This window comes from Pristis pectinata, chromosome 17, assembly GCF_009764475.1.
Source record: "Pristis pectinata isolate sPriPec2 chromosome 17, sPriPec2.1.pri, whole genome shotgun sequence".
NCBI lineage: Eukaryota > Metazoa > Chordata > Chondrichthyes > Rhinopristiformes > Pristidae > Pristis > Pristis pectinata.
The window spans coordinates 37,641,515-37,929,872 of record NC_067421.1 but is presented as its reverse complement, the minus strand read 5'-3'; the positions used below and the strand labels follow the sequence as shown (position 1 = coordinate 37,929,872).

At 45.0% G+C, this 288,358-nt stretch overlaps 3 protein-coding genes across 3 annotated transcripts; 2 read left to right on the top strand and 1 right to left on the bottom strand.

Moving 5' to 3' along the window:
* Nucleotides 1-153,435: 153,435 nt before the first annotated feature.
* LOC127579631 (hypermethylated in cancer 2 protein-like) lies at nt 153,436-235,691 on the bottom strand. The gene is given in 5 exon segments (XM_052032521.1): nt 153,436-154,682; nt 154,684-155,005; nt 155,007-155,344; nt 155,346-155,880; nt 235,590-235,691. Coding segments are annotated over 4 exon segments (1,674 nt in total). The 5' UTR covers nt 155,850-155,880; nt 235,590-235,691; the 3' UTR covers nt 153,436-154,172.
* A 3,396-nt stretch (nt 235,692-239,087) lies between these two features.
* LOC127579206 (uncharacterized) lies at nt 239,088-239,417 on the top strand. The gene has a single exon (XM_052031813.1). It carries the CDS (start codon nt 239,088-239,090, stop codon nt 239,415-239,417), a length of 330 nt encoding a protein of 109 aa, XP_051887773.1.
* A 113-nt stretch (nt 239,418-239,530) lies between these two features.
* LOC127579204 (sphingosine 1-phosphate receptor 4-like) lies at nt 239,531-267,243 on the top strand. The gene is made up of 2 exons (XM_052031812.1): nt 239,531-239,635; nt 266,452-267,243. Exons 1-2 carry the CDS (start codon nt 239,531-239,533, stop codon nt 267,241-267,243), a joined length of 897 nt encoding a protein of 298 aa, XP_051887772.1.
* Nucleotides 267,244-288,358: the final 21,115 nt, after the last annotated feature.

Below are 288,358 nucleotides of genomic sequence, written 5' to 3'. Positions count from 1 at the left end.
GGCCCTTCAGCCCACCAAGTCTGTGCCGACCATAAACCACCTATTTTCATACTAGTCCAACACTTGTTCTTTTTATTCTCCTCACATCCTCATCAATTCCTGCCAGATTCTACCAATCACCCACACACTAGGGGCAACTTACAGCAGGCAATATACCTACCAACCCACACGTCTTTAGGATGCGAGAGGAAACCGGAGCAGCCAGGGGAAACCCATGCAGTCCCTCCACACAGACAGCACCCGAGGTCGGGATAGAACCCAGGCCACTGTAGCTGTGAGGCATCGACTCTACAAGCCACAGTGGGTCGGTTGCCTGTGGAGAGAGAGTTCAACCTTCCATCGGAAAGGTTAAGTGAGAAAAGATATTACAAGTTGCTAAGTATGTGAAGGGGAGGAGAAAACAAAATGGAAGGTCTGTCATTAAGGTGGCAGACCAGACATATTGAACTGGTATTGGTATTGGAATTAGTTTATTATTGCCACTTGTACCGAGGTACAGTGAAAAACTTGTCTTGCATACCCATCATACAGATCAATTCATTACACAGTGCATTGAGGTAGTACAGGGTAAAAACAATAACAGAATACAGATTAAAGTAACACAGCTGCAGAGGAGGTGCTGTGCAGGTAGACAACAAGGTGCAAGGTCAAACAAGGTAGGATGTGAGGTCAATAGTCCATCTTATTGTATAAGGGAACCATTCAATAGTCTTATCACACTGGGATAGGAGATGTCCTTGACCCTGCAGTGAGAGGTATAGACAGGGTCCACGGAGGGGAGGCTGGTGTCCGTGATGTGCTGGGTTGTGTCCACAACTCTCTGCAGTTTCTTGCGGTCCCGGGCAGAGCAGTTGCCGTACCAAGCCGTGGTGCATCCAGATAGGATGCTTTCTATGGTACATCGATAAAAGTTGATGAGTGTCAAAGGGGACATGCCAAATTTCTTTAGCCTCCTGAGGAAGTAGAGGCGCTGGTGAGCTTTCTTGGCCGTGGCAGCTACGTGATTTGACCAGGACAGGCTGTTGGTGATGTTCACTCCTAGGAACTTGGAAGCTCTCAACCCTCTTGACTTCAGCGCCATTGATCCATCATTAAGGACCATCACCATCTGGGACATATCCTCTTCATGTTACTACCATCAGGGAGGAGGTACAGGAGCCTGAAGACCCACACTCAATGTCTCAGGAATTATTTATTTATTTGTGCTAACTTACAGTAACTTTTATCTCTTGCACTGTACTGCCATCGCAAAACAACAAATGTCATGACATATGTCAGTGATAATAAACCTGGTTCAGGTTCTGAGAATCCAAGATAAAATGCTTAACAAAATTTAAGTTGCATTCTTTAGAAATGTGGGATCTATCCAGGATTTGCATCAGTTCCTTGATGAGGCTACCAATGCAATCCTTCTTAGCTACTTACTGAGCAGTTTTTAAATCCAGGCTGTGTAACTGCACAGGGAAATTACCTCTATCATTCAGGAAGTGCTGCTGAATATGGAGTGCGTGTGGATTCCCCAAGGAACCAGCAGAACACAGATATCATGCAGTGATAGAACGGGTTCAGCAGCCCAGCCTAGCACTATGGGAAAGGGAGTATCACAGCTAATACAGATCTCAAGAATACTCCAGGGAGTGAGTGTTAGATATGGGTGTGAGTGGTGTTATGTGAACGCATGCGGGTGTGAAAGCCTCGGGAGTGCCTAGTTTAAACTCTGATCTTAATATAAATCTGATCGCTTGGGGTGAGCATAAAAGGTCCAACAGTGTGACTGAGGAAGGGCACTACAGCTACCTCCAGTTGGCTGGCTAGGGTCTATCATTCAACCAATATCTCAGATTTTTTTATTTTCTAAGTGTGTCTCACTTGCAAGGACAGTGTTTATTGCCCTTGAGAAGGTGGCAATGTAAACTTCCCTTTGTGGGAGCTTGCCGTGTGCATAGTGACTGCTGTGGTTCTTACATTAAACAGTATCATTGGCTGTAAGCTAGTTTGTCATCCTGAGGTGATACTAAGCTGAATTTTAACAAAAGAGCATTCACTCCTTGCAACCACCCTGTGCCTTAATGTTTGTGTGTTACAGCTATATATCCTTAAATAGAAGATCCTTTTTTATTTCCAAAATCGGCATTCGAGAGGGAATAATTTACAGGGGAGACACAAGAGACTGCAGATGCTGGAATCTGGAGCAACACACAATCCGCTGGAGGAAATCAGCGGGTCGAGCAGCATCTGTGGGAGAGGAAAAGAATTGTTGACGTTTCAGGTTGAAACCCTGCATCAGGTCTGTGGGGGAAGGAATTTACAGGACTATGAGGGAACTGCGAGGAATAGGACTGCTCTACAAAACTGGCATTGACTTGATGGGCCAAATGGCCTCCATCTGTACGGTAACAAGAGAAAAAAAATTTAAAACTCTGTCCTGAGTTCTTGGAATTGACAGAGCCAACAGAATACACTGAATTTGTATGAAAAGGTTAAAACCCCAATTGAAGGCGTGAACATTTCCTTTAAGGATCCTTGTCTTTGTTTCCAAGGTAACCGGTGTATTAATACCAGTGACGAAGAGAGGAGTCTATTATCTCTGCACGCTTGTGAATGGAGATTCCCTAACCCCACCCCCACCTGATCTGTGCACTGAATCACTCTCCCTTCTCATGAATAATACGGCACTGCTATGATTAATTTTCCGCATTTGTAATCACAAAAGGGATGAGAGTTGACAAGTTCAGCAGCACATACATAGCTGCTGCAGTATCAATATTTGTAAAGCCTATCGCACAACAGAACTAACATTTACAGACATTTTTAGGAAGGAAACAGTCATTTGTAAAGAGGAAGTGGAATTTCGACATTTTATTGACCAGGTTGTTTGTTTTCCAAGGGAAAGAATGGTATCTTGGCTAAGATGAAGAACCAAGGGGATGCTTCTGTTTGAGTGACATTACTAAGCTTTGAATTCATTAGGTGCCATTATTTTATCTTTGTATCGAGGGAATGAAGCACGCGGCCCATATCTAAAACAAGAATGCAGCTCGATCTTCTGGAAGTGTGACTGCATGATACCACTTGGAACGAAGAGGGCACTGGCTGTGCATTTAATCAGAATGAAGTGCATTTTTAAACACAGTGGGAAGGCTTAGGAGACTCTGTGGAAAGTATTTTATCCCCCCCAGGGTTGAGTACAACTGCGCAATTTCCCCGGGATGTGTTCATCAGCATCTCGCAGAAGGCAGTTGTGCTGGTGTTGTAAATTTAATCAGGACCTAGGGACAGCATCCAAGCACTTGAATAATTGAGAGATAAAAGACATGCATTGTTATAGCGCCTCTCAAGGTTTCCGGATGGCATTCAATAAGGTGCCGCATAAAGACATCAAAAAGGATGCATGGAGTTGGGGGCAATGCATTAGCATGGATAGAGGGTTGGTTAACCAACAGAAGGCAGAGAGTTGGGATAAATGGGTGTTTCCCTGGTTGGCAATCAGTGGTGAGTGGGGTGCCACAGGGGTTGGTGCTGGGCCCACAACTGTTCACGATATACATTAACGATTTGGAAGGGGGACAGAGTGCAGCGTATCTAAGTTTGCTGATGACACTAAATTGAGTGGAAAAGCTGAGGATGCGGAGAGTCTGCAGAGAGATATAGGCAGGTTAAGGGAGTGGGCAAGGGTCTGGCAGATGGAGTACGATGTTGGTAAATGTGAGGTCATTCACTTTGGAAGGAAAAATAGAAGATCAGATTATTATTTAAATGGTGAAAGATTGCAGCATGCTGTCGTGCAGAGGGACTTGGAATGCTTGTCCCTGAATCTCAAAAGGTTGCTTTGCAAGTGTAACAGGTTATCAAGAAGGCAAATGGAACGTTGGCCTTCATTGCTGGAGGGATTGAATTTAAGAGCAGGGAGGTTATGCTGCAACTGTATAGGGTACTGGCGAGGCTGCACCTGGAGAACTGCGTGCAGTTCTGGTCTCCTTACTTGAAGAAGGATATACTGGCTTTGGAGGCGGTGCGGAGGAGGTTCACCAGGTTGATTCTAGAGATGAGGGGGTTAGCTTATGAGGAATGGAAATATACTTGCTGGAATTGAGAAGAATGGGAGGGGATATTATAGAATCATTTAAAATTATGAAATGGACAGATAAGATAGAGGCAGGAAAGTTGTTTCTACTGGTAGGTGAGACTAGAACGAGGGGACATAGCCTCAAGATTCCGAGGAGTAGGTTTTGGACAGAGATGAAGAGGATTTGTTTTTCCCGGAGAGTAGTGAATCTGTGGAATTCTCTGCCCAGGGAAGCAGTAGAGGCTACCTCACTAAATATATTTAGTTAAGTAGATTTTTGCATAGTAGGGGAATTAAGGGTTATGGGGAAAAGGCAGGAAGGTGGATCTGAGTCCACGGCCAGATCAGCCATGATCTTATTGAATGGTGGAGCAGGCTCGATGGGCCAGACGGCCAACTCCTGCTCCTATTTCTTATGTTCTTATGTTACAGGATGGACAAGAATGTTTTTTCTTACATTTTTTTTGTGCTTCTTTACCCACAGAGAGGTGGGAATGTGGAACTTGCCACCACAGGAAGTGGTTGAGGCCAATATTTTAAAGAGAGCTTGGACAAGAATGTGAGGGAGATGGGAATAGAGAGTTATGTTGGTAGATTTAGCTGAGGGCAGACATAAGGAAGCCATAAATGCTGGAATGGTTTGGGTCGGCAAATGGCCTGTCTTTGTATTGTATGTCTGATGTAATCCAATGTCACAAGGCAGCCAATTTTTGCAAAGCCTGCTCCCACAAACAGCAGCCGATGTTTCCGTGATGTTGGTTGAAGGATAAGTGTTGGCTCAGACCCTGGGGTGAACATTACTGCTCTTCTGTTGGGATTTTCGCCAAAGGGAACAGGTTGCCCAATGGTTTAATATCTCACCGGAAGATAGCAGGAATCAATCATAAGCGGCATAGAGAAGGTGAACGCACACAGTCTTTTATCCAGGAAAAGGGGATCAAAAACTAGAGGGCATAGGTATAAGAGAAACAAAGGACTGCAGATGCCGGAATCTAGATGAAAAACACCATGATGCTGGAGGAACTCGGCAGGCCAGGCAGCATCCGTGGAGAAAAGCAGGCGGTCAACGTTTTGGGTCAGGACTGAAGATAGGAAAAGGGGAAGCCCAATATATAGGAGGGAAAAACAGAGCAGTGATGGGTGGATAAAAGCGGGGAAGTGGGGTGGGCACAGGGTGGTGATAGGTAGATGCAGGTAAGAAGTGGTGATGGGCAGGTGTGGGGGGGAGGAGGGGAGAGCAGATCCACTGGGGGATGGGTCAAAGGGAAGGAGAGAGAGGAAAAAAAAGGCTAGGAAAGGGAAGAAGAGAAGAAACATGGTGGGGGGGGGGGTTTGTGGGGAAGGGGGGTGAGGATTACCTAAAGTGGGAGAATTCAATGTTCATGCCGTTAGGCTGCAAGGTTCCAAGACGGAAAGTGAGGTGCTGTTCCTCCAGTTTGCGCTTGGAATTCTCCTGACAGTGGAGGAGGCTGAGGACGGACATATCATAGGCATAAGGTTGGAAAGGAAAGATTTGAAAGGGACCTGAGGGGCAACTTCTTCTCGCAGAGGGTGGTGGGTATGTGGAACGAGCTGCCAGAGGAAATGTTTGAGTCAAGTACGATAACGACAATTAACAGACATTTGGACAGGTAGACGGACGGGAAAGGTTCAGAGGGATACGGCCAAATGCCAACAAATGGGACCAGCTTAAATGAGCAGCTTGGTCAGCATGGACCAGTTGGGCCGAAGGGCCTGTTTCCATGCTGTAGTAGGGCTCCAGACAGTGCAGCATTCCCTGCGAGTATCAAACTGTATCCTCTGTCTCTCTGGAATGGAGCCAAGGACCACTTTAAATGGGAGCAGATGTCCACTGAGAACAGATGAACGGCCCATTCAGTGCCGGTTTTGGTGGCTGTGTCCTGATTTAGATCATCACATCACACACACATTGCTGCGTTAGACTAAGCTGCCTTTGCTGGCTGCAGCTGTGCTGTTTTGGTGATCTCCCTAATACAGTTTACACGTTCCTACTCCACGTGTTCCCAGATCAAAGAGGCGGATGTACTTCAAATGTATTTTGTTGTCCTTGGGGATGTCCTCAAGTGAGGCAAGGTGCTATAAAAAGGAAAGTCTTTTCTTTTTTAAGAAGAGAATGGTGGTCAATTCTGGATAATTGCACATGCAACACACACACAGACACACACACACACACACACACACACACACACAGACACACACACACACACACACACAACATCACCACAGATGCTGTGCACCTGACTTCGTGAGATATGGCAAATTAAGTACAGCAGTTAGCCAACTAGGTCACATTACAAAGGCACTTAATATTAATGGAAAGTTTGTGTTGTTTTCTCACTGTGGAAATTAAGGACAACTTGCATTTTTGTAAGTGTATATTTGTTCATTCATATTGGTGTCTGTATTTGCAAGTGTTCCAAAAAATGTATGTTTTGGCATACATTTGTATTTATGTTAATATTTCTATCTCGTGGGTTTGCATTTATGCTTTTATTCATACATGTGAGCACATTGGGGTGTGTGTGTGTGTGTGTGTGTGTGTGTGTGTGTGTGTGTGTGTATGTGTGTACTGGCACGTATGTGTACAGTGTGTGAGCGTAAGGAGGTGCCAGTGGTGTGTGTATGCCCTTGTGCTTGCATACATGAGTACATAAGCACATTAGAACTTAAGAAACAGGACCCCAGCCAGGCCATGTGGCCCTTTGAGCTTGGTCCTCTATGGAATGTGTGCATCCATTGTTTGTGTGTGTGACTGTGTTTGCATGATTGCATATATGTATGCATGTGTGTATGTGAGTCACGTATGAGCTTCTGTATATGTAGCTTGGTCCATTCCACGTGTGTATGCATGCACATGTACACACGTGTGTGTCTGTATATGTGTGTTTGTATGAGAGTGCATGCTTACACGTGAGGGTGTGTGTGCGTGTATGTGTGACTGCATGGGCATGTGTATGAGTGTGTATGCATATGTACCTATATGTGTGCATATGCATTCATATATGTGTGTACATGTGTGTGAGTGTGTACATCTGTGTGCAAATACTTGTGTGTGTGTGTGTGTGTGTGTGTGTGTGTGTGTGTGTGTGTGTGTGTGTGTGTGTGCCCGTGTCTCTGTGTTGGGTATGAACACGTAGCTTTGTCAGTCAAAACATATATTTGTTTGTGGGCACAAGTGAGTGTGCATCTGTGTGTTTGGGCACATATGTGTCTATGAGTGTGCTCATGGACATATGTCAAATACTAGCTTTATGGTGAGTGGAGGAAAATTTAAAGGAGATGTGTGAGGTAGGTATTTTATATGGAGAGCAGTAGGTGCCTGGAGCAGGCTGTCTGTGGAAGCAGATATGATAGTCATGGTTAAGAGGCACTCAGACAGGCATATGAACAGGCAGGGAATGCAGGGAAGTGGATCATTTGCAGGCAGGGAGGTTTAGTTTAGACTGGCATCATTGTCAACACAGACAGCGTGGGCCAAAGGGCCTGTTCCTGTGCTGTGCTGTTCTGTTTGTTCTCTGTCTGTGTGTGTCCATGTTTGTATTTGTGTGTCACTGCGTGTGCTTATGTTTGAGTGTGTGCATCATTACATGAGTGTGTAAAAACATGGGAAATAGGAGTGAGACAAGGCCTTGAGCCTAAGTGCATGCCTGTGTTTGTGTATACGTCTGATGCAGCACTCTGTGTTTGTGTGTTTGTGTGTGTGTGTGTGTGTGTGTGTGTGTGTGTGTGTGTGTGTGTGTGAGAGAGAGAGTGTATATGCATGTGTGCGTGTGTATGTGTGTGGTGACATTGTGGGTGTTGAGTGTGTGCATACGTGGCGAATGTGTGTGTGTGTGGTGAGTGTGGGTGGTGAGTTTGTGTGTGGCAAGTGTGCATGTGATGAGTGTGTGTGCATGTGCGTGTGAGCATGTCCATGTTTGTGTGTCTGTGTGGAGAGTGTGTGTATTGAGTGTGTTGTGTGTGTCTGTGTGATGATTGGTGAGTGCATGGTGTGTGGTGAGTGTGTGTGGTGTGGTGTGTGTGCAGGATGTGTGTGTGGTGTGTCTATGGGAGTGTGTGTACTGAGTGTGTGTTGAGTGTGTGTGTATGTGTGGTGAGTGTATGTCTGTAATGTGAGTGTGTGTGTGTGTTTATGTGGTGAGCTTGTGTGTGTGTGGGGCAAGTGTGTGAGTGTGGTGAGAGTGTGTGTGTGAGTGTGTGTGGTGTGTGTGTGTGTGTGTGTGTGAGAGAGTGTGTGTGTGTGAATGTGTCAGCCCTGATCTGGTGGTTCACCAGGGAAGCTGGATGCCTGGAGACTTCCCTTGGCAGCGTTCACACATCGTCTCATAATCAAAGCCATTCAGTGCCTCAGCGAAGTGTGGAGTTGTTTACATGACTGGGGTCAGAGAACAGGCAACAACATGGCTCTCTGTGTGTCACGTGACTCCCCCCTTCCCCCCACCCCTGCCCTCGGGGATTCTCCTGGAGAGCAGCACTACATTAACACTGTTCCTTTTATGATGCTGTGCTTTGATCCCAGCTCCCGCTGTAATCTGAACACACCAGTGGATTGCTATGGCAACCGGCCAGTTACTGGTGCACGATGAAGGGGAAGAGTCCACATGGTTTCAGTCTGCTGGGGAAACGTTTACAGCAGTGATCAGCGGAGGCCAAGTCTAACACTCTCTCCCATTGCTGGTGGATAAAGGACCCACGGGCCGGCCACGTGCTACAGTTCCCAAACTCACCGCCCTCCGCGCTGTGTTTCAACGGGATCACAATAAAACACAGCCGCGCTCTGCTGTGCTGGTCAGCCTCCAGGGACTGTGTGTGCCCCGAATACTTCACTCCCGTCCCCCTGCCTGGTTGGTTATGGATGGAGTCTTGAGCTCATCAGGAAATTAAAAATAACCAGAGAGTTGGGGGGGGGGGTGGGGTAGATCGGGCTAGTGACTGATGGGAGGGTTGGCCGTGGTCCAGAGCAAAACACTTCTGTCTTGGCCTTTTCTCAAAGGCTGCCCCCAGACAGAAACCATTAGCAAGGTCAGGGAGAGTTTAGGACAGAACACATACAGTTAACTCTTTAGTGGCAGCCTGCTCTACAGAGAGTCTTGGAACTGGAATTGGTAATTGGTTTATTATTGTCACATGTACCAGAATACAGTGAAAAACTTCTTTTGTATGCCATCCAGACAGATCATTTCAAAACGTAAGTACATCAAGGTAGTGCAAAGGGAAAATCAATAACAGGATGAGGAATATAGCATCACAGTTACAGAGAAAGTGCAGTGCAGGTAGACAATAAGGTGCAAGGGCCATGACGAGGGGTCAAGAGTTCATCTTTAACGTACAAGAGGTCCGTTCAAGACTGTTATAACAGCGGGATAACAGTCTTAACAAGTTCCACACTGCAAACTGACGTTATATAAACACAGAAGTTGTATTTGGCATTTGCTTGCGAACATTAATCCCCCCTTGTCCTGAGATTCCTCGGTGAGATGTGGGAGCAGGCAGGGATATTTACACAAGCAAGCACTTGCTCTCACCGCACGAACTTCAGCACCTCTGCATCTCTGGCAGTGTGGTCGCTTGTGATGTAGGGAGACACATTAGCCAATTTAAATAACAAGATCCCCAAAGAGCAGATACTGAGGGATAGATAAGATATCTTTGTTAGTCACATTTACATCAAAACACACAGTGAAATACACCTTTTACGTAGAGTGTTCTGGGGCAGCCCGCAAGTGTCACCACGCTTCCGGCGTCAACATAGCATGCCCACAACTTCCTAACCCGTATGTCTTTGGAATGTGGGAGGAAATCAGAGCACCCGGAGGAAACCCAAGCAGTCACAGGGAGAACGTACAAACTCCTTACAGACAGCAGCCGGAATCGAACCTGGGTCACTGGTGCGGTAATAGTGTTACGCTAACCGCTACACTACCATGGTGAGTGTACGGGAGGAGTTACAGAGTCACAGAGCAATACGGCACGGATACAGGACCTTTGGCCCAACCAGTCCATGCTGACCATGGTGCCAAATTATATTAATCCCAAAAAATATTTTTTGAATGCTTTGAATCCCTAGAGCAAGTGCTTCCTTGCGTGGATATCCCTACCTGCTCCCGCATCTCACCGAGGAATCTCAGGACAAGGGGGGATTAATGTTGGCAGCATAGACCATCAATGGAGCTCCACGAGACAGGGGTTGGGACAAGCAGTATCTTGCCTCATGGCAGACTGCCAGCTGAAGTCTAGGGAAAACTTTCCTGCCTGTCTGAGCCCTGTTACAGGCCCCCTGATTTGGGACACCATTTACACAGTACTTAAGTGTCAGCCTAGATATTATGTCAGATTTTGAGGGATGGACTTGAACACATTTAGTGGAGGAGCTTGGGGGAAGAGGGCTGAGGCAAGGTTGGGGAATGAGCATCAGTTCTGTCAGTTGTGCATAGTCGTCTCGGACCTAGGCTCTGTCCATAAGAGCTCAATGCAAATTGAATCTGGGTTGTTAAAGCAGCTCCCTTAGGGTACAGAATAAAATTAGCACTGAATTGTCAATAGCACAGAAAGAGGCCACAAGATGGGCATGGGAGGTGGAATGTAATTGGTAATTGGTTCTGTTATGGTCGCATGTACCAACATACAGTTAAAAGCATTTGTTCGCATGCCATCCAGACAGATCATGTCCATTGAGGTGGTACAAGTGAAAAGCAATAACAGAATGCAGAATAAAGTGTTACAGTTACAGAGAAAGTGCAGTGCAGACAGACAATAAGATGCAAGGCCATGATGAGGTAGATTGTGAGGTCAAGAGTCCACCTTATCGTACTAGGGGCCTGTTCGATAGTCTTATAACAGTGGGATAGAAGCTGTCCTTGAGCCTGGTGGTACGTGCTTTCAGGCTTTTGTATCTTCTGCTCGATAGGAGGGGGAAGAAGAGAGAATGACCAGGGAGGGAAGGGGCTTTGATTATTTTGGCTGCTTTCCTGAGGCAGTGGGAGGTGTAGACAGAGCCCATGGAGGGGAGGCTGGTTTGCGTGAATGACTGGGCTGTGTTCATAACTCCCTGCAATTCCTTGTGGTCCTGGGCAGAGCAGTTACCGTACCAAGCTGTGATACATCCGGATAGGATGCTTTCTATGGTGCATCTTTCTCCTAAGATTCCAGGTGAAGTTGAGTGGAGGAGAACTTTACGAGGCTATTTCCGAGTGGTCCCAACATTCCCACCCCCCCACATCCCTCTCACTCCACCAAAGGATCTGCAAAGTTACAAGGGCTTGGTCAAGATGCCTCATGGTTGGCTTTGTCATAGCTGGACCAAGGTGTGGGCATGTGATGGTGTCCCTCCTGCTTTAAACTGGAACACCACTGCTGCAGTGTGCACTGTCTACAGGAGGTAGTATCTCAATCTCACAAGGCTCCGTCAACAGCATCTCCCACACCCTCAACCTCTGACCACCCCCCCCCCCCCAAAAGAAAGAGAAGGGCAGTGGACACAAGGCAACACCAACAAGCTTCCCTCCAGGTCACACAACATACTGCCTTGGAAATTGTTCTATTATTGTAAAATTGTAAAATTGAGTAGGGACTATATTGTCAGGCGTAAGTATACTATTTTAGAAGTGCTGTACCTCATCATTCACTGGTCAAGCCTTTTCTCAAATTTGTCTGCCTGCAGAAGATTATCTCTCTATCATGTTTGCTGACGATGGGATGCAAATTGTGACATTAACCAGTGAGTCTACAACAGATCTAATCGTAGAGCTGACTGGTGTCACGCAAGGCTACATCATCAGCCCAACACTTTTCCCCACTCCACGTCCAACAGGCTTCCTACTAGACCGGAGCTAATGGGAAACTGCTCAGCTTGCGGCACCTCCAGTCCACATCGAGGTCACCCTAACTCCAGTCAACGAGTTGCAAGGCACAGACAGCGCTTGTATGTGTGCGCGCTCAAAGGCCACGCTCCAACTCGTTCATGGAACCATGCGAGAGGCATTACACTCAACATCCACAAGACCAATGTCCTTGACCATCCTGTCATTGAGTCGTAGAACCATAGAGTTGTACAGCACGGAAACAGGTTCTTCAGTCCAACTGGTCCACGCTGACCAAGATTCCCATCTAAGCTAGCTCCTTTTGCCTGCGTTTGGCCCTTATCCCTCTAAACCTTTCCTATCCATGTACCTGTCCCACTACGTAACGCTGCCCTGCAACAAAAAGTGTCCAGAATTAAACTGTGTGTCGCTTCCCACATCTGAGGAGCTACCTCTCAACACATTCTCCAGTGAGCCAGCATGACTTTTGGCCATCTGAGGTAAACAGTGTTTGACTCTAAGAACATAATCCTTGCACAAAGCTCACAGTCTCCCATGGCAACAGTGATCCCTGCCGTCCTGTGCACTTCTGAGTCATGGACTACCTGCTCAAAGCACTAGAGATATCCCATCAATGATGTCTCCACAGTATCCTCCAAGTTCCTGGCACGAGAAACCAGTGTGCTCTCCCTCGCCAACACTTCTGAAAAACACTCAGTCGTAGAGTTATACAGCACGGAAACAGGCCTTTCAGCCCAACTGGTCCATGCCAACCAAGATGCCCCATCCAAGCCAGTCCCTTTTGCCCATAACCTTCTAAATCTTTCCGATCCATGTACCTGTCCAATTGTGTTTTAGAAGTTGTTACTATACCTGCCTCAGCCACTTCCTCTGGCAGCTCATTCCACAAAGATAACACCCTTTGCGTAAAAAAGTTTCCCCCCAAGTTCCAATTAAATCTTTCCCCTCTCACCTTAAATCTTTCCCCTCTCATCTTAAGAAAGACTGTGTGCATTCATCCTATCTATGCCACTCACGGTTTTATACACCTCTATAAGATCACCCCTCAGTCTCCTACACTCTGAGGAATAAAGCCCCATTGGGAGGGCTATATTGTTCACATGCCCAACATCAGACCCCTGAAGCAGCTATTCTATTCCGAGCTCCGTGCAGGGAAGAGATTGTCAGGAGGACAGGGGAAAAGATTCCGGGATGTTCTCAATTCCTCCCATCGACTTGTGGGAGTCCCTGGACTGTGACTGCTGAAGATGCAGAAGGAACATTTGGGAATGCATTTTGAACCTCGAATGCATTCATCAGGAGCACACAGAAGACCCTCAAAAGGAGCACACCAGCTCCTAAGCTACCCATCCCGCCTCTGCCCAGCCTGTGAAAGAGCCCACAGTGCCCACACTGGGCTTGTTAGCCACCTCGGAACCCACAGAACTAGTCATCCTCATGCCTGAGGAAGTGCCAAAGAGGAAAGAGATTTTTGATATACTGAGTGCACATTATATCACTCAAAAACACATGGCATGGAGTCTATGTGTATAAACACATTGGAAGCATCAGATTTGAGTCTGGAGACATCTTTAAACATTGAGACATAGCAGAAGTTTGTTGTTCCTTCATTGTTACAGGATCTAAAATTGAAACTCCCTCACTCTAGGAGTTCCTTCACCATATGGACTGCTGTGGTTCAGGAAGCTGGTGCACCACAACCTTCTCAAGGCAGCATGGATTGGTCAATAAATTCAAGCAATGCCCACATCCACGAAATAAACCGAGAAAAAAATGTTAGTATTTTCTTAAAAAAAGGCAATGTAGTTATAGCTGAGTAGAGTCCATACAAATCCCATTTCGTAGCTCTCAGCTGGGAGCCTTCTGTGCTGTGGCGTTTCAAGAGCTTGTCCAGATAAGTTGTGAGAGTCTCTGGCTCCACCACCCCCTCAGGCAAATTCCAACCACTCTGCAGAATTCCAACCACCCTTCCAAATTGAACAGAAGGGATTGGTTTGTCACCACCCACCCCCATATTCTCCAATGCACCTGAACCCGTGGTCACCACTGAGGACGTAAGATCAGTCTTCCGGAGAGTGAACCCACAGAATGCAGCTGGTCAGGATGGTGTCCCTAGCTGTGTACTCAGATCCTGTGCAGATCAGCTGGCGGGGGTATTTGAAGACACTCTTAACCTCTCCCTGCTTCAATCTGAGGTTCCCACCTGTTTTAAGAAGACCACTATCATCCTGGTACCTAAGAAAAACAAGGAAACGTGCCTCAATGACTACCGACCAGTGGCTCTGACATCCACCATCATGAAGTGTTTCGAGAGGCTGGTCACGGCACGCATCAACTCCATCAACCTCAACCCACTGCAATTTGCCTACCGCTGAAACAGGTCTACAGTGGACGCCATTTCCCTGGTCCTACACTCATCTCTGGAACATCTGGACAGTAAAGGCACTTACGTTAGACTATTGTTTATTGACTACAGCTCCACCTTCAATACTGTAGTTTCAAGCAAACTCATCACCAAACTCCGAGACCTGGGACTCAACACCTCCCTCTGTAACTGGATCCTTGACTTTCTGACCAACAGACCATAATCGGTGAGGACAGGCAGCAACTCCTCAATTATTCTCAACACTGGTGCCTCGCAAGGCTGAGTCCTCAGCCCCCTACTCTACTCCCTATACACTCATGACTGCATGGCTAGATTCTGCTCCAACTCCATCTACAAGTTTGCAGATGATACCACGGTAGTGGGCCTTATCTCAAATAACAATGAGTCCGAGTTCAGGTCAGAGATAGAGAGCTTAGTGACATGGTGTCATGACAACAACCTTTCCCTCAATGTCAGCAAAACAAAAGAGCCAGCCATTGACTTCAGGAAGGGGAGGTGGTATACATGCACCTGTTTACATCAATGGTGCTGAGGTCAAGAGGGCTGAGACCTTCCAAGTTCCTAGGAGTGAACATCACCAATAACTTGTCCTGGTATAACCACATAGACGCCATGACCAAGAAAGCTCACCAGCGCCTCTACTTCATGTCCCCTTTGACACTCACAAATTTTTATCTATGCACTACAGAAAGTATCCTATCTGGACGCATCACCGCTTGGTACAGCAACTGCTCTGCCCAGGACTGCAGGAAACTGCAGAGAGTTGTGGACACAGCTCAGCACATCATGGAAACCAGCCTCCCCTCCATGGACTCTGCCTACACTTCTCGCTGCCTTGGTAGAACAGCCAGCATAATCAAAGATCCCACCCAACCCGGTCATTCTCTCTTCTCCCCCCTCCCATCAGGCAGAATATACAAAAGCCTGAAAGCACGTACCACCAGGCTCAAGGACAGCTTCTATCCTGCTGTTATAAGACTATTGAACCATCTCCCAGTACGATGAGATGGACTCTTGACCTCACAAACCCCCTTGTTATGGCCTTGCACCATATTGTCTACCTGCACTGCACTTTCTCTGTAGCTGTGACACTTCACTCTGCATTCTGTATTTACCTTGTGCTACCTCAGTGCACTGCATAATGAATTGAACTGTATGAACCTCCGTACATGTGACAATAATAAACCAATTTCAAATTCCAAAAATTCCTCCTCAAGTCTCCTCTAAATATCCTACCCCTCGCAGTGAAGCTTTGTCCTCTCGTCATAGACACCTCTCCCTAGTGGAAAAGGTTTTCACTCTCTACTCTATTGATGCCCCTCATAATTTAGTTTACCCCTGTCAGGTTCCCTGTCTGCCTTTTCTACTCCAAGTAAAACAAAGTCAACCTATCCAGCCCAGGCAATATCCTCTGGCGAATGATATCTGATCCCCTCTAGTGCAATCATGTCCTTCCTGAGCATGGTAACCAGAACTGCACACAGTACTCCAGCTATGGCCTAATAGTTTAGATAATTCTACCATAATCTTTCTGTCCTTATAGAGTCATAGAGTAATACAGCATGGCAACAGGCCCTTCGGCCCAACTCATCCATGCTGACAATGGTGCCCACCCAGCTAGACCCATTTGCCTGCATTTGGCCCATATTCCTCTAAAGCCCTCCTATCTATGTACTTATCCAAATGTCTTTTAAATGTTGTTATTGTACCTGCCTCAACCACTTTCACTGGCAGCTCATTCCAAATATGCACTAAGAGTGTGAAGAAGTTCCCCTCAGGTCCCTTTTAAATCTTTCACCTCTCATCTTAAACCTTTACCCTTTAGTTTTTAGCTCCCCCTCCCTGGGAAAAAGACATAGTGTGTTCACGCTATATATACCCCTCATAATGTTATACACCTCTATAAAGTCATCCTTCAATCTCCTAAATTCCAAGGAATAAAGTCCTAGCCTGCCCACCTCTCCCTATAGCTCAGTCCCTTGAGTCCTGGCAACATCCCCGTAAATCTCTCCTGCACTCTTTCCAGTTTAATGACGTCTTTCCTATCACAGGGCGACCGAAACTGTCCACAATACTCCAAGTGCAGTCTCACCAACATCTTTGTACAACTGCAACATAACGTCCCACCTCCTATACTGATGAAGGCCAGTGTGCCAAACCCCTTCTTCATCATCCTGTCTACCTGTGACACTGCTTCCAGTTTATATTTTATGCCTCAGCTAATGCCTTTGTAATGATCTTATCTATCTTGGATACATCTACCAAGGTCCCGCTGTTCCTCAGGACTCCTGATGTTCTCAGTCCCCCAGCTGAAAGCTGGTTCTGCCTGGTCTTGTTCTGTGACTGAGTGTGTAGATTACCAGATTTGGTGCAATGATCCCAAAGGGATCTTAAAACAATATAATAGTTGCATTTGGCCATAGCCAAGGCCAACCCTCAGTGTTTCCAGATACTCCTTGTTCCTCTTGACACATGGTGCAGGCTCCTGCCATTTGTGGTTCAGTCTCATCTCTGAACCAATAGATTCTGGTTTCAATCCTGCTCTGGTGTAACACTGCAGGAGCTGTCTTTTGGGTGTAAAATATCCTAGGACATCATAAATGCTTCAGCTTTTCAGTTTCAGCTTGGAACAAGCATCCTGGACCCTGGATGCAGCTATGAACCTACCCATATTCATGACAATCCCTCCCTTCACTCCTGCTGGTGTTCCCAAACCCGATCCTGGCTCCGGAAGTCACCTGGACCAGATTGTGGGTGCTGGGTCCGACCCACACTCTAGAACTCACCTCCGCCCATTCAGCCAGCCCACAGTCTGGGCTCTGGCACCATGGGGTCCACAATGCAGACCCTGGCTCCAGTCACATACCCCTGGTTGTACATGGCTGATCGCATGAGATTGTAGGTCAGCAGATAGTAGGTCAGCTGACAATGAGGGCTTAGTGTACACCACAAAAGTAGCTTGTGGCACATATTATATTGAAGGAGATATTGGGCATGATATAAGTACAGGTCTTGGCTGCTTGGAATTGTCACAGTCATAGATTCATAGAGTCATACAGCACGGAAACAGATCCTTTGGCCCATCAAGTCTGCGTTGACCATCAGCCATCCATTTACACTAATCCTATTTTATTCTCCCCATATTCCCATCAACTCCCTCCAGACATGGTAGTGTAGCGGTTAGCATAACGCTATTACAGCGCCAGCGACCTGGGTTCAATTCTGGCCACTATCTGTAAGGAGTTTGTATGTTCTCCCCGTGTCTGCGTGGGTTTCCTCCGGGTGCTCCGGTTTCCTCCCACATTCCAAAGATGTACGGGTTAGGAAGTTGTGGGAATGCCATGTTGGCACCGGAAGCGTGGCGACACTTGTGGGCTGCCCCCAGAACACTCTACGCAAAAGCTGCATTTCACTGTGTTTCGATGTACATGTGATAATAAAGATATCTCATCTTAAAAAAAGATTCCATCAGTCACCTACACACTATGGGTAAATTTACAGCGGCCAATTAACCTCCCAACCTGCACATCTTTGGATGTGGGAAGAAAAGGGAGCACCCGGGGAAACCCACTCAGTCACAGGGAGAACATGCAAACTCCACACAGACAGTACTGGAGGTCGGGATTGAACCTGCTACACTGTTGTGCCAAATGTATGGTGCTCCTCCAGCAATCCTGGTGGGTGGGACTGGACAGCAGGTGAGAGGGTAAGAGCAGACTTCACCAAGCAAATCTTGAAGGTTCTTTCTCTCTGAAGGTGCAGGACAACATGCATTGAAAATACTCCTCAATGGTAACCCATTTAATTAAACAGACAAATCTTTGACCTTGCTTTGATTGACGCTCATAATGCTTTAAGGCTAATGAAGCTGAGGTGGGAATCAAGGTAATCACGTACCAGATAATAGATATGTGTACTGGGTTACCATGCTGTAATTAAATCGAACAGTTATAAAGCTCAAGTGGTTTATAAACATCAGCAGAATCTTGAATTATAATTACTAACCCTCATCAGCAAGCAGTTGCTATTTTAAAATAACAGATAGTCTCAAGATTTGTTCCCCACCTCACTGGCAGTGAGTTCCCAACTCTTCTCCCGGGCTCCTGCTTACTCCATGTCACCCTGTAAAATGAAGATGTCAGGGTGAGAGGCTTTGCAGATACTAACTTGGATCCGTGAGGAGATTCCTCCATTTAAGATATATATGTGGCTTTTGGAGTGTCCACTACTGCCTAGTACCTAGCTATGGTTGACATAGTTGTGTAGCTAGTAAAGCTGCAACCTCGCAGCCTGCAGTGACCCAGGTTCAATCCTGACCTCCGGTGGTGTCTGTGTGGAGTTTGCACGTTCTCCCTGGGACCACTCCGAATGCACCAGTCTCCTCCCACATTCCAAAAGCCATGGGCCGGTAAGTTAAATAGCCTTTTTAAATTACCCCTAGGGGGATGGTAGGATAAGCCAGGGGGTGGGGGGGGGGGGGGAGGTGGGAGAGGTAGTTACTGGGCACGTGAGAGAGAATAGGCTGCTGGGAAGTAAGTGGGCGGGAATGTGATTGATATATGGCAAAGACTCGATGGGCCGAATGTCCCCTTCTCAGCAAATAAGGTGTGGGGATGACAGGGGAGCCAGCTTCAGTGAAAGGTTAGAACATATGGAGCCAGTTACAGAAGCAGCAGTCGGCTACGTGCATTCTAGCTGTTGGTGAAGCACCATTTACACAGAGGGTGGTGGGTGCAGAGGTTGTGGGGGCAGATACATTAGGGACATTTAAGAGACTCTTAGATAGACACATGAATGATAGAGAAATGGAGGGCTATGTGGGAGGGAAGGGTTGGATAGATATTAGAGCAGGATAAGATGTTGACACAACATTGTGGGCCAAAGGGCCTGTACAATGTTGTAATGTTCTATGTTCTACGTGTTTGATTGTTACTTAGCTTGGGAGTAGTTTGGGACAACCACTTTGTCACTGGGAACTGTTGGGAGAAAACAGAAGTTTGATATATTATAAAGTTAACACCCACAAATTACATTAACTCCTTCAGATTGCCCGATAAATCTTCTCTTCACCAAGCAATTTTAATATATCCAGGTGTCCTGATCAGACAGATGAGCTATATTTTCTGGGGCTATTCTGTTTGCGTGTATCAGATATAGTTCACCCTTAAACCATGGATGAAATTTGAGGACGACTGTACATAGAAGCAGTAGTGAATATGCAATTAAGACATATTATTATGAATTCTAGGATTGGTTTTGAGAGGCACTGAGAGAGGAGACGTTGAGAGGCTGTTCGTTCTGCTTGGATAGTCCAGAACCAGGGGTATTGTCTCAGGGTAAGGAGGTAACTACTTAAGATGAGTTTAGGAAATTATCTAATTTGGGGAGTATAAATCCTTGGAGGTTTTTAACCCTTATGGCTGTGGATTCAAGATGCTGCTTGACTCACTGAGTTCCTCCAGCAGTTTGTTTTTTGCTCCAGATTCCAACATCTGCAATCTCTTGTGTCTCCAACTTGGATGGTTTGAAGTGGCACTCTCTGTATTTTGAGTCTATGACCCCTGATTCTGGGCTTCCCAGCGATCAGCGACATCCTCTGGTCTAGATTTTATAGGTTTCTGAGAGATCCCCTCTCGTTCTTCTAAGCTCCAGTGAATACAGCTTAACCGATCCAATCTCTCCTCATACCATCCTGCCATCCCAGCTATCAGTCCAGTAAACCTTTGCTGTGCTCGCTCAACAGCAAGAACGTCATTCCTCAGATAAGGAGGTCAAAACAACTCTCAACGTTCCAGATGGATCATCTCACCAAGGCCCTGCACAGCTGCACAAGAACGTTGTTGTTCCTGTACTCAAATCCTCTTGCAAGAAGAATCAACATATTAATTGACTACCCAAATGCTTGCTGCACCTTAATGCTTTTTCAATAACTGATGTACAAGAAAACCCAAGTCTGAATATGCCTTCCCTTTTCCCAATCTATCACCATTTAGAAAATAATATGTCTTTCTGTTTTCTGGAACCAACCAGGACAACCTCATGTCTATCCACATTAAACTGCATCTGCCATACATTTGCCTATTCACTCAACTTGTCCATGTGATATTGGAACTTCCTTGCATCGTCCTCTCAGGTCAAATTTCACCCCCCCACCCCATCACCCACCACTCCCCCCACACGCCCCCCCCCACCTCCCCCCCACCCCCACGCATTCCCACCACCTCTCCCTCCCTCAGCTTTGTGTCCTTTGCAGACTGGCAAGTAATAAGTTCAAATCCCTCATCCAAACCATTGATTAACATTGTGAAAAGCTGGGGCTCATTAGTAACTGCTTGCCTCCAAGAAAAAGACTCTTTCACTCTGCTTCCTGTCTGTCAACTAATTTTCAACCCATGCCAGCAAATTATTCCCAATCCCATGTGCTTTAAATTTGCACACTGATCTCTAATGTGGAACCTTGTTCTGAAAGTCCAGCTACACCACATCCTCCATTTACATTCTCAACAAACTCCAGTGGATACATTAAATATAAGTTCCCTTTCTTAAACCCATGCTTTATCCAATCCCAGTAATAGTTTCCAAGTGTTTGGTTATTACATTTTTATGATAGGTTCTAGCATTTTTCCCATTGCTGATGTTAGCCTTGTTGGTCTATAATTCCTTGTTTTTTTCCTGCTTTTCCTTAAATGTATTGGTGTTGGTTTATTATTGTCACTTGCACCGAGGTACAGTGAAAAATTTGTCTTGCATACCATTCATACAGATCAATTCACTACACAGTGCAGATGTATTGAGTTAGTACAGAGTGCATTGAGGTAGTACAGGTAAAAACAATAACAGAATACAGAGTAAAGTGTCACAGCTACAGGGAAGTGCATTGCAGGTAGACAATAACATGCAAGGTCATAACAAGGTAGATTGTGAGGTCAAGAGTCCATCTCATTGTATAAGGGGACCGTTCAATAGTCTTATCACAGTGGGATAGAAGCTGTCCTTGAGCCTGGTGGTACGTGCCCTCAGGCTCCTGTATCTTCTGCCTGATGGGAGAGGAGAGAAGAGAGAATGACCCGGGTGGGTGGGGTCTTTGATTATGCCGGCTGCTTCACCAAGGCAGCGAGAGGTATAGACAGAGTCCATGGAGGGGAGGCTGGTTTCCATGATGCGCTGGGCTGTGTCCACGACTCTCTGCAGTTTCTTGCAGTCCAAGGCAGATCAGTTGCCATACCAAGCTGTGATGCATCCGGATAGGATGCTTTCTATGGTGCATCGATAAAAGTTGGTGAGTGTCAAAGGGAACATGCCAAATTTCTTTAGCCTCCTGAGGAAATAGAAATGTGACATTTGCCATTTTCCAATCTGTAGGAATGGCTCCAGAGTCAGTTTTTGGGATTTGGGCCAGCTTTGAGGTGCTCCGTGTCTTGCTCTTGCTTTTATTTGTTCCGTCCTTTTGCACCATCCAGGTGCTCCATTCTCCATGAAGGTGTGATGTGACGGTGTTCTCAAGGTTTCAAAGGCACTTGGTAGGCCAGATGTAAAAGAGGCACTTCCCCTGATAAATCCAATATCGGTTTCAGGAGAAGTGTTATTACATAGAGATACAAACAGAAAATGATGGAAATACTCAGCAGGTTAGGCAGCATCTGCAAAGTGAGAAGCAGAATGAATTCGCTCCACAGATGCTGCCTGACTTGCTGAGTGTTTTCAGCAGTTTCTGCTTTAAATCCAGATTTCTAGCATCTGCAGTTTTTTTGCATACCATTACCCAGAGAATGGTTTGAACTTGGAACTTACAACCATAGCAAGTAGATGAGTCAAATAGAATTGATGTATTTAGGGGGAAGCCCAGTTATTTGTGTGCATTATTCCCATTAACCCCTGGCTGGCCTCCCTCACTCTGCCTTTGGTGAACCTGAGGTCATGCAAAGCTTCGGAGTCCATGGTCTATCATCCTTCTCTGTGTTACTCCCAATTAAGTGAAACATTTAGAAATTTCGGCCTTGTTTTCAAATCACCCAAGGTCTCAAGGCCTCCAGGCCTCCATCCCTAGAACCACCTGAGCTCTTTTAATTCTGTCTTCTGTTACCCCGAATTTAATCGGCCATCACTGATGGCCATGCCTTCACCTGCCTGAGCCTCAGCTCTGGAAGTCCTTTGCTGAACCTCTCTGCCTTTCTGAATGAAAAACACGATGGCGCTGGAGGAACTCAGCAGGCCAGGCAGCATCTGTGGAGAAAAGTAGGCGGTCAATGTTTATCTCTGCCTTTCTACCCTTCTTCGACCAAGATTTGTCCACCTGTCTTAATACCTCCTCGTGTCTCTCAGTTTCAGATTTTGTTTGGTGGCACTCCCAAGAAGCATGGGACATTTTCTATCTTAAAGTTGCTATGTAAATAAAAATCATTGTTGTTCTGTGGGATTAATGGCTAAAAGGCCATGCTGATGGTGTGGGCTGGAAACTCAAGAGGAGTATAAACTTCAGCAGAGGAGAGTGAGTTTGCTTCGTACTGCAAATTTCTTGTGATTCCAAGCAATATTTCACTTATCCTGAATAAAAGGGAAAATGGGCCGGTTGCCATATTGATTCAAATCAAACCAAGAAGTAATCTCTTATTACTCTTTAAGTCTTTTCATAAAACATATTGCCCCTAAATTTGTCTTGGCCGTGGATCTGTTCCAGTGGTTTCACATGACGTTGATGAACACTTTGGTAATTAGATTGAGTTTAAACGTGGCATGTCACTGAATGAATGTCTATAAATGTTGAAAGGTCTCCAAGGCTAGAAGCCATGTCGCTGCAGGAGATTGAAGGACCAGCAATTATAGTGTCAGGGGTTGGAGGTCTGCAACACGGTCTTGGAGGTTGTTAGTCCTAGGAGAAAAGGATTATCCTTTTCTATAGATCATTTCATTTTGTGGTATGGAAATATATATCTTTGGACATAGAGGGTTATGATTTTCCAGAGAATATTTTGAGTTTTCTTTTAAGGATCTAAGAGGTAAGATAAGATTTCTTTATTAGTCACATGTACATCAAAATACACAGTGAAATGCATCTTTTGCGTAGATTGTTCTGGGGGCAGCCCGCAAGTGTCGCCACGCTTCTGGCACCAACACAGCATGCCCACAACTTCCTAACCCGTACGTCTTTGAACTGCGGGAGGAAGCCAGAGCACCCGAAGGAAACCCACGCAGACATGGGGAGAACGTACAAACTCCTTACAGACAGAGGCCGGAATTGAAACCGGGTCACTGGCGCTGTTAAGCATTACGCTAACCGCTACACTAGAGAGCCAGTATCTTTTTCCCAAGGTCGAAATGTCTAATATCAGAGGGCATGCATTTAAGGTGAGGGGGGTAAGTTCAAAGGAGATGTGCGGGGCAAGTTTTTTTTACACAGAGAGCGGTGGGTCCCTGGAATGCGCTGCCAGGGGTGGTGGTGGAGGCAGATACGATAGAAGTGTTTAAGAGGCTCTTAAATAGGCACATGAATGTGCAGAGAATGGAGGGATGTGGACATTGTGTAGGCAGAAGGGATTAGTTTAGTTAGGCGTTTAATTACTAGTTTAATTAGTTTGGCACAACATTGTGGGCTGAAGGGCCTGTTCCTGTGCTGTACTGTTCTATGTTCCATGAAAACCTACACATTGGGTCCCTGCCTCATCTGCTCCTGCCCCTACAGTGGGGGTCTACTCTCCACTGAGGTTTATAGAGTCAAGGTCCTGAGGTCAATCTCTGGTCTGTCCTGGGAGAAGTCACCTAGTTGGGTCATTATTGGCACTGCTGGTTTGGGAATGGGAGGTGCTGGATGGAAGGAATTGTGCTCCAGATCATCACTCCAGGGTTACCAGCTCAGACACAGTGGCGGCACTAACACCACTGACCACAACACTGCAGGTCCAGGGAGACCTGAGCTCAGGATCTAGGCTTCAGTGCAACACTGAGGGAGTGGCACACTGCCAAATTTAAAGATCTTACAACAAATATTCAAAGGAGATCCCCTCATGATCCAGCTAATATTTTTGCACTCACCAATGTTATTGCATTGCTGCATGGGGGATCTTGGCGTACACAATTTGCCTACTCTGCTCACTACAGCAGTATTTCTACTTGTTTGCCATTCCCCTTGAACATCTTTGAGACAATCAGAGCTTCAGAGGCACTGCATAAGTATAACCCATTTTTTATTTCAGTGACCCACTCCACCCCACACTGTTAGATACCAAACATGGGCAGAATTATATTTGATTGTGATGCCTTCCATTGTTCAATAGCCCATATAATCTTAGCAATGAAGAATACTCATGTGGGTAAGCTATAACTGAGGTTATGGCAAGAGTTACTGCTCTCAGGACAAAGGCTCAATCAACACTGTTCTGTTGATGTGTCCAAGTTGATTTTGAAACTGTAATGAATATTGTTTCAGAATTGTACCTCGCCATGTATAAGCATGAAACTTAAACTCCCTGGAAGTAGGTACATGATGCTACAAATGATAAAGACATTTAGAAAGGCAAGGAGTGAAAATGGTTGTTGTTACGTTTCACTTTCTGGAAAATAAAATTGCTTGTCAGTAAATATTAAGCAACTGAATTTCTAGGCCAGTTAAGTTCACATAGCTGTCGAGAGATTTGGGAACTGAAGCTTTGAAAATCCAGAATCATAGATATCTTGCAGCACAGAAAGGCTGCTTTATTGTGTTAGTCCCACTGCCCGGATCTGCCCAGAGCTTTGAATATTTTCCCATCTCAAATATTTATCCAACTCGCTTTTGAAAGTTCATCATTGAACATACTGCCACCTTCCTTCCAGGCAGCAGACTCCACAGCGGAGCAACATTGTAAATGTAGATTGTGCACGTTTCCTCTTTTTAGTGCTTTACAATCCAGTTCAGGATGTCTAAAGGATGGTTTCTGCAGGTGGTAATTGGTAATTGGTTTATTAATGTCGCATGTACCAAGATACAGTGCATGCCATCTGTACAGATCATCCCATACATAAGTACATTGAGGTAGTACGAAAGGAAAACAATATCAGGATGCAGAATATAGTGTTACAGTTACATCATGGGCACAACCCTCCCCACCATTGAGGACATCTTCAAGAAAGTGGCATCCATCACTACGGGCCGGGACATGCCCTCTTCTTGTTACTACCTTTGGAGAGGAGGTACAGGAGCCTGAAGACCCACACTCAATGCTTCTTCCCCTCCACTATCAGATTTCTGAATGGTCCATGAATCCATGAACACCACCTCTTTATTCCTTTTTTTTTGCACTATTTATTTATTTTTGTAATTTATAGTAATTTTATGCCTTTGCACTGTACTGCTGCCGCAAAACAACAAATTAGTTAAATCAGTTAGTCAGTGATAATAACTCTGATTCTGATTCTGATTCTGATTCTGAAAGTGCAGTGCAGATAGTCCAATAAAGTGCAAGGGCCATGACACGGTAGATTGTGAGATCAAAAGATCATCTTTATCTTATAAGAGCTCTGTTCAAGACTCTTAAAACAGTGGGATAGAAGGTGTCCTCGAGCCTGATGGTACACATTCTCAAGTCATGGAGGACTTGCAGCTATTAGATGCTATTTCAGAGGCAGTTAAGAGTGAAATACATGGCAGTGCCTGAAATCACTCACAAGCTAGACTAGGTATGGATGGCAAATTTCCTTCCCTAAAGCACTTCAGAATCAGAATCAGCTTTATTATCACTGAATTATTTGCTGTGAAATTTGTTGTTTTGCGGCAGCAGTACAGTGCAGAGACATAAAATTACTATAAATAAATAGTGGGGAGTAGGTATAGAGGAGATGTCAGGGGTAAGTTTTTTACTCAGAGAGTGGTGAGTGCGAGGAATGGGCTGCCGGCAGCGGTGGTGGAGGCGGATACGATAGGGTCTTTTAAGAGAGTTTTGGATAGGTACATGGAGCTGAGAAAAATAGAGGGCTATGGTAAGCCTAATAATTTCTAGGGTAGGGACATGTTTGGCACAGCTTTGTGGGCCGAAGGGCCTGAATTGTGCTGTAGGTTTTCTATGTTCTATGTTTCTATGAAGTGCAAAAAGAAAGCAAAAACAAGGAAGTGTTCATGACAACTGTTCAGAAATCTGATGGCAGAGGAGAAGAAGCTGTTCCTGAATTGTTGAGGGTGGGTCTTCAGGCTCCTGTACCTCCTCCCCAATGGTAGTAATGAGAAGAGGGCATGTCCCGGGTGGTGAGAGTCCTTAGTGATTGCTGCCGCCTTCTTGAGGCACCGCCTCTTGAAGATGTCCTCGATGGTGGGGAGGGTTGTGCCCATGATGGAGCTGGCTGAGTCTACAACCCACTGCAGCCTCTTGCGATCCTGTGCATTGGAGCCTCTATACCAGGCAGTGATGCAGTAAACCAGGTGGGTTTTTAAACAACAGTTCAGCAGCTTCATTGATACCATTGCTGATACTAGATTTCCTTTCCGTTTGCTGAATTCCCCTCCAACTCACACACCATCCAGACTTAGGAAACATATCACTGTTCCTTCTTCGCCCACTGGGTCTAAATCCTGGAACTCCCTCCCAACAGCACTGTAGACGTACCTTCACCAGCAGAGGCTCACACCCCCACCTTCACAAGGGCAATGAGGGATGGGCAAAAAATGCCCAGATTGTGAGAAATAAATAAATAAAAAGTAACTGCCCCAGCTGACACACTGAGATTCAAGCTTATGATTCTGGATCAATTAACCCAATCACTAGGCTGTGACTTGATCACATTGCTGTTGGTGGGTGTACACTACTTCAGCTGTGGTGCCTGAGATACAGTCATTTCTTGGCTTCAAATGCACTTTCCAAAGACTGCAAAACCTCTTGGAATGTCGTGAAAGTTAGGAGAGGAGGTGCATGCACATGTTGTTTCTCTTTAAGCAGGTATTAAGCTTATTTCCTGTATATTTTCCTTCATTTTTGGCCGGAAATGCGTGCACTCTCCAGGTTCAGCACATTGGAACCAAAGTAGGTCAGTTAGCATCTGTAGGACAGGACCTGTGCAGTTGAACTCATAAGCCTGGCTTCCTAAAGTTAAACATAAGGCATTTGAAAAGCCCTTGTGGTATCAATAGCAGTAAAATGCATGAACAGACATCTGTCTTGAAGGGAAGGAATGGGAGCAGATGCTAATGAGAAGCAGGCCTGGAGTGAAGTTTAACTGTCTCATAGCCGCACTGTTTGATTCTCCCTCTTCCTGCTCTAGGCACTGACTCCCACTGTGCAGAGGTTCCAGCGACCACAGGCTGCTGGCTACTTCCGAATATTCCGAAGGAACCAGCCGCTGGGAGAGAGGTCAGTCTCTGGGAATTACGAGGACCTGTTATCTGTCTGGGACTGATAGAGTGACAGACCTGCTGCGACTGGTACCGATCTCCGTTGCTGGAGTCCAGCCCAGATCCCAGGTTTTCCAAGGTTCCCAGCAACACACAGCTCTCACCAAACCTGACATAGGATTGGAGACCCAGCTAACTCCAGTTGGCCTGTGACACGGTGGAAGTTAATGGTGGAACTTCACACTGACACAGTGATCAAGACAAGAATATCAGCCTATTCAGTTTCTTAGGCATCTGAGAAGATTTGGCTTGACCACGAGGATTGGCTTGAACTTCTACAGATGCGCTATAGAAAGTGTCCTGGCAGGTTGCATTTCAGCCTGGTGTGGCAACTGCTTTACTCTGGACTGATGGAACCTGCAGAGAGTGGTAGACACTGCCCAGTCTGTCACAGGCTCTGCACCTCCTCCCACCCAGTCCAGCTTCACGGTGCATTGCTCAGGAAGGTTTCTAGTATCGTCAAGGACACCTGCCACCCTGGCCATTCCCTTTTCTCTCTTCTGCCTTCTGGGAGAAGATACAGGAGCTTGAAAGCCCAAATGTCAAGACTCAAGAACAGCTTCTTCCCCACTGCTGTCAGACTCCTGAACCAATCCCCTCTCTCACATCCCCTTCCCGGTGGAGCTGCCATGTTCTCGGACCCTTAACTCTACCTCTCTTGTTTATTCGGTTATTGTTGCTTTAGCATTTCTTTTTGCACCACTACAACCTCTGCACCATTCTACTCTTTTGTACTTGTCACTGTACTTATTGTTGTATTTGTTATTACCGTGTATTCTGTTTATTCTGTGAGCTCCGATCTACCTTGTTGTGACCTTGCACCTCATTGCACTGCACTTTCTCTGTAGTTGTGACACTTTACTCTGTACTGTTATTGTTTTTACCTGTACTACCTCAATGCACTCTGTACTAACTCAATGTAACTGCACTGTGTAATGAATTGAGCTGTACAATTAGTATGCAAGACAAGTTTTTCACTGTACCTCGGTACAAGTGACAATAATAAACCAATACCAATAATAATAATTTCATACAAGCAAGGAATTTCATTGCTCCCTGGTGTTTATGTCAATAAACTAATCTGAATCTGATATATTTGGGAAAAAATGCCTACTCAGTCTGACCCGAGTACATGTAGAAGTCAGGAACCGCAGGTGGTCATCCCAGGCAGCCTGCAAGATCCAGCTAATGGAGTCAGAGTAGGCTATTGCACCATCTGGGGCATCGCTGACAAAGTTTCACCCAAGATCCAGGCACAAAATGTTTCCACGAGGCACCACTGGATGGAAATCTGGACACAGCCCCTCCAGGTGATAATTTATTCTGTCCGTTCCAGGATGATCAAGGACAATTTTATCACTGCTCAGTGCTGGCCTGAGATTATTTGTTAAGAGCATAAGAAATAGGGAAGGATGAACCTTTCAATTGCTTGTGCCTGCTCCATCATTCAGTAAAACTCTGGCCTATCTGTTACCTGAATGCAATTTTCCTGCACTAACTCTCTCCTGTGCGCACTGAGTGACTGAGCCTCCGCAGACTTCTGGAGTAGGATAAAGGATTCCAAGGATTCACTTCCCTCTTCCTACCTCTGTCCCGAGTGGCCAAGCCAGTAGTTTTAGACATTGAGCTCTGGTTCGAGGCACCCCAGCCAGTGACTCATCAGCACCACAACCATCCTGTTAAGCCCCTTCAGAATTTTGTGCTTTCCAAAGAGGTCATAGAACATAGAACATAGAACACTACAGCACAGTACAGGCCCTTCGGCCCACAATGTTGTGCTGACCTTTTATCCTGCTCTAAGATCTATCTAACCCTTCCCTCCCACATAGCCCCCCATTTCTCTATCATTTATGTGTCTAAGAGTCTCTTAAACGTCCCTAATGTATTTTGCCCCACAACCTCTGCTGACAGTGCGTTCCACGCACCCACCACTCTCTGTGTAAAAAACTTACCCTTGACATCCCCCTTATACCTTCCTCCAATCACCTTAAAATTATGCCCCCTCGTGTTAGCCATTGTCGCCCTGGGAAAAAGTCTCTGACTGCCCACTCGATCTATGCCTCTTATCATCTTGTACACCTCTATCAAGTCACCTCTCATCCCCCTTCTCTGCAAAGAGAAGTCAACACTCATTCTTCCAAACTCTCGGGAGCATTCATCCAATCCGCTTAACTTCTCATTGCAACAAAAGCCCCATCCCTGGAATCAATCAATTGAAGCCCTATCAAAGTTGAATTGGGCTGATGGGCTATACAACTCCATGACTCTATAACACCCTGACTCTAAAACTATATTCTTCCTTAACACAATATTCTAGAGGTAGACTCACCAGACCTCTGCCTAATTGGAGCAACACATTGCCATCATTTAGATGCCAGATAACTCAATTAAAAATAGGACTTGCATTTTTATTTGGCACATTTTACCATCCCATTTTATAACCAGTGATGGCCTCTGAAGTGTAGTCAGCGTTACACGAAACACAATGCCCCTCTTGCACACAGAAAGATCTCCCAAAAGAAAAGTTCTGGCCAGGTAACCTGCTTCAGATTGAGAGTTAAATGTTAACCAGGACTCCAGATGTAACTGTTCTGCTCTTTGTCCAATGGTGCAGTCATTCACTGAAACGACAGCCTGGGTTTTGTGCGTGAAGTCTCCAGAGTGGGATTTGAACCCTCAATTAATCTAAACCACAAAAGTAAGAGTGCTCTCCTCTGCCAGCACAATAACTTGGTAATGCGAAAGAAGATCATCTGTTTAGTAGGAGATTCAGTAACGATTATCGAATAAATATATAGGCAACCTGCACACTAAGGAGGGGTTGCGTTCCTAGAAAACAGTCCCTATCGCGATATTCCGTAACACAAAGCCTCCGTTATCTGCCCTTGTGTCAAGACACACAAGTTGAAAAAAAAATTTTTTTGGTTTATTTATTTACTATTTTTCCATAAAAAATCAGTATAATTTTTGGATAGTGACTTGTGAATTCTGTAAGGACGAATTTCCATTATCCAAAGAGCTGTAATGCGGGGGTAGTCTGTAATGATCAGACAGAGTTAAAAAGCACCGGGTTCTGAAGCCAGCACAGTGAACTATGACACAAATTACTGACGGTATGAATGAAGCATCTGCCAGCACAGATTGCTCATGCATCTCTCAGGCTAATGAAGTCAGCGTCCTTTTGATGTTTGCCTCTTCTGGGACTTATTCTGATCTGGCTCATTCTCGATTTTTAAGCTTCTTGATCGAGACACTTGCCTTGTTGATAAAGTTGCTGCAGATGATTAGAGTTGTTCACCTGCAAGTGATAAACAGCAAGGGTAGGCTTCACATAGCCCCTCGAACCTGCCCCATCATTCAATAATACGCTGAGGGCGTAGATGCTGAGAGGATGTTTCCAGCCCTTGGAGCTGTCTAAAGCTTGGGTGAATGTTCTCTATCTAAAGGGATCCTGAAAGACTAGATAGAAGTTTATAAAATTATGAGAAGGTAGACAGAATATATCTTTTTCCCAGGGTTGAAATGTCTAATACTTGAGGGCATGTATTCAAGGCGAGAGGGGAAAAGTTCAGAGGAGATGTATGGGGCAAGTTTTTTACACAGAGAGTGATGGGTGCCTGGAATGGGCTGCCAGGGGTGATGGCAGAGGCAGATACGATAGAGGACTTCAAGAGGCTCTTAGATAGGCACATGAATGTGCAGAGAGAATGGAGGAAAATGGACCTTGTGCAGGCAGAAAGGATTAGGTGTTATTAATTTAATTAGTTCAGCAAAACATCATGGGCCGAAGGGCCTGTTCCTGTGTTGTACTGGTCTATGTTCTATGCTCAATATTTTATCTCCATTTCAGTCTGAGATGAGGAGACATTTCTCAGAGTGACACTTGGCCTCACATTCCTGTTTTATCCAACACTGAGGGGCAAAAATAGAGTAGATAGTGAGAAACCTTTCACCTTAGTAGAGACGTCCATGGCCAGAGAGCATAGGCTTAAGGTAATTGAACATAGAACACAGAACAGTACAGCACAGAACAGGCCCTTCAGCCCACAATGTTGTGCCGACATAACTATTCCCTCCTACCCACAGAATGCCCATATCCCTCTATTTTCCTCTCATTCATGTGCCCATCCAAGCCCTTCTTAAAAGCCCCCAATGAATTTGCCTCCACCACCCTATCAGGCAACACATTCCAGGTATCCACCACTCTCTGAGTAAAATACGTACCCCTCACATCTGTTCTGAACCTACCCCCTCTCACCTTAAATGCATGCCCTCTGGTATTGGATCACTCAATAATGGGAAAAAGATATTGCTTGTCCACCCTCTCTATGCCCCTCGTAATTTTATACACTTCCAACAGATCACCCCTCAGCCTCTGCCGCTCCAGAGAAAAGAGCCCAAGTTTGTCCAGCCTCTCCTGATAGCACATGCCCTCTAATCCAGGCAGCGTCCTAGTAAACCTCCTCTGCGCCCTCTCTGAAGCCTCGACATCCTTCCTATAGTGAGGTGACCAGAATTGCACGCAATTCTCTAAATGCAGCCTAACCAGAGTTCTATAGAGATGCATTGTAACTTCTTGACTCCTGTACTCAATACCTTGATTAATGAAAGCAAGCATTCCATAAGACCTCTTAACCACCCTGTCTACCTGTGTAGCCACTTTCAATGAGTCATGGACTTGCACCCCAAGGTCTCTCTGCTCTTCAACACTGTTAAGGGTCTTGCCCTTGAGAGTGTACTGCCTCTTGACATTAGTAATTGATGGAAGACATTGGTGGAAGGTTTAAAGGGGATTTGAGGAAGAAGTTTCTTCACCCACATAGTTGAAGTCTGGAACACAGAGACTGGTAGAGGCAGGTACTCTCATAACATTGAGATGAGCACAAGAAATACTACAGCTTGAAGGCTATTGGCTACATGCTGGAAAATGGGATTAATCTGGATGTATCACAGCTTGGTATGGCAACTGCTCTGCCCAGGACCGCAAGAAACTGCAGAGAGTTGTGGACACAGCCCAGCACATCACGGAAACCACCCTCCCCTCCTTGGACTCTGTCTTTACCTCTCGCTGTCTTGGTGAAGCAGCCAGCATAATCAAAGACCCCACCCACCCGGGTCATTCTCTCTTCTCTCCTCTTCCATCGGGTAGAAGATACAAGAGCCTGAAGGCACGTACCACCAGACTTAAGGACAGCTTCTACCCCACTGTGATAAGACTATTGAATGGTTCCCTTATACAATGAGATGGACTATGACCTCACGATCTACCTTGTTGTGACCTTGTACCTTATTGCACTGCACTTTCTCTGAGCGGTGACACTTTACTCTGTACTGTTATTGTTTTTACCTGTACTACCTCAATGCACTCTGTACTAACCCAATGTAACTGCACTGTGTAATGAATTGACCTATACGAGTGGTATGCAAGACAAGTTTTTCACCGTACCTCAGTGCAAGTGACAATAATGAACCAATACCAATAATATAAGTGTGTACTTGGTGGTCAGCATGAACACAATGGGCCAAAGGGCCTGGTCCTGTGATTTATGACTCGTTAGCTTAATGATTCCACCTTAGTCTCATCCTCGAATATAATCAATGCCTCACCTCTACAGCCCCATTGGGTGGAGAATTCCAAAGATTCATAACCCTCTGAGGGAAGAGATGTCTCCTCACCTCATTACATGGAGATCCCTTTAGCTTGAGTCCATTCTCCGGAGTTTTAGATTCATGACCACTGCACCTTAGTTTTCTACCTGCACTGCACTCTCTCGGTACACAATATTCTGCATTCTGTTTTTCCTTTTACACTTTCTTGATGTACGTATGATCTGTCTGGACGGCACGCAAACAAAAGCTTTTCCCTGTGTCTCAGTACATGTGACAATAATAAACCAATTTCAATTCTCCCATGAGGGGAAATATCTGCTCGACAGTCATCCTGTCAGACCTTCCCACAATTCCTTCCAATAAGATCAACTGCCTTCTCTAATCTCCAGAGTGTATTGGCCTCGGTTTCTCCTCTTGAGACAATCTAAGAGCTAATATAGTGAAACTTCTCCGAACTGCTTCCAAGAAAGTAAGTTGACCAGGTTTGAATGCACCACTCCATGTGTGTTTGCACCACAGTTCTGTACGATTGTAGCAATACTACTTTTATACTCCATTCTCTTGCAATAAAGGCCAATGGTACATTTGCCTTCCTGATTACCAGCGGTACCTGCACGCTAAGTTACTGACCCGAACGTTCCACTGAAAGCCAGTGCAGCCCTGACTCCAGGTGCGTGCACTGTGTGGTGGAACGTCTGCATAGTTCTCAGCTCTCAGGCTGGGAAATTCACCCACTGATTCTGCGGCAAGTTAGACCTGAGAAAGTACAGCAGCCCCATTGAAATCAATGGGGACAAATACTGATTGGCCATGGTACCTGACTTGGATCTGTAAGTTTTAATATATTTAATTCTTTAAAATGTAGATGAGTGTTTTTCTTAGTTTTTCTTACATTTTTTTTTAAAAGCTACTTTTAACTTTTTTTAAAATAGCTCCTCAGCTGATTGAGAAAGAAACTCTGGTTAGGTCACCAAGGTTAACCTGCCTGTTCTTCCCCAAATTAGCAGCAAGTGATCTTTGCCAATATGTGCCACGAGGCGCTTCTACCCCGCTGTTATAAGACTCTTGAACTGACCTCTTGTACGATAAGATGGACTCTTGACCTCACAATCTACCTCATTATGGCCTTGTACCTTATTGTCTACCTGCATTGCACTTTCTCTGTAACTGTAACACTATAATCTGCATTCTGTTACTGCCCTTCCCTTGTACTAACTCAAAGTACTTATACTTTGAAATGATCTGTATGGATGGCTTGCAAAACAAAGTTTTTCCCTGTATCTCAGTCCATGAGACAATAATAAACCAATATCAATATCTTCCTGAGAGAGAGCTTGATTTAACCTGGAAAAGTGTGAAGTGATACACTTTGGGAGATTGAATTAGAAGGCAGAGTACAAGGTTAATGGCAGGACTCTTAGTGTGGAGGAACAGAGGGATCTTGGGGTCCACGTCTATAGATCCCTCAAGGTTACCGCGCATGTCAATAGGGTTGTTAAGAAGGCGTATGGTGTGTTTGCCTTCATTAGTCAGGGTATCGAGTTCAAGAGCTGCGAGGTAATGTTGCAGCTCTATAGAACTCTGGTTAGACCACACTTGGAGTATTGTGTTCAGTTCTGGTCGCCTCATTATAGGAAGGATGTGGAAGCTTTAGAGAGGGTGCAAAGGAGATTTACCAGGATGCTGCCTGGATTGGAGACTAGGTCTTACGAGGATAGGTTGAACGAGCTAGGGCTTTTCTCTTTGGAGAGAAGGAGGATGAGAGGAGACTTGATAGAGGTGTACAAGATGATAAGAGGCATAGATCGAATGGACAGTCAGAGACTTTTTCCCAGGGTGACAATGGCTAAGACGAGGGGACATAATTTTAAGGTGATTGGAGGAAGATATAAGGAGAATGTCAGGGGTAAGTTTTTAACACAGAGAGTGGTGGGTGTGTGGAACGCACTGCCAGCAGAGGAAGTTGATGCTTCTGACAGTGTAACACTAGAAATTTTAGCCTAGATCTTTTGCTCAAATGTCTGGAGTGGGTCACGAACCTATAACCTTCTGACCGGAAGGAAGGGGTGATCTCACTGGAGCCATGGATGTCAACGTTGTCCTCTCTTACCCAACTGTGGGACATTACCAGGTGATTGTGGTAATTCAGATTTGGGACATTTGCCTTTCTGATTTAAAGTGACGTGGGTCCAGGACTTGAGACCTGATTCAGTCTGACAACTCAGTAATGAGTGTGTGCTGAACCGCAGAAGTTGCTAGCTGTCTAAAGAGATGCTGTGCTGTGAGTTCAGAAAGTAATGATCATCCCACTGAAAGTCACAGTGCATTTATTGACAATAATGTGTCAGTCAATGGAGGAGGGATGGTGATGACACACAGCAAACAGTCCCTTGTACACCCAACATAGGTCACTTATGCTGACAGCTGTTTGTAGATGGGATTCCTCTTCTGCACTGTTTATTTTTGTAACTTATAGTAATTTTCATGTCTTGCACTGTACTGCTGCTGCAAAACAACAAATTTCAATACATGTCCAGTGTGGAGGAGCAGAGGGATCTGGGGGTTCATATTCACAGTTCACTGAAAGTTGCCTCTCGGGTAGATAGAGCAGTTAAGAGGGCCTATGGGATGTTGGCTTTCATAGGTCGTGGGATTGAGTTTAAGAGCCGCGAAGTGATGATGCAGCTTTACAAAACTCTGGTTAGACCACACTTAGAGTACTGTGTTCCGTTTTGGTTGCCGCATTATAGGAAGGATGTGGGGGCGTTGGAGAGGGTGCAGAGGAGATTTACCAGGATGCCGCCTGGATTAGAGCGTATGGAATATGAGCACAGGCTTAAGGTGCTAGGGCTTTATTCACTGGAAAGGAGGAGGATGAGAGGAGACATGATAGAGGTATATAAAATATTGAGAGGAATAGATAGAGTAGACAGTCAGCGCCTCCTTCCCAGGGCACCAATGTTCAAGATGAGGGGGCATGGCTTTAAGGTTATGGGTGGGAGGTCCAGGGGAGATGTCAGGGGGAGGTTTTTCACCCAGAGAGCGGTTGGTGCATGGAATGCACTGCCTGGGGTGGTGGTGGATGCAGATACATTGGACAGGTTCAAGAGTTTGTTGGATAGGCACATGGAGGAATGTGAGATGGGGGATATGCGGGAAGAAAGGGTTAGATAGTGTGAGGGTGGTTTGATGGACGGCACAACATGGTGGGCTGAAGGGTCTGTTTTGTGCTGTGTGGTTCTATGGTTCTATGGTTATATGTCAGTGATAATAAACCTGATTCTCTGATTCTGAAAAAGAAACAACAGCAACTTCTCCCAGCTAAAGCAGGACAATTTCTCCAGAGGAATACAGGGAGTGGATGGCGGTAGCATAGAAATTTCAGGAATTAACTCAACCCCTATCACAGCAGTGCGACTACTGATGGGGAAATTATCAGTCAGTTAACTTTGCTTCTTTGCACAGATCCTGAGTATTTCCAACATTTTCTGTTTGGCTTCTTTTGCACCTTTTGCATTTCAACTTACACAGTCACCTCCACTCTTTCCACGGACAGAGGTCTCGCTACATGTAGAAGGGCTAAAGGGGTGATGATAAGTTTTGCTTTGTCTGTGACCTGGAATTGGTAGTTGATTTATAATTTTCCCATGTACCGAGATACAGTGAAAAACTTTCGATTTGCAAGCCATCCAGACAGATCAATCCAAACACAAGTACTTCGAGGTAGTACAAAAGGAAAAGCAATAACAGAATGCAGAATATAGTGTTAGTTACAGAGAAAGTGCAGTGCAGGTAGACAAATAAGGTGTAAGGGCCACGATGAGGTAGATTGAGAGATCAAGAGTTCACCTTTATTGAATGAGAGGTCCGTTCAAGAGTCTTATAACAGCGGGATAGAAGCTGTCCTTGAGCCTGCTGGTGTGTGTTCTCAAGCTTTTGTATCTTCTGCCCGATGGAAAGGGGCGGAGAAGAGAGAATGACTGGAGGTGGGAGGGGAGGCCGATTCAATGACAACTTTCGAAAGGGAGTTGGATGGATGCATGAAGGGAAACAGTTTGCAAGGCAATGGGGTAGCAGCAGAGAAGTGGGTCTACTTGCACAGTTCTTCAAAGAGTTGGCACTGGCATAAGGGCGCTGAAAGGGTTCCTTCTCTGTTGCAAGAGTCAATGATTCATTCAGGAGCATTGTTGTGGTAGCCTGCCCAATATTTACCCCTCCACCAATATCACTGAAGTAGGTTATTCAGACAGTTATCACATCGGTATGTGCACAAATTGGCTGTCATTTTAACAGAGATTGAACTACAAAAAGGTACTTGTACAGAGAAATGTGGGGGAAGGGAAAGGTGATTGACGGGATTTCTTTGAGAGTCAGGATAGACTAGATTGGCTGAATGGCCTCAATCTGCGCACCAAGAATTGTGAGAATTTGGTTGTAATTCGCTGGCATTGTAGGAATCCAAGGTGTTAGCTTCTGTTCCAGCTGACCGCAGCTAACCGCAGCAAACACTGCACTGATCTGCTTTGGATTTGGAACCACTGGATGAGGGGCAGCCAGTCACCATGGGCACCCTCTGTGTAGGAAGAGCAGCAACTTTCAACACATTTCTTGGATGGTTCCACAGAGACACTAGAAATTCTGCAGATGCTGGAATCTGGAGCAATACACAAAAAGTGCTGGAGGAACTCAGCAGGTCAGGCAGCATCCATGGATGGAAATAAACAGTCGACGTTTCAGGTAAAGACCCTTCATCAGGACTGGAAAGGAAGAGGGCAGAAGCCAGAATAAGAAGGTAGGGGGAGGGGCAGGAGCACACGCAGGCAGGGGAGAGGTGAGTTTAGGTGATGGGCGAGTTCAGGTGATAGGTGAGTCCAGGTGAAGGGTGAGTTCAGGTAAGACGGGGAAGGTAACTGGGTGGGGGTTCTATCGTCCGTCGCAACAGCCAGGACCTCCTGGTGCCGTCCACTTCAATTCCAAATCCCACTCCCACACTGACATGTCTATCCACGGCCTCCTCTACTGCCACGTTGAGGCCAGGTGCAGGTTGGAGGAACAACACCTCATATTCCGCCTTGGGAGTCTCCAACCTGACGGCCTTAGCATTGATTTCTCTAACTTCCGTTAACCCCGCCCCTTCTTTATCTCCCCCCACCCCCCAACCCCCTTATTCCTGTGGCTCCCTTCCCCTGCCTTGATGACCTGCCCATCTCCTCTCCTCCCCTCCCCCATCCTTTATTCCATGGTCCACTGCCCTCTCCTCCCGGATTCCTCCTTCTTCAGCCCTTGGCCTCTTCTACCTGTCACCTCTCAGGCTCTTACATCTCTCCCCTCCCCCACCCACCTACCTTCCCCCTCTCACCTGGGCTCACCTATCCCTTGAAATCACCTCTTCCCTACCTGCGTGTGCTCCTCCCCCTCCCCCCACCTTCTTATTCTGGCTTCTGCCCTCTTCCTTTCCAGTCCTGATGAAGGGTCTCGGCCCAAAACGTCGACTGTTTATTTCCCTCCACGGATGCTGCCTGACCCGCTGAGTTCCTCCAGCACTTTGTGTGTATTTCTCCAGGATGTTTCCTTTGGTGTATCACTGTTCCTATTGTCTACCAGCACTACACTTCCTCTGTACCTGTAATCAGACTCTTGAAGGGATCTCTTGTACGATACAGACAAACTCTTCATCTCTCAATCTACCTCGTTGTGGCCCTTGCACTTTATTTGTCTACCTGCACTGCACTTTCTCTGTAACTGTAATACTATATTCTGCATTCTGTATTTTTTTCCTTTTGTACTACTTTAATGTACTTATGTATGGAATGGCATGCAAACAAAGCTTTCACTGTACCGGTACAAGTGACCATAATAAACCAATTACTGACTATTTATGGTTTGCTTTGTGTGTGTGATCTAGCTTTTGGGGGCACTGTTCGGATTCTTCAAGCAGCTACGAGATTTCTTCGGCATCAGCGGTCCGTGGGATTTGGATCTTAATCCACCTTCTACTCCAAGATTACTTATAGACTTTAAATGGAAGCAAATTCAGGGGCTCTTCTCTCCTTGTAATATCTTAATCTCTGTGGTGTTTTTCTCAGCCTCTTACTCATTATTCTTGTGTATTCAAGGGTAAGGTCCCGAAAACTCTTGTAACAGAACATCCCCAACCACTTTACAACTCTTGAGGTACAGTTGCTATTGTACACAATAGGCACCACAAGCAGCAACGTGATAACAAGCAGCTATGACTCTACGACAAGCAGATTACATTAGTTAATGATGTTGACTGAGGGATGAATAGCTACAACACTGGGTGAAATCTCCTCTTCTTTGAGGGAATGCCATTATAAAGGTATCAACCAACCTCAGTTCAACATCACAACTTGATAGTGACTTGATAGAGGTGTACAAGATGATAAGAGGCATAGATTGAGTGGATAGTCAGCGACTTTTTCCCAGGGAAAAAATGGCTCACGCAAGGGGGCATAATTTTAAGGTGATTGGAGGAAGGTATAAGGGGGATGTCAGAGGCAAGTTTTTTACACAGAGAGTGGTGGGTGCGTGGAACGCACTGCCGGCAGAGGTTGTGGAGGCAGATACATTAGGAACATTTAAGAGTCTCTTAGATAGACACATGAGTGATAGAGAAATGGGGGGCTATGTGGGAGGGAAGGGTTGGATAGATCTTAGAGCAGGATAAAATGTTGGCACAACATCATGGGCTGAAGGGTCTGCACTGTGCTGTGTTCTATCACAACCAAAGGACAAAACAGCCCCTCTGTTAGTGCAGTATTGTGAGTATCTGTGAGTATCTGAATTTTTACATTTAGCTGTCTGTAGTTGGGCTTGAACACAGAGTCTACTTACACTACTGAGTAGAGTTACCATAGAAGTCACAGCCAACACCGAGTTATGGTCCCATTACTGGGGCTTCAGTGACCAGTACCTGAACTAGCGACCAGCCAGCACCACCATCCCTGACTGCTGATTTTCCAGTCGTGTTACTGATCAGTTGCCTCACAGAATGAAACAACTTTGTGGTTCCAAAGAGCCCACAGCAAACTTAGAGAATCTCAAAGTGCTTCACAATCACTGAGATACCTCTGAGCAAATTGCCTCACAGCAGCAGGGCCCGGGTTTGATTCTGTCCTCTGGCACTTTCTGTGTGGAGTTTCCATGTTCACCCTCTGACTGTGTGGCTTTCTCCTAGGTGCTCTGATTTCCTCCCACAACCCACCGACATACCAGTAGGTTAATTGGCTGCTGCAATTTGTGGTGTCAACTCTAACCCTAATGTGGGTGTCAAAGGTTTGTTTCTATTATAGAACATAGAACACTACAGCACTTCGGCCCACAATGTTGTGCTGACATTTTATCCTGCTCTAAGATCTATCTAACACTTCCCTCCCACATAGCCCCCTATTTCTCTATCATTCATGTGTCAAATATATAATTTTAAAAGCAAAAACCACCTCGTTAAGTCCGGTAGGGCCAAAGGTAATGGACTGCAAAGCTAATAACAGAATCTGGTGTCTGGTCTGGACATAACCAGCTAGTAACGTGGAAGATAACTTTTTCAGTTAACCTCCCCACCCATGGGAAAAAAAACAAAACAAGAAAAACATAGACGCATTTCGAATCTGTTCGGCTTATATCTTAGAAATTTTGACAGCCCCGCTTTCAAAAAAAAAACAGACAGTCTGGTTTGAAATCTAGACAGGTGGCCAGCTTTTTAACTGTCTTATAACACTGCCTCGGGCACTTTTAACAAAGCTGTAACTCCCAATTCATTCGGCAGGGCCTTCCTTCATGCACAACGAGCCAAAACCTGATCTTCCTGCTGGCAAAGCCTGCACAGAAGCTGCCAACTTTTAGCTGAGTTAAGCACTTTCATTTAAACGTCCGCACACCAAGTCATTGTGAAACATTAAAATGTTCTTGAGGCCTTGCTGCACCTGTGTGTTTTTTGTGATCAATCATATGCCTTGGAAGGATAAGATGGCTATGTCAGTCTCTCTGCAATACCACTGTCAGTTAGAGGGGGAAGTTATATTTACATAATGGTCTTCATAGTCTTCACAACCTCACAATGTCCTCATGGAATTGGGATTGGGATTGGTTTATTATTGGTACAGTGAAAAACTTGTCTTGCATACAGTTCATACTGATCAATTCATTACACAGTGTATTGAGGTAGTACAAGGGAAAACATTGCAGAATAAAGTGTTACAGTTACAGAGAAAATTCAGTGCAGGCAGACAATAAGGTACAAGGCCATAACGAGGTAGATTGTGAGGTCAAGATTCCATTTTATCGTACTAGGGAAATGTTCAACAGTCTTATAACAGCGGGATAGAAGCTGTCCTTGAGCCTGGTGGTAGGTGCTTTCAGGCTTTTGAATCTTCTGCCCGATGGGAGAGGGGAGAAAAAAGTATGTCCGGGGTGGGTGGGGTCTTTGATTATGTTGGCTGCTTCACCAAGGCAGTGAGAAGTATAGACAGAGTCCATGGAGGGGAGGCTGGTTTCCGTGACATGCTGGGCTGTGTCCACAACTCTCTGTAGTCTCTTGTGGTTCTGGGCAGAGCAGTTGTCGTACCAAGCCGTGATGCATCCGGATAGGATGCTCTCTATGGTGCATCGACAAAAGTTGGTGAGGGTCAAAGGGGACACGCCAAATTTCTTTAGATGCTGAGGAAATAAAGGCGCTGGTGAGTTTTCTTGGCTGTGTTGTCTACGTGGTTGGACCAGGACAGGCTATTTGTGATGTTCACTCCTAGGAATTTGAAGCTCTTAACCCTCTCGACCTCAGCACCTCAGTGCATGTGTACCACCCCACTTCCTGAAGTCAATGACCAGCTCTTTTGTTTTGCTGACATTGAGGGAAAGGTTGTTGCCATGACACCATGTTACTAAGCTCTCTATTTCCTTCCTGTACTCATTGCTATTTGAGATACGGCCCACCACGGTGGTATAATGTGCAAACTTTTAGGTTTACAGCAGAATCTGGCCACACAGTCATGAGTGTATAGGGAGTAGATTAGAAGGCTGAGGGTGCAGCCTTGTGGGGCACCAGTGTTGAGAACAATCGTGCCAGAGAAGTTGCTTCCTATTCTGACTGATTGCGGTCTGTTGGTCAGGAAGTCAAGGATCCAGTTGCAAAGCAAGGTATTGAGTCCCAGGTCTCAGAGTCTGGTGATGAGTTTGCTAGTAACTTGCTAGTTTGCTAGTAATTGAGTAATGAAGAACTTTTAGACCTCTGCAATGTAGGTAACACTGCAACCAATTCACTGACATCTGATAATGGCAGGATCATCAGTTTTTAGGTTGTTGGTTGAGAGCCAGGGAGAATTCTGCAGATCTTCCCCGCAATATTACCACGGAACCTTTTCCTGAAAGCTTTGGTGATACCTCAGGCTAACATCTCAGCCAAAAGACTTTTCCTCTGACAGTGCAGTACTCCCTCAGTGATATACTAGGAGTATAGGCCCAGATTGTGTGGTCAGGGTTGGAGTGGGACTTAAACTCATGATCTACTACCCCCTCCCCTATTTACTTTCCTACAAGATTTGGGAAAAATCTATGGTGTGGGGCGGTGGCTTTTTGATAAGCATGAGATAAGTAAAGGAGCATTAAAACCTTTTGAGAACATGGCATGCCTCTTATGCAACTGACATTTTGTTCAGTTCACTATGGGCAGTTGTACTTCACTCTGTTAAGACTCCTGAGCTCTGAAATATGTATATAAGATAAGATAAGATTTCTTTATTAATCACATGTACATCGAAACACACAGTGAAATACATCCTTCTGCGCAGAGTGCTCTGGGGGCAGCCTGCAAGTGTCGACACGCTTCTGGCCCCAACATAGCATGACCACAACTTCCTAACCCGTACGTCTTTGGAATGTGGGAGGAAACCGGAGCACCCAGAAGAAACCCACGTAGACACGGGGAGAATGTACAAACTCTCCACAGACAGCGGCAGAAATTTGAACCCAGGTCGCTGGCGCTGTGAGGCAGCGGCTCCCTATAACTATGAAATGAAATACAAAATGCTGGAAACACTCAGCAGGTCAAGCAGCATCTGTGAAGAGAGAAACAGAGTTGGTGTTTCAGGTCGAAGACTCTGTCAGAACTGAGAAGGAGAAAAAACAAATTAGTTTTAAGTTGCAGAAAGGCAGAGATGGGAGAGGACAATGGGAATATCTCTGATGGGATGAGGCTGGGGTTGTCATAGTGATATGCATTTTCAAAGCCCCCTGGTTGATAGATTGATGAAGATAGTTAGAGGGGAAACATAAAACAGGACTTACAAAGGTTGTGAAATGCAGGTCAGAGCTGTAGGCAATACCCAGCTAATCAGAGAGTGAATGCAAAGAGGTGAACTGAGTTAGTAGTACAGGTGGACAAACTACAGCAGAACTAGCTAGCTCTGATACAATCAGGGAACAGGAATTACCTGATATTGTTGAATTTGATACTGAGTCACAAAAACCCCAATGCGTCAGGACGGAAGCTGAGATGCTGTTCCTCGACCTTACCCTGGGCCTTGTTGGAACAGAGCAGAAGGTCACAGATGTTTAGGTTGCTTAAAGTTAGATGGAATCTTTAAATTTGATTTCTTCAGCCAAATTTGTGCAGCTCAATATTGAATGTTGCTTTATAATGCTTTCCTACAAAATCTGAGGATTGCATTGAGGTTGCTATTTAATTGCAATGGGTCATTATCTGAAGCAAATAGCCAAGAGATGGTACTGTGAAAAGTGTATTTGTTGAAGAGGTAACAGTGCCAACAAGGCGGTAAAGAGAGGACCCAGAAGATCTAAATGAGAGCAGTATTCGTGTGTCCTGCAGCAGAATGTAGAACAGTACAACACAAGGCAGGCCCTTTGGCCCACAGTTAAGTTAATTATGTACAATTAAGCTAATCCATTCTGTCTGCACTTGGTCCATATCCCTCACTCTCTGCACATTCATGCGCCTACCTAAGAGCCTCTTAAACGCCCCTATCGTATCTGCCTCCGCCACCACCCCTGGCAGCATATTCCAGGCACCCACCGCTCTCTGTGTAAAAAAAACTTGCCCCGCACATCTCCCTTGAACCTTCCCCCTCTCACCTTAAATGCTTGCCCTCTAGTATTAGACATTTCAACCCGAGGAATAAGATACTGGCTGTCGACTCTATGCCTCTCACAATTTTATAAACTTCTATTTGGTCTCCCCTCAGTCTCTGCTGCTCCAGAGAAAACAATCCTCTCCTTAGAGCACATGCCCTCTAATTCAGGCAGCATCCTGGTAAACCTCTCCTGCACCCTCTCCAAAGCTTCCGCATCCTTCCTATAATGGGGCGACCAGAACCGAATGCAATACTCCAGATGCGGCCTCACCAGAGTTTTATAAAAGTACTACTTAACTTCCTGAGTCTTGAACTCAGTGCCTCGACTAATAAAGGCGAGCATGTCATATGCCTCCTCTATCACTCTATCAATTTGTGCAGCCACTTTTAGGTAGTGATGGACTTGGACCCCAAGATCCTTCTGTACATCAAGGGTTCTGCCATTAACTGCGTGCTTTCCCTTTATATTTGATCCCCCAAAGTGCAACATCTTACACTCGCCTGGATTAAACTCCATCTGTCATTTCCCTGCCCATATCTGTACCTGAATAGTAATTGGCTCACCTTCTCACTATCCTGCTGCTGTCTGAAAAGCATAATGGGATGCTCTCTCCTTGGATGAGCACATCTCCAGCATCCTTTAAGAAGCTCCATGCCGCCTTGATTGGCACCCCGTCCATCAATGAAGAAATATTCCTTCTTGCACTACATGTGTGCAGTGACTGCAATGCGTGCCATCTACAGACTGTGAGTGAAAGACAGCTAGAGGCACAACTCAGGTCTTGGTATTGGACTGAAGGCAGACAGCCAGGGATGATTTTAACTTATTGAACAAAAGGGTTGACCGTGTAGTCCCTGCTGTGACTCCTGGGACCACGTCCAGTTCATAGGCACCAGTCCATTTACAATTTCCAAAGTCAAAATCGAGTTTATTGTCATCTGCACAAGTCCATGTGTGCACAGGTGCAATGAAAAACTTACTTGCAGCAGCATCACAGGCACAGAGCATCAGATAAGCAGCATGAACAAGAAAAACATAAAGTAACAACATAAATTATACAAAATTACACAAGAAAGAACACAATTGGAACAAAAAATAAAGTCCATTCTAGTGCAAAGTGGTCATAGTGTTGCTATACTGAGGTAGGGATTAGGATTGTGCAGGTTGGTTCAAGAATTGAATGGTTGCAGGGAAGTAGCTGTTCCTGAACCTGGTGGTGTGGGACTTCAGGCTTCTGTACCTCCTGCCCGATGATAGCTGAGAGAAGATGGCATGGCCCGGACGGTGGGGATCTTTGATGATGGATGATGCCTTCTGTAGATACTACCGATGGTGGGGAGAGATGTGCCCGTGATGTATTGGGCTGAGTCCACTACTCTCTGCAGCTTCTTATCTTAAGACCATGACATAGGATCAGAATCAGGTCATTCGGCCCATCGAGTCTGCTCCGCCACCCGATCATGGCTGATTAACTTTTCCCTGTCAACCTCATTCTCCTGCCTTCTCCCCGTAACTTTTGATGCCCTTACTAATCACGAACCTATCAAAGTCCACTTTAAATATACTCAATGACTTGGCCTCCACAGCCGTCTGTGGCAATGTATTCCACAGATTCACCACCCTCTGGCTAAAGAAATTCCTCCTCATCTCTGTTTTAAAGGGACGTCCTTCTATTCTGAGGCTGTGGCCTCTGGTCCTGGACTCTCCCACTACTGGAAACATCCTCTCCACGTCCACTCTATCCAGGCCTCTCAATTTTTGGTAGGTTTCAATGAGATCCCCCATCGCCCTTCTAAAATCCAGTTTTTTTACCAACAGAGCCACCCTACCCCCTCTGCCCACCTGCCTGTGTTTTTCGACAGGATGGTGTACCCTTGAATGTTTTGCTCCCAGCTGTGATCTTCTTCCAGCCACGACTGTGATGCCCACAACGTCATACCTGCCAATTTCTAACTGCACTATAAGCTCATCTACCTTATTTTGTATACTGCATGCATTCAAATATAACACCTTCAGCCCTGTATTCCCCACCCTTCTCCTCAAATTTGTCTCCATGTTGCCTGAAGTTAAGTTCTTATCCCTTTCTAAACTTTCTGTCTTATTCTTTATTCTGGAGACTTCAGTAACCTCTCCTGCACTCTCCTTCCCTTTTACTTTGTCCATGCTTTTCCAATCTGTTGAACCCAACCCCTCCCCCAAACTAATTAGTTTAAAGCCCTATCTACAGCCCTAGTTGTGCAATTCGCCAGGACCCTTGCCCCAGCATTGGTTCAGGTGGAGCCCGTCCCATCGGAAACAGCTCCCTCCTTCCCCCAATACTGGTGCCAATATCCCACGAATTCAAACCCACTTGTCCCACACCAATCTTTGAGTCACGCATCTAACTCTCTGATCTTATTGACCCTGTACTAATTTTCACGTGGCAATCCAGAGATTATTACCTCTTTAATTTAGTCCCAAGCTGCTCAAATTCCCTCAGCAGAACCTTTTTCCTTGTTCTACCTACGTTGTTGGTACCCACATGGACCATGACAACTGGATCTTTCCACTCCCATTCAAAATTCCTCTGCAGGTCACATGAGATGTCCCAAACCCGGGCACCAGGCAGGCAACACGACCTTCGGGACTCTCGATCCTTGCAACAGAGAGTTGTGTCTGTTCCTCTGACTATACTACCCCCAATCACAACTACAGTTCTCTTCTCTGCCCCTTCTTGAATGGCTCCCTGAACCACGGTGCCACGGTTCGGTTGCCCATCCTTCCTACAGCCCCCACTCTCATCCGCACAAGAAGCAAGAATCTCAGACCCGTTGGACAAGCTCAAGTTCATATTCTTGTGCATTCGAATAGCCGTACCAGACCACGATGCAACCAGTCAGGATACTTCCAACACTACATCTGTAGAAGTTTGTTAGAGTGTTCGGCGACATACCAAACCTCCTTAACCTTCTAAGGAAGTAAAGACGCTGGTGTGCCTTCTTTGTGATTGCATCTATGTGCTGGCCCAGGACAGGTCAGGTCAGGTCCACACAGAATCTCACAAGGAAACCAGTGCATAAGATAAAGCATCTGACAGAATCTACTACCATCGTGTGTCCGGTAATGTTGTCTCTGTGTCAGAAGGCAATGGGTCCATGTGCCACACCTAAGCCCAGAGTGTAGATGCAAGAGAGACTGCAGATGCTGGAAATCTGGAGCAACACACAAAATATTGGAGGAACTCAGTGGGTCAGGCAGCATCTGTGGAGAGAAATGGACAGTCGAGGTTTCGGGTCGAGACCCTTTATCAGGCCTGGGACCTTTCAATGGACAGTCCTGATGAAGAGTCTCAACCTGAAATGTCGACTGTCCACTTCCCTCCATAGATGCTGCCTGCCCTGCTGAGTTCCTCCAGCATTTTGTGCGTTGAGCCCAGAGTGTGAAGTTCTACGCTGATAGCCCATCGAGGGAGGGCTGCACTCTCAGACGCACTACCTTTCTGAGGAGGAGTTCAGTTGCTGATAGAAGAGTACCCATTTTATTATTTCAGACAGGGCAAGGGAGATCTCACTGCTTTTTAAATCTCTCAGTGAATGTCACCAAAATAGTCACTAATGCCTTGCTGTTGGTGGGAACATCTTGTTCAAATTCACTGCTGCATACACTTAGTTATCATGTTAAATACACATGGTTTGCACCACCCTGCGAAGCACAAAATAAACTCAAGCGCTTTTCCTGTTACCTCTCTGCAAAGGCTGACCCTGGTCAAACCATACACTGAACAAACTGTGAAAAGCAATATTGCATGTTGAATTGTTTCTCTGAGCTATGTCTACCTCAGCGCTTGCTTCCCTCCTCACAAACGTGTGGAGAATGGGCCAGAGGAATGAATGTGGGTCAAACGAGGCATATGGTTTCCATGGAAGCACTAATGAATATCATTGGCTCAGCAAGCTGATACATATCTCATTAAATTTCAATGACTTTTACACGTGGAAGTTCATGTCTTATACATAGACAGGTCTTAAAAGTCAGTGTGCGCCCACAGTGCCAGAGGGAAGTAGGTTTGATGGGTCGGCGTGGGATTACTTTTGCACAGACACAGGCTGCTACATTAGTGCAGATACTTTTAAAGGTGGGGCAATTATCAGGAATAGCACAGAAGGCTGAGGCCAGACTGTAAAACTGCTGCTCTCGAGAGACTGGGGGAAGGGAGAATCCCAGGGGAACTTGTAATGTGACTGCGTTTCATTTTCCACATGTAAATTGGAGTCAGAGTCAGAAAGAGGCTCTTCGGCCCACTGAGTCTGTGCCGTCCGTCAGCACCCCTTCTATGTTAGTCACATTTTTTATTCTCCCCACATTCCCATCCACTCCCCACAGATTCTACTGCTCACCTACACACGAGGGGCAATTTATATTGGCCAATTAACCTACTGACCTGCACGTCCTTTGGGATGTGAGAGGAAACTGGAGCATCCAGAGGAAAGCCACGCGGTCACAGGGAGAACGTGCAAAGTCCTCACAAACAACACCGGAGGTCGGGATTGAATCCGGGTCTCTGGCGCTGTGAAGCAGTGGCTCTACCCGCTGTGCTACTGTGCCAGCCTCATTTTAAAGAACTCGCTCCTGGCATCCCAACTACATATCCGGGAAGGTTCTGAATTTGAACTGTGGAGTCCATGGTAATTTTTGTAAGTTACCAGGAAACACCCCCCACCTCCACTCCCCCCCACACACCAATGTCAATGCCTGGGCCCAATCCGTACCATTCTCAGGCAGGAAGGTGGAGGGGTCTCGTCAGCAATAGGAGAGTTGCTATAGATTCTAGCTGACATCTAGGACGGTAGCCTTGGCAAAGAAGAGATGAGGCCTGTCCTCAACCGGCGTAGTCCCAGTATACACTGTTAAAATGGGAGCAGGAGGAAGCCTTCCAGCCTCTTGAGTCCGTCCAGAACTCCAATGAGTCTTGGCTGGTTTGCATGAACCTGCCTGGATTTTGTAATATTCGATGTCCTTAGGTAGCACAAATGTACCAAACTCAGTTCTGATTTTTTTCAATTCATCCTCTGCCTCGGCAATATTTCGAGAGGGCAGATACCAGTGCACTTTGTGTGAAAGAATGCTTCCTAACACCACCTGTGAATGGCCAGTTCTAACCAGAGAGCATTGGCCCGATCAGAGGAAATAACTTTTCTCTTTCAGAATCAGAATCAGGTTTATTATGAAATTTGTTGTTTTGCGGCAGCAGTACAGTGCAAGACATAAAGACATAAAAATTACTATAAATTACAAAAATAAATAAATAGTGCAAAAGAGGAATAATGAGGTAGTGTTCATGGGTTCATGGACCGTTCAGAAATCTGATGGTGGAGGGGAAGAAGCTGTTCCTGAATCGTTGAATGTAGGTCTTAAGGCTCCTGTACCTTCTCCCAGGTGGCAATAATGTGAAGAGGGCATGTCCCAGGTGGTGAGGGTCCTTAATGATGGATGCCACTTTTTTGAGGCACCGCCTCTTGAAGATGTCTTCAATGGTGGGGAGGGTTGTGCCCATGATGGAGCTGGCTGAGTCTACAACCCTCTGCAGCCTCTTTCGATCCTGCACATTGGAGCCTCCATACCAGGAGGTGATGCAACCAGTCAGAATGTTCTCCACTGTACATCTATAGAAATTTGCAAGAAACTTTGATGACATACCAAATCTCCTCAAACTCCTAATGAAGTAGAGCCACTGGTGTACCTTCTTCGTGATTGCATCAATGTGTTGGGCCCAAGATAAATCCTCTGAGATGTTGACACCCAGGAACTTGAAGCTGCTCACCCTTTCCACCACTGACCCCTCAATGAGGACTGGTGTGTGTTCTCCTGACTTCCCCTTCTTGAAGTCCACAATCAGTTCCTTGGTCTTGCTGACGTTGAGTGTGAGGTTGTTGTTGCGACACCACTCAACCAACCAATCTATCTCACTCCTGTACGGCTCCTCGTCGCCATCTGAGATTCTGCCAACAACAGTGGTGTCATCGGTGAATTTATAGATGGCGTTTGAGCTGTGCTTTGCCACACAGTCATGAGCATAGAGAGAGTAGAGCAGTGGGCTAAGCACGCATCCTTGAGGTGAGCCTGTGTTGATTGTCAGCGAGGAGGAGATGTTACTACCAACCCAGTTACTCTCTTAATCATTTTCAAAAGCTCAGTTTGAGCATCCTTTACCTTCTCTGTATGAGGGACCTTAAGCCAAATCCACACAAACTGTCTTCACAAAATAACACTTTCTGCAGTGTTGTTATGTTAGTGTCATGCTATGTTTCAACATTTCTTCTTTAAGAACACTGCACATCTTCACTTTCAAACTGTGTACAAAACAATTATTATGGTGAAAGGTTGTAAGTAACTCTGCCAAGTTTAAGTAAGATCACCTTCAACTCTATGCCCAGTATCTCTTAGATAAAGACAGCAGCCATTGTTTGCAACGTGGCAGTAGTGTATGTACAAGTAATCAGAGATTCAAGGGCCATGTCTTCATTGTTTTAGGGCCCTTATCTATCTATCTATCTATCTATCTATCTATCTATCTATCTATCTATCTATCTATCTATCTATCTATCTATCTATCTATCTATCTATCTATCTATCTATCTATCTATCTATCTCTGTCTACCTATCTCTGTCTATATCTATCTCTGTCTATCTATCTCTCTATCATCAATCTATCTATCTGTCTGTCTGTCTGTCTGTCTGTCTATCTATTCATCCATAGATGTGATTGTCACTGGCAATGTCAGCATTTATTAACCATCCCTAATTGAGAAGACAATTGTAAGTCAACCACATTGCTGCGGTTCTGGAATCAGATAAAGGTCAAACTGGGTAAGGATGGGAGCTTTCCTTCCCAGAACGAAGAAAATGAAAGTCACTAATGAACCAGATGGGTTTTATAATACCACTGGCCATTTCCCAGATTTATATTCTGGATTTATTTAATTGGTTGGACTCAATTCCCCAGTGCCAGAGAGGTCACTCAAACCCACATCCCTGGATTAAAGGGCAAGAACTCTGGCTGCTAGTCCAGTGATTTAACCTCTGTTAATCAGCTTAACCACCTCTGCTCCCAGAGTTAAGACTCAAAAGCGATGAAAACGAATATCAATGACATATGTTGGACTCGAATCCAACAGAGGAAATAGGATTGGAGATCAGTTCGAGAGACAGAGAGACAGACAGCTGAAGATCTCCTGCCGAGGCCACAGGTTCCTCACCTGCCACCCTTAGGTAGAGGAAGCCATAGACAGAGTGCTCAATCTAGCTTCCCCTCTCTACAATGTCCCACGTGGAGAGTCAGGGAACAAGAGAAGATCATTCAACTCCTTGATGAAATGGTAGCTCTGTCCTTCAGCACCACATCACCTCTTGTACAACCCACAATGGCCAGATTAATATCTAACTGATGGACGAGTGTTCCTAGTGTATAAGAGAGAGCATTAAGAAACTTAGGTTACAATGAAAAGTTTAAAACCATGGTCCAACCAACATGGCTGAACCTAAAGTAACAGACACCAGTAGTGATCTTGATACATGAGCCCGGAAACAACTCAAGAAACAACCTGGGCACCAAACAAAAACAGAAAACACTCGGAAGGTCAGGCAGCATCCATGGATAGAGGAACAGTCGATGTTTCAGATCTGTGATCCTTTGGCACAAAACAGTTGTGAACCTCCGAAAAACGAGGTTTGAGAATAGCTTTTGCAAAGTATCTTGGGGCTGTTTAACTACCCTGATGGTGCTATATCAATGCAAGTTGTTGCTGACTTTTTGGGCTGAATGTATCTTCCTCTAGAAAGCTGGTGGTGTTGCATTATGGAGGTAAACCATTGGATTCAGCTGTGTACCTGCAATGGACCATAGTTTAGGTGATCAAGAGACTTTAATATATAGGCTACTTTATCAAAAGCACAGATTCCTTTCCCTGAAAGGCATCTGTGAACTAAATGATTTAAATCTATTACTGAAACTAGTCTTTAACTATTGACTCCACCCAGACATAAAACATGGAACATTACAGCACAGTACAGGCCCTTTGGCCCACAATGTTGTGCCAACATTTTATCCTGCTCTAAGATCTATCTAACCCTTCCCTCCCACATAGCCCTCCATTTCTCTATCATTCAAGTGGCTATCTAAGAGTCTCTTAAATGTCCCTAATGTATCTGCCCCTACAACCTCTGCCGGCAGTGTGTTCCACGCACCCACCACTCTCTGTGTAAAAAACTTACCCCTGACATCAATTGTTAATTGAGAGGAGACACTGGCTAATTGAGAGGAGCTGGTGAAGGGAAGAGACATGATAAGATGCAACTCATTATAACTTCATAGTAATAGAAAATTCATTTCACAAGAAAGAGGCCATTTGGCCCATCTTGTCTGTGCTGTTTGGAAAGAAGCGACCTGTTAATCATCACAATGGTCTCATAGTTTCGGTCATACAAAATGGGCAGCAAGGTAGCGCAGCGGGTCGAGCCGCTACCTCACAATTCCAGAGACCCGGATTCAATCCTGTCCTCTGCCGCTGTCTGTGTGGAGTTTGCATGTTCTCCCTGCGCCTGCGTGGGCTCCGCCTGAGTACTCTGGTTTCCTCTCACATCCCAAAGATGTGGGTTGATTGGCTGCTGTAAATTGCCCCCAGTGTGTAGGTGAGAGTTAGATTCTGGGGGGAGGCATTGATGGGAGTGTGGGGAGAATAAAGATGGGGTTAGTGTAACTGGGTGCTTGATGGGCATGGACTTGAGGGTCAAGGGTCTGTTTCCATGTCACATGTCTCTGTGAAGATCATTTTCTTAGGAGCTTAGCCCATGAGGAGAGATTGAGTTGCCTGGGACTATACTCGCTGGAATTCAGAAGAATGAGAGGAGATCTTACAGAGGCATATAAAATTATGAAAGGGATAGATAATATAGAGGCAGGAAAGTTGTTTCCACTGATAGGGGAAACTAGGGGACATAGCCTCAAGTATCGGGGGAGTAGATTCAGGACGGAGATGTCAAGGAACTGCCTTTCCCAGAGAGTAGTGAATCTGTGGAATTCTCTGCCCAGGGAAGCAGTGGAGGCTACCTCAGTATATTTATTTAAGACACTGTTAGATTTTTGTACAGTAGGGGAATTAAAGGTAATGGGGAAAAGGCAGGTCAGTGGATCTGAGTCCACGGCCAGATCAGCCATGATCTTATTGAATGGCGGAGCAGGCTCTACAGGCCAGATGGCCTCCTCCTGCTCCTATTTCTTATTTTCAGTTTGAATGTTGATGGTGAAGAAAAATATGGGCAAGATTTCACAACATTAACAAATTGATATCAGTCCTGTTCCTAGAATACAAATGGTTGTGATGACATGTTAACCAGCATTTCTTGTTTGATTGTGTTTTTTGTGTTACTATGCAATGTTGCTAGTTTCTTTGAATTGTGATACCAAACTTCCTGTTAGTTTGACTCTGCTGCCATTTCCCAATACCTCATCAGTTCCTTCCTCAGTGACCTTCTGCAAGGCAGTCAGGGCTTTTGTGACGATCTGGAGAAACTGCACCGCATTAATTCATCCCTGGTGCGTGAACAGCTGCGACATCAGGTCCCGTCCCCTCAGTCCTGCCCTTCACCCTTGTCCTTTCCCAAAAACGCCAAGCAATTGGAGCGGGGAAGGCAATATGGTCTTCACCCCACCATTCAATGACTGCGTGTGTGTGTGTGTGTGTGTGTGTGTGTGTGTGTGTGTGTGTGTGTGTGTGTGTGTGTGTATGCGTGTGCGTGTGCGTGTGTGTGTGTGTGTCTATGTGGTGTGTGTGTGTGTGTGTGTGTGTGTGTGTGTGTGGTGTGTGTGTGCTTTTGTGGTCTGTGTATGTGCATGTGTGCGCGTATGTGTGCGCATGTGCTTGCAGTGTGTGTATGTGTTGTGTGTGTGCTTGATGTGTGTATTTGTGTGCGCATATGCTTGTGGTGTGTGTGTGTATGTTTCTGGTGTGAGCATATATGTGTGTGTGTGTGTTTGATGTGTGTATTTGTGTGTACATGTGCGTGTGTGTGTGTTTGTGGTGTGTATGTATATATGAGGTGTATGTATGTGTGTGCGTGTGTACGTGTATGTGTGTGTGTGTGTGTGTGTATGTGTGCATGCATGTGTATGTGTATGTGTATGTGTGTGTGTGCGTACGTGTATGTGTATGTATGTATGTGTGTGTACGCGTGTGTGTGTGTGTGTGTGTGTGTGTGTGTGTGTGTGTGTGTGAGCTACAGCTGCAAACATTGGGTAATTCTACTGTCTTGCCCTGATCCTATACTCCCTGAAACAGCCTGCCCACATTGGTGAGCTCTTGACTTGGTGCAGGCTGCTTACAGTCAGCCTCCTGCTACCCACACATTGCTATCTCCACCTCTCTATCATTGTCCACTCTCTGTGAGCCTCAGATCGTCTGCCGCTGAAATTCTCAACCATGCCTTCGTTACCCTCAGTTTTTGCATTTTCAACGCAATCCTGCCCAACCTTCCCCCTTTTACTCTGCATGGACCAGCTCCTCCAACACTCAGCTCCCCTCTCTTCACTTACACCAAGCCCCTCACACCTATCTCACTGCCTACCCTGGCTAATTTTTGACAAATACTTCTGCACTCTGCTTCCTGCCTTTCTCTGTAACCTCCTTCACCATGTAACCTTCCGACATCTCCAGTTGTGGCCCTTCGAACGTTCCCAGCTTTCATTGTTCCACCACAGCTGTGCCTTCAGCTGCCAAGCTCTGGGGTTCCATCCTGAACTGTCCATGTCTCATTCAAACCATCTCTCCTTCTTCCCACCACAAACTTCTCGAAGAATCTCTCCTCCCCTTAAAACGTACCCCGTCTGCTTTCATACTTGCACAGTCGTTTTTTTTTATTTACTGACACTTGTGTGAACTTTGTTGTGGGATTATAGCCGTTATTAAAGGCAGGGTGGTGAAGAAGGCATATGGAATGTTTGCCTTCATTGGTATCAGAGCAGGGACACCATGAGACAACTTTAGAGCACTGTGTGCAGAACTGGTTGCCACACTGTCGGAAGTCCTGATGAAGGGTCTCGCCTCGAAACATCAACTGTTTATTTCCCTCCATGGATGCTGCCCGACCTGTTGAGGTCCTCCAGCACTTTTTGTGTATTGCTGTAGGAAGGATATCATTGTGCTGGAGAGGGCACAGAGGAGATTCACCACGATGTTGCCTGGAATGGACCATTTCAGTTATACGGAGACAATGAATAAGCCGGGTTCATTTTCCATGGAGCAGAAGACGTTTAATGGAGACCTGATAGAGGTATACAAAATTATGAGGGGCAAAGATAGGGCAGATAGTGAGTAACATTTCCCCTCGGTGTGGGTGTCAAACACAAGAGAACGTAGAACAGTACAGTACAGAACAGGCCATTCGGCCCACAATGTTGTGCTGACGTAGCTATTCCCTCCTACCTACAGAATGCCCACATCCCTCCATTTTCCTCTCATTCATGTGCCCGTCCAAGCCCCTCTTAAAAGCCCCCAGTGAATTTGCCTCCACCACCCTATCAGGCAACACATTCCAGGCATCCACCACTCTCTCAGAAAAAAAACGTACCCCTCACGTCTAAAGGGGGTCTCGTGTTGTAGAGGGGATCTGAGGGGGGATGTCTTTCACCCAGAGGGTGGCTGGAGTCTGTAATACATGAGTAAAAATGTGGTGGAAGCCAAGACTCTCACGATGTTTAAGAAACATCTAGACAAGCACTTGACTTGGCAAGGCATAGAAGGCAATGGGCCTAACGATGGTAGATGGGATTGGTGAAATCGGGGACAACGGTCAGCATGGACGTGGTGGGCCAAAGGGCCTGCTTCTGTGTTGGAACTATTCTATGAATCCCTGAAAACTGTACAGTATTGTAAGACAGTTAACTTGACAGCCTATTTGTGCACAGCAAGGTTCCACAACAGACGTAACTGACTGGATCACTTGCTTTGAGGTGGTGCCAAATAAAGCCCATTTAATTCATAATGCTTTATTCACAATATTTGTATTACCCCTCCCTATATGTATTCACAATGTAAACAATTAGGGCATGTTAGAACCAGAATCAGGTTTATTATCACTGACATATGACGTGAAATTTGTTGCTTTGTGGCAGCAGTACAGTGCGAAGGCATAAAAATCTATAAATTACAAAAATAAATAACTTGTGCATAAAAAAAGAACAATGAGGTAGTGTTCATGGGTTCATGGACCATTCAGAAATCTGATGATGGAGGGAAATAGCTGTGCCTGAGTCACTGAGTGTGGGTCTTCAGGCTCCTGTACCTCCTCCCTGGTGGTAGTAATGAGAAGAGGGCATGTCCCGGGTGGTGAGGGTCCTCAGTGATGGATGCTGCCTTTTTGAGACACCGCCACTTGAAGATGTCCTGGATGGTGGGGAGGGTTGTGCCCGTGATGGAGCTGGCTGAGTCTACAACCCTCTGCAGCCTCTTTCAATCCTGCGCATTGGAGCCTCCATACCAGGTGGTGATGCAACCAGGAAGCTCTCCACCGTATATCTAGAGAAATCTGTAAGTCTTTGGTGATATACCAAATCTCCTCAAACTCCTAACAAAGTAGAGCTGCTGGTGTGCGTTCTTCATGATTGCATCAATGTGTTGGGCCCAGGATAGATCCTTGGAGATGTTGACACCCAGGAACTTGAAGCTGCTCAACCTTTCCACCACTGACCCCTCAATAAGGACTGATGTGTGTTCTCCTGACTTCCCCTTCCTGAAGTCCACAATCAGTTCCTTGGTCTTACGTTGAGTGAGAGGTTGTTGTTGTGACACCACTCAACCAGCCGATCTGTTTCACTCCTGTACGCCTCCCTAGTCACCATCTGAGATTCTGCTAGCAACAGTGGTGTCACCGGCGAATTTATAGATGTTGTTTGAGCTGTGTTTAGTCTTTGAATGTCTTTCTCCAATTGGTAATTGGTTTATTATTGTTATACATGCTGAGATACAGTGAAAAGCTTTTGTTTGCTTGCCATCCAGACAGATCATTCCATACATAAGTACATCGAGGTAGTACAAAAAGAAAATAATAACAGAATGCAGAACACATTGTTCCATGAATTCAATGCATTCCCTCACAATATATCAATGCCATTCACGTTTCCTTTTTAAACAAGGTATTTGTGAAGTGTTTGAGAGGTTGTTCCATATGGCCCGGCCCAGGACTGTCCAGAGACAGACGGACCCAAGACTGTGGTCCTTCCCCACAGAGCCTTTGCAGTGGCAGCTCCTGGATTTGGGATCACAAGAGTTGATCTTGGTCTGGAACTTATCTGAACAGTTTCTGATGTAAACTTCTCCAGTCAATTTTTATTCAACACAGTAGGGAGGTGGGTGGGCATGTGAGAAAGAGCAGGTTACAGGGAAATAAATGGGGGAATGGGACCGATCTGAGAGCTGACATACACTTGATGAGGTGAATGGTCTTCTTCAGTGCCGTGAGAAAATACGAAAATGAATACCAATTAACAGAATTGAAATGAAAGACATGAAGGAAATGTTTCTGAGATGGCGACACTGCAGAGCCAAATTAGTGACAATGAGCTCTGGAGCTCTTTGCAATCTGTGAGAGTGGAGTCACTGAGTCATAGAGCAATACAGCACGGATACAGGCCCTTCGGCCCAACCAGTCCATGCCGACAACAGGGCCCACCCAACTTGTCCCAATTTCCTGCATTCGGCCCATATCCCTCCAAGCCCCGCCCCTCCATGTATCTATCCAAGTGCTTCTGAAATGATACCGTTGTACCTGCCTCAACCACTTCCTCTGGCAGCTTGTTCCATATACTCACCACCCTCTGTGTCAAAAGGTTGCCCCTCAGTCTCTTTTAAATCTTTGCCCTCTCACCCTAAACCTATGCCCCGTTGTTTTGGACTCCCCTGCCCTGGGGAAAAGACTGTTACCATTCTCATTATCTATGCCCTCATAATTTTAAACATTTCTATAAAGTCTCCCCTCATTCTCCTACATTCCAAGGAATAAAAACCTAGCCTGGCTAACCTCTCCCTGTAACTCAGGCCCTCGGGTCCTGGCAACATCGTCGTAAATCTTTTCTGCAATAAGGGAATAGTAAAACAACTATCTCAGCAAGGATAAATCAAAGAACCGTGGAAAATTTTTGAGTTTTGAGTTGAGTGAGGAATTTTTTAAAAGAGCATAAACAAAGAAGAGGACAAATGTTCTAAAGCTGAAATACTCAGGAATATATATTGACTTTTGGCGCACTGGCCTTCAGGGCACTGAGTATAGAAGTTGGGATGTTATGTTGCAGTTCCACAATTCATTGGTGAAATTGTCTTTTTCACAGGGTAGTGGAATTCAAAACTAGGGAGCATAGATTTAGGGTGAGAGGCGAAAGATTTAAAAGACCAACAGACCACAATCAGTGAGGACAGGCAGCAACATTTCTGGCACGATTATTCTCAACACTGGTGCCCCACAAGGCTGCATCCTCAGCTCGGTACTCTACTCCCTATACACTCATGACTGCACGGCCAGACTTTGTTCTAACTCCATCTGCAGGTTTGCAGATGATACCACCTTAGTGGGCCGTGTCTCAAATGACGATGAGTGGGAGTACAGGAAGGAGATAGAGAGCTTAGTGACATGGTGTCATGGCAACAACCTTTCCCTCAATGTCAGCAAAACTAAAGAGCTGGTCCATGACTTAAGAAAGGGGGACAGTGTGTGTGGTCCTGTCTATATCATCAGTGCTGAGATTGAGAGGGTTGAGAGCTTCAAGTTCCCAGGATTGAACATCACCAACAGCCTGTCCTGGTCCAACCACGTAGATGCCATGGCCAAGAAAGCTCAACAGCGCCTCTACTTCCTCAGGAGGCTAAGGAAATTTGGTTTGTCCCCTTTGACACTCACCAATTTTTATCGATGCACCATAGAAAGCATCCTATCTGGATGCATCACGGCTTGGTATGGCAACTGCTCTGCCCATGACCACAAGAAACTGCAGAGAGTTGTGGACACAGCTCAGCGCGTCACAGAAACCAGCCTCCTCTCCACGGACTCTACTCAAACTTCTCGCTGCCTCGGTGAAGCAGCCAACATAATCAAAGACCCACCCACCTCAGACATTCTCTCTTCTCCCCCCTCCCATTGGGTAGAAGATACAAAAGCTTGAAAGCACGTACCACCAGGCTCAAGGACAGCTTCTATCCCGCTGTTATAAGACTATTGAACGGTTCCCTAGTACGATAAGATCACAAGATCACAAGACAAGGGAGCAGAAGCAGGCCATTCGGCCCATGGAGTCTGCTCCAAGGAAAGGGAAATAGAAATGAGAAATAGGGAATGGGGGAAGAAGAAAAAAAACCAAAAAACAACAACAACAACAAGATGGACTCTTGACCTCACAATCTACCTCGTTATGACCTTGCACTGTATTGTCTGCCTGCACTGCACTTTCTCTGTAGCTGTGACACTTTATTCTACATTCTGTTATTGTTTTCCCTTGTACTACCTCAATGCACTGTGTAATGAATTGATCTGTACGATCGGTATGCAAGACAAGTTTTTCACTGTACCTCGGTACAAGTGACAATAATAAACCCATTCCAATTCCAAATAAACCAATTCTAATTCATTGGATGTATTACACTTTCAGACATCCCAAGTTCATGAAAGGCGCCATGGAAATGTATGCTTGCTTCCTTTGTGAAAGGGAAGCAAACATACATTTTAGTATTTTGTTAGCAGAACACCTTACCACATCTCTCAGGAGTTTCCCCAAGTTCACGTATCACTGGAATTGTTATGTAGACAAGCTATAGATGAATTGTTTGTTCGTTAGCCTGGTCAATGAGTATTGGCGTCCTAGGGGTTGAGTAGGAGTTCTTCCTTGTTGGATGTGCCTTTATTTGGATGGGAATTAATCCAACACATTCTACCGGCTTGCTTCCAATAAAAACTATGGTTTTATTGGTTATTCTTTAGGCTTGCTGTTGGTGACATGCAAGAGCTGCACATGTTAATAGGGTTGTGAAGAAGGCGTATGGCATGTTTGCTTTTACTAGTCGAGGCATTGAGTTCATGTGTCAGGAAGTTGTGTTGCAGCTTTATAAAACTCTAGTTAGACCGCATCTGGAGAATTACATCCAATTCTGGTTGCCCCATTACAGGAAGGAAGTGGAGGCTTTGGGGAGGGTGCAGAAGAGGTTCACCAGGATGCTGCCTGGCATTTACTATAAGGAGAGGATGGACAAATGCAGGTTGTTTTCTCTGGAGCGGCAGAGGCTGAGGGGAGACCTGATGGAAGTTTATAAAATTATGAGAGGCAGAGATAGAGTAGACAGCCATTATCTTTTTCCCAGGGTCGAAATGTCTAAGACTAGAGGGAATGTATTTAAGGTGAGAAGGGGAAAGTTCAAAGGAGATGTGCGGGGCAAGTTTTTTTACACAGGGAGTGGTCAGTGCTGGAATATGCTTCCAGAGGTGGTAGTGGAGGCAGATATGATAATGACCTTTAAGAGACTCTTAGATAGGCACATGAATGTACAAAGAATGGAGGTGTATGGACGTTGTGTAGGTTGAAGGGATTCCTTTAGTTAGGCTTCAAATACTAGTTTAATTAATTCGGCATAGATATTGTGGGCCGAAGGCCCTGTTCCTGTGCTGTACTGTTCTATGTTCTAAGAGCTGGCTGCTGTATGGGCTACTTGAACAAAAATGACTGGGTTTCAAAAAGTAGTTCCTTGGATGTTATGTCCCTCCGGTGAGAAGACAAAGCTGTGTACTAGTGGAGAGTCATTGCAGCATAGAACGCCCATGTATGGGTGCAGACACAGTAAGTATGGTCGATATCCTGTTCTCTAAGGCAGGGTTCAGTCTTCCGAGATCACCAAATAACAGAACACAGGGACATCCTGGTGAGAACGCATTAAATCAGTGAGGGTCTTGGCCCAAAAACGTCGACTGTTTATTTCCCTCCATGGATGCTGCCTGACCTGCTGAGTTCCTCCAGCACTTTTTGTGTATTGCTCCAGATTACAGCATCTTCAGAATTTCTCATGTCTCTGTTAAGTCAGCGACAAGCTGCTCTGTGTACAGCTTGGCAGCACTGCTTTCATTGTCCAGGTTGGGTGAACATTGAACACTCTGGATTTGTACCCTCTGCAATCTGTGTACAGCTCAGCAAATTTTTTTTGATGCAACTATGCTTTTTAATTATTGGTTCCCAGGTTGCAGACATCACTGGCAAGGCCAGCCTTGTTGTCCAAGCCTAACTAACCTTGAACTGAATTGCTTACTCAGCAACTTCAGAGAGCAGGTGGAGTTACACAATATGTTACATAACCTGGAAATTCCCTTCCCATTAGCGAATCTAATGGATTTTTACAACAAGGTTTTGCACATATCGTTACTGATACCAGCCTTTTATTCCAAACTTAGAATTTAGGCTTAAATTTTAGTTCAGATTTTGGCACCTGGCTATTGCTGGCAAGACCAGAGCTTATTGCACATTCCTTATGCTCTTGAGAAGGTACTGGTGAGCCACCTTCTTGCAGTCCTTCAGTTGAAGGGACCCTCACAGTGTTGTTGGGTAGAGAGTTTCAAGACATGAAGGATACAATTCCAAGTCAGGCCTGTATGTGACTTGAGGCGACTATCTGCGGTGCATTTTGTAAATGGTACACAGTAGAGGATGTAATGAATATCTAGGGTGCTAATCAAGTGGGTCGCTCTGTCTTGGATAGTGTTGAGCTTTTTGATGGTTTTTGGACCTGCACTTATCTATGCAAGAGGTGAGTATCCCATCACATGATCTGGGCCTTGTAGATGGTGGAAAGACTTGGATGTCAGGGAGTGAATCACTCTCCACAGGATACCCAGCCTCTGACCTGCTCTTGCAGACACAGTAATTATGTGGTTGGTCCACTTGAGTTTCTGGTCAATGATGATCCCCAGCATGCTGATGGTGGGGACATGCCATTGAATGTCAAGCATAGATGGTTAGACTCTCTTGCTGGGGGTGGTCATTGCCTGACACTTTTGTGGTATGAAACTTACTTTCCTCTTATTAGCCTGAATGTTGTCCAGGTCACACTGCATGAAGCTGAAGATTGCTGAGGAGTTTCAAAATGGAACCAGGTGCATCACGGTCTGGTACGGCAATTCGAATGGGCAGGAATGTAAAAAGCTGCAGAGAGTAGTGGACCCTGCCCAATACATCATGGGCACATCCCTCCCCACCATCGGTAGTACCTACAGGAGGCGCTGCCTCATGAAGGCAACATCCATCATCCCCACAGTCGCAAATGTGGAAACAGAAATAACATTGGTTTCAGGTCGATCACCTTTCAGCATCAAAAAGTCAATGATCTGAACCAGATGCTGTCTGATCTGCTGAGTATTTCAAACCTTCTGTTTTTATTTCAGATTTCCAGCATCTGCAGCATTTTAGTTTTTGAGTGGTATGCTCCTGAGCGAGTGTTTGAGAGCCTAGAAAGAGTATTAGCTTTATTTCAGCTTTGAGAACTAGCTGTTAAACTTTTATCTCTCTGCTTTAGGCACTTACAAATCAAATTCACGAATCACCAGAATGCGTCATGTTTCAAGGTGAGATAAATTTGACGTTTCCAATAATTGCTTTGAGTGTGCATAAGCTTGGCCTCATTCAACAAACAGTCCACGTCCTAACTGTAGTAAATCCCCTCCACCTATTGAGATACATGTTGTAGTTTTACAAGGCGTTGGTGAGGCCACACCTGGAGTATTGTGTACAGTTTTGGTCACCCTGTTATAGGAAAAACATCATTAAGCTGGAAAGAGCACAGAGAAGATTTACTAGGACGTTGCCAGGACTCAAGGGCTTGAGTTATAGGGAGAGGTTGGGAGAACTTGGACTTTATTCAGTGGAGCATAGGAGACAGAGGGGTGATCTTATAGAGGTGAATAAAATCATGAGGGGCATAGATAGGGAAAGGGAGTCAAATACCAGAGGGGACAGGTTCAAAGTGGGAGGGGAAAGATTTAAATGGACCCTGAGGGGTAACTTCTTCATGCAGAGGGTGGTGCGTATATGGAACGAGCGGCCAGAGGAAGTCGTTGAGGTGGGTACTATTACAATTTTTAAAAGACACTTTAACAGTTACATGGATAGAAAAGGTTTCGAGGGACATGGGCCAAATGCAGGCAAAAGGGTAACCTAGATGGCTAACTTGGTTGGCATGGATGAGTTGGACAGAAGGGCCTGTTTCTGTCCTGTATGACTCTACCAAGTCTGTGGGACAATGCAGGTTCCTTATGCATTTAAAATTCTGTTCCTCATCTTCCCATTCCTCTCTAGCATCTTACCAATCTCCAGCAGGCTATCAACTTCTTGACAACTCTGTAGTCCTCCAGTTCTGGTCTTCTCAGCCATTGCTGGCCGTATCAACATCCTCCAAACCTCTTCATCTCACTCCTCATGGAGTGTTGCATACAGGAAATGTTCCTTCCAGTGGGCACAAACTTCCCTCTATCTTTGAGAAGCTTGCCTCCATTTCTAGCTTCCAGCAGGCTGGACCTTGGGTGCTTGGCTGTGGATAGTTTCACACCACTGAAGAACCAACAAATGTGGGGGTTATTGCCTGCTTCCACTTTTCGTGTGTTCTTTAGCTCACATTTTTTTTTGATGGATCTGAGCCTTCAGACAGCCAGAGATCTTTTTTTTCCACTTCTATTGTGTTTCCAAATCCAAGAACACCCTGTGTTTGCAGTTAATTAGCTCCTGCGTCTCCTAATCATTGTTGTCGAACCAACCTTGGTGTTTTCTGGTAGACAAGCTAAGAGTCCCTTCACAAGCACTGTAAACACTCTGCAGCTCCTTCTGGTTGGGTGTTGTCAGGTTGTCCATGAGGTTTGGATTGTGCAGAATTTTCATGATGGTCTCGGAAACCCTTAGCATTGATTTTACTGAAGGGGCATTTCCCTTGTCATTGTTTTGGGGCCAGGTTGACTGAGAGAATGGATGGGGTTAGATGGTGGTTAATCCAATAGATATCAGTATCTGTTATTGGTATTGGTTTATTATGTCACTTGTACTGAGGTACAGTGAAAAACTTGTCTTGCATGCCGTTCGTACAGATCAATTCATTACACAGTGCAGATACATTGAGTTAGTACAGAGTGCATTAAGGTAGTACAGGTAAAAACAATGTCAGAGTACAGAGTAAAGTGTCACAGCTACAGGGAAGTGCATTGCAGGTAGACAATAAGGTGCAAGGTCACAACAAAGTAGATTGTGAGGTCAAGAGTCCATCTCAATGTATAAGGGAACCATTCAATAGTCTTATCACTGTGGGATAGAAGCTGTTATGGTACAAGAGGTGAAGACAACCCTGTGTCCCACACTTGGATAATGACAATCTGTCAAGTGACCATATGCCTGGATCAGGGTTGTTGCCATGAAGCCTTGTGCTTGTCCCTTGGATGCTGACTGCAACAAGCCATGGTTTCAAACACTTATACAGAAAGGGGAATGTGATGGTGTTTGCTTTCTTTACTTCAACCAGAGATTTATTCCATTTCCAACTCCATCACTGAGGACACCAAGAGGGATCAGTTCACTTTCTGTTGCATCTCAGGCCAGGGAATACAGTATCGGAGCAGAATTCCTCTTGGCCACATCCATTGCTTCCATAGTTGCGTCCTCTATGCTAATTGCACAATTCCCAAATATAGTCCTGATAAAGTATCCCGTGAGAAAGCTGATGTTCTAACAGAATCTCAGAACATTCTGATGAGCTCATTTTTCAGTGAATTAGACAGTTATTTTTAATTCTGGGGATCTTGAAAATGAGCAATGTGACAGAGACTTCACTGAAGTTCAGAATGAAAACGCAAGGACTCAGAGTACAATCAGAAAGAAACTAAACCTCAGTTAGTGAAATCAAGATCATTGCTGCCTAAATATGGTCAAATGTGGTTGGATTTAGGTACTTTACAACTCGAAGACACAATGGCTGTAGCTCCTCTGTAGAAGCTTTCAAGTTATTTTGTCTTGACGGTCCTATGAAGATGAGTCATGAACAGTATCTATAGTCAAGCACTATCAATGACCTTTCTGAATGAGTTTGTACACTCTCAATGATGCAAGTATAGCATTCGGTATTATTTTAACCCTGATTCATCCTGAGCTTTTTGTTTGAGACTTTTTACTTTTGAGATTATGTAGATTAAATTGCTTGATTTTTATGCTTCAGAAGAGGTGAGATAAGGGTCCCAGACATCACAGCAGATCAACCCTTCAATGACCTGACCACGTTTTTGCTGGTATGATCTTGTTGAGAAGGTATTTTGTGCTGAGATAATGTGCAAATGGACTTCACCTCCACATATCTATGTTAAGTGCATTCAGGAAAGAAAGACAGAAAGTAGGTCAATTACCCTAACATCTGTCATTGGGAAAATGCTAGAATCCATTAAGGAGGACAGTAGTAGCAGGGCAACTCAGTGGCACAGCTGGTAGAGCCACTGCCTCACAGTGCCAGAGACCCAGGTTCAATCCTGACCTCAGGTGCTACAGAGTATACAAATGTTACAATTGAACCCACTTCCGCTGGCAGCTTATTCCACACTCACACCACCCTCTGAGTGAAGAAGTTCCCCCTCAGATTCCCCTTAAATATTTCACCTTTCACCCTAAACCTATGACCTCTCATCCTAGTCTCACCCAACCTGAGGAGAAAAAGCTTGCATGAATTCACCCTATCGTCACCCCTCATAATTTTGCATACTTCTATAAGATCTTCCCTCATTCTCCTATGCTCCAGGGAAGAAAGTCCTAACCTATTCAGGTCCTCAAGTCCCCGCAACAGCCGTGTAAATTTTCTCTGCACTCTTTCAAGCTTATTGATATCTTTCCTGCAGGTAGGTGACGAGAACCGCACACAATACTAAATTTGGCCTCACCAACATCTTATACAACTTCAACACAACATCCCAACTTCTGTACTCAGTGCCCTGATTTATGAAGGCCAATGTCTCAAAAGCTCTCTTTACTACCTTATCTACCTGTGATGCCACTCTCAAGGAACTATGGATCTGTATTTCCAGGTCCCCTTGTTCTACCACACACCTCAGTGTCCTACCATTCACTGTGCAAGACTTACCCTGGTTTGTCCTCCCAAAGTGCATCACCTCACAAATGTCTTAAATTCCATCTACCATTTTTCAGCCCATTTTCCCAGCTGGTCCAGATCACTTCGTAAGCTTTGATAGCCTTCCTCGCTGTCCACTACGCCCCCAATCTTTGCTGATCCAGTTGACCACATTATCATCTAAATCATTAATATAGATGATAAACAACAGACCCAACACCGATCCCTGCGCCACATCACTAGCTACAGGCCTCCAGTCAGAGAGACAACCATCTTCTACCACTCTCTGGCTTCTCCCGCTAAGCCAACATTGAATCCAATTGACCACTTCATCCAAGCGACTTAACCTTCTGGAGCAGCCTCCCATGTGGGACTTTGTCAAAGGCTTTGCTAAAGTCCGCATAGACAACGTGCACCGCCTTCCCTTCATCAACCTTCCTGGTAACCTTCTCGAAAAACTATATGATTGGATAGACATGACCTGCCAGGCACAAAGCCATGTTGACCATCCCTAATCAGGCCCAGTCTATCCAAATACTTGTATATCCTGTCCCTCAGAATACCTTCCAATAATTTACCCATGACTGACGTCAGGCTCACCGGCCTATAATCTCCTGGCTTTCTTGAACAACAGAACAACATTAGCTATCCTCCAGTCCTCCGGCACCTCACCCGTGGCTAAGGATGTTTTAAATATCTCTCCAGGGCCCCTGCAATTTCTGCACTAGCCTCCTACAAGGTCCAAGGGGACACCTTGTCTGGCCCTGAGGATTTATCCACCCTAATTAGCCTCAAGACAGCCAGCACCTCCTCTTTTGTAATTTTTGTAATCCGGATATGGTCCATGACCTCACTACTCTTTTTCCTCAGTTCTATAGTCTGTGTCTGTCTCCTGAGTAAACAGATGAAAAAATCCATTTAAATTCTCCCCCATTTCTTTTGGCTCCATGCATAGATGACCGCGCTGATCTTCAAAAGGACCAATTCTGTCCCTTGAACATAGAACAGTACAGCACAGGAACAGGCCCTTTGGCCCACGATGTTGTGCCAAGCTAATTAAGCTAGTAATTAAACACCTAACTAAACTAATCCCTTCTGCCTACACAATGTCCATATCCCTCCACTCTACACATTCACACACCTCTCCAATGGCCTCAAACAGCTCTATTGCATTTGCCTCTACTACAACCCCTGGCAGCGCATTCTTGGCACTTTGCTATCCTTTTGCTCTTAACATACCTATAGAAACCCTTGGGATTCTCCTTCACCCTGTCTGCTAGAGCAACCTTGTTCTCTTTTAGCCCTCCTGATTTCCCTTAAGTGTTCTCTTGCATTTCTTACACTCCTCAAGCACCTCACTTGATCCTAACTGCCTATACCTGATGTGCACCACCTCCTTTTTCTTTACCAGGGCTTCAATATCCCTCGATAACCAAGGTTCCCTAAACCTGTTAGCCTTGCCTTTTATCCTAACAGGAACATACAGATTCTGTACTCTCAATATTTCACTTTTGGAAGCTTCCCACTTACCAAGCATCTCTTTGCCAGAAAACAACTATCCCAATCCAGGCCTCCCAGATCCCTTCTGATGCCATCAAAATTGACCTTCTTCCAGTTCAGAAGTTTAGATAGGACAAGTCCTATCCTTTCCATAATTACTTTGAAACTAATGGAATTATGATCACTAGATCCAAGTGTTCCCCTGCACGCACTTCTGTCACCTCCCCTGTCTCATTCTCTAAGAGGAGATCCAGTATTGCATTCTCTCTAGTTGGGACCTCTACATATTGATTAAAGAAACGTTCCTGAACACATTTGACAAACTCGAACCCATCCAGTCCTTTTACAGCACGGGAGTCCCAGTCAATATATAGAAGGTTAAAATCACCCACTATCACATCTTTATATTTCCCGCAACTGTCTACTATCTCTCTACAAATTTGCTCCTCTAAATCCCACTGTCTGTTTGGAGGTCTATAATAGTCTCATTAATGTAGGGATCCTTTTTTATTCCTCAGTTCCACCCAAATTGCCTCAGTAGTCGAGCCCTCAGTATGTCCTCTCCGAGCACTGCTGTGACATTTTCCCTGATGAGTAATGCCACCCCTCCCCCTTTAGTACCTCCCTCTCTATCAAGTCTAAAACATCAGAACCCCAGAACACTGAGCTGCCAGTCCTGCCCCTCCTGCAACCAAGTCTCACTTATGGCTACAACATCATAATTCCATGTATGGATCCACGGTCTAAGTTCATCTGCCTTACCTACAATACCCCTTGCATTGAAATAGATGCAACTCAGAACATTAGTCCCACCATGCCCAACCTTTTGGTTTCCATCTTTGCCTGTAGTCTTAAGATCTACTTTCCCCACAGCCTCTCCACCTGCTGCCCTGCCACTCTGGCTCCCACCCTCCTGCAACTCTAGTTTAAACCTCCCCGAGCAGCACTAGCAAACCTTCCCGCAAGGATATTGGTCCCCCTCCAGTTCAGGTGCAAACCGTCTTGTTTGTACAGATACACCTGCCCTGGAAGAGAGCCCAATGATCTAAAAATCTGAAGCCCTCCCTCCTGCACCATCTTCTTAACCATGTGTTAAACTGCACTATCATCCTATTTCATGCCTCACTAACACATGGCACGGGTAGCAATCCTGACATCACCCTGGAGGTCCTGTCTTTTAACTTAGCACCTAACTCCCTGAATTAACTTTGCAGGACCCCATCACTTTTCCTGCCTGTGTCATTGGTACCACGACCTCCGGCTGTTCACCCTCCCCTTTAAGAATTTTGTGGACTCGATCCGAGACATTTCTGACCCTGGCATCTGGGAGGCAACATACCATCTGAGAGTCTCGTTCTCATCCACAGAACCTCCTGTCTACTCCCCTAACCAATGAATCTCCCATCACTATCACCTGCCTCTTCTTCTTCCTTCCCTTCTGAGGGAAAGAGCCAGACTCAGCACTCGAGACCTGACTGCTGTGGATTTCCCCTGGTAGGTTGTCCCCCCAAAACACTATCTAAATGATATACTTGTTATTGAGGGGAACGGCCACAGGGGTACCCTGCACTGACTGCTTATTCCCTTTCTCCCTCCTGACAGTCACCCTGCTACCTGCCTCCTGCAACTTAGGTGTAGCTGCTTCCCTGTAACTCCTGTCTATTAACTTCTCAGTCTCCCAAATGAGCCAAAGGTCATCCAGCTACAGTTCCCTAACAAGATTCTGTAAGGGAGCAGCAACCGTACATCTCGCACACCACTGCACTGGGTGTCATCCCCACTGCTCTACCTGTGTAATGATAAAGAAAGAAAGAAAGAGAACTTTACAGAACCTCACCTTAGCCTCCACCTCTTCACATCTAAGCCTCAGCTCCCCTATTTTTACACGGGCCCACTCACACAATGGCCACACCAAAACAACCACTCTACCCTACCTGCCTTTTATTGGCTGAGTTACCATGCACTTAGCCAATCAGAAACAACTTTAAAAAAAAAGCTACTGGCTCCTCCCCTCTGCTGCTCTGGCTGCTGGAACTGCAAAAAAAATCTGTGTGGAGTTTTCATTTCTCCCTGTGACTACATGGGTTTCTCTGGGTGCTCCAGTTTCCTCTCACATCCCAAAGACATGTGGATTGATTGGTTAATTGGCCACTGAAAATTGCCCTTAATGAATAGGTGAGTGGTAGAATCTGGGGGGAGAGCTGATGAGGATGTGGGGGAGGGAAACAGTTTTCAAAGTTTATCCAGAAGAAACCTTGGTAGAAATTCATCCCCTGTTACAAATGCTAAACGCATGATGGGGAAGTATATGAATGTTGAACTCTGTTCCAAAATCCACTGACCAATGGAACTGAATTTCAAAAATAGAGTTCACTTTTTATATCTCACTACATCATGGGGTTAGAGCATACAGCACTGAGGCATGGACTTATTACAGCACAGAAGGAGGCCATTGTGTCCATTAAGTCTGTGCTAACTGTCTATGGAGTGATCCCCTCAACCCCATATCCCTCCTCCTTACTCACAGACCAGAAAAATATATTCCCACCGGTAACTTTCCATTTCCCCTCTGAACATCCAGATTGATCCTGTCTCGATCATTCCGACAGAGAGTCTCAAGTCATCACTCTCGGAGTAGAGAGGTTCCTTTTCACAATCCCTGTGGCAGTTTTTGTCCACCCCCTTATAGCTATGTCCTCTGGCCTTTGAACCATCCACTGTTGGCACCTGCTTCCCTCTACCCAGCCTCTCCAAACCAGTCATGGTCTTGTCCTGCTCTAATAAATCTCTTCTCAAACTTCTTTGCTTCAAGGAGGACAACCCCACCCTCCTCCCTTGTCCTTACAACCATTCCCGTGGTTCTTGCTCCTTCCCACAATTTTCCTAAAACATCAGGTTTTCCAATTAGTAACTAAAAAGTCACCGTCTTTCAGTTCTGTCCACTTGCTTCTCTCACGGTTTTCAGTCCTATTGAATCCAGCAGTGATTTCAAAGTAGGAGTAGGCCATTCAAGGCCAAATTTCCTGTTTGTTAAATCAGACTGATCTGTGACCATGAGTCTACTTACCCGCCTCCCTATCCCTCATAGAGGGAGTGCGGCGAGACTCACTGGACTAGTTCCAGGGAGGCTGGGTTTACCATGTGAGGACTGAGTAAGTAGCCTGGCTCTTGGGTTTAGAAGGATGAGAGATCATTGAAACTTATAAAATACTTACAGGTCTCAACAGACTGGATGCAGGGAGAATGTCCCCCTGCAGGAGGAGTTTAGAACCAGAGGTAAGTAAGTCACTTAGGACTGAGATGAGGAGAAATGCCTTCGCTGAGATGATGCTGAGTTGTTGGATTTGCCTACCCGGGAACAGTGTGGAGGCTCAGTTACTGAATTCAGTCAAAATAGCGATCGATAGATTTGTGGATGTTGAGGGAGTAATGAGGGGATAGTGCAGGAGAAAGGTGCAGGAGTAGAAGATCTTGATGCCTGACAGAGCAGGCTTGACGAGCCAAGAGGCCGACTCCTGCTCCTAATTGTTGTGTTTTATGAGCCTAAAAGTACTCCGTGCCTTGAAAGTTTTAATTGACCCCCTAGATGGATGAAATAATTGCCTGTGCTGTATTCATATCACGTGTAAGTGAAGGAGTCACAAGTGGATGAGGATTAGGAGCATTTGGTTCCTCCTTCATCGTTCAATAAGATCATTACTGATCACCATATCATCGCCTGTTCTCCATAAGTCTGGAGTCTCCTAGGCATCGAAAAATCTGCCTCTGTCAGCCTTAAGTGTGTTCAATGACTCATCCAGAAAGGTCAGATGCTGGTCATGAGTCATCCATCTAGAATCTTTAAAACGTCATAATTTGGAGAGTTGAGTGCGAAGGACAGAACCATTGCCCCCTTACAGTTGAAGCATATCTCATGATATAGAGCTGTGCTCTCTGTAACTGGGAAATCACATGGTGACATACATCGCAGCATAAAAACAGAGCAGCATCAGTTTCTCTCACTGCGGATACTTCCACGGTTTGCTGTCCATTTCCTATTTTTACTTCAGGGTGTCTCGCATCTGCAGTATTTGGTTTTAGATTATCATGAAATGGCAGGACTATACCTGGCTGTAAGTGTTTGGGTAATTCCTCTGTTCATCACTACTGTTAGTGTTGGGGATTAGTTGCTTTCCTATCCTCCACACACTGCATATTCTGACACTATTTTATTGTGAGACACTATTGTATGGTTTTTACATAGACTCTCTTAACAGAGTTTATTTGCTTCAAGTACTGGGTCTTAGGTTCCTGCCTCACCACCAGCTTGTCATAGAGAGAGTTATAGAGAGACACAGCACGGAAATCGGCCCTTCAGCCCACGGAGTCTGTGCTGGCCATCAACCAGCTATTTACACTAATCCCACATTCCCTTCAACTCTCACCTGATTTTACCACTCACCCACACAGTAGGGGTAATCTGCAGCGGCCAATTCACCTACCAACCCACGCTTCTTTGGGACGTGGGAAGAAGCCGGAGCAGCTGGAGGACACCCACGCAGTCACAGGGAGAACGTGCAAACGCCACACACACAGCACCCGAGGTCAGGATCGAACCCGGGTCTCTGGCACTGTGAGGCAGTGACTTTACCAGCTGCGCCACTGTGCCACCCTAATTAAAGCTGTCCTAACTAATGTCAATAGACACTCTGCAAAAGAATGGAAGAGACATGTGTGGCCGTCCTGTCATTGTTGTAAGTTGGAAGAGGGGTCTTTGCTGAAAGATTTAAAAGTAAATATTGTTGCAACATTTCAAATTTTGCCTCTTATCATTACCAACAAAACAAAAGCTTCAGTAAGTCACAAGAGGGAACAAATCTAGCTAACTGGAAATCTCAGGAAAGATACCATGAGTTGCCTTCAGATAATGACTTCCAGTAGCTGCAAATATGAAGTGAGAGAGAAAGCATTGGAGATACTCAACACGTCAGGCGGAATCTGTGGAGAAAGAAACAGTTAACTTCTCAGTTCAACGGCCTTTCATCAGGGCTGGAGATATTTAGAAAGCAGGCCTGCTTTAACTTGGGCGAGCAGGGGGAGAGAGAGAAGAACAAAAAGGATGTCCACAACAGCACTTCAAGCAGAAATTCTTGCATTAATGAGCTCCATTCATGTCCAATATTGAAAAAGATTAAACTAAATATAAAGTAAGATGTTGGAAGAGCGTGCCGGGTAGTGCCTGTAAGAAAATGAACAGTTAATTTGTCAGTGCTGAATTTCTGTATCCATTCTCTCTGCCTTTATCAGGGTTCACAGAATTTGCCTTGCTTCCTCAAACTTCATTTCGTTTTGACTACAAGCTCCGAACCGGAGACCCACCCAAAGCACAAATGCGTTTCTACCGGTGCAGATTCTGATCGACAAGTTGAGCATTATGTGCATTTTTTTGAGCTTGTTCTCGCCAGAGGTTTGGTTCCAAGGCCAATATTTTACAGTCAAGTATCAGAATCTGTTTGTTGGCACGTGAATTAACATCCGCTGGGAGGCACCCAAAGTGGGTAAACAAGATCTGGAGTGAGTGACAAATGTGCTTTCATTCGTGCGAAAGGGTTTTCCAAATTTGCCTGTGTCCACAGAGGTTGTTAGGTCATGCTCACAAACACGTTCTGTTGTGATGATGGTATCTAACAATATATAATTGTTTCACTTCATTAAGGAAGTAGGAGGAACGGAGGGGAGTTTTGTTATGATCTGGGATTCACTGCATGAAAGCAGGTTTGAAATGTACTTGAGCAGGAAAAGTTGCAAGCGTGAGGTGCTGCACTTTGGGAGGTCAAATGTAAAGGGAAAGTATACAGTTAATGGCAGGACCCTTAACAGCATTAATGCACAGAGAGACCTTGGGCTCCAAGTTCATAGCTCCCTGGAAGTGGTTGTGCAAGTAGATAGGGTGGTAAAGAAGGCACATGGCATGGTCGGGGCATTGAGTATAAGAGTAAGGAAGTCAGACTGCAGCTGTATTAAACTTTGGTTACGCCGCTCTTGGAGAATTATGTGCAATTCTGGTCGCCCCATTGCAGGAAGGATGTGGAGGCTTTGGAGAGGGTGCAGAAGAGATTCACCAAGATACTGCCTGGATTAGAGGGTATGAGCCATAAGGAGGGGTTGGACAAACTTGAGTTGTTCTCCTCAGAGCGTCAGAGGCTGAGGGGAGACCTGGTAGAGGTTTTTAAAATTATGAGAGGCAGAGATAGGGTAGACAGCCAGAATCTTTTTCCCAGGTTAGAAATGTCAAGTACTAGAAGACATGCATTTAAGGTGAGAGGAGGGAAAGTCTAAAGGAGACGTGTGGGTTGAGTTTTTTACACAGAAAGTGGTAGGTGCAAGGAGTGGTGGAGGCAGATAGGATAGTGGCGTTTAAGAGGCTGTTAGATAGACACATGAACATGCAGGGAGTGGAGGGATATGGATCATGTGCAGGCAGAAGGGATTTAGTTTAATTTGCGTTTGGCACAGACATCTTAGGCCGAGGAACCGGTTCCTGTGCTGTACTGTTCTATGTCCTATGTTCTATGTCTTATGCTACAAAGAAAGAACAGGAGCAGTTGGACTAATTGGGAAGCTCTTTCAAAGAACCAGCACAGGCATGTTGGACTATATGGCCTTCTTTCTTCATTGCATGATTCTAAAAATAACACGATGAATTGTCAATTCACTTTCCAATTTTTAAAAGTTGGGTATGAAAATTAATTAGGGAGCACACACCAGCCATAAAAAGGGAAATCAAAATAAATTTGTTAAAAGCCACGTGTGTTTGATTAACTTGATTTGGGTCTTTGATGAAGCAATGAAAAGTGTTGAGATAGGTTGATGTCGTGTGTGTGGTTGCCAAGTATCACATAATAACTAAACAAGCAAAAATAAATTAAAGCATGTGTATTAAAAAGGCAATAGCTGATAGGCCGTGGTGAATAATTAATTCTTGGATTGGAGAGCCATACTCCAGAGATTGGCACTAGACTAGTGTTCCAAAATGATTTGGGTTCACAGGGGATCATTTCAAAGCTTGCAGATAACATGGAATGAAGGGGTGCAGTAAATAACGAGGAAGGCTGTAGCGCTCTTCAAGAGATCAAAGACAGATCAGTGAAAGAGCATACTCATGATCAAGTAAGTTTAGTGCTGAGACGTGTGAGGTTAATTATTTTGGTAAAAAAGGCACTATGAACTAAATGGTCCAATTTTAAAACAGGTTCTGAACAGTGAGTCTTGGGTGTGTACTTTGTATTTAAACCTTTGAAGGTGGCAGAACAAGCAGAGGGTGTTAAAAGGATACGGAATCTTTGACTTTATTAATAGGGTGTGAAACTGAAAACGTTAAGGTAAATCTTTATTAAGCACCGTGCTCATTTCAAAACTACCAAAAGCTAGGGGAGAGTAGAGAAGAGATCTACTAGGATGACACCAGGGACTTTGGTTATGTGGAGAGAGTAGGGAAGTTGAAGTCGAAAGAGACGAGAGCAAGTTTGTAGATTGAATAAGGAGAACATGTTTCCTCATGACATAGACTGGCAGGGGAACCGGCTGCACCACAGGCAACCACATTCACATGAATCGTAAAACCATAGAACACTACAGCAATGCAAGCAGGCCATTCGGCCCTTCTAGTCTGTGCCGAAACTTTATTCCGCTAGTGCCGTTGACCTGCACCCAGTCCATAACCCTCCAGACCTCTCCCGTCCATGTATCTATCCAATTTATTCTTAAAACTTAAGAGTGAGCCCGCATTTACCACGTCAGATGGCAGCTCGTTCCACACTCCCACCACTCTCTGAGTGAAGAAGTTCCCCCTAATGTTCCCCCTAAACCTTTCCCCTTTCACCCTAAAGCCATGTCCTCTGGTACTTATCTCTCCTGATCTAGTTTTAAAGTGCCTACTCGCTTTTTGCATGGCAACTTGTTGCGGTCTGAAATGCGTTGCCTGCAAGGGTGCTGTAAGCAAGTTGAATAGTAACAATCCAAAGGAACGAGGTTAAATATCTGTAGGAGAAGAGATTGACAATAACACAGAGAAAGAGCAGGGGAACGCTCTGATCGGTGACCACTTTCAAAGGGAAAGTACATGCACAATTGGCTGAACGTCCTTCTGTACTGCTGCATCATATACTTTGCCTCAGAAGAACTTTAACAGACTCAGCTCTTCAGGGCTTATTTGAAACGGATGTTTCTTGCAGGAAGCTGTCTGACATGCGTTCAAGAACATCATCACTTTCTGCTAAGGAGAGAGAGAGAGAGAGAGAGAGAGTCTTGCTGCTATCATTGATGGCAACAAAATGCTCACTGCAAGTAATCCTCTCTGAGGGACCCCAGCTGCCTCTGGGAACTTAGGCCTCGGATGCACTGAGCACACACACCCCTGAGCAGCTGTTTCATCCTTTGAGATCAGAGGAAGTGCGTGCAGCAGAGGAGGTTGTCATCATTGGCTGAAGCATTTTCAATTTTGTGCTAGGACCAATGCCAAAGACAACATTGATGTACACTGTGACCCTATTCAGCGATCAGCCTTCAGGCCTACAGACTGAGACAGAACAGTGTGTTATAAAATTAGGCATGTATATTGATATCTATATATATGTATGTGTATACACATAATATTTATCTTTGTAACCTGGGTCACATAAAGTATTCAAAGTTACCTGATTTTTTTTCCCTTTAAGTATCAAATTTCCCTACACCTGAGAGACGGGCTTTGTGTTAAAGGGCAAGTAATGTTTCAAGCTTTGCAGCCAGTTCTGCACAGAACCTCCTTTGTTTAGGGTCCAGAAAGGGAAAGGTTGCTTTTAAGTCTCTTATATTCTGTGACCTACGTCATCAGAGGAGGACGTTTGCACCGTACTGAACAGGTGACGTTGTTTCATTTCTATTGCCCTTTAGCGTGGAAAATTTGCCATCCTAACACAGAGTCGACTTACTTTTGACTCCAGTCTCTGCACAATATGCATGATTATTAACTCCCCTCTGAAATGGCCGCGCAAACTCCTTGGTAGGTAACGAAGGTTTGAGTCATAGAGAGATATAGTGCGGTATTAGGCCTTTCAGCCCACCGAGTCCGTGCCCACCATCATGCACCCATTTTTACACTAACCCTACCCTAACCCATTTTATTCTCTTCCACATTCCCATCAACTAACCCCCCCCTTGCCCCTGATTCTTACGTACGCAGCAGGGTAAATAACTTAGTAAACTGCACTCCTTTACATATAAATATTCAGATATCTTTGAGTGGTTTAGAGAGCTATGGGCCAAACGCGGGCAGATGGGACGAGCTCACTGGGCAACACTCAGCATGGATGAGTTGGGACAGAGGCCTGTTTCCATGCTGTGTGTCTCCATGACAACTCGACTACCACTGCCCTTTCAGGAAGAGAGTTCCGAGCACTCACAATCCTCAAAAAAAAAACTGCCTCATAAATGGGTTACATCTTATTTTTAAGAGATGGCCCCTATATCTAGGTTTGCCAACAAGAGGAAACATCATCCCCACACCTGCTCTGCCCAGAGCCCTCAGCTTCCTTTACGTTTTGATCGTGTTCCCGCCCCTGTCTCGACTCTGCTGAACGCCTGTGGATATAATCCTAGCCTGCACGGCCTTTCATGGAGTTATACAGTCATATAGCACAGAAACAGGCCCTTCAGCCCAACAGGTCCATGCTGACTATTGAACCCATCTATACTAATCCCATTTACCCACATTAGATCTGTTACCTACTGTATCTTGGTGATTCAAGTGCTTGTCTGGATGCTTTGTAAATGTCGATCGAACATAGAACATACAACATTACAGCACAGTACAGGATCTTCGGCCCACAATGTTGTGCCGACACTTTTATCCTGCTCTAAGATCTATCTAACCCTTCCCTCCCACATACCCCTCCATTTCTCTATCATTCATGTGTCTATCTAATAGTCTCTTAAATGTCCATAATGTATCTGCCCCCACAACCTCTGCATGCACCCAGCCACTCTATATGTAAAAAACTTACCCCTGACATCCCCCTTATATCTTCCTCCAATCACCTTAAAATTATGCCCCCTCGTGTTAGCCATTGTCACCCTGGGAAAAAGTCTCTGACTGTCCACTCGCTCTATGCCTCTTATCGTGCTGTAGGACTCTCTGCTTCCACCACCCCCTCAGGTAGTATGGTCTAGATTCCAACCACTCCCAGATCCCCTACTTTAAAACTATGTCCTCGTGTTTTTGATGCTGCTACAACATGAAAAAGATTTCATCTATCTACCCTCTCTATCCCCTCTCATAATCTTGCATGCTCCTATCAGGTCACCCCTCAGCCTCCTGTGTTCCAGGAAAACAACCCAGTCTCTCCTTATAACTAAAATACTCCATCCGGACAACATCCTGGTGAATCTCCCCTGCGATATTCTCCAGCACATCCTGACCAGAACTGCACACAATACTCCAGGTGTGGCCTAACCCCACCCATTACAGGTATTAGTCTAGTAAACCTCTAAACTGTTTCCAACGCGTTGACATTCTTCCTTAAATTAAGGAGGCCCTTTCTGTGCGCAGTGGTCTGGATGAGGTTTCACAATGACCTACTAACTGAAGCATAACTCTTCACTTTTTTATTCGGCAGGTTCCACCAGTGCTTGGGGAGCGGGTCCTGCCCCACACCTGCGTTTGTTCGGAGAACGCAGACATGCATTCAGTGCCCTCAGACTGCTGACAGTCCACATCAGACGTGAACAGCTGGCATGCATAACAAAGATGTGAACGTGTTTGAACTGGTATCAGCTAATGCAATCAATCCCTTTCACAAGCATTTCATTATATTTGTAGTACTTAGGGCAAATGAGAAAAATGACATTCTTTTGCAATTTCCTCCTTTAAAGCAGCGTTGTCTGATGTACATGGCAGAGGGTGGGGTTCCATTTTAAAATGTTCAACTCTACATGATTGCTTGCAGGTTGCATTCCTTCCTTGCAGTCGGAACTTAATAGCGTAGAAACATAAACGATCGAAAGGCCATTCAGCCCCCAAGCCAAGAGTTATAGGGGAAGGTTGGGCAGGCTAGGACTTTATTCCTTGGAACGCAGGAGATTGAGGGGTGACCGTATAAAATCATGAGGGGTATAGATAGGGTGAACACACATAGTCTTTCCCCAGGGAAGGGGAACTGAAAACTAAAGGGCGTAGGTTTAAGGTGAGAGGTGAAAGATTTAAAAGGAACCTGAGGGGCAACTTCTTCACACAGAGAGCAGTGCATATATGGAATGAACTGCCAGAGGAAATGGTTGAAGCAGGTACAATAACAACACTTAAAAGACATTTGGATAAGTACATGGATAGGAAAGGTTCAGAGGGATATGGGCCAAGGGACTAGCTTGGTGGGCACCATGATCGGCATGGACGAGTTAGGCCGAAGGGCCTGTCTCCATGCTGCATTACTCTATGACCCCATTCTGTTTTGACTTAAGAAGCTTCCTCTCCTCTAGTTGCAAAAGGAAACAGTCTCAGATGACAGTGTGGGCTTCGTTCCCAGACAATTTTGAATATGAGCCACTGTATGAATCAGTGAAGAGATGTTACATTACACCTAAAGGCTCTGGTGTGCCAATACTACGGATCAAGGTGCCCCAGCCATCTTTTGCACTTGGTGTCATAGAGTCATACAGTCATATATCATGGAAACAGGCCATTCAGCCCACCATGTCCATGCCAACCTGTGAGAGCCCATCCCTATTAATCCTATCTTCTAGCACTTGGCCCACAGCCCTCAATGCCTTGGCAAGTCAAGTGCTCATGTAGACACCTCTGAAATGCTGTCAGTGACTCTCCTTCCACAGGAGCATTCCAGGTACAGGTGACCCCCATGTTATGGGGGTGGGGTTCCTAAGAAAACGGTTCGTATCACCAACTACCGTCAGACGATTTTCCGTAACATTTCTCACATCATGTTTTTCCACAACACAGTCGTGTCATCTGCACATGTATCAAGAGATTCAAGTTAAACAAAACAATTGTGTTTATTTATTTACTTTTCTCTTACAGTAATTCCCTGAGAGCAAACTTTATTCTGTTTCTCAAATTTTTGGGTAGTGATTTGTGAATTCTGCAAGCTCGAATTTCTGTAACCCAAATGGCTGTAACGGAGGGGGGGGGGTCTCCTGTACTCCCCACTCTCTGGGTGGGAAAGGTCCCCCTCAAACCCCCTCTAAATCTCTTACCCCCTACCCTAAATCTATGTCCTCTAGTTTGACAGGGGAGTAGCTTCCTGCAGTCTACTCCATCTATACCCCTTGTAATTATATACACCTCAATCACGTTCCATCTTAACCTCTTCTGCTCCAGGGATTGGACTGTGCAGGGTAATCCCCTGAGAATCTGTAGGATATTCCTGCACTGAATGACTTCTTGGACGTGTCACATCTCAGGAATCAGATTCTGCACTTGTGTCAATCACCATCCTGTCCAAATGACTTTTCATTACCAGAGCAGATCACCTATCTGCTGTTCACTCGTGTCCATCATATACAGTTATGATAAGATGGACTCTTGACCTCATAATCTACCTCGTCATGACCTTGCACGTTATTGCACTGCACTTTCTCTGTAGCTGTGACACTTTACTCTGTACTGTTATTATTTTTACCTGTACAACCTCAGTGCACTCTGTACTAATTCAATGTAACTGCACTGTGTAATGAATTGAGCTGTACAATCGGTATACAAGACAAGTTTTGCACTGTACCTCGGTACAAGTGACAATAATAAACCAATACTAATACCAATACTGTGTCCTCCATCTGGGACCTTGCCAATGGGAATCTCTCACTGGGTTTCACGTAAAGGGCTGTATCAGCTTGTACTTCGGAGAAGAGGGTTGTCCTTGCACAAGCAGCTAAAGAAATTAGATCTGTATTCTTTGGAGCTCAGAAAAACAAGGGAGTGATGTTATTGAAACATATACATTACAGTTACAATGTTTAAAAGATATTTAGACAGGTACATGGACAGGAAAGGTTTTGAAGGATATGGGCTAGAGGTACAGGAGCCTGAAGACCCACACTCAACGATTCAGGAGCAGCTTCTTCCCCTCTGCCATCAGATTTCTGAACGGTCCATGAACCCATGAACGCTACCTCGTTATTCCTCTTTTGCACTATTTTTGTAAATTATAGTCATTTTTATGTCTTTATGTCTTGCACTGTACTGCTGCTGCAAAACAACAAATTTCACGACATATGACAGTGATAATAAACCTGATTCTGATTCGGAAATGCAGGCAAATTGGACTAGCTCAGGTAGGCAACTTGGTTGGCATTGATGAGTTGGGCCGAAGGGTCTGTTTCTGCACTGTTCATCTCTATGACTCTATCCTAAGGGGACATGACAGGGTAGGTGTCAAGATGTTTCCACTAGCGGGAGAATCTCGAATGAGGAACATAGTTACAAGAGTAGGGGCAGTCATTTAAAACTGAGGAGTGTAGGAACTTCGTCTTGCAGACGGTGGTGAACCTCTGGAACCCTCTACCCCAGGGGTCTAAGGAGATCATTGGAACTATTTAGAGTCAGACTCAAAGAATAATACAACAGAAACACAGGCCTTTTGGCCCAACTTGTCCATGCTGACCAGGATGCCCATCTAAGCTAGTCCCATTTGCCCGCATTTGGCCCATATCCCTCTATAGCCTTCCTATCCATGTACCTGTCCAACTGTATTTTAAATCTCGTTATTGTACCTGCCTCAACCACTTCCTCTGGCAGTTCATTCCATATACGCACCATCCTCTGGGTGAAGAAGTTGCACCTTTTAAATTTTTCCCCTCTCACCTTAAACCTATGGCCTCTAGTTTTTGATTCCCAACCCTGGGAAAAAAGGCTGTGTGCATTCACCCTACCTATGCCCCTCATGATTTTATACACCTCTATATGGTCACCCCTCAGTCTTCTAAACTGACCTGTCCAACCTCTCGCTATAACTCAGCCATGGCAACATTCTCGTAAATCTTCTTTGCACTCTTTCAACTTAATCTCTTCTCTAACAGGGTGACCAAAACTATACACAGTACTCCAAGTGCAGCCTTACCAATGCCCCATCTCCTATACTCGTTGTCCTGACTGATGAAGGCCAGCGTGCTAAATACCTTCTTCACCACCCTGTCTACCTGTGATGCCAATTTCAGGGAATTATGTACTTGTAATCCTTGGTCCCTCTGTTCTACAACACTCCCCAGGGCCCCACAGTTCACTGTGAAAGTCCTACCATTTTGACTTCCCAAAATGCAACACCTCGCACCTATCTCAATTGAACACCACCTACCATTCCTCGGTCCACATACTTCACTGATCAAGATCCCCCTGTAATTTTTGATAACTTTCTTGACCTTTACGATACCACAATTTAAAGAGGAGGTAAATATATTTTTGAAAGATCAGGGAATTGAGGTGTTATAGAACATAGAACATAGAACAGTACGGCACAATACAGGCCCTTATGGGGAACTGGCATAGAGATAGGATAAGATAAGATATCTTTATTAGTTACATGTACATCGAAACACACAGTGAAATGTATCTCTGGTGTAGAGTGTCCTGGGGGCAGCCCGCAAATGTCGCCACACTTCCAGCGCCAACATAGCAATTCCCACAACTCCCTAACCCGTACATCTTTGGAATGTGGGAGGAAACCGGAGCACCCGGAGGAAACCCACGCAGACACGGGGAAAACGTACAAGCTCCTTACAGACAGAAGCTGGAATTGAACCCGGGTCGCTGGCGCTGTAATAGTGTTACGCTAACTGCTGCGTAGTGTTACGGACTCAGTGAAAGTCCCTTTAAGATAGAGAGTGTGTGTGTATGTGTGTGTGGGGCGTGCTTACGTCAATAGAAGATAAAGGACGTAATGACGTTGTTGAAGAGGTCAGAAGAAGAAGGAGAGAGAGAGAGAAGGGAGAGAGACACCAGCCTGCTTGTTTTCTCTATCGATGGATGAGAAACAATAACTGTGTTTGCCACTGAAATCCATGTATGGAAGTTGGAAGTAATCCGGTGGAGTTCACTTTGTTGCTGACCTGTAGAAGGAAACAGGTATTTGTATGTGGACGACCACGGTTCGGATGCTTTTCGGGGTGAGGAAGTCACTACCGAGTAAACACTGAAGTGTCGTTTGGGTTCCATCGTGGAACATTTGGATTTCGTATGTACTCTCTCTATGTTTTTCTACATCTACATCTTATCTTCAGACAACGGTGGTTGTTGAAGAAGCCCTTGCTCACGTTTCACCTTATGGCTTGCGGAACTGAACTTTAAGAACCATTCAGGAACTGGGAGTTTTGGACTTTGTCACACACACACACGAAGAGTTTAGTTTTGGGGTTAACGTTCGAGGTTTAACATTCTTGAATTCTAACATACTAACATTTTTTTAAACTTTTATTTTACGTATTATCATAAGTAGTGATTAATAAAATAGTTTTTAACACTGAATCATGCTCAGTGTGTTTCTTTTGTTGCTGGTTTGTGACAGTAGATCAACCATGTTCATATTGAATGGTAGGGCTGGTTTGAGGGGCCGAGTGGCCTACTCCTGCTCCTATTTTCTTCTGTTCTTTTGTTGTAAGCTCCCCTGTGATTCCAACAGATCCACTACCTGCCTTTGTCATTGTACTGCCTAGAGAGCCCTGTTCTCCATTTCCTTAGTCGCTTAGATCCTCATCCAGCCTTGATGGTAATGTCTGTGGGGTTCTTCGTTCTGTTGCTTGCACAAGAAAATAAATAAAGGTGGAGCAAATAAACTGAGCATCTTTTAGTGGAAAGCAATAACTCACAGCTAAAGTGCTGTGACTGATGCAACCATGTTTCAAGACACAACCCATCACTTAAAGGTACCCTTTTACACATACAGTACACGTTACATCTTTGTTTTGTAATGAGCAGATTCACAGGGAGTAATAGAGATCTCATTGTGTGATCAGCTACACGATTACCACAAATGTCACATTTTCTCATCTCAGCTGAACCTGAGCAAGAACTGGCCTGCTCATGTGACCATTTATCCCACACACACTTCTGTGTCACTATATGTGTGCTTCCCACCCCCACCCAATTTCCATTGTCTATGTGATCTCCCGGCTGATGTCTCATCTCGTTAAATGTTGCATTGCAAAACCATAAGAGCTGCAAAGAGTGGAACAAGAATAAGTCTGCTTGTCAACAGCCCTTCAGTTGCGCACTTCTGCTAACAAATGATGGTTTGGAAGCAGCTCTCAGATCAGTCTGTGGAGACCTGACCCAACGATGATGATGCATCAAATGGGGTTTCAAGAGTGCTCAGTTGGTTTAGGCTGGTGGACGGCTCTGAGCTTTGCAATTTTGCCACAGTTTAAGAGTGGGCGCTCTGAGCGCCTCAAAGTACCAGACCAATCACATGGGCAAAGCTCTTCTGCAGCAGCAAGCATTCGAGAACATGGAGAAACAAAGGACTGCAAATGCTGGAATATCTAGATGAAAAACACAATGATGCTGGAGGAACTCAGCAGGCCAGGCAGCATCCGTGGAGAAAAGCAGGTGGTCAACATTTCGGGTCAGGACACTCCTTCAGGACTGGAGATAGGACAAGGGGAAGCCCAATATATAGGAGGAAAAAGCAGAGCAGTGATAGGTGGACAAAAGAGGGGAGGCGGGGTGGGCACAGGGTGGCGATAGGTAGATGCAGGTAAGAGATAGTGATGGGCAGGTGCGGGGGGGAGGGGAGAGCAGATCCACTGGGGGATGGGTCAAAGGTAAGGAGGAAAAAAGGGGGGTAGAAAAAAGAGAGAGGCTAGGAAAGGGAAGAAAAGAAGAGGCGTGGTGATGGTGGGGGTGGGGGTAGGGGAGGTTGCGGGGGTTACTTAAAGTGGGAGAATTCAATATTCATGCCGTTAGGCTGCAAGGTTCCAAGACGGAAAATGAGGTGCTATTCCTCCAGTTTGCGCTTGGAATTCTCCTGGCGGTGGAGGAGGCCGAGGACTGAAGGATGGGGGAGTTGAAGTGACTAACTATCAGAGTTCCTCCAGCGTCATTGTGTTTTTCATCATTCAAGAACATGCCATTCAAGAACAAAAGGAGCTCCAGGCTTGAGTCAAGTTGAGTTTATTGTCATGTGCACAAGTATGGTGAGGTACAGGTACAATGAAAAACTTGCTTGCAGCAGCACTTAGGTAGAGACAACACATAGAGTATAAATTATACATAAATTATATATAAAATTATATCATACCGTGAAAAAAATGATGCAAAAGCAAGACCTTAGTGCAAAAAAGAACAAAGACACAATTCAAGACCAGTCCATGGTAGTGCAAGAGGTGGTCCGTAGTGTTCCATTGCTGAGGTAGGGTTAGGGTTGTGCAGGTCAGTTCAAGAACCTGATGGTTGTAGGAAAGTAGCTGTTGCTGAAGCCGGTGGTGTGGGACCTCAGGCTTCTCTAATGTCCACAGAACCACAGCTACAGTATAAATACAGCCCTCGATCAGATGTCAAGGCCCACATGATTAAAACCAAAAGTTGCTTCTAACTAGCTCTTCCCTCAGCGATGCAAGTCTGGTCACGTAGACTTTGTTCAGTTTCAACCACATGCCACCCTGTCTTTTCTTCTAGAAGTACTATCAGACCAAAATATTTACCCACACAGCTAAAGCATGATCTGATTACAGAAGTTGTGGTTTCCCGTTGCTATCTTGAGATGATACGAAATGTAGACTCAGGGTGTACTTTACATTAACCAGCATTGGTTTCACACATCTAGTCACTGCCACCGATACTAGACCTTTTGACCTCTGTTTCACCCAGAGTTCATGGGAAGCAGGAATCATCATGGACTACTCAGACTATGTTCCCCTCACATAATCAGTTCCGACGCACCAGCTTTGCTAATGTCCCAAGATGCTGGAAATGAATGATTGTTACGGCACAATTTGAAATTACGTATTAATGAAGGCCCACACTGGGAGGGTGCAGTAGGCATTTACTCGAGTGGTTTCAGAGGTGAGGGTTAGACCAGAGAAGATGGGGTTGTTCTCCTTGGAGCACACACAGTTGAGAGGAAATTTGTACCATCGAAAGCATCCTATCAGGATGCATCATGGCTTGGTACGGCAACTGCTCTGCCCGGGACCGCAAGAAACTGCAAAGAGTTGTGGACACAGCTCAGCACATCATGGAAACCATCCTCCTCTCCATGGATTCTGCCTACACTTCTCGCTGCCTTGGTGAAGCAGCCAACATAATCAAAGACCCCACCCACCCCAGACATTCTCTCTTCTCCCCCCTCGCATCGGGTAGAAGATACAAAAGCCTGAAAGCACATACCACCAGGCTCAAGGACAGCTTCTATCCCGCTGTTATAAGACTATTGAATGGACCTCTTGTTCGATAAGATGGACTCTTGACCTCACAATCTACCTCATCATGGCCTTGCACCTTATTGTCTGCCTGCACTGCACTTTCTCTGTAAACGTAACACTTTATTCTGCATTCTGTTATTGCTTTTCCCTTGTACTACCTCAATGCACTGAGGTGATAAAATGATCTGTATGGATGGCACGTAAAATAAAATTTTTCACTGTACCTCAGTACATATGACAACAATAAACCAATTTAAGAGATGAACAAGATCATCACCAATAAAAGAAAGGATAAAAATAGGGAGAAGCTGTTCCCATTAATAAATTAAATTTAAAAAATCCTGCAGATTCTGGAAATCTAAAATGGAAGACAAAATGCTGGAAACACTCAACAGTTCAGGCTGCATCTGTGGGATGAGAAACTGGGTTAATATTTCTGGTTGAAGACTCTTGGCCAGGAGATAAGGAAGCTTGCTAAGCTGCAGGGAGGGTGAGAGAAGGAGAAGTTTCTGATGGGGTAAAACAGAGACAACCACAGGGTTCAGCTGTAAGCAGGGTTATCTGGTCAGTGAGTGAACATCTTTCACCTCTGCGTTTCACAACTCCTACATGTCTGTGTTCTCACACTCTAACTGCTCCCATTCACTAAAACACCAGATCAGAGACATCCTGTCTCTTCACTCTCCGTGCAAGTTTAACAAACTTCTTTACTTTTTCCCAAGTCTTTGAGCTGAAACATTAACTTTGTTTCTCTTCCCACAGATGCGACCTGACCGGCTGTGTATTTCCAAGCATTTTCTGGTTTTACTTCTGTTCCCACGAGCACAAGCCGACATGGATCTAAAGTATGTGGTAAAAGACGTGGGAAGGTGTGGCGAGATTGCTTTTTAACAGAACAGAGGCAATCTTGGAGACACCGGAGACTGCAATCTGGAGCAATGCTGGAGGAACTCAATGGGTCAGGCAGCATCTGTGGAGGGAAGTGGGCAGTCGACGCTTTGGGTTGAGACCCTTCATCGGGACAGGAAGATAGAGGGGAGATAGCCGGTATAAGTAGGTGAGAGGAAGGGGTGGAGCAAGAGCTAACAAGCGAAAGTGGTGACAGTCTTGTTGAGGGTGCTGTGCAGAATCAGAAAGGGCTTTCAAGTGAGGTTTGGTTGGAAACTGAGGGAAAATAAGATATTTATTTATTAGTCACATGTACATCGAAACACACTGAAATATGTATTTTTGCATTACTAAGAATGTGCTGGGGGCAGCCCGCAAGTGTCGCCACACTTCCGGCGCCAATATAGCATGCCCTCAACTTCCTAACCCGTATGTCTTTGGAATGTGGGAGGAAACCGGAGCACTCGGAGGAAACCCACGCAGACACGGGGAGAACGTACAAACTCCTTACACGCAACGGCGGGAAATGAACCCGGGTCGCTGGCGCTGTAATAGCGTTACGCTAACCGCTACACTACCGTGCCAAAAGTAATTTGCAGGTCAGGAAAGGGCAGGGGAAAGAGACTGAGTAGGTTGCTCGACAATGAGATAGCAGAAGGTCAATGGGCTGAACTACCTTCTGTGCTATAACAATTCTATGACTCTGTGAAATGATAGGGTGGGTGGCGTGAATGTAGAGTGCTCTTTTTTCTTTGACCCCCTACACATTTTCCAGCCACGAGAACAACCACCAGTTAAGATGGAGATATGCAAAAGCAAACGGCACCATACAAATGGAACTGGCATATCATGCGACACTATTTCCTCCACCCATTGCCTGACACACCCTGTCACAACCACCTGATAATATCTCCAGTGATGCTGGTCGAGGCATAAATATTAATCAGGACACAGCCCCTCCCTTTGCATTACTTCCAAGGCTTTATGTACTCACAGGGCACGGACGTTGCTGGCACTGGCAGCATTTATTGTGCATCTCCGATTGCCCCTGTACCTTAGGGGTCTGGAGATACATGGAGATCAAACTGGGAACACTGAACATAGAACATAAAACAGTACAGCACAGGGACAGGCCCTTCAGCCCACGCTGTCTGTGCAGAACATGATGTCAAATTAAATTAAATCCCTTCTGCCTCCACATCCCTCTATTCCCTGCATATTCATGTGCCTGTCTAAAACACTCTGAAATGCTGCTATCGTATCTGCTTTCACCACCACCACTGGCAGCCATTCCAAGCACCCACCACTCCCTGTGTAAAAAAATTTGTCCCGCACATTTTCTTTAAACAGTAAAATGGGTAAGGATGCCAGGTTTCCTTCCCTGCAGATTAGGCTCCAACCACATGGTTACAGTTGTACAGAGCAGCTCTTGTTTTTAGTTCCTTGAATTTAAATTCCACACCCCACCCCCTGCCCCCAGTTGTTGTGATAGGATCTCCAACAATGCAGCACCTCCAACAGTGCAGCACCAACAATGCAGCTCCTCTCTCCTGCACCAGATTGTCAGCTTACATCATCTGCTCTGCCGTAGGACCTGAGTCAATAACCTGACTGACTGAGGGGTGGGAGTTCTACCCAGTGAGCCACATACGACAACTGCAGTGTTAAACCCATCCTGTCAGAAGTCACAGCTTTTACTGGTGATGTGAAACAGCAAGTATTGCGGCAAGTCAAGGCCTTTAAAGGCAGTGAAAGCTCGATCAAAACCCTTCTTTAAAACACTCCCCCCAGAGCTTTGACTAACAGGTGTGGTTTGAGATCCGAAAGTGTCCCCACTCATCAGTCAGATGCAAAATGAAATTAAAACAGAATTATACCTGTGAAGATCTGCGCTTTGACATTGGGCAGAAGTTCAGCCCATTCACCTGAGCTCAAAGACTGGCGATGAAAAATCAGTGGGTTGACTGTGAAAACAAAGCTAGGGTTTAACTGGAATGAATGCTCTTCCTCATTCTGACATCTCTCTGCCTTACGAGATCAGAGAACAACATAGCTCAATGAGAAGCCTGAAGCAACATGAGCCTCTATCATGGTGATTAACCTTTAGCAACATGTCAGACAGTCATAGAGCACTACAGCACAGAAACAGGCCCTTCAGCCCATCTAGTCCGTGCTGACCTGATCTTCTGCCTAGTCCCATCTCCTGCATCCAGACCATATCCCCCAAACCCTTCCCATCCATGTACCTATCCAAACCTCTCTTAAATGCTACAATTGAACCCGCATCCACCACTTCCACTGGCAGCTTGTTCCACATTTGCACCATCCTCTGAGTGAAGAAGTTTCCCTTCACATTCCCCTTAAATATTTCACCTTTCACCCTAAACCCATGTCCTCTAGTTCTAGTCTCACCCAGCCTGAGGGGAAAAGGCCTGCATGCATTCACCCTATCTATACCCCTCATAATTTTGTATACCTCTAAGATCTCCCCTCATTTTCCTGCACTCCAGGGAATAAAGTTCTAACCTATTCAACCTTTCCCTATAACGCAGACCCTCAAGTCCCAGCAACATCCTTGTAAATTTTCTCTGCACTCTTTCAAGCTTATTGATATCTTTCCTGTAGGTAGGTGGCCAGAACTGCACACAATACTCCAAATTCAGCCTCACCAACGTCTTGTACAACTTCAGTATAACATCCCAACTCCTGTACTCAATGCCCTGATTTATGAAGGGCAAGGTGTCAAAAGCTCTCTTTACGACCTTATCTACCTGTGACACCACTTTCAAGGAACCATGGAGCTGGATTGCCAGGTCTCTCTGTTCTACCACACACCTCAGAGCCCTACCATTCATTGTGTAAGTCCTACCCAGGTTTGTCCTCCCAAAGAGCATCACCTCACACTTGTCTGCATTAAATTCCATCTGCCATTTTTCAGCCTATTTTCCGAGCTGGTCAAGATCACGCTGCAAGATTTGATAGCCTTCCTCGTTGTCCACTATGCCCCCAATCTTGGTGTCATCTGCAAATTTGCTGATCCAGTTTCCCACATTATCATCTAAATAATTAATATAGATGATAAACAACAACGGACCCAAAACCAATTACTGTGGCACACCACTAGTCACAGGCCTCCAGTCAGAGAGGTGTATTCATCACAAATGTGCTCCATCTCCCGTCCTCTCCTCACATCTCTGCTTCCCGTCCCTCAGGATAGGAAGATTCTGATTGACTGTGTGGGGCAAGTTACAGATTAAGAACAAACACAGAAAATGCTTGAGAAACTCAGCAGGTCAGGCAGCACCAGTGGAAAGAGAAACAGTTAAGGTTTAAGGTTGAAGACCCTTCATTGGACCTGAATTAGAACATAGAACAGTCCACAGGAACAGAGTCTGCGTCAAATACAATGCCGATTTAAACCAAATCTCTTCTGCCTGTACATAATCCACATCCCTCTGTTCCCTGTCTATCTAAAAGCCTCTTAAATGCCACTATCGTATCTGTTTCCACCACCCCGCCGGCAGCCCGTTCCAGGCACCTACTGCTCTCTGTGTAAAAAACCTGCCTTGTACATCTTCAAACTTTCCCCCTTAAATATCTGACCTTAAATACATGTCCTCTAGTACATATCTGTGATAGTCACTTCAACTCCCCCTCCCACACTATCACAGATATGTCCGTCCTCGGCCTCCTCCACTGCCAGGAGAATTCCAAGTGCAAACTGGAGGAACAGCACCTCATTTTCCATCTTGGAACCTTGCAGCCTAACGGCATGAACATTGAATTCTCCCACTTTAAGTAATTCCCACAGACCCCCACCCCCCACGCCCACCCCCAACATGTCTCTTCTTCCATTTCCTAGCCAATCTCTCTTTTCTCTACCCCCTTTTTTTTCTCTCCTTCCCTTTGAGCCATCCCCCGGTGGATCTGCTCTCCCCTCCTCCCCCGCACCTGTCCATCACTATCTCTTACCTGCATCTACCTATCACCACCCTGTGCCCACCCCGCCTCCCCTCTTTTGTCCACCTATCACTGCTCTGCTTTTCCTTCCTATATACTGGGCTTCCCCTTTTCCTATCTTCAGTCCTGAAGGAGGATCCTGACCCGAAATGTTGACCGTCTGCTTTTCTCCACGGATGCTGCCTGGCCTGCTGAGTTCCTCCAGCATCATCGTGTTTCTTACTTAAACTCATGCCCCAAGTTACTGAGTTGTCTGTCAAGGAAAATAGATCCTTTCTGTTTACCTTGTCCAGGCCTCCCAGAACTTTTGACATCTCAGTTACATCTCTCCTAGTTCCAAAGGAAAAAACCTTTGATAATCTCCCCATAAATATAATTCTTCATTCCTTGTGACAACCTTGTTTATAGAACATAGAACATAGTACAGCACAGTACAGGCCCTTCAGCCCACAATGTTGTGCCAACGTAGCTAATCCCTTCTACCTACAGAATGCCCATATCCATTTTCCTCTCATTCATGTGCCCGTCCAAGCCCCTCTTAAAAGCCCCTGATGAATTTGCCTCCACCACCCTATCAGGCAACGCATTCCAGGCATCCACCACTCTCCGAGTAAAAAACTTAGCCCTCACGTCTCTTCTGAACCTACCCCCTCTCACCTTAAATGCACGCCCTCTGGTATTGGATCACTCAACAATGGGAAATAAAGATATTGCTTGTCCACCCTATCTATGACCCTCATAATTTTATACACTTCCAACAGATCACCCCTCAACCTCCGCCGTGCCAGAGAAAAGAGCCCGAGTTTGTCCAGCCTCTCCTGATAGCACATGTCCTTTATCTCCACTGCAGTCTCAGTAGTTTGCCCATAACCTTCTTGGAGAGTGGGGATCAGAGTTGTACATTGTACCCTAGCCATGGCTTAATTTTATACCTAGCCCTAACCCTTACTAATCTAGTATCTTGCTTAACTTTCAAGCATTTTGTTTAAGTAAGGAGAGATTTATGGATTGGGAGTATGGAATGACAAATTAATGAAACTGCCTTATGCTACAACATGTTGGCATTTGTTATTATACAGATTAGTAGGTTAGTGTCCAGCAGATGATTCCAAAGTGTGAAGAGTGTTGAAAGAATGTAATCGGGTGCTCTTTTATTTGAATTTGAAATCGATGGAATTTGACCTCAAAACTCTATCTTGCAGTAATGAGTTGTGAATCTTTGTAACAACTTGTGTCTTTTGGATGAAACCTCAAACCAAGATCCCATCCTTGCCATTCAGGACATATACAAGGTCCCATGGGACTGTTCTGAAGAGTCATCCCTAATGTCCCTGCCAATATTTCAATAACACTCAAGAAGCTCGACACCACACAGGACAAAGCAGCCCGCTTGATAGGCACCTTATCCACAACCATTCACTCACTCCCCCACCGACACACAGAAGCAGAAGTTTGGACCATCTACAGGATGCACTGCAGCAACAGTGTAACAAGACTCCTTAGACAGCACCTTCCAAACCCACAGCCTCTACCAGCTAGAAGGACAAGGGCAGCAAGTGGGGGAAACCACCGCCCGCAAGTTCCCATCCTGACTTGGAACTATATCACCATTCCTTCACCGTCGCTGGGTCAAAACCCTGGAACTCCCTCCCTAACAGCCACACCGCATTGGACTGCAGCAGTTAAAGAAGGCAGCTCACCACCACCTTCTCAAGGGCAGCTGGGGATGGGCAATTAAATGCTGGCTCAGCCTGTGAAGCTCACATCCCTTGAATGGATATAAAAAAATGTTTATCTTTACATCATTGTAAGAACCAAGAGCACCTGGTTAATTGCACAGTGCTTTTGTGGGATCTTGCTATGCCCAAGCTAGAGCCCACAATTTCTGTTATAACCTTGTCTTAACTTTAGACAGGACATCATTGGGTGTAACGTACCTTGGTGCGTCCCCAGGCAGTGAAAAACATTCTATAAATGGGAATCATCCTTTAAAATCAGAATCATCGGATCATAGAAATTTTACAACATAGAAGGAGGCCTCTCAGCGCAACATGTCCATGCCAGTCAACAAAGCACTACCCAACCTAATCCACTTTCCGGCACGAGGTCCATAGCTCTGCAGGTCTTGGCTCTCCAAGTACACCACAAGTGCTTTCCCATGTGGTGAGGTTCCTGCTTCTACCATGTTCATGGGCAGGGAGTCCCAGAACTAAAACCCCCTGGGTGAAAAAAGTTTTCCTTTACCTTTACTCTAATCATTGTGCCAATGGCTTTAAATCTACCTGCCCTGGCATTTGTTAAGGGAAATTGGTCTTCCTATTTACTGCCTCTCATCATTTTAAACACCTCAATTAGACATAAAAACATAAGAAATAGGAGCAGGAGGAGGCTATTTGGCCCGTCGAGCCTGCTTCTCCATTCAATAAGATCATGGCTGATCTGGCCGTGGACTCAGATCCACCTCCCTGCATTTTCTCCATAACCCTTAATTCCCCTACTATGCAAAAATCTAACTGTGTCTTAAATATAGTTAGCGAGGTAGCCTTTACTGCTTCCCTGGGCAGAGAATTCCACAGATTCACTACATTCTTGGAAAAGCAGTTCCTCCTCATCTCCATCCTAAATCTACTCCCCCAAATCTTGAGGCTACGTCTCCTAGTTCTAGTCTCAGCTACCAGTGGAAACAACTTACCCACCACTATCTTATCTATCCCTTTCGTAATTTTAATATGTTGCTATACAATCCCCTCTCATTCTTCCGAGTTCCAGCGAGTATAGTCCCAGGCGACTTAATCTCTCCTCATAGGCTAACCCCCTCATCTCCAGAATCAACCTGGTGAACTTCCTCTGCACTGCCTCCAAAGCCAGTATATCTCAGTCAATCTCCACTCAGGTTCCTCTATTGCAATGAAAACAACCTCAGTCTATCCAATCTTTCCTTGTAGCTACACATTTCCTGTCCTGCCAACATCCTCATAAACCACCTCTGCACCCTCACCTGTAATGTGGTGACCACAGCTCAGCCCACGACATAAGCTGTGGCCTAACAAGTGTGTCTACAGTTCCGGCATAACCTCCCTGCTCTTATATTTTATGCTTGGATTAATAAAAGAATAAAATCCCATATTCTAAATTGCGCTTACTATTTCACAGATTTTTACATAAAGACTTTGTATTTGTTATTTTTATAGAGAGCTTGTATGTGGCTTTTTATAAGGAGCTTGCAGGTACGGTAGTGTAGCGATTAGTGTAATGCTTTACAGCGCCAGCGACCTGGGTTCAATTCCGGCCGCTGTCTGTAAGGAGTTTGTACGTTCTCCCCATGTCTGCGTGGATTTCCTTCAGGTGTTCTGGTTTCCTCCCACATTCCAAAGACGTACAGGTTAGGAAGTCGTGGACATGCTATGTTGGCGCCGGAAGCGTGGCGACACTTGAGGGCTGCCCCCAGAACACTATACACAAAAGATGCATTTCACTGTCTGTTTCGATGTACATGTGACTAATAAAGGTATCTTATCTTGTCTTTTCTTATCTTAAGTGTAACACCTTGGCTTTAGGCTCCTACAGGGATTACAAGACAGTGACTCTTCATAAGAGGTTTCCACTATACAGTATCCCTGGAGTGACAGAAATGAGGTTTGTATTCTCATTTCACCACAATTCCTATCTGTGTAGTCTTATCAGAGACATGGATCAGGGATCAGGTCACAAGAGGCTGCAGAGGGTTGTAGACTCCACCAGCTCCATCACGGGCACAAACCTCCCCACCATTGAGGACATCTTCAAGCGGAGGTGCCTCAAGAAGGCAGCATCCATCATTGCGGACCCTCACCAGCCGGGATATGCCCTCTTCTCGTTACTACCATCGGGGAGGAGGTACAGGAGCCTGAAGACCCACACTCAACAATTCAGGAACAGCTTCCTCCCCTTCGCCATCAGAATTCTGAACCCATAAACACTACTTCATTATTCCTTTTGTTTTTGCACTATTTATTTATTTTTGTAATTTATAGTAATTTTATGCCTTTGCACTGTACTGCCGTCGCAAAACAACAAATTTCATGTCATATGTCAGTGATAATAAGCCTGATTCTGATTCTGAGAAAGGCCGAGGATTCATTTTATCTCTAGCAACGCAGATTGTAGAGTCGCTGCCTCATTGTAGCAGAGACCCAGGTTGAATCCTGGCTTCGGATACTGTCTGTGTGGAGTTTGCACCTTCTCCTGGTGACCACCTAGGTTTCCTCCAGGTGCTCCGGTTTACTCCTACATCCCAAAGACATGCGGGTTGGTGGGTTAGTTGGCTGCTGTGAGTTGCCCCTGGTGTGTGGGTGAGGGGTAGAATCTGAGGGGAATTGATGGGAATGTGGGGAGAATAAAATGGGATTAATATAACATAAATGGGTTGTCATTGGTCAGTGCGAAATTGGTGGGCCCAAGGGCCTGTTTCCGTTCACACTGTAACTCATGTTTTTTCCGGTTTTATTGCCTCCTTAAACAACTCCAACTCCAGGTTGTCCAGTCACTCGAGTTCTAGAGGTTTACGAACAGAAAACAGGACACCATCATGTAACGAGAAGAGGGCATGTCCCGGGTGGTGAGGGTCCTTAATGATGGAAGCCGCCTTCTTGAGGCACCGCCTCTTGAAGATGTCCTTGATGGTGGGGAGGGTTGTATCCGTGATGGAGCTGGCTGGGTCTACAACCGTCTGCAGCCTCTTGCGATCTTGTGCATTGGAGCCTCCATACCAGGCGGTGATGCAACCAGTCAGGATGCTCTCCACCGTACATCTGTAGAAATTTGTAAGAGTCTTTGCTCTTAGTAGAACCGCAGCCTCATAACTCCACTGACCTGGGTCCTATCCTGACCTTCGGTGCTGTCTGTGTGGAGTTTGCATGTTCTCCCTGGACTGTGAAGGTTTCGATCGGGTGCTCTGATTTCCTCCCACAGCCCAAAAATGTGCAGGTTGATAGGTTAATTGGTCACGGTAACTTGCCCCTAGTTTAGGTGGTGGAGTTGATGGAAATGTGGGGAGAATTGGTCACAGGAAAAAGGAGTGGGAGAATGGGATTGCACAGTGAGCTGGTATAGACTTGATGGGCTGATTGGCCTCCTACCATGTTGTAAGGAAACATGGTCCAATAATGTTCTTCCAGGTAAAGAAATATGATCTATATGTGACTCCAGATGACGGACTTTTGCACCACTTCATTGTAAGGATCACTCATCATGGACGGTCACATCAGTGACACCCACATCCTGTTACTGAGTCATTAACATTCTGCTCTTGTACCAATGAGTCTAAGTAGCCATTAAAGTCCACTGTTGTGCTAAAGTGTTACTGATGTATTTATTGAGGGTAGGAGGCAGAATCTCCTTGACTCAAATTTGCCCAAGTTAGCATGTGGTAACCAATGAAACTATGTTAACAGCCTTAACCATTGTTGCTGGTGAAGAGCGTTAGAAAATCTCGATATGTGCTAACCTATTATCAGATTATTTTATTCCCTCTGTACTCAATGGATTAAAAGTTCTGCAGAGGCAATGATTGGCTAAGAGAACAATTACTTCAGGCTCCTTGAAGTCTCTTCCAGGGCCTTGCTTCAATGGATCTTCCTCGAACCATAATCTCCCTCAGAGTGTAGTTAGAGGAGACTGCAGGTCCTGCCCAGAGTGTCACAGTGCCCAGGGCAGAATGAGTGATGGTTTTGTAATGATTTAGTTATGACGGGGCAAAGTACTACAGCCTCGTCTGATATATTATCATTTGCAACAAGCAATGTTGCCCTGATTGAGCTCTTGTTCATCCTGACTGGTGTTGGGGAATGTTCTGTGTTTGAGGATATCTAAGATGTTGAAAACCTTTATTGCCTCCTCAACTTTAATCCAGCTATCTCTCACTCAGCAACAGTCGGAAACTGGAGCAGACTAGCTATACCCCCTCTATCTTTCAGTCCAGATGAAGGGTACTGACCTGAAACGTCGACTGTCCATTTCCCTCCACAGATGCTGCCCGACCCGCTGAGTCCCTCCAGCATCTTGTGTGTTGCTCCAGACTGCCTGCAAAGTTGGTGCCAAACTTGATCTCCAGATGTCATTGAGTTATAGGTTCATACAGCACAGAGCCAGGCCCTTTGGCCCAACTGGTCCATGCCGACCAAGATGTCCATCTAAGCTAGTCCCATCTGCCTGCATTTGGCCCATATCCCTCTAAACCTTTCCTATCCATATACCTGTCCAAGTCACTTTTAAATGTTGTTATTGTACCTGCCTCAACCACTTCCCCTGGCAGCTCATTCCATATATGCACCACCCTCTGGGTGAAGAAGTTGCCCCTCAGGTCCCTTTTAAATCTCTTCCCTCTCACAAACCTATGCCCTCTAGTTTTTGGTTCCCTTTCCCTGGGAAAAAAACTGTGTGCATTCACCCTACCTATGCCCCTCATGATTTTGTACACTTCCATAAGGTCACCCTTCATTCTCCTGCCCAACCTCTCCCTATAACTCAGGCCCTCAAGTCCTGGAAAGATTGTCGTAAATCTTCGTACTTTTTCCAGCTAAATGACATCTTTCCTGTAAGGTAACCTGTCCTGGGCCCAGCACATAGATGCAATCACAAGGAAGGCGCGCCAGTATATTTACTTTCTTAGAAGGTTAAGGCGGTTCGGCTTGTCACCGAACACTCTAACAAACTTCTACAGATGGACTGTTGAAAGTATCCTGACTGGTTGCATCATGGTCTGGTACGGCAATTCGAAAGTACGGGACCGTAACAAGCTGCAGAGAATAGTGAAATCTGCCTAATACATCACGAGCACATCCCTCCACACCATTGGTAGTATCTACAGAAGGCACTGCCTCAAGAAGGCAACATCCATCATCAAAGACCCTGACCATCCGGGCCATGCCATCTTCTTGCAGCTACCATCGGGCAGGAGGTACAGAAGCCTGAAGTCGCACACTACCAGATTCAAGACAAGCACAACCTTAATCACTACACTTTAGCAACACTATGACCGCTTTGATCATTTTTCACTAAAATGGATTTTTCACTTTGACCTAATTGTATTCTTTCTTGTAAAAATTGCGTAGAATTTATATTTAATTGATGCTTTTCTTGTGAATGCTACTTATCTGATGCTATGCGTCTGTGATGCTGCTGGGAGTAAGTTTTTCATTGTACCTGGGCATATTGTGCATATGACAATAAACTCAACTTTGACTTTTTGACTTTGTGTATATAATGCTGAGGACAAGCAATGAACTTGAACTTGTTCCAGGATTTAGACCCAGCAATGATGAAGGACTGAATGTATAATTCCAAGTCAGGATAATCTGTACTTTGGAGGGGAACCTGGAGGTGGTGGTGTACCCATTCACTCATTGCTCTTGCGCTCCTAGCGCCTGGGAGGTGATGTGGAAACTTGTTCTCAGCAATATCTTTCCCATTTTATGGCAACAGTACACTGCTCCCTTGTTTCCCTCAACCACAATGAACCCATTGACTCATGGAGTGAATATTTCCCTTCGCTTGCACTAATGTCACGATGTTTTTTGTTTGTTTATCGTGTCGTATAATTTAAGTTCATTTAAGTTTATGTAATTTATGTTTGTCACGTTTGTACTGTACTGCGCTGCTGCTGCAAAACGCTAATTTTCATGGCATTTATACCCTGGGTATCTGTGCCCAGGACAGTAAACTTGAACTTGAGTGTGATTTCCCACCTTCTTCCTTCTGGATAGGGGTTCCCAGTCTCCCTCAAACTTTTGGAAGTTAGTGTCCTGCAACTTTTCCACTCATTGCTCTGCCAAAGAAACACAGACCGCTGATCCTCCGTGAAAAACACGATGATGCTGGAGGAACTCAGCAGGCCAGGCAGAATCCGTGGGGAAAAGCGGGCGGTCAACGTTCCGGGTCAGGACCCTTCTTCAGGACTGAAGATAGGGAAAAGGGGAAGCCCAATATGTAAGAGGGAAAAGCAGAGCAGTGATAGGTGGACAAAAGAGGGGCGTCGGGGTGGGCACAGGGTGGCAATAGGTAGATGCAGGTAAGAGATAGCGATGGGCAGATGCGGGGGAGGAGGGGAGAGCAGATCCACCGGGAGATGGGTCAAAGGTAAGGAGAGAGAGGTAAAGAAAGGTAGAAAAAAAGAGGCTAGGAAAGGGAAGAAGAGAAGAAACGTGGTGGGGAGGAGGGTTTGTGGGGACTATTTAAAGTGGGAGAATTCAATGTTCATGCTGTTAGGCTGCAAGGTTCCAAGACGGAAAGTGAGGTGCTGTTCCTCCAGCGTTTGGAATTCTCCTGGCATTGGAGGAGGCCGAGGACTGACATATCAGTGATAGTGTGGGAGGGGGAGTTGAAGTGACCGGCAACGGGGAGACGCAGATCACATCTGCATTCCAGCATCTGCAGTCCTCTGTTCCTCTTGCTGATCCCTCCATGTTGCCTTCCTGTGATCCAAAAAGGTGTACGCTGTTCTGCAACGCACACTTCATTTTTACTTTTTATTAGACTTGTTCTTTGGGATCTAGGCGCTGTTGGTAAGGCCAGTATTTACTGTCCGTCCCTAGTGACGACGTTGGCTAACTGCGTGTTAGAAGAGATACAGGAGACTGCAGATACTAGAGCAAAGAGCAAACTGCTGGAGGAACTCAGCAGGTTCTCAGGAACACCGACTATCGCGCTTTGTAAGCACTGACCATAGAAAACACATTTAGAAACACAAGAAACTGCAGAATCTAGAGTAACAATCTGCAGGAGGAACTTAGCGGTTCGAGGGGCGGGAGGAAGAAACTTTCGATGTCTCAGGTCAATTCAGATTACTTTGCACTGTGTTAGTCATTATTGGTATTGGTTTATTATTGTCACTTGTACCGAGGTACAGTGAAAAACTTGTCTTGCATACTGATCGTACAGGTCAATTCATTACACAGTGCAGTTACATTGAGTTAGTACAGAGTGCATTGAGGTTGTACAGGTAAAAACAATAACAGTACAGAGTAAAGTGTCACAGCTACAGAGAAAGTGCAGTGCAATAAGGTGCAAGGTCACAACAAGGTAGATCGTGAGGTCATAGTCAATCTCATCATATAAGGGAACCGTTCAATATTCATATCACAGTGGGGTAGAAACTGTCCTTAAGTCTGGTGGTATGTGCCCTCAGGCTCCTGTATCTTCTACTTGATGGAAGAGGAGAGAAGAGAGAATGACCCGGGTGGGTGGGGTCTTTGATTATGCTGGCTGCTTCACCAAGACAGCGAGAGGTAAAGACAGAGTCCAAGGAGGGGAGGCTGGTGTCGTGATGCGCTGGGTTGTGTCCACAACTCTCTGTAGTTTCTTGCTGTCCTGGGCAGAGCATTTGCCGTACCAAGCCGTGATGCATCCTGATAGGATGCTTTCTATGGTGCATTGATAAAAGTTGGTGAGTGCCAAAGGGGACAAACTGAATTTCTTTAGCCTCCTGAGGAAGTAGAGGCGCTGGTGAGCTTTGGTCGCAGTTCTTCCACATCTAGTGGAAAATGACAGTAGTGAGGGCAAGCACAGAGGATGAGTTGTGAGCTGCAACCGCAGAACCTGTGGTTTTTAGAGATGGGAAGTGGGCAGGTGAAGAAGTGTGGCTGACATAAAAAATGTTTTTGGGTTAGGATGCCAAAAGGTTGCAGTCATTTACCATGGAGCAGAGCCAACAACAACAACTTGTGTTTATTTAATGTTCATATCAATGTATCAAAACATATTGTGATACAGACAGACTTAAACTGATTTAATGAGAGGTCATCAGGAGCTGCCAAAAATTGTAGAAGATGTAAGTCGGAGATAAGAGCAGAAAATGCTGGAACTACTCAGCATCTGTGGTAAGAGAAAGTGAGTTAACATTTCAGGTCAATGACCTGTAGGTAACTGCATCACAGCCTTGGTCCAAACATGGACCAAAGAGTTAACTTCCAGAGGTGAGGTGAGAGTGACTACCTCTGAAATTTGACAGCATCTGAGTGTGGCAACAGGGTGTCCTGGTCAAACTGAAGTCAATCAGCGTCAAAGAGAAAACACTCCAATGGTTGGCATCATGGTCCACATAAAGGGAGATGGTGTAGTTGTTGGAGGCCAATCATCACAGCCCCAGTACATCACTGTAGGAGATCCTCAAGGCAGTGTCCTTGGCCAACCATCTAGAACTGCTTCATCAGGGATATTCCTCCCATTATGAGATTAGAAGATGGGATATTGGTGGATATTCCACAAATTTAAATTCCGATCATATCAGATGAACTAAGTCTTGTCTGCATGCAGCAAGACCGAGACAAGATCTATGACTGGACCGATAAGGGGTAAGTAACGTTTGCATCAGAGAAGTGCCAGGCAATCACCATCTCCAACAAGAGAGCTTCTAACTACTTACCCTTGCTATTCAATAGCATTATTATCACCAGGTCCCACACCATCCACTTTCTGAGTGGTCACTATTGACCAGAAACTCACCTGGGTTGCAGCTGCAAGGGCAGGTCAGAGGCTAGGTATCTTGTGGTGAGTACTCACCACCTGATGTGACCCAACCGACGTTTGGACAGTTGGTATTGGTATTGGTATTGGTTTATCATTGTCACTTGTACCGAGGTAGTGAAAAACTTGACTTGCATACCGTTTGTACAGGTCAATTCATTACACAGTGCAGTTACATTGAGTTAGTACAGAGTGCATTGAGGTAGTACAGGTATATCATAACCTCCTTGCTTTCCACACGCCAGCTAATGAATGGCCTTCTGAATTTTAGAGCACCCACATCTTCTCATCCCAGAGACACAAGAGATTCTGCAGATGCCGGAATCTGGAGTGACACACAAAGTGCTGGAGGAACTCAGCAGATATGGCAGCATCTATGGAGGGAAATGGACAATTGATGTCTCGGGTCAAGACCTTTCAGAGAGGAAGAGAGGAGATAGCTCGTATAAATGGGTGGAGCAAGAGCTGGCAGGTGATAGGTGGATCCTGGTGAGGAGGGCGAGAGGCAGGTGAGGGAAGGGGAAGGGCGGGAATGGTGTCAGGAGCTGGCAGGTGATAGGTGGATCCTGGTGAGGAGGGCGAGAGGCAGGTGAGGGAAGGGGAAGGGCGGGAATGGTGTCAGGAGCTGGCAAGTGATAGGTGGATCCTGGTGAGGAGGGCGAGAGGCAGGTGAGGGAAGGGGAAGGGCGGGAATGGTGTCAGGAGCTGGCAGGTGATAGGTGGATCCTGGTGAGGAGGGCGAGAGGCAGGTGAGGGAAGGGGAAGGGCGGGAACGGTGTCAGGAGCTGGCAGGTGAGGGGTGGAAGTGCCAAGGGGCTGAAGATGATGGAATCTGACGGGAGAGGACGACGGAGCACGGAATAAAGGGAGGCAGGTGGGAAGGGGAACTTGTGGGAGGAGCGTGTGGGTGATGGGCAGATGGGGATGGTGAGGGAGAGGAAGACATGAGGTGACGGGACTCAGTTGGATCAGGAGGAGAGAATAAAAAGAAGGAAAAGAGGGGGCAAAGAGTCAGAAGGGAAGCGGTTACCAGAAGTTTGAGAATTCGATGTTCATGCTGCTAGTTTGGAGACTGCCCAGGCACAACATGAGGTGTTGTTCCTCTAATTTTCATTTGGCCATGACCTGGCATTGGAGGAAGCCACGGACAGACATGTAGGTGTGGGAATGGGAAGTGGAATTTTCTGGTTGGGAGTCTGCTTGTTCCTCTCTCGCAATAGTCCAATAGGAACTCTGGATATAGCCTGGCTAGCCACCTCTGCATCTGGACTGATGTTCCCAGAGTGATGTGCCCTGCAGCTCTAACAGGTGGAATACTTCAATACCCTCGGCCAGTAAATCTACCAGCCACTGCTTTCAGACACACTATGTTCAGACGCTGGGCACAGAAATCCACTAAGATCCAATTCTGAGGCAAATTAGAAACAGAGCAGGGGATATTTCACTTTTGTCCTTGCTGACATTTTCACTTGCCAGTCAACGTGAAAATCAAAATGCCTCATTACGTAGGAATAGCTCCAGAGGCCTTGACTATTGATTCAGAGACATGAGATATGTGTTTGAATCCAACCATGGCAGCTGGGGAATTTAACATCAGTAATTAAATAAACCTGGAAGAGCAATGTAATATCAACAATTCAAACCATGAAGGTACTGGATTGCTTATTGATGCTTTCTAGGCCATTTTCTTTGCTGGCCTGTTACTCCCCTGCCCTTAACATCCTCTGAAGTGGCCCAACCAGTCACCCATTTCATGGGGCAATTAGGGATGGATGATAAATGCCATGAAAGTTAATTCTTTGCAGCAGCAGCACAGTGCGTTACAAACATGACAAACATAAGTTAACATAAACTTGAATTAAGTTAACACAAACTTAAATTAAATTAAGTTACGCAACTTACACGACAAAATGAACATAATGACGTCAGTGCAAGTTGAGAGAGAAAAAGAAATGTACAAAGTTAGGGTTTTTCAGGTTGGTTTAAGAACCCAATGGCAATGGGGAAGAAGCTGTTGTTGAACCTTGAGGTGTGGGTCTTCAGGCTCCTGTACCTCCTGCCTGATGGCAGCATCGAGAAGAGGGCACAGCCCGGATGGTGGGGATGTGAATGAATTATATGCTTTGTACTAATCCATTTTTATGCATCTTACTTTCCTACTACAGTCCAGGTCCCACTGATGTTCTAAACCTATGTTTCACACAGAGTGTCTGCCACTCCTCCATTTCTAATACAGCCATTGTGTCCACGTCAGAGATTTGATGCTCCTTCACCTCGTCCGTTTGCCCCTGACCTTTTGAAAGCCCTTAACCTTAAGCATGAACCACCAGAATCAAGGACAACTTCTATCCTGCTGTTATCAGACTCTTGAATAGACCTCTCATGCACTATAGATGAATTCTTGATCTCCCAATCTACCTCATCATGGGCCTTGCCCTTTATTTGTTTATCTGCACTCAAAGTGTAGATAACACTATATTCTGCACTCTGTTTTTCTTTTTCCAACCTCAATGTACTTATGAAATAGGTAATTGGTTTATTATTGTCATATGTACTGATATACAGTGAAAAGCTTTTGTTTACATGGTATCCTGACAGATCTTCTCATACATCAGTACATTAAGGTAGTACAAAAGGAAAACAATAACAGCATGCAGAATATAGAGTAACACTGACATCTGACTACAAAGTTACAAGGAGAAATTGGTTAGACAGGGTTTGTTCTCACTGCAGTGTAGAAGGCTGAGGGGTGACCTTATTGGGGTTTATAAGATTATGAGGGGCATAGATAGTGTAGATAGAGTTTTTGTCCTAGAGTGGAAGAGACTAAAACTTGAGGACATAGGTTTAAGATGAGAGGGGAAAGGTTTAAAGGGGACCTGAGGGGCAGTTTTTTCACATAGAGGGTGGTGGGTATATGGAACGAGCTACCATAGGAGGTGGTAGGGGCAGGTACAATTACAACATCTAAGGGGTACTTGGATACATACTTGGATAGAAAAGTACAAGGATGGGGTCTAAAGCAGGCAAATAATACTAGTTAGATAGGCATCACATGGTGAGTCTAAGGGCCTGTTCCTGTGCTCTACAGTTCTGTGACTCTGTTGCAACATATCATCAGAGCTAAAACAGAAACCAATAGGTCAAGCAGCATCCTCCAGGAGAGGCACAGTGTCAACACCTCAGGTCAAGGATCCTTTATCAGAAGTGAACTTTAATGAAGGGGCTTTGACCCTAAACAAACCAGATGTTAGAAACACTCAGCAGGGCAAGCAGCAGCTGTGGACAAAGAACCAGAGTTAACGTTTCATGTCGAAGACTGTGTCAGTCTTTGAACTTCAGAAGGATGTGGGGAGATCTCATTGAAACCTACCGAATACTGAAAGGCCCTAATAGATTGGACGTGGAGAGGATGTTTCCATTAGTAGCACAGCCTCAGAATAAAGGGACGTGTCTTTAGAACTGAGATAAGGAGGAATTTCTTCAGCTGAAAGGTGGTGAATCTGTGGGATTTGTTGCCACAGAGGGTATTGGTGCTGGTACTGGTTTATTATTGTCACTTGTACAGTGAAAAACTTGTCTTGCATACCGATCGTACAGATCAATTCGTTACACAGTGCAGATACATTGAGTTAGTACAGAGTGCATTGAGGTCATACAGGGGAGAAACAATAACAGAATACAGAGTAAAGTGTCACAGCTATAAGGAAGTGCATTGCAGGTGGATAATAAGGTGCAAGGTCATACATAACAAGGTAGATTGTGAGGTCAAGAGTCCATCTCATTGTATAAGGGAACCGTTCAATAGTCTTATCACAGTGGGATAGAAGCTGTCCTTGAGCCTGGTGGTACGTGCCTTCAGGCTCCTGTATCTTCTGCCTGATGGGAGAGGAGAGAAGAGAGAATGACCCGGGTGGGTGGGGCCTTTGAATATGCTGGCTGCTTCACCAAGGCAGCGAGAGGAATGGACAGAGTCCATGGAGGGGAGGCTGGTTTCCGTGATGCGCTGGGCTGTGGAGACCAAGTCATTGGGTGTATTTAAGGCAGAGGTTGATAGGTTCTTGAGTGGTAAGGGAGTTAAAAGTTATGGAAAGACAGGAGAATGGGGTTGAAAAAAAAATCAGCCATGATTGAATGGCAGAGCAGACCCAATGGGCCGAATGGTCTAATTCTGCTCCTATATGTTATGGTCTTATGGAAACATTAACTCTGTTTCTCTTTCCACAGATGCTGCCTGACCTGCTGAATTTTTCCACATTTTCAGTTTTTATTTTAGATTTCCAGCATCTGCAGGTTTTTGTTATTTTCTTTGCCCTGAGACAGAGACTCTGATCCTTTTCCCACAGATGCTGCCCGACCTGCTGACTGTTTCCAGCATTTCCTGTTTTTGTTTCGGATTTCTGGCATCTGCAAGTTTTTTGCTCCTGCTATTTCCAGTGCTCCGGGCCTGGAAGTTCCACTGTGTGATGAAATGCTTCAGTGAACCACATGACAGAACTTCAGCAATCAACAGATTGCTGAAAGTGGTCAGAGAATAGATGTACCATCACATGGTCTATGGATCTTCCATGCGCTTGGTTTTCTAATACACTGAACATCTGACATTTGACGAGGCAGGTTTGGATGCCACTTCTGGGACACCCAATTGCACAAGTAACCCAGAGATACAGCAGGAACCTCTGCTGTCTCAAGAGGCATTTGCTCTCTATGATGTGGTTTTATAACACAACATTTCAACTACACTTTGGCACAGCAAGTTGTGGTGTTGCAAGAGGCTCCTCAGTTGCTTATGTCTGATGTTATGCAGTCTCGGTGGTCTCATTCAACATAGAAGAACATAGAATGTAGAACATTACAGCACAGTACAGGCCCTTCGGCCCACTATGTTGTGCTGACCTTTTAACCTTTCATATTCTTTGTCCTTCACCTTGAAGGAATCTCCACCTGGAATATTGCACAGAGTTTTGGGTTCCAATATAGGAGCCAGGGCGGAAAGTGTATCAGAATTTGGAGAGGGGGTGAATTGCTATTGGAAAGGTAGGGCATCTGGACTTCACTATATGTACAAAGTTGAAGGAAAATTTTGATTTAAAGTGCTAAATATAGCCTTGGTAAATATAGGTTACTTCCATTGGCTGGATAAATTAAAGGCACAAGCACATGGTCTTAATATAAGCTGGAGACATATAAAGGAGAACATTAGAACCTTCAGCCGAGGTTGTGGGAGGTGGAATGTTTCCCCAGAAGTGGTGGTTGTTGTTAAATTAAAAACCTTCAATAGGTCCTGGGTAATTACTTAAGGACAAATACTATGAAAGGGTTGGAGAGGAAGGAAGGGCCAATAAGACCGCGAGATAGGTTTTAATTCAATGCAGGCATAGGAGACTGGGAGGCCCTTTTCAACACCACAACTTGCTGTGCCTAAGTGTGGCCGAAATGTGTTATAAAAGCCCCCAAGAAGGTTCATAATGGTAAATGTTCCAGGTAAGGCATGTTTAAGGGGACCATGTACCTAAAGAGTGGGTGTGGAGCTCAGGAACATGGAAGTCGCAATTTTCCAGTCCTTATTAAATGGAATGCTGAGCCAGGATTCCTGACCTCCATGCCTAGTCCTGAGATCTAACAACTTACACCGTACACTCGAATGTTCCGGTTGGCTGTTCCATCAATCGTATTTATCCACTCCGAATGTGACAAGGATGCTCCCAGTTCTTGCCTGAAGGTCCAGTTGTTCAGAGTCACCTGCTGTTTTGCTTTTAATGTAACATCCTCAGCACACACCAAGGAGGTTTGCAAGCAGGAACCTGCAGACAATTTCAACATGGTGATAATGTAGGCAGTGCAAACTCCTGGGCTGTGAGTTCCTCAAGCCTGCTGTGCTGCTCAACAATATGCTGGCTGATTAGATACCTCAAAACCTGGCTAATCTTCACATGTCCCCAGTTCTGCCCAAAAATCTATCCATTGTGGTGTTGAATGTATTCAGCGATTGAACATCCACAGCCCTTTGGGTGGAGGATTCCAGAGATTTATGCCCACTGCATAAACAATGCTCTCCGTCACTTCCGGCCCCTTGTTCCAGTCTCTCCAGCTTGAGGAAAGAGCTTCGAATGACCCTCCCTCTCAAGTGTTATCTTTCAAGTAGACCTAGAACTAATCACTTTTCTGTAGTTGGATTTCTTCCCAATTTGAATGTGTAAAATTCCATTAATTGATTATGAATCCTTTACATGTTGTGTTAAAAGCACTGTTGCAACATGTCTGGATAATGTGAATGATCCTCACATTTAAGTAACTTGTTAAGCCAAGTGCCTTCCTGCTCTTTCAGGTGAACATAGAAGATCTGCTGATAACATAAAGAAGAGCGGTAGAGTTATTCTTGATAACACTAAGCCCTCAAACACCATCACCACATAGAAATTACCTAGTCATTTTCTCAGCGCTGTTTGAGGAAGTTTGTTCTGCATCAGTTAGCTCTCGTGTTTACAATAGTGACCACACTAGAAAAAGTACTCCATTGGTTGTAAAGTAGTTAGGAGAGTGAGGGAGGGGAGTTGGGTAGTGAATGGACCTGAGGGTAGAGGGTGCAGAGAAGACCATATGTGTTTGCATCTATTTGTGTGTCTGTGTGTGTGTGTCTGTATGTCTGTGTGTGTGTCTGTGTGTGTCTGTGTCTGTATGTCTGTGTGTGTGTCTGTGTCTGTGTGTGTGTGTCTGTATGTCTGTGTGTGTGTGTGTATGTGTGTGTCTGTGTCTGTGTGTGTCTGTGTGTGTGTGTATGTGTGTGTCTGTATGTCTCTGTGTGTGTCTGTGTCTGTGTGTCTGTGTCTGTATGTCTGTGTGTGTGTGTGTGTCTGTATGTCTGTGTGTGTGTCTGTGTCTGTGTGTGTCTGTGTCTGTGTGTGTCTGTATGTCTGTGTGTGTGTGTGTATGTGTGTGTCTGTATGTCTCTGTGTGTGTCTGTGTCTGTGTGTCTGTGTCTGTATGTCTGTGTGTGTGTGTGTGTCTGTATGTCTGTGTGTGTGTCTGTGTCTGTGTGTGTCTGTGTCTGTGTGTGTCTGTATGTCTGTGTGTGTGTGTGTATGTGTGTGTCTGTATGTCTCTGTGTGTGTCTGTGTCTGTGTGTGTCTGTATGTGTGTGTGTGTGTGTCTGTATGTCTCTGTGTGTGTCTGTGTCTGTGTGTGTCTGTGTGTGTGTGTCTGTGTCTGCATGTCTGTGTGTGTCTGTGTGAAAGCTTCTGTGCACATTTTGCACCTTGTTGTCTGCCTGCACTGCACTTTCTCTGTAACTGTAACACTATATTCTGGAATGATATGTCTGGAAAGCACGCAAACAAAAGCTGTTCACTGTATCTTGGTACATGTGACCAAAATTAAACCAATACCAATACCAACATGTTGTATGTGTGCTTGTGTGTGTATATGTGTACGTGTGCAGGCGCTTGTGTTTACATGCATGTAGTCTTCTATGTGTCTGTGCGTGATCACATGCTCGTGTGTGCAAATGCATGTGCCACAGAGCCTGGTCTCTAGTTGTCTTGATTGTGTTTGCCATTGGATCAAGACCTAGCTTGGTCAGGACTGTGTGGTAGTTTGTATATAATGGCTGTCTCACGTTAAAAGAATTTGCACATATGCATCTTCTGCTCCTCAGAACTAGAGTGGGAACAAGACATGCTCGAACTTGAGAGGCTACCCAAGTCGGGAACTTTGGAATTTGCAGAAAGGAACCTTTCTTTAAATTATTTGTTCCCAGGACACAGGCATCACTGGTAATGACGACATTTATTCCCCTCTCCTAATCGCTCAGAAGCAAGGTGTCTTGCTAGGCCCTTTCAGAGACCAGAACTCCTTCCTGCAAGTTGTTAATGAGCCAGGACAGGTCGGAAAAGCAGACTTCCTTCCCAAGAGGACATTAATGAGCCAGGTTGAATTTTACAACTGTCTGAAGATTTTGTCAACATTACTGAAACCATCGTTTCTATTTTAGAATTCCAAATTCATTCTACAGTTTGAATTTTAATTGAAATGAGATTTCAACATATCTCTAAACCTATAGTCAAGGCATTTGGATGCAAGTCCAGTAATTTAAACACCACCACTACCAGTAAACATTCTGCATTAATGCAGGCTGTTTTTGAGACCTGCTTTCCTCTTCCTGCCTAAAACTTAATTAACTTCCTCTTGAGTAGTTTCATCACCAGATTCCCATGAGTGTGCTGATCGGATATAAGAACCCAGATCATATACTAACCTCATCCTGCCTCCATCCACTGAATACCTGTGACTGGCTGTCTTTACACAGTGTTCAGATCACATCTAAAACCTTCTGCATGCTGTAACACCCAACACACTGGTGCAGTTAGTGGAGCCACTGCCTCACTGTTCCAGAGACCCAGGTTCGATCCTGACCTCGGGTACTGTCTGTGTGGAGTTTGCATGTTCTCCCTGTGACCAGGTGGGTTTCTTCCAGTTTCCTCTCACATCCCAAAGCCATGCAGTTCGGTACATTAATTGCCCACTCTAAATTGCCCCTGGTTCCTAGATGAGTGGTAGAATCTGAGGGGAGTTGGTGGGAACGTGGAGGGAATAAAACATGGCATGAATGTAGGATTAGTGTAAATGGGTAGATGAGGTTGGAATGGACTTGGATGTCCTGTTTCCATGCTGCTTCTCTCTATAACTCTCAGTCACTTATCCACAAAGGCATGGAGTGGAATAGTGGGAATGTTGTAGAGCATTCGCCGATACTGGGAATGTTAGAGAGTGCCGCAGTTTACTGATGGTGCAGTACTGTCGAGCAGAACTGGGATGTATGTTGCCAAGTGCACCCCTTCCATAGTATCAAGGCTCCTCAACTCCCTCTGCAGCCAATTTTGAAGTTTAGTGATTGCTTCACTCTGAGAAACACCACACCCAATTCATGCACAGCAAGCTCCCATAAATGGCAACATAAGAACAAGCAGATAATCAGTTTTGCTTATGTTATTAATGGGATGAATGTTGACCAGGACATTGAGGAAGACTCCCCTGCTCTTCCTTTACATCCATTTGAGAAAGCAAACAATTTAATTTCTCATTCAATAGTTCTTCAGTAATGCATTGGAGAATTAGTGTAGATTTTTTCCTCAAATCTCCAGAGTAGGACTTGAACCAACAACCATCTCTTGCTACCCATGTAACCACAGCTGTCACTTGACAAGAATATTTATTACAACCCAGAAGGAGGCCATTCAGCCCATCATGTATGTGGGGCTCCCAACAGAGCAGTCCCATCAGTCCTATTCCCCCCTCCCCTTTTATCCCCCACCACCCTGCAACCTATTCCCTTTCACACGCCTAACTTAATGGCCATTTAATCTCCCAGCATGTCTTTGAGATGTGGGAGGAAACTGGAGTACTTGGCTGGGAAACGTGCAAACTTCACACAGACACAAGGTTAGGATTGGATGTGGGTCATTGGAGCTGTGAGGCAATAGCACTAATTTCTAGACTGCTGATGCAACCTTATACAATAAAGTCAAAGTCGAGTTTATTGTCATATACACAAGTCCATGTGTGCACAGGTGCAGTGAAAAACTTACTTGCAGCAGCATCACAGGCTCATAGCATCAGATAAGCAGCATTCACAAGAAAAGCATAAATTAAACATAAATTATACACAATTTCTCCAAGAAAGAATACAATCAGAACAAAAAAAAGTCCACTTTAGTGCAAAGTGATCAAAGTGGTCATAGTGTTGCTTCACCGAGGTAGTGATTAAGGTTGTACCGGTTGGTTCAAGAACCAAATAGTTGAAGGGAAGTAGCTGTTCTTGAACCTAGTGGTGTGGGACTGGTAACTGTGAGAAGAACAGCTGTATAATGAAGTCAATTGAAAGCTAAATAAACTATACAAGATTTCAGTTAGACCCCAATATTTTATTCCAGTCACTTGGTGGGTGATATAACGAGTTTCAAGGAAGCTTTCATGAAACAAACCTCAATTTAAAAAAAATTCTCTTCCCACAAGAATCACAAACTGTGGTCTTTTCCCTCTTATAAAAGAAGAGGCTTCAGGAAGATTAGGGCAAATTTTTTAAAATGATTTTGTTGATTGACTGTGCCATGTGGACTAAGTGTTTGAACTAGATAGGATCGGGTAAACACAGAGTGTTTCTAGGCCATGCAAGCAGAGGAGTAGGTTAGAAGTCACAAGGTCATTTGCACAAGTCATTGATTTGATGCAATGTTTCAGAAAAGAGGCAGCCAAGCTTCATGCTCTGGTTATTATCAATGTGTGTAATAGGTGTGTGGAAATGTACCTCAGGCAAAGTGTGATCCGAAACACGCTGTTCAGACTTGCTGACTGCAACAGCTCCTGGTCATAAGAACGTGAGAAACAGGGATAGGAGAAGACCCGAACCTGCTACCTGCTCCATCACTCAATAAGATCATGGCCAATCTGATCATAATCTCAGCTCCACTTTCTTGCCTGTTCCCTTCAATCCTCGCCTCTCCTATAGTTCAAAAATTGGTCTCTTGAATAAATCCAATGACTGTCTCCATAGTTCACTGGGTTAGAGAATTCCAATGGTTCGCAACCCTCCGAAAGAGGAAACTTCTCAATTTCGTCTTAAGTTTTAAATTTCTACATCAGGGAAAAAGATCTAGAGTCATAGAATCAAAGTGATACAGCGCAAAACAGACCCTTCAGTCCATCATGTCCATGCCAGCCCTTTGCCCGTCTCCGTTAATCCCATTTGCCCACATTAGGACCATATCCATCCATACCTTGACTATTTAATTGTTTGTCTAAGTGCATCTTAAACGTAGTAATTGCATCTGATTCCACCATCTCCTATGGCAGTGTGGTCTCGATATCAACTACTCTCTGCATAAAAGACTTACCTCTCAGTGTCCACTTTTTCTCTCGTGTTTCAGTAAGAACACCTCTCGTTCTTCTGAACGTCAATGAATATCAGCGCAACCTGCTCCACATTTCCTTATAAGACAGTCAGAATCTTTTTCCCAGGCTAGAAATGTCAAATACTAGAGGGCAGAGCTTTAGGGTGAGGGGGGAAAGGTTAAAGGAGATGTAATGGAGTTTAATCCAGGTAAATGTGAGATGTTGCACTCTGGTTGGTCAAATGTTAAGGGAAAGTATACAGTTAATGGTAGGACCCTAAAAAGCATTGATGTACAGAGAGATCTTGGGGTCCAAGTCTGTACCTCCCTGAAAGTGGCAATGCAAGTCGATAGAGTGGTAAAGAAGGCGTATGGCATGCTTGCCTTCATCACTAGGGGCATAGAGTGTAAGAGCCAAGAAGTCACGATGTAGCAGTATAAAACTTTGGTTAGGCTGCACTTGGAGTATTGCGTGTAGTTCTGGTCGCCCCATTACAGGAAGGATGTGGAGGCTTTGGAGAGGGTGCAGAAGAGGTTCACCAGGATGCTGCCTGGATTAGAGGGTATGAGCTGAAAGGAGGGGTTGGACAGACTTGGATTGTTATCTCGGGAGCATCGGAGGCTGAGGGGAGACCTGATAGAAGTTTAGAAAATTATGAGAGGCATAGATAGGGTAGACAGACAGAATCTTTTCCCCAGGGTAGAAATGTCGAATACTAGAGGGCATGGCTTTAAGGTGAGAGGGGGAAAGTTTAAAGGGGATGTGGAGGGCAAGTTTTTTACACAGAGAGTGGTGGGTGCCTGAGTGTTTAAGAGCCTTTTAGGCAGGAACATGAATACGCGGGGAATGGAGGGTTAGGGACAAGGTTCAGAAAGACGGGGTTAGTTTAATTTGACATCATCCTCGGCACAGACATCGTGGGCTGAAGGGCCTGTTCCTGTGTGGTACTGTTCTGTGTTCTGCGTTCTATGTAACGCTGTCATCCCTAGAATTAATCTCATGAAAGTTAATGACAAAAGGTCCCAGACTTGAAACGTGAACTGTTTCTCTCTCCTCAGATGCTGCCTGACCTGCTGAGTGCTCCCAGCGTTTTCTGTTTATTAATTGAGTGAAACTTATCTGCACTGCCTCCAGTTTAAGTATTTCCCTTCTTAAATACAGAGACCAAATAGTATCCAGGTCTTTTGTCTCACCAACCATTGCAGCAAAACTTCCTTTCTTTCACTCTCCACCCCATGCAATACGGAGCAACATTCCATTTGTCTTCCTAATTACTAGCTGTTCCTACGTGCCAACCTTTGGTGCTTCATGTACAAGGACAGACAGATCTCTCTGTACAGCAGCAATCTGCAGCCTCTCTCCATTTAAACGACAGACTCTTTTCCTTCCCACCAAAGTGGATAACCTTGCATCCCTCAACATTATACTCCAGCAGCAAAATTTTTACCCACTCACTTAACCGCAGCAGAACCAAAGAGCTAGTCATTGACTTCAGGAAGCAGGCCAGAACACATGCCCCTGAATGTATCAATGGTGGAGAGGGTTGAGAGCTTCAAGGTGTAAACATCACTAACAGTTTGTCCTGGTCTAACCACATAGATGCCACGGCCAAGAAAACTCACCAGTGCCTCTACTTCCACAGAAGTCTAAGGAAATTTAGCATGTCCCAGTTGACTCTCACCAATTTTTATAGATGCACCTTTGAAATCATCTTATCCGGTTGCATCAGAGCTTGGTATGGCAACTGCTCTACCCAAGATCGCAAGAAATTGCAGCGAGCTGTGGACTCAGCTCAGTCCATCATGGAAACCAGCCTCCCCTCCATGGACCCTGTCTACACTTCTCGCTGCTTTGGTAAAGCAGCCAGCAGAATCAAAGACCCCACCCACCCTCGATATTCTCTCTCCTCCCCTCTTCCATCGGGCAGAAGATACAAAAGTTTGAAAACACATACCACTATGCTCAAGGACAGCTCCTATCCCACTGTTATAAGACTCTTGATCTAGTGTTACAGTTACAGAGAAAGTGCAGTGCAGGCAGACGCGGCCTTGCACCTTATTCTCTGCCTGCACTGCACTTTCTCTGTAACTGTAACTATAACACTATATCCTGCATTGTGTTATTGCTTTACCCTTGTACTACCTCAATGTACTTATGTTTTGAAATGATCTGTGTGGATGGCATGCAAAACCAATTTTTTCACTGTATCTCAGGACATGTGACAATAATAAACCAATACCAGTACCAATTTCAACCTGTCTACATCCCTCTGCAGATGCTTTGCATCCACCTCATACATACTTTCCCACTTAGCATTGTACCACTGCCAAATTTGGCAGCTTGGTTCCTTCAGATTCAGATTAAAATTAGTTTATTGTCATCTACACCAGAAATTCTTTGCACGTATGAAGCTCACAGAGTAAAACAGTGTACATGGTCATAATAAACACACCAATAAATACAGCGATGAGTGTAAGGGAAGGGTACAAAGTATAGCAGTGTTAAAGAAATGCTAAAGTGACAATAACAGAATAACCAAGAGGGGTAGAGTTAAGAGTCCGAGAACATGGCAGCTCCACTGGGAAGAGGATGTGAGAGAGATGATTGGTTCAGAAGTCTGATGGCAGTGGGGAAAAAACTGTTCTTGAGCCTGGTTGTACAGGCTTTCAAGCTCCTGTAAGTCATTCTCATAGATTGTACCTAATTAAAGCCTCAACATTGATCACTATGTTGCCCCACACATTACAGATTGCCAACTTTAATATGACTCATTTATCCCAACTCTGTTTCCTGTTAGGCAGCCAATCCATCGTCCATGTTAATATATAACCCGCAATGTCATGATATTTTCTCTTGGGCAGCTGCCTTTTGGAAACCCATATACACCACATTTATTGGTTATCTATTCTTCATCTTATCTCTCATAAAGAATGATCTGGATAAACTCCAGATTGAACAAACCATTAAACCTTAGACAAGAAATAAGCCCTGCAGCACTGCGGTAATGAAACTATTCATTACTGGCATTAAACTGATTGTACTGAGGAAATTTCAAATCCCTATTCACCCTTTAACAGTTCCAATGAAAGGTCTTGAACCTGAAGCATTAAACATTTCTCTTTCTACAAATGCTGCCTGACCTGCTGAGTTCTTCCAGTATTTTCTGTTTATATTTCAAATTTCCAGTATCAGCAGTTTTTTTTGGTTTTCTTTAACTTCCCAGTTTTAAAATTCCTCATCCTTCTCTTCAAATTCCTCCATGGCTTTTCAACATCGATATAAAACTTTGGTCAGGCCACACTTGGAGTATAGCAGTTAGCTATTACAGCGCCAGCGACCCAGGTTCAATTCTGGCTGCTGTCTGTAAGGAGTTTGTACGTTCTCCCCGTGTCTGCGTGGGTTTCCTCCGGGTGCTCCGGTTTCCTCCCACATTCCAAGGATGTATGGATTAGGAAGCTGTGGGCATGCTATGTTGGCGCCGGAAGCGTGGTGACACATGCGGGCTGCCCCCAGAACACTCTACGCAAAAGATACATTTCACTGTGTGTTTTGATGTACATGTGACTAGTAAAGATAGCTTATTTTATTCTGGTCGCCTCATTACAGGAAGGACATGGTGGCTTTGGAGAGGGTACAGAAGAGGTTTACCACAACGCTGTCTGGATTGGAGGGTATGAGCTATAAGGAAAGGTTGGACAAACTTGGGGTTGTTTTCTCCAGAGTGTCGGAGACTGAGGGGAGATCTGATAGATGTTTGTAAATTATGAGATGCATAGATAGGGTAAACAGTCAGAATCTTTTTCCCAGGGTAGAAATATCAAGCACTAGAGGACACGTATTTTAAGGTGAGAGGGGGAATGTTTAAGGGAGATGTATGGGGCAAGTTTTTACACAGAGAGTGGTAGGTACTTGGAATGCGCTGTCAAAGATAGTGGTGGAAGCAGATACGATATTGGCATTTAAAAGGCTTTTAGATAGACAGATGAATATGCAGGGATGGAGGGATATGGATCATGTGCAGGGAGAAGACAGTTAGTTTAATTCAGCATCGTGTTCGGCACAGACATTGTGGGCTGAAGGGCCTGTTCCTGTACTGTACTTTTCTTTGTTTTATGTTCTATCGTTCTGTCCTCAAGCCCACCAAGGTGTCCCACACTCCTCTGCAATTTTCGTGACATTGTTGTTGGCTGTGACTATGTCCACCTTGCCTCTACGTTCCAGAATTCCCTTGCAGTCTATCCACTATTTTTAAAGATATAGTCTTTGACCCAGCTTTAGGGCACCTGCTCTAATGTCACTGTATGTGGCTTGGTATTAAACCTTCCCTCATAAGTATCCTGTGAAGCACTTTGGCATACATTAATTATGTTGATGCTGCTTTGTAAATGGGAGTTGAATTGGCCTTAGAGTTTTTAATCTGGTTAGTCAGCTCTCCCAGGATGTTATTCAAAAGATGGTAGATTACGGTAATGGTTTGGAACGTAAAAGCATAAGAAGTAGAATCAGATTTATTATCACTGACAGATATGATGTGAAATTTGTTGTTTTGCGGCAGCAGTACAGTGCAAAGGCATGAAAATTACTATAAATTACAAAATAAATAAATAGTGCAAAAAAGGAATAATGAGGCAGTGTTCATGGGTTCATGGACCGTTCAGAAATCTGATGGCGGAGGGGAAGAAGCTGTTCCTGAATTGTTGAGTGTGGGTCTTCAGGCTCCTGTACCTCCTCCCCGATGGTAGTAACGAGAAGAGGGCATGTCCCGGATGGTGAGCATCCTTAGTGATGGATGCTGCCTTCTTGAGGCACCGCCTCTTGAAGATGTCTTCAATGGTGGGGAGGGTTGTGCCCATGATGGAGCTGGCTGAGTCTACAACCCTCTGCAGCCTCTTTCGATCCTGTGCTTTGGAGCCTCCATACCAGGTAGTGATGCAACCAGTCAGAATGCTCTCCACCGTACATCTATGGAAATTTTCAAAAGTCTTTGGTAACATTCCAAATTTCCTCAAACTCTTAACCAAGTAGAGCTGCTGGCGTGCCTTCTTCATGATTGCATCAATGTGTTGGGCCCAGGATAGATCCTCCGAGATGCTGGTGCTCAGGAACTTGTAGCTGCTCAAACAGGAACAGTCGTAGGCTATTTTGCCCCTCGTCCTTGCTCTGACATTCACCAAGATATACACGGTAGTGTAGTGGTTAGTGTAATACTTTACAGCACTAGCGACCCAGGTTCAATTCCGGTCGCTGTCTGTAAGGAGTTTGTACATTCTCCCCGTGACTGCGTGGGTTTCCTCCGGGTTCTCCGGTTTCCTCCCACATTCCAAAGACGTACGGGTTAGGAAGTTGTGGGCGTGCTACGTTGGCACCGGAAGCGTGGTGACACTTGCGGGCTGCCCCCAGAACAGTCTACACAAAGATGCATTTCACTGTGTGTTTCGATGTACATGTGACTAATAAAGATAGCTTATCTTATCTCACCTTGATATTTTACTTCAGCACCATTATTCTCTGATTCCCAAAAATCTGTAAGATTTGATTTCCAAATGTCTGTAAGAAATGCCCCGCCCTTCCATGTATTTATCCAAGTGCTTCTTAAATGATATTATTGTAACTGTCTCAACCACTTCCTCTGGCAGCTCATTCCACACACTCACCACCCTCTGCGTGAAAAAGTTACCCCTCAGGTCCCTTTTAAATCTTTCCCCCTCTCACCCTAAACCTATGCCCCCCAGTTTTGGACTCCCCTACCCTGGGGAAAAGACTGTTACCGTCCATCTTATCAATGCCTCTCATAATTTTAAGCATTCCTATAAGGTTGCCCCTCATTCTCCTACGTTCCAAAGAATAAAGAACTGGTCCAGGTGAAGGGTCTCGACCCGAAACGTCGACTATCCATTTCCCTCCACAGATGCTGCCCGACCCACTGTTCCTCCATTTGCCTTTGTCTGTCTTCACGTGTGTTTCTTTGCACAAATAGACCTGGTCCTCTAAACTCTCCACCAAGGTAGAACACGTTGTGGGTACAAACAATGATGTGGTCAACATCAGTGTTGAAACTTTACATTGTAAGGATTCAAAACCTCCTCAAAATGATCTGTTTAGTGAAAGTCGTTCTCTGGGGAGGACACAGACAATGTGATTATTTTTGCAAAGTAGGGGAATTCAGGGTTGTGGGAAAAAGGCAGGTCGGTGGATCTGAGTCCACGGCCAGATCAGCCATGATCTTATTGAATGGCGGAGCAGGCTCGACCGGCCAGATGGCCTCCTCCTGCTCCTATTATGTTCTTATGTGTGTTTCGTTGGGTATGAATCTAATTTGCAACACTAATAATGAATGGTTTCACTGCCAAAGTGCTGGAGGGATTTTTTCTTTGTTTGACATTCAATGGTTTTGTCCAATCTGGAGGTTTATCCAAATTGTTCCTCGTTCTCTCTTTACATGCTGAATTAGAATAGATATCTCATTGTCCTGTAATATAGTCTCTGTATATTATAATGAAGAGTAATGTTTGTCATATCTACTTGCACATGTCTAGTGCATTCAAAATCAGAGGGTTCATGGTATTCCCAAATAACACAACAAGAGAACAAAAGAAAATAGGAGCAGGAGGAGGCCACTCGGCCCCTCAAACCTGCCCTGCCATTCAATATGATCATGGCTGATCTATGCTGGCCTCATCTCCTCTTCTGTGCCAGATCCCCATAACCCTCAATTCCTCGATCTTTCAAATATTTACCCTCAATTCCTCGATCTTTCAAATATTTATCTACCTCCACCTTAAGTATATAAGGTAAGATAAGATAAGTTAAGATATCTTTATTAGTCACATGTACATCGAAACACACAGTGAAATGCAGCTTTTGCGTAGCTATCACTGACGTATGTCGTGAAATTTGTTGTTTTGCATCAGCAGTATAGTACAAGACATAAAAGTTACTACAAGTTACAAAAATAAATAGTGCAAAAGAAGAATAACGAGGTAGTGTTCATGGGTTCATGGACCATTCAGAAATCTGATGGCGGAGGGAAAGAAGCTGTTCCTGAATTGTTGATAAGATAAGATAAGATCTTTATTAGTCACATGTACATCGAAACACGCAGTGAAATGCATCCTTTGCGTAGAGTGTTCTGGGGGCAGCCCGCAAGTGTTGCCACGCTTCCGGCGCCAACATAGCACGCCCACAACTTCCTAACCTGTATGTCTTTGGAAGGTGGGAGGAAACCGGAGCACCCGGAGGAAACCCACGCAGACAAGGGGAGAACGTATAAACTCCTTACAGGCAGCGGCTGGAATTGAACCCGGGCACTGGCGCTGTAATAACGTTACGCCAACCGCTACACTACCATGCCGTACCATACCAATGATCTGCCCTCCACTGCCCTTAAGGGCAGAAAATTCCAGAGATTCACTACTCTCTGTGAAAATATCAGAGTGAATAGCAAGCTAGGGTCCAGGGAACACCATGTATCTACATATTAAACACATAACCATTTGCTGGAATCATTACAGTTGCTCATTCATTGGTATTGGTATTGGTTTATTATTGTCACTTGTACTGAGGCACAGTGAAAAGCTTGTCTTACAAACCGATCGTACAGGTCAATTCATTACACAGTGCAGTTACATTGAGTTAGTACAAGGTGCGTTGATGTAGTACAGGTAAAAACAAAAACAGTACAGAGTAAAGTGTCACAGCTACAGAGAAAGTGCAGTGCAATAAGGTGCAAGGTCACAACAAGTGACGTGAGGTCATAGTCCATCTCATTGTATAAGGGAACCGTTCAATAGTCTTATCACAGTGGGATAGAAGCTGTCCTTAAGTCTGGTAATAACTGTTTATATCTCTGTATGGATTATAGGACCAAGTCAGAGATTCTAACAGCAAAAAAGGAGGGTCTTCGGCCCATTGCTCCTGTGCTAGCTCTTTGATAGATCTACCCACCTAGTCCTGCTTGTGCTCTCTTTTGCAAAAGTCCTACAGATATACCTTCCTCAAATTTTTGTCCCGATCACGTCTGATACTTGCCATCGAATCGGCTTCCATCATCAGGTTCAGTATCATTGCTGCGGAATATTTATTCCACTCCACTTGTCTCTGGCAGAGTAGTTAATTGACAGAGTTAAGTTTGTACATGCCACCAAGTACAGGTGTTGCAGCAATGGCATTCTGCAGTTACTCAGAACTGAATGACTGCTGCCAACAGAAATCAAAGTGAACTCTCAAGTACTTGGCAGCGGCTTATCTGGTTTGCAGCCTCTCTTCTCTCCGGTGCCTGTGGCAGTCGCTCTCCTGGATGGGTCCCAGGGAAGTCAGATTCAGATTAATTTATTGTCCTACACACCAGGGTGCTATGAAGTTCCTCGCTCGCGTGAAGCTCACACAGTAAACATTATGCATGGTAATAATAAAATACAATAATGAATACAGCAACAAGCGCAAAACAACAGAATATAGTGCAGAAAAGATTGCAGTGCAGGATGAAATAGTGCTAAAAGAAATGTTAAAGTGACAACAATGGAATTAATAAAGGAGGTAGAATTAAGTATCTGAGAAGGTGGCAGTACCACTAGGAAGGGGATGTGAAAGAGGTGATTGGTTCACAACTCTGATTGCAGTGGGGAAGAACTGTTCTTGAGTCTGATTGTCCAGACTTTCAAGCTCCTGTATCCTCTCCTAGAAGGCAGAGAAAAGGGAATGGCCAGGGTGGCAGGCACCCTTGACGACACTCTTTCCGAGCCGAATCACGAGCTTTGGCAGTCATTCTCATGGCCGGAACCCTGAGATGGTCAGTCGCTCTCTCAGTTGTGGCTGGCAGTGGACACTCTCCCAACTCGTTCCTGAAGCCGCCCTTCCTGCTGGAGACCTGGAGCAGGCGGTCACCCTCCCGAATGGAACCCCATGGAGGGCGGTCACTCTGCCAAGGGTGGAACATGCTTAATTACACGTGGCGATGCGTCAGCCTACCAGAGTGAGATAGGACACCTGATCGAGTCGTGCTGCAACAACAACCTCTCGTTCAGCTTCAGTAGAACTAAAGAGCTGATTGTTGACTTCAGGAAGGGGAAGGAGGGTGAACGTGCGCCAGTCTACATTGGGGGATCGGCGGTGGAGAGAGTCAGCAGCTTTAAATTCCTGGGCATTAACATATTGGATGACCTGTCCTGGGCCCAGCACATAGATTCAATCACAAGGAAGGCGTGCCAGAGTCTTTACTTTCTTAGGGGCCTAAGGAGGTTTGGCTTGGCACTGAACACTCTAACAAACTTCTATGAATGTTCTGTTGAAAGTATCCTGATTGGTTGCACCATGGTCTGGTACAGCAGTTCAAATGTACAGGAACATAAGAAGCTTCAGAGAGTAGTGGACTTTGCCCAATACATCCCTATCCACCATCGGTAGTATCTACAGGAGGCGCTGCCTCAAGAAGGCAACATCTATCATCAAAGATCCCCACCATCCCGGCCGTGCCATCTTCTCGCAGCTACAATCGGGCAGGAGGTACAGAAGCCTGAAGTCCCACACCACCAGGTTCAAGAACAGTTCCTTTCTTTCAACCATTCAATTCTTTGAATCAACCGGTAAAACCTTAACCACTACTGTTTAGCAACACTTTGTACTAAAATGGACTTTGTTTTTTCGTTTGTTCTAATTGTGTTTTTTTTTCTTGTAAAAATTGTGTATAACTTACTTCCAATTTATGTTTTCTTGTGAATGCTGCTGCAAGTAAGTTTTTCATTGCACCTGTGCACACACGTACTTGTGCATGTGACAATAAACTCGACGTTGACTTTGAGAGGTCACAAAAAAAATTATAGAGATACAAGGGACTGCAGATGCTGGAATCTGGAGCAATAAACAATCAGCAGATCGAGCAACCAGACCTGGTGCAGGGTTTCATCCCAAAACTTTGACAATTCCTTTCCTCCCACAGATGCTGCTTGACCTGCTGAGTTCCTCCAGCAGATTAATTGATGCTTAATTATAGTACTTGCTTAGCTGCTGCCTCACCTTCCTTTAATTGTGTTCAATAACCAATAATGTAAGCAGTGGGCAACATGTCTGATGTCTTTTTATGTTCTTTTTTAATGTTTTACATAGAACATAGGATATTACAGCACAGTACAGGCTCTTTGGCCCACGATGTTGTGCCGACATTTTATCCTGCTCTAATATCTATCTAACCCTTCTCTCCCAAATGTTAACCCTTCCCCCTCGTTTCTCTATCATTCATGTGTCTATCTAAGAGTCTCTTAAATGTCCCTAATGTGTCTGCCCCCACAACCTCTGCCAGCAGTGCATTCCACGCACCCACCACTCTCTGTGTAAGACTTTACCTCTGACATCCCCCTTATACCTTCCTCCAATCACCATAAAATTATGCCCCCTCGTGTTAGCCATTGTCACCCTGGGAAAAAGTCTCTGACTGTCCACTCGATCTATGCCTCTTCTCATCTTGTACACCTCTATCATCACCTCTCCTCCTCCTTCTCTCCAAAGAGAAAAGCCCTAGCTCACTCAACCTATCCTCATAAATTATATTAGCTTTTACATTGTTTGTGCTTTTGCGATATCCGTGGAAGTGCCCCCCCCCCCCCCCCTCACCCTGGATAATCAAGTCAACAGCAGTAACATCTGAAAGAAAACTGGATAAATGTTTGAAGTAGATGAATTTACAAAAAAGTGGGAAAAAGTGGGAGAGTGGGAGTAAGTGCAGAATTCTTGCTGGAGGCAAGGTGATGGAATGTACAGAGGTCGATTGGTACACAAGGGGGAGAGCTAAAGCTGGTCCATCAAACTGTCCATAAAATGGTCAGGAGAAAGTTTATCTTTGGGTGTGTGCACCTACCATGGGGAGAACATTGATAACTGCTTATATTCCCCCCACCGCATTGAACTCAGCGGAACCAAATTCAGGAATGGAATATAACTGTTGGTCAATACCTGCCCACATTTCCCATTGAGCCACAGACAGCTTTCCCGCGAGCTCTCCCCATACTCGACACTGTTTCTCTCTGTGAGTTTGGTAAGAGCTTTTGTTTTATAGAACTCTGCAGATACTCCAAGGAAAAATGAAACAAAAGTCAACAGAGTCAATGACTGCAACCTATCTTCTGAATAACATACTTTCTTCGGCAGCCCCTTCATGTTAATTGCTCTTTCTGGGTATCTCCTGATTTTAATAACATAAAAACATAAGAAAATAAGAGCAGAAGTAGGCCACCTGTTCTCCCAAACCTGCCCCGCCATTCAATTCCAACGTATCCGATCTGGTCTAAGCCTTAACACTTCTCTGTGCTAGTTCCCCCCCCCCCCCCACTTGCTCAAACAAAATTATCTACTTCCTCTTTAGATACCTTCAATGATCCTGCCTCCACAACACTCAGGGTAGATAATTCCAGAGATTCACTGCCCTCTGTCAGAAGGAATTCCTACCTACCTCACTTTTAATTGGCCACTCCCAGTCTTGTAACCGTATCCCCTTGTCCCAGACTTTCCCACTGGTGGAAACATCTCAACATCTAATCTGTCAGGGCCCCAAGAACCTTTAATGTTATAATAAGATCAGCCCTTGTTCTTAGAACATAGAACATAGAACAGTACAGCACAGAACAGGCCCTTCAGCCCACAATGTTGTGCCGACATAGCTTATCCCTCCTACCAACAGAATGCCCATATCCCTCTATTTTCCTCTCATTCATGGGCCCATCCAAGTCCCTCTTAAAAGCTCCCAGTGAGTTTGCCTCCACCACCTTAACAGGCAACGCATTCCAGGCATCCACCACTCTCTCAGTAAAAAACGTACCCCTCACGTCTGTTCTGAACCTACCCCCTCTCACCTTAAATGCTCGCCCTCTGGTATTGGATCGTTCAATCATGGGAAAAAGATATTGCTTGTCCACCCTATCTATGTCCCTCATAATTTTCTACACTTCCAACAGATCACCCCTCAGCTTCCGCCGTTCCAGAGAAAAGAGCGCAAATTTGTCCAGCCTCTCCTGATAGCACATGCCCTCTATCCAGGCAGCATCCGAGTAAACCTCCTCTGCACCCTCTCTAAAGCCTCGACATCCTTCCTATGGTGATGTGACCAGAATTGCACGCAATACTGTAGATGTGGCCTAACCAGAGTTCTATAGAGATGCAAAAAAAGAATACAGATATACCTTTTTTTTAGCTGTTCTTGATAGAATTGTCCTCTCATTCCTGGAATTAACTTAGTGGAATTAGCTTTGTATAATTTATGTTTAATTTATGTGAATTTTGTGTCTCTAGTGCTATGGGCCTGTGATGCTGCTATAAGTAAGTTTTTCATTGCACCTGTGCATACAAGTACTTGTCCACATGACAATAAACTCCACTTTGATTTTGACTGAATCTCTTTTGGACTGCCTTGAAAGATATCCCTTCATAAGCAAAGGGACTAAAGTCCCCCACCTTCTTATTCTGGCTTCTTTCCTCTTCCTTTCCAGTCCTGATGAAGGACCCAAAACGTCGACTGTTTATTTCCCTCCATAGACGCTGCCTGACCTGCTGAGTTCCTCCAGCACTTTTTGTGCATTGGACTAAAGTTGTTCACAATATTGCAGACATGGTCTCACCAAAGGCCCAATACTATTTGACTCAGGATTAATGCATCTGCTTTTCCTCTTGTAAAGTAGATCTGGTTCTCAGCGCTCTCTGCCATAATTAGAACATGTTGGGCCAGATGATACTGGCCTGGTGCAAAAAGCAAACCACTGGAGGAACTCAAAGGGCCAAGCAGCATCTGTGGAGGCAAAGGAATGGTTAAGGTTTTGGGTCGAGACTCTTCATCAGGACTGAGAGTGGAGAGGGGAGGTAGACGGTGTATAGAAGTGAGAGGGAGGGGTGAGACAGAGGCTGGTAGGTGATAGGTAGAACCCAGCGAGGTGGGGGATGATAGGCAGACGGATCCAGGTGGGGGAAGGAGTGGGGGAAAGTTTGGAGACAGAGGCTGGTGGGTGTTAGATAGAGAAGGGAAGAGAACGGGCAGTTGGAGCCAGGTGAGAGAGGGGGAGAGGGGAGAGGGAGGGGGAGATCGGGGAGCTGAGAGACAGAGGCTGGAAGATGATAAGTAGAACCAGATAAGGCAGGAATGACGGGCAGATGGGACCAGGTGGGGAAGGGGATAGGAAAGGGAGGACATCTTGGGTTTCTGGTTCCATGTCATTTCAACTCCCCTTCCCATTACCCCACTGACCTGTGTGTTCTCGGTCTTCTCCACTACCACTGTGAGGCCAAACCCAAATAAAGTACAGCACCTCATATCCACTAGGGTAGCCTACAACCCAATGGGAGATGGTTTACCCAATACTGGCTTGCTACTCCCACCCAGAATGGTTGCCCATTGACCCCCCCCCCACCCCACCCTTCCCCAATACCCACACTGAGCTGCCTCAGGGGTGAAGGACCCATCTCACTTGTCCTCTGCTTCCCAGAGACCAGCCGTGGGACAACTTGTCTCAGGTAGTTCGGTGTGAAGAACCCAACCCCAAAAAAGCTGCTGTTGGCCATTGATAGCCAGCAAAGCTGGGGCTGGTCTTTACCAGCTGATAAACTTGTTAATGACTGCAACAGTTTTTAAACTTCTGTCATCCAGAGACAGATAACAGCTATTAAAATTGAAGCAATTAATTGAAAAAATAATAAAACTATAAACACTTATCAGTGATTACAAAGTTTAAACTGAAGCAAAATACAGAGGGTCACAGCATTACAAATGACCTGTCTTAGGAAAATATGACTTTATGCAAATTCTCCCATATATTTTGAAAGCATATTTCAAGCTAGTAATAATAATTTTGTGGTATTAATTAATGACTGGATGCAGTATATATTGCATTAGTTTAGTTCTGGGTAGTGCTGGGGTGATTATTCCATGAATGAAAGAATTATGAAATGAAAGTGGTGGTTCCTTCCTGACCCGCTGAGTGTTTCCAGTTTTTTTGTTTCTGGATTCCGATCTCATTAGAAGGCAGGGGGAAGGAAATAACATTCTTCGCAGCGTCAGAAACCTACCTACTGTGTTGTGTTTGTGAAACATTACGAAGCCAGATTAAAATAATTTCTCGAATTTGAAACCTCAGGAGGTATGTGGCTTAGTAGCAATGTGTGAAAAGGTGTCACTCTATACCAACAATCTCACCTTAAGAAGAGGAATAATGTTGGCCCATCCCAGTATAAGATGCTGCTTTTCTTCCTGCAGAGGGGAGCTCTGCGCATTTATCAGTCTGTCAGTTTAGTCTACAGTGTCCAGTTCTGGTCGCCTCATTATAGGAAGGATGTGGAAGCGTTGGAAAGGGTGCAGAGGAGATTTACCAGGATGCTGCCTGGTTTGGAGAGTATGCATTATGAGGAGGAACTAAGGGAGCTGGAGCTTTACTCTTTGGAGAGCAGGAGGATGAGAGGAGACATGATAGAGGTGTACAAAATATTAAGAGGAATAGATAGAGTGGACAGCCAGCGCCTCTCTCCCAGGGCACCAATGCTCAACACAAGAGGGCATGGCTTTAAAGTAATGGGTGGGAAGTTCAAGGGAGATTTCAGAGCAAGGTTTTTTACCCAGAGAGTGGTTGGGGCATGGAATGCGCTGCCTGGGGTGGTGGTGGAGGCAGGTACATTGGTCAAATTCAGGAGATTACTAGATAAGCATATGGAGGAATTTAAAACAGAGGGATATGTGGGAGGAAGGGGTTAGATAGTCTTAGGTGAGGTTTAAAGGTCGGTATAACATTGTGGGCCGAAGGGCCTGTATTGTGCTGTACTGTTCGATGTTCTATGTATGTCTATATAGAGTGATATGATAAGGGACTGAAAGAAAACAGACATTCCTGACTTATTTAGAAATCAGCTTGTGTCTGGTTTTCAGGAACAGAATCCTTATGTAACTCTGTATTTTAAAAGATAATTTACCAGCAGCCACTTTGCCTCTTAAATTTTCACTCTACAATCCCCATTGAAGTCAGTGTGGTCTCAGACCCTGGACCAAGTTGAACGGCACAAGACCTGAGTGGAAATTCCTGGCGAAATTCCAGGAAGTCCAAGGAAGATCTGGCCTGCTGCCTCTGTCTGTGAGACTTTGTTGTTTCACAGGACGCGGGGAGAGGTGAGGGACTTACTGACAGATTTGGAGTACTTCAGTTCCACTGACAGAAGACTAGCAATTTTGATTGGATTCATCTAGTGAATGTTGGACAGCCCAACTTGTAACGGATGTGGGGGACGATTGGGAAAATTAAAAGCTCTGATCAGTTCTTGAGCCCTCTCTGATGACTCTTGGTCCATGTCTGCATATAGTGAAGATTGAGGCTAGCTTATGGTAGTGAAAATACTCCAGGGAAACATCTCAGTTTAGTTTTCGTGTGATGTCTGACCATTTGTGGGCTGTTTCCAAGTTTTGGGACTTGTCTTACAGATACCAGGAATTGAAAATTGCTGCGAGAAATTCTGGAGAAAGATTAGAGAAAAACTTCATTGATTTTCCTTCTCAATTCCAAATCAGTTGGGATAATCTTACTGAGTCATGCCCTCTTCTCGTTATTACCATTGGGGAGGAGGTACAGGAGCTTGAAGACTCACACTCAACAATTCAGGAATAGCTTCTTCCCCTCTGCCATCAGATTGGGTCCATGAACCCAACGTCATTATTCCTTCTTTTTGCAATATTTATTTATTTTTGTAAATTGTAGTAATTGTATGTCTTTGCATTGTACTGCTGCTGCAAAACAACAAATTTCATGACATATAAGTCAGTGATAATAAATCTGATTCGGATTCTTGTAACTGCATTCCTAGTGTCTGGAACTCTATACAGTGTTGAAGGAAGTGTTGCAGATGCTATCCTTCAGAAAAGACGTTAATCTAGGGTCTTGTCTACTCCAGAGTGGTCAGTAAAGATCCCATGGTACCATTACAATGAAGAGCAAGAGAGCTATTCCCACTGGAAATGAAATAAACCGCAGATGCAGGAAATCTGAAATAAAAACAGCAAGTGCTGGAAATACTCAGAAACGTCTCCTTTGTTCAAAGTTTAACCATTTGTGAATCTTGTTAACAGAGTTTCATAAACAAGATATAGCAATGCTGGAAACCTCAAATAAAAACAAAATGCAGGAAATGCTCAGTAGGTCAGCCAGCATCTGTGGAGAGAGAAGAAGAGGCAGCAGAAGAGAGAGGCTGAGCATTTGTGGGAATGGGAGAAGTTGGAGGTACAGACTGTTCCTCGGTTATGAACATCTGACTTATGGATCCCCTTACATATGAACGAGTTCCCATAATATTCAAAAGTCTGTCAATTCCCGCCACAGTCTGTAAGGAGTTTGTACGTTCTCCCCGTGTCTGTGTGGGTTTCCTCCGGGTGCTCCGGTTTCCTCCCACATTCCAAAGACGTACGGGTTAGGAGCCGTGGGCGTGCTATGTTGGCACGGGAAGCGTGGCGACACTTGCGGGCTGCCACAAGCACATTCTCAGTAATGCAAAAAGATGCACTTAAAATAAGATAAGACAAGATAAGATAAGATTTCTTTATTAGTCACATGTACATCGAAACACACAGTGAAATGCATCTTTTGCGTAGTGTTCTTGGGGACAGCCAGCAAGTGTCGCCATGCTTCCGGTGCCAACATAGCATGCCCACAACTTCCTGACCTGTAAGCCTTTGGAATGTGGGCGGAAACCAGAGCACCTGGAGGAAACCCACACAGACACAGGGAGAATGTACAAACTCCTTACAGACAGTGGCCGGAATTGAACCCAGGTCGCTGGCGCTGTAATAGCGTTACACTAACCGCTGCACTACCGTGCCTGCCCTGTGTGTTTCAATGTACACGTGACTAATAACTAAATATCTAAATACCCTACGGACAGCAGAACTAGTTTGTTCTCTCTCTCCACTCCTTGCAATTGTTCTTTCTTATCAGTCTTACGTGCTTTCAATGCCATTCATTACAATACAGTTGGAGGCATGTTCACTACGTCAAGATACTTGTGTGTATTTTCTGACTTGTGGACAAAATCCACTTATGGACGTCTGTACAAAGGGGACCCGTTCCTTACTGGGGACAGCCTGTAAAGTGTTTCTCAGATGCAGAGAAAATGCAGAGGGGAGGAGAGAAACCACGGGTAGATCTGCGTTAGAATGGTAGGCATTAGATTAAATGACACAGGGGTGAAGAGCCTGTAGAAGGGGGTGGGTGGGGCAAAGGATTACTTGATTTTCAAGTGTCAAGTGAAAACCAAAATCTAAAAAAAACTGCAGATGCTGGAAATCTGAACTAAAACCAGTAGACACTCAGCAGGTCAGGCAGCATCTGTGAACAAAGAAACAGTTAATGTTTCAGGTCTGGGACCCTTCGTCAGAAGTGTACAACCAAGTCTCATTATTGCCAGCAGCTCCCACACTTTCCTGGCGCGCTGACTCAGCACTCCGAAGCCTGTGCTTGACTGCATTATTGCTACATCGCTTCACTGTGAGCAAACGTGATCTGTATCATTAAGGTTGGCTCGTTCCTGGGGATTTTCAGCTGTCGTATCTCTCCAGCTTCACACCTACATTAATTACAGGAACTGATTTCATCAAAAGGAGTTGAAGCCGGGCATCATGCCAGGTGTTTGCATGAAGATTTCCCCAGGCACCTTATTGTTTCAGTTACACTCTATAATGACCCACTCTTCATTAACTATTAAAGTTGCAGTTTACGCCAATTAAAAAGAAATTAAGAGTCAAATCCCACCTCCAATAAATGCGTAATACTAAATAATGTTTTAAGGAAATTGGTACATGCTATTAGAGGTTTTTCAAGTGAATTTTGTGAGTCACTTACACTGATATTTTTACTTTTCAGTTTGAAAGGGTGTTATTTTTATCATGACTTTAAGAAAGGTGTGAAAAAGAATCCCACAACAGCTTAATTATTTTCTCAGGCCTTTGTGTTCTGCTCAGTTACTCAGTTACGGGGTTAGTGCAAATCAAATGCTGGAAATCTGAAAAGACACACAAAAAGTGCTGGAAGGTCAGGCAGCATCTGCGGAAAGAAAATCAGAGTTAACGGTTGAGAATGAAGACCCTTCATCAGAACCAGCAATGGGAGAAAACAAGTTCAATTTATATTGTGGGGGAAAGGCTGGGGTTGTTGGAGGGGAGGATAGGACAAAAGGAAGATGGTGAGGCCAGGGTTGCTGTGCTGATAAGCTGTTGAATCAACAGAAAATGCTGGACACCATCAGTAGGCCAGACAGCATGAGCGGACAGAGAAACAGAGTTAAGGGTTCAGTTTACGTGACTGCAGCGAGGGCAGATGGAGGTGAGGTGCTGGGGAGAGGGGGTGGTGAGGGGGAAGAGCAGAAACGTCTATCCATGATACTCCGAGCATCAGCCATTATGACCCTGGAACTTTCCAACCCAGCTGACTGGTCCTCCCAATGCAGCGCCAATTCACCAGAGAGTCATAGAATTATACAGCACAGAAACAGGCCCTTCAGCCCAAGAGGCCCACCCAGGCTAGTCCCACTTGCCAGCGGTTGGCCCATAACCTTCCAAACCTTTCCAATCCATGTACTTGTCCAACTGTCTTTTAAAAGTTACTGTACCTGCCTCAACCACTTCCTCTGGCAGCTCATTCCACATACATAGCACCCTCTGTGTAAAAAAGTTGCCCTTCGAGTTCCTATTAAATCTCTCCCCTCTCACCTTCAACCTGCGCCCTCTAGTTCTTGATTCCCCAACCCTGGGAAAGAGACTGAGCGCCCATTCAGTTGCCATTGAGGCTGAAGATATAAAACTATCAATGCTATACATTAAAATTCAGCAGTGCGATAAATTAAGGGTGCAACTGAGAAGGGAGAAGCCCCACAAAGTACCACTGGAGTGAGATATCTTCTTTACACTTTGCTGACACGTAACGATAGTGTTTTGGTTTTACTCTTTGCAGCGGTAGTAGCGGGACTGATGACCTAATTATTGTGCAGACTATTGCAAGGCGCAGCAAGTCTGCTGCAGTGTGTGCAGCGACAAAGGAGTGTTCACAGTGCAGTCAATCTGACAGTGAGCTCAGCGATCTGCTTTGGGCACCACGCCTCAGGAAGGAAATACTCGCTGGGAGGAATTGACAGCTGCGTTTCAGAGCTTAGATTACAAGAGGGGTTTGCACAAATTAGGAGACTCGAGGGACTGCAGATGCTGGAATCTGGAGCTCAAAACAAACTGCTGGAGGAACTCAGCAGCTCGAGCAGCATCTGTGGAGGCAGAAGGACAGTTGATGTTTTGGGTTGAGGCCATGGCTGTGCATCAGGACTGGAAATCTGAAATAAATAAAAATTTAAATTTAAATTTTAAGTTTTATTCACAGCGTGGTAACAGGCCCTTCTGGCCCAACAAGTCCGCGCCACCCATTTTAAACCCAAATTAACCTACCCGTACGTCTTTGAAATGTGGGAGGAAACCGGAGCACCCGGAGGAAACCCACACAGACATGGGAGAACTCCTTACAGACAGCGACGGGAATCGAACCCCGATCGCTGGCACTGTAATAGCGTCGCGCTAACTGCCACGCTACCATGCCGCACTTATTAACTTGCACTTATTAAAAGACCAGCAGCCAGTTAGTCATATAGACATACAGCACAGAAACAGGCCCTTCAACCCATCATTTCTATACTGACCATCAAGCACCATCAATATAACTCCTACTTACCAGCAATCAGTCTGTAGCCTTTTATGCCTTGGTAATTCTAAGATAAGATAAAATATCTTTATTAGTCACATCTACATTGAAACACACAGTGAAATGCATCTCTTGCGTAGAGTGTTCTGGGGGCAGCCCGCAAGTATCACCACGCTTCCAGCGCCAACATAACATGCCCACATCTTCCTAACCTTGTACATCTTTGGAATATGAGAGGAGACCGGAGCACCTGGAGGAAACCCACGCATTAACGGGGAGAACATACAAACTCCTAACAGACAGCGGCCGGAATTGAACCTGGGTCACTGGCACTGTAATAGTGTTACGCTAACCGCTACACTACATAGTATTTGCCTACATACTTCTTAAAAGTTGCATCTGCCTCCATCGCCCTCTCAGGCATAGCAAGATCCCGTGAATAACAGATTTTCTGTCATTTAGTGACATCGATAGGGGGATAACCTTTAGCCCAGAATACTGGAGTCAATGACCCTATTCTTCTTCCAAATAGCTTTTTTGGGATGTTTTCTGAGAGGGATCAACAGTTGATAGATTCTCCTCTTCTAGCTGGAGAAGCTGAAAATTGAGGTCCTTGCCCAGAAAGGCCATTAGGATTGAGCTGAGGAGGAACTTCTTTTCCTGGATGGCTGTACATCCCTGGAACTCTGCACATAGTGAGTGCTTGGTCATAGAGTACGTTCAAAAGGGAGTGACAGGTTTAGACACAAAGGGACACGAGGATCAAACTGAAAGTGAATGAGGACACAAGAGACCGTAGATGCTGTAAGCTGGAGAACAGTACATACTGTTGGAGGAACTCAATGGGTCGGACAGTACCTGCGGGAGGGAATATCTTGATGCAGGGGGTTTGGACCCGAAACATCAATGAGTCATTCTGCCCCCCCCATCACCAAAACTGCTCAACCCACAGAGTTCCGCCAGTGGATTGTTTGTCACTGAAAGTGAAAAAAGCACAGGAGAAGGCAGCAGAGCGCCAAGTGACCTACTCCTGCTCACGTTTCTTGTAAGTTGTATCGGAATATGGGATGTCCCTTGTACTGTGCCTGAATGGTCTTCGTGCAAGCGTTGTGTTTTGGGAAGCTCCCCTTATCCAGTGCTTCTGGCCTGCCTGAACTACCACACCTGCCAAACCTCTGGGCAGCAATCAGGAATGCAAGTCCCACGGGATTCTTCCCTGCCTTATCTTGGCGGTCCTGAGACCAACTAATCCTTGCTCATGACCTGCCAACCAACACCCAGTAGGAATGGGAAGTCACAGACCTAATACAGCTCCAGAACTGGACCCTCAGCCCACTGAATCCGCATTGACTGCCAAGTTCCTGTATACACTAATCCTACATTAGTCCCAATTTATCCTCCCCACACTCTCATCTACTTCCCCCAAGTTCTACCCCTCACTAGGGGAAATTTACAGCAGCCAGTTAACCCACCGACCCGTATGTCTTTGGGATGCGGGAGGAAACCGGAGCACCTGGGGGAAACCCAAGCAGTCACAGAGACAACGAGCAAACTCCTCACAGGCAGCACCCGAAGTCAGGATCGAACCTGGGTCTCTGGCGCTGTCAGACAGCGGCTCTACTGGCTGCGCCACTTACATCTCCCTAAACTTTATTAAACTCTGTCGCTCAGATCCATGCTGACCAGCTCAGCTAATGGGGGATAATTTGCTGGGGAATCTTTTCCAGGAGGCTGTTGAAGTTGAAGGCTTTTCAGAATCAGATGAGAGATTAATAGGATTCTTCAGCAGGGAGTGGCAGCAGGTGATTTGCAAGAAAATGCTTCAAGACAGCAGGGTTAAAGCTAAATATACATTGTGCAAACTGTAACAGTGTGGCCATAACAGTCAATGAATTGTCTCTGTGTAGAAAATAAAGTAAATGCTCAAACCTATTGGCAAGCCCCTCAGGAACTAAATATTTTGCAAATCAAAATACTGAAGTTACCAGTCACTTCTTTTGAAATGCGTATTGTGCTGCATGGGTAGTATTGCATAAGGAAATGAGAGTTGAGTGTTATTTTGCCTTTCCTGATTTAACTATTTGTTGTAGTTCAACCGTGGAGAAACGTAAACGGGTTTCCCAGTGTTTCTGTGCAGTGTTCTTCCATGTGTGTTCGTGGTTGACCAGCAGTTTGTGCTCTGATGACTGTAGTCAGAAGGTAAAGAGTTCAAGTCCTGCTTCAGAAATTGGACGTCAACAATACCGAGAGAGTGCTACATTGGTCGAGATGCTGTGTTTCAAGTAAGACTTTAATCTAAGGCCTCAGAGAGTCATACCGCATGGCCGAGGCCCCACCAAGCCTACACAGGCCATCAAGCACCCATTTACACTGATCCTATTTTACTCTCCCTGCATCCCCATCAACTCCTCTCAGATACCACCCCCCCCCACCCCCCCACCATCACCTACACACTAGGACCAACTTACCTACCAACCCGCGCGCTTTTGGGAGGTGGGAGGAAACTGGAGCACCCAGGAGAAACCCACATGGTCACCGGGAGAACGTGCAAACCCCACACAGATAGCACCGGAGGTCAAGATTGAACCTGGGTCACTGGAGATGTGAGGCAGTGGATCTACTAATCGCAGCATGGTGCCATCTCGTTTGCTCTCTACAGTCAGTATTTTGAAGAGGAGTGGGGGAATCATCCCAGTTTCCTGCCCTATATTAGTCCCTTGATCAACATTGGATCATCTAGTCATTATTTGATTCCTATTTGTTGCAGTTTGTGGTTCATTAATTGGCGGCTGTCTTCCATACAATAGCTTAGCTGACCACTGCCACTTGTTCTGGGAAGGACATAAAGATACCAAGACGTTATTAAGCTGGAAAGATTGCAGAGAAAACTTATGAGAATGCTGCCAGGACTCGAGGTCCTGAGTTATAAGGCAAGGCTGGGCAGGCTAGGACTTTATTCCTTGGAGTATAAGAGACTGAAGGGTGACCTTATTGAGGTGTATAAAATCATGAGGCATAGATAGAGTGAATGTGCAGTCTTTTTCCCAGGGTTGAGGAATCAAAAACTGGAGGGCATGGGTTTAAGGTGAGAAGGAAAGATTTAAAAGGGGTAACTTCTTCATGCAGACGGTGGTGTGTATATGGTACTAGCTGCCAGAGGAAGTGGTACAATAACAACATTGTAAAGATACTTGGACAGGTACATGGATAGGAAAGGTTTAGAGGGATATGGGGCAAACATGGGCAAATGGGACTAGCTTAGATGGGCATCTTGGTTGGCATGGACAAGTTGGACCTGTTTCTGTGCTGTATAACTCTATGACTCTATTAAGATAAAATAGCACAGTTAAGACCCTACCACATGGCAAATTCTTTCTATCTTTTCACACAGTTGAGGAGATTTACTTATTAAGAGTTATGGTGCTCAGATCCCTGCAATGCATCAGATGATCTCTATGCATTCATGACTCAGAAGAATCAAGACCATCTAGATACTGCAGTCACTTAAAGACAGCATTGAAAGCTTCCCAGGGTATCAACCAGTCACGTGTCAAATGCACAAATGTGATATGGAGACACAAGAGACTGTTCATACTGGGATCTGGAGTAAGAAAAGAGTGCTGGATGATCTTAGCCGGTCAGGAGGCAAAGGGATAGGATCTGGATCCTGATACAGGATCTTGACCCGAGATGTTGACTATTCCTTTCCCTCCACAGATGCTGCCTGACCCATTGAGTTCCACCAGCAGCGTGTGCTGTATTCACATGCGACACGGTAATGGTTGCATATTGTCCTTCCAAAATGCAGCTCCTTTAAAGTCAGTGGGATGGAATCCCAGCAGTAGAGTCCTATGCCTATACATTGCAATTTAGGCAATAACCTTTATCTCTTTAAGTTCTTTGTTATGCCTGTTAGAATCAATGGGCCCCAGAGACATGATGAGTCGTGACTTTGCAATAACATTAGCAGGCAGATTTTCACTGGAGATCCAGAGCTAGAATGTACTCACCTATGGAAAAAGGAGCGTCCCCTCCTCTCTCCCCCCCCCTTTCCCCTCTCATCCCTCTCCCCCTCCTCTCTCTCCCCTCCTCCCTGCCTCTCGCCCTCCCTCCCCACTCCCTCCCTTCTCTTTCTCCCTCTCCTCTCCCCCCCTTTCTCTCCCCCCTCCCTCACTCTCCCCCATGGGTCATTCATTACTTGGTCACAGACCCTACTGGCTACTGAGGTCTCACGACAAGACCTTCTTCAGCTAACCTTTGAGTCATCAATTCATACTGATCGCTCCTTTTTATCCTTCCCCGCATTCCCATCAACACTCCCCCCATGACTCTACCACTCACTTACACAGGAAGGGCAACTTACAACGGCCAATTAACCCACCACCCTTTGTGATGTTGGAGGAAACACACACAGAGAGATCGTGCAAACTCCACACTGAAAGCACCAGAGGTCAGGACTGAACTCAGGTCACTGTAGCCTGAGGCAGCGGCTCTTCCAACAGCATCGTTGCTGTTCACTAGGGAAAGAGGGCAGAAAAATTGTCTGCACCCAGCAAGCCGCCAACCTTGCCTTGAAGTCTCTGGGCATTGGACATAGATGCTGCCAGCAACAGCGCTGAGAAGACATATTTTAAAAAGCAAATCCTTTGAAGGTGCTGAGCAATGTCAATACAGGAAAGTTGTCTGTGGGAGGTGAAACAGTTCAAAGAGTGACACCATCCGATCAATGCTGCCAATTTGAGTCTGTGATAATTCCGAGACTGTTTGATTACAGGGAAAAGGAGCATTTTTCCTTATAATTGTGGTTCAAGGCTCGGGGGGAATTTCTAGTTGGTCACTCTGCTAAACGTATGGGATTGTGTTGCACTTCTACATTCATTTCCTGACCTTCCATGGAATCGAGGTAAGGTTCACTAGATTGATTCCTGCAATGAGGAATTTGTCTTTGAGGGGGATTGGGGGAAGGTTGAGTGGGCTGGGTTTATGGTCTCTGAAGTTTAGAGGAATAAAAGATGACTTTATTGAAAAATATGATGTTCTGAGGGAGTTTGACAGGGTAAGTACTGAGAGGATCTTTTCCCTACTAAAGAGAGGGGGCAGAGACTCAGAGAAAGGGGTTAGCCCACTTAAGAAGAAGGAGGAACTTCTGAGAATCTCTCGGTTTCTCTACCCCAGAATGTTCTGGAGGCAGAGCCACTGAAACTAATAACAGAGGGACTTTTGGACTTTAAGGGAATGGAGGCTTATGAGCAACAGATAGGAAATGGAGCTGAAGCTTGGATCAGATCAGACATGATCTTATTAAATGGCGGAACAGGCTTGAGAGACAGTGTGACCAACTCTTACTCCTTTTATTCTTATGAGTACAAACTGCAGCAGATTCTCTCACACCGCTTAGTGCTGGTGGAAACAGAGAAACTTCTTTCTCACGCCTACAGCCACTGACAGTCTGACGTCTGACATCTGTTGCCGCAAGTCCCTTTATTTTCCCTTCCCCATGCTTCTGGGAGCTGTGACTATTCCTCAGTCATTACCTTCAGAGTTAGAGTCATAGAGTCATGCAGAACGGAAACAGGCCCTTTGGCCCAACTGGCCCATGCCAGCCAAGATTCCCATCTAAGCTCGTCCCATTTGCCCACAGTTGGCCCATATCCCTCTAAACCTTTCCTATCCATGTACCTGTCCAAGTACCTTTTAAATGTTGTAAATGTACCTGCCTCAACCACTTCCTCTGGCAGCTCGTTCTATATACTAACCACCCTCTGGGTGAAAAAGTTGCCCCTAGGGTTCCTATTAAATCTCTCCCCTCTCACCTTAAACCTACGGCCTCTAGTTCTTGATTCCCCAACCCTGGGAAAAAGACTGTGCGCATTGACACTATTTACTCCCCTCATGATTTTATACACCTCTATAAGATGGCTAACACGAGAGGACATAATTTTTAGGTGATTGGAGGAAGGTATAAGGGGGATGTCAGGGGTAAGTTTTTTTTTCACACAGAGAGTGGTGGGTGCCTGGAGCACACTGTCAGCAGGGGTTGTGGGGGCAGATACATTAGGGACATTTAAGAAACTCTTAGATAGACACGTGAATGATAGAGAAATAGGGGGCTATGTGGGAACAAAGGGTTAGGTAGATCTTAGAGCGGGATGGAATGTCAGCACAACATTGTGGGCCGAAGGGCCTGTACTGTGCTGTAGTGTTCTATGTTCTAAGATCACCCCTCATTCATCTACGCTCCAACGGAAACAATCCCAACCTGCTCAACATCTCTCCATAACTCAGCCTCTATTCGATTCCTTTCATGAAGCATGCTTTGAGTGTGCGGACACTGCCCGGGTCTTTTCCATTCTTCCCGCACAAGCTGGATCGCAGCACGGACAAAACTCAAAGTATTATTGTCAAAGTATCCTCAAGCACATATATTCCATCAATAACATAGACCACAGAACAGTACAGCACAGTAACAGTCCCTTCGCCCAATGATGTCTGTGCCGAACATGATGTCAAATTAAATTAAATCTCTTCTGCCTGCACATGATCCATATCCCTCCATGCCCTGCATATTCATGTGTCTATCTAAAAGTCTCTTAAATGCCACTATCGTGTCTACTTCCACCACCACCCCTGACAGCCCGTTCCAGGCACCTACTGTCTGTGTAAAAGACCTGCCCTGCACATCTCCTATAAACTTTTCCCCTCTCACCTTAATTGCATGTCCTCTAGTACTTGACATGTCTACCCTGGGAAAAAGTCTCTATCTACCCTCCGTCTGCCGTTCATAATTTCACAAACTTCTATCAGGTCACTGATTGAGATGAAGCCCATGGAGGTTTAAAATTAATTTCCAAGTTGCTTTGATGTAATTTTTATTTTATGACTTGGGTAATTGATGGCTACTAATGAGGTACTTGTCACACCTACGCTTACTATTAAGCCTTGAGGATCAAGACACTAAACTAAATGTTGTATGATTCATGTTAATGGAACTTCTCTAATATTTAACTAACAGTGAGTCTCTGTCTCAGCCTGTCTCATGGTAAATACCCCACTGCCACTTGACTCTGAGTGGGGAACAAGACTCTTTTTAACATGAGTCCTTACGTAAAGAAAGACCTCCACATTTCCCCAACCCCAGGCCATCCCAAAGCATGTCCCAAACAATGCAATACTTTTAAAGGGTAGCTGGTGTTGCTAAATTGAGCACAGCAAGGTCCCACAAACAATGATTTATTTCTGATGGTGTTGGTTCATGGATCAATGCTGGTCATGTGCACCAGGCCGGGATCAGCTACTCTTCCACAGAAGTTTTATGGGATCTCTTATGTCCTCCTGAGAAGGCAGATGGCTCATTGGTCACATCCAAAGAACGACTGTTATTGTGTATGTATTCAAGAGCAGCTGCTAGAAAGTAGGCTTGGAAAACAATTCCCTGCCTGAATCTTCTCAAAAATCTAATGCCAACAAAAGTGAGGTTGGCCTGTTAGTCCTGATGAAGGGTCTCGACTGTTTATTTCTCTCCATGGATGCTGCCTGACCTGCTGAGTTCCTCCGGCATTTGTGTGGGTTGGCCTGTTAATCGCCATGACCTGTCAAAATTGGTGCCAATTAACTGCTTCACACAGGCACAAGACAGTGTATGAGTCAAGCCATGTAAATTCCTGCATCTGGATGATTAATGGAATTAGTCCTGGACACTACAAAGCTAGAATTTCCACCAATTCATTGTGACAGGACAAAAGACATCTATCCTGACATTCTCATTGTAACCAGCTGCTTCTTTATTGTAGACGTCGATAACTTTGAATTTTTTTGGAAGGAACAAGCAATAGCAGCAGGTATGAAAGGAATTGTGTGACTCACAGATGTTTTCATTACCAACTTCCTTCACAGATGGCTGGCATCAGCCTTAAAGTAATTAACCCACTTCCTGAAACCCACGCTTTCCTGAGTCAGAAGGTCATGAGTTCAAATCCCATTCCAGAAACCCAAACACAAAAATCTAGGCTGCCTCTCCAGTGTCTTACCAAGGAAATGATGGCCTGTTGCAGGAGCCAAGTCTCAGATGAGGCCCTGTCTACCACCCTAAAAGGACACAAAAGGTCCAAAGGCATAATTTCAAACAACAGAGCTGTGCTATCCTTGAATTTGTGCACAATATTTATCCCTCAAACCTCCTCTGATTTAAAGAACTTGACCTGGTTATTATCACATTGCTGTGTGCAAATTTCCAATATTGCAACAGTACCTCGACATCATTGACTGTAAATCTCTTTCGGGGCATTCCAAAGACAATTCAGGTCTTTCTCTCCCTCTTCCACCATCCTATAGATGTCCTCATATTGGAATCATGGAAAAACTACATCACAAAGGGAGACCATTCAGCCCATTGTGTCTGTGCTTGATAACAAACAACAACCCAACCTAATCCCACACTCAAACATTAGCCCTGCAGGTCATGGTTCTTCAAATACACATTGAGGCACTTATTAAATACGATGAGAGTTTCTGTCTCGCTCACATTTTCAGAATCAGGTTTACTATCACGGACATATGTCGTGAAATTTGTTGTTTTGCGGCAGCTGTACAGTGCAAGACATAAAGACATAAAAATTACTATAAGTTACAAAAATAGATCAATAGTGCAAAAGAGGAATAATGAGGTAGTGTTCATGGGTTCATGGACCGTTCAGAAATCTGATGGCAGAGGTGAAGAAGCTGTTCCTGAATTGTTGACAAGATAAGATCTTTATTAGTCACATGTACATCAAAACACACAGTGAAATGCATCTTTTGCGCAGAATGTTCTGGGGGCAGCCTGCAAGTGTTGCCACGCTTCCAGCGCCAACATAGCATGCCCACAACTTCCTAACCCCTATGTCTTTGGAATGTGGGAGGAAACCAGAGCACCTGGAGGGAACCCATGCAGACACGGGGAGAACATACAAACTCCTTACAGACAGCAGCCGGAATTGAACCTGGGTCGCTGGCGCTGTAATAGCTTTATGCTAACTGCTACACTACCGTGCCTGCCCTAATGTGGGTCTTGTGTGGATAGTGTGTGAGTGTGGGTCTTCAGGCTCCTGTACCTCCTCCCTGATGGTAGTAACGTGAAGAGGGCATGTCCCAGATGGTGAGAGTCCTTAGTGATGGATGCTGCCTTCTTGAGGCACCGCCTCTTGAAGATGTCCTCAATGGTGAGGAAGGTTGTGGCCGTGATGGAGCTGGCTGAGTCTACAACCTTCTGTAGCCTCTTTCAATCCTGCACATTGGAGCCTCCATACCAGGCAGTGATGCAACCAGTCAGAATGCTCTCCACCGTACATCTGTAGAAATTTGCAGTTTCCTCAAATCTCCTCAAACTCCTAACAAAGTAGAGCCGCTGGCATGCCTTCTTTGTGATTGCATCAATGTGTTGGGTCCAAGATAGATCCTCTGAGATGTTGACGCCCAGTAACTCACGCCAAGGCAGTGACTTCAAGATCCCCACCACCCTCTGGGTGAAGAATATTTCCCTCGTTCTATCCAGTGTGTCTACCAATTACTTTGAGCCTATGCCTCCTGGTTTTCAATCCCTCAGCTGAGGGAGATACTCTCTGGGCCCTTCATAATTCTATACACCTCATTCAAGTCTTCCGTCTACATCCTCTGGGATTTAACTCGAACAAGTGGGAAGTGAGGAATTTTGGGAAGTTAAGCCAGGACAGGACTTACACTGTAAATGACGGGGCCCTGGTGAGTGTTGTACAACATAGATACTCAGGGCTACAGGTAGGAAAGCATCCTATCTGGATGTATCACGGCTTGGTACGGCAACTGCTCTGCCCAGGACCGCAAGAAACTGTAGAGAGTATGGACACAGCCCAGCGCATCATGGACACCAGCCTCCCCTCCTTGGACTCTGTCTCTACCTCCCGTTGTCTTAGTGAAGCAGCCAGCATATTCAAAGACCCCACCCACCCGGGTCATTCTCTCTTCTCTCCTCTTCCATCAAGTAGAAGGTACAAGAGCCTGAGGGCACGTACCACCAGACTTAAGAACAGCTTCTACCCCACTGTGATAAGGCTATCGAACGGTTCCCTTATACAATGAGATGGACTATGTCTTCACGATCTACCTTGTTATGACCTTGCACCTTATTGCACTGCACTTTCTCTGTCGCTGTGACACTTTGTATTGTTACTGTTTTTACCTGTACTACCTCAATGCACTCTGTACTAACCCAATGTAACTGCACTGTGTAATGAATTGGCCTGTACGATCGGTATGCAAGACAAGTTTTTCACTGTACCTCGGTACAAGTGAGAATAATAAACCAATACCAATACATAGTTCCTTGAAAGTGCGACACAGGTTGATATGCCGTTGAAGAGGGCATTTGACACATTTGCCTCCGTCGGTCAGGGAATTGAGTAAACGAGTTGGGACACCATGTTACAGCTGGACAAGACACTGGTGAAACCAAACTAGGAGTATAGTGCGCAGTTCTGGTCACCCAGTTATAGGAAGATATCATTAAGCTGGAAAGGGTACAGTAAAGATTCACGAGGATGTTACTGGGACTGGAGGGCTTGCATTATAAAGGGAGACTGGATGCTTTTTTCACCCCTGGAACATAAGAGTCTGAGAGGTGACCTTTTGGAGGCTTATAAAATCATGAGGTGTATAGATAGGGTCAATGGTCATAGTGTTGTCCCCAGGGTAGGGGAGTATAAAACTAAAGGGCATTGGATAGAATAAACCCAGTAGCTAAACTGAGAGAGAGATTGCCGTAGTTAGTCAACAACTGCATTATATCGTGGAAGTGACCAGTGGGGGCGTTGGAATGAAAACCGGGTGGACCTGATCTTCACTCATCCACCAATTTCTCTGTTCCACCACAATCCAAGGGTGGTGCAAGCCAGCAAAAGTCAGAGAAGGGAAAACATATGAAAGTATGAGCACTGCTCCAGAAATGTGTTCGGTTCCGGTCACCACATTACAGGAAAGATGTGATTGTACTGGAGAGAATGCAGAGAGAATTCTCAAGGATGTGGCCAGACCTGGAGAATTTTAGCTATAATAAGGGATTGGATTGATTGCAGTTGATTGAAGTAGAGTCATAGAGCTATACAGCATGAAAACAGGCCTTTCGGCCCAACTCGTCCATGCCGACCAAGGTCCCCATCTATGCTAGTCCCATCTGCCTGTGTTTGGCCCATATCCCTCCAAACCTTTCCTATCCATCTACCTGTCTAAACATCTTTTAAACATTGTTATAGTACCTGCCTCTACTACTTCCTCTGGCAGCTCGTTCAATACACCCTCCACCCTCTGTATGAAAAACTTGCCCCTCAGGTCCCCTTCAAATCTTTCCCCTCTCACAAACCTATGCCCTCTAGTTTTAGAGTTGTTCCCCCCCCCCACACTGGGAAAAAGACTGAACCAATCTTCACACCTTCAATCTCTCCTTCGACACCATCCCCCACAGATCAACCCTTAGGGAAGTTTGGTTCCAGCAGATCGGTTTCGAATTGATCCCCTTTAGTAGCACACCATGGCTCCTACAGTGTAACGGTTAGCGTAACGCTTTACAGCGCCAGCAAAATGGTTCAAATCTGGCCACTGTCTGTAAGGAGTTTGTACGTTCTCCCCATGTCTGCGTGGGTTTCCTCCGGGCGCTCCAGTTTACTTCCACATTCCAAAGATGTACAGGTTAGGAAGTTGTGGGCATGCTATGTTGGTGCCGGAAGTGTGGCGACACTTGCGGGCTGCCCCCAGAACACTCTACGCAAAAGGATGCATTTCATTGTGTGTTTCGATGTACATGTGACTAATAAAGATATCTACTTATCTTATATATTTGATCTTATATCTTAATCCCTCCAGTTCTTTTGCAAACTCCACAGTGAATCTAGAGTGTGCATCAGTCAAGCACAGTAACACCTTGAATTTAAGTAACGCCTTTGAGATAATAAAGGTCCCATGGTGCTTCACTGGAACTTTATCAGATGTTATCTGATAAGTCCCATAAGAAGAGAGACCCTAAGCAAAGTTAATATTTCATTCTTGCTCATCTCTAGGGGCTGTCCTGGCTCAAGTAACCCAACTCCCCTATCTACAGTAAGTTGATTCTAGCACTAAATTTTTCTCACCAAATTTCATATTTAATGCAGCACAGAACTTCTGTGTAGCATGAGAGACACAGGAAAGCTGAATCTTACAGTAACTCATTAAATAGCTGAGTATGAAAGTGAATACAAATTTCCCCACATTAGAGTTTCCAACCTTGTTCCATCGCCGAGAACTTTTGCATCTCTGTAATCCCCTCCAGCCCAACAACTCCCTGAGACCTCCAGTCTGATCTGAATCACTCCATCATTGCTGGCTCTGGCTCCAACAGCTGAAGCCCGAGGCTTTGGAATTCTCATCCCAAACCTTTCTGCCTCTCTTTCCATCTTTAAGATTTTCCCATCTCTTTGGTTACCTGGAGCTTGAACCAAGCTGCCGGAGGAAATCAGCATGTCAGACAGTATCTGTGGAGGTGAAGGGATGGTTGACGTTCTGGATCGAGAAGCCGCAGCAGGACACCAATGACTGAAGCACTGATTTCTGTCGCACCCCACTAGTCACTGGTACCAGGTAAAATAAAACTATGCTTTGTTTCCTGTAGGTTATCAGGCCCTGAACAGCCCACAATGAAAATGCCTGATGCAAAAGAATGTTAAAGGACCTATTTAGTGTTAATATTGGAAGTTTTAGCAAAGGGCACAAAAATGTTTATAAGCACATAATTAGAGACATTGCAGAGAGATCTGGCTCAGTTTTAACCCAGCTCAAACAGTGCAAGAGAAGCTAAACTTGGTTGAGGCTGAAGGTTAAAAGTATCCTGACTGGTTGCATCACGGTCTGGTACAGCAATTCAGGAACGTCAGAAGCTGCAGACAGTAGTGGACTCAGCCCAATACATCACAGGCACATCCCTCCCCACCATCGGTAGTATCTACAGGAGGCCCTGCCTCAAGAAGGCAACATCCATCATCAAAGATTCCCACCATCCGGGCTGTGCCATCTTCTCGCAGCTACCGTCAGGCAGGAGGTACAGAAGCCTGAAGTCCCACACCACCAGGTTCAAGAACAGCTACTTCCCTTCAACCATTCGGTTCTTGAACCAACCGGCACAACCCTGATCACTACGTTTAGAACACTATGACCACTTTGATCAATTTGCACTAAAATGGACTTTGCATTTTTTTGTTCTAATTGTGTTTTCTTGTAAAAATTGTGTATAATTTATCTTTCTTGTGAACGTTGTGTATCTGATGCTACGTGCCTGTGATGCTGCTGCAAGTAAGTTTTTCATTGCACCCATGTGTACATGTACTTGTGCATACGACAATAAATTCGACTTTGAGGTTGCTCAATAACTTTCCGCCTTTTGTTGCCATTAAAGTTGATGCACCCTCCTTTTCAGTCGGGTGGATGGGCAAGGCACAATTCAGTGAGCCCCAGTGCCATGCACGACTCAATCATCTGTGGAAGATATGGTGACTGCTCTGGAAGAAAGGGAAATATTGGAAGAAGCAAGCAGACATGCTAGAAATGCACAGCTGGTCCTCCATAAACATCAAAGATCAGTTTGGAGTCGGACAATATTAGTTAACATAATGCTCTGGGAATCCAGAGTTGATCCTCTGTCTTTAAGTGTTGCAAGGTGCTATGTTGTCAACAGGGAAAGGTGAGTGGGGTGGGGATGAATAGGGTGGGGTACGGCCAGTGACGGAGTGAGGGATGGGTGGAGGAAGGTGTGCCTGAAATGCCCAGCGATATTTATCGAGGTACAGACGTTAACATATGCTTCATCAAGGAGGCTGACAGTAGAAAATGACCCTGTCCTTTTCACCCCATAACAGATTGAGGATTGAAAGGGTTTAGGTGCTTTATTCTCAGTACCGATTGTACACATCTGGACAGTGACTTTAAGATGATGCAAAATCTTTCATAGAGAGAGAACAAACACAACATATTTTAAAAACTTCTTAATTGCAACTTCAACCATTGGAATACATTAAAGGTCAGCTGGCTTTCTGAGCTTATTGCTGGGAACCAACAGTGAGTCACTCAGCAGATAAGTCACCATGCTTCTGATGTCAGTTTGCCTTATAATCAGACAGGAACAAAAAGTGACTTGGTAACAACGTAAACTCAAGATGCACATTACAACATTGCCAGGAATTCTATGTTACTCAGCATTTTTGTCTGCATAATTAATGCCTTTGGAACGTCCTTGAGTGATTTACAATCTTGTCATTGTCATGAGAGCCATCCTTGACATATTTTGCTTCCCTCTGAATAAATTTGAAAGGATTTTGTTTTTAATAACAGGTCAGATCATAACTCCTTCTGCACAGTACTGCACAAGCTGGATTCTTTTGAAAAAATATCCTATTTAAATGTATTTATTAAGCGAAGCCAACATCTATTGCTCCCAATTGCCTCTGAGAAAGCAGTGGCTAACTGCTTTCTTTAACCACTGCTAAAGGTAGTCACAGTTGTGCAAGGACTTCCAGGAATTTAAACACAACAAAAATGAAGGAACGGCGATGTATTTCCAAGCTGGGATGATGTGCGACTTGGAGAGGAATCCAGGGACTTCATAGATATGCCTGCTGCCCTAGGCGGCAGAGGTCATGGGCTTTGAAAGCGCTGACGGGAGTATCCAAGAAACTGCTCTGTTGATAGAAAAAACACAATAGGAACAGAAGGAGCCCAAATGACTCCATAAGTTCGATTTGAACGATCATCTACATCAACACCACTCTTCCACACTATTCCAATATCCCTCGGTGCCTAAAAAACCAACTGATTTCACCATTGGTATACTGACCATTCACAGCGAGACAATTCCACAGGTTCACGCACTTCAGCTAAACCATCCGAAATGGGCCACTCTTTATCCAGAAACATTGATCCTTCATTCTGAGCTCGCCAACAAGAATAGCCAACCAGCAGGCTCTTTATCAAGCTTTCTCCCATCGGGCAGAAGATACCAAGGCCTGAAAGCACGTACCACCAGGCTCAAGGACAGCTTCTATCCCGCTGTTATAAGACTATTGAACGATAGGATGGACTCTAAACCTCACAATCTACATCATCATGACCTTGCACCTTATTGTCTGCCTGCACTGCACTTTCTCTGTAACTGTAACAATTTATTCTGCAATCTGTTATTGCTTTTCCCTTGTACTACCTCAATGCATTGATGTAATGAAATGATCAGTATGGATGGCATGCAATACAAAGTTTTTCACTGTACCTCGGTATGTGTGACAATAATAAATCAATTACCAATTACAGATTTCTTACAATTCAATGAGACATCACCACTTCTAATCACCAGGGAATAGAGACTTGTAGAAGGACACAAAGAAATGATTGAAATGCCACTCGCTTTTCTACCAGTTAAACATATCAAAATATCCACTAAGATTAACAGAAAGAATAATTTCAGAAGACTTGTAACTATACCACACCTTTTACAACACCAGGACAGCCAATAAATGTAGTTACTTCTGTAACATAGATAACACAGCTGCCATTTTGCCCGCAGTTCAGTTTTGAACACTTAATGTACGAGGAGTCGTTGATGTCTCTGGGCCTGTATTCGATGGAGTTCAGAAGGATGAAGGGGGATCTCATTTAAACCTACCGAATACTGAAAGGCCTGGATAGAGTGGACGTGGAGAGGATGTTTCCATTCGAGGGAGAGTCCAGGATCTGAGGACACAGCCTCAAAATAAAGGGACATCCCTTTAGAACTGAGATGAGGAGGAATTTCTTCAGCCAGAGAGTGTGAATCTCTGGAATTTGGACTCCACAGCCCTCTGTGGCGACAAGTCATGATAAATTATGACAATACAGTAAATGGTTTTGGACCAACATGTAATTGGTCAGAATGGCTGTCTGCTTGGTTCACTAGTAATAGCACTCTTGAAAGTTCCTCCCACCCCACCATCAAGGACAGCTTCAAGAGGCGGTGCCTCAAGAAGGTGGCATCCATCACCAAGGACTCTCACCATCCGGGACATGCCCTCTTCACGTTACTACCATCGGGGAGCCTGAAGACCCACACTCAATAATTCTGGAACAGCTTCTTCTCCTCTGCCATCAGATTTCTGTACAGTCCATGAACCCAAACTCATTATTCCTTCTTTTTGCTCTATTTTTGTGATTTATAGTAATTTTGTTTTTGTACTCTACTGCTGCCGCAAAACAACAAATTTGATGTCATTTAAAGTCAGTGATAATAAATCTGATTCTGAAAGTACCACTTAAAGATTCAAGTAGGTTAACTCTCCAGTCCAATACTGGAGGTGATGTCTTTCAGACGAGATGTTGAACAGAGGACCCCGTCCACCTGTTCAAGTGTGGAAGGACTCACAGCATTATTCCAAGAGCATCAAAGCTCTTCCCGGTCAATATGCAACATTGACGTTGGCAGCAAATGACTGATCAGCCCTTATTCATTCATGCAGAAGCACACCAGGTACAAAAAATTCCTTCTGCACTTGCCTAAAAAAAATCCTGCTTTGAAAGTAATTCCCCTTCTTTGGTCAATTGTGAAATATTCTGGGGACATGTTGTTAAACAAATAAGATGTTAAATAAATGCAAGACAGAATCTTAAGCAGCAAACATAAATTAGGCCAAAGGTTTGAGATTCTAAATACCAAAGTATCATACTCGAACAATAAGTCAACAGTACGAAGTTGTAGATGACTTGTGGATGCAAGACATTCAGCTATTGTTTAGAATTCCAAGACCCGGTACCTTCAGTGAAGGTCTGAAAGGAGACTGTCAATCAATGGGATTCAAACTGGACTGCTATAAACATACAGATTTCAGACCACCGCTCTATACAGCTTACTGGGAGAAAATACACACACTCCACACATCTTGGCAGTAATTCAATACCATTCAGTGACTGGGTCAGGCCAAAGCCAAGTGTAAGTGCTGAGAAAGCACTATGTTAACTGGATCAGTCCAACTTAAACAATGATATTCTTGCATGCAATTTACTAAAGGATAAAAATACCTTCATCCCTTTCTTAAAATAATCCAAAAACTGGAGTGGAAGGCAATGTATGAGATGCAGTGATTTTAATGACAGAAGATTCTAATCTTTGCATTTTCTTGGAACATAGACTCACCAGAATGATAACTACAGATTCTCAATACTGGGTAAGTGACTGAGACTCTGGGACAATAACACAAGGGCAGTGAAGAGCAATAGAACATTATGCACTATTATAAGGTAAAACACCCTTGACACTCTCAGCCGGTTCCAAAGTCAATGACTTACTTCTAAAGTACAGTCATTCTTATAAAATAGGAAAAGGGGCAGTCAATTTGAACACGGCAGATTTGCACTGAAATGGACTTTTCTTTTGTTCTAATTGTGTCCTTTCTTGTAAAAATTGTGTACAATTCATATTTATGCTTTTCTTGCGAATGCTGCTTATCTGATGCTATGTGCCTGTGATGCTGCTGCAAGTAATTTTTTCATTGCACCTGTGCACACATGTACTTGTGCATATGACAATAAACTTGACTTTGATATGGTAATGGAGGGGGATAAGCAGATAATCTGTTTTAGTGATGCTCGTTGGGAGTAAGTATTGGGAAAATGGAATGAGCTTCCAGAGGAAGTGGTAGAGGCGGGTACAATTGCAATGTTTAAAAGTCAGATACATGGATAGGAAAGGTTTAGAGGGATATGGGCCAAACTCAGGCAAATGGGACCAGCTTTGATGGACATCTTGGTTGGCATGGACCAAGGACCTGTTTCTGTGCTGTATAACTCTATGAAAAGGGTTCTCTTACATGCAGAGAGCAGCCAGAACCAGGTATAAGGCCTCTTTCAAAAGAGGACCTCTTGACAGTGCAATACCCCTTCTGCAAGGGCCTAGATTTCAGTGCCCAAGTCTTTGGAGTGACGTTTGTATCCACACCTTCTGACACAGAGCCAAGAGCACGATCATTTCTTGTGGTTCGGGAGTCAGCAACTTATGCTCTTCAATGATGGAAGGGAGAGGGGCAAGGAAAGGGGCTCAATGCAAAGTTGTTTGATAATGGAATTCATAAGCTTATGGAATTCACAGGGTTGTTGCTGGGACTGGAGGGCTTGAGTTATGAAGAGAGACTGGATAGTGTGGGACTTTATTGCCCTGGAGCGAAGGAGGCTGAGGGGGTGACCTTATAGAGGTTTATAAAATCATGAGGGGCATAGATAGGGTGGATGGTCATGGTCTTTTTCCCATGGCAGGGGAGTCTAAAACTAGAGGGCATAGAAGATGAGAGGGGGAAAGATTTAAAGGGGATCTGAGGGGTAATTTTTCCCCCACACAGGTGGTGGGTGTGTGGAATGAGCTGCCAGAGGAGGTGGTAGAGGTGGGTACGATTACAGTGTTTAAAAGACATTTGGACAGGTTCATGGATAGGAAAGGTTTAGAGGGATATGGGCTAAACGCAGGCAAATGGGACTAATTCAGGAAGCTACCTTGGTTGGCATGGATGAGTTGGGGGCAAAAGGTCCTGTTTCTGTGCTGTATAATTCTGACTCTATAAAAATGGGAGTAAGTGAAGAGACCATTCCGTTCTTTAAGGGAAAAGAGGACGAATGTTTAATGATGCGGGGCCAGGTTGAAAGAGCCTGGCAGTGGGAAATCGCCTTCATTACTCCAGTGAAGCAGTACCGCCAATGGCGCTCGTAAGGAGGGGGCCCTCATGCCACTACTGATCGGATGATATTGTGGATACGAACACTGCTCCAAGCTTGAATCTTCAGAGATCCCAGAGCACAGGACGCCAGGCAACCTCAGTATGGAGTTAGAGGCATCAATTGTCACTTCTGCCTCAATCGAGACCTTTTCAACCACACCAGCACCTAAAGCAACACCAATGTTAAGAGCACGAGACGTGTATGGTTTTCAGTCAAGCTTTTAATGAAAAGATTGTAAAATAACAGTTTCTGATTGCTGTACATTAAGACTGTAACTTTATCTGAATGCTGAGTCCAGCATACACTTGTTTATTATGATACATGACATTTTCTTTGAGCTGCAAATAATGCAGCTCGACCTGAATTCAAGCTTTTTTTTGTGCGAAAAAGTAATGATTTCAGAACACAAAAAAAATGGTAAATACTGCTACCTGAAGCCACGAGGCAGGATATGGAATGCTTGCCCTGCAGTAACTTAGGATGAATGTGCATTGTGACATGAGAAAGAAACACATTGTATTAAATACAATAAACATATTACATCTTCAATGCAAAGCCAAAAAGGAAAAAAAACATTGTCCAGTCTTTTGCAAATAACGTCTTCACAGGTTATGCGGTTTATGGCTATGTGGTAAATCTCTGAGAATTTCTTTTTCTGGAAAGAGGTCCAACCTATACAGCATTTTGCATATGGACTGAAAAGTAAATGTGAACAGTGTGTATAGAATTCAAAAAAGGAAATAAATACATTCATTACTGCAAATACATATATATTGATAAAAAGAACACTGTCAAAAAAGTGTTAAGTTTGCACCATTTTTTGTCAGAAAGTAGCATCTTGCTGAGGTCTGAAGCTGTTGAAAAGTTTACATGTAAACAATGAGATAAATACATAATTTTTGAGTCACATGAGGTTCTTTTCTTATACTCATTAAAATGTGCTTTGGTTTAAAAATAGTATTTTTTGTGAATTTGGGTATGAGCTTTTTCTTTTATACAACTCTGATAACTCTCCAAACTAAGATGGAACAGAACAAAATAAACACAAAAACAGGACAAATGGACTACAGCCTATCTTCTATTTTTTTTTTGCATGAGCTGCCTAACCTCGTTTGAGGCTCTTTGTGTGTATCTGAAAAAAGTACCCATCCCGCCCCCTCCCACCCCATCAAAATCTTAAATATGAAACTAGTGTTCTGCTTCTCATTAAAATACAGAAAATGTCCTGATACATTACGACATCATATAAATGTAGTTGAGATTACTGCACTGTGCAAGTGCTGGACAATCCCTGAATTATGAACCCTTATTGTCACAGTTTGGAAAGTATTTTTTTCACTTGTATTTTCTTCTTAAATGTTCCTTTGAATAAAAATCTATTGACTGCAATTCTACATAACTACTCAAAAGGAAAGCTCCTGTACAATACCTTTGCTGTACACAGACATAATGTCGTACTTGTTTTAAGTGCTGAGGACGATACTGCACTCTTTTCATTTGTTTAAGCTGTAATCACTAGTTTAGATCTTCGTTCCATCCCAACATATATATATATAATATATATATTAAAGATATATATTTAAAACAAAAACAAAAAAGTACTTTGGGCAGAAAAAAGGAATGGCTGTCTCTAAACCTGTCCTAGTGTCCCTTCAGAAAAATAAATCAGAATTTGACCACGTGTTCTCAGAGTCATTTCCATCATACCACCCCCCCCTTCCCTACAACATGACCTTACTTAGGGGGTCTCCTCCATACAAATTGCCGTCTTCCCAGTATCTATACCCAGCTTTCGTAGGTCATAAAAGGTATTTTTCCATCAGGACTGGTACAATGCTTGACTCATTGAATTGTCAAAAGTGAGAGATCATTAACAAATAAACACAAAAAAACCCAACAAACCCTAAACCAGCCCTATATATATTTGTTTCTTAAAAAAAAGCTTTCTGTATCTTTGTGTTAGGGCGTTTTAGGTGCGTTCTGACAGATATTTTGTAAACTTTTTCCAACAAGTTACTTTGGAAAACTGTTCCAATCAAAGCCATCAAGATTCGCCATTGCGTGCCCCTGATTCATTACAGTCTTTGCTCCTACGCAGCGATTGAGAATTTGGTTTCATCAGGAATGTACAGCTAATAGATAAAAGCTCGTTATCCTCCACTTTGCTGTCCTCACTATAACTTCCGTACCATGCTAATACCAACTGTAGGCCTTTACTGACTAGCAGACCTATGTAAACACCAGTTTAACCCTTTCCACATCATGCTATTTTATCATTATCTCTTGGGTTGAGCAGCTCACCAATAAAAAGCTATTGAAAATACAAGCCCCCCCACCACCCTCCCCCCTTCCCACCCCACCACCCCACCTGTGGAACCAACCATGAGAATGACCACTGCAATTCAGGTGCAGCCATTACTCTATATGGGATATGGCTCAAAATTCAACACATTACACACTGTTAGATAATTGGTCAAAACAGATAAAAACAAAGTCTTATCTGGCCCAGCTTGGAAAAAAAAGATCAGCCATCATCTGGATAGAACCATAAGGCTAGGATGGAAAATGTTGAACCATAAATTTACTGTATTATACTCTTTTTTTAAAAAAAAGATAATCTCCCTCCCGCCACCCATTACTCTTTGACCAACCCTTTCATTGATTTTTTTTTTACTCTTATAAATTATTGTGAAGAGGTAGCAAGCTGATAAGTCACTTCACCTTTGCTAAACACAGGAAATAATATAAAGGAAAATGTACATAAGAAAATTGCAGCAAATTCAGCCCACACCAAACTACCCCAGCTATTCCCCCTCAAACCTTCCAGTTTAAACATTCACATAAAAAAATGCCAAGGTCCTTACTTTTTTTTTATGTTAATAAAACAAGTATCTCCAAGCTCTTGAGGATTTCTTTTCTCTCTCTCTCACTAAACAACTATTAGAAACTAAAGATCCCCATTCCCCTCCCAACCCTACACTGAATCTCCATTGAAGAGGCAGCCCATCCTCCAGTCGACGGTGGAGAAAGCGAGATCCCCCCAACCCCCTGAACGAAAGGTAATTTTTAAAAGAAAAAGAAAACAGGGAAAATGAGGTCTGGAGTCTTTGGCTTTATGTCGGTGAGGTATGCATTCGCATGTGGCTTATCAGGTTGCGCTGTTGCGTGAATTTACCGCCGCAGACTTGACATTCATAAGGCTTCTCGCCCGAGTGTACCCGCATGTGTTCTGTCAGCCGGTATTGCCTAGTGAATCGCATGCCGCACTCCTCGCAGGCGAAAGGCTTCAAGCCCAGGTGGCTCCTCATGTGCCGCGTCATGGTGCCGCGCTGGGTGAACATTTTACCACAGATGTTGCAGGGGAAGGGCCGGGAGAGCCAGTGGGTCTTCTCGTGTTGCCTCAAGGTCGAGGGGTCCCTGTAGCTCTTCTCGCAGACCGAGCACTTGTACGGCCTGGAGTCGTTGGCATAAGGCAGGTTCTGGGCGGCCAGGCTGTCCGCCTCGTCCTTGATGTACAGGTCCTCCTCGGTGTGGCTCTCCACGTGGGCGTTGAGCTGCTCCGAGCTGGGGAAGCCCTTGCCGCAGGGGATGCAAACGTAGAGGTTGTCGCCGTAGACCGCCGGTTTCGAAGCCGTCCTGCCCCGGCCGGTAGGCGTGGGCGCTGGGCTGCCCGCCCTCGTCCTCGCTCGGGCCGCTCTCCTCGCTGCACTCCTTCCCGTTCTCCTCCTCCTCCTCCTCGTCCGCCTTGAGGTGCATGGCGTGGTCGAAATGGTGGCCGGGCTCCCGCTCCAGCGACTTCACCAGCGGGCCCATGATGACGCCGTTCACCACCGAGGAGGAGCCATCTTCCCTGCAGTTGACGCCGTCCTGCCGGTTGAACACCTTCTCCTGCTTGATCCAGCCCGCGTTGTGGCCGGGCAGGCGAAAGCCCTTGGGTTTGCCCGGTGTCGGCGAGGTTCTGCCCGTCGGCCATGTCGCTCCTGTCGGCAGACTCGCTGTTCTCCGCCTTGTGAGGGTTCGTGGCGTTGTCTTCAAAGGAGGCACTGTTGGTGACAGACAGAGAAGCAGAACTGGGAGAGCCTTGGTTGCATTCCCCGAGCTGCATGTCTTCCTGAGACAGATGGGCAGGGATCGAGGGGCTTTTCTTGGACAGGTCAAGGCCCTGCTCCCCACTGTTGTTGGTGCTGTTGCTGCTTTTATTGGCCCCGCTGCTTTGGCTGTGGGAGTGGGAACTTCCTTTGTTTGAGCTAGCAATGTACAACTCCTCACCGGTCACCTCCACCCTGTGCAAGCTCAACACCCTGCTGTCGCTTGACCCCCTCAGGCGACCCAGCGTAGCGGGTCTGGATGACCGGGGTGGAAGAAAGTCTGTGCCCTCTCCCCAGCTTGCTGGGGTTGGCGCCGACCAGTTTCCCGTGTAACGTCTTCCCGTTGCGTTTGATCTTCTTCCTGCAGAGAGCGGCGAGGTCGTGAAGCTGGAGGTAGCTGGCTGCCGTAAGGAGGGCGTTGAAGTTCTGCTCGCTGGTTTGCTCCGTCAGCAGGAGCTTGCCGGTGTAGATGAAGTCCAGGATCTGTCGGAAGATGCTGGCGTTGACCATATCAGCGTCCAGGTTGATTAAGTTGTCATGAAGCACCAGGGACTTAAAGTACATGCTGCTCGCTGCCAGGATGTTCTTGTGGGCACGGAACAGGGCATTTTCTACCACTATGATGACATCACAGAAGAACCCTTTGCTTCTCTGTTGGTTTAGCTGCAGCAGTAATTGTTTGGCGTGATTGGGGAGTTCCATTTTCACCTCTGATTCCTCAAACTGTAACCACCTGGAATAAAGGAGAGGCGGGAGAAACAGTCAGATGCGTTCATTCAGAGAGCAATACGATCCCTTCAGCCCAACCAGCTGGTCCCAATGTCACGCATTCGGCCCATATCCCTTGAAGGCCCACCCCTCCATGTACCTATCCCAGTGCTTCTTAAATACTATTGTACCTGCCTCACCCACTTCCTCTGGCAGCTCATTCCATATACTCACCACCCTCCATTTGAAAAAGTTGCCCCTCGGGTCCCTTTTAAATCTTTCCCCTCTCATCCTAAACCTGTACCCCCCCCCCAGTTTGGGACTCCCCTACCCTGGGGAAAAGACTGTTACCGTCCACCTTATCTATGCCTCTCATAATTTTAAACACTTCTATATGGTCACCCCTCAGTCTCCTACATCCAAGGAATAAAGACCTAGCCTGGCCAACCTCTCCCTATAACTCAGGCCCTCTGGTCCTGGCAACATCCTCGTAAATCTTTTCTGCACTCTTTCCAGTTTAACCACATCTTTCCTATAACAGGGTGACCCAATTTTAAGGAATTACAACACATTTAATTTTTTTTCTTCCACCATCCTTCAAAGGTTATTTGTTCTTCTCGACTTTGCCAGATTCTTGCCATTAGGAAGATTGACCATTAACCCAGAATACGTCAGTACTATCAAACACAACGCAATGTTGGTTTGTAACCGAAAGATATAAGGGAAGCTCGGGATTTGACCAGGTTGATGGATCCATCTGTCACTCAAATATTGAAGGCTATGCTTTCCCCCATATCTACTGCCCTTCTCCTTACATATTACAATAAAGTAATGTTTAATCGAGGTTGATGCTTAACCCAATAGTAACAGTTGGGCAAACTAACAATTATTATGTTAGGGGAGCGATCTGCCCAATATAGTGGGGTCAGAGACTATAAACTTTATTAATAATGCCAGGGGTATCCCACTATCTTGGGTGTTTGCTGTGCTGGTGGTCTCATTTAAATGTAAAGTTGCTTTGAAGCCACCCTTGACGTTCAATGCGTTACCATCCTAATTTCTCCCATCCTCAACACCAGCACGTTCATCACAGGCCAGAATCTAAAATGGACCAGCCGCATAAATACTGTGGCTCCAACAACACTCCAGGAGCTCAATGCCACCAAAGATAAAGTAGACCACTAGATAGGTGTCCCCGTCATCACCCCAAGCACTCATTCCCCTCACCATCGTCAGCCTGTGGCTACAGCGTGTACCTTCGATGAAAGACAATGCAGTCACAGACCTAGGTTGGATCATAAGAACTTAAAGTGGAGGTAGATAAATCTTTGAATGATTGGTGAAATGCAGGTTATGGGGAACTGAGGCCGGCGTAGACGAGCCATGAATGGTGGGGCAGGCTTGAGGGCCGAGTGGTCTATCCTTGCTCCTACATTCTTGTGTTACCTCCCGAAGCCACAACTTCTACCACTGCGTAGGAAAAGGGCAGCAGGTGCATGGGAGCACTACCACCTCCAGGTTCCCCTCCGAGTCACACGCCACCCTGACTTGGAAGTATGTTGCTACTCCTTCATCTTTGCTCAATCCAAATCCTGGAACTCACTCTCCAACAGCACTTTGGGAGCACCTTCAGCGGAAGGACAGTAGTGATTCCAGGAAGGTGGCTCACCACCAACTTCTCAAGGACAACCAGGGATGGGCAATAAATGCTGGCTTTGCCAGTGACACACTCACCCCAGGAAAATGAATAAAGAAAAACAAAGCTATAAACATCGTAAGGCCTGCACTTAGTCACCATTCAAGGTCCATCACATATGGGTGGAAAAACTGAAACAGCTCTGTACAGCATTTTTGTAAGATCACTGAACATTGATTGGGAAAACTAAGATAAGATTTCTTATTAGTCACACGTACATCAAAACACACAGTGAAATGCATCTTTTGCATAAAGTGTTTCTGGGGGCAGCCCGCAAGTGTTGCCATGCTTCCGGCGCCAGCATAGCACGCCCACAACTTCCTAACCTGTACATCTTTGGAATGTGGGAGGAAACCGGAGCACCCGGAGGAAACCCACACAGACATGGGGAAAACGTATAAATTTCTTACAGACAGTGGCCGGAATTGAACCCGGGTCACTGGCACTGTAATAGCATTATGCTAACCGCTACACTACCGTGCCTGCCCTAAACTGAAACATTCTTTAAAAAGATATCACAGAACAAATTCAGCAAGCAACAATAAAGCAAATCCAAAAGTAACCAATAAGATTGGTGGGGGATACGTTGTAACCATTTAGGTGTTCTCAGACACCAGAGTTAGGTTTGGGGAAGGGAGAATCATGCGATAAACTCCTTTCAAGTCCCACCCACTGCCTGGGTCTATGTTACACCATTATAAGAACACCATTACAAATACACCACTACCCCATTACAATTCCATCATTACAATTCCACCATTACAAATATATTATTACTGCTAGTGGCGTACAGAAAGGACTTTATTCCCTAAAGTAGACAAGAAGCCATTTCAAATGTTGACATAACAGCCTTGATCAAGAATTCTGACAACAGGAAGCTCACCAGCATTGCCATCTGCAGATTATTTTTTTACATATAGACCATCCTTGGGTAATGAACGAGTTCTCAAACAGATGTCCATAAGTTGATTTTGTCCATAAGTTGGAAAATAAACAAAAGTATCTCAATATGGTAACCATATTTCCACAGTATTGTAATGAAAAGCACAAAAGACTGACTAGAAAGAACAATTACTGAGAGAGGGAGAGAGAGGGAGAGAGAGGGAGGAACTAGTTTTGCTATCCATAGGAATGAACTCATGTAATATTTTGGACTTTTGAATTTAATAATATTATGGGAGCTTGTTTATATGTAGGGGCTGCCCATAAATCGGGCATTCATAACCCAGGGATGGCCTGTAATATAAAGAATTCATTTACAGGATGTGTACTGCTCTAACAAGGGCAGCATTTACTGCCCATCCCCTACAAGAGCTGAGGAGCATGTCGGGCAATTTCAGAAGACAATTACGAATCAACTACATCGCTGTGGGTCTGAAGTCACATACACACCAGTCTGGATAAAGGCAACAGATTTACTTCTTTTTAAAAGGAATTAGTAAGTCAGCAGGTTGAGTTTTTAAACAATCCTGATAGCTTCACTGTCACCAGTACAGGTATGAGCTTTTTATTCCTGGTTATTATTTTTTAATCAATAAGAAATCACTTTTAATTTAAATTAAGTGAATTTTAAGTTGCCCGATGCTGCACTGGGATTTGAACTTGTGACCCCTGATCGTTGGCACTAGGCCTCTGCATTGCTAATAATGTTACCGCTGTACTAAGGTACCCACAGAATTAAGGGAACTTGTATAAACCACTGGTTATGCCACAACTGGAGTACTGTGTCCAATTCTGGTCACCACAGTTTAGGAAGGATATAAGAGGCCTGGAGAGTGTGCAGAAGATTTATAGGAATGGTTCCAGAGAAGGGATTTCATTCATAGATTGGACCAATGAAGCAGAGTTTGTTCTCCCTGGACCAAAGACAGTTGAGAGAAGATCTGGTAAAGGTGGACTGAATCAAGTCTGATATAGAGAGGGGAGGTGAAGGAAACTATTCACATTAGGTTGTTCAGGGAGCACAAATTCTTAGTCATGGGCAAAAGATATGTGGGGGAATACGAGAAAAAAATACTTTGTTACGCAGACACTGTTAGGATCTGGAGATACAAGAGACTGCAGATGCGGAATCTGGAGTAACACACAAGACGTTGGAGGAACTCAGCGGGTCAGGCAGCATATTTGTGGACAGTCGACGTTTCAGGTCAAGACCCTTCATCTGGATTACGATCGAACTCACTGCCTCTAAGGCAGGTGGAAACACAATCAATTGGGACCTCAATGGGGAATTGGACAGGTATGAGACGGGAAATAACTTGCAGGCAAGGAGGAAAGAGCAGGGGATTGGAACTGTTGGGTTAATTGACACAGACCATGAGCTAAGTGACCTCCTTTTGCCCCTCAAGAATTCTACACCCCTATACCCAGAAAAGAAACATTCTTCCAGGAAACAAATGCTCTGTTGCCCTCTGTGTATGCCTAATTCCAAATAAATTTAAAATGCGAATTAGTTCAATTTGACTCATCAACCTTCGTCATTGATGATTTCATATTTTATAGTAAAATTACATAAGAACTATTCCCGGCTTCACTTTGTTGGAATGTTTGCCAGTGGGAGGCCTGGGAAATAAAGTTTTCACACTTCAGCATTTGACGCTGAAGATGACTCATAAAAATCCAGATACGGCATCCATGGCAGCACCCGAGCACACACTCCCTGAGTGCTGTCTCAAAGCCCCAGAGACCCCGGTTCAATTCCAACCTCCGGTGCAGTCAGTGTGGAGTTTGAACATTCTTCCTGTGACTGTATGGGTTTCCTCCCCCACATCGCAAAATATGCAGGTTTGTGGGTGAATTGGCTACTGTACTTTGCTCCTAGCGTACGTGTGTGGTTGAACCTGGGGACATTTAAATTAATTTTTTTTTTAATTTTTATTTTTATTTACAGCATGGTAACAGGCCCTTCCGGCCCAATGAATCCGCGCCGCCCATTTTAAACCCATATTAACCTACCCGTACGTATTTTGGAATGTGGGAGGAAACCGGAGCGCCCGGAGGAAACCCACACAGACACGGGAGAATGTACAAACTCCTTACAGACAGATCAAGGAATGTATTAAGAATTAAATAGGTTATGGTAGGATTGGTGTAAAAATGGTACTTGATGCTCAGTGTGGGATCAGGGAGCCAAGGGCCCGATTCTGTGCCACATTTCTCCATGAATCCCATGCACTGCTTCAAATCTCCACAGCCTTTGGACAATCAATCGCCTCCAATGCATCCATCTCCTCCATCATGTTCAGCGGACAAAAACAATAATCATCTTTAAAATAACAAGACAACCCCTAGGCATGTCGAAGGGTAGTTGTCGAACAAAAATTGTTAGCAAGGAAAGGTGTCCAAAAATTTGGTTGGAGCTAGGTTTTAATATGCACTTTAGAGGAGAGAGGTAACAAAGCAGAGAGCTTTAGGCTGGGAATCTAGAGCGGAGGGCCTTGCTACCTGAAGGCACAGTCTGCTTTGTTAGTGGAACTGGTTTATTATTGTCACATGTACCGAGATACAGTGAAAAGCTTTTGTCTGCATGCCGCCCAGACAGATCATTCCATACATCAGTACATCAAGGTAGTAAAAAGGAAATACAGAATGCAGAATACAGTGTTATAGTGACAGAGAAAGTGCAGTGCAGGCAGACAATAAGGTGCAAGGGCCACGACGAGGTAGGTTGGGACTAAGATACCCCAAGCTACAACCTCAGCAGAGGAACAGGCCTTTCCGCCCACAATGTCTGCACCTAACACAATACCACATTAAACCCAATCTCTTCTACCTGTACATGGTCCACATCCCTCCATTCCCTGTCTATCTAACAGCCACTTATACACCACTATTGTATCTGCTTCCACCACCCCCGCTGGCAGCCCGTTCCAGGCACCCACCACTCTCTGTGTAAAAAAACTTGCCCCACACATCTTCTTTAAACTTTCCCCCTCTCCTCTTAGATAGATGTCCTCTAGAACTCGACATTTCTACCCTGGGAAAAAGTTTCTGACCATCTACCCTATCTATGCCTCTCATAAACTTCTATCAGGTCTCCCCTCAGCCTCCAGTGCTCCAGAGAAAACAACCCAAGTTTGTCTAACGTCTCCTTGTACCCTCTAATCCAGGCAGCATCCTGGTAAACCTCTTCTGTACCCTCTCCAAAGCCTCTACCTCCTTCCTATAATGGAGCGACCAGAATTACATATTGATATACAAGATATGAGCATTGTTGTTAGGACCAGCATTTATTGCCCATCCCACGTTACCTTTGATCTGAATTACTTGCTAGGCGATGTCAGAGGAGAGTTAAGTGTCTCCCACGTTGTTGTGGACTTAACCAGCAGATGTCCTTTCCTAGGCAACCCCTGCGTTATGGCCCTTCGGGTTATGGAAAATCCCCCTTACCGAATTCACAAATCACTCCCCAAAAATTTAAGATACGGAATAAAATTTGCCCTTATGGAATTTATGTGAAAAAAAAACTAAAGAAATAAACACTTTTTTTTCCAACTCGCATTTCCTGACATATGGAGAGTTTAACGTATGAGGAGCGTTTGATGTTTCTGGGACTGTACTTGGAGTTCAGAAGGATGAGGGGGGGGAATCTCATTGAAACCTACCGAATATTGAAAGGATAGAGTGGACGTGGAGAGGGTGTTTTCATCAGTGGGAGAGTCCAGGATCTGAGGGCACAGCCTCAGAATAACAGACGTCCCTTTAGAATTGAGATGTGGGGAACTTCTTCAGCCAGAGAGTGGTGAATCTGTGGAATTCATTGCCACAGAGGGCAGTGGAGGCCAAGTCATTGGGTGTATTTGAGGCCTGATTCCTGACTGGTAACAGGGTTTAAGGGTTATGGGGAGAAGGGGGAGAATGGGGTTGAGTAAAAAAACATGATTGAATGGCGGAACAGACTCGATGGGCCGAATGGCCTAATTCTGCTCCTATATCTTATGGTATGAGTAGATGACGCAGCTTCACGTTACAGAAAATCATGATATGGACCTTTCTTCTAGGATCGCTACCCCGGACGTGAACCAGATGAGTTTTTTAATAACAACCCCAGCAGTACCACGGTTACCATTACTGCTCTTAGCTATTTATTTCCAATGTGCTTTAATCTCCCAACCTTAAATAGGGAGGGGTTGGACAGGTTAGGACTATATTCCTTTGAGTGTAGTAGACTGAAAGGTGATCTTATAGAGCCGTATAAAATCATGAGGGGCATAGACAGAGCGAATTCACACAGTCTTTTTCCTAGAGATGGGTTATCAAGAACTAGAGGGCAAAGGTTTAAGGTGAGAGAGGGAAAGATTTAATAGGATCAAAAGGGGCAACTTTTTTTTTAAAAACACAAAGCGTGGTATCTATGTGGAATGAGTTGCCAGAGGAAGTGGTTGAGGCAGGTACAATAACAACTTTTAAAAGACATTTGGACAGGTACAAGGATAGGAAGGGTTAAAAGGTTATGGGCCAAACACTGGCAAATGGGACTAGCTTAGATGGGGCATCTTGGTTGGCATGGACCAGTTGGGCCAAAGGGCCTGTTTCCGTTCTGTATGACTCCATGACTCTAAATTCTCCAGCTGGTGTTGTTACATTTGAACTTGTGTCTCCAGATTAGTCCAGTGACGATGAGCCTAGGGCAGAAGGTGCAGGGAAACACAGCCAATAGTTATGTCCCCTCCAATTTACACACCAACCTGACTTGGAAATCTGTTGTCATTCCTTCACTGTTGCTGGGTCTAAGTCCTGGAACTCCCTGCCCTTTAGCACTGTGGAACGATCTTCACCACAGAGTGATTCAAGGCGAGGGCTCACCACCACATTCCCAATGGCAATTATGGATGGTCAATAAATGCTGACCTTGCCTCCCAACGTACACCTCAGTTCCGACCCAGCTTGGATTTAGATACCAGGGGAAAGCTGGTGTGACACCCTCAGACTCTCAACTCCACAGAAATAGGCCATTTTTGTTCATCTATCCTGTGTGGTGTTAATATTTCACACATGCCTCCACTAGCCTGCCACAATAAAAGGTATGCAGAAACCAATCTAATTCCAGTCAGATGATTTTTCAAACCGAGCTGCGTGTTTCAAAGCAACCAGTCACTTTAATGATATTAAGTGGTCAGGATTTCCTTCTCAAGCTGAACATTCTCAATGGTGCACGGTTTCAAGCTTAAAAACTTTTAAAAAACAGTAATTTCATTACATTGGCACTGCAAAATGTAAGTCCACACATGACTTCTCCAGTGCAGTCAGAACTTTGGGCTTAGTTCCCCACTATTACTTACACCTCCTCCTGTATCACCATAGCAACATCAAACAGAATTGCACATATTTTTAAAAAAGTAGCTAAAATAAGGAGAGGTACAGATTACCCAATCATCCATGTCAGACACTCAAACACAATAAGTATTGCCACAGGTAAAAGGAATCAAAGGCCAGAAGTCTAAATCACGTAAGGTAGTAACACCTTTGCTTTCTGGAAGTAATCATTAAGTTACAATTGATAGTATTATTGCATTTGAATAAGGACTAAAGTGTATCCAACAGCAAGTGTCGTATCTCTCCTCAAAATTTAAAAGTTTCAATCTTAGTGTAATGAAGTCTAATTTGATAATCAAACCTTCAACCTCATTAGAACTCAGTTCGAGTAATCACTCTGCATTATGGACCACTTGAGATTGGGGTGAGGGGGGTAATACGGAGGGGGATCTTGCTTTCCAACATACACCCCTCAAAGTGGTTTGCAAAACTCATTCATGACTCCACACGGCCAGTCACATTCAGTTAGCCTTCGTCCTGGCTTTCCAAGGTTGCCCGTGGTTTTTACCCTCCCTGGCTGTGTACCCTCTTTCTGCCCTCCAAGCTCCCTGTTTCCCTCCAAGTCTGGACTCTTCCATTGACAGATGTCCACTCAACAATCAACCAACAACAGCAACCTGTGTTTGTACAGCATTTTTTATCCTCAACAAATGCCATAAAGGATGCAACACAACACATAACGACACTTGATAGTGGAAAATTAATGGAGATATTAGACCAAATGGGCAAAATTTGTTCAGAGAGGCAGGTTTATTAGAAGTACCTTGAAAAGAGGTAAAGAGTTATGGAAGGAGAGCACTCCAAAGCTTACGGGCTCGGCACCCAAAGGCCACAAAACTGATGGTGTACAAGAAGGATGAAGATATCTCAGCGGGTTACAGGGCTGGGGGAGTGCAGGGATTGAAGACGAAGATGGAGAACTTTAAACCTGATGGCAAGAAGTCACAACGGCAGTCAGGCACATTTAGCGTAATGCTATTACAGCGCCAGCGATTGGAGTTCAATTCCTGCCGCTATCTGTAAGGAGTTTGTATGTTCTCCCCGTGACTGCGGGTGCTCCGGTTTCCTCCCACACTCCAAAGACGTATGGGTTAGTAGGTTAACATGGGTGTAATTGGGCAGCGCGGACTCGTTGAGCCGGAAAGGCCTGTTACCCGTGCTGTATAAATAAAAAGTTTTAAGGTTTTAAAAGTTTTAAGTCAGCAAGCACAGGTCAATGGATGGACGTGTACTGAGGATACGTACAGGGAGGTCAGCCAGAAGTACACTGGAAAAGTCAAGGCTTGGGTAATTAAGGTTTCAATTGCAGAACGACAAACAGGGGAGCAGTGGAATTGGCAGTGAGGTAACAGGGTTCTTGATAGAGAACTGATAGAGGAAATTTCTTCTCATCAGGACTGTGTCAAATTAGTAATCTGACTTTTGGGGACAATGAAGATGTCACAGAAGCAATGGTGAAGTAAAGGAGAGCTAGAAGGGGACATGAGAAGGCCTTGGCAAGTTAGGGGTTAAGGAAAACCCTAAGGCATTCTACACGTATGTGAGGAACAAGAGAATGACTAGGGCAAGGGTAGGACCCGCTCAGGAATAAGGGGGTAAAATGTGTCTGGAGGCGAAGGAGGTAAGAGAGGTCCCTAAATGAATCCTTTGCTTCAGTGTTCACTAGGGAGAGGGACTTAGATGAATGTGAGGTTAGTGTAGAATAGGCTAATGTGCTGGAGCACGTTGAGGTTAAGAAAGAAGCAGTGTTGAGCTATTAAAAAGCATTAGGATAGATAAGTCCCTGGGGTCAGATAGGATATACTCCAGGTTACTATGGGAAGCGAGGGAAGAGAATGCTGGAGCATTAACACTGATCTTTGAGTCCTCCCTGGCCACAGGAGCGGTACCGGAGGATTGGAGGATGGCAAACATTGTTCCTTTGTTCAAAGGAGGTAAAAGGGATAATCCTGGGAAGTATATAGGCCAGTGAGTTCTTACATCAGTGGTGGGCAAACTATTGGAGAGGATTCTTAGGGACAAGATTATGAGCTTTTGGAGAAGCATAGTCTTATTAGGGATAGTGAACATGGCTTTGTGAAGGGCAGGTCATGCCTCACGAGCCTAATAGAGCTTTTTTTAAGGAAGTGACAAAACAAATAGATGAAGGTAGAGTGGTGGGATGTGGTGTATATGGACTTTAGCAAGGCGTTTGACAAGGTTCCCCATGATAGGCTCATCCAGAAAGTCATGAGGTATGGGATCCATGGAAAACTGGCTGTGTGGATTTGAAATTGGCTTGCCCACAGAAGACAGAGGGTGGTTGTAGAAGGGTAGTATTCGACCTGGAGGTCAGTGACTGGTGGTGTTCCGCAGGGATCATTTCTGAGACCCCTGCTCTTTGTGATTTTTATAAATGACTTGGATGAGGAAGTGGAAGGATGGGTTTGGTAAGTTTGCCAGATGACACAAAGGTTGGTGGTGTAGTAGATTGTGAAGAAGTTTATCAAAGGTTGCAATGGGATTTAGACAGGATGCAGAGCTGGGCGGAGAAGTGGCAGACGGATTTCAATCCGGAAAAGTGTGAAGTAACACACTTTGGAAGAACGAACTTGAAGGCAGACTACATGGTTAATGGCAGGATTCTTAACAGTGTGGAGGAACAGAGAGATTTTGCGGTATACAAGATTATGAGAGGCATAGACAGAGTGGACAGCATGGACAATACTAGAGGTCACCCGTTTAAGATGTGTGGAGGAGAGTTCAGGGGAGATGTCCAGAGGTAAGTTTTTTTTAACACAGAGAGTGGTGGGGTGCTTGGAATGCACTGCTGGGGGTGGTGGTAGGGGCTGATACAATAGGGTCATTTAAGAGGCTATTAAATAGGCACATGGACGAAAGAAAAATAGAGGGTTCCGGGAGGTGAAGTAGAGAGGGGGATAGATTAAATGGGGATAAGGTTTATATAGGTCAGCCCAACATTGTGGGCCGAAGGGCCATTATTGTGCTGTACTATTCTATATTAGAGCAACATCAGCATTTGTGCAGAAACTGGTGCCATATCTTGGATGACGTTACTGAAGAGAAGCTGAGAAGCTGGAGGGGCCATACTTTGATTGATTGCAGTGCAAGAGAATCCAATGCAGGAAGATTGTTTGCCTATGACTGAAGAAGAATGGAACAAGGTTAGGCAACCCAAAGAGCTTATTGATGGCTGGCCTTGGAGAAAGATAGTGGTGACTCATATCTGCTACAGTGGGTAGGGGGAGAGAGCTGGGTGGTGGGATAGAGTACAGAAGCAGGGAAATACTGGGACCAAAGTCAACGTCGAGTTTATCATCATATCCACATGTGTGCACAGGTGCAATGAAAAACTTACTTGCAGCAGCATCACAGGCACATAGCATCAGAGACACAACATTCACAAAAAAAAACATCAGCTACACATAACTTGTACCACAACTGGAGTACCATGTACAGTTTTTGGTCTCTTTACTGAAAGAGGTCGTCTCAATAGGAACAATCGAGCAGGTTGAAAATATGTTTCAATAAATTCGCCTCTCGCTTTTCCACACGCCAATGAATACAGATTCTCAGGGGGAGGAGGAGAATGGAGAAATATGGGATATAGTTCTAGAATAAAGGATCAGCTATTTAAAACAGAGACAAGGAAGAATTTCTTTCATAAGGTTGCGATGCCAGAGTCATTGAATATATGGAAGGCTGACTCTGCCATATTTTTTGATGATAGGGAAGTCAGAGGTTATTGGAATCAGGCAGGAATGTTGAGTTAGGGTCAGGGTTAGACTCAGTGGCTAAATGGCCTGCTCTTATTTCTCATGTTCAGAAGCTGCAGACTCCCAAAGCCATACTTGTCCATCGCTAAACCTTGCCATCCCTTCTTCTCTGCCTTTATCCTTCTGACAAGCCATCTCTGAGATCAAGTTTCCAGTCCCATCTTCATAGCTCAGTGTGACCAAGGTGCTTTGACTCACTCACGTTGGGGTTGAGGAGTTAAATGCCAGCAGAAAAAGTGATGTCAGGGAAATGTTCAGACAAGAAAAATAGGGGGCTATGTGGGAGGGAAGGGTTAGATAGATCTTAGATCAGGATAAAATGTCAGCACAACATTGTGGGATGAAGGGCCTGTACTGTGCTGTAGTGTTCTAATGTTCTATGTTAAGCAAGGTGACAAGAAGTTTCTGCAAAGCTCAACTCAATCCAAAGACAAAATATTGCAGATGCTGGATATTTGAGGTAAAAACAAAAACTGCTACAAAGTAGGTCAAGCAGCATCTGTAGAGACAGAAACAGTTTAAATTTTTGATTGACCACTTTTCATCAGAACAGGATTGAAATCTTCATTGTCAACAGACTGGTGGGGACCGTCCTCACCTGGTTCCATAGTGAACTTGTGCTGTTAAAAAGGAAAACCACTTCCCATCCTGCCTGACATAGATGATGATCCTGGTTATAAAGACATGGAGTTATACAGATGGAATCAGGCCCTTCGGCCCAACTTGTCCATGCCAACAAAGTTGCCTACCCAACCTAGTCCCATTTGCCTGTGTTTGGCCCATATCCCTCTAAACCTTTCTTCTCCAAGTACCTGGTTCAAATGTCTTTTAAACATTGTGAATTGTACCCGTCTCTCCCATTTCCTCTGGAAGCTTTTTCCATATACCCACCGCCCTCTGTGTGCCCCTCAGGTCCCCTTTAAATCTCTCACCTTAAACCTATGCCCTCTAGTTTTAGACTCCCCCATCCTGGGCAAAAACTGTGACCATCCACCTTATCTATGCCCCTCATGATTTTATATATCTCTAGAAGGTCACCCATCAGCCTCCTATATCCCATGGAAAAAAGTCCTTAAAACTCAAGCCCTCCAGTCCAGGTAGCATCCTTGGGGATCTTTTCTGCACCCCCTCTAGCTTAAAGATGTCCTTCCTATAGTTGGGCGACCAGAACTGCACACAGTGTGGTCTCATCAACAACTTGTACAGTTGTAACATGAAATCCCAACTCTTATACTCAATGCCCTGACCGATGAAGGCAAGCGTGCCATACACCTTCTTTGTCACCATCTGCTTGTGTCGCCACTTTCAGGGAACTAGATATCTGTACCTCTAGGTTTCTCTATTCTACAACACTCTCCAGGGCCCTTCCATTTACTATGTATGTCCTGCCCTGGTTTAACTTACACTTGCAACACTTCGCACTCGTCTGAGTTAAATTGCATCTGCCATTCCTTTGCCCACCTCAAGTACAACACTGCAGAAGCACCTCAGGGAAGAGTCCCCGGCTCAAACAACTTCAGCGAGTTCTTTAATGTCTTTCTCTGCATCAGATCAGGAGCAGGGCTGACTGCTGACAGGTTCATTCACAGCATCTCTGATAATGAAGCAGGCCGTGAGATTGCACAGAACAATTTGGTTGATGCGTCAGGTCATGACCACCATGAAATCAAGGCAGAACAGCCAACTCCTTTTGACCTTCGATGGGGTCACCATCACTCAGACACCAATACTCTGAGAGTCACCACTGACCAGAAACAGAACTAGACGTACCACAACAACACCATGGCTATACAGATCCTCCCCGGGTTACAAACGCCCGACTTACGTACAGCCCATACTTACAAAACAACGTTTGGGACACAGACAGGATGAATTTGCTGTGTGGGAACTTGGTTCGCCGCTATATCTGAATGGTTGAGTTAAACGCCCTGGTTTAATTACATATTGTCCTTGGTTGGCCTGTGTATTTATTTAAATACATTGTCGTGTGGCTGCAGTTCCAACTTGCGAACTGTGTCGGTTACGAACAGCTCTCAGGAATGGAACCTTGTCGTAACCTGGGGAGGACTGTGGTGAACAGGCTGCATCTCTTTAAAGCCTCCTCATCTTCTACAAAGCTCAAGTCAGGCGTGTGATGGAATGAGTACCACCTGGATTGGCTTGGTAACCACGTCACCAAGCAGTTCAAAACCATCTCAACAATGCACGTGTCCTTGAACCCTGGTGCCACACTCAACATCCACTCTGATACACGGTGGTTGAAGCAAGTGTACACTGCAGCAAGGTTACATGGACAATGGCTCTTCTCCCTCTGCAATCTGTACCATCACCAGGACCAAAAACATTGTGGAAGAACCATTACTTACCAGATTGTGGATTGAGTCCTCGTCCCTCTGTATTGCAGACGATGCCCTTCAATTGGATGTAGAACATCTTACACTGTGCAATGGAGATAGTTTCAGTTCTCAGACAAACACTTCTTTAAGGAAGACCAACCAGAAACCAACCTGTCTTGAGATACATAGTCAGATACCCTGGGATTGCCTCGCCAGCAACATAGTAGCACAAGGAATACAGTACCTCAAGGGGATAATGCACTTCCTCAGAAAGGCGAAGCACTGGCAATAAAGCAGTGCCTCACCTCCATCCCAGAAGCACATTTTAAAGCAACCAAAAAGGGTGAACTAGCCAAGTTTGCTCAGGGCAACATGCCATCTGCCATGCATGGTGCAAAACCCAAACTGAACTCAGAGGGCTATGAGTTCAAACCTCACTCTAGAACATGAACAGAAGCCCCATTCATTGGAGGTGCCCTTCAGTCACACATGTGCACATTAAAGATCCCACACCACTCAATGGAAAGAGCTCTGATGCCAAGACCCCCCATTTATTCTTCAACCATGATGACACATCTCCTTAACAGTGTGCTGGTTCTCACTGTGTGTAGCTTGGCTGCAAGCACAAACTATATTTCAAATCTAATTTATTGGCTGCAGAAAGCACCATACAATGCAAATTCTTATTTAGAAACAACAACATTACATGGCAATGTCTCTTATCCAGCAGAGCAATTAGCTTTACAGCTTCAGAAATAAAACAGGAACAAGTTTGTGCCAATAGAGTTGCAATGATCAAGAAGCAACTGCAACACATTATTGGTTTCATGCCTCTGCGGCATCTGGCAAGTAAACAGAACAAGGCCACAACTAATCAGCTCAGAACATATTTTATTAACAAATCACGCATGGGTGGCATAATCATAACTCACTGTTCTAGCGTTTACACCTTGAGAGATGCAGTTTTCCCGGTTATGGTACCCTGAATTAATTGCCCTAATCACTGTTTTGCCGACCATTTGTGTGCCTTGTGCTATTCCAATTATTTACTAATTTAGGGAAAAACCCAAAATGTTATTTTTAAATCACTACGAATGAACTTCACAATTGCAGCCATGCTACAATTATTTACAGGTGCACCCACACTTAACACCATCACTTACAAATGGTATAGAGCCAGTTTTGGCCACAAAGGACAATAAAGCCATTATAAACATATTATCTACAGAACAATGCCAAGAAATGGGGCACTAGCAATGAGAGGTACAGGGACTATTTTCAATGGACTAGACACTATGATCACTGGAACAGATATAGCCAAGTAGTCATAGAGGTTAACAGCAAGGAAACTGGCCCTTCGGCCTAATTCGCCCATGCCGACCAAGATGTCTATTGGAGCTAGTCCCATTTGCTCACATTTGGCCCATATCTGTCTAAACCTTTCCTATCCATGTACCTGTCTAAATATCTTTTAAACATTGTAATTGTACCCATCTCTGCCACTTCCTCTGGCAGCTCGTTCCGTATACCAATCACCCTCTATGGAAAAAGTTGCCCCTCGGGTCCCTTTTAAATCTTTCCCCTCTCAACTCCATGCACTGCCCTACTGTGGGGAAAAGGACTATGAAAATCCAAAAGGACTATGACAAAGGACTATGCCCCTCATGATTTTATGTACTGCCATAAGGTCACCCCCCAGCCTCCTACCCTCCAGGGAAAAAATCCCCAGCATATCCAGTCTCTCTTTATAATTTAAGCCCTCCTCCAGCCCTGGTAACATCCTCGTAAATCTTTTCAGCACACTTTCCATCTTAATAACATCCTTCTTATGGCTGGGTGACCAGAACTGTGCACAATAGTAAGTTCTGGTGGAAACTTGGCAGAATGAATAAGGAAACCATTTGTTCTTGTTGACATTAAGAGAGCAAAGCAAATTTTTTTTAAAATTGTAATGGAGCATGAATTAACACAGGGATTATTTGGAAAAGAGATTACTGGATGTGAGGAATTGTTAGCCATTCAAGTGTATTTTGTTTTAAAGAGTAAACCAAATTGCCCATCAAGTATGCCAGAGCCTCCTTCTCTATTTAATTTTCCCTAATTAGTGTCTTGGTCTCCACCCCCACTATTCCAGTGGATAATCATCTAAAATGGTAAGTGTGCATGGCAACAGGTTTGGCATTAAGCCAACTCTGGCACGCGAGTCAATTGACTTCCATCCACACTCGCTATTGAACTGCTGTTGGTTCTTCCATTTCAGACCTGGGCATCCTTGGAGAACGGCATCAAACGCAGATGTTTACTAAGGACTGTCAACAGAAATCATGTCCTCAAAACAATCTGCAACCATCAGCCAATAGTCATAAAAACTGTAGTCTTAATTTAATTAAGAAATTCTTCTTGAAGAATTATTTTCCCTCAAGTGTTTGCCCACTTTCCTTTTGAAAGACTGATTGATTCTGATCCTACCATTCCTACAAGTAGCAAGTTCCATATCATAACCAAACTCCGTATAAAACAAAAATGGAGACACGAGACTGTAGATGCTGGAATCTGGAGCAAGAAAAAGACGCTGGAGGAACTCAGTGGGTGAGGCAGCATCTGGACTTAAAGAGACGAGTCCAGATTGAAAGGTTTCGACCCGAAACATCGACTGTCCATTTCCCTCCACAGATGCTGCCTGACCCGCTGAGTTCCTCCAGCATCTTGTTTTTAGCTCTGTATAAAATATTTTATTCACAACCCAAAGTTTCTATTGGCCATAATTTTAAATTTGTTTCCTGAACCACCTACTAACAGCACCTCCCCTCTCTGAACCACCACTATCGCATCTCCTCTCAACCTTCTGTGCTCCAAGAAGAACATTAGCTTCTCCAGTCCAACCCTGGAGCTAAACCCCTTGCCCCTGGAGCCATTCTGGTAAGTCTCTTCTGGTCCTTTTCTTGGACTTTTACATCCTTGCTAAATTATGGTGATCAGAAGTGGATGCATTTATATGGCTGTGGCCTAACTGGTGGTTTATACTGGTTCCTTAAAGTGGGTAAAGATGATACAACCCCTGTCACTGTTTCAACGCTCTGAAAAATCCCTTTCATCTTTTAGCTGTCAACATTATGCTATGAAAGGAGATGCCAAAAGGCACTTTGAAGTGTCTGGGAACCTCCTGCCAGATATTAGATAAAAATTAAGCCATTATAATTAGCTGACTGGAGACACAAGAGATTGCTGATGGAGCAACACACAAAGCACTGGAGGAACTCAATGGGTCAGGCAGCATCTGCGGAGGGAAATGGACAGTCAACTTTCTTTCCAGCCCAGATGAAGGGTCTCGACGTGAAAAGTCAACTGTGCATTTCTCTCCAATGGATGCTGCCTGATCTGCTGAGTTCCTCCAGCATTTTGTGTGTTGCAGTATAGCTAGCAAGCAAGATTATTGAAGATGTCAGTTTGGGAAAAGTTAAATGCAAATTTTGGTTTCACAAAGTTGTAGGATTATGTCATTTTTGCAAATTCAGTGGTGGAGAACAGGAATCAATCAGGCCCCATCTTACATACAAGCAATCTCTTCAGAAAGGGGATCACATTTTCTCAACAAATGCAAATTTATACACAAATGAAACATCTGTATTTACATAGCATTTTTCACCATAATTAGAGGTGAACAACAAGTCCCAGGTGAGTTTCACCAGGAAACTCCAAAGTAGACAACCGCGCAGCACAACATGAATTAGTCTGAAAGGTTTTTCCCATATTCATTTATTTCTTGGCTTAATCAGGCAACAAGAACATTTGGCTGACCCGGTTTCAGATCATGAAGCCAGCAACAAAATTACAATGGTTGTCCTCACTGGTCTAAGGAATGAGACCTACATCTACTCAAACCCTTCACAGGACTGGGTGAACCTTGTAATTTTTAATCATGTGTTTCGCAGCTCTGGGTAGAGTAATTACACTCAAATGCTCCACACCCAGTCTCTGGAAGAAAAAACTACTCTGGCAAGTCTCCTCTGACAACCCATCCACACCCTCATTATCTTAATATTGACCAACTTGGGAACAGGCACAGAACTGAGCCCGAGCATCAAGGAACCAAGGGGGATGGGGGGGGGGGGGGGGGTGGAAGGAACAATGAGAACTGAAGGGCTAGAAGGAAAATAAAGGCCTGCACTTCTATAGTACCCTTCACATCCCTCAGATTGTTCCAACTGTTTTACAGTTGATGGAATCTTTTTTTTTTAAAAGTGTGCTCGCTCTCTTTAATGTGGGAAACACGGCGGGGAATGCATACACAGCAAGATCCCGCAAGTCACATTGTAAAGATCAGGTCTGTATTTATGACATTGATTGGTGGATCAGTACTGACCCAGTGAAAAACTGGATAACCTCCTCACTCTTCTTTGAAATAGTGCCCTGGGATCTTTTCTCCCCCCCATGCATTCATAGCCCTTGGTTTGATGTCACAATTGAGAAGCGCAAATTCTGATGGTGTAGCACTCCCTCAGTACTGCGCTTAGGAGTCAGCCTCGAGTTTTGTGCTTATGTAATTGGAGTGAGACTGGAACTCAAAACCTACCGACTCAAGAGGAAAGACCACTACCCAATGAGTTATAGGCAGATTAAAATCCACGTACTAAAACAAAAATCACTCGAAATAAGCTTCCCAAATCTAATCACAATGTAGCTCTACAGACAAGGGGGAGAACAAAGAGTGTACCACAGAAAACACAAGGCCACCAAAGGAGAAAGCAAGCTAGAGATGCTCCTTGTGAACCCACATTTAAATAAGTCACATATTTCACATACAACAAATTATTTTCCAAAATATAGTTGCACGTCAAATGCAGTTGCATATTGGCAGACAACAAGGATTCACAAGCAGCAATTGGTTAATTTTTTTTGGTACCAAAGTTCGACAGCAACAGTGTGACTGCATGCATTAGGGAGAGTTTCTTACAAGAAAGTTATTCACACAATGGGGTGTTAGTAGGCAGGCCAGCTTTTTACTGTCCTTCTGAACTGAGTGGCTTGCCAGTTGAACATAAGAAATTACAGACAAGTTATAATGGGAAAGATTTTTTTCTCCCATTTAGATCATTACAATAATCTAGGAGCTTCACGGTGACCTTTACAGACACTAGATTTTAATTACCAAAATTAATTAACTGAATTTATAAGTTCCACCCATAGTTACCTTGGTGGGATTTGAACGTCATTCTAGTTTGTATATTAGTTAAATAACTAACCACTCTGCTACCACATACCTAATACAAAGTCCTTTGTTGCAGCGATCCAATTCCATAAGTAGATAGAAAATGTGAAGTGAGAGTGTACATTTTTCCTTTTTAAAAAAAAGACCTGTCACTTACGCGGAGAACTGAGGAAACAAGCTCGTCATTAGATCATCCAGTGCCAGCGATCAACTGCAGGAAAAATTCACTACAGGAACCGAAGAATTTCAGGCAACGGAGCAGGAACCTTAGTCTGGGGATGTACTACCTCTGCTGCAACACCCATACCTCCAAGGAGAAGTTCAAGGACCGCTTCAGTCTGTGATAGGTTTTGTTTTCTACAACTGGTTCCATTGGTTTTTTCGTCAAACCTGCTGGACGGGTATTTAGCAAGTTTGGAATATGGGCTGGTATGAAATATATGGCAGCCTAACCCCCATTTTGCAGTGTCCCAGTGTGTAATTGTTTGGTACAATGTGAACCACACTATTCAGCCCCAGGATAAAAGTATAAAACTGAAAGAAGATGAGATTTTTGATTTTGCAAGACTGGATCACCAACATATTCTTATTTGGTGCTGGTTTTAAGGAAGGCAGAAGGCTCTGTGGAAGTAATTTGAAAGCAAAAGTTAAGTGAAAATTGGAAAAAAAACAAAGGCAGACGCTGGAAATCTAAAACAAAAGCAGAAAATGCTGTAAATATTCAGCAGGTCAGGCTGCATCTGTGGGAAGAGCAACAAAGTCAACATTTCAGGCTGGAGACCCTTCATAACTGTGTAATTTATAGAGTCATAAAGTAATACAGCATGGAAACAGGCCCTTTGGCCCAACTTGTCCATTTGAAAAAAATAGGGAGATATTTTCCTCTGGTTCTTATCCTCTGATAGATGTCCAGGTTCTAATTCTCCAGTGGATTGCTAGGTGTTAAACAAAAGAAAGATTTGCTTTTATTCGGCAACTTCCAAGTCCCTTTTTGGGAGGATAAATCAGAAGAGGGACAATGCCTTCATGGGCAGGCTTCATGGGCAAGAATGAACAAGTCTGGTGCCTCAGTGACACACCCCGCGGTAACAACACCTCATGGCTCTTAGACCCAACCTGCACCTCACCTCTAGTAAGCTTCCTACTAAGAGTGGAGCTAATCTACAGAACCAATGGGAAGCTGTACAGAGGGCCGTGGAGGCCAAGTCATTGGGTGTATTTAAGGCAGAGATTGATAGGTTCTTGATTGGTAAGGGGGTTAAGAGTTACAGGGAGAAGGCGGGAGAATGGGGTAGAAGAAAAAAAATCAGCCACAATTGAATGGCGGAGCAGAATCGATGGGCTGAATGGCCTAATTTTAGTCCTAGATCTTATGGTCTTATTTCTTCCTTATAATGTGCCACTGTCTGTATTAGTCTTCTTTGAAACCCATTAAGGCAACCTCTTCCAAAATACTTCAATGACTTGAGACTTGAAAATATCCCAGAGCCGGAAGGTGGAGAGGAAGGAATGTCTTTTACACTGAGAGGCACTGTTGGATACTTGAATAAGCACCACCAATAATCAAGGAGGATTGACAAGGCACTGACTTCATGAGGTATGGCTGTTTACCAGTCTTGTGAAGGTAGAGGGGAAAAACTGTGGTTCGATTCAATTTTCAGACCACTAAGTGGTTAATTGGGAAGTTACAAGATAAAAGCTTAATAATCACCACAAATGGAAAATCTTGAGAACAGGTGAACTCAAAAGTAATCTTCGGTAATTTAAGTATCAAAGAACAATGGTGAGGAACATAATCTGTCCCTGGAGCAAGAAAAAATTTCACTTATATGGAAACAGATTGTACCTTCAGTCTTTGAAAGTCCTTCAATTAATCAATAAAGTACCTAGTAGCAGACTTGTAAGATCATTTTTATGACTGAACTGCTGTGCTTTGACACAACTATGTGAAAGAGAGGCAGGCAGACACATCTACACCTGCCCACGTCCACACACACACAGCAGTGGAAAGCCTGAGCAATTTCAAGTTCCTGGGCGTCAACATCTCGGAGGGTCTATCCTGGGCCCAACACATTGATGCAATCACAAAGGCGGCAAACCAGCGGCTCTACTTGGTTAGGAAGTTGAGGAGATTCAGCATGTCAAAGGCTCTTACAAATTTCTATAGATATACTGAGGAGAGCATTCTGACTGGTTGCATCACCGCCTGGTATGGAGACTCCAATGCACAGGATCGCAAGAGGCTGCAGAGGGTTGTAGACTCAGCCAGCTCCATCATGGGCACAACCCTCCCCACCGAGGACACCTTTGAGAGGCGGTGCCTCAAGGCGGCGGCATCCATCACTAAGAACGCTCACCCTCCGGGACATGCCCTCTTCTCATTACTACCATCAGGGAAGAGGTACACGAGCCTGAAGACCCACACTCAATGATTCAGGACAGCTTCTTCCCCTCCGCCATCAGATTTCTGATCGGGTTCCATGAATACAACCTTGTTATTCGCTTTTTTTTTTGCACTATTTGTTTTTGTAATTTATTGTAATTTTATGTCTTGCACTGTACTGCTGCCACAAAACAACAAATTTCACGTCATATAAGTCAATGATAATAAATCTGATTCGATTCTCTCTCTCTCTCTCTCACACACACACACACACACGAAGTGAGACAAGTTAACATGGCAGCCTGAGTGACCTCCTTCAGCTACAGGGCTCCACATGGGTTCTGCTTTTCCCCTGACACTAATTTACTCCTCACAAGATGAATGCAGAACATTCTTGGAACACTTTCTTCCAAAGAATAAACTGTCACCCACCACAGAATTACACAACACATAAACTAGCCAGTTGGCACAACAGCTCTTCAGGTGTTGCTCCTTAATTAGTTCCTTTCCACTCCTCCCAGTATTCACCCACATTTATTTTGTGGGGTTTATTGGTTGGTAATTTTTCAAGTTTTCTTAAGACAGAGATGTGGATTTGGGTCTGCTTGGTATGTGGAGGAACACCCAATGTATTCGATGTATTTAATGGGACGTGACTTGAGTTTAACAAAGAGGCAACCTACTGCTTTTCAGTAGGGATACTTCTGCAATACAGCAGGAAATGATAATAATTTCTTGTAACGGAAATAAATTTAACCTGCTGTGTGAAAGGCTTAGATGTCTGTACAGGCAACAACAGAGTTGGTATTTATGGGACCTTGCTATGCACAAATCAGCTGCTGCGGTTGTGTAGAGTAACATGCTTCCAGAAAATAACTCTGATTGCTCACTTTGGGACCACCAGAGGATGTGAAAGGCACTATATCAATGCAAGCTTTTCCTAGAACGAGATGAAACTCTGTGGTTACTCAGATTCTCTGAAACCATCTTAACCAAATTCACCAAGTTGGATTATAAATTAGTTCTCAACAAACCAACACAAAATGAGTTTGCACTGAAAGCTGGTGAAAACTCTACCTCAAATGAAGCTTTCCCAGCACACAGACACCAGCCCACCAGCCTCCCCTCCTTGGACTCTGTCTTTACCTCTCACTGCCCTGGTGAAGCAGCCAGCATAATCAAAGACCCCACCCACCCGGGTCATTCTCTCTTCTCTCCTCTTCCATCGGGTAGAAGACACAGGAGCCTGAGGGCACGTACCACCAGACTTGACAGCTTCTACTCCACTTGATAAGACTATTGAATGGTTCCCTTATACGACGAGATGGACTCTGACCTCGTGATCTACCCTGTTGTGACCTTGCACCTTATTGCACTGCACTTTCTCTGTAGCTGTGACACTTTACTCTGTACTATTATTGTTTTTACCTGTACTACATCAATGCACTCTGTACTAACCCAATGTAACTGCATTGTGTAATGAATTGACCTGTACGATCAGTATGCAAGACAAGTTTTTCACTGTACCTCGGTACAAGTGACAATAATAAACCAATACATTAGATAAAGCAGTAATTCTGATCAACTTTGGTACAAATTGCTGAATCCTACAATTAATTAGTCAGCTCCAACTTTAGTCCCTTTTCTGGGTTAATTCTCTTCGCCTATGCCAAGGAAGTCAAACAGACTGTTTGCATTAAAACCCACAAACCACAAATTTGCACAATCTTGTTTAAATGATTTTCAGGCAAAGCTGGCACAACAGAAAAAGTTTACAAGAACTATACTCAGGAGCAATATGCTAAGAACCTGGCAGCATCTCAAATGGAGTAACAAACATTAACAGACGCCCCTCCTGTACATACTTCTCAAGACTACAAATCATTCACACCTCGGGACAAAACCAACTGACAGCACGCTTCTCTTTCCAAGCTAGTCATATGAGAGGAGAAAACAGTGCCACATTTGGCATCCCATGAAAGCAAACGTCTTTGATAGACCTCCACTACCAGCGAATGATTTTTCCAGCATCTTGGGACAAAATGGAAAGAAGAACTTGCCTTGGCACAGACTGCAGACATTGACGTGTATTGTAGCCTTGCGGTTATGGAACAGGGCTTGCAACCATGAACTCACTGGTTTGAATCCTACCATGGGTGAGCAGTAGAAAGCTAACCTGATAAACATGGCAATTTGTGGGTTGACGACGGAACAAAAAACAAATGTTGCCGGAAGCCCAAAATATTTCGGATGCGTTTCAGGAAAAGACTAGCACTGCAGCTTGACCTTTTTGTGACTCCCGTATTCTAACTCCCAGGGACGGGGCACCAAATACCACTTCGGTGGTGTTGCTACATCTCAAGAAGCAGTAAAATTATTGCTTCATGAATTGTGTACCAGGACAAGCTCACTTGTGCACCAAGGTCCCAGGCAGATAAAAAGATGTCCAGGTAATTAAAAAGCTAGGAAGCGTCAGCAACTGATGTGCTGAAATAGGAGTTTTATGCACGCTCTGCTTTAGAACAAAGTGGTATCTAAGGTAGGATGCAGTGTAGATTCACTGGACTGAATAGTGGAATGAGGTTGGGGATTGTCCTGTTAAGAGAGATCAAGATAGGTTGGTCTATGTCCACTGCAGTTTAGAAGAAAAAGGACAAGATCTCATTGAAATTGAAGATTTGAAGAGAGACTGAAAGGGTGGAGGTTAAGAGGATGCAACTTCTGACTGCAAGCATAAAAACTAGAGGGTGTGTCACCCATTTACTTCTTGGCTGAGGAGAAATTTCTGCTCTCATTTGGGTGTGAACCTTTGGAATTCTTGACCCAAAAGTCCTCGAGATGCTCAGTCGTCAAATTCATTCAAGATGTGACAGACAGATTTTGGATAATGGGGGAATCTGAGGATTCAATGACCATGCAGAAAGGTGGGAAGGATGAGCCACATCTAACTGACTGACAGAACAGGTTCAGAGGTCCTATGACCTTCACCTGCTTCTTCTTCGTGCATTCTCTGAAGACACCACCTGCAAACGCCATCATTCACCTAGATGCCCGCAATGTAACCTGTGATTCCCCCTGTCCGTCTCCACCTGCCCACAAGGCACTCACACCCCTCCGTCCCAGCTCCTAAGACACCAAGGCAATTGCGGGATATAGGGATCAGTTGGGAAAGTGGGGTAAGTGAAAGGGTCAGTGGTGATCTTAATGAATAATGGAGCAGGCCATCAACATGGTGCAGTTCAGGGCCAGAAGGTTGATGGTTCAAGCCTCATGCCTGAGACCTTCTTGAAGAAACTATGCCCAGCACTGCATTACAGTGTTTGATGGGGGGGAAGCTCTGCCATGTCACAAGACCATCTTTCTCACAGACTGGTAAAATATCCATCCTCTTAGGTGCTTGTAAAAGACTCCATGGCATTAATCTCAAGTGTACCAACAGATCACATGGTTATGGGAACTGGGAAATACAGAGTTTCATACACACATATTTGAAGGTTGCAGGAAAGGTTTATAAAATTGTCAATAAATAAAACATGCAAGCAATCTTTTGCATTATTACCCGAGGAGCAAGGTACATTATCAGTAGTTATGCTAAACCTTTACAAATTATCGGTTAGGCATCAATTAAGACATGGTACGCAGAGTGGATGCAATGTTTTAGGAGATTTTAAAAAGGATTTTATGAAGCATCTATCCTCAGGTCTCCCAACATGCTTTAAGACAATGAAGCAGTTTTGGACTGTAGCCCTCTGTTGCAATATGCAACCATTTTAAACACTGCAATCACCCGTGATCAGCAATATAATAATGACTAGATATCTTTGTGTTGTGGATCAAGTTATAAATATGGTCAGGACACTAACTAACTCTCATACCTTTGGTGAAAACTGTTCCACAAGATCTTTTCTCTCCACTTGAGAGACAAATAGGGTCTCAGTTTAACATCTTAAGGACAGGATTGAGCAGGGCAACTTAGATTTTTGGGCTTGGATCTCAACTGTGGGACATGAAGCAACGCAACATTCAGACTTAGGTGAGCTTGCTTATATCTGAACCATTGCTGATGCTATTTTATCTGATCTGTACCTGGGTTGAGGGACTTTTATGTATTTGGAGAGACTGGAAAGGTTAGTCCTTACTTAGAGATGATAAAATTATGAAATTTAAACAGGCTGTTAAAAATTACAAGGGATTGACAGAATAAATTAGGAGAAAGTTTCCAGCCATAGAAGTGTTGTTGATAAGAGGACACAGATTTAAGCTGATCAACACAAAACAGAGGGAAGAATGAAGCTTCATTAAACGGCAAGTTGCTTTGATTAGCTGGTAGGGTGATAGAGTCAATGGTAACTTTCAAAAGGAAATTATTTTCCAAATTATATGGTGAGAGCAGTTGAGTGGAGCAAATTGGAGAGCTGTTTTAAAGAGCCAGCATAGATATGGTGGGCTGAATTGTCTCCATTTTTGCTGTACGGTTTCTTCAGTTGTATCCTGTTGCCTGCGCTTGGGAACCAACCCAAAATCAGACTGAACCACTGCTGCTAAGCGAGATAAAATATAAAGTGCTGCTTACGTTTTGAGAGCTATCAGATTTTAATCTAAATAATCCAAACTAGGTGCTTGCTTGAGTTTTACATTCAATTATCCAAACTCTGCTTGTGCCACATAGAACATCGAACAGTACAGCACAATACAGGACCTTCGGCCCACAATGCTATGCCGACCTTTAAACCTCACCTAAGACTATCTAACCCCTTCCTCCCACATATCCCTCTGTTTTAAATTCCTCCATATGCTTATCTAGTAATCTCTTGAATCTGACCAATGTACCTGCCTCCACCACCAGCCCAGGCAGCACATTCCATGCCCCAACCACTCTCTGGGTAAAAAACCTTGCTCTGAAATCTCCCTTGAACTTTCCACCCATTACTTTAAAGCCATGCCCTCTTGTATTGACCATTGGTGCCCTGGGAAAGAGGCACTGGCTGTCCACTCTATCTATTCCTCTTAATATTTTGTACAACTCTATCATGTCTCCTCTCATCCTCCTGCTCTCCAAAGAGTAAAGCCCTAGCTCCTCATAATGCATACTCTCTAAACTAGGTAGAATCCTGGTAAATCTCCTCTGCACCCTTTCCAACGCTTCCACATCCTTCCTATAATGAGGCGACCAGAACTGGACACTGTAGACTAAACTGACAGACTGATAAATGCGCAGAGCTCCCCTCTGCAGGAAGAAAAGCAGCATCTTATACTGGGATGGGCCAACATTATTCCTCTTCTTAAGGTGAGATTGTTGGTATAGAGTGACACCTTTTCACACATTGCTACTAAGCCACATACCTCCTGAGGTTTCAAATTCGAGAAATTATTTTAATCTGGCTTCGTAATGTTTCACAAACACAACACAGTAGGTAGGTTTCTGACGCTGCAAAGAATGTTATTTCCTTCCCCCTGCCTTCTAATGAGATCGGAATCCAGAAACAAAAAAACTGGAAACACTCAGCGGGTCAGGAAGGAACCACACAGACAAAAAGCTGGAGGAACTCAGTAGGGCAGACAGCATCTATGGAGGGAAGTGGGTGCTGCCTGACCTGCTGAGTTCCTCCAGCTTTTTGTCTGTGTTGCTCCAGATTCCAACATCTGCAGAATCTCTTGTGGCTCCAGGTCAGGAAGGATCTCTGAAAAGAGGAACAGGTCAGAGGCCTTTTGTAGAAACTGAGAAAGAGAGACAACAAGTTATTTGAGATGAGAATCCAGAAGCCTGAAAGCATGTACCACCGGGCTCAAGGACAGCTTCTATCCCGCTGTTATAAGACAATTGAATGGACCTCTTGTACGATAAGGTGGACTCTTGACCTCACAACCTACATTGCCATGACCTCATTGTCTGCCCGCCCTGCACTTTCTCTGTAACTTTAACACTATATTCTTCATTCTGTTATCGCTTTTCCCTTGTACAATCTCAATGTACAGATGTGGTGAAAATGATTTATATAGATGGCATGCAAAAACAAAGATTTTCACTGTATCTCAGTATATGTGACAATAATAAACCAATTTACCATCTTTCCTCCTGCTCCATCAATGCATTCAACTTGTTCCTCACACAGGTCTGGATGACTCTATGGATAATTTCACTGCCAGTATCATCCACTCTATTGGCCTGACGGCTTCCAAACAAGTGTGACCCTGATATACCTTTTCTCACTGAGGCAGTTCACAACTAATTAAATACTTTTTAAGTGTTGTCACAGTTGTAATGTTGGAATCACAGTTAACAGCTTGTTTCATAAAAAACAATGTGATAATGACTGATTTTCCTTTAAAAATTGATTTTGGTTTAAATGCTAAATGTTGCTCCAGACCATAAGATATAGGAGCAGAATTAGGCCATTCGGCCCATAGACTCTGCTCTGGCATTCAATCATGGCTGACCTTCTCGAATCCCATTGTCCTGCCTTTTCACCGCAATCCTAAAGTCCCTAACCAATCAAGAACCTATCAATCCCAGCCTTAAATACACCCAATGATTTGGCCTCCATAGCCTTCTGTGGCAACGAATCCCACAGATTCACCACCCTCTGGCTGAAGAGATTCCTCCTCATCTCTGTTCTAAAGGCACGTCCCCTTATTCTGAGGCTGTGCCCTCGGATCCTATACTCTCCTACTAATGGAAGCATCCTCTCCAGACCTTTCAATATCCGGTAGGTTTCAATGAGACCCTGCTCCCCCATCCTGCAGAACTCCATCGAGTACAGGCCCAGAGACAAACGCTCATGTTAACCCTTTCATTCCTGGGATCATTCTTCTGAACCTCCTCTGGACCCTCTCCAGGGCCAGCTTTCTTACATATGGGGCACAAAATTGCCCACAATATTCCAAATGTGGTCTGACCAATGCCTTATCATGCCTCAGCAGTACATCCTTGATGTTCTAGTCCTCTTGAAACGAATGCTCTTTTTTAGTGCAGCACCATTGAATATTTTACCTTCACTCAAAGCAATGGGGAGGAAGGGAATGTAGAAGCCTGTGGAACAAGCTTCCTTGTTTCCCTAACTTGTTGTAAAACTCCTCGGAAGAAAGCTCATCAGAAGCAAAAGGGAGAGCAAGAAATAATTTAATCTGTATTTGCTATTTACATCAAACCACTCCATTATCTCAGCGATATCATATTTATTCACAAACAGAATTAACTCCTCAGATAGGAATATAGAAGCCATCAAATGTCATTCACAGGTATAGATAACAATCAAAGGCTAATGGCATGGTGGTTTTTAATATCTGGTGATCTAGAACACAAGGGCATCGAAGTTGGAAATCACATTAAAAAATTGCAGATGCTGGAAATCTGAAATAAAAACAGAAAGTAGTGGAAATTCTCAGCGTTTGCAGTGAGAGAAACAGTCAATAATCTTACATCAGAACTGAATACAGAAGTTACTTTGCAGCCACACAAAACACACACCAGGATGGAGGAAGATTAGGGAAAAGCCAACTCTAATGGAGTCCTCCTCCTGACAACATGCCTGGAATTTGACCTTGTCATAACCAACAGCTCGTTTAATCAGAGAGACAAATACAAGACCTCAGGGCAACGCCCAAGATCCAGACAACAGATTACATCACTGACCAAGCGAGACACCACAAAGATGTAGACATCACTTGTAGCATGACAGGTCCCAATGACTGTTGGATGGACCACTGCCCAAAATGCCCTCTTATCCCCATCAGCTTGTCCTCAAAACAACAGCAACAGGGACCTTGATAAAAGAAAGTAGATGTTGAAGGTCTTCTCAGAGAGTGTCTCACTAGATGGCCCTCAACTAACCGAAGCCACCGAGTACCCCCAGTATCTGGACTGCCATAAGGATCACCAATAATTAGCAGCTGCGATGAAATGCTTGGCTTCTTCACCACAATACACTGGGATCGGTCAGCAATTCAGGAGCTAAATTGGCAGTAAATGCAAAATTCCACCAAACCTCAGGAGAGAAAACAAAACACCAAGGTCAAACAAATAACCCGACTGAAGTAGACCTTATCAAGGATAGACAGGCAGCACAAAGATTTCCTCATCTGTGACCCTGTCCTTGACACAAGTGTCCTGGTCTCCATCCACAGCGTATTATATGGACCAGTCTGCTGTTTGCCCAAATATGTTGGTATTGGTATATTATTGTCACTTGTACCGAGGTACAGTGAAAAACTTGTCTTGCACACCGTTCGGAAAGATCAATGCAATAGAACAAATGAAAAACAACAAAGCCTCCAGATGGTTCCCTGATAACGTTCTAAGACTTGCTGAAGAACTTCAGATGGAAATGTGCAGCCTCGTCTCCCACGACTACATAAGGAAGTCATACTGGAGCCATAATTGTGACCGTCTTCAAAAAAGGAGAAAGGGGTAACTACAAAGGGGTCGCAAGGAAAGTCAGCAACGCCATGGCCAAAATCACAGTGCGGATTCTGTCCAACAAGAGGTACAGTGGGCATCACATTCACCACGCAATGACTCCAAGAGAAATGAAAGGGATAGCGCCAATCACTACACATGGCCTTTGTCTCTATCAGTCAAGAGGGAACAAGTTGAACTTATTGTCATGTGCACAAGTACAGGTACAATGAAAAACTTGCTTGCAGCAGCATCACAGACACATAGGTACAGACAACACAGAATATAAATTCAGTTTCCATTAGAAGGCTGTCTCCATTCTACACTCACTATTATGAAGAGACTGATATTTTTATACATACTAAGGGGTAACATCTTCATGCAGAGGGTGCTGCGTATATGGAACGAGCTGCCAGAGAGAGTGGTTGAGGCAGGTACAATAACAACATTCAAAATACATTTGGATAAGTACATGGATAAGAGGGGTTTAGAGGGATATGGGTCAAACGTGGGCAAATGGGACGAGCTTGGTGGACACCATGGTCAGCATGGACAAGTTGGGTCGAAGGGCCTGTTTCCGTGCTGTACTACTCTATGAATCAAATGCTACAAGGTTAATGCAGGAAATTGATGGTGAGGTAGACAATTAGCTGTGCTCTTATTGATTGGCTGAACAGGAAGGAGGGGTCGAATGGCCTCCAACTGCTTCCACTTCACACATCCTTATCTCCAATTCCCATTCTTTCAGTGCCACCATTTAGCAATGGCCCATCAAAATGTCTCTGTCAGATTAAACCTGTCTTTTCCAGTCAACAACAAAATTGTGATCATATCAATACTTGCACCCTCAGGTTACACTACAGCATTTTGTAGATAACAAATTTCTCTGCTTTTGCAGAGGAATGTGAGCAAAAGGAAGAGCTCATGTGAGCCAAGCAAATCACACAAACTACGATGAGTTCAGTAAATTTGTTTTTAGACATGCTGTATGATGGATTGAATGCTTAGTGGGGGACTCGGCATGCTCCATGAATAATGGGGTGAAGTTCTTCCCGGTTACTTCAACTCCATGCAGCCAACATCAGCCACATCCTCAGTAAAGATTGGGAAAATTTTAAATGAACTTGAGTTAAACCCACTTGTACCCTGTTCCGCAGGATTAAGATTCAATCTTAAATTGTAAATTGGTTTATTATAGTCACATGTACCAAGGTACAGTGGGAAAACTTTGTTTTGCATGGCATCCATACAGATCATCTCATTACAACAGTGCATTGAGGTAGTACAAGGGAAAACAATAACAGAATGCAGAATAAAGTTACAGTTACAAAGAAAGTGCAGTGCAGGCAGGCAATAAGGTGCAAGGCCATAACGAGGTAGATTGCGAGGTCAAAAGTTCATCTTATTGTACGAGGGGACTGTTCAGTAGTCTTATAACAGCGGGATAGAAGCTGTCCTTGAACCTGGGGGTACGTGCTTTCAGGCTTTTGTACCTTCTGCTCGATGGGAGAGGGGAGAAGAGAGAATGTCTGGGGTGGGTGGGGTCTTTGATTATGCTGGCTGCTTTACCGAGGCAGCGAGAAGTATAGACAGAGTCCATGGAGGGGAGACTGGATTTTCTGGATCAGACACCAAATTCTTTATTTTTTTTATATATATACATGAGCAACTTGAGTGCACTGTAGAAACAGCACAGTCTGTGCTTGGGTAGGCTCTGCAGACTGCAACATAGGAATGTTTTTAATTATGAAAAGAAAAATTCATTTCCCAAGAATGAGTTCTGCACACCAACAAAACCATATAATGGTTTCGTACACTTGAAGTAACACATTTTGCTCCTAGACACTGAGAGAAGGCAGCTTGTTGCTGGGCAATTGCACAGCAAGGAGCCACAGGATTCCTTTTTTTTAAATACACAGATTATCACTCTGGGGCAAAAGACAAACTATTCTACAGGAAGTGAACTTTCTCCTTTGCACACGGTGAATTTTGGTTTTCAGAGCTTCAACCTCCACTTCGGACACAATCAGGAAATCTCCTCCACAGGTTAAGACTACGGATCAAAGTTCTGCTAAAATTCATTTCCACAAACAAAACATTTAATGATCTTGCACTAAATGGCAGCACAATTTTGTTTTCATTACTTATAGTATTCTTTGTTTTCCTGAAGAGATAACACTTTTGCCTTGGAATGGATTTCACAGCAAATATAAGCATTTTCTGCCAACCTATGGTTTGAAAATTCCTTTTATTTTTAAAGGTTGTATTGTTTCTACTTTATGCAAGTTCTTATGGGCTGCAAAGTTAGGGATGACCAATGAATATGTACCTCAAACTATTATTGCTCAATTGTAAAATTCAAGCACAACAGTTCCATGTTCCCTTTTAATATTGGTGTTTACACACTTCATAATTACACATTATTGACCTGTAGCTTTACTGTCAAAAACCTAAAGGTGATAATCAAAACTTAGAGCAGGCAGGAGTATTTTATCACTGTGGAATTCACCTCCAACATACATGTGGAGATAATGCATGTATTCAAGAAAGGTTTACATTTGTATGGTGCTGTGTACAATATCCTGAAGTACTTCACTAGGCAATAGTACACAGCAAGCACCCACAAACTTCAGTGATACTGGCCAGGTATTATGTTCCAGTGGTACTGGTTGAATTTGAATGCTGGGCAGGATATCATTTTGAAATATTGCCACTTCAAAGAGCAAACGGTTTAAAGTCAAGTCAGCAATGTGGAATTCCCTCGAATATCGTGTTGGAGTGTTAAACTAGATAGAGCATCTTTAGTGTCCTCAGAATGTCTTAAAGCATTGACCATGAATTACTTTTATGGCAATGTCACCTCTGTAGTCAAAATTTACATGAAGTCTCACAACAGCAGCTAGTCGATCTGTTTTGCTGATGCAGAACATTGGGTAAGTCAACAGGAAATCTTCTCTTCCTCAGAGTCTCTGTTTGACTCAACCAGACAGAGTAGCATGTGGAACAAAGGGATAATGCATTGAAATGTAATAGACAGAGACACACGGTCTCACATGCAACCTATTGAAGTTCAGCATTCCTACCACATCTGGTCGGGAATGGTGGAGACAATTAAACAGCTAACAGGAGGCAGTGGCTCTAAGGATATCCTCCTCCTCAGTGGGGACAGAGCCCGGTGAGTGCGAGAGACGAGGCTGAACTGTTCATGACCACGTTCATCCAGAAGAGGCGCGTGGATGATCCAACTCTGCTTCCTCCTGAGATCCCCACCAAGGCAGAAGTCAGCTTCCAGCCAACTTGATTCTCTTCACGTGATATCAAGAAATCACTGACGGGGTTGGACGCAGCAAAGATTATGGGCCAGACAACATCCCCACTGCAACACTATAGACCGGTATCCTGCAACTAGCTGTGCCTCTTGCCAATCTGGTCCAGCAGAGTTACAACACAGATACCTCCTGTTCACAAAATGTAGGGCAAATCCAATCCAGCTAATTACCACCCAGTCAGTCTACTTACCATCATTGACAGCCCTATCAATTGGGTTTGCCCACCAATGCCCAACTTGTGTTTCTCCAGGATCACTTGGCTCCAAACCCCCTCACAGCCTTGACCCACGCATGGACCAGAGAGCTGGAGTCCTGAGGTGACGCAAGAATGGCTACCCCCTGATATCAAGACAGTGTTTGACCGAGTGTGGCATCAAGGTGTCCTGCTAAAACTGAAGTCAATCAGCATCAAAGGGAAAACACTTCAGTGGTTGGGGTCATAACTCCCAAAAGGAAGACGATTGTGGGAGTTCTATCATCCCAGTCCCAGAACATCGCTGCAGGAGTTCCTCAGGGCAGTGCCCAAAGCCCAATCATCTTCAGATGGTTCATCAGTGACCTTCTGTTCATCAGAAGGGGAGATAATCATTGGTAATTTTATAATGTTGCAAATGAAGCAGTCCAAGACTGCATGCACCTAGACAATACAGCATAGGCTGATAAGTGGCAAGTCACATTTGCATCTTAACAGTGCCAGGCAATGGCCATCTCCTCAAGAGAGAGTCTAACCATCTACATCTGACATTCAATGGCATTACCGTCACTGACTCCCCCACCATCATCGTTCTGGGGGTCACTATTGACTAGAATGACACTGGACCAGTCATACAAACATCATGACTGCAAGGGCTGGGTATCCTGCATTGTGACTCAGCTCCCACCATCTACTAACACGAGTCAGGAGTGAGATGGAATACTCACCACTTTCCCAGATCAGTGCAGCTCGAGTAATCCTCAAGAAACACAACACCATCCCCGACAAAGCACACTGCATGTTTAATTCCCCACCAACCATTCTAAACGTCCATTCTCTCCACCACCAGTACATAGTGGCTGCAGTGAATGCCATTTACAAGATGCAGTCACCAGCCCTCCACTGAATCCCACAAACTCTACCACCATGAAGGGCAGCAGGGCACGTGGGAACACCACCACTTACAGGTTCCCCTCCAAGTTCCAACCAAATATATTTGTCACTGAGTCTAAATGCTGGCCAACGAGGGACCCAGATTATAAATGGTGGCCTCCTGAGTGATGCCCAGCTCTTGCAACTTGCAATAGTTTATAATTTGAATTGTTCTGCAAGAACTGTTGGTGCTAATACACAGTAGGTCAACGATCATCTGAGAGGGAGAGATAAGCCGACGGATCTGGGTGGGTCTGATCTAAACAAGAGATGAACATTGGTCTGGTTATCCTTCCTAGCGACTGTTCACAAGTCCAAGTACTACTGGAGGCAAGGATCAATCTGACTACCTGCCACAGTACTAACACGTACCCAGATAACCTTCAAATACTGTTACTATTGAAGTCTTTGGTGAGATGTGGAACCACACAATACTGTCTGCCTTATCAAGGAGAATTTAATAATTCAATACTCTACACAAAGTTTTTGTTGATTGGAGCCTTTGTATTGTATTATTTGTGCCTTCACCCATGATGATAGGCACCAGAAAACTGGGGTTACTTGTATTCACCACTGGGCTTGTGTACATACTGGGCCTCATTGTACCTACTCCTTGCTGGCAGTTCCACAGAGAACTATTGGCATCATCCTCATGGTCAGCTCCTTTCTGACTTCTGCCCGCAGCCCCATTCATTTGAATAGGGTCACCGACCTCGAGTGAAAAGGGAAATGCAGATAAGTGATTTGTTTATTTTACTTTAGAGTCCTACAGGCCCTTCGGCCCAACTGGTCTATGCCGACCATGATTCCCATCTTAGCCAGTCCCATTTGCCACATTTAGCCAGTATCCCTCTAATCTTTCCCTATCCACGGACCTGTCAAACTGCCTCTTAAATATTGTTAACGTACCTCCCTCAACCACTTCCTCTAGCAGCTCGTTCCATGTATGGACCACACTCTTGGTGAAAAAGTTGCCCCTCAGGTTCCCATTAAATCTCTCCCCTCTCACCTTAAACCAAAGTCCTCTAGTTCTTGATTCCCCAACCCTGGGAAAAAGACTGTGTGCATTCACCCTATCTATGCCCCGCATGATTTAAAAACCTCTATAATATCAGCCCTCATTCTCCTACACTCTGATAAATAAAGTCCCAGCCTGCTCAGCCACTTTTCATAACTCAGTCCCTTGAGTCCTGGCAAGATCCTTGTAAATCTCCTCTGCGCTCTTTCCAGCTTACTTGCATCTTTCCTATAGCAGGGTGACCAAAACTGAACACAATATTCTAAATGTGGCCTCACCGAACTTAATGTTTTTAACTAATTTCTAATACTCTATGGTGTTTTAATAATTTTTAAAAATGTAATTTGAACTATGTTTGGGTATTTCTGATTATTAAGCTGTCAAAGTGGTGTACCGAGACCTAGATCGTGAGGTCTGGCCACCACTTGCAGACAGCTTCGCCTCACGGGACAGTGGGGGAATCAGACAGCCAACCCGAGTTACAAAGGGTAAGTGCGGCCATGGAAATAGCTCGAGTGGCGAGCCAAATCCTGCCTGGAGTCACTCGATTCAGAATTCTGTCTACCCTTCCGAATTTCCCCCACCTGTTCCTTACTCTGAAAGAAACGGAATGAACTTGCATTTATATAGCATCTGTTATGTTCTCAGGACCATCCAATGAAATACTGCCAACAATGCAATGCGTAAAATAATCTTAAAATTAATGACCTTTAATATTAAATGAATTTTGTGCAGTTCCACTAGTTACTTTAATTGCACCATTTCAGTTTCACATATTTACATATGCCTACATTTCTAATTTTGCCTTTGTCTCATTAAGTTTAAACTCTGAAACTAAGTCATGATGCAAGATGAAAAGAACTTATGCCTTTTAAATGTTGTTAATGTACCTGCCTCAACCACTTCCTCTGGCAGCTCGTTCCATATACGGACCACCCTCTTGGTGAAAAAATTGCCCCTCAGGTTCCCATTAAATCTCTCCCCTCTCACGTTAAACCAACGTCCTCTAGTTCTTGATTCCCCAACCCTGGGAAAAAGTCTGTGTGCATTCACCTGCTCTATGCCCCTCATGATTTAATACACCTCTATAATGTCAGCCCATGTTCTGTAAATGCTCCACGTTCTGGAGAATTATAAAGGATCTGCAAAACTCGCTCTCTTCCCCCTCGCCCCACCTCACAGAGAACAGAGTTGACCTCTTTCTCGTAACTTAGCCCTCATCAATACATTTCTATTTAGAGCTTGAATTATTTTTTTGGTTTTAAGCAAGAAACCCCCAAAGAACACCTCCGAGGGCTTACTTGGAAAAAAACCTTTTTTTTCCCACCAATAAAACTCCATGTCAGCATTAAATTTCGATTGTGCAGAATTTACGTTCATTCACCCGGTTTTCATAATGTTACTTGCAAAATGCTCGTGGACAACTGATCAATTCCTTTAGTTTGTGGGACGTGCAGGTCCGTGAAGTAACCTGGATGATGGCAAATTTTAAACAATCGACTTTGAACGTGTGTGCGTGTTGCAATAATCTATTTCAATTTAGTTGCCCTGTGTAGAGACTGGAAGCTGATTTAACTCTTAACTGAAGTTTTTCTTTAAATAATCAAAAATACCCTTTTTTGCCAAAAAAAAACACCCCAGGACTGAACCAAAAATATTATCTAAAAATTTCAAGCTCCCAGTATATTGCTGAAGGAATATAAAGAAATTGTAGGTGCAAAGCTGTCTCATCAGCAGTTTTGGACAGGTTTGGAGAAGTACCTCCTTGGGGTGAATGGATGGACAAGCTTGGATTTGCAGAATACTTTTCTAGTCCCAACACATAGAGTACAGCCACTGCTGCCAACTTGTGCACAGTCAGATCCCACCAACAAGAAGTGAATGGATGCCCAGATAATAGGTCAATCTTAGTCCTCTTGACAAAGAGAGCTAACTCTCTACCTCCTCCAGATTCTGCCCTAAGCCATTTTATATTCACCTGAATGGGCAAATTCCTGCTTCAAACCCTCTTCATCAAAAAAAAATTAAGCACTACCAACCTGACAATTGTAAAAGCAGATCCCAGCTCTGCAACCCAAACATTTTAATATCCTGGCCTCTGTGAGAAATGGATACGTTAGCAGCTGGTAAATCAAAACAGCCCTCGTGACTGGGCACATCTCTCTTCCTTCCATAACTTCCGCACAGCCAAAACTTGGCTGCTGTCATCCTAACACATCCCAACCCATCAATATCTTTTTTCACATACACACACTTTGGCATCCAATTTAAAATGTGCCTCCATGTAGTTAAAGTTCTTTATGTTCTTAGGTTAACCCCTCCCATCCCATCATACCCCCACAAAACCTCAAACTCCATTTTATCCAAACCCAATCCCTCCCTCTCTTCAATATAGAACTGACTCTCCCATTTTCTACCAGTAATGCCTGAAGCCCCTTTGTCACCCTTTCTTTCTTTAAGATCGACCAAGGACTTTCGCTAAGTATTTGTTCACCTCTCCTTGTTATCTCCTTCTGAGCACTCTGTCCAATTATGCTTCTGCAAAACATCTTAGGGTATTTTCCCCAAAATAAAACAAGTGTTTTGCGAATTGTAAGCCACTGTTTAAAGGCCCAAAGCTCTCCAATCTTAAGTCTTACTCTTAATCATTTGCTTCTTGGCAACAAGAACTGGACATCATACAGGGATACAAAATTTCTAAGAGACATTGACTTTGTCGTTCAACATTTTAATTGGTTGTTGTTGACTGCTGTTCTTTACCTTAAGTTCACCATCTGAGTCTCAGATTCTAAATTTGTTACTTCAATGCAAAAAGTGACATGCTTGAATCTAAATTTTAAATATTCTATCTGTAATTATACAGCTGCATAGCTACGATTCTCAGTCTTTTTGTAGTCTTTGGTAGGTCTCCTTATATTCCTGTGTTCCCACTCCTACTCCTGATCCATCTGCATATTGAACTGATTTACACAGCATGTTATGAAAAAAATCTCATTGATGCAAATTAGAAACAGAAATGATGTCAACCGGGAATATCGACCAGAACACTAATCTGATAATTGTTCTCCCAAGTATTGGCTGCACTCTAATCTTGAGTCAATTTCTCAACAATTCCCAACATCTGCCCTGAATCTTGACAGATCTGAGCCGAACTGGTGGTCTTTTGACACGTAGCTCCTGCAAGCTGTGGGAGTCTCCTGAACTCCATTTGGCAAATCAAATCCTCAGAAGAAATTGTGGAGGCTAGTCTGGCAGGATCTTTCTCTCTGTGACATGCTGACTGCTGCTTACTAGTCAATCACAATGCAGATAATGTTTACTCCTGATAATCTATTCTATTACTATACTGTACATGGAATGAAGTCCTGTAGTTCCTAGTGCAACAAACAATCTGCTGGAGGAACTCAGCAGGTCAAGCAGCATCTACGGGAGGAAAGAAATTGTTTTGGGTCGAAACCTTGCATCAGGACCTCGACAATTCCTTTTCCTCCCACAGATGCTGCTCGACCCGCTGAGTTCCTCCAGCAGATGGTTTATTACACCAGATTCCAGCATCTGTGGTCCCTCCTGCAGTTGATAGTGTTGATTTTATGTCTTTATGGATTATAAAGCTAACCTACTGGCACCTTTTCACTACCTACTGATTATCCCAATGATCTGAGTATTAGAGAAAAATTAAGAATCATAAACAACGCAAACAGACTCAAAACCGAGCATGATATTGCCGATATGGAGAAGCTCGAAGGAGGTACAAGGAGAGAACAGTAGAGTGGTACCAAATACCACAGAAACTGCAGAGATTTGTGGACACAGCCCAGTGCATCACGGGCACCAGCCTCCCCTTCTTGGACTCTGTCTTTACCTCTCGCTGCCTTGGTGAAGCAGCCAGGATAATCAAAGACCCCACCCACCCAGGACATTCTCTCTTATCTCCTCTCCCATCAGGTAGAAGATACAGGAGCCTGGGGGCACATATCACCAGGCTCAAGGACAGCTTCTATCCCACTGTGATAAGAATATTGAACGGTTCCCTTATACGATGAGATGGACTATGACCTCACGATCTACCTTGTTGTGACCTTGCACCTTATTGCACTGCACTTTCTCTGTAGCTGTGACACTTTATTCTGTACTGTTATTGTTTTTACCTGTACTACCTCAATGAACTCTGTACTAACTCAATGTAACTGCACTGTGTAATGAATTGATCTGTACGATCGGTATGCAAGACAAGTTTTTCACTGTACCTTGGTACAAGTGACAATAATAAACCAATACCAATACGCTTAATGGAAACCTAGATAAATACATGACAAGGCAGGCATGGTAGTGTAGCGGTTAGCATAACGCTATTACAGCACCAGCAACTCCGGTTCAATTCCGGCCACTGGCTGTAAGGAGTTTGTATGTTCTCTCTGTGTCTGCATGGGTTTCCTCCAGGTGCTCCAGTTTCCTCCCACATTCCAAAGACGTACAGGTTAGGAAGTTGTGGGCATGCTGCGTTGGTGCCGGAAACGTGGCGACGCCTGCGGGCTACCCCCAGAACATTCTACACAAAAGAGATGCATTTCACTGTGTGTTTCAATGTACATGTGACTCATAAAATATATCTTATCTTAGAAGTATATTTGGGGTGTGGATGAGACAGCATCTGACCAGAACATAAACACCAACGTGGACCAGTGGAGCAAAATGTACCGTAGCTACTATTGATATATTGGATAGCTCTTTCTATAGCACAACTGGCTGACCTCTCTCTGTACTACTTCAGAAACCCGCAGTTCAAACTAAATACTATTCATTGATGTAGGTTCATTGTTTTGACCCCTTTGATGCAAGTGTGTCTGTCACACATAATCAAAGAAATGTTTTTCATGTCGAATATTGGAGAAGGCAGCATTTTAGGGTATTTACAATTTTTTTTACTGCAAATCATATGGTACAGAGAAAAGTTGTGAGAGACGTTTCTTTCTCGTGTCCGCTGTGTGTTCCTGTATTCACTGCAATGAATCGTCCCCTTTGCTTTGATTTGTGCTGGTGATTATTGCTCTTCATTTTGCTACCTTTTTGTTTTAAGACATGTTAATCACTTTATGCTTTGACATTAATAGGTTAAAATAGTTATACAGTGAGCTATGTCCCTCAGGGGAAAGGGAGGATGATGATGATAGAGCAGAGCCATTAAGTAAATATTTTTGTCAGTTATTACAAATGAAAGTGGAATGGAAATGTAGGTGTACTGGAGGAGGGTATGCATAAATTGTCAGTGATAACTAGAAAATGATTTGTTTCTGAAATAATTGGCAGGATCCAAGTGTGAAAAAGTTACTGAGCCACTGAGAAAATAAACCCCAACATACTAAAACAGGTCAGAGTAGAGAAAGTGGAACTTGGGTCACAGTGGCACAGCCTCGCAGTGCCAGAGACCTGGGTTCAATCCCGACCTCAGGTACTGTCTGTGTGGAGTTTGCATATTCTCCCTCTGATTGCATGGGTTTCCTCTGGGTGCTCCTTATTTTCTTCCACATCCCAGAAGTGCAGGTTGGAAGGTTAATTAGAATCTGGGGGGAGCTGATGGGAATGTGCGGACATTTAATGCAAGTAGGTGCATAATGGTTGCTGTGAACCTGTTGGGCCGAAGAGCCTGTTTTCCTGCTATTATGACTCTATGGTCACAACTTACTGACTACTAATCCCTCCTCCTTATATAGTCCACACCGTGGAACTTATTACCCTACTCACACTGCTACGTTTCTCCTTAAGCAACACAAAGAGGCCCAAGCAAAGTAGCTGACTCTGTAGCATGACTGGGCTTTCATAGCACATGGGATGGTGAGAAAAGGGAGCAAAACGAAAATGGCAAACAAAACTAAAGGGCGGCTAAACCACAAGCCCCACTCAGCTTAGCTGGCTGTCAGAATACTCAATATTTCTGACATTCAGAAATATTTAAAAGTATTCAGAAACTATCCAACAAATATTCAAAGTGGTAAGCACATGGAACAAAAAAATAAATTTGATGCATTTCATCGAAAGATATTGATGGAGTGCATGGACAGAAATTGCCTAGGGCTACAAATATGCAATTCCATGTACTGAATAAGGTTTAATGAGTGCTATTAAAACTAAATTTTATTAATAGGCCATAGAGTGTAACACTGGACTTTTCCCACAAAGCTTTGGATAGTTTATGTAGATGAGAAAGACAGAACTTGCATTTTTATAGTGTCCTTCACAATCTCCAAATGACACAAGGAGCAATGAAGCATTTTAGTTATATAGTTTCTATGGGGGGCGGGGGGGGGAAGAGAGTGAACCAGGTCCAGTTTGGCAGCATGAAACCAGTAATTCATCCAACCAACAGCAACAATGCAGCAGTATATTTAAAGAATCCTTAAGTGGGTTGCCTAGAGTGAGGGAAGAAATTAAGGGAAATCATTTTGCTTGGTGAAACAGCAATTGCTTTGCTACTGGGAGCAGTTGTGGTGGAGATTACTGTATTTTGCAAATTAGAAAAGTAACAGGATAATTATGTGAAATGGGGAGGACTCAGTGTAATGGGAAAAGGCCAGGTCAGTGGAAATAGTTTTGGATTACCCCGACAGAAAGGCAGAAATACAAAGGATCAATTAACTTCCTTCCGAACAGCAAATAACAATGGCAAATCTTACAGAACAGTGTGCTCCCACAACTACTTTCCCAGCACAGTGGCGCAGCCAGTAGAGCCGCTGCCTCACAACACCAGAGACCCGGGTTCAATCCTGATCGTGGGTGCTGTCTGTGCGGAGTTTGCACGTTCTCCCCGTTTCCTCCGGGTGCTCTGGTTTCTTCCCACATTCCGAAGACATGCAAGGTTAATTGGCCACTGTAATTGATGCCTGGTATGCAAGTGGGTGGTAGAATTTGGGGGAAGTTGATAACAATGTGGGGAGAATAATAAATATCGGATTAACATAGGACTAATGTAAATGGGGGTGGGGGGGTTGATGGTCTTTGTGAACTCAATCATAGGGTCGTACAGCACAAAAATGGGACCTCTGACCCACCACGTTCATGCTGAACATTTTGCCCATCCACACTAATTCAATTTGCCCACATTGGGACTGTATCCTTCTATGCCTTGACTATTTAAGTGTCTGTCTAAATACCTCTTAAACGTAGTGATTATCTCATTCTACTACATCCTCTGTTAGCGAGTTCCACATATCAACCACACTCTGTGTAAAGTAAAAACTTTCCCCTCAATTCCCCTTCTTTAAAACTATGCTCTCTTGTTTCTGATACCCCAACCACGGGAAAAAAATATTTTGACTATCTATGCCTCTCGTAATCCTATATACTTTTGTCAGCCTCCTTCGCTCCAGGGAAAACAAGCCCAGCCTATCCAATCTCTCCTGATGACTGAAGTCCTCCAATCCAGGCAACATCCTGGTGAGTCTCCTCTGCACTCTCTCCAGAGCAATCACATCCTTCCTGTAGTGTGGTGACCAGAAATGCACACAGTACTCAAAGGACGGCCTAAGCGGTAAAGTTTTCTAAACTTGCAATATCACATCCTAACTCTTACATTCTATGACCTCCATACTTCTTCACCTCCATACTTTCAGAAAACTATTGACTTAGACCCCAAGGCAGTTCTACCATTTACGTACCCCTACCCCTATCTGACTTCCCAAGGTGTGTCACCTCAACTCAGTGAGCTGAGGGGTCCCTTTCCATGCTGTACCTCCAAATGACTCCAGATAGGAATTGTCAGGCCTTCCAACAAACAAACAATCCGCTAGAGGAACTCAGCAGGTCGAGCAGCATCTGTGGGAAGAAAGGAACCGTCAACGTTTCAGGTCCTGATGCAGGGTTTCGACCCGAAACGTCGACAGTTCCTTTCCTCCCACAGATGCTGTTCGACCCGCTGAGTTGCTCCAGCAGATTGTGTGTTGCTCCAGATTCCAGCATCTGTAGTCTCTTGTGCCTCCCTTGTAAATTATTCCCTCTTGAATGCCGATTTTGGTAATAGAAAGGGATCTTCTATTTAAGGATATATAGCTGTAACACACAAACATTAAGGCACCTCCATCATCAGGCTTTCCATCCGATTTTGGTAACTGCAGTCCACCCAATCGCACTTGCGTCTCTATCCTCAAATACTAGTACACACGTAAACCATGCACCAGTGTCCAGGTGGTTCTTCTCAAGAAGTACAGACACAGGCCTGTGGAGCCAGTGGCCAGACCATGTTTGTACTGCCATGTGTAACACAAGCAGTCATACATGCGTGGCCGGCTTTTTCAGTAAAATCGTGGCTGATCCTAAACCTCCTCCATATCCTTCAAATCCTTACATCCCTTGATTCCCAAACCTCGCTCAACGCTCAAGCATCCAGAGCCCTCTGAAGTGGAGAATTCCATAGGCTGAACCACAGGACACAAGATCAAAGACGAGAACAACCATTCCCTACATGAAAAATATAATTTACATTCTTGATGTTAACTCCAAGCAAGAAGATTTCTCCAAACGGCCTACCTTTGCCTCAAGACTATGCCTCTTGGTTCGAGGCTCTCAGCATCATAGCATCAATTTTGCCAATCACTTTCAAAACTTCACGCTTTTCAACAAGATTACTTTCATTTTTAACTCCAGGGTGTAAAGACTCATAACCACATAACCTCTCATAGCTCATCCCCTTTTCTAATGAATTTAATACTGTAACAATTCAAAAGGCAAGTAAAACCTTCCTTATTTAAGCCAAGCCTTACGTACATTGAACCCCAGGCGAGTTTCACCAAGCCCCTGTACGACCGCAGCAAAACCTGCTTACTCGCAAGTGAAAATCAAATAAAAACCTACAGATACTGAAAATCTAAAATAAAAACAAAAAATGCTGGAAATACTCAGCAGGTCAGGCCATGTCTGTGGAAACAGAAACACAGCTAACCTTTCAGGTTAAAGACCCTTCGTCTGAACTGAAATGTTAGCTGTTTCTCTTCCCACAGATGCGGGCTGTCATGCTGAGAGCTTCCAGCATTTTCTGTTTTTATTAAAATGTTTAGTACTCCAAATCGCTTGCACAACTCCGTGTCCGTCAGGGAAGGAAGAGAGAGCAGGGGCATACTGAGGTTGCCTTATGTGTCACATTTCTACGGCTGTCTTAGTGCATCCGCAACGTTTGGCTTTCCGCTCTACTAGCTGCATATCCGTAATATGAAAACATCAACGCAGCTTCAGATAAACAAAGTAAAAATTCATTTCGATACATGAGCCACTATTTTCCCCAATAGAGGACAAAGTTGAATAAAAACTTAAGAAAGTTCAACAAGTCAACTTGTATCTTTTGGAAATTCCTACTTCACTAGAACAATTGACTCACTACAGGGCAGATAATACCACAGGGGCTGTCCCCTAATTTCTAATTTAAGAGTTTGAAAGGAATGAGAATGGTTAAAAAAAAATTGCTGCAGGACCTCAGCGGGTCGAGCAGCATCTGTGAAGGGAATTGTTGATGTTCTGGGACGAGAGCAGGCTCTTGACCCGAAACGTTGACAATCCCAGTCACTCCTCAGATGCCGCTCAAACTTCTGGAGAAACTCAGTGGGTCAGATTTTGTTCCATATTCCAGCATCTGCAGTCTCTGGGACAGCTTCTATCCCGCTGTTAAAAGACTATTGAACAATCCCCTAGTACGATAAGATGGACTCTTGACCTCACAACCTACCTTGTTATGGCCTTGCACCTTATTGTTTGCCTGCACTACACTTTCTCTGTAATTGTAACACTAAATTCTGCATTGTTATTGCTTTACCTAATGTACTGATGTGATGAAATGATCTGTATGGATGGCATGTAAAACAAAGTTTTTCACTGTACCTCGGTACACGTGACGATAATGAACCAATTTACCCTCTTGCGTCTCCATTAGCAATGGTAACACCATTGTGAAGTGCATTGTATAAAGTGGGGAGACCCAGTCTTCTCAGCCATGTCTGCTGTTGGGATGGGTTAACCACCTTCACGTAGTGCTATCAATCCCATGGAAGCATCCAACCCATCTAAGCCACTCTGCACTCCACAGGGAGGAACCTATGAATAACACCAAGAGGCAAAGAAAAAGCAACCTTTTCACTCCACGATGCATATAATTAACACCTTTGATGTAAACCTTTTTATAGAACTGCACAGGAACAGTTGCAGGTAAATGAAGGAAGGCATGCCAGTGTCATTACTCTTTTAGAAGGTTAAGGAGGTTCCGTATGTCACCGAACACTCTATAACAAACTTCCACAGATGTACTGTTGAAACTATCCTGACTGGTTGCACCATGGCCTGGTACAGCAATTCAACGCACAGGAACGCAAGAAGCTGCGGAGAGTAGTGGACTCTGCCCAATACATCACGGGCACATCCCTCCCCACCATCAGTGGTATCTACAGGAGGTGCTGCCTCAAGAAGACAACACCAATCAAAGATCCCCACCATCTGGGCCATGCTATCTTCTCACAGCTACCATCGGGCAGGAGGTACAGAAGCCTGAAGTCCCACACCACCAGGTTCAGGAACAGCTACTTCCCTTCAACCATTCGGTTCTTGGACCAACCTGCACAATCCTAATCACTGCCTCAGTATAGCAACACTATGACCACTTTGCACTACAATGGACTTTTTTTTACTCTAATTGTGTTCTTTCTTGTAAAAATTGTGTTTATGTTATTTTTGTGAATGTGTGATGCTGTTGCAAGTAAGTTTTTCATTGTACCTGTGCATACATATACTTGTGTATATGACAGTAAACTCGACTTTGACTTTGAAATGGGATTTATATAGATAAGCACAATGACGTGGTGGGTCGAAAGGCCTGTTTCTGTGTTGTATTCTATGACTAGCTGTGAATCAAAATTCAGTGTTAAGTATGGGTATGCAGAAGGGGTGGGGACAAGCAAGGGCATGGACTATCCCTATAATCACTGACAGAAGAAGTGAGATTATGGATGTGCATGCACCTATTTGACCCTTGACGTTACAGGTATCGACATGCCCCTCACCTCCCAGCCTCCTCTTCGAAGATCTGGCAAATATGAAATCCTGTGACACCAAGTCAGGGAAGCAAAACTGAAGGAAGATGACCAAAAGCTTGGTCAAAAAGGTAGACGTGGAGGAGGAAGGGGAGGTGAAGAGCTTTAGGGATGGAATTTGAGAGCTTGGAGCCCAGGCAGAAGAAACAAATTAAGCTGGCAAAGTTGGTGAGACGTAGAGGAACGTAACAAAATTAGTACAGGACTTATCCAAATTCTGGGTGTTTCACAAGGCAACAAAAGAGGACATTCTAATTTAAAAATAAAGTCCATCCAGCTGATTTTTTTGACACACATTTACCACATGTACTTCACTCACCAGCCAAGACTTTGATTTGACTTTACAGTGCTGGGTGGAGCTCTGGGTGCTGGTTAATCTACCAAATAATGATGAGGGAGAGGTTTCTTTGCAAGCTCAGCAGTACTCCAGCATGCACAGCCCAAGTTTAAAAATTCAGAGAACAACTGAGGGGAACACGATCGCCAGGGGAAGGAGAGAGAGAAAACACTCTCGTGAGAGTAAAAGATATCCTGGATTTTCTTTTGACGCAGGAGGAGGAAACGGGAGCCCCCAAGGAAACTGCTGCAGTCACAGAGAGATCGTGCAGACCTCATAGGGGCAGCACTGGAGATCAGAACTGAAGCCTGGAGCAGCACTACCCACTGCACTGAATATCCCCAGCAGACAATTTTGGTGAAGACAACAATTTTCATGTTGCAGATATGACACATCTATGACAGATATATGTCACCTGTCTCTCCAACCTTTCACCACCCCCCCACCCCCCCCTCCGATGTTCAATGGCATTACCATCACTGAATCCCCCCACTATCAACATCCCAGGGGTTACCATTGACCAGGAGCTGAAATGGAGAAGGTCAGAGGCTGGGAATCCTGTGGTGAGTCGCTCACCTTCTAACTCCCCAAAGCTTGTCCACCGTCTGCAAGGCTCAAGTCAGGAGTATGATGGACACTCTCCACTTGCCGGGGTGAGCTCAGCTTCAACAACACTCAAGAAACTCGACACCATACAGGACACAGCAGCCTGCTTGACAGGCACCCCATCCACAACCATTCACTCACTCCACCACCGACACACGGTAGCAGCAGTTTGTACGATCTACGGGATGCACTGCAGCAACTCACTGAGACTCCTTAGACAGCACCTACCAAACCCACAGCTTCTACTAGCTAGAAGGACAAGGGCAGAAAAAGCACGGGAACACCACCACCCTCTGAGATGTACATCATCCTGACTTGGAAACGTATCGCTGTTCCTTTACCATCACTGGGTCAAAATCCTGGAACCTCCTCCTTAGCAGTGTATACCTTCATGGACTCAGTTGTTCAAGAGGGCAGCTCACCACCACTTTCTCAAGGGCAATTAGGGTTGGGCAACTAAATGCTGGCTCAGCATACTTTGAAGGGATCAAAAAATAATATATCAGACTATTCCCCCTGTTCTTGGTATGTTTGCCCAGCCTTGAACCACTCTTTGTGGGAGCAAGGTCCACTTTCTCACACTCTTTGGGTAAAGAGGTTCCTTCTGAACTCCCCAGGAGTTATCCAGGATCAGTGAAGATAACAACTTTGCATTGACATAGCACTTGGTAGAACCATAACACTACAGCACAGAAAACAGGCCATTCGGCCCTTCTAGTCTGTGCCAAAACTTTATTCTGCTAGTCCCATTGACGTGCACCCAGTCCATAACCCTCCAGACCTCTCCCATCCATGTATCTATCCAATTTATTCTTAAAACTTAAGAGTGAGCCCGCATTTACCACGTCAGATGGCAGCTCGTTCCACACTCCCACCACTCTCTGAGCAAAGAAGTTCCCCCCTAATGTTCCCCCTTCACCCTAAAGCCATGTCCTCTCGCACTTATCTCTCCTAATCTAGGTGGAAAGATCCTACTCGCATTTACTCTGTCTATACCCCTCATAATTTTGTAAACCTCCATCAAATCTTCCCTCATTCTCAATGGTACTCGTTTATCTTTTAGGAATGGACAATAAACGCTGTTGCTCTTGAAAAGATTGTGGTGAGCCACCTTTTTGAAAAGCTGCAATCACGTGGATACCGTGTAGATAAACACTCAAAGGTATTGAAACCTAAATGCATTGAAACAGAACATGATGCTAAACCACGTGCGATATTAGAACAGGTGACTCAAACTTCATTAAAGATGTGGGTTTCAAGGAAATTCTCAGAAGTAGGAGAGGTATAGGGAGAGAATTCCAGAACTGAAGTCTGAGGGAAAATGAATGGATGAGCATCAAGACCGGAGCAATGAAAATAGGCAGTGATTCAAGAGGTCAGGAGCATGGAGATCTCTGCAGTTTGAAGGGGGGAGTTGCACTGTTGTGGAAGAATAGCCCAAAATCCAACGGTATTGTACTACGTCACAACCCCTTGTGATCACTTGCCTCTTTAACTAGCTCTGTCCTTCACGACACTTGGTTCATGCTGAACCAACGCTTGATTATAGGGCGGATGGACTGTTGTGAACCTATGCTTGAGCTTCCTAGGTACAAGAGCTTGACCAAGTCCAAATCCTGGAACTTCCTTTCCAAGAGCACCTTCACCAGAAGGACTGCAGTGGTTCAGCCAGTGGCTCACCACCACATTCTCAATAAGTGCCCACTGACTGAAAGAGTCAATGTGTACACAACAATATCCCACAAAAAGCAATGTAACTGTGGCTGGTTAACTTGGTCTGTAGTGTTGTAGATAAGAGAGATAAATATTAACCAGGGCATTGAGGAGAATACCCATCCCCTTCTTTGTAACAATATCTTTGGGATCGAACATCCATCTTGAGGGGACAAGCTTGGCTTTGATTAGAAAGTCAATGCCTCTGACATTGCAGCATTGGCACATTGCTCTGCCCAAGCCTGTAAGAAAGAGCAGAGGGTTGTGGACACAACTCAGTCCATCACGAAAACCTCCCCTCCCCTCCCTCCATGGACTCTGTCTACACTTCCTGCTGGCTCAGGAAAGCAGCCAGCGTAATCAAAGACCCCACCCTCCCTGGACATTCTCTGTTCTCCCCCCTTCCATCGGGCAGAAGATACAAAAGCTTGAAAGCACGCACCACCAGGTTCAAGGACAGCTTCTATGCTGCTGTTATAAGACTCTTGAACGGACCTCTTGTACGATAAAGATGAACTCTTGATCTCACAACCTACCTCGTCTTGGCCTTTGCACCTTCTCGTCTGCCTGCACTGCACTTCCTCTGTAACTGGAACACTTGATTCTACATTCTGTTATTGCTTTTCCCTTCGTACTACCTCAATGTACATAATGTGTTGAAAAGATCTGTACGGACAGCACGTACAATAAAAATTTTCCCCGTATCTCGATATACACAGCAATAATAAACCGATTACCAATTCTCCGAGTATGATACTGAAACACCAGCCTGGATTCTGTGCACAAGGGACAACCAGAACCAGAGACAACCTGAATCAGACGAAAGCTGCTATCCACTAGGCCAAGACAACAAGGAACAACGCAGGCAGCAAATGGAAAAATGAGTCAAATGTAGAAAGATCTGTTGACTGCACTCTTGCCTGAGTCAGGAAGTGATGGTTTGTTCGTCTTGGTTACTCCAGCAGAAAATATCGAAGTAACATGTTAAAGAATTTTCTGAGAGGTTGCTGCGTTAGGACTGGGGTAAATATCAGAACCAGACTAAGACGCTGCTTGATGGGTCAAGTGAATCCACAACACAGTTTGGAACAACCAGGAAATTCGCTCGGTGAGTGGCTGTTCAACACTTTTCTCACAACCAAAAGGGAAAGAAAAAGACACAAAGATCTGGTCATTTATCTCAATGAAACTGCTGACTGATGCCACTTTACTGTCTGCAAAATGGCTCCTGCCTTTTCCTACATAGCAGCAGTGACTGTGCTTTAGTCACTTCTCCAGGCAGCTGCTCACGACATTCAAGAGATGCAAAAAGCAAGCTTTATTTTGATAGTTCTTTGGATTTTAGCGGCACAAATAATATGTGATGCACTTTGAAAATGTATAACAAATAAAATTAAATTAATTACTTCATGCTGTGCCCCTTGAGAGTGTTTAAGAAAACAAATTATGGCCTTATTGCTTGCATGATATGCATCTTACTTTAATGGTCACCTGTAATGCGCCTTTTATAAAATAAGTTGTTTTTGCATTTGGAAATTAATTTTGCTGGCTTCAGAACTGAAAGAGTTAAATGCAAACAAGGAATGCATAAATGACTAATCTTTCAGTGTAGCAATCTTTCACTAATTAACTATCAATTCTGTTGAAGCTCCCTGACCCCAAGGGAAAAAAAACGAACAGCATTCAAGAACCATTGGCTTGTGCTGTCCTTATTTCCAAATATGGGAAATGGCACAACTGCGTGTGGAGGGATCTACATAATTCCAGGCAGCGCACTCCTGATCTCTAACGACTGGGACTTGCTGCTACTTCAGGGAGGGTAGATCTGTAGTCCGAGAAAACCACAATCCAAGCGGTTTTGGAAAATGCACTTTGGATCTGCATCGACGATTTATCGACGAAGCTGTCTCACATGGAAAGGATATGTTCCGTGATCAAATAATCTCTGTTTAAATTCCCTGCTGCTAATTATCTTGCTTTTCCTAACTCACTCTGGCCTGCAGGTCAATGAACTTTGCATACTCAGTGTTATGTGCACAGCAGTCAACTGGCCATTTGAAGTAATGTTTTAATACAAGAAAATCTGAGTGATTTATATGGAATTAAATCCAAATTTGCAGCACATCACTTGGGCATTTCGCCCAATTATGACTGGTTGTCCTATTGGCAGTACTCATGCCTAAAGGTCCTGCCCAATATTTTTCCCTCTTTCAGTGTTACTTTCTGCATTAATATGTTGCTGCTTTGTGCACTTGCTCTATCCGGTGACTACACCCATCTCTTCTGACAACAAAATTACTTTGCAATGCCTGTCATCAGGATAGGTGCTATACAAATGCAGCTTTTTACGTGGCAGCCTGTGCGAGCCTCCTCCACACTCAGCAAACCAATGCACAAAAAGTATCGAGGCAGCTTTATTTATTACTTCATAGCATGCACGCATGGACACAGCTGAAAAGGTCAGGTTTTACCATCAGGCCCCAAACTGACCGTGATCTGCAAGGAAAATTTGGCTGTTTCATGGTCAGATTCCAGATTTAGTTAATTCCAGATTCATTATTTGTTCATTTGAATTTAAATTCCCCAGCTGCCAATGGTAGGTAGTCACTGGTCCACTACTCCAAGCCTCTGCACACTAGTCCAGTAACTTAACCATTGCTAGTGGAAAGGACTGACCACGTCCTCCTCCCCAACTTTCCTATCCCAACTTCCAATCCATTTCTTTCAACCAGAGGGCTCCAGCGAAGTGGTGCTACCTAATTTTGCCCTCCCTATTCATTGCTTCTGGTGGAGATTAACCATGCAGGACCGAGGGAAAGGGTTTGTGGGCTTCTGTATTTCAGGACCTGATGAACTCATTTCAATGTACTAGTCTTCATAAGGACTTCTGTTTCAAAAATCTGTGCTTATGATGGCAGGGTTTAGATCTAAATATTTCCTTTTCCTCCACTGCTTTTTTTTGAACCCATGCCACCTGGCAACAAGAACTGCTCTTTAGTTGCTGTTGTCATATGTTAATAAAAACTAATGGTAGAGAAGGGAGGGATGGGGGGAAAGAGAGGCCAATTGGATCTACAAGTCCATGCTGGCCAGAAATTGGAGCCATTTAGGTCGCCCCCCCCCCCCCCCCCACCCTCCCCACTTCCCAGCCTTGTAGGTTACAACTCCTGAAGCAGGTACTTTAAAGTCAACCCTCATTCTCTTTGGTTCCAAACAAACTCATCCAAACCAGTGCCTATAATTCACCATCCCCAGCAACAACCAAGTAGATCTCACCTGAACCTCTGGAGCCGTCCCATCCTACCAATACCGTGATGAGCAGAACGGTGGTCAGTACCACTAGCTCTGGCCCAACCTCCCCAAATACTTGTTTACTACCCCTTCTTCCCAACAGTTTGCCCACTGCCAACATTAGGCTGACCACTGTGTCTACTCCCTTCTCATTTTTTAGCTCGTGGTATCACATCAGCAATCTTCTAGTCTCAAGCATTCATAGCCACAAAAGGATGAAAGACAGTAGTCAGATCTGGTGCTTGCAGATTTAAAGATTTCCACAGTTAAAGGTTCTAGGTCCTTTAATGCCTCCTCCCCAATCCTCCCTTCTAATCCCCACCCCCACCACTCTCCCTCTCTTATATCCAATACTTCACACTTTTCCATTCCAATGTCAATGTTTGGATCATGGCTGTGCTCCATTAAAATACATGCAAAGTACTTATTTACGACTATACCTTCTGCCTCCACACACAGGCTACTGTTTTGGTTTCCAACATGACCAATAGTTACCTCAATCATCATCTTTCCCTTCATCTATTTACAAAACATCTGGGGCTTTCCTTGATTTTTACCTGCGTCCGAATTTCCTTCTCTATCTGTACTCCTCCAGGCTTTCTACCCTGTGGAGCTCTTGGTAATTGTCCTTGCCTTACCTTACCTTTCCCTATTTAGTTCCTTAGCATCCATTATCTAGATTTGGATTTCCTTCCCTTTTATTGGGAACACCTTTGGTTGGAATGTGTGGCATCTCCTCCTTGAACTCCTCCCACTACTGTGATAGTGGGAACTTCAAAAAGCCAAATAACCATTCTGTTAAATCATTCCTCAGCTTGGTAAAATTGGCTGTACCTCAGTTTACAATATTTACACTTTTTCCTCATAACTTGGTTAAATCTAATAGAATAATTTTTATCATCTCCAACGTGCATCCTGCTGGTACTTTTTCCACTTGCTTAAGTCATTCCCTGAAACTTAAGTCCAGTGCTGGCCTTTATTGGGTTGCCAAGTAGTGATCAAAAAAAAGGTTCCCTCGAATGCACTTCAAGTATTCTTCACCTTATACTCTTCACTCCCTTACTGTCCCAGTTAGTGCAAGGGGCAAGGGTGGTAGCCACGTCTGCCTATTTATCTTTGCAATTCTTGGAAGATTGCCAACATCTGTGGTTTTTTTCCATAGAGTTATACAGCACAGAAACAGGCCCTCTGGCCCAACTTGTCCGCGCCAACCAAGACGCCAATGTAAACTAATTTAGAGCTAGTGGATTCAAATCCTGCTCCAAATAGTTAAATCCAATCTGCCATTCCACAGCAGCACTGCAGGAGGAGAGGAGGTGTCTCTTGGCTGTCAAGTTAAATCAAGGCTGTTCTCTTGGGTAGATGCAAAAGATCTGGTTGGACTACTTCAAGGAACACCACAGCGGATAACCCAAGTTTCCCAACCAATTGTTATCTCCACATCAGAATGAGCATGTTGCTGCTTGCCAAGTGTACAAGGGCTGCCAGGTATCTTCCATCACCTCACTGGCTCTAAAGCTCTTGAGATGACCTGAAAGAGGCACATGGCTGCTACACAAACGCACATCTTTCTTTCAGTTTCAGTGCCTTTTAATAGGGCCGTAGAATGCCATTGAAAGGGAACTGGGAAACAAGACCCCTGTTGCACATTAATATAGAACATAGAACAGTACAGCACAGGAACAGGCCCTTCGGCCCACAATGTTGTGCCGAACCAATTACATTAGTAATAAAATGCCCAACTAAATTAATCCCTTCTGCTGACACAATGTCCATATCCTACCATTTCCCTCACATTCTTGTGCCTATCTAAGAGCTTCTTGAATGCCCCTATCGTATTTGCCTCCACCACCCTAGGCAGCGCATTCCAGGCACCCACCACTCTGTGTAAAAAAAACTTGCCCCGCACATCTCCTTTGAACTTACCCCCTCTCACCTTAAATGTATGCCTTTTGGTATTAGACATGTCAACCCTGAGGAAAAGATACTGGCTGTCTACTCTATCTATGCCTCTCATGATCTTACAAGCCTCTATCAGATCTCTCCTTGGCCTCCACTGTTCCAGAGAGAACAACCCAAGTTTGTCCAACCTCTCCTCAAAGTACGTGCCCTCTATTCCAGGCAGCATCCTGGTAAACCTCTTCTGCACCCTCTCCAAAGCCTTGACATCCTTCCTATAATGGGGCGACCAGAACTGAATGCAATACTCCAGATGCGGCTTAACTGAGCTGCAGCATAACTTCCTGACTCTTGAACTCAATGCCTCAAGACGGAGCACGTCCAAGCAAAAGCTGAACGTAATCACAGGAAAAGTTCATGCAATTCCATATTCCCACAGCCCACAACAACTGCAGCTCATAATATAACAATGCATTATTTCCCAGACACATGAGGTACTGGGTGGGGATTTCCAATTGAGCATTGATTGAATTATTGTTCTTTAACGACTTAGGAGTGAGGCTCAGAAATTCTGTTCGTGACCTAAACTGCATTTTAGTGAGGCGACTGCCTCTTTTTTTGTTCCTTATTTTAAATGCATAAGATTTTTCTGGTATATCTTCCCTTCTCACAGCTGCAATCATTTCCTTAAACAATATTGCTACACCTCCCTTTTTCTTTACACCTACGTATCCCCACAGTAATCCTGGCATCACCCTATCACAGAAATTCCCTTTGTTCTATCGACCCCTTCTGCCATCTCCTCTGCAATTTGAAACTATCTATATTATCGCTCTTTCCCTGTTCTGATAAATGTTCTCTGAACTGAAATGTTAACTTGGTCTGTGTATCCACAGATGCCACATAACCTGCTGAGTGGCTTCAGCATTTTCTGCTTGTTTTCTGAACTGCCACTCTCTCCTTCAAAACCTCCGTAAACAGGAATGTTGAGCTCTGGCTCCTGCCTATCTTAAACCATGTTTCAATTAGCTTCACAATATCATACACCTGCATGCTTATCTCTGCTCTCAGCTCACCTTTATTTCTTATACGCCTTGCATTAAGTGTAAACAAGTAGGCATTGCCAGACATTTTTTCCCCCAATCTTTGGTTCTTCTGCCATCTAAATGGTTCCTGGGTGTCAACATCTTGGAGGGTCTATCCTGGGCCCAACACATTGATGCAATCACGAAGACGGCATGCCAGCGGTCTACTTCGTTAGGAGTTTGAGGAGATTGGGTATGTAACCAAAGACCCTTGCAAATTTCTATAGATATACGGTGACTGATTGATTGCATCACAGCCTGGTATGGAGGCTCTAAACAATGCAGTTTAGGTCATGAACAGAATTTCTGAGCCTCACTCCTAAGTCGTTAAAGAACAATAATTCAATCAATGCTGCAGAGGGTTGTAGACTCAGCCAGCTCCACTGTCACAACACTCCCCACCATCAAGGACATCTTCAAGAGGCGGCGCCTCAAGAAGGCGGCATCCCTCACCATCCGGGACATGTCCTCTTCTCATCACTACCATCGGGGAGGAGGTACAGGAGCCTGAAGACCCACACTCAAGGATTCAGAAACAGTTTCTTCCTCTCTGCCATCAGATTTCTGAACGGTCCATGAATCCATGGACACTACCTCATTATTCCCCTTTTGTTTTGCACTATTTATTTGTTTTTGTAATTTGTAGTAATTTTGTCTTTACACTGTATTGCTGCCACAAGACAACAGGTTTCACGTCATATGTCAGTAATAATAAATCTGATTCTTCTATTGTGTGCATCTGATCTTACCTCTCCTTCCCGTTCACCATATGAGCTGGTTTACACCTACTCCAGACCCGCTCCTGATGAGATCATTCCATTGTACCCCTACACCATCCCTTCAGCCATGCACTCATTTACACTAACCTGTTTCCACTGGCTCTTGGCACTGGTGTAACCCAGAGATTATGAATGTAGTTGCCCTGCTTTTTCAACTAAGCTCCCTCAAATCTGACCACTGAACCCCATCCTTCATTCTACCAGGGTCATCTGTACTGCTGAGGACAATTCAGCCTTCCCCCTCAAGGTCTGCAGCTACTTGGTGACATCCTTGAACCTGGCACCAGCGGGTCAACGTACCATCCTGAAATCTGATCCGTGGCACAGAAATACCTGTCTGCACTCCCTGTTCCTCATCACTGCCTGTCCAGTTGAGACACCCACCCTGCATTAATATATCTGCAGCCATGCGCCTCAGAGGAACCACTACCTTCCCCAATGTGCAGAGACAAATGGTAGTTTGGGAGGATTATGCACTCAGGGGACTGTTGCATCACTTGCTTAATCTTCCTGGTTAGCCCAGAGATTCCCAGTCCCTTCCCAACTCGGGATGTTGTGGGGAGTGTCCAGGTTGAAGCGTGCAGTCTGTGTAACATTCCGCCTTGATGGATGCATTGGCATCAGCTCCAGCCCCAAAAATCAGGATCTTGCGTTCTCCCAGTTGACGACACTTCCTGCACACGAGGAGCATCCACATGCCATGGAGTGGGACAGAGGACCCCCAACAGACCGGTATTAACTACAAATAGAAGTAAAAATCTAACCACAGGATAAAAACACTGCAATACTCACCAACTAACCAGTTTCCTGTTGACCACTGATGTCATTCTCTGATTTCTGTTCTTTTTCAAACCCTCAGAGTAACCACAGGTTGGCTCTACTTGCTACTCCCAGGTATATAACGTTGAGCCACCGAACAGTATCTCTTTCCCGATTTGCACTGAAGTCACGCACAGACCAAATTCAGGTCTTGTAGCCAGCTCAAATTACACTGTGCCAACAGAACCAACTTACTTATATACACACTTAAGTCACACCCAAAATACCCAAATACTGACTCAGCCACTACTGACAGTAATTACCAGAAAGGATTAGCTTGCAACTATTTGGTTTTGTTTTAAGCAAAGTTCATTTGCTGAATCTAGATATTGCCAGCAAGACTTCATCCTTAACATGAATAACTTGCTTGGCTATTGCAGATAAGAACCAACCCCACTGATGTTTGTCAGGAACCCATAAAAGAGGTCATTGACAAAGCATTTGGGTTTTTAAACAATCCAAGGCTGACACTAAAATATTTTATTTATTTCTCCCAACTGAATTTAAATTCCCTGCCTGCCTTGCTGAGATTTGAACTCGTGTCTATGATCCAATCCTCCAGGACTGTTGATCCAGTTACTTAACCACCAAGTCATACGTTTCTGGTTTGGGATGTTTGTTCAAAACACAATCACGAGTGCGCAATGTTTAATATTTTTCAAATGAAAGAGCGATGATGCTTCTTGAAAGTCAACACAAGGAACCACAGCGTTTTTATTTTTAATCATTATTGACATTATTTCAACCTTGGGCACTTCAGGAATTATTTATTTGTTCAAGAGTGTGCAATGGGCAGAAGAAGCAGGATATGTCTGGGGGGAGGGTCATCACGCTGCCCAACATCTGGGGCGTGTCATCACACTGCCCAACATCTGGGGGGGCTTCCCTCGCACCATCTAATGCAGAAATTTCCTCTAACATCAAACTTACTATTTTTCAAATTCTTTGAACGTAAATTAACAAAGGCATTTGAAAACTGGCTATACTATACTTAAAGGTCAGAGAGACATGAGGGACTGTAGATGCTGGAATCTGGAGCAACACACAAATTGCTGGAGGAACACAACGGATCAGACAGCATCTGTGGAGGTTAATGGACAGCCCACGGTTCCGTCCGAGGCCCTTCACCTGGTCTGAAAGAGTGGGGGGAGATAGCTGGTATAAAGTGACGAGGGGAAGGGCTGGGGCAAGAGCTGGGAGGTGATAGGGTGGAAGTGTCAAAGGGGCTGAAGATTAAAGAACAAGGTTAGGAAAAGATTCTGCACATACTCAGGAATGTCCTGGAATATTGTCCTGGATGACCACAACCCTGACCGATCTCAAAATGCTCAGCACCTTCCATGTCAAAGCAACCAACTTGACTGGAACTTCATCAACCACCCTAAACACCCAGTCCCTCCACAATCGGTGAATCATGGTTGCACAGTGCACCATACACACAACGCCCATGATTATTTACCCAGATCAGTCAGGGTCATCTCCTAGACCCAGTGAGGAGGACAGGGGCAGCAGGTGCATGGGAACACCACCACCGACTGGCTGCTCTCCAAGGCACACACTAACTAGCTCGGATACCTTATCACCATTCCTTCACTGTCACTGGATCCAAATCCTGACAGGCCCAATAGTGGTCGTGTTAAGAATACCAACCACAGATACTAAGGTAGTCCAAATTGTTAAAGGGTTTGGGTATGAGGAGCTGTTCTAACATTTTACACAGGACACAGTATTCAGAGTTAATCGGTCCCTCCAGAAGAAAAAAATTAAATTGCAAACAAAGTATACTGAAATTTCTCCCTGACTCAACTGCTCTGGAGGTGTATTTTTATTCTAAAACTCAATGTCGAGTCCATGACCAATTCTGGTAGTTAACCTTCAGCTGGCCAGTTACCTCAGCTGCAAACTTTTAATGTGGTACAATGATGTTTAAGAGATAGTAAAATTTTAAAACTGTAGCAATTTAATCTCTTGCAACAAGATATTAAAATAAAGTCATCTTGCCGTTGTGGCATGAAAGGTTTCAAAAGACTGTAGCTTCAACAGGTGAGGCAGAAACAAAACAGTAATGAAGCAAGTATATTTTTGAAAGAAAAATAAACAGAAATTGCATAGCAGTTTTAAAACAGCTATAGAACATTATCAAGTAAAATTTGACACCAGAATACTTTAGGTATTGAGGAGAGAAGTAGAAAGGGCAAGTGGTTTAATGAGGGAACTCCAGAGCTGCAGGCCTAGGCCAGCAGTAGAGAGAATAGATCTAAGCATCGTCAAGAGACTAGAAGAGAAAGACGGCAGTGATCTCAAGAGGTCGTGGGATTGGAGGACTGTGATAGGGTGGGGCAGACCATTGGGGGTTGGGAGCTGTGAAAGCAAGGATGAGAATTTAAAACCTCAGCGACTGTCAACAGGGAGCCAACATGGGTCGTCAAGCACAGCGGTGAGAAGTGAACGGGACTGGTTTCAAGTTAAGACCAAGGCACTGGGGTTCTGAATTGACTCAAGTTTGCAAAGGTAACACAATGACGAAGTGGTTATCTTTTGTGGGTGGATTTTATATTCTTTTTGATTCTGGATTTTTAGCTGTATAGGATTAAGGGCAGCAGGGTTTTTCATTACCTTTAGTTAACAATGATGACGAAGTGGAAATCTGGCCACAGTAGTACTAGGATAGTCAAGTCTGCAGCTCAACTATAGGCTTGGTTGGCTATAGGGAGGAGAGAATTGCAATCACACATGTAACACTGACCCATCTCCGTTTGATCAATTCAATTCAATATCCCTGCCTCAATTTGACTACCCAAATCGGTAAATTGGTTTATTATTACCACATGCACAGTGAAAAACTTTTTACATGCCATCCATACAGATAATTTCGTTGCATCAGTGCACTGAAGGTAGTACACAGGAAAACAATAACAGAATGCCTTGCTTTTGGAAGAATGAACGAGAAAATTACTGCCTTAAAATAATGGAATAAAATTAAGGTCAAGCTGTTACAACTTAAACATTTGCTCTTTTACATTGCTTCTGTTAGTCTAAAGTAGCCAATTAACAATCTTCGTGTTTGTTGGCAATGTCTGAAATGTTGTGCTGTTAAGAAGTTCAAATCCCAGGTGAGCTGTTTTATTGATCAGTAACTCAAAAATGCAATGACAAATTAGCTCAAGGCATTTGTTTATGTACAAGTACATACAGACACCCAAGACAAATTAGCTGCATGTGTCATTAATTAATTTGTGGCCATCTAATTTTGTAAATATTGGGATGAAAATGCAGTCCAAAGGTTTTGGGTTCAAGTGAATTGGGGCTACACATAGGAGTTTATAAACACCCAATTTTGAGAGGGCTTGACGCAGCAGATACCGAGAAGTTGTTTCTGTAGTCTGGAACTAAGGTGCAAAATCTCAGGAAGAGGAGAGGAGGATAAAGTCCTTCATTTGTTATTGTGAATGTTAGGAATATTTGGATATCAAAATATTTGGTTAAATTTGAAAGAATATTGTAACCACAGAATAAAATTAACATTAATCTTAGTGCAGATTTGTCGACGGTTAAACTGCACAGAGTTAATTATTTATGAATATTTTCTAAAACATATCAAAATGTTCCAAATCTTTGGAATTATTTCTGCCGGGGCTGTAGATACATTCATTGATTGCATTCAATAGATCTATAGGTCTTTCGACATTCAGGAATCAAAGGATTACAGGGATCGGGCGGTAACTTGTGGCTGAAAAATGAACAGTCAGGTGTTGAGAACACCTGAAGTGGAAGAGGGAGAAGACCATCTGTCCAGCTCTGCCATTCAATAAGGTCATGCCTGATCTGATCTTGGCCTCAATTCCACTTTCCTGCCTTTTCACCATAACCCTTAATCCCCTAGAAACCAAAAATCTACTTCAGCCCAGAACATCCTCAAGGGCCCATCTCCTCAGTTCTCTACGGTAAAGATTTCCAGACATTTGGGACAGAGAGAAGAAATTCCTCCTCATTCCAGTCTTAAATGGGTGACTCTTTATTCTGAAACTATACCCCGGTTCAAGATTCCACCATAAGAGAAAACAACCCCTTGTCATCTATTGTGCCAAGCCCCTTCAGAATATCAAATGTTTCACTAAGGTAAGCTCTCATTCACACCAGAACATAAACCCAAACTTTCATGCCAGGAACCCTAGTGAGCTTTGTCTGAGCAATATAAACCCTGCTATCCTTTTCTCTTTCTGATTTATCCATGAACTGCAGGGAGCTGTGGACACAGCTCAGCACATCAGAAACCAGCCTCCCCTCCAAGGACTCTGTCTACACTTCTCGCTACCTCAGTAAAGCAGCCACCATAATCAAAGACCCCACCCACCCTGGACATTCTCTCTTCTCCCCCCTCCAATCAGGCAGAAGATACAAAAGCCTGGAAGTACGTACCACCAGGCTCACGGACAGCTCCTATCCCACTGTTATGAGACTATTGCACAGTCCCCTAATACAAAAAGGTGGACTCTTGACCTCGCAGTCTAATCGTTATGGCCTTGCACCTTATTGTCTACCTGCACTGCACTTTCTCTGTAACAGTAACACATTATTCTGCATTGTTATTGTTTTACCCTGTACTACTTCAATGCACTGTTGTAATAAATTGATCTGTATGAGTGGTATGCAAAACAAGTTTTTCACTGTACCTCAGTACGTGTGACATTAATAAACCAACTTACAAACAAGTGAGAGAACGATACCATTAAGCTGGAAAGAATGCAGAAAATGTTTACGAGGACCTGAATTACAGAGGGAGGTTCTGCATGCTTTGAATTTATTCATTGGAGTGCAGGAGGGGTGATCTTACAGAGGTATATAAAATCATGAGGGGCATAGATTGTGTGCATTCACCCTGTCTTTTTCCCCAGGGTTGGAGAATCAAGAACTAGAGGGCATAGGTCTAAGGTGAGAGAGGAGAGATTTCATAGGAAACTGAGGGGCAACCTTTTCACCCAGATGCGTATGGAACAAGCTGCCAGAGGAAATGGTTGAGACAGGTAAATGAACAACATTTAAAAGGCCCTTAGACAGGTACATAGACAGGAAAGGTTTAGAGAGATATGGGCCAAACGCAGGCAAATGGGACTTAGTTAGGTGGGAATCTTGGTCAGCATGGACCAGTTGGGCTGAAGGGCCTGTTTCCATACTGTATGACTCTGTAACTGGGCCACCTCGAGAAGGCTTTCGCGAGCTCGGAAAAAACACAAATCTGGTGGGATTTAGTGGGACGCCAGATGACTTAAAGGTGATCTGAGGGGCAACTTTATCCACACAGAGGGTGGTGGGTGTATGGAACTCGTTGCCAGAGGAAGTGGTAGAGAGAGTTTAAATTACATTTAGACAGGTACATGGATGGGAAAGTTTTAGGAGGGATATGGGCCAAATGCAGGCAAATGGGAATAGCTCAGGCAGGCAGATTGGGCAGCATAGACAAGTTGGGCCAAAGGGTTGTACAACTCAATGTCTCTATAACAATACTGGGCTTATGAAGTCCAAGGTACAAGTTGAAATGTCAAGCGACTCAGCTGCTGAAAAACAACTTTTATGTTTTGACGCAAGAGTATAATTTTCACATACAGTTTTTGCACATTTTCCACCTTCGTTCCCTGGCATCAGAGTCAGGCTTCAGGGACTAGTTTACCAAGAACTGACTCTGTTACTTTTAACATGACAAATGAAAGGTTTGTGTATTTTCTCATTTACATTCAGTAATCCTGACTCATAGAAAAATCAAAGGACGGGGACATTTCACTGTGTAAACCGCACTGCAACGCAGTTGGTGAACTAAAGGTAGGTGCTGCTTTTGAAAGTTATACTCTGCATTCTTGAAATTAATACTTGGGTCAACTGCAGGCCAAACATATCCCCCTTTTTTTCTTGCACCACTGGTTAATGCAAAGGGATACTGGGGATGAGATAACGCAGTGTCTAACCAGTGTTTAGGTTGAGGAATTTCACAACGTCAAGTTTATAAATTTTTTAAAATTTACTCATTTACAAATGACGCCGATAAGAGCAGCATTCCTTATTGCCAATTCAGGAACTCTGCTGACAGGTCCCACACTATGAGATTGGGGACGGGAAGAGGTCTGATGTTGTCAGAGTGCAGAGGGAGGCCATTCAGTGCACTCTGCTTGTACCAACTTTTTTGGTTACCCTTCAAGTGCATAAGATTATGAGGCACATACATAGGGTGAATACACAGTCTCACCCCCACCCCACTCCCCTCAAAAAGGGCTGGGGAATCAGGAACTAGAGGGCAAAAGGTTAAGGGAGAGATATAATAACTTTTTCATCCAGAGGGTAGTCCATATATGGAACGAGCTACCAGAGGAAATGGTTGAGGCAGATACATTAACAACATTTAAAGGACACTTGAGCAGGTTTAGAGGGATATGGGCCAAACACAGGCAAATGGGACCAGCTTAGATGGGCATCTTGGTCGACGTAGACTGAAGGGCCTTTTTCCGCAGTGTACGATTCTACGACTCTAAGTGGTTCTGTGCCAAATTTTGCTAATCAATTACATTACCGTGGGTCTGGACAGACCAGGCAAGGACAGCAGATCTTCCTCTCTAAAGGACAATAGCCAACCATTGGGGTTTGAATGACAATGGCTTCTTGAAATATTTGAACTTTTTATTCCACAATGTTTGACCAGCTGAATTTAAACTGTCGCACCTTCCATGGTGAGGTGTAAACTCGGGTATCTGGATCATCAGTCTAAACCTCAGTGGATTGTCAATCTGACAACCCTTTTGTTGCTAAATATCTGAGTGCAGTGGCACAGCTGGTAGAGGTGACTCCTCGCAGCTCCAGTCACCCAGGTTCAGTCCTGACCACCGGTGCTGTCTGCATGGATTTGCAAGTCCCCTGCGACGTTCCAAAAACAGGCAGGTCAGTAGCTTATCTGGCAACACATTGATGCAATCACGAAGAAGGCACGCCAGCAGATCCACTTCGTTAGGAGTTCGAGGAGATTTGGTATGTCACCGACTCTTACGAATTTCTATAGATATACGGTGGAGACCATTCCAACTGGTTGCATCATAGCCTGGTACGGAGGCTCCAATGCACAGGATTGCAAGAAGCTGCAGAGTGTTGTAGACTCAGCCAGCTCCATCTTGGGTACAGCCCTCCCCACCATCCAGGACATCTCTAAGAGGCGGCACCTCAAGAAGGTGGCATTCATCACTAAGGACCCTCACCACCCGAGACATGCCCTCTTCTCGTTACTACCATCAGGGAGGAGGTACAGGAGCCTGAAGACCCAGCTTCTTCCTCTCACCCATCAGTTCATGGATGCTACCCCATTATTCCTTTTTGCTTTGCACTATTTTGCAATTTATAGTAATTTTATGTCTTTGCACTGTACTGCTGCTGCAAAACAACAAATTTCAAGTCATCTAAGTCAGTGATAATAAACCTGATGCTGATTCTATACATTGCTCCTGGTGTGTCGATGAGTGGCGGGGGGAGTTCATGGAAATGCAAGGAGGATCAAGTGAATATAAATGGGTGCTTGATCGTTATCACAAACTCAACGGGCCGAAAGGACCATGCTGGGTCACTCTACGAGTTGCACGCAGAAGTGAGGCAGTTTTAATTTGTTTGATTTTTTGCAAATACACTTTCGCCTTGGTAACAATCTGCAGCGTCTGGAATGTGACATCTGCTTCTTCTAATGCCTTGTTATAAATGCACAGAGATAGGTATGTAATGCCTGGAGTCACAATGGCAGCATTGTTGAGTTCAAGTGACTCCAGTTTGGGTGCAGTTAAGCATAATAATCTGGCAAAATAAAATCAACCCTCAAGTCCTTATTTTTAAAACATGAGGGTGCATTAATTCATGATCAGATATGGTGTCATGGTCATAGTGGTTAAGACGAGATGCACACAATGGAGCTGCTGGTACTTTGCCACACAATCGAGATTATCCCACTCTCACATTTCTGGTCTCGTTGAGATCTCTAACTTTGTTAGCGCCACCAATGACAATCGCCCAAATCCCAAGGTTTGGAATTCCATCCACAGCCTCCAATTCTCCTTTGGGATGCTCCTTTGAGGCCTTACCCAAAAGGTTTTGGTTACCTCTCTCATGGCCCTGTAACAAATTCTGTCAGATCTTTTATCATAAGACTAAAGATAGTTCAATGTCAAAAAACACTGTATAAAAGTGTACATGAGGTGTACAAAATATTAAGAGGAATAGATAGAGTGGACAGCCAGCACCTCTTTCCCAGGGCACCAATGCTCAATACAAGAAGGCATGGCTTTAAAGTAATGGGTGGGAAGTTCAAAGGAGATATCAGAGGAAGGTTTTTTACCCAGAGAGTGGTTGGGGCATGGAATGCCCTGTCTGGGGCGGTGGTGGAGGCAGGTACATTGGTCAAATTCAAGAGACTGCTAGATAAGCATATGAAGAAATTTAAAATAGGGATATGTGGGAGGAAGGGGTTAGAAAGTCTCAGGCATGGTTTAAAGTTTGACACAACATTGTGGGCCGAAGGGCCTGTATTGTGCTGTACTGTTCTATGATTCCATGAACTCAATGAAAAGCAGCAAACACAAGATATTCAGTAGTAGCACAATGGTGCAACTAGTAAAGCCACTGCCTCACAGCTCCAGAAACCTAGGTTCAATCCTGACCTCTGATGCTGTCTATGTGGAGTTTGAACGTTCACCCTTTGACCGCATGGGTTTCATCCGGGTGCTCCACTTTCCTCCCTCATCCCAAAGATGTGCACGTTGGTAAGTTAATTAGCCACTGTAAATTGCCCCTCGTGTGTAGGTGAGTGGGAGGGAGTGGATGGGAATGTGGGGAATATAAAAATGGGATTAGTGTACATGAGTGATTAATGGTTGGAAGAGACTCGGTTAGCCCAAGGACAAGTTTCCATTCTGTGTGACTCTTTTGTCTAGCAACATATCTGGAGAAAGAAATAGTTAACATCTCAGGTCCATTACCTTTCCTCAGAACGGTACTGACGGGTTACTGACCTGAAATGTTAACCCTGTTTCTCCCTCCACAGATCCTGCCTGACCTACCAAGTATCTCCAGCGTTTTCCATTTTTATCTTAGACATAGAGCACCTGCAGTTTATTTTTGCTTTTTAACAAAAATCCACGTTGTGATTGTGGAAAGCCATTGAAATATGCAAGGCGGACAAGAAAGATGAAATTCTGTACCCTTTATTCTCCAAACTTTCCTGCGTCCTCACCACAAAATTCAGTGTCAGAAGTTTGCAAAGGAACATCTAAACAAGCCTGATGCATTTTGGAAACAAGTCCTGTGGACTCATGAAGTTAAAATAGAACCCTTTGGCTGCAATGAACAAAGATATGTTTGGAGAAAAAAGGGTGCAGAAAAGAACACCTCTCCAACTGTTAAGCACGGGGGTGGATCGATCATGTTTTGGGCTTGTGTTGCAGCCAGTGGCACGGGGAACATTTCACTGGTAGAGGGAAGAATGAATTCAATTAAATACCAGCAAATTCTGGAAGCAAACATCACACCGTCTGTAAAAAAAAAACTGAAGGTGAAAAGAGGATGGCTTCTACAACAGGATAATGATCCTAAACACACCTCAAAATCCACAGTGGACTACTCAAGAGGCACAAGCTGAAGGTTTTGCCATAGCCCTCACAGTCCCCTGACCTAAACATCATCGAAAATCTATGGATAGACCTCAAAAGAGCAGTGCATGCAAGACAGCCGAAGAATCTCACAGAACTAGAAGCCTTTTGCAAGGAAGAATGGGCAAAAGTCCCCCAAACAAGAATTGAAAGACTCTTAGCTGGTTGCAGAAAGCGTTTACAAGCTGTGATACTTGCCAAAGGGGGTGTTACTAAGTACTGACCATGTGGGGTGCCCAAACTTTTGCTTTGGGCTCTTTTCCTTTTTTGTTATTTTGAAACTGTAAAAGATGGAAATAAAAAAGTAATCTTAAAATATTAAAGAAATGTGTCATCTTTAACTTTATGCCTTTTGGAAATCAGGTCATCTTTTACTCGCTTAGCTATTCACAGTAACAGAAATTTTGACCAGGGGTGCCCAAACTTTTGCATGCCTCTGTACAATGGTTGACCTGCTGCCCTGCACATTGTTGGGATGTGGGAGGGAAACCAGAGCACCCAGGGGAAACTCACACAGTCACAGGTCAGGATTGAACCCCAGTCTCAGGTGCTGTGAGGCAGCGACTGTACTTGGCTGCACCACTGTGAGAATAAAATGGATGCTCAAACCACAAGGATCCGATGGTTCTACTGGCACACAAACAGATAATTAACCTGAACTACTCCGTGACACAAGATTCTGCAGACACTGGAATCTGGAGCAACACACACAAAAAATGGAGGAACTCAGCAGAGTAGAATTCGTACATTCTCCTTGTGGCTGGCTGGTTCACTGGCTACTGTAGACTGCCCTGGTGTAGGTGAGCTGTAGATTTGATTGGGCGTGCGAGGGGTATAAAATGGGATTAGAACATATGGATGCATCGATAGTCAGTGTGGACACAGGTTGGCTGGAAGGCTGCTTCCATGATCATTCTCGACGGATCCCATCCAATCAAGGATTTTTATTTAAACCCTTTCATGGTGTCCAAAAATCATGAGGGGCATAGATAGGGTGAATGCAGGTCAGGCAGCATTTATGGAGAGAAGTAAACACGTCGACGTTTCAGGTCGAGATCCTTCATCGGGACTGCTCCGTGCTGGTTTTATGTTCATGAGCTTACAACTTGCTTCATCTAACCCTATAGCATTGCACTCTATTCCATTTTCTCTGATCCTTTCCCTTCAGTGCATCTCTGCTGCTCTCCCCAACCGTTGTTAGTGCCAATAAGCTCCGCAAGTGGAGTACAAGGCAGGGGAGGGCAAATTAATGCATGTATAGAACTCCACTCATTTAATGGAAGCCGATTCCAAGTCTTACGAAAACAGCAATGCTGGCAGCAAAATTTCATCTGTTTAATGAAATAACAATTAAAATTGGCATCACACAGGCAAACGTAGAACAGCTTTAATGAGGGTAGCCAAGTATTTTCTTGCCTGAAATAAAGCCAATCACTGAAATAACACAGCATTATATGCCAGCTGACTTTAAACTTTCTAAAGCATTTACCAATCTGAGTGTGATCATATCCAAGGAAAATCAAACAAGGGTTGACACAGAATTCCTTGATTGGATGGTATTTGCAGAAGTTAATTTATGAAATAATGTGGAAAGTAATCAGGATAAGTTTAACTCCAAGAAACAATTGTACCACAGTGACTGAAGATGGAAGCAGAAGCAACTTTGGCACAGAAGGAGGCCATTCGCCTTTCATTGGCCATTAGCTAAAGACTTACAATGAGGGGTGGCACAGTGGTGCAACTGCTGCCCCACACTTCCAGCGACACCAGTTCAATCCCGACTCCGGGGGCTGTCAGTGTAGAATTCGTACATTCTCCTTGTGGCTGGCTGGTTCATTGGCTACCGTAGACTGCCCTGGTGCAGGTGAGCGGTAGATTTGATTGGGCGTGCGAGGGGTATAAAATGGGATTAGAACATATGGATGCATCGATGGTCGGTGTGGACACAGGTTGGCTGGAAGGCTGCTTCCATGCTCATTCTCCACGGATCCCATCCAATCAAGGATTTTTGTTTCAACCCTTTCATGGTCTAATGGTATCGAAAACTCATGAGGGGCACAGATAGGGTGAATGCACACAGTCTTTTTCCCAGGAATAGGGAATCAAAAACTAGAGGGCGTAAGTATCAGGTGAGAGGGGAAAGATTTAGAAGAGACCTGAGGGGCAACTTCTTCACGTAGAAGGGGGTGTGTATATGGAACGAGCTGCCAGAGGAAGTGTTTGAGGCAGGTATGTTGACATTTAAAAGACACTTGGACAGGTAGATGGACAGAAAAGGTTTAGAAGGATATGGGCCAAACGTGGGCAAATAGGTCCAGCTTAGATGGGCATCTTGGTCAGCATGGATGAGTTGGGCCAAAGGGCCTGTTTCCATGCTATATTACTCTAAAAACTGTTTACTGTCAATTAAGTGCACGTTTTCATAGTTATCATCATAATTTTAGAAGCCTGGTGAGCAAATTTCACACAGCAAGACCTCACAATGAGTAATACAGTTAAGATCCATATTTTAAGGAGATTGTGTAGAGGTTAAATAGTGACCAGAACAACAAAGAGAACTCTTTTGAAAGAAGCATCATCAGATTTGTTTTAAACGCAAGCCCAGAGAGCAGACAGGGCCTCGAGCATTGCAAAGAATCGCTGAAGCTCATCTTCCTCTATTTTAAAGTATTCGGTGAATTTGTAATTGATAGAAGCAAAAGTTGCTCCTCTCACCAAGCCCTGTAGCAAAGCAGCACGTGTTCCTATCCCCTCTCGCTCACTCAGAGACAACACTCGAGTCCTTTTCACATTGTCACGCAACTGCTATCAACTGCAAAGTTGCAGATCAGGTACGGCAACTGAGGGGCGAGCAAACTCAGGCACAGGATTCTGTCTTTCCCAACAACCTCTTATCTAAATGCTTCAGGTGCTGGTTTAACACCCCCCCCCCCCCCCCCCCCCCACTGGATCCAAGTTGAAACACTCCTTGTTTTTCTTCCTAGCCGTCAGTTCACATCTCAGAAAGGATCCTGGTGAATCACCCTTTAATTATAAGAAAGATTCCTTTCTATAAATGGGACGCATATAAGTGTGCACAACAACATTGCTCGAAATGTCATGCCTTTTAAAAAAAAAGGTACTTTTGAATGTGGTAAACCAAAACTCTGAAATGACCGAAAGAGTGACATCCTGATATATCAGAGTTAAATCTCATGCATGAAGAAAAGCTCATCTGTGCTTTCACAACTGTTTGAGGCCATCCCAACAGTCTTCCTTATAGACAGCATTTCCCCGTTCCAACCACAGCATGAACACGAAGCAATTTATACACAAACTACGGCCAGTATCTTTGATGAAAGATAGTTTCACCTCAAGGCATCTATAGCACAATGGAATCTAAATGCAGTATTTACTTGGGCCTTTCCCGCAGCCCCCACCATACAAGCCCGCCTTCATTTGGTTGCTTAGGCATGTACTTTATAAACTAAATTATGGACTAGGAGTATTGAATCCAAGTTCCTCCAGACGAAACACTTATGATTTGGGCATGGCAACTTCGCCAGTTCAAGGAAGCACGAACATGAATGGGAACACAGCGTCCAAATGAATTACCCACTTCTAAAGCCAACATTCATACAGAACTACAGATTAAGGGAACAGCTCATTATAATCTCAACATTATATTTTTATGTGTTACCCTGGAAACCACTGACTACCTGAAGATTACCACATTATATTAAAATTTATTTTGCCTGAAAGCATGAAGAAAGTATAGCTTTTAGATATGGGGACATTAGAAAATCCTGGGTAATTTGAAACTTTTCGAACATGCTCTGTTTCCAACTTTTTGATTCACCAAGGAATCTGTCTTAAAAACCTATCAGTCAACGTGGATGCACATCATGGACTGACTCCTTAAAGCACACATAAACAAATAGGTACCTGCTTGCCAGCTCATCTCCATAAACCCTTAACATCTTATGCAAAAGTGCCAAGCAATATGTGCATTTTCTGAAAAAAATATGTTGACGATGGCAATTCATTTAAAAATAAAAACACAAAGTGTACTTTAATCAACATTTATTCCACATCATTGCCAGAATTAACTTTTAAAACCTGCCATCAGAAACATCTTTAATTCTAGTGTTCCTTTGGGTCAATTTTATTTGCGTTCTCCTCTTAGTCTGGGCCCGTGAAATGAAAGCAGTGGCTTGTTTTAACAGATGGATGATAGCTGCCTTATAGATTACATTGAAGCTGCATTGCCTCGACCACAAAGCTTTCTTTCTCCAGTGGCAGCATCAATTATTTACTGGGATTGGAGTGGTTCGTGTGTTGTTTTTTAGGTTACGTCTACGAACAAATGCTTATCTGGTGCTAACTGTGATACTCCAATCCTCTAACAGCCAGGGTATGTTTAATAAGCTCTAGACATTTTCGCTATTATAGCGGGGAGATTTATGTTAGTGGATCTAATAGGGGCCAGTGGCTGCATTTCTTTGATTTAATAACTCAATCTTTTTGAATGCTGTTTAACACAATCTTGGTTCAAATTCAACTGCAAGTCTGAATGTTGAGTATGCTCCTGAAAATAACATGATCAAAGCATACACTAGTGAAACACTTTTAACAAAGTCCTTTTTCTTTTAAGGATCTTAAGTCCTGCTTGATGGATTTTAAATTATATATCACAAAATCCTGGCACAAGACACAAAGGACTTCTCTCCCTCTTTTACCATAGCTCTGTAAGATTAGCATAGAATGGCCCAACAACCAAAAACATTCCTCCCAAAACAGAAATGTTATTGAAGGGTTAATTAACCATTTAACAAAACTCTGCAGTTTCTAAAAGCATGAACTTCTGAACTGAAAAAAAATGTTTTTAATATTTCTACCATTCCTTAACCAGCTCAGTCATGTTGAACCTGGAAGTGAAAAGATTAAATATAAAATATAAATAAACCTATTATCAGAGAAATCTATTAAGCCAAGGACAATAGACGGCTTTATAGGAGTTGGGGGATTGGGGTTGTCCCAGTAATTAGGGCGATAACAACATGCTGAGTTGGCCAATCTCAGCTGGAGTGGTATGAGGCAGAGCCAGTTGCTTCGGGACAGAGAAAGTTAAACGGGTCAGCCATTACACCAGAAACACGAGGATAGGGGAGGAGGATTATTGGCCATACAGCCCCTCCAGCCCACCCCACGGTCAATACCATCCTTTACCCCAGCTCCATGTTCCACATTAACCCTCCATCTCCTTGTATCACAGAAACCCATGTCAAACACTCAGCATATTTAATGTCTCAGCTTCCATAGCTCACTGGGGGTAGAAAATACCAAAAATTCACAACAACCACAGAGAAGTAATTTCTCCCTGATTTGTAGGTGGACACCCTCTTACTCTGGGACTAAGCCCTCTAATTTTAGACTCAGGCACAGCAGGGAAAACATCCCCCCAACATCTACCCTCTTAAGCTCCCTTGAGTCTCACATGATTCAATAGGATCATCTCTCATTTGTCTAAATGCCGAAAAACAGGGACTTATCCTGCTTAATAACTCCTCACAGGACAACTGTGTTACCCACAATAACGTGCGACAGTTAAGGGGAGGACCGCGTTCAGCTGAGGAACATTAGAAGACTGCACTCAGGGAAAATATAATCAGAGACAGCTACCACCTTGCAGCCAGAAGGCAGGGTGGGTGGGGGAGGTGGGTGGGGGATGACAAGAGAATACTTGCTCAAAAGTGACATCATGTTATGGAAGACGGGAGGAGGGAGGGGGAGGGAGAGAGAAGGAAAGCGGGGCTTGCATTTCATCTTCCAGATACACCAACGATGGGAGGGGAGAGTGTAAAGGGGCAGGAGGTGGGGGTTCCAAATTAATGAGGGTACTTCAGGAACACACCCCAATCAAGGTTTCGTGAAACGCCCGACATTCTTTTGGCAAGACACATTTTAATTTTGAAAAAAAAAGAAAATCACAGACGACAAACTCACTGGAGTCAGAATCAATCAAGACTTGAGGGGCAAATTGGATAAAGGAAATTTTGAGGAAAGAGCAAGTGGGGGAAGTGGGACTGCAGATTGCTCTGCCAGGAGCTAGCATGGATTCAATGGGCCGAATGTCCTATTTTGGGGGGGGGGGGGTGACTGGAGAAATATGACAGCCAAAGGTTTAATTGTGGCATTTTCCCCTTAAGCGTTTCATTTTTCCACTTAATGTGGTACAATGGTTGGATAAGTTGAACGCACACTTTGATTGCTCTTTCAACTCCAGGTTCCTCTCAGAACTGGAGATACCAAGGTGAAGTCCCACTGATATTCCTAAAGGGGCAGCTAAACATAAATACCAGTAGGCATTGCAGCGCAACCCAGAGATAAAAATAACTTAAATTTCTTACCAATACAGTCACCTCACAGACATAACTTCAGCATTTTCTTACCGATGCACTGTACTGGGTTACTTTCATTTCTGTCTCAGCTTGCACACATACACGTCTTTTAGAACAGCTATCCTGGAATGAATCCCTGTTTGATCCGTCCCACTATGATAGATCCCTTTCCTCTCAAGGACTGACGGATTTCTCAAACATTTGCAACAGCCTGAAATGCAATTCAGATTTTCAACTCAAGCCCTTCAGGAATGCATCACGGCCAAACTACACACCAACCGAAGGGGCACACGTTCATTGCCCACTCCCACCAGTCTCAAAAACCCACCGCCCACATCAAATCATCAATTTATTCAACTTCACAACCAACCTACACCCTGCCCTCAAATTCGCTTGGACCATTTCCGGCTTCTTTTTTCCCTTTCTTGATCTGTTTCTCTCCCCTCTTCCATCCACCTAATCTGCTCATTCTCCCACTGGGTCACCTCTTCCACGCTCCCCCCTCCCCCCCAATCCCATTTGCCCTCCCCACCTCAGTGCAGCGGTTAGCGCGACGCTATTACAGCGCCAGCGACCCGGGTTCAATTCCGGCCGCTGTCTGTGAGGAGTTTGTACATTCTCCCCGTGTCTGCGTGGGTTTCCTCCGGGTGCTCCGGTTTCCTCCCACATTCCAAAGACGTACGGGTTAGGAAGTTGTGGGCGTGCTGTGTTGGTGCCAGAAGCGTGGCGACACTTGCGGGCTGCCCCAAGAACATTCTACGCAAAAGATGCATTTCACTGTGTGTTTCTATGTTCATGTGACTAATAAAGAAATCTCCTCTCATCTCCATCTTCCTCTCTTATCAGATTCCATCACCTCTGTCACCTCCATCCCTCACCTCTCAGCCTCTGTCACTATTTCCACCCTCCCCCTCCATCTGCCCATCGCCCCTCCTCACCTGGATCCACCTATCGCCAGCTCTTGCTCCACCCCTTCCCCTCACCTCTTTATACTATCTCCCCTCTATCTTTCAGTCCAGATGACGGGTCTCAACCCGAAACGTTGACTGTCCATTTCCTTCCACAGATGCTGCCTGACCCGCTGAGCTCCCCCAGCATTTTGTTTGTTGCTCCAGATTCCAGCTTCTGCAGTCTCATGTTTCCAGTGCGTCTTAGTCAGATTGACTTCAAGACCAAAGTACAGGCACAGACAGACAACAGCACGTCAGAACTATCTTGTCCCATTCACCCCATCCTGGGCATTACCCAGTTGTGTAAAACAACAGAAAAGCTGACGCACTGCTGGATTGTTCAAAGCAGTCCCCAACACGATGCAACACCTACACAGAACAAGCAAAGCTCTCGAAACAGCTCTACCCAACCTAGTAAATGTTGGGGTGCGCCATTTAAAGAACACAGGCCATCCCTCAGTGAGCTAGTTTGCAAAATGATTTCACTGAAGTTCTTAGCAGGGAGGCACCGGCTAAGCTACAAAATATTTTATCCATTTCAACAAAATTTACTGGGGGGGGGGGGGGGGGGGAATGGAACACGCAAGTTTAATTTTAATCAACAATCTGCTGTAAGAACTCAGGAGGTCGAGCAGCATCTGTGGGAGGAAAGGAATTGTTTAATTTTAGCTTCCTTCTACCTACTCATTTGAACATTTCAATATTTCCCCATAATATGACACTTCATTTAAATATCAAAACAGGAGGTGACCCAAGAATGTAGTAACATTGCTGGACCATATCCAACTTGTAATAGAGATACACCACGATCCTCAGTTCACAGATAATCTAGATGGTATTTTTTGTACGTGTGTACCCTGCATCATTATCTTCTTCTGGGACACCTCCTAGGCAATTCCATGCTCAAGTTACCATACTGCCGGTTCGAGCTGCGATAGAAAAGGCTGGCAGATAGCCAGACCAAGCACAGGAGACAAACGAAGAGGACAAACCTCCAAGAACTATGGAATTGCTCTTCGAATTCTCTGGGCTGCATCATTCTACAGCTGAATCCCAGCCACATCCTCTCCCCCTCAGTCCAAGGATATGGATGCCACATTGTACAAACCCAGTTGTTACCATGGCTAATCCAGCAACGATGGGCCCTAATACATTGCAGGGAAAATCTGGCACAGATTCCTGTTGCCAGCTTTTGAAAGGACTGAGGGAGAAGAGAAGTAGTCAACTGATCACTTTGAAAGAAGGTTTTTATTGCTTGCACCATGTTTCCTAGGAGGTTCCTGAAGCTCCTCGCATACAATAAATTGCTTTTGAAGTTCAGGTGCTGTTTGTTCAGGCAATACCATCACTTGTGACTTCCATTAATGTAGTGCATTTACCCATTTGCTGAAATTCGGGGAGTCCCATTAAATAGGTCCCTAAATGTGGGACAGTCTGAAGGTTAAGTAACGGGCTTCCTTTCCCATTAAATTAATGAAGTAATAAATCACCACATGACAACAGTAAATTGGAATACGTCAGAATATCTTCCACCTTTCATGGACTCAATTCCAAATCCAATATTTGGATGTCGAATCTCTCCACTGAGCAGCTTTAGGCTGCTAGAACCCTGCAGAAGGACAATGTACCCAAATCTATTTTCATAATTTGGAAACCAAAAGGTTCAAGGTCAATGAACAAACAATATGGCCTTGCAGGTAATTCCTGATATAAAAAAACATTGAAAAGAAAATTCCACCTCAGTGTGCTGACCAGCCTGTGTGGGAGACATAATGCGAGTTCCTTTATAATTTAGAAGAAAAAGGATGCTTTATAGACTGTGTTAAAGTTCCTTTTTTAATAGATAGCCACAAGTGCACAGAGATGTTACTCGTAGAATTATATCGGTTAGGCGAACCCTTTGAAAGAACAATACATGTAGTCCTTCTCCGTTCTTCTGCCACAGCCCTGTAGATATTTCTCCTCACCAACCCCTTCAAGTATTCATCCGACTTCCCTCTTGAAGTTACAAATAAATCGGTGTTCACCAACCTTTAAGGTGTCAAACATGCAAAGTAAATCCTCCCTGCAGCCAAGGGGCAGGGGTATTGCAGAACGAACCCTTGGTAAAAGCAGGGCCGTTTTGCAATGGGAAACGATAGATTTTCCCATTCTGTGTGGAGTGTATAGACATTGAGACCCATTCAGCTGCTCAAATCTCTTAACCCTTCAATTAAGAAAATCGTACAATGCAAATCTAATTATTTTATCCCCTCCGTAGTTTGCGAGCCGCTTTTAGGATGGGACAAGATAAAATGGGGCAGAATTTTTGTACAAATTTATTGATAGAAGATAATTAGATTTGCTTGGTATGTTTTGTTTGGAAGGTTTGAGAGCTTAAACTCAATGACAAATACATAGCAGAGTAATGACACATGAAGAGAACTGCATTTGTTTTTAGCACACGAACCTCAGGATGAAGCACAGATTCACCAGAAGGACAGAAGCTTAAAGGGGTTAAACTATCAGGAGAGAAGGCAGTCACTCGATTTGCTCTACCTCCCACACCCAAAGTCTAGAAGACTGAACAAGTGATTCATTTAGGTGTTTAATGTGAGAATGGAATTCAGAGAGAGAGGGAGAGAGGGAGAGAGAGCGACAGACAGACAGGGAGAAATAAAATCAAGGAGCTTTCTTCACACACAATAACAATGAAAAGTCAGCTCCCCAAAAATGCCCAGATCCTGAATATGAGCTGCATTTCTCACCGGCGTGAAAGGATTCATGGAATTTTGAACAAAGGCTGTTACTTGGAGCAGAAGCACTGCTCAGCAGAATGGCAGAACAAGTTTGACAGGCTGATTGGCCTACTCCTTTCCCCAAGTTCAAGGGGTAGATTCCTTATCTGTTTCCAGAAATATTCACCTCTTCTTGCAAATGCGACTGACAACCTGCGTTTCCAGTATCGTCAGCTTCTGCTTTTGTCAGACTCCATTCCCACTGCGCCCCCCCCCCCCCCCGAGGTTCCCCTTTTTAAAATTCAATTCTAAAAGGGACCATCGAAGCAAAGAAAAAGATCCCTTGCGTGGACTCCCCCACAGAAATAAACGTTTTATTTTTGGTGAAGGAAAGCATCAATAAAGTAAACCCAGGCACTTTAAAGTAATTACATTCATTTTAAGTTTCAATTTGCAGAGTCGATCGCAGACACCAGTGAAAATAACACGTTTAAAAATAAGGTCCATTGATATTACACAGAACTCCTAGGCATTTTAATCATGATAGTAAGAACTTTGCATCACGATGAGTTCATAATAAAAGGATAAAGATATTAGATGTAAAGTGTAGATACCAAGTTACCAGGGGGTACTCACAAGCATTCAATAATAGCACTGGTATAGCATGGAATGTCAATCGTTCTGTCAGGAAAGACACACGGCAAAGAGACGCGTGCAAAAGAAGAACATTTAAATTAAACACAGAACATTGGAAATATTCAGTGGGTTATGCAGCAGCTGCAGAGAGAAACAAGTGCCAAAGTGTGAGAACGGCATACAGTTCTATCACCACATTCTGAGAAAGATTGGATTACAGCAGAAAGGACAGAGTGAAGATTTATGAGTTGTATTGCCAGGACTGGGAAATTCACCCAGATGGTGAAGAAGATTTGAAACCCAATGCCTCAATAGGAAAGCCCTCATCGAAAGTACTTGGACATGTATTGGAGAAGATCTGACCTGCAAGTCTACAGTTCAAGGACTGTGTAGTTCTTTACCAACTGGCACAGATGTGATGGCCAAATAGCCTCCATCTGTGTCATAAATTCTCTATAACTCTCTGATGCACAGCCAACATTTCCAATCGACAAACTTTCATCAAAAGCAATTGCGATGAAATGTCACCAACTTGACATTTGTCTCTCCACAGATGCAGCTTGGTCTGCTGAGTATCACCCGTTGTTGATTCCAATTACCAGCTTCTGCTGGGTTTTGCTTTTGAAGAGACTTAAAATGCTTCACGTCCCCATCCTAAATTTATGGCACTGATATACAAACATATTATAGGCCAGTCAGATTTATAGGGAAGTGTGCAAGATTATAAGCGTGCACATACTTTTATTCAATCTAACTTTCATAGAAATATTTTAAATAAGCCAGCTTTTAATTAGTGCCCCTAAATACAATGATCTTACTATCAAAGTGCACAACAGATAAAATGTGCTGACAACATCCAAAACATTTTCAAACTTATTCAATTTGACTATTAGAAAAGCTTTCTTGTTGTTATCACATTGACAACAGTGTAACTTTAATGGATTTCCCCATGAGATGTGTTACTGTAGACGAAACTCACAGCAGAACTGAAGCCAATATCATAGACAGCCACCCACTGAATTATTCAGTCAAAAAAAAATCACAAAAACAAATTTCTTAACACGCATGAGTCTTTTATAAACATGAATCACGTATCACAAACATGGGGAAGTATCACTAAAAGGAAAACCGCTAAAGCTTTGTTGGGAAAGCATACATTTAGAATTAATTTTTAAAATTGTTTTATTTATGAATTGATTGATTGATTGTGGCTGTAGTCTTGCACTCAGGACAACCTAACACATCACGTACTTGGAAAGATCCAATTAGTGTCCCTTCAATAAATAATCATCACACATCAGCCCTCAATTCAGAGTTTCAGAGTGTTAAGTTTAACTTTCGGTGTGTAACAAGTCCAATTAATTAGCCTTTTTTTAAAAAAAATCAAGCTTCTAGAGACTTAATATACATTTCCAAAATTAAACAAGAGTTTCTATTCACCCTTATCCCTCTTCCACTGCAGGAAAGTGTTATCTTACTGCACATTCCAATTACAAAATGCAAAAAATTGTGCATTTTGTACATTTCTACCAATTCCATGCAATGAAAAACAACTTCAGAAAGCTGGCAAATAAAACTCAAAATGGTGTTTCAAAATTCTTTGCATTGCTGTTTGATGTCAATAACCCCACTCAGTATTTATATTTTAATGTGTTTAAAGCCACTTAAATCACAAGTTAAAAATTATTTACAAACTCTTCAATACTACACACGAGTTATTTAGAAACACACACACACAGAATGTACATTTCTCCAACTCTCATGGAAAGATATTTTGTCAAACAGGTTCAGTATATTTCCTTATTTTTGGCAGCATACCCTCTTAAGTTTACACATTTTTTTTAATACATCAGCTCACAAGTTCTGAATTGGCCCTCTGCCTTCTGTTCCACAACATCGGAGCATATAGTCATAAATTTCTGCACTAATTTTAAGGAATAAATATACCTCATTTTATGAAAAAGGGAGTCAAGCGTTACTGACTCAGTCAGTGTTAATCTTTCAGGAACTCTTATTTACTGGGTTGTAAGGGCTATAGAAAATTAAATCTTCCAATTGCAGTTTTATATCCCACAGGGTTAAAGAGACGCCCAAATTAGTGCGATAGCCTAGCTACGGATCAGATTAAATAAGTAATCTGTATCAAACTGAACTGAAACGAAGAAACCAGGTTTAAACTGAGTGGGGGATAATTGAATTTAATAATTTTACCTCCGGACTGTATCCCCTGGCGAGCGAATGCCAACGTGCTCTGCACACAAGACCACTCCAAAGCGGCGGGCAAAAGGTGGGGGGAGGGAGAGGCAATGCAAAGGGGGAGAAGGTTGTTCTTTTTTTAAATTGCCCAATTCGGAGCAACGCAAGACAATGGGCAATGTTCCGATTTATAATTAAATCCACCGCCGCACATCTGCGGGATCAACAACGCTCAGTATCCCTTTGCAGTAACAAAATAAGCAAACCCAATTGCAAAAAAAAAATAAAAATCGGAAACACACACAAAAGTTTACACTGCTAGGTTTTTCTTCCTCCCTTCTCTACGCTGATGGATAGAAGCTTTGATCCGAAGGAGATATGGCCCTCAACCACCTACATGAGATATTTACATATGTTGTAAAATGCAGCCAAACCGTGCACTGTAATTGCTGGAATCGGTCGGTTTAAATGAAAAAGAGAAGGTGGGGGGAGGGGGGAGGAAGGGGGAATTTTCAGGGGGAGAGAGAGATAAGTGAGCCCATCTTCAGTGAACGAGGGGCTGAGAGGGGGAGAGAAAGGACACGGTGGCCAGCGCTGGCTAGGCTGGTATACACGCCCGGTAGGCACAACACCAGAGAACAGCGAGAGCGAACCCCTCCAGCGGACACGGGGAGCCCGCAGACGCCGCCGCTCGCCCCCGCCCCGCCACACAAAGCGCGGCCGCAACGGCGGCCCGGCAGCGCCGTTGAGAGGGATACCTTGAGACATCCGCCGAGGCTTTCAGTGGACCACACCAGGGCTCATTTCACCGTCTTTCCAGCGCCATCTTGCTAGCCAGTGACGTTGGTATCTCACCCCTGACCCACTGTTTGAATCGCAGCCAAGAGAGAGGAGGGAGGGAGAGTGGGAGGGAGGGAGAGTGGGAGGGAGGGAGAGTGGGAGGGAGGGAGGGAGGGAGGGAGAGTGGGAGGGAGGGAGAGTGGGAGGAGGGAGAGTGGGAGGGAGGGAGGGAGAGTGGGAGGGAGGGAGGGAGGAGGGAGAGGGGAGGGAGGGAGAGGAGAGTGGGAGGGAGGGATGGGAGGGAGAGTGGAGGGAGGGAGGGAGGGGAGAGTGGAAGGAGGGAGGGAGGGAGGGAGAGTGGGAGGGAGGGAGGGAGGGAGAGTGGGAGGGAGGGAGGGAGAGTGGGAGGGGAGGAGGGAGGGAGAGTGGGAGGGAGGGAGGGAGGGAGGGAGGGGGGAGGGAGAGTGGGAGGGAGGAGGGAGGGAGAGGGGAGGAGGGAGGGAGGAGAGTGGGGAGGGAGGGAGGAGGGGAGGAGATTGGGAGGGAGGGTAGGATGAGAGTGGGAGGGAGGGAGAGGAGGGACAGGGATGAGTGGGAGGGAGGAGAGTGGAGGAGGATGGAGGGAGGGAGAGTGGGAGGGAGGGAGGGAGAGTGGGAGGGAGGGAGGGAGAGTGGGTGGGAGGGAGGGGGGAGAGTGGGAGGGAGGGTGGGTGGGAGGGTGGGCGGGAGGGAGGGAGGGAGAGAGTGGGAGGGAGGGAGAGTGGGAGGGAGGGAGAGTGGGAGAGTGGGAGGAGGGAAAGAGGGAGGGTGGGAGGAGGGAAAGAGGGAGGGAGAGTGGGAGGAGGGAAAGAGGGAGGGAGGGAGAGTGGGAGGAGGGAAAGAGGGAGGGAGGGAGTGGGAGGAGGGAAAGAGGGAGGGAGGGAGAGTGGGAGGGAAAGAGGGAGGGAGGGAGAGTGGGAGGAGGGAAAGAGAGAGGGAGGGAGGGAGAGTGGGAGGGAAAGAGGGAGGGAGGGAGAGTGGGAGGGAAAGAGGGAGGGAGAGTGGGAGGGAAAGAGGGAGGGAGGGAGAGTGGGAGGAGGGAAAGGGAGGGAGAGTGGGAGGAGGGAGAGAGAGAGAGGGGGGGAGAGGGGGAGGGGTAGAGAGGGAGGGGGAAGGGTGGGGGAGAGAGAGAGGGGGAGGGGAGGTGTGGGGGGGAGGGGGAGGGGTGGAGGGAGGGGGTTGGGGAGAGAGAGGGAGGGGTGAGATGGGGGCAGGGAGGGGGAGAGGGAGGGAGAGATTGGAGGGGGAGAGAGGGGAGGGAGGGAGGGGGAGTGGAGGGCAGAAGTGAGCGCGAGGGGAGGGAGAGGGGGAGGTGAGGGAGGGGGGACAGGGAAGGGAGAGGGGAGGGGGAGGAGGAGACGGGAGAGGGGAGGGGGAGGAGGAGATGGGAGAGGGGAGGAGGGAGAGGGCGGGGAAGGGGAGGGCGAGGTGGGGAGGGGGAAATGTGGATGGGAAGCGGAGAAGGAGGGCGGTAGGGCAAGAGAAGGTGGGGGGGGAGAGATGAGTGGATGAGGAGGATGGGCAGAGAGAGGGAAGGAGTGAAGGAACAGAGGGTGGGGTGAAGAGAAGGGGGCGTGGGGGCAGGGTCAAGAGCAAGAAAGGAGCTGGGGGGAGTTGGGAAGGAAGGGGGGGTTGGGCTGGAGGAACAAGGAGGGAATGTGAGTGGAGGAAAGCGGGATAAAAGGAGGAGGTGATGGGAGGGGAAGAGATTGGAGGGGAGGGAGCACAGGGAGGTGGGGAGAAGGGAGCATGAGGGGGGGTGGAAAACCAGGAGTGGGTGAGTGGAGGGAGGGGGGAACAGGAGGGAGGGAGATGACTCTTGAGCTCGCAATCTACCTCGTTATGTCCCTGCACCTTGTCGTCTGCCTGCAATGCACTTTCTCTGCGACACTTTACTCTGCATTCTGTTATTGTTTTTACCCTGTACTACCCCAATGCGCTGTTGTAATGAATTGACCTGTACGATCGGTATGTGACAAGTTTTTCACTGTACCTCGGTACAAGTGACAATAATAAACCAATCCCGATGAGCAGCAAAGGGGAAATGGTGTGGATGTCGTAAGAATGGGAGGGAGGAGAGAACAGGAGGAGGGGAGGAGAAGGAGCTGGGGAAGGGAGCAGGGAGTTAGAGAGAGGGATTGGATGGGAGAGATGGACGGAGAGGGAGCCAGGAGAATGAGCTGGAGTTAGCAGAGTCTAGGGGAGTGGGGGACGGCAGGGGGAGTGGGAGACGGCAGGGAGAGAGGGGAGAGCGGGGTATGGCGAGGGGACGGCGGGGGGAGCGGGGTATGGCGGGGGGACGGCGGGGGGAGCGGGTGATGGCAGGGAGAGAGGGGAGAGCGGGCAACGGCGGGGGGATGGCGGGGGAGCGGGGGACGGCGGGGGGAGCAGGGTATGGCGGGGGGACGGCGGGGGGAGCGGGGTATGGCGGGGGGACGGCGGGGGGAGCGGGGTATGGCGGGGGGGACGGCGGGGGGAGCGGGTGATGGCAGGGAGAGAGGGGAGAGTGAGGTATGGCGGGGGGCGGGGGGAGCGGGGGACGGCGGGGGGAGCGGGTGATGGCAGGGAGAGAGGGGAGAGCGGGGTATGGCGGGGGGGACGGCGGGGGAGCGGGGTATGGCGGGGGGAGCGGGGTACGGCGGGGGGGACGGCGGGGGGAGCGGGTGATGGCAGGGAGAGAGGGGAGAGCGGGGTATGGCGGGGGGGGACGGCGGGGGAGCGGGGTATGGCGGGGGGACGGCGGGGTATGGCGGGGGGACGGCGGGGGGAGCGGGTGATGGCAGGGAGAGAGGGGAGAGCGGGCGACGGCGGGGGGATGGCGGGGGAGCGGGGGACGGCGGGGGGAGCAGGGTATGGCGGGGGGACGGCGGGGGGATGGCGGGGGAGCGGGGGACGGCGGGGGGAGCAGGGTATGGCGGGGGGACGGCGGGGTATGGCGGGGGGACGGCGGGGGGAGCGGGGTATGGCGGGGGGACGGCGGGGGGAGCGGGGTATGGCGGGGGGGACGGCGGGGGGAGCGGGTGATGGCAGGGAGAGAGGGGAGAGTGAGGTATGGCGGGGGGGCGGGGGGAGCGGGGGACGGCGGGGGGGACGGCGGGGGGAGCGGGTGATGGCAGGGAGAGAGGGGAGAGCGGGGTATGGCGGGGGGGACGGCGGGGGAGCGGGGTATGGCGGGGGGAGCGGGGTATGGCGGGGGGGACGGCGGGGGAGCGGGTGATGGCAGGGAGAGAGGGGAGAGCGAGGTATGGCGGGGGGACGGCGGGGGAGCGGGGGACGGCGGGGGGAGCGGGGTGTGGCGGGGGGACGGCGGGGGGAGCGGGTGATGGCAGGGAGAGAGGGGAGAGCGGGGTATGGCGGGGGGACGGCGGGGGGAGCGGGGGGAGCGGGGTATGGCGGGGGGACGGCGGGGGGAGCGGGTGATGGCAGGGGAAAAGGAAGGTTCTGGGATTGCAATGTGGGGGGGAGATGGGGTAACGAGTTGTAGGGAGGGGTATTTGGATGGAGAAGAGGGATGGGGTCAGGGAGAGAGGGGGGCAGAATGAGGGATGGGTAACAGGAAGGGAGAGGGAATTGAGGGAGGGGTGAGTGAGGGAGCAAAGAGGAATATGTAAGGGAGAGAGAGGGCGAAACAATGGAGCAAGAGGGACAGGGAGAGGTGTACTGAGTGGAGGAGAACACAGAACAGTACAGCACAGGCCCTTCGGCCCACAATATGTGCTGACCATGATGCTAATTTAAACTAATCCCATCTACCTGCACGTGGCCATATCCCTCTCCATTCTCTGCATGTTCATGTGTCTGTCTAAATGTCGCTATCGTATCTGCCTCCACCCCCACCCCTGGCAGCACAGGGGTGTTTGACATTTCTACCCTGGGGAATGAAGACTCTGACTGTCTACCCTATCTGTGCCTCTCATAATTTTTTAAACCTGTATCAGGTCTCCCCTCAGCCTCCGCCGCTGCAGAGAAAACAACCCAAGTCTGTCCAACCTCTCCTTAGAGCTCACACCCTCCGATCCTGGTGAACCCTCCAAAGCCTCCACGTTCCTTGCTGCAAATGGGGCGACCAGAACGGCAGGCAACTGGCCGACAGAAGGCGGATGAGGAGTGAAGGAGTGGGAGATGAGAAAGAGGAGGGGGAGTGGGAAGGGGCAATCAGTAAGAGGCAGAGGGAAGTCACGGTGGGAAAGCGCGGGAAGGGAGAGGGTGATGAGAGGAGATTGGGCAATGGGGAGATGGAGGGGGGGAGGGAGGGGGAGGGAGAGAGGGGGAGGAGGAGGAGGGGGAGGGAGAGAGGGGGAGGGAGAGAGGAGGAGGAGGGGGAGGGAGAGAGGGGGAGGAGGAGGAGGGGGGAGGGAGAGGGGGAGGAGGAGGGGGGAGGGAGAGAGGGGGAGGAGGAGGGGGGAGGGAGAGGGGGGAGGAGGAGGGGGGAGGGAGAGAGGGGAGGAGGAGGGGGGAGGGAGAGGGGAGGAGGAGGGGGGAGGGAGGGGGAGGAGGAGGGGGAGGGAGAGGGGGGGAGGAGGAGGGGGGGTGGGAGAGGGGGAGGAGGAGGGGGGGAGGGAGAGGAGGAGGGGGGGAGGGAGAGGAGGAGGAGGGAGAGGGAGAGGAGGAGGAGGGAGAGGGAGAGAGGAGGGGGAGGGAGAGAGGAGGAGGGGGGGAGGGAGAGAGGGGGAGGAGGAGGGGGGGAGGGAGAGAGGGGGGGAGGGAGAGAGGGGGAGGGGAGAGGGAGAGAGGAGGAGGGGGAGGGAGGAAGGGAGAGGGAGGGAGGGAAGGGGTCAGGAGGGAGGGAGAGGGAGGGAGGGAGAAGGAGGGGGAGGGTGGGAGAGGGAGGGTGGGAGAGGGTGGGAGAGGGAGGGTGGGGGAGGGAGGGGGAAGGAGGGAGAGGGAGGGTGGGAGAAGGAGGGAGGGAGGGTGGCAGAAGGAGGGAGGGAGAGGGAGAGGGAGGGTGGGAGAGGGAGGGTGGGAGGGAGAGGGAGGGAGGGAGAAGGAGAGAGGGAGGGAGGGAGAGGGAGGGAGGGTGGGAGAGGGAGGGAGGGAGAGGGAGGGAGTGTAGGGACCAAGGAAGAGGGAGGAGATGGGGAGAAAGGTGCAGGGATAAAGATGTGTGTGTGGCGGGGGCGGTGGGGGTGCAGGTAGGGTAAAGGGAGGGGGCTGGAGAAAAAGGGATGGAAAGGAAGTCTCCTCGTCTCCTTCCCCGGGGGTGGGGGGGGGGGGAGGGGGACCGAAGATGTGGAGATAGGGAGAGTGGAGACGGGAAGAAGGGAGGGGGAGGAGGAAGGGGAGCAGACTGAGGGGAATGGGCCGGAGAGAAGGATCACAAGGATAGGAAGGGGAGTGGGGAAAAGGGCGAAAACGAGAGAGAAGCAAAAGAAATGGGGGGGGGGGGGAGAGATCCGGGAGGAGGAGGAACGTGCGAGGAGGGGGAGAGCGGAGATGGGGAAGCGGGTGGCAATCGGAAGAGGGGGACGGGAGCGGAGAAACGGAGAGAGGGAAATGTTCTCCACGCTGGGAAGTGACACAGGAGCTGTGATGTAGCAACTTTCCCCGCATGAAGCAACACTGTTGCCGGCCTGGAAACACTTTGTATCAAACTAGGAAGCTTTAGGTTACATTGTAAATGGCAACGATGGCGTGCTAAGCAAAGATTTATATATTTATTCCAAGCATAAATTATATGCATTGACTGGGTCGCTGTTAAATTTATTCAAATATACCTGTATAAATATCTGTGTGTGTGTTTTTCCTCTCTTGCTAGTTTTATAGAGCTTCTGTTCACGAAGAAACTTCCTTAAGGCAAGACAGCTGCAATGTGTCATTCATGCCAAGACCTGTATTCGTTTTTTTTTGGTGTATGTTCACCGGGGCAGCGATACCATGCCACAGGCATCTGAAAAGTTGGTGGTCTCTCTCTCTCTCTTTTAAAATACAGGCGCAGTTTGACATTATATTTCAAATTGAAGCGTCCCAGAGAATGAGAGTGACCACGCTTTAATATGAGGGAGGATTTTAGACACCAGACATAGGCAAACAAACAAAAGGTAAGCAAACTATCGGAAATGAAGTCATGAAGGCAACCCTAGCCCGCCCTCACCCAGACTGGATTGGTTGTTTTGGCATTATTGGTTTCTATGGGCAACGTGTATGGTTACGGACACTTATCTGTTAAATGTCGTCACCACACAAGCTCATCTCACCTTATTTGGAATGAGCCATTAACTTTTGTTTTATTACGAAACACTCCTGCAGAAATGGTTAATTATTGCTTGGTATTTGCAATTATTGTTCAAAACCCAGCACAACGTAACTTGTTGCAAAGCAAGTGCGTGTAATTTCACGGTGAAATGTCCGTGCTCTAAAGGTGATGCACTTCAATAGAGGCGACCATAAGATTAATTAAAGTGACAAGCGTCATGTGCCCCGATGACAAAAAGACAGTGGCCCGTTTAAATTCAAAAGGCTTGTGTCAAATTGCAACGTCAGCGTTGGGAACGGAAAAAAGGAAAACGGTGATTAAAGATTCCAGCAACACCCTCCCACTCCCGCCTCATGATCTCCATCGAATTTGCAGTTTGTAAGCCCAACGAAGCAAGTTTGAACCAGAGGACAAATGGGGAAGGGGTGTGGAGAAAGCGGCCACATCGCATGAATTTCCCTGACATCTTGTGGCTTTGTTGGCAACTACAACTGATGTCAGGGAAATGTTCGCTGCATTTTCGTAACAGCTGAATAAAAAATGCAGGAAAACGGTATCTGAGGGCGGGGAAAGAGGGAGCTGGAATTACTGCGATCAAGTGAAGTCTTCAATAGAACCTCCCCATTCTACCAGCTTCGGTCGAATGGATAGGGAGCTGGGTATCACACTTACTTTGTAACTTATCCTGACAGCATCCCCCCAAGCCTACGCCAAGGTCAAAGGCAGCAGGTGCACTGAAGTGTCCCCAACTGTAGATTCCCCTGCAAGTTCCATACCATCCTGACTGGGAAATATACTGTAGTTCCTTTAATTCCCTTGGAGCTAAATCCTAGCAGCTTCCTCCCCAACAGCTCTGAAGGACTGCAACAGTTCAATAAAACGATTCACATTCACCACATAGGAACAGGCCCTTCGGCCCACTATGTATTGCTATTGGTTTATTATTGTCACTTGTACCGAGGTGCAGTGAAAAACTTGTCTTGCAAACCGATCGTACAGATCAATTCATTACACAGTGCAGTTACATTGGGTTAGTACAGAGTACATTGAGGTAGTACAGGTAAAAACAATAACAATACAGAGTAAAGCGTCACTGCTCAGAGAAAGTGCAGTGTAATAAGGTGCAAGGTCACAACAAGGTAGATCGTGAGGTCAGAGTCTGTCTCATAGTTTAAGGGAAGTGTTCAATAGTCTTATCACAGTGGGGTAGAAGCTGCCCTTGAGCCTGGTGGTACGTGCCCTCAGGCTCCTGTATCTTCTACCCGATGGAAGAGGAGAGAAGAGAGAATGACCCGGGTGGGTGGCGTCTTTGATTATGTCTGTACTGAGCATGATGCCAAATTAAACTAAACCTATCTGCCTGTAGACAATTCATATCTCTCCATTCCCTGCATGTTCGCGCATCTGTCTAAATGCCTCTTGAATGCCACTGTCTTACCTGCCTCCACCCCCACCCCCACCCCTGGCAGCCCGTTCCAGGAACCCACCACTCTCTGTGTCAAAAATCTTGCCCCACACATCTCCTTTAAACTTTCCCCCTCTAACCTTAAACCTCTGCCCTCTAGTATTTATGCTGGGAAAAAGCCTCTGGCTGTCTACCCTATCTCTGCCTCTCATCATTTTATAAACCTCTATCAGGTCTCCCCTCAGCCTCCGACGCTCCAGAGAAAACAACCCAAGTTTTTTACCAGCTTTGGAAAAGGTACAGAAGACGTTTACCAGGATGCTGCCTGGATTGGAGGGTATCAGCTGTAAGGAGAGGTTGGACAAACTTGGGTTGTTTTCTCTGGAGCGTCAGAGGCTGAGGGGAGACCTGATAGAAGTTGATAAAATGATGAAAGGCAGAGATAGGGTAGACAGCCAGAATCTTTTTCCCAGAGTAGAAGTGTCAAATATTAGAGGACATGCATTTAAGGTGAGAGGGGGAAAGTTTTTTTTGACACACAGTGGTGGGTGCCTGGAATGTGCTGCCAGGGGTGGTGGTGGAGGGAGATACGATAGAGGTGTTTAAGAGGCTTTTAGACTCATGAATGTGCAGGGGATGGAGGGATGTGGATCATGTCCAGGCAGAAGAGATTTAGTTTAATTTGATATCATATCTGACATAGATCTCATGGCCTGCAGTGCCTGTTCTTGTGCTGTACTGTTCTATGTTCCAACCTTTTCTTATACCTAATACTCTCCAATCCAGGCAGCGTCCTGGTGAAACTCTCCAATCCAGGCACAATCTTCAATTAAGGGGATTCAGGGATGGGCAATAATTCTGGCCCTAGCCATGAAGCCCAGTGATTGAAACGACTCATAGCAAAAGTTAACAAAGCACTTTATGGCTGTATTAAGCAACTAATATTGATGCCTAGCAGAGGGAGACGCTCGGGATGGATGTGCAAAGGGTTGGTTAAAGAGGTTTTTAGGAGGTTTTTTTGAGTAGTTGAGAACTTTTTTTTAAGGCAGGGAATTTCAGGGCAGAGGGCTTGGTAACCGAAGACACAGCCACCAACAGCCAGTGCATCAACTCTGGTATTAAGAATCCACAGCCGGTGGAGTGCTGATAACTTGCTGAACTGTGAGCTGGTGGAGTTCACAGAGAGAGGGCGGGGAATGACTGTGGTGAAACTTTAAAAGAAGGGTGAGAATTTTAAGTCGGAGGCATTGCTTATCTGGTAACCAGGAAATGCATGGGTAATCAGCAACTTGGTATGAGTTAGGACGCAGAGAGACGTGTTAATCTCCTTTCCATCTTCAGTTCCGAAGCTAATGTATGTTCCTCATCTTCGAAAACAAGGTCATCGACTTAAGTTGCACCAATTTCCACTGCCCCCCTTGCTCCCTCCCTCTGTCTCTCTCGATTAACCCTTAGCCAAGAGTGGACTGTAGCTTCTCATCCATCTCTCCACTTCCTTCCTCCTCAGTAAGTTTTTCCCTTATCCAAGCTGTGGCTGTGTAAATAGACTTTGAGATAAATCTAGGTGTTGTTATCACCTGCTTTTTTTTTCCTGTGAATATTTTTCTAATCTTTACAAGTCAGTCCTGGCCACATCCTTAAAGAAGCTCGCCCAGCGCCCTTCTGTTTTCTTCCAACTACTAGCCCAGTTTGAGTCAGTGAGAGGCACAGAACTTCCCGAAGTGTGGAGCAAAAAGTGAGCTGCTGTGGGAACTCACTGGCAGCATCTGTGGAGGCAGAGGGATTGTCCACATTTTGCATCGAGACCCCCCCCCCCCCCCCCCCCCCCATCAGGACCCACGCAGGGCTTGTAGTCCTGATACAGGGTCTCGACCCAAAACGCCAGCCAATCATTACAGTTTAGCAACACTGTGACCACTTTGCACCTCAAATGGACTTTGAATTTTTTTTGTTCTAATTTGTGTTCTTTCTTGTTAAAAAAAATCAGGTATAACTTATGTTTAATTTATGTTTTTCTTGTGAATGCTGCTTATGTGATGCTATGTGCCTGTGATGCTGCTGTAAGTTTTTCATTGCACCTGTGCAGATGACAATAAACTCAACTTTGACTTTGAGAGCCAAAAGCATTACAATGACTTTTACAGTGGTTGCATTTTCTCTCTGTAACCTAGCGGGTTCAATGGATAGGGCATTACAATCTAATCCCAACAGACAGAACAAAAGATTCTTAATAATCCAATTCCACATCCCACTCCCACACTGACATGTCTATCCAGGGCCTCCTCCACTGCCATGTTGAGGGCAGGCGCAGGTTGGAGGAACAACACCTCATATTCCGCCTTGGGAGTCTCCAACCTGATGGCCTCAACATCGATTTCTTTAACTTCCGGTAAACCCACCCCTTCTTTTTCTCCTCCCCCCCCCCCCCCACTCCTTTGTCTTCCCTTATCCCTGTGGCTCCCTTCCCCTGCCTTGATGACCTGCCCATCTCCTCTCCTCCTGTGATGCTGCTGCAAAAAAGTTTTTCATTGCACCTGTGCGTACATGTACTTGTGTACATGACAATAAACTTGATTGACTTGACTACATTAAAAACTTACGATTGAGATAACCGGCCACCTGAAGGGTACTTGTGCCTATGACAATAAATTCAACTTTGACTCCACAGATGCTGCCTGACACTCTGAGTTCCTCTAGCAGCACTTTTTTTTTTGTTTTGGAGTCACAGAGAGAAACATCATGGGGACAGGCCTGTCAGCCCACTGAGTCCACACTGACCACTGTACACCCATTTACACTAATCCCACACTAATCACATTTTATTTCCCCACACTCCCAATAGGCCCCCCTCAGATTTTCCCATCCATTGAAACACATTAGAGACAACTTACAGTGGCCCAATTACCCTACCAACCCACACATTTTTGGGATATGGAAGAAACCAGCACAGCAGGAGTAAACCCACATAGTCACAATCAGCACCTGAGATCCAAACCTGGACCCAGGAGAATTATGTTCACTCAGCTCTGAATTGCTCAGTGTTTCTGTGATAATCTAGTCTTCTCTGGCTGCTCTCCAATAGAAGCAACACAACTTATGTAATGATTTGAAGTAATTGGTTTGTTATTGCCACATGTACCGAGATACAGCCATCCATACAGGTCATTTCACAATGTAGGTACATTGAGATAGTACAGGGGAAAAGCAATAACAGAATGTAGAATAAAGTGTTACAGTTGACACAAGAAATTCTGCAGATGCTGGAATCTGGAGCAATACACAAAAAGTGTTGGAGGAACTCAGCAGGTCAGGCAGCATCCATGAAGCATCCTTGTCACTGGTTATGTTAGTCACAGAGCATCGGAAAGGATTGGACGACTGATCTGGAGATATGAGTTCAAATCCCAAAATTGCAGTTGGGGAATTTAAGATCAACAATCCATAATTAAAAGCTAATCTCAGAATTAGTCAGGGTAGCACATGGCACAGCAGTTAGCACTGCTACCTCGCAGTTCCAGAGACCTGGGTTCAAATCTGACCTTGGGTGCTGTCTGCGTGGAGTTTGCATGTTTCCCCTGTGACTGCATGGTTCCCCTCACCCCTGGAGCTCCGGTTTCCCCCCCCCCCCCCCCCCCCCCCAAAGACAAGCTGGTAGTTAAGTCGGGTTTAATGTCATGTGCATGTGTGGTGAGGGATGGGTACAATGAGAAACTTGCTGGCAGTAGCATCACAGGCACGTAGGTGCAGACAACAACACAGAACATAAATTATAGCCAAAGTAAACAAGACAGTGAAGAACAAGACTGTGCAAAACAAGATATTATTGCAAAAGCACCATTCAAAACAAGTCCACGGCAGTGCAAGAGGTGGTCCTTAGCGTTCCATTGCTGAGGTGAGGTTAGGGTTGTGTAGGTCGGTTCAAGAACTTGATTGTTGTAGGAAAGTAGCTGTTCCTGAACCTGGTGGTGTGGGACTTCACGCTTCTGTAATGCAAATTGCCTCCGGTGTGGATAAATGAAGAAAGAAGAGTTGTTGGCATGTGGGAGAGAACATGTTGCAGGAGTCTAGAACAATAAGAGTGGGGAATGGAATTGATTCTTCTTCCTCAGGAGGCTAAAGAAATTCAGCATGTCCCCTTTGACCCTCACCAACTTTTATCGATGCACCACAGAAAGCATCCTATCAGGATGCATCACGGCTTGGTACGGCAACTGCTCTGCCCGGGACCGCAAGAAACTGCAGAGAGTTGTGGACACAGCTCAGCACATCATGGAAAGCAGCCTCCCCTCCGTGGACTCTGTCTACACTTCTCGCTGCCTTGGTAAAGCAGCCAGCATAATCAAAGACCCCACCCACCCTGGACATTCTCTCTTCTCCCCCATCCCATCAGGCAGAAGATACAAAAGCCTGAAAGCACGTACCACCAGGCTCAAGGACAGCTTCTATCCCGCTGTTATAAGACTACTGAACGGTTCCCTAGTATGATAAGATGGACTCTTGACCTCACAATCTACCTCGTCATGGCCTTGTACCTTATTGTCTGCCTGCACTGCACTTTCTCTGTAACTGTAATAACACTTTACTCTGCATCTGATACTGTTTTCCCTTGTACTACCTCAATGCACTGTTGTAATGAAATGATCTGTATGAACGGTATGCAAGACAAGTTTTTCACTGTACCTCAGTTCATGTGACAATAATAAACCAATCTACCAATTTTATTTAATTTTGATGGGATTGTTTGCTAGGTCTAGCATGGATCCCATGTGTCAAATGGCCTCTGCCTAAGTCACAATAAGTAATGGTAACCATGAAACTACTGGATAGTTGTAAAACGCATCTGATTCACTGAAGTCCTTCAGGAAGGCAATCTTCCCTCCTTACCTTGGCTCGCATGTTTTGACTCCAGACCCACCAATATAGTTGATTCTTACAAATTACAATATCCAGCAAGCCATTTAAAGAATGCTGGCCATGTCAATGATCAGATCAGATCAGATCAGATATCTTTATTAGTCACATGTACATCGAAACACACAGTGAAATGCATCTTTTGCGTAGAGTGTTCTGGGGGCAGCCTGCAAGTGTCGCCACGCTTCCAGCACCAACATAACATGCCCACAACTTCCTAACCCGTACGTCTTTGGAATGTGGGAGGAAACCGGAGCACCCGGAGGAAACCCACGCAGTAACGGGGAGAACGTACAAACTCCTTACAGACAGCGGCGGGAATTGAACCCGGGTCGCTTGCGCTGTAAAGCGTTACACTAACGGCTACACTACCGTGCCTGCCCTGATGTGTATAAAATCATGAGGGGCATAGATAGGGTGAATGCACACATTTTTTTTTACCCAAGGAAAGAGAATCAAGAACTAGAGGGCATAGGTGAGAGGGGAAAGAGGGGAACTGAGGGGCAACTTGTTCACGCAGAGGCTGGTGAGTATATGGAACAAGCTTCCAGAGGAAGTGGTTGAGGCAGGTACAATGACAACATTTAAAAGGCATTTGGACAGGTACATGGATAGGAAAGGTTTAGAGGGATATGGGCCAAACATGGGCAAAAGGGACTAGCTTGGATGGGCATCTTGGTCAGCATAGACAAGTTGGGCCGAAGGGCCTGTTTCCATGCTGTATTGCTCTATGACTCTATGGTTCTATGACTAGACCAGGAGCCAGTCCAGGTCACTGATCACCAGCTTGTGGGCTAGAAGGGATTTTGCAATTTTAGATACAATCTGCAGAAATTTGGATTACAGGGGATTCAAGGTGGGAGGCTGCCTAACACCTCTAGTGTGCATTGGCTCGCTTACACTGACAACATTATTCCAAGACAGGGCGGGCATGATTGGGAACCATCTCTGTCAATCAGGCTTGCTGTCTGCATTGCCAAAAGTGGTCAGGATTGATTTGAAGCACAAATTCTGTGTGTAACTATCTTCCACTCCCTGAATTTCTGGCAAGAAGTATCCTACGGAGAAGTTGCCGCAGTTTTATTTTGCAAGTTCAGTTAAATAGTTAACTTAAATAGATAGCTTTCTGAGTGTGCAGACATTGTTAATTGTTTGCTAAGAGCCTGGACACATGACTCACCCACCTCTGACTCATTGGCTGACACAGAAATGTCAATAGAGATTCTTAATATTTTTACCTTGCATGCATTTGCATGCGTTTCTAAGCTTGTGTTTATGTTGTGTATGAGTGCACACATATCTGTGAACACATCTGTGCCTGTACATGAATGTGGCACATCATGGACTAAAGGATGTGTGAACAAATGAGGCTCAGCTGTTTCTAAGCTCTCCTCCACCACAACTTTTGATGTGGTGTCAACTGAAGTTACTGAATAATGTGTTTCTGTTAGATATGTGGCAGCTATATTCAGGAAACATCTGTACCTTCTAGTGACAAGATGTGTTTAACTTTTGAAGAGCATTGGGAACCAGCCTCCCCTCCATGGACTCTGTCTACACTCCCCGCTGCCTTGGGAAAACAGCCAACATAATCAAAGACCCCATCCACCCCGAACATTCTCTCTTCTTCCCCCCTTCCAGCGGGCAGAATATACAAAAGCTTAAAAACATGCACCACCAGGCTCAAGGACAGCTGTTATAAGACTCTTGAATGGACCTCTTGTACAATAAAGATGAGCTTTTTATCTCTCAATCTATCTCACCATGGCCTTGCACCTTATTGTCTGCCTGCACTGCACTTTCTCTGTTACTGTAACCCTATATTCTGCATTCTGTTATTGCTTTTCCCTTGTACTACCTCAATGTACTAATGTTTTGAATAATCTGTATGGATATTGGTGTTGGTTTATTATTGTCACTTTTACCGAGGTACAGTGTCTTGCATACCGATCATACAGGTCAATTCATTACACAGTGCAGTTAAATTGAGTTAGTACAGAGTGCATTGAGGTAGTACAGGTAAAAACAATAACAGTACAGAGTAAAGTGTCACAGCTACAGGGAAGTGCAGTGCAGGTAGACAATAAGGTGCAAGGTCATACATAACAAGGTAGATTGTGAGGTCAAGAGTCCATCTCATCGTATAAGGGAACCGTTCAATAGTCTTATCACAGTGGGGTAGAAGCTGTCCTTGAGCCTGGTGGTACGTGCCCTCAGGATCCTGTATCTTCTACCCGATGGAAGAGGAGAGAAGAGAGAATGACCCGGGTGGGTGGGGTCTTTGACTATGCTGGCTGCTTCACCAAGGCAGCGAGAGGTATAGACAGAGTCCATGGAGAGGAGGCTGGTTTCCGTGACACACTGGGCTGCGTCCACAACTCTCTGCAGTTTCTTGCGGTCCTGGGCAGAGCAGTTGCCACACCAAGCCGTGATGCATCCAGATAGGATGCTTTCTATGGTGCATCGATAAAAGTTGGTGAGTGTCAAAGGGGACATACCGAATTTCTTTAGCCTCCTGAGGAAGTAGAAGTGCTGGTGAGCTTTATTGGCTGTGACATGCAAAGCAACATTCTTCACTGTATCTCAGTATATGTGACGACAATAAACCAGTTGCCAATTACATGGTATTGGCTTCACTTATTGTCCATTTTCTGTTGTGTTACACACAGGACTGTGGAAACAATTGAGCAAACTTTATGAAATAGGAAAATAAGCCGCAATCATTCCCTCTCTCTTCTTCCTTTCAATCATATTTTTGACCAAAATAAGGGTTCGATTTCTTCTTAGTTGCTGCAGAAGCTTTGGTCTCAGTCGCCTTCAAATTTCACACCACTACCTCCCGTCGAGGCAGACCTTGGGTTCTTGCAACAGTGCAAATAGCTGATAGGAAGTTGTGGGCTGGTTCAGCGTTTATTCCCAACATTCATCACTTGCTATCTTCCACCAACCACAGATCAACCAAAGCTCCATGTCCCACGATCTCATTAAATGGTCAAGCAACTTGAAGGGTCAAATGACTTAGTTGTCGGATCCGGTTATTTTCAAATCCGCAGGTTCTTTCAGGAGTCCAGGAATGAGTTGAAACCAACTTGGTGCTTCACAAAGTTTTATTGGAAAAGTATAAAACAAAGAAAGAGTCACAGGGCACATGGCACTAGCTTTACTACTGGGAGATGAGCCAAGACAAAAGGAAATAAAGATGAGCTAGGGCCAGTGGCAGGGCATGGGGTGGGGGGTGGGGGGTGTGAAGAGAGCACCAGAGTGTTTAACAAAAAAAACAACCCCTTTTATACCTGAGATAAGAGGTACTCCTTAGCCAACAACAGCCCAATCAGGAAACCTATTACCTGTGGCAAAACCAACCAATGAGAAAACAGGTATTCAACTGATGGATGAACCAATAAGCTAGGAAGCGGCCATTACTTGTGCAGCCACTTGAGGTGTATTAAACGCTATACATGTTAAAAAAAACTAAACAGTCGAATCCAACATACTCCTTGTATGTTCGTATGTCCCACCTCACCCCAAATGCAGGAGTCACACAGAGATACAGCACGGAAACAAGGCCCTTTGGCCCACCGAGTCCCTGCTGTTCATCAAGCACACATTTGCACTCATCCTATATTGATCCTATTTTTTAATTCTCCACACGTTCTCAGCAACTCCCCCCAAATTCTACCACTCCCTCACCACATTAGGGGCAATTTTTCAGTGGCCAATTAACCTACCAATGTTGGAGGAAACAAGAGCACCCGGGGTTACAGGTAGAATGTATAAACTTCACACGGACAGCACCCGAGGTCAGGATTGAACCCAGGGTGTCTGGCATTGTGAGGTAGTGCCTCTACCAACGGTGCCCTTGTCCGTCCGTAGATCCTTTTACCTGTTACCCTTCCCTCCATGGACTTTGTCTTCACTTCCTGCTGCCTCGGGAAAGCAGCCAACATAATCAAGGACCCCTCCCACCCCGCACCCCCCCAAGGTAATTCTCTCTTCTCCCCTCTCCCATCAGGCGGAAGATACAAAAGTTTGAAAGCACGTACCACCAGGCTCAAGGACAGCTTCTATCCCGCTGTTATAAGACTATTGAATGGACCTCTCGTACACTAAAGATGAACTCTTGATCTCCCAATCTACCTCATCATGGCCCTTGCACTTTATTTGTCTACCTGCACTGCACTTTCTCTGTAGCTACAACGCCACTCGGCATTTAGTTTTTCTTTTTACTACCTCCTCAATGTACTTACGTATGGAATAATCTGTCTGAATGGCATGCAAACATGAGCTTTTCACTGTATCTCAGTACATGTGACAACAATACCAATAGTCTGATAGGGAACAACTACCGAGGATCCTGTGACGAGAAAACACCAGTGTGTACAACCATCAGAGAGCCTATTTCATCTGCTTGTGTAGATGTTCTCCTGAGATATTGGAAGGAATGAACAGCTAACATCTTGCTTGTATTATTTTGTTTGATTGAAAGGAACATTGCCCCATATATACTGGAAATAGAAACAGAAATTTGCCAGAAACACTCAGCAGGTCAGGCAGCATCTCTGGAGAGAGAAATAGTTTTGTTTTTACAGGTCCGCGACCCTCCACCAGAACTGGGAAGAAGGAACAGAGTTAGTTCTCAGTAGTGGAGAGGGTGGGGAAGGAATGGGTAGAAGAGAGAGAATCATTCTGACCTTGCACCTGGCTACCTGCACTGCACTTTCTCTGTAGCTGTGACACTTTATTGGTATTGGCATTGGTTTATTATTGTCACTTGTACCGAGGTACAGTGAAAAACTTGTCTTGCATACCGATCGTACAGGTCAATTCATTACACAGTGCAGTTACATTGAGTTAGTACAGAGTGCATTGAGGTAGTACAGGTGAAAACAATCACAGTACAGAGTAAAGTGTCACAGCCAAAGAGAAAGTGCAGTGCAATAAGGTGCAAGGTCACAACAAGGTAGATCCTGAGATCATAGTCCATCTCATTGTGTAAGGGAACCATTCAACAGTCTTATCACAGTGGGGTAGAAGCTGTCCTTAAGTCTGGTGGTACGTGCCCTCAGGCTCCTGTATCTTCTACCCGATGGAAGAGGAGAGAAGAGAGAATGTCCCGGGTGGGTGGTGTCTTTGATAATGCTGGCTGCTTCACCAAGATAACGAGAGATAGAGTCCAAGGAGGGGAGGTTGGTGTCCATGATGTGCTGGGCTATGTCCACAATTCTCTGCAGTTTCTTGCGGTCCTGGGCAGAGCAGTTGCTGTACCAAGCCGTGATGCATCCAGATAGGATGCTTTCTATGGTGCATTGGTAAAAGTTGGTGAGAGTCAAAGGGGACATACCGAATTTCTTAGGAAGTGCACTCTGTTATTGTCTTCCCTTGTACTACCTCAATGCACCTTTGGGATGAATTGAACTGTACGATCGGTACGCAAGACAAGTTTTTCACTGTACCTCGGTACAAGTGACAATAGTAAACCAATTGCAATTCCAATATCTCTGATAAGATGAGACCAGATGAGTTAATGTAACAGGGTTGAAGTTAGAAGCAGAATAAGCTTCTTTGTGCGATGTGTTGTGAATAGCAAGGTTGTGAGACTTGCCCAGTCAGAAAGTACCAGTGAGAAAAGAAAAAGTGAAGCAAAATGATGGCTGGCAGAAATGACCATTTCTGATACCGAGTTACCTAAAGCTGGAGAATTCGATATTGAGTCCAAAAGTCTGCAATGTGTCCAGATTGAAGATGACCCTTTGAAATGCTGGAAATGGAGGGGCTGTATGAGATTAACAATGAACATCTGTCACACTTCCTTGGCAAAATGTGGCCCGTCACATCCTTGACAACGGTGTCCAACCAACATAATTCTGCTGGCAGACTCTACGCAGAGATACTAATCTGTCTGGACCATAGCAACAGCCACCCAATGGTGGGGGCTGTACCAGAGTTGAGGAGTGAGCATATTCTGGGACAAACGGTACCAGTAGTCCTTGGCCACCAGTGGCGCAGCTGGTAGAGCCACTGCCTCACAGCGTCAGAGACCCGGGTTCAATCCTGACCTCGGGCGCTGTCTGTGTCGTGTTTGCACGTTCTCCCCGTGACTGCGTGGGTTTCCTCCTGATGGTCCGGTTTCCTCCCACGTCCCAATGACGTGCAAGTTGGTCAGTTAATTGACTGCTGTAAGCTGCCCCAGGTGTGTAGGTGAGTGGTAGTATTTGGGAGTTGATGGAACTGTGGGGAGAACAGGATGGGTTGGGGTAGGATTGGTGGTCGGTGGATTCTTGGTGGTCGGTGCGGACTTGGTGGACGGGCGTCTCTGCTACATCTCTTTAGAACACTGACCAGTGCACCATAATGCAAACCTGTTCAACTGCAAAGTCGCCACCACTTACTGAAGGTTCCAAGGTGGTTTGATGATGCTAAACTTTCGGTAAGTGTTCTACTGAATTGCCCCACGGTTCACGGTTCCACAACAGGAGGGAGGCCACAATGTTGGCTTTTCTAACCACTGACACTTTACTGACCCCTGAGAGCAGATGCTGCAGAGAACATCAACATCCCTATCTGCAACACACACACACAGCAGCAATGAGGTAACTGTGACTTCTTGCAATGATTAACAAGGCAATCTGAGCTCATTTTTATGTCTATGCAGAGCATAACAGCTGTCATCTCTTTGTAATTTCCACTTGGAATGGAACTGAACCGCTTTTTCCCTCATCCTGGTCTTTGGACTCCAGGATGTCGGGAGAAGGAGAAGGCCAGTCAGCCCCTCAAACCTGCCCTGACACTTAACAAAATTGTTCTTCTTCCACCACACTCCTGCCCAACGCCACCTTCAAATTTGCTGACGACACTACTGTTGTTGGACGAATCACAGCGTGCCGGAGCGAGATAGGACACCTGGTCGGGTGGTGTTGCAATAACAACCTCTCGTTCAACGTCAGCAAAACTAAAGAGCCGATTGTTGACTTCAGGAAGGGGAAGGAGGGTGAACGTGCACGTCTACATTGGGGGATCGGCAGTGGAGAGAGTCAGCAGCTTTAAATTCCTGGGCGTTAACATATTGAGTGACCTGTCCTGGGCCCAGCACGTAGATGCAATCATAAAGAAGGCATACCAGAGTCTTTACTTTCTTAGGAGGTTAAGGAGGTTCGGCCTGTCATCCAACACTCTAACAAACTTCTACAGATACTGTATACTGTTGAAGGTATCCTGAATGGTCGCATCATGGTCTGGTATGGCTATTCTGATGCGCAGGAACGTAAGAAGTTGCAGAGAGTAGTAGACTCAGCCCAATACATCACGGGCACATCCCTCCCCACCATCGGGAGTATCTACAGGAGACGCTGCCTCAAGAAGGCAACATCCATCATCAAAGATCCCCACCATCCGGGCCGGCCATCTTCTCACAGCTCCCATCGGGCAGGAGGTACAGAAGCCTGAAGTGCCACACCACCAGGTTCAGGAACAGCTACTTCCCTTCAACCATTTGGTTCTTAAACCAACCAGCACAACCCTAGTCACTACAGTTTAGCGACACTATGACCACTTTGCTCTAAAATGGACCTTTTTTGTTCTAATTGTGTTCTTTCTTGTAAAAATTGTGTATAATTTATGTTTAATTTATGTTTTTCTTGTGAATGTTGCTTATCTGATGCTATGTGCCTGTGATGCTGCTACAAGTAAGTTTTTCATCGCCCCTGTGCACACATGGACTTGTGCATGTGACAATAAACTCGACTGACTGTCCACATATCCATGTCCCCTAATATCCAAAAATGTATCATTCACCATTATAGGGCTCAACAGAGTGGATGCAAGGAGGACAGTCAGGGATTCGAGAACTTTTTCTTTTTCCAGTAAAGTCGTTATATTTATTTTGTCTATTTTTGTGGACACGTAAGTTATGTGTAATTTATGTTAGGTTTATGTTCATTTATGTTTGTAATGTACTGTGCTGTGCAATAAAGCTACTGGTAATAAAAAGCCAAAGTTGGTATAAAAATGCAAATGGTTGCTGTTGAGACAGAACCTTCCTCAGTCCCAAACTTACTTTCATATCCGCCTGCCCATAATCAAAGACCCCACCCACCCGGGTCATTCTCACTTCTCTCCTCTTCCATCGGGTGGAAGATACAGGAGCCTGAGGGCACGTACCACCAGGCTCAAGGACAGCTTCTACCCCACTGTGATAAGACTATTGAACGGTTCCCTTATACAATGAGATGGACTCTGACCTCACGATCTACCTTGTTGTGACCTTGCACCTTATTGCACTGCACTTTCTCTGTAGCTGTGACGCTTTACTCTGTACTGTTATTGTTTTTACCTGTACTTATCAATGGACTCTGTACTAACTCAATGTAACTGCACTGTGTAATGAATTGACCTGTACGATCGGTATGCAAGACAAGTTTTTCACTGTACCTCGGTACAAGTGACAATAATAAACCAATCCTTCTGCATGACCAGACGTTAAACCCTGGGCGAATCTGTCTTCTCAGCTGATGACACAGATCCCACAGCACAATGTGCAGGAAGAGTAGTCTCCCTAATGTCCTTGGTCCATAAATGCAATCACCTGGGAAATTGTGTGTGGGGTCTTGCTGTGTAACTTGTCTATGCTTCAAGACTGACAATTATTTGAGTGTCATGCACTTTGAGATTTTGCAAGGCTGTAAAAGTTAGATTCCTTCTTTTAACCTCCTTCAGCTGTCAAACCTTTGAGTTTGAGATCACTCCAACTTCTTGCTATTTCTTTTAAATAAATCGGAGGACACAGCGAGAGATTTGAGGGAGAGGTTAACTGAACAGATATCACTGCGATGTTTTAAAAAGTTTCTACCTAAAGAAATGGCTTTGATGGTGAAATTCAGTGTTATCTTGAAACAATTTTTGAGTTATATATCAGAACAGATGTAGCTCATGCCTGCCCCCTCGTGTACAATTCAATTAATGCAACATGTCCAACATCATTCCATGGAATCCAAACATATGTATTGAATTACTAAAACAGGAAATTCTGGAGATACTGGAATCTGGAGCAATACTCAAAAAAGTGCTGGAGGAACTCAGCAGGTCAGGCAGCATCCGTGGAGGGAAATAAACAGTTGACCCTTCGGGCCAAGACCCTTCATCAGGACTGGAAAGGAAGAGGGCAGAATAAGAGGGTGGGGGGAGGGGGAGGGGGAGGGGGAGGGGGAAGAGCACACGCAGGCAGGGGAGAGGTGAGTTAAGGTGATAGGTGAGTCCAGGTGAGAGGGGGAAGGTATGTGGGGGAGGGAGGGGGAGAAGATGTAATAAACTGAGAGGTGACAGGTAGAAGAGGCCAAGGGCTGAAGAAGGAGGAATCCGGTAGGAGAGGGCAGTGGACCATGGAATAAAGGATGGGGGAGGGGAGGAGAGGAGATGGGCAGGTTATCAAGGCAGGGGAAGGGAGCCACAGGAATAAGGGAAGACAAAGGAGTGGGGGGGGGGGGAAGAAGAAGGGGTGGGGGTTATCGGAAGTTAGAGAAATCGATGTTGAGTCCATCAGGTTGGAGACTTCCAAGGTGGAATATGAGGTGTTGTTCCTCCAACCTGCACCTAGCCTCAACATGGCAGTGGAGGAGGCCCTGGATAGATGTGTCAGTGTGGGAATGGGATGTGGAATTGAATTATTAAGAATCTTTTTTTCTGTCTGTTGGGATTAGATTGCAATGACCTATCCATTGAACCTGCTAGGTTACAGAGAGAAAATGCAGCCAGTGTAAAAGTCACGAATGCTTTTGGTTCTCAAAGTCAAAGTTGAGTTTGTTGTCGTATGCACAAGTACATGTGTGCACAAGTGCAATGTAAAACTTACTTGCAGCAGCATCACAGGCACAGAGCATCAGATAAGCAGCATTCACAAGAAAGACAAGTTAAACATAAATTGTATATCCGATGCTAAGGATTGCTGCACTGTTAAAGATACGTTCTTTAAGGCAAATGCCCACCAGTCCTGAAAAAAAGAATCACGCATATCAAGAGCTCTTACCTGAAGCACTGTGCAATGAATGCAATAATCCGTTAATAAAACACAACCAAAAATTCAGCAGATATTGGAAATCTGAGATAAAGACACGAAATACTTAAGTCTCACAGCGGATCATACAGTACCTGCAGAGAAGGAAGGTTCCAACGGCTTGAGTCTCCTCTTTGTTTCCCTTCCGTCCATGGCCCTTCATACTATCCCATAGATACCTCCAGACTGCAGCTCCTGTTTCGACTTGGCACTCCTGAACTCAATGTTGAGTTCATGAACCATTCATCATAGTTGGACGTCCCATTTTCTTTTATACATCAATAGTATGTCGTGGTTCTGTCACCTCTGGTGGTCTGCATCAATTACACCCATGGATCTTGCACCTTTCACTACCTCAGCTATCTCCCAATAAGTTCAATCCAGTTTGATGGCAAAGCCTCTCCTTTACAAGTCTGTGATCAACTAAAAATATTCCAGGCCTTCAGCCACCTTATGCTTAATGGTAATCTCCTCAAAACACTAGCAGTGCCTCAAGAAGGCGGCATCTATCACCAAGGACCCTCAGCACCCGGGACATGCCCTCTTCTCGTTACTACCATCGGGGAGGAGGTACAGGAGCCTGAAGACCCACACTCAATGATTCAGGAACAGCTTCTTCCCCTCCGCCATCAGATCTCTGAATGGTCCATGAACACTACCTCGTTATTCCTTTGTTTCACATTATTTATTTATTTTTGTAATTTATAGATTTTCTGTCTCTGCGCTGTACTGCTGCCGCAAAACAACACATTTCACATCATAATTTAGTGATGATAAATCTGATTCTGATTCTGAAGTGAAAACACTTGTAATTCGTTACTTTTCCTCCCACATGTTCCTTAAATAAGAAGCACAGTAGTGTGGCGGTTCGCGTAATGCTATTACAGCGCCAGTGACCCGGGTTCAATTCCTGCCACTGTCTGTAAGGAGTTTGTACGTTCTCCCCATGTCTGTGTAGGTGTCCTCCAGGTAATCTGGTTTCCTCCCACTTTCCAAAGACGTACGGGTTAGGAAGTTGTGGGTGTGCTATGTTGGCGCTGGAAGCGTAGCGAAACTTGCGGGCTGCCCCCAGAACCCTCTACGCAAAAGATACATTTCACTGTGTGTTTCGATGTTCATGTGACTAATAAAGAAATCTCATCTTGTCTTATCAACCGCTCTCAATGTGAAAAAAACTTTCCCCTCAAATCCCCTTTAAAGCTCCTTCCACTCACTTTAAACCTACGACCTCTTGTTTTTGATATCCCTACCATGGGAAAATTATTTTGACTATCTACCCTATCTATGCCTCTTAGAATTTTATACACCTTTTTCACCCTCTTTCGCTCCAGGGAAAACAAGCCCAGCCTATCCAATCTCTCCCCATAACCAAAGAGGAATGATGAGTGAATTCAATGCACTGTAAGAGAATGTTTCGAATTGAAGGTACAACGCAAGTAGAGAAAGAGACTTTTGTGGCAACTCACCGTTTAGTCGGGCGAACCGGCTCGGCAGTTGGGTCGCGCGGCGTCGGAGCAACGAGGCCCAAGATGGCGGCGGGCCTCGTCTTTCCGAGCGACGGGGAGAACCCGCGTGCGGGAAAGTCTTGATGACGTAATACTTACGTCATTGCCGGTTTCATTGGGCGGGAACAGTCTCCCTTAAAGGGCCCGCGCAAGGCGGGAAAATAAACCAGTTCTTGTTCGGCAATCCTCCGACTAGCGTCTTGTTTTATTCCGCGGTAGCAACCGCTACACTTTTGTATTTACTGTATATCTATTAGCAGCTTCTTCCCCTCCACCATCAAATCTTTGAACGGTCCATGAACTTTACCTCATTATTCCTTTCTTTTTGCATTCTTTTTTGATTTATAGTAATTTTTATGCCTTTGCACTGTCCTGCTGCTGCAAAACGTCATACGTCAGTGATAATAAACCTGATTCTGATTCTGATGGGTGAAGTAATTTCCAAAATAAAAAAATATGTGCTTTTCCAATGAAGGAACCAACTAATGAATATGGAGATCCTTGGAAAGTAGTCTCCTCACCTGCTTCCTTTAAAACCCTGGGATTGAAGTCTCCCAGTCCTGCGATTTGTTCCCCAATTACCTTTGTCCTTCAATATTTAAATTCTCTTTCCTCCTGATCTAGCATTCCCTCTTGTGTTTCCCCCAGCTCTCTATCATCTTATTTCTTTTCCCTGCTCCACTCACTCTATCTGTCTATCAACCACACACACACTCCTCCCACCGGTCTCCTCCCCCCACCCTTCCCCTCTGCCCTCCCCACCTCCCTTATCTGGTTCCATGCTCCACCCTCCTCTCCTATCAGATCCCACCATCTGCAGCCCTCCACCCATCGCCTCCTGGCCCCTGTCACTGTTTCCACCCTCCCCTCCTCCATCAGCCTGCCGCCCCTCCTCACCAGGATCCACCTATCACCTGCCAGCTCTTGCCCGGCTATCTCCCCTCCGCCTTTCAGTCTGGATGAAGAATCTTGACCCGAGATGTTGACTGTCCATTTCCGTCCACAGATGCTGCCCGACCCGCTGAGCTCCTCCAGCTTTTTGTTTGTTGCTTCGGATTCCGACATCTGCAATCTCTTGTCTGTCCAACACTTAAAGTCATGCTGGCCGTTCCAGGGGGAGCAGCAGCCCACATCTCTGCTTGGGCACCTACCCAGCAGCCAGAAGGAAGAACACACAAAATGTTGGAGGAACTCAGGAGGTCAGGCAGCATCTATGGAGGGAAACGGACAGTCCAGATGAAGGGTCTCGACCCAAGACGTCAACTGTCAATTTGGTATTGGTATTGGTTCATTATTGTCACTTGTACCGAGGTACAGTGAGGAACTTGTCTTGCATACCATTTGTACAGATCAATTCATTACACAGTGCATTGAGGTAGTACAGAGTGCATTGAGGTAATACAGGGTAAAAACAGTAACAGAATACAGAGTGCATTGCAGGTAGACAATAAGGTGCAAGGTCATAACAAGGTAGATTGTGAGGTCAAGAGTCCATCTCATCATATAAGGGAACTGTTCAATAGTCTTATCACCGTGGGATAGAAGCTGTCCTTGAGCCTGGTGGTACGTGCCCTCAGGCTCCTGTATCTTCTGCCTGATGGGAGAAGTTCCTTCAGCGCTTTGTGTGTTGCTCCACATTCCAGCATTTGGAGTCTCCTGTGTCAGCCTGAAGGAAGAACTGTGCGACACACTCAGTGTAGGGAACAAATCCCTCATCACTGACCCCACTGCTTTGGCCCCTGGCTTCACTGCATGGCCTGCAACAGAACCCACACAGATTGTGGACAATGTGGCCAGCTGCTGGAAGAAGCAAAGTGATATTGGTAATTGGTTTATTATTGTCACCTGTACCAAGATACGGTGAAAAGCTTCTGTTTGTGTGCCATCCAGACAGATCATTCCATACATAAGTATATTGAGGTTGTAAGAAGAAAACAGAAGGCAGAATAAAGAGGCTGCAGAAGGTGGTAGACTCGGCCAGCTCCATCACGGGCACAACCCTCCCCACCATCGAGGACATCTTCAAGAGGCGGTGCCTCAAGAAGGAAACATCCATCACTAAGGACCCTCACCACCCAGGGCATACCCTCTTCTCGCTACTACCATCGGGGAGGAGGTACAGGAGCCTGAAGACCCACACTCAATGATTCAGGAAGAGCTTCTTCCCCTCCGCCATCAGATTTCTGAACGGTCCATGAACCCATGAACACTAACTCGTTATTCCTCTTTTCGCTCTATTTATTTATTTTTGTAACTTATAGTAATCTTTATGTTTTCCACTGTACTGCTGCTTCAAAGCAACAAATTTCACGACATTATAAACCTGATTCTGATTCTGATTCTCCTGTTGCAGGGAAATTGCAGTGCAGATAGACAAATAAAGTGCAAGGGACATGAAGAGGTAGATCAAGAGTTCATCTTTAGCGTATGAGAGGTCCATTCAAAAGTCTAATAACAGCAGAATAAAAGCTGTCCTTGAGCCTGGTGGTACGTGTTCGCAACTTTTTGTATCTTCTGCAAGGAGTCTCAAAGTAGGGACCACATCGCACTAACGTGCCTAGTAAGATCTGTCACAGGAGACACCTCACTTCTTCACTTGGCATCTCAGAAGGCTGTTGAATGAATTGACAGAATGGACATCTGAGTATGTGAAGAAGATTCAGCATTATGATGCTGGAGGAACTCAGCAGCGTCCATGGAGAAAAGCAGGCGGTCAATGTTTCGGGTCGGGACCCTTCTTCAGGACCGAAGATAGGAAAAGAGGAGCACGTGGTCTCCAGCTCCTTGACCATCTGCTCAGTCAGGCTCGGTTCCACAGCCATGTGACCTTCCTCGCTCTGTGTCTACGCCGTCTCTTCCTTCCCTATCTTCAGTCCTGAAGAAGGGTCCCGACCCGAAACATTGACCAACTGCGTTTCTCCACAGATGCTGCCTGGCCTGCTGAGTTCCTCCGGCATCGTCGTGTTTTTCATCTAGATTCCAGCATCTGCAGTCCTCTGTTTCTCGAAGATTCAACATTACTTTCCTCAGGCTATCTGTAAAGCTCAGAACAGGACCTCAACCCGAAACGTTAACAATTCCGTCCCCCCCACAGATGCTACTCGACCAGCTGAGTTTCTCCAGCAGTTTGTTTTCTGCTCCAGATTCCAACGTCTGCAATCGTTAAATTTCCACTTTGCCTTCTCCTTTCTGTGTAACAGTACCAGCTATTCTCACTACTGCCACATGGGTGCAGTAGAGAGGTTAAATTATTTCGATTGTATCTGAATAGCTGCTGATTCACTGACGTGAGTACAAATCTCACCGCGTGTGATTTGGTTTCAGGTAATAAAGGGATTCAAGAATTATATTTCCAATGGTAATGATAAGTAACCATGGCCCTGGTAGCTGAAAAGCAAAAGATCATTGGAGTACGTCTTCCCTCCATTCTGGATATTTACAACACGCGATGCACACGCAAGCACTGCAGAATCATAGATGACCCTCCTCATCCCTCCCACGACCTATTTGTCCCACTGCCGTCTGGCAAGTGGTACCGGAGCATCCGAGCCAGAACTACTAGACTGTACAACAGTTTTCTCCCCCAGGCTGTCAGGCTCCTGAATACCCTGGAGACAGTTTCAGACAAATGCCGCGTCAAAAGTCCTGGTTTGCACAATGGCGTATAAGAACTTTGGCTGCTGCTGAGCATGTTTATACAATTAGTGCAACACACTGAGTTCTGTATCTTCTTCGTCTAACTCAGTTTTGCACTAACCCTGCACTAAATTTGTATCCTGTATACTGTTCTTTGCACTATTGGTAGTTGCACAGATTTTTTTGTCTGCGTTTATTGTATGTCTTCTGTTTTATGTATGTCCTCTGTTGTGTGAGTCTGGGGGAAACGACATTTCGTTCCTCCATGTGTTTTTATAGCATATGGGTGAATAACAATAAAGTAACTTGAACCTTGAACCTTGAATGTTGGAAATCTGCATTAAAATCAAAATATGATGGGGATACTCAACAGGTCAGGCAGCATATGTGGAGAGAGAAACCGAATTAATGTTTGAAGTCAATGACCTTTCATCAGGGTGCGGTGGTGCCTTAATTTTCTTCAGAAAAGAAGCTTGTTTCACCTGGTTTATACATGACCCGTTGGTTTATATGTTCCTCGGGTGCTGGGATGACTGTATGAGGAGAGCTTTGGCAGATGGGTCCCACACTCCGTTAAGTTTAGACACATTAGTGGAAATCTCACAGAAACAGTCAAAATTCTTTGGGTGGTTGCAGGGATGATGCTTCCTTTGACAGGGGAACCTGGACCGATGGTCTCAAGGGGTCATCCATTCAGGATTGAGGTGAGAAGAAATTCTTCACCAGAGGGTAGTGAACCTTTCGAATTCTTTCTGTGAGAGCACTGTGGAGGTTCTGTTGCTGAAGAAATTCAAGAAGGAAATTGATAGACATGGAACATAGAACAGTACAGCACAGGAACAGGCCCTTCAGCCCACAATGTTGCGCTGAACTAATTAAACTAGTAATTAAACGCCTAACTAAAATAATCCCTTCTGTCTACACAATGTCCACATCCCTCCATTCTCTGCACATTCATGTGCCTATCTAAAAGCCTCTAAAACACCTCTGTCATATCTGACTCCACCACCACTCCTGACAGCGCATTCCAGGCACCCACCACTCTCTGTGTAAGAAACTTGCCCCGCACATCTCCTTTGAATTTACCCTCTCTCACCTTAAATGCATACCCTCTAATATTAGACATTTGACCCTGGGATAAAGATACCGGCTGTCTGCTCTGTCTATGCCTCTCATAATCTTATAAACTTATATCGGGTCTCCCCTCAGCCTCCGCCGCTCCAGAGACAACAACCCAAGTTTGTCCAACCTCTCCTTATAGCACATGCCCTCTAATCCAGGCAGCATCCTGGTAAACCTCTTCTGCACTCTCTCCAAAGCCTCCACATCCTTCCTATAATGAGGCGACCAGAACTGAACGCAATACTTCAGATGGGCCTAACCAGAGTTTTATAAAGCTGCAACATAACTTCCTGACTCTTGAACTCAGTGCCTTGACTAGTAAAGGCAAGCATGCCATATGCCTTCTTTACCGCCCTATCAACCAGTGCAACCACTTTCAGGGAGTTAATAACTCTGTATATCAACACTGCTTAGGGTCTTGCCATTAACAGTGTACTGTCCCTTTACATATCTCAAGCCATTAGATATTAAGCATACCAAGGGATATGGGTTCAATGCAAGGAAGTGATGCTGTGGTAAAAGATTTGCCAGGTTCTTATTGGATAGTGGAGCAGCAATGATGTGCCAAATGGCCTACGCCATGTTCTCCCACTAATTGTTCTTGATACTCAGTTCAGGAGGTGGCCAAGTGATATCCTGGTCACCCACTTCTGTATCTTCTCCAATGCCTTGACATCATGTGGCCAAAGTCGGGAAGGAATTTCCCTGGATCTTTAATCAACTATTTATCTAAACTATTTATGGAACAGAAAATCTTGACACCCAGATCCAAAGTTGGAGTAAGAATCCAGCATTTAATTGAGGGCTTGAATCTTTATTTATTCCTGGGTGACAAGGCTAAAGTTGTCATCGGAGATAAACTTAAGCAATATTTGGAGTGCGGGTAATAGTGGGGGATGGAATGGAAGGCAGTGGTGATCCCAAGATGTGAAATCCTAGAGTCACACTCTATAAACAAATTCATGTTAAACACAGAACAACGACAAAACTCCCTTGAGTGACCAGGATTAAAGCTGCAGCATGTAATTATAATTGACCCTTTGAGATTATTTGGAGTCACTGCTAATCATGGGTAAGTATATAGACTTGGTTATAATTCTACTTACAGGAAAGTGCTGCTCATTTGATCCGAATGAGTACAAGATCATTGGAGAGCATTTATTCTGCACCTTTGCTGTGAAATGGTTGCACTGATACTGGAGTCTGGGGGTGTGGGCTATATAATTCTTTTCTTATTCCAGGTTAGTCTAGCCACAACTATCGTGGTGCTCAATGTATCTGTCTTGTTGGGTCTCTTGATCAGGAAGTTCTTCCTGAAGGAGAACAGGTTCTTGTTCATGGTAAGTACGTGCGTCAGTGATTTGGGAACAGGCGTTTCCTGGTACTATTCCGGCCTTTTCGATGCTTTGGATGCCTTCCCCCCAAGGAATGGGACTTATTACATTGGCCCCACATTCATGGGACTGTCCTACTTGGTCACTTTGGCAGCCCAAGCTGACCGTTACCACGCCATCAGCTCACCCTTCCGGTATTCCCAAAGAATGACCCGCAGCAGAATCGGGATAGTCATCGCTTGCCTCTGGATCTATGCCTATGCAGTTGCCGTCAGCCAGAACTTGGTCACTACTGCAACTGGTTTGAAGATCAGTGGAATCGGCTCACTCATCTGCAATATAATCACCTACTTCATCATGGGAGCACTGAATGTCAAGCTTTATCTGATCGCCAAGTACCAGCTGGACAGGGAACCACCCTCGCCTGAGAGAGAGAGCAAGCGAACCTCCCTCTACCTCATCGTGGTGGTAGCCAGCTCCTTCCTCGCCTTCTGGCTGCCCATCTTTCTCAACGTTCTGATCTGCTCATTTTCGCGACGTTTCTGCTTGAGGTTTGCAATGGATGGGGTGGACCCTCTGAAAATTCTGCCCAGGGTAAACGCAGCCATCACCCCTGCTTTGTATATCAGGGGCTGCACCCCCTTAAAAGAGGTGGTAATGACCGGAGTGTGGAAGTGCTGTAGATTCAGTAGTCGGTAAGTAAGTGTTCAATTTAATTTAGTTTAATTTGCTGCTAAGTTTTTGGTTGGTTTAGTTTAATTTAATTTGGTATTGGTTTATTACTGTCACTTGTACCGAGGTACAGTGAAAAACTTGTCTTGCATACCGATTGTACAGGTCAATTCAGTACAGAGTGCATTGACGTAGTACAGGTAAAAACAGTAACAGCACAGAGTAAAGTGTCACAGCTACAGAGAAAGTGCAGTGCAATAAGGTGCAAGGTCACAACAAGATAGATCATGAGGTCATAGTCCATCTCATCGTATAAGGGAACTGTTCAATAGTCCTATCACCATGGGATAGAAGCTGTCCTTGAGCCTGGTGTTACGTGCCCTAAGTCTCCTGTATCTTCTACCTGATGGGAGAGGGGAGAAGAGAGAATGTCCCGGGTGGGTGGGATCTTTGATTATGCTGGCTGCTTCACCAAGGCAGTGAGAGGTATAGACAGAATCCATGGAGGGGAGGCTGGCTTCCGTGATGTGCTGAGCTGTGTCCACAATTCTCTGCAGTTTCTTGCAGTCCTGGGCAGAGCAGTTGCCGTACCAAGCCATGATGCATCCAGATAGGATGCTTTCTATGGTGCATCGATCAAAGTTGTTGAGTGTCAAAAGGGGACGTGCCAAATTTCTTTAGCCTCCTGAGGAAGTAGAGGTGCTGGTGAGCTTTCTTGGCCGTGGCGTCTGCGTGGTTGGACCAGGACAGGCTATTGTTCACTCCAAAGCACAGACAGGAAAGTATTTTGTTTCTGTGGGGTTGAATAGCATTTATAGTCAATGTACATCACAACATCGTTGACACATTGGTCAACATAAGAAGGATTTGCATTGTTATGCAGCAGTTTTATCACCAGAAATTTAGGCTCTTTTGAAGTGCAGTCACTGTTGGAGTCCTAGAAAACAGTGCAGTCAATTTATGCTCGGCAAGCTCCCACAAACAACAAAGTGATAACATCGAGATAATCTGTTTGAGCTACTGTGATTGAGGATAAATACTGGCTGGACACTGGAAATAACTCCCTCGATTTTCTTAAAGATTGTGCCGAGGGATTTTTCACGTTGACTTGACAGACCAAATGAGGTCTTGGTTTAATCTCTGATCCAAAATGTGGCTCCTTCCCTCATGAGGCAGAATAAGATGTTAATGGCAAGGTTCTTAGCATGTGGAGGAACAGAGGGATCTTGGGGTCCAAGTCCATAGTTCCCTCAAAGTGCTGCGCAAATTGATAGGGTGCAAATTTGATTGATTTATCTACCGATTACTTGAATGAAATAATTGTGCTGAGAATGTCCCGTGGAACTTTAATACCAATGCAATGAGGCAGCACAGTGGTGCAGCCAGTAGAGCAACTGCCTCACTGCACCAGAGACCCGGGTTCAACCTTGACCTCAGGTGCTGTCAGTGTGGAGTTTCTACGTTCTCCATGGGTTAGGGTTTCCCCTGGGTACTCTAGTTTTCTCCCACATCCCAAAGACCTGCAGGTTGGTGGGTTAATTGATTGATGTAAGTTTTCTCTCGTGTGTAGGTGAATGGTAGAATCTGGAGAGATTTGACGAGAAGGTGGAGAGAATCTTAGAAAAAGGGGATTGATATAGGATTACTGTAAATGAGTGGTTGATGGTCGGTATGAATAATGTGGGCCAAAGGGCCTCTTTCCGTGCTGTATCACTCTAGGACCATGACCGAAGTGTAGTGCCTATTGTAATTAAGGAAACCTGGTCATTTAGACACACCAAGCTCCTGGCAACAGCAGCAACTTACATTTATAAGGCTTTTCTAACAAAAAGGAGGATTACTAACCTGTTTTAATTTTAAAAATATTCAGAAAATTATTAATATAGATGACTGAAGTCTTAGTCAAAGAGACAGTATATAAGAACATCTTTAAGATAAGAAGATTTAAGATTTCTTTATTAGTCACATGTACATCGAAACACACAGTGAAATGCATCTTTGCGTAGAGTGTTCTGGGGGCAGCCCGCAAGTGTCGCCACGCTTCCGGTGCCAACATAGCATGCCTGCAGCTCCTAACCCGTACGTCCTTGGAATGTGGGAGGAAACCGGAGCACCCTGAGGAAACCCACACAGACACTGGGAGAACGTACAAACACCTTACAGACAGTGGCCGGAATTGAACCCAGGTCACTGGTGCTGTAAGAGCATTATGTTAACTGCTACACTACCGTGCCTGCCCTTACTACGGCTGTGAATACTTTTGCTTTATGTCTTGCCAGTTGAGGAACAAGAATGTGCCATTAATATGAGTGAAAAACACGATGATGCTGGAGGAACTCAGCAGGCCAGGCAGCATCCGTGGAGAAAAGCAGGTGGTCAATGTTTCAGGTCAGGACCCTTCTTCAGGACACTGAGCTTGCTGAGTTCCTCCAGCATCATTGTGTTTTTCATCTAGATTCCAGCATCTGCAGTCCTTTGTTCCTCTGTGCCACTAACATATTGTATCTCTTGTACTAATAGAATCTATCCTGCCTCAGAAGATCACGTTGTGAAGGATGGACAGAGGCCAGAAACTATAGGGTGAGGACTGAGAAAGCCCACCTCAGCAAGCTCACTTGCACATCGCTGCTCAAGGTTACGTTATATTTAGAAACCTGCTGACAATTTTTTTCAGTGTTCAGTTAAGGTATTTGCAGAAGAACTGACAATCCTTATTTGAACTGGTCAAAAATCTCTTCAAAATGTAAAAATCTGTGTGATCAGATTGCAAAATGTTTAACAGTCTGAGGCAAATAAATGTTTTACTCTGGATTTTATTCATCGATTCTGGAATTGGATTGGATGGTAGCAAATGTAACCCCATTACCTAAGATAGGAAAACAGGAGAAATAGGGAACTACTGACCTGTTAGCCTAATGCCAGCGGTGGAGAAAACACCAAAATCTGTAATGAAAGATGTAATAACTTCTTGAAAAAAATAGGATTTAGTAGAGTCAGCACAAAGTTACAGAAGGAATATCATGTTTGTCTAATATAAAAACAGAAAATGCTGGAAACACCCAGCAGATCAGGCTACATCCGTGGGAGTAGAAACAGAGTCAACCTATCAGGTTGATGAACCTCTCTCAGACACTGAAATATGCAAGAACAGATCTAACTAATATTAGATCCCCAGATATAGCAAATTAGAGCCCTCTGCGTTTAATAACGACCACTCAATGCTTAAATCATTTCTCTCTATCATGCCTCTATCATTCACCTGTCACTGTCTCCCAACTCCACTCCTGCTTCCCTCCCCTATCTGGCACACCCCTCCTCAGTCCACCAATCACCTCAGACTCCTTCCTCGCCACTCCCCTTCCCCTCTTTATACCGGCCATCTCCCCTCTCCACTCTCAGTCCTGAGGCAGGGTCTCAACCCGAGATGTTGACAATTCCTTTTCCCCCACAGCTGCTGCTCGACCCGCTGAGTTCTTCCAGCGGATCGTTTAGAAAAATAGAAACATAGAAAAACCTACAGCACAATTCAGGCCCTTCAGCCCACAAAGCTGTGCCGGACATGTCCCTACCTTAGAAATTACTAGGCTTACCCATAGCCCTCTATTTTCTCAGCTCCATGTAACTCTCCAACAGTCTCTTAAAAGACCCTATTGTACCCGCCTCCACCACCGCTGCCGGCAGCCCATTCCACACACTCACCACTCTCTGAGTAAAAAACTTACCCCTGACATCTCCTCTATACCTACTCCCCAGCACCTTAAACCTATGTCCACTTGAGGCCACCATTTCAGCCCTGGGGAAAAGCCTCTGACTAGCTACCCGATCAATGCCTCTCATCATCTTATACACCTCTATTAGGTCCCCCCTCATCCTCCATGGCTCCAAGGAGAAAAGGCCAAGTTCCCTCAACCTGCTTTCATAAGGTATGCTCCGCATTCCAGGCAGCATCCTTGTAAATCTCCTCTGTACCCTCTCTATGGCTTCCACATCTTTCCTGTGGTGAGACGACCAGAACTGAGCACAGTATTCCAAGTGGGGTCTGACCAGGGACCTATATAGCTGCAACAATACCTCTTGGCTCCTAAATTCAATTCCCCGATTGATGAAGGACAATATACCATATGCCTTCTTAACCACAGAGTCAACCTGTGCAGCCACTTTGAGCGTCCTATGGATTCGGACCCCAAGATCCCTCTGATCCTCCACACTGCCAAGAGTCCTACCATTAATACTATACTCTACCATCATAATTGACCTACCAAAATGAACCACTTCACACTTATCTGGGCTGAACTGCATCTGCCACTTCTCAGCCCAACTTTGCATCCTATCTGTATTCCTCTGTAACCTCTGACAGCCCTCCAAACTATCCACAACACCCCCAACCTTTGTGTCATCCGCAAACTTACTAACCCACCCTCCACTTCCTCATCCAGGTCGCTTATAAAAATCACAATGAGCAAGGTTCCCCGTACAGATCCCTGAGGTACACCACTGGTCACCAACCTCCATGCAGAATACGACCCTTCAACAACCACTCATTGCCTTCTGTGGGCCAACCAGTTCTGGATCCACACTGCAATGTCCCCTTGGATCCCATGCCTCCTTACATTCTCAATAAGCCTTGCATGGGGTACCTTATCAAATGCCTTGCTGAAATCCATATACACTACATCTACTGCTCTCCCTTCATCGATGTGTTTAGTCACATCCCCAAAAAATTCAATCAGGCTCGTAAGGCAGGACCTGCCCTTGACAAAGCCATGCTGACTATTCCTAATCATATTATACCTCTCCAAATGTTCATAAATCCTGCCTCTCAGGATCTTCTCCATCAGCTTACCAACCACTGAGGAAAGACTCACCGGTCTATAATTCCCGGGCTATCCCTACTCCCTTTCTTGAATAAGGGAACAACATCCGCAACCCTCCAGTCTTCCGGAACCTCTCCCGTCTCCGTCGACGATGCAAAGATCATCGTCAGAGGCTCGGCAATCTCTTCCCTCGCCTCCCACAGCAGCTTGGGTACCTCTCATCCAGTCCCGGCGACTTATCCAACTTGATGCTTTCCAGAAGTTTCAGCACCTCCTCTTTCCTAATATCTACATGCTCAAGCTTTTCAGCCCGCTGCAAGTCCCCACTACAATCCCCCAGATCCTTTTCCGTACTGAATACTGATGTAAAGTATTCATTAAGTACCTCCTCTATTTCTTCCGGATCCATACACACTTTCCCACAGCCACACTTGATAGGCCCTATCCTTTCGCAGATTCCACCCTCTGCAATCTCCTGTGTGTAATCCAAACTAAAGCTGGTTCCGTTGAGAACAGTAAAATGTGAGATTGCTGCAGGAATTGATAAATAGTGTACTATCCTCAAGGAATAGATACTTCAGCTAATATTTTACCTCACTCAAACCTGGCATTTAACTCATATGTATCACCTCTGGTTGGTCCCAATTAGAAATCAGTAAATAGAAATCATCTATCATTGGGGAGTAGGCATGGTCTTAAACTCTGACTTAGAAGGTAAACTACTCGCCAATTGTAAGAGTGGATTTACTGAAGGTTGAAGGGGACTGCATGGTTTTTCAGCATTCACACCGTCAGAATAGTGACTGGCTGCACCTTCAGGGGATACACAAGGATGAAAGTTAATGTTCATAAAAGTGAAAATATGGGATTTTAGTACTAAGGTATACGGATGAATGTGCACCAAAGACTTATTTATTACAAATTTACCAGGTGTTTTAGCTTCACTTGTGGCAAAGTTAAAAGATAAGAAGATATGAGATATCTTTATTAGTCACGTGTACATCGAAACACACAGTGAAATGCATCTTTTGTGTAGAGTGTTCTGGGGGCAGCCCGCAAGTGTCGCCACGCTTCCGGCGCCAACATAGCATGCCCACAACTTCCTAACCCTTACGTGTTTGGAATATGGGAGGAAACCGGAGCACCCGGAGGAAACCCACACAGACACGGGGAGAACGTACAAACTCCTTACAGCCAGTGGCCAGAATTGAACCCAGGTCGCTGGCGCTGTAATAGCGTTACGCTAACTGTTGCACTTCCATTCAATGTATGGACTATTTTGCCTAATGATCATTCTAAGTTGTCACAGTGTAATAAAATCCACTGTTTCCATTCTCATCTTGTGCTTGTAAGGAGTATGCAAGGAAAGTCACAGGTCAATGTGCTTGAAGGATAAATATAAGACCAGGACATCAAGAAAAATTCCATTGTTCTTCTTTGAAATGGTGCCTCTTTTAACATCCACCGGACAGATGAGTTGGTGTTTTGGTTTAATGCAGGCACAGATGAGGAGGTGCAGAGGAAACCTCTGAGTCAGTCCACTCTCCAACAGATCTTCCCTTTTAGATACCGTTGAAAGTCATGGTTCAGTCAGAGTGCAGTCAGAGCGAGGAGAGTGACTTTGTGAGCAGCTCAACTGCACAGAGAGCTAGAAGAAGAATGCAAGAGAAATAGTCGAACATAGAACAGTATAGCACAGGAACAAACCCTTTGACCCATGATGTTGTCCTGAACTAATTAAATGTAATTAAATGGCTAACTAAACTAATCCCTTCTGCCTGCACAAGCTCCATATCCCTCCATTCTCTGCACATTCATGTCACTATCTAAGAACCTCTTAAACACCTCTATTGTATTTGCCTCCAATACCACCCCTGAAAACACATTCCAGGCACCCACCACTCTCTGTGTAAAAAACTTGCCCCGCACATCTCCTTTGAACTTACCCTTTCTCACCTTAAATGCATGCCCTCTGGTCTTAGACATTTCGACTCTGGGAAAAGGTACCGGCTGTCTACTCTGTCTATGCCTCTCATAATCTTATAAACTTCTATCAGGCCTCCCCTGAGCCTCTGCCACTCCAGAGATAACAACCCTAGTTTGTCCAACCTCTCCTTATAGCACATGCCCTCCAATCCAGGAAGCGTCCTGGTAAACCTCTTCTGCATCCTCTCCAAGGTCTCCACATCCTTCCTATAATGGGACAACCAGAATTGAATACAATACTCCAGATGCGGCCTAACCAGAGTTTTATAAAGTTTTCCCTGTAGTAAAAGGGAATTCAATGATAAGAGGGACTGATAGGCATTTCTGTAGCCTTAGATGGGACTCCAGGATGGCGTGTTGCCTCCCTGGTGCCAGGACCAAGGATGTAATTGAAAGGCGACAGGGCATCCCACAGGGAAGAGGGAATGTCCAGTCCTGGTCCATATTGGTCGAGATTCTTCAGGCAGAGTTTAGGGAGATAGGAAAGGAGTTATAAAGCAGGGCCTCAAAGGTTGCAATCTCAGGATTACTCCCAGTGACATGTGCTAATATGCACAGAAATAGGAGGGTAGTGGACATGAATGTGTGGGTGGAGAAATGGTGCAGCAGAACGGGCTTCAGACTTCTGAACTGCTTCTGCAGGTGGGGTACAAACTGAATGGGTTGCGCCTCAACAGGTCTGGGACCTATCTCCTTACAGAGCTATTGTGGAGGGTCTAAATGATACTTTCAGGGGCAGCCCCAAATGGGATTCAGGAAGGAGGTGGACAAGTAGAGTCCGAGAGAGATACATCACCAACAAAGGCCCTTCAGCCCATCCAAGTCCATGCTGACCATCAACCACCCATTAACACACTAAACCTACATTAATGCCATTTTTTATTTATTCTTCCCACACCTCTCGCTGCCTTGGTGAAGCAGCCAACATAATCAAAGAATCACCCACCCGGGTCATTCTCTCTTCTCTCCTCTCCCATCAGGTAGAAGATACAGGAGCCTGAGGGCACGTACCACCAGGCTCAAGGACAGCTTCTATCCCACAGTGATAAGACTGTTGAACGGTTCCCTTATACGATGAGATGGACTCTTGAACTCACAATCTACCTTGTTTGACCTTGCACCTTATTGTCTACCTGCAATGCACTTCCCTGTAGCTGTGACACTTTACTCTGTATTCTGTTATTGTTTTTACCCTGTACTACCTAATGCACTGTGTAATGTATTGATATGTACAAACTGTATGCAAGACAAGTTTTTCACTGTACCTCGGTACAAGTGACAATAATAAACCAACACCAATATGTTACAGGCATTTCATGACATTGGTTCAATGTTTTCCCACGCTCTTTCAGCTTGATTAAATCTTATAGTCATTGTCAGCCAAGCAAGGGCAATAGAGCAACCCAGTGAACAGCCAGATCTACACAGTTGAATGTTAATGGAAAAGCAGAGGAGCAATGGAATGGGAGATTGAATTGGAATCAATCAGGTACGGGAAGGGAACTAACGAGATGGAGGGAAAGAAAGAATTAAGGGAGTGGGAAAAAAGAGACAGTGTTTTTTCAGGAGCATCAGAGGCTGAGGGGAGACCTGAGAAATGTTTATAATATTATGAGAGACACAGATAGGGTGTACGGCTCGAATCTTTTCCCCAGGGTAGAAATGTTAAATTTGAGAGGACGTAGCTTTAAGCTGAGAGGGGGAAAGTTCACAGGAGATGTGTGGGGCAAGTTTTTTTACACATAAAACTGGCATAAATCCGGCAGATTGTTCATCGCTCCGGATTCCATGTGGTGCCTGGAAGGGGCTGCCTGGGTGCACATAAAAATGGGGTGGTGGGTGCCTGGAACGGGCTGCCAAGGCTGCTGGTGGAAGCAGATACGATAGTGGCACTCTAAAGGCTTTTAGGTAAGGAATGGAGGGATCTGGATCATCTGCAGGCAAGAGGAATTAGTTTAATTTGGTATTATGTTCGGCACAGAGATTGTGGGCTGAAAGGTCTATTCCTGTGCTCTAGTGTTCTATGATATACATATTAAGATTTAAAATTTGTTTCTAATGCCCCTAACAATTTACTGCAGGAATTTAAGTTGTTAACTTTATGGTCCAGAAAGGTTGATTTGCACAGTGTTAACAATTGCCTCAGAAAGGTGCTCACAGGGTTCAATTCTAATCCTACTTATTTGCAGCAAACGTAATGGACAATTAATTGCAAATCCACCAAATCAGCAACGTATTTAAAGAGGAAAGTTGCTAAGAGTGATAAATCCCTGCAATGATCATTTGGGAAGGTGGTGAAGTAAACATCACTGACTACTTTTGATGGTAAACAGAATTAAGAGCTTCAGTGAGGTTGCCATAGGCTCCCTCTGAGTGTTTAAGAATGTAAGAGCTCTTGATGGGCAGCTGGGTTCTGAATCTGTTATCCAGGTCTATTGGCTATCTCTAGCAAGACACCTCTACATGGCGTGTAGGTCTTCAAAATGGAGAATGTAATAATAACTGTAATGAATGGATCTGCTGAAGTCATCACGGTAAAAGGTGAACTCTTAAGCTCTTGATCTCATATTCTACCTCGTCATGGCCCTTGCACTTTATTTGTCTACCTGCAAAAAAGAGACAAAAGCAAAGCCTGCGAAGATTCACTTACTGCTACGCAGCATTGAGTGAAAGCCATTTTGAAGTCTTAAACAAGAAATTAGACCCTGTGAATGTTCAGATCAACAGAATGAATAGCAAAGTGATGGAATTATAGAATAATACAACAGAGAAAGAGTGCATTCAGCTCATTCTGCCTTGTGCCACCTCTTTGAAAGGCTCTCCAACTAATGTCTTAAGAGGGAATTGGATGGGCACTTAGAACATAGAAAACCTACAGCACAATTCAGGCCCTTCGACCCACAAAGCTGTGCCAAACATGTCCCTACCTTAGAAATTATTAGGCTTACCCATAGCCCTCTATTTTTCTAAGCTCCATGTACCTATCCAAAAGTCTCTTAAAGGACCCTATTGTATCCGCCTCCACCACCGTTGCCAACAGCCCATTCCATGCACTCACCACTCTCTGAGTAAAAAACTTACTCCTGACATCTCCTCTATACCTACTCCCCAGCACCATAAACCTGTGTCCCCTTGTGGCAACCATTTCAGCCCTGGGGAAAAGCCTTTGACTATCCACACGATCAATGCCTCTCATCATCTTATACACCTCTATCAGGTCCCCCCTCATCCTCCGTTGCTCCAAGGAGAAAAGGCTTGAGAGAGAATAAGCTTCAGGGCTATAGGGAAAAAGCAGGGGGAATGGTACAGGGAGGATTATTTTACTAGGACCCAGGATAGACTTGAAGAGCTGAGTAGTCTCCTTTGGTGAAATAATAATTCTGCAATTCTGTTGTTCTACTCCCTTCTCTTTCCTAATAGCCCCGCAAACTTCTCCACCAATTATTTATTCATTTTCCCCCTTTCCTTCACTGTTGAATCTGCTTCCAAAGTCTTTGAAGCAACATCCTGCTTCAAAAAAAGTTTCCTCATGTCCCCCCCCAGTTCTTCCACAAACACACCCAGCCATTGATCCAATTACCACCAAAACCTGGTGATTCCAGTACATGGTTCCAAATTTCTATTATTTTGTCCACATTTTTAATAATCATTCCCTGATTTCCAATGTCAATCATCAGGAGTTTCCTTCACTTTGCTCCTTGAGGGATCTATCAGACACATTTTTCATCTATAAATCATTTTATATTTACCTGCTCAATTTAATTAGAGGAGTTTAGTTATGGGGAGAGATTTAATAGGATGGGTTGGTTTTCTCTGGAGCAAAGGAGGCTGAGTGGTGAGTTGATAGAGGTAGATAAAATTATGAGATGCATTGATGGGGTAGGTAGAATGTTCTCCCCATGGTAGGCATATCAGGTTTAAGGTGAGAGGAAGGAGTTTTAAAGGGCATTTGAGGGGAAAGTTTTTTACACAGAGAGTGGTTGATGCCTGGAACACACTGTCAGAGGAGGTGGTGGAGTCAGGTACAATGACTATATTTAAGCAGACACTTAAATAGGCAAGACAGAGAAGGATACAGTCCTAATGCGGGCAGATAGGCTTATGGTAGATAGGCAAAAAGGTTGGTGTGGACATGGTGGGTTGGCGGGCCTGTTTCAGTTCTGTACAGCCCTTGTGACTCTATAATTCTATGGCTCTTACCTAGCACAGCTGGGTAATATATTTGTCCTGTCTGTTCAGTATAATGCTGCTTAAAAGTTATTGCAAATGCACCAAACCGAAATATTGCAAAACAGGCCAAATTAATAGCAGCAAACTATCTCTGGAAGAACTCAGTGGGTCGAGCAGCATCTGTGGCAGGGGGGGGAATGCAATTGTTGACATTTAAAGTCAGTATAAAGTAGCTCCCCTCTCCACTCTCAATCCTTGCAGGATCTCGACCCGAAACATCGACGGTTCCTTTCCCCCTACAGATGCTGCTCGACCCACTCAGTTCCTCCAGCAGATTGTTCGGCGCTCCAGATTCTAGCATCTGCAGTCCCTTGTGTTTCATGAGGCCAAATTAATACTCATATTCCCCTTGCTTTACTAAAGTTTGCTTTTTGTATGATTATTTATTAATAACTTAGCTTTAGGGAACAGTCACATGGTAGGTCATGTGGGTCTTAAGTGTTTCAACTTTTACATTTAGTACAGATACTTTTTAAAATTTATTTTTATTAGTATTTGGCAAAAATTATTTTAGACAAGATATCTTTATTGGTCACATGTATATCGAAACACACAGTGAAATACATCTTTTGTGTAGAGTGATCTGGGGGCAGCCCGCAAGTGTCGTCATGCTTCTGGCGCCAACATAGCTTGTCCACAACTTCCTAACCCGTCTTTGGAATGTGGGAGGAAACCAGAGCACCCGGAGGAAACCCACGCAGACAAGGGGAGAACGTACAAACTCCTTACAGACAGCGGTTGGAATTGAACCTGGGTCGCTGGTGCTGTAATAGCGTTACGCTAACCGCCACACTATCATGCCTGCCCTCATTATTAAAAACACTTCAGTCAAAAAATACATCAATATTTGGTCTGGATAGCACACAACAGGATAGAGATTGGTAATAATAAATTGCACTCATTCAAAGTCACACCAGCTTAAAAAGATTTATTTCATTTAATGTTCCCATCCCCACAACTTTTTTCTTCAAAGATTCTTCCAATAAAAAAATTAAGATATATATCTAACTATAATAAGTAAACATAAATATAGTATTAAAATAAAGGCAGAAATAACTATATAAGCATAAATGTTAAAAATAGCACTGAAGTGTCTATCTTTGTTTAAGTTTCAAAAAATTCACTGCAGTAAATGGGTGGTTGATGGGCTGAAGGGCCTGTATCCATGCAGTATCTCTCTACAACTCTTTACCATATATTGTAATGAGTTTGAAGACATAGATGCTCTTTCTTTGTGCTCATTATCGACAAGAATCTGAAAAATCTGGCTATAGGTACTGCCACAATGTCTGAGTACCAGAGCATGGAGATTACACTCTAACTTTATAAAACATTGGTCAGACCTCAGCTGGAGAACTGCGAGCAGTTCTGGTCACCACAGTATGAGGAGGATGTGATAGCACTGGAGAGGGTGCAGAGGAGGTACACCAGGATGTTGCCTGGGATGGAGTGTTTCAGTTATGAGGAGAGACTGGAGCGGCTGGGTCTGTTCTCCCTAGAGCGGAGGAGGTCAAGAGGGAACATTGAGGTATATAAAATTATGATGGGTATGGATAATGTAGATCGCAGGAAACTTTTCCCCATGTAAGAGGCAAATAAACCTAGAAGCTATAGGTTTCGGGTCGGGGGAAGAGATTTAGAGGAGGTCTGAGGGGGACCTTTGTCATCCAGAGAATGGTGAGTACCTGGAATGCACTGCCCGAGAGAGGGGTGGAAGAAGAGCCACTGACGGCAATTAAGGGGTGTCTGGACGAGCACGAATTCCCTAGATAGAGAAGGCCACAGGCCAAGCACTGGAAGGTGGGATTAATATGGAAGGTTGCCCACTGGTCGGCATGGACATGGTGGGCCGAGTGGCCTGTTTCCATGCTGTATGACTCAATGTCTAGCATCAAAGAAAAGCTGGCTAATTCTGTCGACTCCTTGCACTTTTGTTTCCGGTATGTTGGCGCTAAAACATAGGATTCATAGCAGCTAGAGTGAGCTTGTATTCTGTGAACTGATTCTGCAGCAACTCTTCCTTTCCTTCCTCAACAAAACAGTTAAAATTTAAACTGTAAGCATCAAAGTTTCAGGAAAATTGATCTTCCCTTGCCGGACAAGGACTTGAAAAAGAAATGTGCTCGTTTTATGTTCATTTTCGGGAGATGGGCACAACGCCAGCATTCATTGCCCATCCCTAATTGCCCTTGAGAAGGTGGTGGTGAGCCGCTTTCTTGAACCACTCCAGTCCTTGTGGTGAAAGTGCTAATTGGGTAGGGTGTTCCAAGATTTAGACCCAGTGACAGTGAAGGACATATTTTTGTAGGGATGGTATGCACCCTTGAGGGACACCTGTTGACGGCAGTGTTACCATACACTTGCCGTCCTTTTTTCCTTTTCGATGGTAGAGGTTGCAAATTAAGGGAGGTGCGTTGGTGATTGGAGGGAATATTTGTATAGGGTGGTTGATTGAATGCCAATCAAGCAAGCTGCTTTGTCCTGAATAGTGTCAAGCTTCTTGAGACTTGTTGCAGCTGGACTCATCCATGCAAGTGAAGAGTACTCTGTCACATTCCTGACTTGCGCTTTGTAGATGATGGAAAGGCCTTGCGGGCTTCAGGAGGTAAGTGACTGGCCATTGGATACCCAATCTCTGACCTACTCTTATAGCCACGATATTTATCAGTTGAGTTTCTGGTAAGTATTGACGGTGAGGGATACCACGATGGTAATGCCATTAAATATCAAAGGTTGGTGGTTAGATTCTCTCCTGTTGGAGATGGCCCAGAAGTCAAACATGAATGCAACACCTCAGAAGTTGAGAGGAGGTTTTTTAAATATATATACTGTATATATGAATGGATAGCTAAGGTAGTTAAAAAGCCATGGGGGATACTTTATTAGCTAAGGCACAGACTGTTGGAGGATGGAAATGGTGCAAGATGAAAATCAACAAACTGCAGACGCTGATAATCCAAAATAAAACCAATAAAGCCATAAACACTCAGTAGGTCTGTGGAAAGAGAAACTGAGTTAATACTTCTGGTGGAAAACTCTTGGCCCTCTCAGATGAAGGTTCTTTGACCTGAAACCTTAACTCTGTTCCTTTTTTGCACATTTGCTGCCAAACCTGCTGTGTTCTTGCTGCACTTTTTGAGGTTGTGCTGGAACTGTATACAACACTAGCTAGAGCACAGCCTGAGCAGGTATAGTTGTCGTCACCAGACTACAGGAAAGACTTGATTGCACTGGGAATTTATTTATTTATTTATTAGTCACATGTACATCAAAACACCTTTTTGCGTTACTGAGAATGGGCTGGGGTGGCAGCCCGCAAGTGTCGCCTCTCCTCTGGCGCCAACATAGCATGCCCACAGCTCCTAACCTGTACGTCCCTGGAATGTAGGAGGAAACCGGAGCACCCGGAGGAAACCCACGCAGACACACGGGGAGAACGTACAAACTCCTTACAGACAGCGGCGGGAATTGAACCCGGGTCACTGGCACTGTAATAGCGTCACGTTAACCACTACACTGCCGTGACGATGCCAAGGAGATTTCTGAGAATGTTGTGAGGGCTGGAACATTTTAGCCACAAAGTGCTGTTTTCTCCAGAACACTGGAGGTTGAGGGCAGACGTAATTGAGGTGTATAAAATTACCAAGGATATAGAATAAATCGGTATTGTATTTTGCCGAGGAAGCAGAAAGCGAGCCACATACATATGAAATAATTAGTGGAAGGATTGAAGGGGAGGTGAGGAAATCAGTTTCACCCAAAGGATTTGGAACTCGGTAATATAAAATAAAAACAGAAAATGCTGGAAACAGGCAATGGTCAAGCAGCATTTGTGGAATGAGAAACAGAGTTAATGTTTCAGGTAAAAAGACCCTCTAGTTGCCTGTCACTTTAATTCTACTTCCCACCCCTTCTCTGAACTCTGTCTGTGGCCTTCTGCGCTGTTCCAGCGAGACTTGATCAAAGCTTGAGGAATAGCATCTCATCTTCCGCACTTTTGTTTCTGGTATGTTGGCGCTAAAATATTGGATTCCTAGCAGCTAGAGTGACCTTGTATTCTGTGAGCTGATTCTGCTTGCTTTCCTTCCTCAACAAAACAGTTAAAAATTAAACTGTTTCAGGAAAATTGGTCTTTCCTTGCCGGACCAGGACTTGAAAAAGAACTTTGCTCATTCTATGTTCATTTTTGGGAGATGGGCACAACGCCAGCATTTATTGCCCATCCCTAATTGCCCTAGAGAAGCTGGTGGTGAGCTGCTTTCTTGAACCACTCCACCAACTCAACATTGAATTCTACACCTTCAGGTCACTTGCTTTTGCTCTTTGTATCAGAGCTGACCAGTTCCGCTGTAAGTCATCCATTCTCATTTCACTGCTTCTACCCGTTTCTTTGTTTTTAGATTTAGAGTAGATTTAAATACCGTTATTAGTCACACGTACATCGAAACACACAGTGAAATGCATCTTTTGCGTGGAGTGTTCTGGGGGCAGCCCGCAAGTGTCGCCACGCTTCCGGCGCCAACATAGCATGCCCACAACTTCCTAACCCGTACATCTTTGGAATGTGGGAGGAAACCGGAGCACCCGGAGGAAACCCACGCAGACACGGGGAGAACGTACAAACTCCTTACAGACAGCAGCCGGAATTGAACCCGGGTCGCTGGCGCTGTAATAGCGTTACGCTAACCGTGCTCTCTCTCCAACCTCCTTCATTAACATCAACCAGGTGGCTTCATCAACAGCTTATCACCATGGCAAACCTGGCTTCACCCTGTCAGAGACACTCCCTTTGTTCCATTCATTTCTTCCTCACCGTCTCCACAACTTTAGCCTGATGAAGGGTCTCGGCCCGAAACATTGACTGTTCATTTCCCTCCACAGATGCTCCCTGACCTGCTGAGTTCCTCCAGCATTTTGCGTGCGTTGCTCCAGATTTCCAGCATCTGCAGAATCTCTTGTGTTTCTGTGAAAATTAGCCTGTTTCTCTCCTTTCTAGTTGGGATGAAGAGTCTTTCGTCTTGAAACATTAACTCAGCATTTGTTTCCACAGACGCTGCCTGACCTGCTGAGTGTTTCATTTCAGATCAGATCAGAACAGATTAGTTTACAGTCACATTCACAATGAAAGTCCTTGCTCGCATGAAACTCACAGAGTAAACAGTGATGATAATAATAAATACAGCGATGAGTGCAAAACAACAGAATGGTGCAATGATTGTAGAGCATTCTGAAGTAGTGTAAAAAGAAATGCTGAAGTGACAATAACAAAATAACCAAGAGAGGCAGACTTTAGAGACTGAGAACGTGGCCGCACCACTGGGAAGGGGATGTGACAGAGGTTCAGATTTTCAGTATCTGTAGTTTTTTTTATTATCATGGCTAGAATGTACTGTGGATGCAGAAACCTTCATCATGTTTAAATAGGACTTCATGTGTGCATGGACAGCTATGATCTGCAGAGAAATTGACTACAACGGAATTAGGCTGGGTAGCTTTTTCTGACTAGCACAGACACGATGGGCCGAAGGGCCCCCTTCTGTGTTAGAAATCTTCAGTATTCTATAATTCTATGTATGGTGCACCATATAAGTTTTCTGAAATCTGTCGCACCACGGCCAGAGAAGAAGCACCCCTGCAGCATTTACTGATTCCACTAGATTTTCCTTCGTTATTCCCTCTGACAAAATGTTAATTTTGTCCTCTGTCTGCCTGCCTTTTCACTCTTCAGACTTCTATCAAAATCATTGCACTACTGACTAGTGCATCCCACAGCCACACGGGATTGATCGCTATCCCACAGTGAAAGCTCATTTCAGCATTCTCAACAAAGTGAATGAAAATATAACTTATGCAAGATTGACTTTTATTGTCAGCACAATGCTTCATAGGTTAAAAAGAAATCAAAATAAAAGCTTCTCCTGGTAGGTCTTTTGATTTTTGTTTTATAAGATAAGATAAAATTTATTTATGAGTCACGTGTACATCGAAACACACAGTGAAATACATCTTTTGCGTAGAGTGTTCTGGGGGCAGCCCGCAAGTGTCGCCACGCTTCCGGTGCCAACATAGCTTGTCCACAACTTCCTAACCCATACATCTTTGAAATGTGGGAGGAAACCGGAGCACCCGGAGGAAACCCACGCAGTCATGGGCAGAACGTACAAACTCCTTACAGACAGTGGTTGGATTTGAACCCGGGTTGCTGGCGCTGTAAAGCGTTACGCTAACCGCAACACTTTTAGTTTTAACCAGTTAATTTTCAAAGATTCTCTGCTTGAAAGTGTGGTTGTGGCAGAAGCCTTCATTACCTTTAAACAGTGGCTTCTTTATGTTCCTGACTTAGCAACTAGAGGTCTGGATTGATGACCCAGATACCACAGTTTGAATCATATCACAGCAACCGGGGAACAGAAATTCCGTTAAGTAAGATGGAATAAAGTGCTGGCATCCGTGTGGTAACAATGAGTGCTGGATTGTTGTAATCTGGTTTAGTAGTGACATTTAGAAAAGGAAATTTGTTAGCTTTATCCAGTTTTGGCTTCATCTGGCTCCAACTTCCCCAAAATGTGGTTGATTCGTAGAATCATACAACACTGAAACAAGCCCCGTGGCCCACTGACTGCACCAACTATCCAGTACCCATTTTATTCTCCCCATATTCCCATCAACTCCCCCCAGATTTTACCCCTCACCTACACACTGGGGGCAAATTAGAGTGGCCAATTATATTGGGCTGTGAGATGACATCCCCAGACATTGGGCAGTGTGATGACCCCCCCCCCCCCCCCAGATGTTGGGCAGTGTGATGAAACCCTCCCAGACAGTGGGCAGCGTGATGACACCCCCCAGACAGTGGGCAGCGTGTTAACACCCCCCAGATGTTGGGTAGTGTGATGACACCCCCAGATGTTGGGCAGTTTGATGGCACCCCCAGATGTTGGACAGTGTGTGACACCCCCCCAGATGTTGGGCAGCGTGATGACACCCTCCCCCAGACATTGAGCAACGTGATAACCCCCCAGATGCTGGCCAGTTTGATGACACCTCCCCAGATGCTGGGCAGCGTGATGACCCTCCCCCCAGACATATCCTGCTTCTTCTGCCCATTGCACACTCTTGAGCAAATAAATAATTTCTGAAGTGTCCGAGGTTGAAATAATGTCAATAATGATTAAAAATAAAAACGCTGTGGTTCCTTGTGTTGACTTTCAAGAAGCATCATCGCTCTTTCATTTGAAAAATATTAAACATTGCGCACTCGTGATTGTGTTTTGAACAAACATCCCAAAACAGAAACGTATGACTTGGTGGTTAAGTAACTGGATCAACAGTCCTGGAGGATTGGATCATAGGCACGAGTTCAAATCTCAGCAAGGCAGGGAATTTAAATTCAGTTGGGGGAAATAAATAAGATGTTTTAGTGATATCACTACATCCATCAAGGCAGACTGTTACATGGACTGCATGCTTCAACCTGGATGCTCCCCACAACGTCCCGAGTTGGGAAGGGACTGGGAATCTCTAGGCTAACCAGGAAGATTGAGCAAGTGGTGCAGCAGCCCCCTGAGTGCATAAACCTCCCAAACTACCATTTGTCTCTGCGCATTGGGGAAGGTAGTGTTTCCTCTGAGGCGCATGGCTGCGGATATATTAATGCAGGGTGGGTGTCTCAACTGGACAGGCAGTGATGAGGAACAGGGAGTACAGACAGGTATTTCTGTGCCACGGATCAGATTTCAGGATGGTACATTGACCCACTGGTGCCAAGTTCAAGGATGTCACCAAGCAGCTGCAGAACCTTGAGGGAGAAAGCTGAATTGTCCTCAGCAGTACAGATGTCCCAGGTAGAATGAAAGATGGGGTTCAGTAATCAGATTAGAGGGAGCTTAATTTAAAAAGTAGGACTACTACGTTCAAAACCTACCAACCTGCACATCTTTGGGATGTGGGAGGAAAGTGGAGCATCCTGTAGAAATCCATGCAGTCATAGTAAGAATGTGCAACTTCACACAAGCTGCACTGGAGGTCAGGACTGAACCCAGGTTGCTGGATCTGTGAGGCAGTATTGTGCTGCTGCACTATTAAATGTCCTCTGAAATGGCCTGGTAAACCATTCATTTGTACTAAACTGCAATGTCAAAACATGAGAGGGATAAAACTGCCCAACATGTGAAAACATCATCCCTCCATCTAACCTGTTTGGCCCCATAAGGATTATGTTTCAGTTAGATCATCTCTCATTCTTCAACCCTCAAGAGCATGATTGACTTTTATGTGGACTGCCTGCCCTTGACCCAGGTGTCACCAGGAACAAAGTTGCCCTTGCAAGGTCCTCCTCATGATTACGTAGAGAGCTGTGTCTAAATTGAGAAAGTTAACTTTCAGCCTGTTAAATCGAATACAATCATAGTCACAAAATCCTACCTTCCAGCCATTGTACCAGATCCTCCATTATGATCCATGTATTGTTCCACCAGTCATAGTCATGGAATCATTACTTCACAGAAGGAGGCCAATTAGCACTTCATGTCCATGCTGGCTCTCTTTAAAATAATCCAGTCATTCTCATTGCCTCACTCTATCCTCATAAACCAACTCAAGTACCTTTATAATTTCCTTTGAAATCATCGATCATCTCTGCTTCCACCATCCACATAGCTGGTGAACACATGAATGATAGAAAAATAGGGGGCTAGGGTTAGATAGACCTTAGAGCAGGAGAAAACGTCGACACAACATTGTGGGCCGAAGGGCCTGCACTGTGCTGTGGTGTTCTATGTTCTATGAATTCCAGATCAGTTTTTACACTCACTGCCTAAGGAAAAGTTATTCCCCACTCTTGCCCAAAACTTTCAATGTGTCCCTTGTTCTTGTACCATCCATTAATAGAAGCAGCTTTTCTTTGCTACCTGTTCAGAACATCTAAACGTGTCAACAATCTCACCACCTCTATCATATATCCCCTCAGTCTCCTTATCTCCAGCTTCTAAGTTTGTAACTAAACCCCCTAAGAGAAGACAACACAAATGTATGCAGTTGGAAAGGAATTGTCCTGTAAGTCTCCAAGCCTTAATTCCAGGCCCCATGTAGTCTCAAGGTCAAGCACAGAGAAGGAGACCTCCAGCTGCACACACATAAACCCTCTGTGACATTATCCTGAATGGCACCTGTGTTTTATTTTTGCTTTTGTGAATCAAATTATTTGCTAATAAATCCGAACAGTGTTTTTAGCCAGGGGAACAGGCTCAGCCAGAAGACATACCAGAGTCAATGAGCCAAAATGAGAAACAGAAAAATCATATAGTTTCATATTGCAAAACACAGAAGTAAGAGATTACATAATGTTGGAACAAAATTAGTCGAAGTCGTACTGAACAATGAAAGTAGGTTCAAGCTAGTATTGTACACAGGAAAATGTACACTCAAATTCACAAGGTGATGATGAAGGCATATGGCACACTTGCAGTCATTGGACGGAGCACTGAGTCATGAACTCTCATAAGAGTTAGGAGTCATGTACAAGACGTTGGTGAGACTGCACTTGGAATGTTGTGTGCACTTCTGGTCGCCATACTACAGGAAGGATGTGATTAAGCTGGAGAGGATGCAGAAGAGATTCACAGGGATGTTGCTGGGACTGGAGGGCTTGAGTTATCAGGAGAGACTGGACAGACTAGGATTGTTTTCCCTGGAGTGAAGGAGGCTGAGGGGTGACATTATAGAGATTTACAAAATAGTGATAGGCATAGATAATATGGATGGTCACAGTCTTTTTTCCAGGGTAGGGAAGTCTAAAACTAGAGGGCATAGGTTTAAGGTGAGAGGGGAACGATTTAAAGGTGCAGTTTTTCCACACAGAGGGTAGTGGGTATATGGAATGAGCTGCCAGAGGAAATGGTGCAGGTGGGTACAATTACAATATTTAAAAGCTACTTGGACAGGTATGTTGATCAGAACGGCTTAGAGGGATATAGGCCAAATGCAGGCAAATGGGACTAGCCCAGGAAAGCATCTTGGTTGGAATGAATGAGTTGGGCTGAAGAGCCTGTTTCTCAAATTAGAGTCAAAGAGTCATAGATTCACGTCCATAGATCCCTCAAGTCGATAGGGTT

Bases quoted from the DNA above. Each gene is read 5' to 3' on its own strand.
- LOC127579206 (XM_052031813.1), top strand. From the start codon at position 239,088: ATGGCGGGGGGGGACGGCGGGGGAGCGGGGTATGGCGGGGGGACGGCG.
- LOC127579204 (XM_052031812.1), top strand. From the start codon at position 239,531: ATGGCGGGGGGGACGGCGGGGGAGCGGGGTATGGCGGGGGGAGCGGGG. The intron at 239,636-266,451 runs GTATGGCGGGGG...TTCTTATTCCAG, and splicing joins GGGAGAGAGGGGAGAGCGAG to GTTAGTCTAGCCACAACTAT.